The 288,358-nt window shown below is 38.7% G+C and overlaps 1 protein-coding gene across 1 annotated transcript; it reads left to right on the forward strand.

The window, feature by feature from the left end:
* Window positions 1–125,537: 125,537 nt before the first annotated feature.
* LOC145011110 (uncharacterized) lies at window positions 125,538–127,299 on the forward strand. Its single transcript, XM_078969748.1, has 3 exons — window positions 125,538–125,916; window positions 126,276–126,430; window positions 126,559–127,299. Exons 1-3 carry the CDS (start codon window positions 125,538–125,540, stop codon window positions 127,297–127,299), a joined length of 1,275 nt encoding a protein of 424 aa, XP_078825874.1.
* Window positions 127,300–288,358: the final 161,059 nt, after the last annotated feature.

Consider the following 288,358-nt stretch of genomic DNA (forward strand, 5'->3'; position numbering starts at 1 on the left):
TTCATGATGTCTCACATAAAGACTAAACCAGTCTTTTGCTATAACATTTCCATTTCTATTTGCCAAGTTCTCATAATTCAGATTATGAAAAGGGATGCCGTAATCATAATCGAATTTTAGAACGCAAATAATGGACCCATATACAGAACTTCCTTATGTTGTGCCATTCCAACATGAAATTCATATATATCCTTGACTAAATGATTAAAACCTCACGATCTAAGCTTATAGATTTGAGATGAAGTATAATTTCCTCTCCCTTAATTATAGCAAAACAACTTTTTCCCAATTGAAACCTTTTGTTTTCTATAATTAACATTGCTAACTTGCAATATGTATCATAATTATCATGCTCCCACTAACATGATGATTATTAGCATAACACTTATGCTCCTACTAACTTTGACATGTACTCAGAAAGCTCGACTTCTAGAAATCAATACTTTATTGACTTTCTTACCAAAGTTCAAATTTCTGATACTAGATTGTTTTGATAAGACTTTATAAAAAAAACATACACCTTCCCTTAGATAGCACACTTGTGTGTCTAAACAATTATGAAGAGGGATGCCGTAATCATAATGCTTAGACCTTTTTGCCACTTCTCACATGTCCAGGTTAGTGTGCCGGTAAACCACACACGCTCCACTAACGACTTTGAGAATGCAAATATCACAATTGCTATCTAGCTAAAATCTACTTAGTGAAAGTGTTTCCTCACCATCATTTTCATGAATCGGAGAGAAACCTTATGACACTTAGATTTAATGGTGTATGTGTTCTTATCCATGTGAATTGTCGAACCATAGTCACAAGACAAGGATAATGACAAATCCAAACTCATATGGACTGAACTCAATCTTAATTTCTTGCCACCTGGCAGCTCAAGGGCCTGCCATTGCTTCCAAGTTGTTGTGCAACCAATTGAGAACTCTAAAAACTCATATGCAAAGCCAACTTTGATTGGAATGGGCACAAAATATGTCAACACGATAGGTTATAAACCTCAAGTCGTGTGCTAGTGAAGAACTTCAGGTTTTATTCTTGATTAGTTCTTGAGACCTTCAAGACCTTTAAGACCCCCACTGTCCTCTTGACCTATAAGACTCCCTTGTCAAACATCCAAGAGATAGTGCGGATTCTAATCAAGATAAACACTTCACACAATTGGCCTTAGTTGGTCTTTGTTTTATCCAAAACATCACAACTTACCAATTTCAAATGTACAAGAGTAGAAAACTTTTACTCTTATATTTGACACGTGTTTTATACCTTCTTAAAGACATGTCACTCAAATTACAATCTTGGAGTATGACTCTAAGACTTGTATTGGAACATAGTATGACTCATCTTCATGATTTAACCATTTCAACAATTCAAGATCCCTTCTTCTTAGTCATAAGAATGCACTAAGACTTCCTTAGAGAACTAATTTTTGATATGGTTTCTTAATCATTAAGATGACCATAAAACTGATACTAAAGTACTCTCCCATCTTTTCAGATTTGAGAAACTTTTATCCTTCTGCCTAATTTGATTCTTCTTATCCGCTCTGCCATGCATTGGAACCTTTTCCAATGTCTCAGAGTTACACTTAAGCTTGTAAGTATAATCATATTTACTGAGCTTTAGTAAACTATGACGAATAGCCTTATATCTTTTGTGGTGGACTTAATCAGTGCACATAACTATGTACTCGATCCCTTAGTCCATTACTTAACTCACACATCCATGTGAACAAGTAATTAGTCTTAATTTTTCCAATACTTGAAAGTTCTCATTCATCATGCTATACAACTTGCATGATTCCACGTCCCGGTCCAATTGAGACTTGGGTGATGAGAATCTTTCCTTATTTGGTAAATTTAGACATTACCACAAATGAAAGAATCAATTTCATACTTCCACTCTTGCTATTAATGGAATCATATAAGCAACAATTTGTCCTCAAATGCCATTGTAAGGATATTTTAAAATAAAATCAAAAATTTTCTTTTATTTTAAAACTATGCGGAAAAACTTATCCTTACAATCCATATGAAAACTTGTTGTCATCTATTCCTAAGCAATATCTCATAACTCCTAAGAAGTAGCTCAAGAATCCGATTTTCAAACTACGCGATAGAAATCCATCTATGCGATCAGATTCAGCATATTCTTTCTTTAAGTTCCTTTACTTTTCTTTGATTCTTAAAACATTACCATGTGACCCAGTCACATCATGTATCAAGAATCTCAGAATAGAAACTTAACAGAGTTAGATAGTGGACTTTACCTGAAGTAGAGTCAAACTTATTGACTTTATCATCCTTAGGTAAATTAGGCAGCTTTGCAACTAATGACCCTTCCTTTGGCAATATAAACATATGGACCCTTTGATAATGGTACACGGGACTATCACAAACTTAGCTTTTCTCTTTACCATTTGGTCAACCTAGTTGACTATGGTCAATCCCTTTCCTTGGGAAGAGAATGCTTTTTCTGTATTTCCAGTGTCATCATTGTCAATGTCCATAAAGTTTCAGGAAGTTGATCTTAACAAATAGATAAGACCATTAAGGGTCTTGTCATAGTCTGTTTCATAGGTGTCCCAAAGGAACTCACTATGTGACTTAGAAAGTGATTGAACCACCAACTTTCTCAAGACTTTGACACCCAACTCTCCCGGCTTGTCAATATGTGACTACATCTCCAAGATGTGATCACACCAAGACCTTTACTTGCCAATAGGGCTCGAGTGACTTTAAACTTTTAAAGAACTTGTGGGGTTGGGAGAATAATTGGAGGAGGTGACAGAAGTATGATTTCCATTGGAACATCATCTTCATTTAGGAAAGCTAGTTTCAAGAGATTTGGGAAGATCATAAATGTCTAAACCAGACATGTTTTGGGAGATATTCAAGATAGTTGATCTTAAAGTCCTTAATATGACACCCAATATGAAATATTAAGGCTAGGACCCAACAGAATATTTTATAACTTAGAAGAGGTATGCCGTAATCCAAGCTATAAAACAATTTGAAGGTAGGTGAATGACGATTCACCAATTTCCACCAAGATAAACGAAATGTATTATTAGGTTTTAATTGGTTTTGAAACTCCTAGATCTTTTGAGATTCATTGAACTGTTCAATGGCATGTTGTGTGCCCTTCAGGTTTTGTGACTGGGATGCCGAGGATCACAAAACAAGGTGTGAAGTAACCATGCAAATTACTTGGTACCCTTAATAAATTACCCCTCAATCGATGTGCCGGTTAACCACACACGCTCCATCGATACTATGATAAATATTAAGTCACCCTTTACCTACCTTGTTAAGTCCAAGTTAGTGTGCCGGTTAACCACACACGCTCCACTAACGACTTAGACAAAGTGTAAAGTGTAATTTCATGGATTAGCACCTTATTCACATTTTCCTAAGTAACTAAGATTGGGAATTATTAAGAGTTTAGTTACTTAGTATTTATCATTAATACTTTTAATGAAGGGAGAATTATAGTCCTGTCAAACCCGTTCGGCTAACGACACTCCACCGGTCAAGCAAGCGGTGGGTGAGAGTGGACACCCATTAAGTTGCCATTTTATAGGCAACAACCTTATACCCACCTTATAGACCGGCTTCGTGAATGAGGCGTACTAGCGGTAAGACCGACTTTACTCTTATACACATATATATATATATATATATATATATATATATATATATATATATATATATATATATATATTATTAACTTATAATATTATAAAGTATAAGGGTTGAATTTTAACTTTTAAAATTATAAGGGCTAACTTGGAATTAAAGTATTCATAAGTGAAAACTTTACAAATTCCAAAACTTGAGGGCAAGTTTTGAAACTATTCAAAACTAATTAATTCCATAACTTATGTATTTAAAGTAGTTTTAATCCAAAAACTCTTCAAGTTCCATAACTTGAGGACAAATTATGGAAGACTTTAAACTAATAAAGAATTAAATTTTCTTTATTTTATAACTTATGGAATTAATTAAGGTTACATTATTATTTTTTTATTTATTTAATGAAGAGACTCTTGGTCCTCCATAACTTGAGGACAAATTATGGAGTCATAACTCCAATTAATTAGAACTAGACTCTTCATTTTTGTAACCTTTGCCAATTTATTGATATTTATGAGTCTTTAATGTGACTCTTCATGTAACTTGAGGACAAGTTACACAAACACATTTTATACTCAACTCTTAGATTAAAATGGATTGAAAACAACTATTTCAATTAACTTTTCTATTAATCTAAGCAACTTATAAGAACAAGATAATTCAAATCAAACTTTTCCATGTAATTAGTCTAAAACTTTAAACCAATACAAAACATGAATCTATTGACAATTATCTTTGAAAATGGATTAGCATGAACATTACCACATCAAAAAACAAGTTTATAAGTTCAAAAACAACTTAGGGTAATGTTCCTAGTCCATTTCTAGCCAAAAACCTCGAAAATATGCTGTCTGGGGTCCAACTCGTCGAGTGCATGAACAAAACTCGGCGAGTTGGATGCATTTTGCCTTGGACTCGTTGAGTCTCTTCATGGACTCGGCGAGTCTGCTAGGCTGACAGCATCAAAACTCGATTTTTCAGCTCCATTTGCAAGTATAACAGAAAAACAAGCCTAGGCTCTGATACCACTGTTGGGTTATGAGCATTCTAACACACCTAAGTGTACATGCAACCCTAAATACCTTGGATCTATGTTTTCTCTATTATACATGCAAATATGAACATCTAAGGTATTATCCTGATCTAGCATACAAAACTATCAATATAACAAGATAGAATACATACCTCTTTGATGTAGAATGTTTTCATGAAGCTTGAGTGCCGCCCCAAGTGTGACACCTCAAATGGTTCACACAACACCAAATACACTTGGAATAACTTGAGAGAATTCTACACTTCATGAAATCGGCTAGCCCTCTCTAGAATCATATCTAGTGACCGATTTTGGTCAAGAATAAGATCTATATATAGTGTTACAATTAGGGTAAACTCTAATTGTCATGACTTTCCATTTCCTTGGATCCATGGGTTCAAATACACCATGGAGCATCCATGGACCATCATATGGGTTTTAGCCCAACTTGATTATCCATGGAGCATTAGCCCACTATACACGTATGGATGATTTACACAATCAACCCATATATTTAATTAGTCTTCTTTTGATCACTTAATTAATCCTAGATTAATTCTTGATCAATACTAATTAAATAATCTTATTATTCTTATTATTAATATACTAGAACTTATAATATATTAATAACCGTAAGTGTCTTATTTCTCTCATTATAGTCTATCCAAGTGCATGATGCCATGCAACCTAAATGGACCATGCCGGGTCGGGTCAAGTCTTACCAATTATAGTTATGGACTTAGACATTAATCCAACACATTTTTGGTGCCACTAGGACTTGCCTGATTGTTACAGGGATTGACATAATTGATGGGATTTGAGACATATCTAACTTTTGTTTTCCAAGAGGTCAATTCAGACAGACCTCTTGTCTCATCTGCATTGTCTATTGGACCATCCCAGAAAAAATTGGTACAACCATCAGCATTATCATCATTAACGATGGTTGTTAGTTTTGGAGTATCTTTTGTGTCCAATTCAACTGTTACGAACACTTGGTTCGGAACTGTTTTAACTTTTGGGAAAATGGCATCCTTTTCTTTTAAAACACCAAAACCTGTATTCTCTATAATACGAACATATTCAACAGAGTTTTTAGAAATTAATTTATTTTTAGGTTCAGATTCATTTTGAACAACAGGGGAATAGCCAATCTCATCCTCTACAGAAATTTCACTCATGTCGCTCTCACCAAATTCAGAAACATTGTTAGCATCAAAAGTGTTTTCTGAACTCAATTTCATGCACAATGAGTCAAATTTTTGCATAATATCAAATTTAATTTTTCTCTCTATCCTTTTCATCCAAAACTTGTTTAAACATGTTTTTATGATCTTTGGATTGTATGTAGGCTTCAATTTTCTCAAGACCCACTCAATATGCGTCTGAAATCTCTTCAGAAGAGACTGTAGATTCGAATTTACAACAGTCTTCATCGATTTCATGCTCTTTCAATTCGTGAAAAGAAAAGATCATTTTGTGAAGCTTTTTGCCTATTTCACAATTAAGATGCAGTTGAGTAATGTTAAAATATAAGCGCTTCGCAATTAAAAAAAAAATATTCTGTTGTTTTAAAAGCGCTAAATTTTCTCGTTTCAAATAAATGACATCATCTCTAGACCTAGTAAACTCAATCTCCAACTTCTCCATCCACATACGTCTCTCTTCACTTTTACTTGTTATCTTGCTGATTTGATCAGTTAGGTTAGAATTTTTTACAGAAAGTATCACTAAAACTAGAGAAAGTATAATTCAAATCATCTAATTCGGATTCATATTGTGTAGCAGGAATATTAAGCGATTGATTTATGGAGTATACCTTGTTGATGACATTTTCGCACTCCTTCACCTGTTCTGAAACAGGCCTCGCTGGGAAACAACTTTCAGTAGGACAACTTGCATCAGATGTGAATTCCTTCTACTCCGAGACTCTGCTTTGCACCATCAAACATTTTCCTAGCATACTCCTATGCAACAACCTTCATAACAAAGCATTCACCATGCGGACCTCTTCATCTTCCGAATCAGTTGACCATACCTCAAATCGTCCAAACTCATCCCCGTCCTCCTGCATGATCAAATAAGGTTTCACATTCTCTGCATTCTTTCTCTTCCTCGGTTCTTCTATCTTTTGAAGATAATAAGCTTCATTTTTCTCTTCTTCCTTCTTCTCATTCAACCATCTCAACATGCATTCTTTGCCAAAATGGTTCTTACCATGGTAGTAGTTACAATCGTAACTAGAATCACCAAGCATCTTTTTCTCTTTCTTTTCTTTATCTTTTTGGGAGGTTCTAAAGCCTTCATCCCTTGATTTCTCGGAATTAAAGTTTCCTTGCCCGTTTCTATTTTTGAATCGTCCAAAGTTCTTTTTGATGAACCTTTTGGGATTTGAAACCATCAATGTTTGTTCTTCCTTGGTAAGTTCAAAATCTGAGAGGCCATATTCTGAATCTTTTTCTGAAACCTTTCTGCCCTTCGTAACTAAGGCCAACGATCCCTTGCTAGACACAACTTTCACATCCTTCATAACTTCGTCTTCATGAGATCTAAGAATAGCCACTAGCTGTGCCAAAGAATAATTCTTGAACAGTTCATGAGCTTTCACAGTTGATACAACTGCTTTCCATTCAGACCTTAAACATGTTGGATTAGATGTCTAAGCCCATAACTATTATTGGTATGTACTCGACCCGAGAGTAGCATGGTCCATTTGGGTTGCATAACACCAGGACAATTTCTTAGCATGGACTCTTGAGAGAAGGTTATATATATATATGAGTTGTTAATATATTATAAGTTATAATATATTAATATGAAATCATATGTTTTAATTAGTATTGATCAAGAATTAATTTGGAATTAATTTAGTGATCAAAATAGACTAATTAAATATATGGGGAGTAATTATGGTAATTGGTTATATTTATATGTGTTGGGCTTATGATCCATGTTGGACCAAATTTATGTATGGATATATAAAGAGTTGGGCCACATGAACCATGGATCATAAAACCCATGGGTATGGATTTGGGTTATACCCATGACCCTTGGAATCCACACATATAAATACATGCATCATGGCCTAAATAACCACCACCCATATACACCTGACATGTTCTTGGAGTTCATGGTGGTTTTTGGTTCATGGAGTTTCTCTCTCAAGAGTCACCTTTGTTCTACGTGAGTTGTGATTCCATTTGATGTGCAACACTTGGGGCACTATGTTCTTAAAGGCCAAAGTCTTTCTAGTAACACCAAATAGATCAAGACTTCAAGCCACATAAAAGGTATGTTACTCTAACTAGTATCTTGTATTGTTTATGTCAAATTGCATGCTAGTTATAGGCTTAATACCTTGGAAACACCTTTGCATGTATAATTAGTGAAAACATAGATCCAAGGTATTTAGGATTGTATGTGCACCATAGGATGTTGTAGTATACAAAACCTAACAGTGGTATTAGAGCCAAGGCTTGTTTTCAATTATACTTGATGCAAATTGCTTAAAAAATCGATTTTTTGGCTGTCTGGACTGTAGACTCGCCGAGTCCATGAAGAAATTCATCCTACTTGTCGAGTAGGTTCATACACTCGACGATTAGGAGGCCCAGAGTGCAGATTATCAACTTTTAAGGATGAAATTGGACCATAATCATTACCCTAAGCTGTTTTTGAACTTATAAACCTGTTTTTGATGTGGTAATGATCATTCTAATCCAATTCAAAAGATAATTGTCAATAGATTCATGTTTTGTATTAGTTTAATGGTTAGGCTAATTACATGAAAATTCTATTTGAATTGTCTTGTTCATATGAGTTTAATCTAGATCATAGTTTTTCTTGACATGCTTGTTAGTTGAATTGATGATCTTGGTGTTTTTTTTAATGGTTTCCATAACTTGTCCTCAATTTATGGAAAACCAAAAGTTTTTTGTGTTAACTCTTCATTAAAGCCATAGGTTACACAACTTGAAGAGTCATTTTCTCATAAAAAGTTTTATGTACTCGATAACTTGTCGTCAAGTTATGGATGTTCAAGATTCTCTTCATTAAAGTCTTTAAAAGCTTTATTAAGCTCATATGTTATGAAATTGAAAAGTTTTTTAAATTGTTCAAAACTTTCCCTCAAGTTTTGGAATTTATAAAGTTTCCCCCCATGAATACTTTAATTCAAAGTTGTTAACTTAGAATTTTAAAAGTTAAAATTCAATCCGTATACTATTATAATATTAATAGTTATATATATATATATATATATATATATATATATATATATATATATATATATATATATATATATAAGAACAAAGCCAGTCTTACCGTTAGTAGGCCTCATTCACGAAGCCGGTCTATAAGGGGGTATAAGGTTATTGCCTATAAAATGACAATTTAATGGGTGTCCACTCTTACCCACCGCTTCCTTGATTGGTGGAGGGTCATTAGCCGAGCGGGTTTGACAGGACATTAATTCTCCTAATCTCCTTTCATTAAAAGTATAATGATATATATAAACTAACTAAACTTTATTAAATTCCCAATCTTAGTTACTTTAGGAAAATATGAATTTGGTGCTAACCCATGAAATTACACTTTGTACCTTACCAAGTCGCTGGTGGAGTGTGTGTGGGTTAACGACACACTAAAATGGACTAGTAAGAGTGGAAAAGGGTAACTTAATGTTTATTATAGATTAGTGGAGCGTGTGTGGGTAACCGACACATTGATTAGGTGATAAAAATTAAGGGTACCAAGTGAAATTGCATGGCTATTCACACCTTGTTTGTGATCCTCGGCATCCCAGTCACAAAACTTGAGAGGGCACAATCGAGATTGAAACATGTCATTGAAAAGTTCAATGAATCTCAAAAGAACTAGGAGTTTCAAATCCAATTAAAACCTAATAAATTTATTTCGTTTTTCGTGGTGGAAATTGGTGAATCGTCATTCGCCTACCTTCAAAAAATTTATAGCTTGGATTACGGCATCCCTTTTCCAAGTTATAAAATATTGTGTTGGGTCCTAGCCTTAGTATTTCATATTGGGTGTTATATTAACGAGTTAAATCAACTAACATGAATTTCTCCCATTGTAGATGTCTGGTTCAGACAACTACGATCCTCCCAAATCCCTTGGAACAAGCTTTCCTAATGAAGATGATATCCCGCGATTGGATCATGGAAATTATACTTCTCTTCCTCCACCCCCTCCAATTATTCTCCCTAACCCACAACTTCTTGAAAAGTTCACGGTCACTCAAGCCCTATTGGCAAGCAAAGTTTGTGTGCTCACATCTTGGAGATGAAGTCATATACAGACAGGCCGGGAGAGTTGGGTGTCAAAGTCTTGAGGAAGTTGGTTGTTGACTAGGTTCTTCAATCACTTCCTGAGTCACATAGTGAGTTCTTTAAGGACTACTATGTGACGGACCATGACATGACCCTTAATGATCTTACTTATTTGCTTGATGCTGCTGAATCAACAATGATTTGGAGCACTCGTAAAACAAATTTGATTGGAAGATCTACTTCCCAAACTTCTATGGACATTGACAATGGTAACATTGGAAATCCAGAAAAGCTTTCTCTTCCCAATGGAAAGGATCGGCCATAGTCAAGTTGGTTGATCAAATGGTAAAGAGAAAGGCTAAGTCTGAGATAGTCCCGTGTACCATTACCAAAGAGTCTATATTTTTCTATTTCCAAAGGAAAGGGGCATTGGTTGCGAAGCTGCCTTATTTACTTGAAAGATCATAAAGATGGTAAAGTAAAAAACTTTAGACTCTACTTTGGGTAAAGTCCACTATCTAACTCTATTAAGTTCCTGTTTTGATATTCTTATTACATGATGTGACTAGGTCGCATTTTGATGTATTAAGAGTCAAAGAAAAGAGAGGAAGCTTAAAGGAAGAATATGATGATTCTGATCGCGAAGATGGATTTGGATCGCATAGTTCGGTGATTAGAATTTTGAGCTGTTGCTTAAGAGTTGTGATAGATTGCCTAGGAATAAATAACAACATTGTTTTCATATGCATTTGTATTGTAAGGATAAGTTTTTTCCTCAAGTTTTAAAACAAAAGTAAAAGTTTTAATTTTATTTATTTTAAATATCCTTACAATGGAATTTGTGAAAAAATTGTTGTTTATATGATTCTATTGATAGCAATATTGGAAAATGGATTTGATACTTTCGGTTGTGGTAGTGTCATAATTTACCAAATAAGGAAAGATTCTCAACACCCAAGTTCCAGTTGGATAGAAACTTGGAATCATGCAACTGGTATTGTACGATGAATGAGAATTTTCATCTTTAGAAAATTAAGACTAATTCCTTGTTCACATCTATATGTGAGTCAAGTGAAGGACTAGGAGATCGGGTACACTTGGTTGTGCACTGATCAGGTCCACCACAAAGGACGATAAGGCTATTAGTCATGATTTACAAAAGTTTAGTAAACATGGTTGTGCTTACAAGTTTAAGTATAATTCTGAAACATTGGAAAAGTTTCAATATATGGCAGGACGAATGAGAAGAATTAAATTTGGCAGAAAGATAAAAGTTTCTCCAATCAAGAAGATGATCATCTTAATGATTAGGAAAAACCATATCACTATTGATCCTATAAGGATATCTTAGTGCATTTGCATGGCTAAGAAGAGGAATCGTGAATTGTTGAAATGGTTAAATCAAGAAGATGAGTCATACTTCGTTCCAAAACAAATCTTAGAGTAATACTCCAAGATTGTAACTTGAGTGTCATAATCTTTAGAAGGTTTAAAACACTTATCAAATGTAGAGTAAAATGCTTTCTACTCTTGTACATTTCAAATCAGTGAGTTTTGATCTTTTGGATAACACAAAGACCAACTAAGGCCAATTATGTGAAGTTTTTGTCTTGATAAGAATCTGTACTAACTCTTGAATATTTGCTTTTTCAAGGAATGGTTCTTGACAAGAGAATCTTACATGTCAAGAGGTCAGTTGGAGTCTTAAAGATCTTGAAAAGTTTCAAGAACTAATCAAGAATAAAACCTACTGTTAAACACTAGCACACCACTTGAGGTTTGGAACCTATCGTGTTGACATATTCTTGTTTCTCTGCCCATTTCAGTTGAAGTTGACTATGCATGTGAGTTCTATGAGTTCTCAATTGTTTGCGTAACAACTTGGAAGCAATGGTAGGCCTTGTGTTGCCAGGTGGCAATAAATTAAGATTGAACAAGTTCGGTCCATATGAGTTTGGATTTGTCACTAACCTTGTCTTATGATTATGGTTTTGACAAATTCATATAGATAGGAACACATACACCACAAAGTCTAAGTGTAATATGGTTTCTCTTTGATTCATGAAAATGATGGTGAGGAAACACTTTCACTAAGTAGATTTTAAGTAGATAGCAATTGTGATATTTGCATTCTCAAAGTCGTTAGTGGAGCGTGTGTGGTTAACCGGCACACTAACATGGACTATTGAGAATGGCAAAAGGTATGTACATTATGATTACGACATACCTCTTCATAATTGTTTAGACACACATGTGAGCTATCTAAGGAAAGGTGTATGATTTTGGAAACATGTCAAAGATAGTGGGAGCATAAGTGTTATGCTAATAATTATCATGTTAGTGGGAGCATGATTATTATGTTAAGTTTTACAAGTTAGCAATGTTAATTATAGAAAAATAAGTTTCAATTTACAAAGTTGCAGGGTTTGAAAAATTGTTTCGCTATAATTAAGGGAGAGGAAATTATACTTCATCTCAATTCTAAAAGCTTAGATTGAGATTTTGATCAATTTTAGTCAAATATATATGAATGTTATGTTGGAATGGTTCAACATAAGGAAATTCTATATATGAAAATGTTAATTGCATTCTCAAAATTTGATTATGATTACGGCATCCCTTTTCATAGTCTAAATTGTTAGAACATGGCAAATAAATATTATAGCAAAGGACTGGTCAAGTATCATGTCTTTATGTTAGACATCATGAATCGTGTTCAATATGCTTCGAGTACTGGATCGATTACATGTGCTATAATATTCATCTGTTCTAAAATTTTCAAATGCCTGGGGCATTAAGAAGGAAAAAGTACTAGAACCGGATATGACTAAAGTGATTAAGCAATTGTCGAGAACAATCTGAGGTTTACCAAAGATTGGTTGCTCATGGACAGTTAGAAGTACAATGTTAATTTTTGGAAGGACCATATACATATTCTAAAAAAAGGCAACTCTTGTTTAGAAGTGACAGTCAAAATGGGAATATGGAAATGTTTCCATAAGTGGAAGTTATTCATTAAATATGTGTAGGATTAGAAAACTTAATGCAAGAAGGATGTTTAAAGGAATGTACTTTGAATGTGAGAATTTGTATCCGTGGAATTTCTCTCCATTGGAATACTTTGTAATGTCTGTTGCCGAGTCTTTGTGACTTTTGTGCATAGTCATTACTAGAGGATTAATACATATAAGTTTAGAATCTAACAGATTTCGGTAAATGGTAAGAATTTGATATTCTTACATTTATCATAAGGATTTGGAATTGTGAAATGAGCATCATTGAAATGTTTTCAATTGATCTATTCCTCAAAGAAAGGACCATCATCAAACATAGTGTGCATGCTTGGATCAAGGGGCAACTATTGTTTTCATTCAAGTATTAAGTTGATTATCTGAAACATTATACAATGAATAATGAGTAATCAATATGGTGATTAAATAAAAGGTGTTTTATTTACTCTCACAAGTATTGGGGCCATATAGGATTAGTATTATTCTTGTGTTTCACTTTGCATGTTTTGACTTCCTGAATAACTAGGTTATTCAAATCATCCACAGTCAATCATACTTTGGAAGTAGGGATGAATCAAGACTGTCATGAATTGGGCTTGTAGATGTCTAAAGTGTTTAGACATAGCAAAATTTGCTACAATATTCATGAGTGCTCCTGGAATAAGATTCGAGTATTGGATTAAACCCACGCTCATGTGACTCACTTCATGGGTTTTATCACGAGTGATCATGAGACGATAATATCTTATATTCTTCAAACGGAGACGTGTGAGTTGTAGTTGCGTGTCGGTTGCACATTGGCATACGTAAACGCAACCAGTAACTTGGTTGTTATAAACATATCGTTGTGTGCAATTTGATGAGTAAGTACAAGAGAACATTTGGGTCGAAGTTTATCCATTCCTTTTACCCCTGGAGACGTGTGAGTTGTAGTTGCTCGTCCGGGCCTGGACTGATTTGATTTGTTCAATTAGTCATTCGTCATAAATCGGAAATCGGGAAGCAACAAATGGACAGAGAGAATGATTATAATCCATGTCTCAGTCCATATGATATCTAGAATGGCGGAATATATGATCCTTTATCTAATGGACATGTCATTGACTAGGTCAGAGTTCGACAACAGCTTTTAAGAGCTACGATTGCTAGTCGGGTTGTGGAGTCGTACTTGCAATAATAGTTTTAAACTTATCCAAGAGGGAGACTTTTGGATTAGATGTCTAAGCCCATAACTATTATTGTTATGTACTCAACCCGAGAGTAGCATGGTCCATTTGGGTTGCATAACACTAGGACAATTTCTTAGGATGGACTCTTAAGAGAAGGTTATATAATATTTGTTAATATATTATAAGTTATAATATATTAATGTGAAATGAAATGTTTTAATTAGTATTGATCAAGAATTAATTTGGAATTAATTTAGTGATCAAAAGAGACTAATTAAATCTTTGGGAGCTAATTATGGTAATTAGTTATATTTATATGTGTTGGGCTTATGATCCATGTTGGACCAAGTTTATATATGAATACATAAAGAGTTGGGTCACATGAACCATGGATCATAAAACCCATGGGTATGCATTTGGGTTATACCCATGACCCTTGGAATCCACACATATAAATACATGCATCATGACCTAAAAAAATGCTACCCATATACACTTGACATGTTCTTGGAGTTCATGGTGGTTTTTGGTGCATGGAGTTTTTCTCTCAAGAGTGATCTTTGTTCTAGGTGAGTCGTGATTCCATTTGACGTGCAACACTTGGAATACTAAGTTCTTAAAGGCGAAAGTCATTCTAGTAACACCAAATACATCAAGACTTCAAGCCACATAAAATGTATGTTACTCTAACTAGTATCTTGTATTGTTTATGTCAAATTTCATGCTAGTTATAGGATTAATACCTTGGAAACACATTTGCATGTATAATTAGTGAAAACATAGATCCAAGGTATTTAGGGTTGTATGTGCACCATATGGTGTTTTAGTATACAAAACCCAACAAAACCATTCATAAACGTAACTTTCTGCTTAATCTTTTCAAGCTTAAGATTGTGCTTAAGCATCCTGCTCAGTATATGATTGAAACGATCAAAAGTTTGATCAAGTTTCTCTTTAGGCTTCTAAACAAAAGCACGAAACTATGAAAAAAGTAAGGTTTGTACAGAGTGTTCTAGATCTGCATCTCTTGAGTAAAGTTCCTTCAACCTATCCCATATTTCCTTGGTTGTGTCACATGCACTTACTAGACAAAAAGTGTCTGGAGGAAGAGCGAACCTGAAGATTCTCATCGCCTTGATATTGCTTAAAAGCTTGTCTTTTTCATCATTAAGAGTATCTTTATGGTCGATCCGAATAGTGTTGTAATCTGTTTGGGTTTTAACAACCTTCCTTGTAGTCGTGTGAGAAAATGTTTGTGTTGTGATTGCCTCCTATATTAGGGTTCCATGTTCTATAAGACCAAGAACATATTCTTCAAAGTATAAAGCCCAAACTTCATAGTCTTGTGGGAAAAGGATTGTGATCCTGGTAGTCAACCTAATGCTGCTAGAAAGATTGAAAGAAAGAGTGTGTGGATCTTCTGGATTCATATTTGACAAGATAATCGAAACGGTAAAGAATCAGATATGTAAGATACTAATTGAGTTTAGGATAAAACAATGACCCAGATCTAACGTCTACAATCTATGAAAATGATGGAGATGGATATAATAGATCTGATAAAAACTTAAAACCCTAGTAAGCTCGACATAAGATATGCATATATAGTACACGATCTCCTGCTCTGATACCAATGGTTAAAATAATAAAATAATGATCGATAGATTCAAAATAGTTTAGCTGAATCAAACAATAAGAACAAAGATTGAATGTGATTAAAAGAGTGTCGAAGGCTTTATTATCAATATCTTAGAAGAGTTCGATTAGAACTTCTCTATAAAGATACATAGGGCTTACAAAATCATTAACCCTAAAATGGTACATGCATGCTATATTTATAGTCTAACCCTAGCCCTATAATGACAGATGGACAGGCCCAATCCGATAATAATAAAGACTAAATACATCCATAATTAATATTGACACAACACCATAAATATCCCAACATATATATTGCACAATGTAAAAGTCTGATGCTCATTATTCTTATTATACTTGTAGCTTTAGGGTTTATACTCATAAATGATAAATTAAGGCTAATTGTACTCCTACATCTATAAAGTATTTTAGAGACCTCCTTTCAACAAGAAAACAATAGGATTAAGATGTATGTAGACAATAAGGGAGAAGCATGCATGTATGATCTAATTTTCTAACTTGAAAAGTACTACAATCCCCTAGTTTAATCTAAAATTTAACAGAAAATGCCTACTTACAATGTTAAGGGAATTTCTACCATGGGGATGCGAAGAACTATATTTAAATCTAGGTTTCAAAAGGCATGGAGGAGGTGTAATTCCATCGATAAGGAGCCTAGAAGCAAGTTGCTCGGTGTACGCATCAGCTTGCTGTTGGGCTTGGTCGATGATACGGTCCCTACGCTTGAAAAATTAAATGAACAACTTCTCCAACGACATGTTCACTGGTGATGAACCAAATCCATCAACGTACTCTTTTTTCTGATTGAATTGTTATTGAAGCATGAATGTTAATTCAAATCTTTGATCCCGATGTTCGCGAGGGCGGCCCTATCAGATCTTGGTGTTGGAGGTTTGTCCTTGATGATGGGAGTCGATTTCAGGTGGTGGACGGATATTAGAGGGAGGCTACGTCATGCTGTGCAACAAAAGCTCTATCAATGTGTAACGTTGACCAGCTATACGAGGGCATCGTGGTGCTATGTGACGTCGGAGATGCAAATGTAGAGGGGGTGGAGGTTATGTTGTTCAATGGATACACGAATAGAGACGAGTGTAGGAGTAGGGAAAAAAGGGAAACACTATGGTGTTCAAATGAGGCTTTGAGTTTGTGGGGGATATTTTAAGATTCAGTTGAAAAATACGATTCAAATCAAGACTTATATGGAATTAATGTGGTTCCATTTATTGTAATAAAACTTCATTATTAAATATATATATATATATATATATATATATATATATATGTATATATATATATATATATATATATATATATATAAAGTATATAAAAATGGTAACAAGCTTTTTTTTTGCTCAAAATAGAAAATTAGATTATTTTCTTTATATAGTATATCACTTGTGGCAATTCGTAGTAGTGGTGATGGGTCATGGTGGCGGTGATGGTGGTGGAGGTGGTGGTGGTGGTTGTCATGGAGGTGGGTGGTGATTGAGGTGTTGGGTTGTGGTGGTGGTGGTGGCGGTAACCGGTGGTAGAGGTGATGATGGCGGTGGCAGGTAATGATGGGTCGTTGTAGCGGTGGCAGTGGTGGGTTTTGATGATGGAGGTGGTGGTGGTTGTGATGGCGGTGGGTGGTGGGTTGTCGTGTCTTAGGGATTATGGCCTATAACTTATAATGTATGAATTAGGCCTTGAGGTTAATATCTTATAGCTTATGGCTTATGGCTTATGGTTTATGGCTTAGGGATTAAGATCGATGAGTTACGACCTATGGCTTATGGATTATGGCATATGTCTTATAACATCCGACTTATTGTGTATGTCATATGGCATAGGACTCATGGCTTTGGGCTTATGGAATATGGGTTATCACTTATGGCGTAGTGTTGTAGCTTAGGGCATGTGGGTTAACGTTTGAGGCTTAGGGTGTACGACTTAGGCCATAAGCTATAAGCCCTAATACTAAAACCAAAAGCCTTAAGCTACAATTAATATGAACAGGATCAAAAAGGGGAACATAGAGCTTTTGGACGAGCGTCTCAGGGATTTTTTGGCCAAGATTGTGGCAGGATACATAGGAATTTGAACTCTCTCTTTTCAGAAGTTCAAGGTTTGCGGAGCCCCAAACTTCTTTAGGACGAAGGACCTGATTGTTAGCTGTTATTGGATCGCTGACATGGAGAATGATAACCAAATGAGCTTCTACCGTGAGGGGTCAAAGCTAGTGTTCATATCCATCCTTCTGAGGGACTGAGCTCATTATTGGTGGGAGGAGGTTGGTCATGCTGTGGGATTTGTGGTCGTGTCGGCCATGTCTTAGGGGGACTTTGTGAATAGGTTTCAAGTAGAGTTTGCACCGGTGATCGAGGTTCAGCAGTTGGATAAGGAATTCCAAGACCTTCGCCAGACCATGGAGATTGTGGCAAAGATTACTACCAAGTTCTGAGAGAGACATCTACTGGTTCTACAGTATGAAATAGATGAGAATATGAAGAAGAAGAGATACCACGATATGCTGAGGAATAACATTAGTGAGTTCAGGAGTTTGTCAAGTTGTAAAACCCTGGATGATATGGTTACTAGAGCCTAGGAACAGACACCGATATTGAAGCGCTAGGCTAAGTGTTCCAAGACTGTTGACTCAAGATCGAGGCGCCATCAGGTTGGGGCTGTTGTGCCAAATATGAGAAGAATCATGAGGGCGATTGTCGAGAGAAAGGTAGGGGTAGTTTTAGATGCGGCCAGCTAGGCCATTTGTAACATCCGGATTTCCAGGTATTATATTTTATCATTTATTTTTGAGTAAAAGAGAGGGACTCGACGAGTTGAGTCGTAGACTCGTCGAGTAGGACCGTGATTGCTGACTGGTTTAATGAACGGACTTGACGAGTCGGAAAGGGTGGACTCGACGAGTCCGCGTTGTGGATTGAAACCCTAATTCTCAGGGTCTGTGCCCTATTTAAAGGCCTTTATGGTCTCCATTTGCAGCTACCAGTCCTGAGAGAGAAAACCTAGAGAGCTTGAGCGAGTTGTGAGAGAGATTGACCTATTTTGATCATTTTTGGTGTGATTTTGCAAAGGAGAAAGTGTTTCCAGCAAGGGGAGGTCAAGAGGATTGCATTTTAGTGGGTTTTCAGCTTGGATCTTTAACTTTGAGGTAGCTATTCGATCCTATCCTTCTGTTTTACTTAAGGGCATTGAATTTATGGTTTTCTATACCCTTTTTTGGCTTGTTTAGTTGAGTATAGTGTCCCATTGAGTGGTAAACTCTAGATCTGGACCTTTTGAGGTCCAGAGAGCCTGAACCATTATGCTTTTTGTGGTTCTATGGAGGAAATGGACATAGGTTGCCATGTTAGAAGGGATTTCACCAAAATAAGTCTTGGGAGCAATGCATGTGTAGCAAGATTCGACCTTTACGTGGTTATTGGTCACGGGGGAGCCAGATCTATAGATTAATGAAACAGATCTGACCTCAGGAGGTCAGATGAGTGTTGTCATGGGAGCAATTAGCCGAGTCCATAAGTGGACTCAATGAGTCGAGTCGGGGTTGCCTCGCGATTCGTTGTTGAGTAACCCGGCGAGTGGAGAGGGAACTCGTCGAGCCAAGTGGGGCTTGGAAGGATTCAGAGGACCATTGTGGACTCGCCAAGTCACCTGAGTGCACTCGATGAGTCTGGTCAAAGTTTGACCATTGACTTCATTGACTTTTAGGGATTAGTCAATGTTTGGACTTTTGAGCCATTATAAGGGTAGAATGGTCTTTTACCCTTCTTAGAGAACTTAGAGGGAATTAGTCTATCCTTTGAAAGTCATATTGATTAGAGTAATTATCTATGTGATTAGGCGGGGACTAGTTCAGTATTCCAAGTTCGAGATTCTTCGAGATTCCCTGAGGTGAGTCTTCTCACTATACTTTACCTAGAGTGGTAAGTAGAGTTATATAACATAGTATCTTGTATGTTATTTATGTGATTGTGATACACTGCGATTCATGTCGTGTATGTTCCAGAGTTACAGAGTCAGTACCGGAAGGTTCACAAAGTTAGGGCCAGAGGGTCCATAGAGTTAGGACCGGAGGGTCCACAGAGTTATAGCCTCGAGTGGCTATTATGTGTGATATGTGGTATTTTGGGGAACTCACTAAGCATTTATGCTTACAGTGTTGTGTTATGTGTTTCAGGTACCAGTGAGGATCGCGGGAAGGCACCGACATGATCAGTACACACATGAGGGGTTTTTATACATTACGATCTTGGGATTGTGTTATTATGGATTTATATGTGATACAATGATATTTTTATAATATTTATGAATGAAAGTGTGTTTTGAAAATGTGAAAGTTGTTTGAAAAATTACAGTGTTACATCATTTCAGTAGGGATTTCCCTCGTGGAGCATTAATATATTTCCGCTACAATCAGATGGTCCATAAGAAGGCTGCTTGTCCAAGACTGATATGGGAGCAATGGTGGTGCATGTACCAACCACTTTGAGGATCAGCTATGGCCACCAGGGTAAGGCGGAGGTCCCTATGGTGAATAACAGGGCATTCCAGTTGACATCCAAGGAGGCACAAGCAGCTCCTGATGTGGTGACCGATATGTATCTTTAACATATCTTTTACTACTTTCCTTATTTATGCTTTTGTTTTATTTGATCATATATAAGAACTTTCTTAGTCAATGGTTTGACTGGTTATGTCCTGCTCGATTCGGGTGCTACCCAATCTTTTGTATCTCTTACGCTTAGCAAGAAGTTTAGAGATGCTTCAGGGACTCTGGATTACCCTTTGGAGGTGCAGATTGCCAACGACGGTTCAGTTAATGCTTTGAGGGTTCATCGGGGTTGTGTCCTGAACATGTTCAAAGAGAGATAGTTGATCGATTTGGTTCTGATTCCTATGCAAGGGTCGAAGGTTATTGTGGGTATAGATTGGGTAGGCCCTAATGGGGCTATGAGTGATTGTGAGCACCAACTGGTGAGAGCTTGAACCCCAAGTGGGGGAGAACTGGTTATCTACGACGAGGGTGCTCAACATGGACCGACTCTCTAATAAGTTGTGAGAGCTAGGTGATATCTTCATCACGGACATTCTGGATTTTTTTCCTGCATGGCGTATAGTCGAGTCGAGGGCACAACGACCGTGAACAATATGCCCATCGTTTGGGATTTTTATAATGTGTTTCTTGAGGATTTACCTGGAGTGCTTTCCAAGAGGCAGGTTGAGTTCCATATTGATTTGGTGTGGCTCCAATTGCCAAGGCACCATATTTTTTAGCACCTCTGGTGATGCAGGAGTTGTCTATACAACTTCGTGAGTTGCTAGATAAGGGATTTACTAGGCCGAGTAGTTCATCATGGGGAGCACCAATTCTCTTCATAAAGAAAAAGGATGGTTCACACTGGATGTGTATTGATTACCATGAGTTGAACTAGCTAACGGTGAAGAACCGATGATCGAAGATTTATTTGACCAACTTCATGGTACATCTTGGTTCTCCAAGATTGATTTGCGGTCGGGTTACCACCAGATGAGGGTCAAAGATAAGGACATGCAGAAGACGACCTTCATGACACATTATGGTCATTAAGTCTTTTTGGTGATGCCTTTTGGGCTCATCAATGCATCGAAGACGTTCATGGATCTCATGAACAAGGTGTGTAGGATGATGTTCGATCGGTCTGTGATTGTATTTATTGATGATATTTTGGTCTACTCCAAGACCAAGGAATAACATGAGGAGCATCTACGGGAGGTTTTAGAGACCTTGATGAGGGATAAGCTTTATGCCAAGTTCCCCAAGTGTGAGTTTTGTTGCGTGAGATGTAGTTCTTGGTGCACATTGTCAACCAGAATGCTATATTGGTCGACCTGGACAAGATTGAGGTAGTGATGCAGTGGGAGGTTCCAAAGACACCATATGCGATCAGGAGCTTCTGGGGTTTAGCATGTCATTATCGGAGATGTATTAAGGGCTTCTCCAAGATTGCTCTTCCATTGACCCGATTAACAAAGAAGAACATTACTTTATAGTGGGGGCCTGATCAACATGCAACTTTTGAGACATCGAGGTAGAGATTGCCCGACTCTCTGATTCTCACTCTTCTTGAGGGTATAGATGACTTTGTGGTTTATTTTGATGCAACGATGTTGGGAATTAGAGCAGTACTTATGCAGACGGGTCATGTAATTTATTACGCTTCGAGGCAGTTGAAGCTTCATGTGGCGAACTACCCTACACATTATTTGGAGCTGAGGGTTGTGGTTTTTGTCCTCAAGATTTGGAGGCATTACTTGTATGGGTTCAGGTGTACTATTTATGTTGATCATAAGAGTCTTAGACACTTGATGGATCACCTGAATTTGAATACAAGACAGTAGAGATGGTTGGATGTGGTGAAGGATTATGATTGTGAGATCTTGTATCACCCTGGGAAGGCTAATGTTTTGTCCGACGCCTTGAGTCACAAGGCCACGAGTACTCCTATAAGAGATCTATGTCTGAGGATGGTTATTGTTATTGCAATGTTAGATATGATCGAGAAGGCTCAAGTGGAAGGGTTGAAAAAAGAAAATTCAAAGGAGGAAAGGATCAAGGGTCAGATTCAATTATTTTTCAAGGATAGCTATGGGTTATTGAATCAGTGTGGTAGGGTTTGGGTCTCGATTGTTGGTGGGGTTAGGCATACATTACTGGAGGAGGCTCATAAATTGAAGTTTTCGATCCATCCGGGGGCCACGCAGATGTATAAAGATCTGAGCCTGAGTTATTGGTGGCCATTTATGAAGAGGGGGATAGCTTGGTTTATGTAGTGATGCTTGACTTGTCGAAAATTCAAGGCCGAGCATCAGAGACCCCACGTCGAAATACAGCCGTTACCCATTCCCATGTGGAAGTGGGAAGATATCACTATGGATTTTATTACGAAATTACCTAGGATGACACGAGGGGATGATTCTATTTGGGTGATTGTTGAAAAATTGACCAAGAAAGCACATTTTGTACCCATACTGAGGACATCTTTGTTGAGAAATTGGCTGACATCTTTATCAGGGAGGTAGATGTTCGGCATAGGGTGCTAGTTTCGGTAGTTTCTGATCGAGATATTCGTTTTACCTCCAGATTCTAGAAGAAATTTCAAGAGAAGTTGGGTACTCAACTGCATTTCAGCACAACATACAACCCAGACCAATGGACAGAGTGAGTTGACTATTCAGACATTTGGGGATATGATCAGGGCGTGTGTGTTGGATTTTGGAGAGAGTTGGGATACTTATATTCCTTTGGCCGAGTTCTCCTTCAACAACTACTATGCCATTATTGATTGACCACCTTTCAAGATGTTGTACAGGAGGAAGTATCAGACCCCGGTTTGTTAGGGCGAGGTTGGACATCGGGTTATAGGGAATATTGAAGTAGTACTCAAGACTACCGAATTGATACAACATGTTCGCGATAGATTATTGACCGTGCAAAGTAACCAAAATATCTATGGTGACTGATGGCGTTCATAACTTAAGTTTTAGGTCAAAGATCTTGTGCTACTGAAGGTGTCACCTTAGAAAGGGTGGCATACCTGTTCGATCTGCCTGATGAGTTTAGTAAGATTCACAACACCTTTCATGTATCTCAACTACAAAAATGTTTGGCAGATGAGTACACAGTGGTCCCGTTGGATGATATTTAGGTTGATGAATGCCTAAATTATATAGAGATACCCATCACGTATCTCGACAGGAAGGTGAAGACTTTGTGCAACAAGGTGGTGGATCTAGTGAAGACGCAATGGCAACATCAGAAGAGTTTTGTATGAACTTGGTAATTTGAGGTCGAGATGAGGGAGCATTACCCCGAGTTGTTTGTGGCATGGGAATTTGAGGACGAAGTCTGATTCAAGTGGGGGATAGTTGTAACATATGAATCTCGAGGTATGGATTGAATATCTGGATGGCCACAACCTGGTCATGGCATCACCACGACGTGGCAAATTGGTTTGGACCCACATATCTTAAATAGGTGCCACGACATCGCGAACATTTTGGGCCAAACCCTAATTCTCGGGGGTTGAGCCCTATTTAAAGGAAGTAAAGGGTAGGGTTTGCTCCATCCTCATCCTCCATCACCTTCAAATGACTCCTTGTCCAAACTCTGATCCTTTTGGATGCTGTTGTGTTCATTTTGCAAGTTCTTGGTGGTTTTAAAGGAAGAAGAAGAGTTAGTTCCTTAATTAAGCAAAAAAGCCTTTCCTTCACTTGTGTATATCTTCCGGACTCTTTGTAAGTCCTCAAGTTTCCATCTTTTAATGCATTTCTCCTTAGGAAATTCGCCGAGGCACAATGGTTTAGAAATCTGATCTCCCGAAGACAGGAAGCAATAAGAGAACATTTGGGAGGGATTCCAGGGGGAGGTAGAGGCAAGCATCCAACAAGAAGTGAGAAATGGTGAAGGAGTATGTGGTTACTCCATCAACAACAATGCACACTACTACCCCAAGACAATATACATGGGGTATCCCAAAGTGCAACCAATACAACTATCATCATATCAGTGCCTGTTGATCCTATAGTAACTATGGAAAGAAGGGCCATCTCATCCAGAAATATAGGTTCCGAACTTCCACGCAAGCACCTGTTATGAAACAAGGAGCCGCAATAGCCACCAGGAGTAGAGCCTGTTATGATTGTGGAGAGATCAGACATTTCAAGAGGAGTTGCCAAAGTTAAGAGACCAAAGGGGAAATGCTAGAGGTAGTGCATTTGTGATTGGGGTTGGGAAGCCATTCAATATCCATTTGTGGTTATTAGTATGTTCCTAATTAACAACTTGTATGCAACTATATTTTTTGATTGGGTGCCGATAAAAGCTATATCACTCCTAAGTTAGACAATTAATGAACCATCCATCCCATAAGCTCAGGGAAAACCTATATAATAGAGATGGATAATGGTCAATTCGGTAGTACCCAAGAAGTATTAGAAAATTCCATATTAATGTTAAATAATCACGCCTTTCATGTCATCCTCATGCTTACGATCATCAGAAGCTTCAATGTCGTAGTAGGGATGGACTGGTTATCCTCTCACCATGCGGAGATCTTATGCTTTGAGAAACCAGTGTGTCTTCCCGTAACAAATGTTAAATCCCTAATCGTGTATGGAAACAAAACCAAAAATAACCTTAGGATCATATCATGTTTGAAGGTAATGATGTACCTACATAAGAAGTGTGATGCCATCTTGGCTCATGTTATTGATAAAAAGAGTATGGGGAGGGAAATCAAGGATATACCTCATGTGTGTGATTACCCTAACGTATTTCTAGAGGATTTACCCAGATTACCATTAGTAAGACAAGTGGAGTTTCAAATCGATCTAGTTCCAGGAGCGACACCATTGGCGAAATCCCCCTATAGATTGGCACCATTAGAGATGCAAGAGCTCTCAACCTGAATATAGGAACTACTTGATAAAGGCTTCATCAAACCAAGCTTCTTGTCTTGGGGAGCATGGGTGTTGTTTGTCAAGAAAAAGGATGGGTCTTTTTGAACTTTTGAGAGTTGAATAAGTTAACCATCAAGAATAGATACCCACTCCCTAGGATTGAAGATATCTTCGATTAGTTATAAGGATCCAACTATTACTCGAAGATTGAATTGAGTTTTGAGTATCATCAACTCTGAGTCATGGAAGAAGACATTCCAAAAACCGCATTTAGAATTCGAGAGTTCTTGGCCATGCCATTCGGATTGACCAATGCCCCAACTGTTTTTATGGATCTCATGAACCGTTTTTCCAAACCCTACCTGGATAAATTTGTGATTGTATTTATGGACGATATACTAATATACTCACGAACCTAGGAAGAACACTGGATAACATCTATGGATAATCTTGGAATTGTTGAGAAAAGAAAAGTTTTATGCTAGCTTCTCTAATTGTGAATTCCAAATTAGAGACGTAAACTTTCTAGGGAATGTGGTCAACCACAAAGGAATCCATGTTGATCCCTCCAAGATAGAGGCAATAAAGAAGTAGGAAGCACCAAATACACTAACTAAAGTGTGTCAATGCCTAGGTCTTGTAGGCTATTATCGGACATTCATAGAGAAATTCTCTAAGATAGCCAAACTGATGGGTTTTGAGCATTCTAACACTTCCTAAGTGTACATGCAACCCTAATAACCTTGGATCTATGTTTGTCTAATTATCATGCAAAGTTGAATTCCAAGGCTATATTCCTATCTAGCATACATGGGGAACAATTTTAACTTTAATGATAGATAGAATAACTTACCTTGTTGTTGCTTGTGTTCCTTGAAACCTTATGAGACTAGCACCCCAAGTGTGATGCCTCAAATGCTTCACACAACACCAAATGCTCTTGGAAAAACTTTTGAGAGAACACACACTTCTTGAAATCGGCAAAACACTCTTGTTCCTTAGTGTCCCCGATTTTGATGGAGAATGAGATCCTTATATAGTGTTGACACATCTAGGGTTACACCATGTAAACCCTAATGTGTCATGACTCTTCATTTCCGTGACCCATGGGTTTGTAACTCCCATGGAGCATCCTATGGGTGGAACCCAACTTGATAATCCATGGAGCCTCTTAGCCCACTATACAAGATATGGATGATTTCCATAATCAACCCATATATTTAATTAGTTGTCTTTTGATCACTTAATTAATTATAAATTAATTCTTGATCTAACTAATCAAATAATATTATTAATATATTAGAACTTATAATATATTAATAATCTCCAAGTGTTATTTCTCTCATTTAGTCTATCCAATTGCATGGTGCCATGTAACCCAAATGGACCATGCCGGGTCGGGTCAAGTACATACCAGAAATAGTTATGGACTTAGACACCTTATCCAACAGTCTCCCACTTGGATAAGTCTAATAACTATTACTGCAAGTATGACTTCAGGAACCAATCGGCAATCATAGCTCTTTTCAAGGTTTCTCAGAACTGAGAAGATGATGGTACGCCATTTAAGATAAGTGATCATATAATCCTCTGTTCTAGATATCAGTCGGACAAATAAATGGAACAATGTCTTACTTATTGTCCAACAGTTTGTTTCCCGATTTCCGATTTGTTTGACAAAGAACTTAATTGAACACATCAACTTAGTTCTGACCGGGCCCGGTACATGGGTCAAAACAAAATCATCGAGGGGCCCAGATATCAGCTTCTAATCCAAGAAGGAACAGATAAACTTCGACTCATATGTTTTTTCTACCACTCATTGAATTAGACACAAGAGCACGATTTATAACATCGAGTTACCAATGAATTTTCATACAATCAATGCATAACCAACTTGTAAGTAAGACATCATATCTCTAGGTTTGAAGACTTATATGATATTACCGTCTCACGATCACTCGAGATAGAATTCCATGAAGTGATTCCAGTGAGCGTGGGTTGAGTCCAATGCTCAGAACTTATGAGCACTCATGATTGTTGTAGCCTTGTCTAACACCTTAGACCTCTGCAACCAATCATGACAGTCTTGATTCATACCTACTTCTGACATATGACCGACTGTGGAGGTTTGAATAATATGTTATACCAAACAAAATTATTCTGGAAATCAAAACATGCAAAAGAAATATAGCAAACGATTGACAAGATATAGCAACACTTTGCTCATACATAAAACACATTTTATTCATCATCTAATGTCAGTTACATTTTACAAATTTCGAGGTTATCTAACTACTAAATCTAATATCATCCTTCAGCCCTATGCTCCGAGCATGCTGGAGATGCTTAACCCGAGTCAGTCCCTTCGTGAGGGGATCTACTGGGTTCTCATCCATTGATACCCTCTTTGCCACGAGGAGTCCTTCTTCTATTCGATGTCTAATAAAATGGTATTTTCTGTCGATGTGTCTAGATCTCCCGTGATCCCTTGGTTCCTTGGCTAAGGCAACATCGCTTTCACTATAACAGAAAATTTCCATTGGCTCTTTAATAGCTGGTACAACTCCAAGGTCTCCGATGAAGTTCTTTAGCCATATAGCTGTTGGATAAGGTGTCTAAGTCCATAACTATTTCTGGTATGTACTTGACCCGACCCGGCATGGTCCATTTGGGTTGCATGGCACCATGCAATTGGATAAACTAAATGAGAGAAATAACGCTTGGAGATTATTAATATATTATAAGTTCTAATATATTAATAATATTATTTGATTAGTTTGATCAAGAATTAATTTAGAATTAATTAAGTGATCAAAAGATAACTAATTAAATATATGGGTTGATTAAGTAAATCATCCATATCTTGTATAGTGGGCTAAAAGGCTCCATGGATCATCAAGTTGGGTTCCACCCATAGGATGCTCCATGGATGCTCCATGGGAGTTACAAACCCATGGATCATGGAAATGAATAGTCATGACACATTAGGGTTTAACCCTAGATGTGTCAACACTATATAAGAAGCATAATCTCCACCAAAATCGGTTGCAACAAAGTAATAGAGGGCTTGGCCGATTTTTGGAGAGTGTGTATTCTCTCATAAGTTCTTCCAAGAGCATTTGGTGTTGTGTGAAGCATTTGAGGCATCACCACTTGGGGTGCTAGGCTCACAAGGTTTCAAGGAACACAAGCAACAACAAGGTAAGTTATTCTATCTATACTTTATGTTTAAATTGTTCCCCATGTATGCTAGATAGGAATATAACCTTGGAAATCAAATTTGCATGACAAATTAGACAAACATAGATCCAAGGTTATTAGGGTTGCATGTACACTTAGGAAGTGTTAGAATGCTCAAAACCCATCAGTGGTATCAGAGCCTAGGCTTGTTTGTTCTTATTTGTGCTTAAAAGTTGAAAACAGGATCGAAAATTTGCTGTCTGCGATCGGACTCGTCGAGTCTATTGGGGGGACTCGTCGAGTCCATGTGTATCTTCAACCAACTCGGCGAGTCATGTTCATGCACTCGGCGAGTAGGGTCGAATGAGTGCAGAATTTTGATTCAGTTGCTGGAAAATGAATTAGAAACATTACCCTAAACTGTTTTAGTAATTGTAAACTTGTTTTTTGGTGGTGTAATGTTTTGCTAATTCATTTACAACAACTAGTTATCAAAATTACAAAGTTTTATGTAATTTTTGATTATGTTCATATTCATGTTCTTGTTCTTATGATGTTTTAGATGATCATAGGAATTATTTGTAACCTATTTGGTAGTTTAATTCTTGATCATAATGTGTTTTAATGGAGTTCATAACTTATCCTTAAGTTATGGAAAACCAAGAGTCACACTTGAGTTAAAACCATTAAGAAAACACAAGAGTTATAAAAATGAAGAGTCTTCATTTTATGACTCTATTAAACTCATAAGTTACAAGAAATGAAAAGTTTTGAAACTTACAAAACTTGCCCTCATGTTTTGGAACAAGTAAAGTTAAGTTAAAACTTTAGTTCCAACCCCTAGAATTTTAAAAGTTAAAATTCAACCCTTATACTTATATTATGACGATTTAATAATTATATATATATGTATAAGAACAAGTCGTCTTACCGCTAGTACGCCTCATTCACGAAGCCGGTCTATAAGGTGGGTATAAGGTTGTTGCCTATAAAATGGTGACTTAATGGGTGTATATTCTCACCCACCGCTTGCTTGACTGGTGGAGGGTCGTTAGCCGAACGGGTAAGACAAGGACTTATAAATTCTCATTCAAAGTATGATGAATATATAAAGTAACTAAATGTTTATTAAATTCCCAATCTTAGTTACTTTAGGAAAAATGTGAATAAGGTGCTAATCCATGAAATTACACTTTACACTTTGTCTGAGTCGTTGGTGGAGCGTGTGTGGTTAACCGGCACACTAACTTGGACTTAACAAGGTAGGTAAAGGGTGACTTAAGGTTTATTATAGTATCGGTGGAGCGTGTGTGGTTTACCGGCACATCGATTGAGTGATAAACTTTAAGGGTACCAAGTGATTTGCATGGTTACTTCACACCTCGTTTTGTGATCCTCGGCATCCCAGTCACAAAACCTGGAGGGCACTCCCGAGATTGAAACATGCCTTTGAAAAGTTCATTGGATCTCAAAGAATCTAGGAATTAATAAAACCAATAAAAACTAAATATTTAATACTTCGGTTTTCGTGGTGGAAATTGGTGAATCGTCATTCACCTACCTTTCAAATATGGTATAGCTTAGATTACGGCATACCTCTTCTAAGTTATATTATATTGTGATTGGATCCTAGCCTTAATATTACATTTGGGTGTTTTACTAAGGACTCTCTTAAATCTAAACTAAACTTGTTCTTCTCTTTCAGATGTCTTCAAACAATGCTTCCGGCTCGAATCCTAATGGCTCCTTTACTCTTATGAGTCTGTGTGCGAAAGTCATCTTTGATGGATCCAACTTCAATAACTGGATCAGAAACATCAGGATGATTACTCGCTACGAGGACAAAGAATATGTCCTTGACAAGGAGCTTAAGGAAATTGACGAGTCCACTGCAACTCCCCAGGAGATCGCTGACTTTCATACTCATGAAAGAGATGCAACCAAGGTGGCTTGCATTATGTTGGCCACCATGGCAGCTGAACTCCAAAAGTCTTATGAAGATTTCTACCCTTATGAAATGCACCAAGATTTGATGGAAAGATACCATCAAAGTGCACGACAAGAGAGGTACGAAGTCATCTGCTCCATGATAACAACCATGATGAAGGACGGAGAGTCCGTCACGAGCCACATGCAGAAAATGCAAAGGTATGTGGATCGGTTGCTGAAGCTTAATGTGAACTTCCCTGAGGAGCTTGCAATAGATATCATTTTGCACTCCTTACCATCGTGCTATGATCAATTCCGCATGACATATCACATGAACAAGGAAGAGGTCACCCTCAGCAAACTTCAGGGACTTCTCAAGACCGCAGAAACAGGTCTTAAGGGGAAGTCGGTTGCTATCACTCCTACTCCAGAAACAACTCCGGTCTTGGCAATCGGGCAAAGTCGAGGGAGGAAGAAAAAGAGATCTTCAAAGGGTACCAAGGCTCGGACCCTTGATGGCTCTTCTTCAAGTGGAACCAAGAAAGGTTTCATTACTCCTTCTTCTGACCCAAAAGAGGCGGAATGCTTCTATTGCCACGAAAAAGCTCATTGGAAGCGGAACTGCCCAAAGTACCAGCAAGATGTAAAGGATGGGAAAGTCAAACCCAACCATGCAGGTATTTACACTATCATTTCTAATAACTCACCCCATTCGAAATCTTGGGTCCTTGATACAGGTTGCGGTATTCATATTTGTTGTGACTTGCAGGGACTAGGAAGAAGTGAGAATGTGGAGCAAGGAAGAATAAACTTAATCATGGGGAATAGGAAAGTTACACCTGTCACCAAGATTGGAGTTTATACTTTATCGCTAAGTAGTGGGTTAAATTTAGATTTGAATAAATGTTGTTATTCGCCAGAAATGGCAAGAAATATTATTTCCTTTCATGCATTGTACAAACAAGGTTTCACCTTTTCGTTTGATAATGAAGTTGGTTCGATTAATGCTTTCTTTAATAATGTACTTTATTTTAAAGCATTACCTTGTGATGGTGTGTATGAAGCTGTATCTATTGTAGATAACTTAGGAAATAATGTTTTGTGTATTGATTCTACTAATAATAATAACTTGGATAAAGCATCATTATGGCATTGTCGTCTTGGACATATAAGCAAGAAACGCATAGGCCAACTCCAAAAGGATGGAGTCTTGGAGTCGTTTGACCTAAAGTCAAATGATAGTTGCGAATCATGCTTACTTGGAAAAATGACAAAGTCACCCTTCACAGGCTCATGTGAAAGGGGTGAAGGTTTGTTGGACCTTATACACACGGATGCGTGTGGACCATTCAAACATGCCACAAGGGATGCTAATCGTTATTATTTGACTTTTACCGATGATTACAGTAGATATGGATATGTCTACTTAATCAAGCATAAGTCAGAGACTTTCGAGAAGTTTAAGGAATTTAAACAGGAAGTCGAGAATCAATTGGGCAGGAACATTAAGATGCTTCGATCCGATCGAGGTGGTGAGTATCTTAGTTCAGAGTTCCTCGACTATCTAAAGGAATGTGGGATTATCTCACAATTGACACCTCCCAGGACACCGTAGTTGAATGGTGTGGCTGAGAGGCGTAATCGAACCTTGTTGGACATGGTTCGTTCCATGATGAGTCGAGCTTCGCTACCAATCTCATTCTGGGGGTATACCTTAGAGAAAGTTGCCAAAACACCTCACGAGATGTGGACTGGTAAAGTACCTAAACTAGATCACATCAAGATTTGGGGCTGCGAGGCTTTCGTGAGACGCGAGACTCATGATAAGCTCGAACCCCGAAGCGAGAGGTGTATTTTCATCGGCTACCCACAGCAATCCTTTGGTTACCTCTTCTACAGACCTAGTGACAATGTGGTCTTTGTAGCAAGAAGAGGAGTCTTTCGAGAGAGAGAGTTTATAAGCCAAGGAGAAAGTGGGAGGCAAGTTGATCTTGAAGAAATTCAAGAGTCAAGTGGTGAAGGAACTTCAAACTCTAGCCCTCAACTTGAGGAGGAAACTCCTGTTGAGCCAATTGACGAATCTGTACCTCTGAGGCGTTCCACGAGAGTTAGGAGTGCACCTGATCATTACTATGGATTCCATATTACTGCAGAAGGTGAGACACTTATTAGTGATGAGACACTAGTAAGTCAAGATGACCCTAACAGCTACGAGGAAGCCATGGCGGGCCCCGAGTCTGCCAAATGGAAAGAGGCTATGGATAGCAAGATACAATCCATGTATGACAATCAAGTTTGGAACTTGGTTGAGAATGTACCAGGTCGAAAGACTGTAGGGTGCAAATGGGTCTTCAAAAAGAAGACCGACATGGATGGTAAACTACACACTTATAAGGCTAGACTGGTTGCAAAGGGCTTCTCTCAAATTCCTGGAGTGGACTATGATGAGACCTTTTCTCCGGTAGCCAAGATTAAGTCTATTCGGGTTCTGTTAGCCATAGCCGCATTTCATGACTATGAAATTTGGCAAATGGATGTCAAAACCGCTTTCCTTAATGGAAAGTTGGCTGAAGATGTTTACATGAGTCAGCCAGAGGGTTTTGTCAGTAACGAGTACCCTAATAGAGTGTGTAAGCTTGAGAAATCCATTTATGGATTAAAGCAAGCACCTCGCAGATGGAATCTTTGCTTTGATGAAAAGGTCAAGGAATTTGGCTTTTCTAGGAGTGAAGATGAATCTTGTGTATATGTCAAGGCTAGTGGGAGTATAGTTAGCTTTTTGGTATTGTATGTGGATGACATACTACTCATAGGAAACGACATTCCAACCTTGCAGGAAGTAAAGTCCTGGCTTGGAAAGTGTTTCGCTATGAAGGACCTTGGTGAAGCTGCCTATATTTTGGGGATAAGAATCTTGAGAGATCGGAGTAAAAGACTAATTGGACTTAGTCAAAGTACCTACTTGGAGAAGGTTCTGAAGAGATTCAGAATGCAAGACTCCAAGAAAGGAGAGTTGCCCATCCAGAGTAGCGCCAAGCTGAGTAAGACACAAAGCCCTAGCATTGAGGCTGAGATAGCAGAAATGAGTCGAATACCTTATGCTTCGGCTGTAGGTTCGATCATGTATGCTATGATGTGTACTCGACCTGATGTAGCCTTTGCCTTGAGCATGGTTAGCAGGTTTTAGGGGAACCCTGGCAAGGCACACTGGATTGCGGTAAAGAATATTCTCAAGTACCTACGAAGGACTAAGGACTGGGTCCTTACCCTCGGTGGGAGTGATGACTTGAGAGTTGTAGGGTATAGTGATGCTATCTTCTAGACTGATAGGGATAACTTCCGCTCTCAGTCGGGCTGGGTCTTTACCCTAAATGGAGGAGCAATTTCTTGGAAGAGTTCCAAGCAAGAGACAGTGGCAGATTCTACTTGTGAATCAGAGTATATTGCAGCTAGCGAAGCAGCAAAGGAGGCGTTATGGCTGAGGAACTTCATTGGAGACCTTGGAGTTGTACCAGCTATTAAAGAGCCGATGGAAATTTTCTGTGATAGTGAAAGTGCTGTTGCCTTAGCCAAGGAACCAAGGGATCACGGGAGATCCAGACACATCGACAGAAAATACCATTTCATCAGACATCGGATCGAAGAAGGACTCCTCGTGGCAAAGAGGGTATCATCAGATGAGAATCCGGCAGATCCCCTCACGAAGGGACTGACTCGGGTTAAGCATCTCCAGCATGCTCGGAGCATAGGGCTGAAGGATGATATTAGATTTAGTAGTTAGATAATCTCGAAATTTGTAAAGTGTAATTGACATTTGATGATGAATAAAAGTGTTTTATTTATGAGTAAAGTGTTGCTATCTCTTGTCGATCGTTTACTATATTTCTTTTGCATGTTTTGACTTCCAGAATAATTTTGTTTGGTATAACATATTATTCAAACCTCCACAGTCGGTCATATGTCGGAAGTAGGTATGAATCAAGACTGTCATGTTTGGTTGTAGAGGTCTGGGACAAGGCTACAACAATCATGAGTGCTCATAAGTTCTGAGCATTGGACTCAACCCACGCTCACTGGAATCACTTCATGGAATTCTATCTCGAGTGATCGTGAGACGGTAATATCATATAAGTCTTTAAACCTAGAGATATGATTTGTTACTTACAAGTTGGTTATGCATTGATTGTACGAAGAACGCATTGGTAACTCGATGTTATAAAATCGTGCTCTTATGTGTAATTCAATGAGTAGTAGAACAAACATATGAGTCGAATTTTATCTGTTCCTTCTTGGATTAGAAGCTGATATCTGGGCCCCTCGATGATTTTGTTTTGACCTATGTACCGGGCCCGGTCAGAACTAAATTGATGTGTTCAATAAAGTTCTTTGTCAAACAAATCGGAAATCGGGAAACAAATGTTGGACAATAAGTAAGACATTGTTCCATGTATTTGTCCGACTGATATCTAGAACAGAGGATTATATGATCACTTATCTTAAATGGCGTACCATCATCTTCTCAAGTTTCGAGAAACCTTGTAAAGAGCTATGATTGCCGATCGGTTCCTGAAGTCATACTTGCAGTAATAGTTACTAGACTTATCCAAGTGGGAGACTGTTGGATAAGGTGTCTAAGTTCATAACTATTTCTGGTATGTACTTGACCCAACCCGACATGGTCCATTTGGGTTGCATGGCACCATGCAATTGGATAAACTAAATGAGAGAAATAACGCTTGGAGATTATTAATATATTATAAGTTCTAATATATTAATAATATTATTTGATTAGTTTGATCAAGAATTAATTTAGAATTAATTAAGTGATCAAAAGATAACTAATTAAATATATGGGTTGATTAAGTAAATCATCCATATCTTGTATAGTGGGCTAAAAGGCTCCATGGATCATCAAGTTGGGTTCCACCCATAGGATGCTCCATGGATGCTCCATGGGAGTTACAAACCCATGGGTCATGGAAATGAAGAGTCATGACACATTAGGGTTTAACCCTAGATGTGTCAACACTATATAAGAAGCATAATCTCCACCAAAATCGGTTGCAACAAAGTAATAGAGGGCTTGGCCGATTTTTGGAGAGTGTGTATTCTCTCATAAGTTCTTCCAAGAGCATTTGGTGTTGTGTGAAGCATTTGAGGCATCACCACTTGGGGTGCTAGGCTCACAAGGTTTCAAGGAACACAAGCAACAACAAGGTAAGTTATTCTATCTATACTTTATGTTTAAATTGTTCCCCATGTATGCTAGATAGGAATATAACCTTGGAAATCAACTTTGCATGACAAATTAGACAAACATAGATCCAAGGTTATTAGGGTTGCATGTAGAATGCTCAAAACCCATCAATAGCCTCCTTTGCCGCCTCGCTCGCTGCAATATACTCTGATTCACAAGTAGAATCTGCAACTGTCTCTTGCTTGGAACTCTTCCAAGAAATTGCTCCTCAATTTAGGCTAAAGACCCAGCCTGACTGAGAGCGGAAATTATCCCTATCAGTCTGGAAGCTAGCATCACTATACCCAACAACTCTTAAGTCATCACTCCCACCGAGGGTAAGGACCCAGTCCTTAGTCCTTCGTAGGTACTTGAGAATATTCTTTACCGCAGTCCAGTGTGCCTTGCCAGGGTTCCCCTGAAACCTGTTAACCATGCTCAGGGCAAAGGCTACATTAGGTCGAGTACACGTCATAGCATACATTATCGAACCTACAGCCGAAGCATAAGGTATTCGACTCATTTCTGCTATCTCAGCCTCAGTGCTAGGGCTTTGTGTCTTACTCAATTTGGCGTTACTCTGGATGGGTAACTCTCCTTTCTTGGAGTCCTGCATGCTGAATCTTTCCAGCACCTTATCCAAGTAGGTACTCTGACTAAGTCCAATTAGTCTTTTACTCCGATCTCTCAAGATCCATATCTCTAAAATATAGGCAACTTTACCAAGGTCCTTCATAGCGAAACACTTCCCAAGCCAGGACTTTACTTCCTGCAGGGTTGGAATGTCGTTTCCTATGAGTAGTATGTCATCCACATACAATACCAAGAAGCGAACTATACTCCCACTAGCCTTGACATACACACAAGATTCATCTTCACTCCTAGAAAGGCCAAATTCCTTGACCTTTTCATCAAAGCAAAGATTCCATCTGCGAGGTGCTTGCTTTAATCCATAGATGGATTTCTCAAGCTTACTCACTCTATTAGGGTACTCGTTCCTGACAAAACCCTCTGGCTGACTCATGTAAACATCTTCAGCCAACTTTCCATTAAGGAAAGCGGTTTTGACATCCATTTGCCATATTTCATAGTCATGAAATGCAGTTATGGCTAACAGAACCCGAATAGACTTAATCTTGGCTACCGGAGAAAAGGTCTCATCATAATCCACTCCAGGAATTTGAGAGAAGCCCTTTGCAACCAGTCTAGCCTTATAAGTGTGTACTTTGCCATCCATGTCGGTCTTCTTCTTTAAGACCCATTTGCACCCTATAGTCTTACGACCTGGTACATTCTCAACCAAGTTCCAAACTTGATTGTCATACATGGATTGTATCTCGCTATCCATAGCCTCTTTCCATTTAGCAGACTCGGGGCCTGCCATGGCTTCCTCGTAGCTGTTAGGGTCATCTTGACTTACTAGTGTCCCATCACTAATAAGTGTCTCACCTTCTGCAGTAATATGGAATCCATAGTAATGCTCAGGTGCACTCCTAACTCTCGTGGAACGTCTCAGAGGTACAGATTCGTCAATTGGCTCAATAGGAGTTTCCTCCTCAAGTTGAGGGCTAGAGTTTGAAGTTCCTTCACCACTTCACTCTTGAATTTCTTCAAGATCAATTTGCCTCCCACTGTCTCCTTGGCTTATAAACTCTCTTTCTCGAAAGACTCCTCTTCTTGCTACAAAGACCACATTGTCACTAGGTCTGTAGAAGAGGTAACCAAAGGATTGTTGTGGGTAGCCGATGAAAGTACACCTCTCGCTTCGAGGTTCGAGCTTATCATGAGTCTCGCGTCTCACGAAAGCCTCGCAACCCCAAATATTGATGTGGTCTAGTTTAGGTACTTTACCAGTCCACATCTCGTGAGGAGTTTTGGCAACTTTCTTTGTAGGGACTAGATTAAGGATATGGGCGGCAGTCTCTAAGGCATACCCCCAGAATGAGATTGGTAGCGAAGCTCGACTCATCATGGAACGAACCATGTCCAACAAGGTTCGATTACGCCTCTCAGCCACACCATTCAACTGCGGTGTCCTGGGAGGTGTCAATTGTGAGACAATCCCACATTCCCTTAGATAGTCGAGGAACTCTGAACTAAGATACTCACCACCTCGATCGGATCGAAGCATCTTAATGTTCCTACCCAATTTATTCTCGACTTCCTGCTTAAATTCCTTAAAGTTCTCGAAAGTCTCTGACTTATGCTCGATTAAGTAGACATATCCATATCTACTGTAATCATCAGTAAAAGTCAAATAATAACGATTAGCATCCCTTGTGGCATGTTTGAATGGTCCACACACATGCGTGTGTATAAGGTCCAACAAACCTTCACCCCTTTGACACGAGCCTGTGAAGGGTGACTTTGTCATTTTTCCAAGTAAGCATGATTCGCAACTATCATCTGACTTTAGGTCAAACGACTCCAAGACTCCATCCTTTTGGAGTTGGCCTATGCGTCTCTTGCTTATATGTCCAAGACGACAATGCCATAATGATGCTTTATCCAAGTTATTATTATTAGGAGAATCAATACGCAAAACATTATTTCCTAAGTGATCTACAATAGATACAACTTCATACACACCATCACAAGGTAATGCTTTAAAATAAAGAACATTATTAAAGAAAGCATTAATCGAACCAACTTCATTATCAAATGAAAAGGTGAAACCTTGTTTATACAATGCATGAAAGGAAATAATATTTCTTGCCATTTCTGGCGAATAACAACATTTATTCAAATCTAAATTTAACCCACTACTTAGAGATAAAGTATAAACTCCAATCTTGGTGACAGATGTAACTTTCCTATTCCCCATGATTAAGTTTATTCTTCCTTGCTCCACATTCTCACTTCTTCTTAGTCCTTGCAAGTCACAACAAATGTGAATACCACAACCGGTATCAAGGACCCAAGATTTCGAATAGGGTGAGTTATTAGAAATGATAGTGTAAATACCTGCATGGTTGGGTTGAACTTTCCCATCCTTCACATCTTGCTAGTATTTTGGGCAGTTCCGCTTCCAATGTGATTTTTCATGGCAATAGAAGCATTCAGCCTCTTTTGGGTCAGAAGAAGGAGTGACAAAACCTTTCTTGGATCCACTTGAAGGAGAGCCATCAAAGGTCCTAACCTTGGTACCCTTCGAAGAACTCTTTCTCTTCTTCCCTCGACTTTTCCCGATTGCCAAAACCAGAGTGGAGTTTGGAGTAGGAGTGTTAACAACCGACTTCCCCTTAAGACCTGATTCTGCGGTCTTGAGAAGTCCCTGAAGTTTGCTGAGTGTGACCTCTTCCTTATTCATGTGATATGTCATGCGGAATTGATCATAGCACGATGGTAAGCAGCGCAAAATTATATCTATTGCAAGCTCCTCAGGGAAGTTCACATTAAGCTTGAGCAATCGATCCACATACCTTTGCATTTTCTGCATGTGGCTCATGACGGAATCCCCGTCCTTCATCATGGTTGTTATCATGGAGCAGGTGATTTTGTACCTCTCTTGTCGTGCACTTTGATGGTATCTTTCCATCAAATCTTGGTGCATTTCATAAGGGTAGAAATCCTCATAGGACTTTTGTAGTTCTACTGTCATTGTGGCCATCATGATGCATGCTACTTTCGTAGCATCCCTTTCGTGTGCCTGAAGTCAGCGATCTCCTGAGGAGTTGCAGTGGTCTCATCAATCTCCTTAAGCTCCTTGTCGAGGACATATTCTTTGTCCTCGTAGCGGCTAATCATCCTGATGTTTCTGATCCACTCATTGAAGTTGGATCCATCAAAAGTGACTTTCCCACACAAGCTTATAAGAGTAAAGGAGCCATTAGGATTCGAGCCAGAAGCAGCATTGTTAGAAGACATCTGAAGGAAGAGGACAAGATTAGTTTAGATATTAAGATAGTCCTTAATAAAACACCCAAATGTAATATTAAGGCTAGGATCCAATCACAATATAATATAACTTAGAAGAGGTATGCCGTAATCCAAGCTATAACATATTTGAAAGGTAGGTGAATGACGATTCACCAATTTCCACCACGAAAACCGAAATATTAGATATTAGGTTTTATGATTGGTTCTTAGAAATTCCTAGATTCTTTGAGATTCAATGAATTTTTCAAAGGCATGTTTCAATCTCGAGTGTGCCCTCCAAGTTTTTTGACTGGGATACCGAGGCTCACAAAACAAGGTGTGAAGTAACCATGCAAATCACTTGGTACCCATAAAGTTTATCACTCAATCGATGTGCCGGTAAACCACACACGCTCCACCGATACTATAATAAACCTTAAGTCACCCTTTACCTACCTTGTTAAGTCCAAGTTAGTGTGCCGATTAACCACACACGCTCCACCAACGACTTAGACAATGTGTAAAGTGTAATTTCATGGATTAGCACCTTATTCACATTTTTCCTAAAGTAACTAAGATTGAGAATTTAATAAAACATTTAGTTACTTTATAATATTCATCATACTTTGAATGAGAATTTATAAGTCCTTGTCTTACCCATTCGGCTAACGACCCTCCACCAGTCAAGCAAGCGGTGGGTGAGAGTAGACACCCATTAAGTCACCATTTTATAGGCAACAACCTTATACCCACCTTATAGACCGGCTTCGTGAATGAGGCGTACTAGCGGTAAGACGACTTTTTTCTTATATATATATATATATATATATATATATATATATATATAAAATTATTAAATCATCATAATATAAGTATAAGGGTTGAATTTTAACTTTTAAAATTATAGGGGTTGGAACTAAAGTTTTAACTTAACCTTACTTGTTCCAAAACTTGAGGGCAAGTTTTGTAACTTTCAAACCTTTTCATTTCTTGTAACTTATGAGTTTAATAGAGTAATAAAATGAAGACACTTCATTTTCTAACTCTTGTGTTCTTTTAATGGTGTTTAATTCAAGTGTGACTCTTGGTTTTCCATAACTTGAGGACAAGTTATGGACTCCATTAAAACACATTATGATCAAGAATTAAGCTACCACATAGGTTACAAATAATTCCTATGATCATCTAAAACATCATAAGAACAAGAACATGAATATGAACACATTCATAAATCAAAATTACACTTAAAACTTTGTAATTTTGATAACTAGTTGTTGTAAATGAATTAGAAAGAACATTACACCATCAAAACAAGTTTTCAAGTACCAAAACAGTTTAGGGTAATGTTTCTAGTCCATTTCCAGCAACTAAAGTCGAAATTCTGCAACCTGTCGACCCTACTCGCCGAGTGCATGAACTTACTCGCCGAGTTGGTTGAAAATACACGTGAACTCGGCGAGTCCCCCCCATGGACTCGACGAGTCCATTCGTAGACAGCAAGATTTTCGACTTTTTTTCAACTTTTAAGCACAATTAAAAAACAAACAAGCCTAGGCTCTGATACCACTGATGGGTTTTGAGCATTCTAACACTTCCTAAGTGTACATGCAACCCTAATAACCTTGGATCTATGTTTGTCTAATTATCATGCAAAGTTGAATTCCAAGGCTATATTCCTATCTAGCATACATGGGGAACAATTTTAACTTGAATGATAGATAGAATAACTTACCTTGTTGTTGCTTGTGTTCCTTGAAACCTTATGAGCCTAGCACCCCAAGTGTGATGCCTTAAATGCTTCACACAACACTAAATGCTCTTGGAAAAACTTATGAGAGAACACACACTTCTTGAAATCAGCCAAGCCCTCTTGTTTCCTTAGTGTTACCGATTTTGGTGGAGAATGAGATCCTTATATAGTGTTGACACATCTAGGGTTACACCATGTAAACCCTAACGTGTCATGACTCTTCATTTCCATGACCCATGGGTTTGTAACTCCCATGGAGCATCCATGGAGCATCCTATAAGTGGAACCCAACTTGATAATCCATGGAGCCTCTTAGCCCACTATACAAGATATGGATGATTTACTTAATCAACCCATATATTTAATTAGTTATCTTTTGATCACTTAATTAATTCTAAATTAATTCTTGATCAAACTAATCAAATAATATTATTAATATATTAGAACCTATAATATATTAATAATCTCCAAGTGTTATTTCTCTCATTTAGTCTATCCAATTGCATGGTGCCATGCAACCCAAATGGACCATGCTGGGTCGGGTCAAGTACATACCAGAAATAGTTATGGACTTAGACACCTCATCCAACAAAAACAGGGGTAGATGTTGTTGGGTTTTGAGCAATCTAACACTTCCTAAGTGTGCATGCAACCCTAATAAACCTTGGATCTATGTTTGTCTAAATACATGCAAGATAATAATTTTCCAAGGTTTATAACCTATCTAACATGGCATGGGGAACATTTCAACATAAAAAGTGTTAGAAGAGATTACATACCTTTTGGTGTGTTGGGTTCTTAGGAGTTTGAGGGCCAAGCACCAATAGTGTGAATGCCTCAAATGGAATCACAAACACCACAAACTCTTGGAAAACTTTGAGAGAGTATACACCTTGTATAGATATCGGCCACACACATGCACACACACACTAGTTCACTAGTTTTCTCTTAGGCTTCATTTCATGCTCCATAAGCATGCTTATATAGTATGCATGGTTAGGGTGAAACCCTAATAACCCATGTCTTTTCCTTTTCCAAGGATCCATGGGTTAAAAGCTCCATGGATCATCCATGGACTTCCACATAAGCCTAGCCCATTAACAAATGAGTATTAGCCCACACTATATAAAACAAATAGCCCATAATTTAATTAGCATTCCTTTTAATCTCTAAATTAATCCATAATTAATTTAAGACTAAAACTAATTAAATAACGTAACTTCATATTAATATATTATAACTCATAATATATTAATAAACATATGTGTATAACTCTCATAAAATTATCCATAATAGTTTGGATGAGATGCAACCCAAATGGACCATGCCGGTCGGGTCAAGTATATACCAAATAAGTTATGGACTTAGACACCTTATCCAACAGACTCCCACTTGGATAAGTCTAATAACTATATTTGCCTATAACTTCAGGAACCAACCAACAATCGTAGCTCTCGAAAACTCCCTCGAACAATGAAGACTCTGTCGAACTATGAAGCGCCATTTTAGATAAGTAATCACATAATCCTCTGTTCTCATGATATCAGCCGGACAAACACATGGAACTATGTCTTGCTTATTGTCTAGCAGTTGTTTCTCGATTTTCCGATTTGTTTGACGAAGAACTTCACTGAACACATCGGTTTAGTTCTGACCAGGCCTGGTTCATGGGTCAACACAAAATCATCGAGGGGCCCGGATATCGCTTCTATTTCTAGAAGGAACAGATAAACTTCGACTGATATGCTTGTTCTACTACTCATTGAATTGTACACAAAGGCACGTTTTATAACATCAAGTTACTGATGCGTTTACGTGCAATCAATGCACAACCAACTCATAGGTAACAACTCATATCTCTAGGTTTAAAGATTTATATGATGTTATCGTCTCACGATCACTCGAGATAAATTCCATGAAGTGATACAAGTGAGCGTGGGTTTATACCAATACTCATAACTTATGAGTACTCATGAATGTTGCAGCAACCATTGCCATGTCTAAACACCTTTAAGGCATCTACAAACCCAATTCATGACAATCTTGATTCATACCTACTTCCGACGTATGATCGATTGTGGAGGTTTGAATAAATTAATTATTCTGGAAGTCAAAACATGCAAAACTGAAACAATAGTAAACAATTGACAATGATAGTAACACTTTACTCATAAATAAATCACAAATTTTATTCATCATCAAACGTCGATTACATTTTACAAGTTTCAGGAAAACTATCTAATCTGTAAAACTAATATCATCCCTCAGCCCGATGCGTCTCGCATGCTGAAAATGCTTAACCCTCGTCAGTCCCTTCGTAAGGGGATCTGCAAGATTATCATCCGACGATATCCTCCTTGTCACAAGGAGTCCTTCTTCAATTTTGTGTCTTAAGAAGTGATATTTTCTGTCAATGTGTCGGGATCTGCCATGATCTCTTGGTTCCTTGGCTAAGATAACCGCAGCATTGTTGTCACAGAAAATCTCTATAGGTTCCTTAATAGCTGGTACAACTCCAAGGTCTCCAATGAAGTTCTTTAGCCATATCGCCTCCTTCGCTGCTTCACTCGCTGCTATATACTCTGATTCACAAGTCGAATCAGCCACCGTCTCCTGCTTGGAACTCTTCCAAGAAATTGCCCCTCCATTTAAGGTAAAGATCCAGCCTGACTGAGCGTGGAAATTATCCCTATCAGTCTGAAAACCAGCATCACTATACCCTAATATTTTCAAGTCATCACTGCCACCAAGGGTAAGGACCCAATCCTTAGTCCTCCGCAGGTGCTTGAGAATGTTCTTTACCGCGGTCCAATGAGCCTTGCCAGGGTTCCCCTGAAACCTGCTGACCATGCTCAAAGCAAATGCCACATCAGGACGGGTACAAGTCATAGCATACATGATCGAGCCAACTGCGGAAGCATACGGTAATTGGCTCATCTCAGCTATCTCAGCCTCTGTACTCGGACTCTGAATCCTACTCAGTTTGGTATTGCTTTGGATCGGTAAATCTCCTTTCTTGGAATTCTCCATGTTGAACCTTTTCAACACCTTATCCAAGTAGATACTCTGACTAAGTCCAATTAGTATTCTACTCCTTTCTCTTAATATCCTTATCCTTAGGATATAGGTAGCCTCCCCTAGGTCCTTCATAGCAAAGCACTTCCCAAGTCAGGACTTAACCTCCTGCAAGGTTGGGATGTCATTTCCTATGAGTAGTATGTCATCCACATACAGTACCAAGAAGCTAACTATACTCCCACTAGCTCTGACATACACGCAAGACTCATCTTCGCTTCTCAAGAAGCCAAACTCTTTTACCTTCTCATCAAAACAAAGATTCCAGCTACGAGATGCTTATTTTAATCCATAAATGGATTTCTCAAGCTTGCATACTCTATTAGGGTACTCTGCATTGACAAAACCCTCTGGCTGATTCATGTACACATCCTCAGCCAACTTTCCATTAAGGAAAGCGGTTTTGACATCCATTTGCCATATTTCATAATCATGAAATGCTGCAATGGCTAACATAACCCTAATAGACTTAATCTTGGCCACCGGCGAGAAGGTTTCATCATAATCAACACCTTGAGTTTGAGTAAAACCCTTCGCAACCAGTCGAGCCTTATAAGTATGCACTTTTCCTTCCATGTCGGTCTTCTTCTTGAAGATCCATTTGCACCCAACTGTTTTACGGCCCGGTACATTGTCAACCAAGTTCCAAACTTGATTGTCATACATGGACTGTATCTCGCTGTCCATAGCCTCCTTCCATTTAGCAGACTCCGGGCCTGCCATGGCTTCCTTAACACTGCTAGGTTCATCCAAATTTACTAGTGTACTATCACTAATAAACGTATCACCTTCCGTAGTAATATGAAAACCATAATAAACCGAAGGTGTGTTCCTAACCCGTGTGGAACGTCTCGGATGTACAGATTCGTCAGCTGGATCAACAGGAGTTTCCTCCTCAGGTTGATTGCTAGTGTCTGAGGTTCCTTCACCAATTGATTCTTGAATTTCTTCAAGATCAATCTGCCTCCCACTGTCTCCTTGGCTTATAAATTCTTTCTCGCGAAAGATCCCTCTTCGTGCTACAAAGACCACATTCTCACTGGGTCTGTAGAAAAGGTAACCGAAGGATTTCTGTGGGTAGCCGATGAAAATACACCTTTCACTTCGGGGTTCAAGCTTATCATGAGTTTCACGCCTCACGAAGGCTTCGCAACCCCAAATTTTGATGTGGTCCAAATTGGGAACCTTCCCAGTCCACATCTCATGAGGTGTTTTGGTAACCTTCTTTGTAGGGACTAGATTAAGGATATGGGCGGCAGTCTCTAAGGCATACCCGCAAAAAGAGATTGGTAACGAAACTCGACTCATCATAGAGCGAACCATGTCCAACAAGGTACGATTACGCCTCTCAGCTACACCATTCAGCTGTGGTGTCCTGGGAGGAGTCAATTGTGAGACAATCCCACACTCCTTAAGATAGTCAAGGAACTCGGTACTAAGATACTCACCACCTCGATCGGATCGAAGCATCTTAATGTTCCTGCCCAATTGATTTTCTACTTCCTGCTTGAATTCCTTAAACCTTTCAAAGGTTTCGGACTTGTGTTTGATTAAGTAGACATACCCATATCTACTAAAATCATCAATAAAAGTCACATAATACCGATTAGCATCCCTTGTGGCGGTTTTGAATGGCCCACATACATCAGTATGTATTAGGTCCAAAAAACCTTCACCCCTCTCACAAGTTCCAGTGAAGGGTGATTTTGTCATTTTTCCAAGTAGACAAGATTCACAACTATCATCTGATTTAAGGTCAAATGATTCCAAGACTCCACTCTTTTGGAGTTGGCCTATGCGTTTCTTGTTTACATGTCCAAGACGACAATGCCACAATGATGCTTTATCTAGGCTAGTAGAAGAATCAATATACAACACATTATTTCCTAAGTTGTCTACAATCGACACAGTTTCATACACACCATCACAAGGTAATGCTTTAAAATAAAACACATTATTAAAGAAAGCATTAATACCACCACATTCATTATCAAACGAAAAGGTAAAACCTTGTTTGTACAAAGCATGAAAAGAAATAATATTCCTCGCCATTTCAGACGAGTACACACATTTATTCAAATCTAATTTTAACCCATTATTAAGCAACAAAGTATAAACTCCAATCTTGGAAACAGGTGAAGCCTTCCTATTCCCCATGATTAAGTTTATCTTCCTGTGCTCCACATCCTCACTTCTTCTTAGGCCCTGCAAATCAGAACATATGTGAATACCACATCCTGTATCAAGCACCCAAGAGTTAGAATATGTTGAGTAATTAGACAATATAGTGTAAATACCTGCATAGGTGGGTTTCACTTTCCCATCCTTTAGATCTTGCAAGTACTTAGGGCAGTTTCGCTTCCAGTGTGCCTTTTCATGGCAATAAAAGCATTCAGCATCCTTTGGAATGGCAAAAGGAGTGACAGAACCGTTCTTAGTCTTTGATGAGGAGCCTTCAAGAGACTTTCCCTTGGTACCCTTCGAAGGGTGCTTCCTCTTTTTCCCTTTGCCTTGCCCAATAGCTAAAACAGGGGTAGAAGTTGGAGTAGGAGTAGTAGAGGTAACAACCGCTTTACCCTTAAGACCGGTTTCCGCGGTCTTCAAGAGTCCTTGAAGCTTGCTGAGGGTAACTTCCTCCTTGTTCATATGATATGTCATTCGAAAATAATCATAACAAGAAGGCAAGGAGTGCAAAATGATGTCAATCGCCAACTCCTCGGGGATGTTAACATTCAGCTTCAGCAAACGGTCCACATACCTTTGCATCTTTTGCATGTGGCCCGTGACGGATTCACCATCCTTCATGCGGGTAGTTATTATGGAGGAGATTATTTCATACCGCTCCTGACGAGCACTCTGATGGTACCTTTCCATAAGGTCTTGGTGCATCTCAAAAGGGTAGAAATCTTCATACGACTTTTGGAGCTCGGTTGTCATCGTGGCCATCATGATACATGCCACCTTAGTAGCATCTCTCTCATGAGTCCTGAATTCAGCGATCTCCTCAGGAGTAGCAGTAGACTCCTTATCGAGGACATATTCCTTGTCCTCGTAACGAGTAACCATCCTGATGTTCCTAATCCAATCCATGAAGTTGGAACCATCAAAGATGACCCTCCCACAAAGATTCATGAGAGAGAAAGAACCAGTTGGGTTAGAGCCTGAAGCATTAGTGTTGGAAGACATCTGAAAGAAGAAAGTAAGTTTAGATGAGATATTTAGGATCCTTAATAAGACACCCAAATGTAATATTAAGGCTAGGATCCAATCACAATATATTACACTTAGAAGAGGGATGCCGTAATCTAAGTAATAACATATTTGAAAGGTAGGCGAATGACGATTCACCAATTTCCACCATGAAAACGAAATGATTTATTAGGTTTAATTGGATTTGAAATTCCTAGATTCTTTTGAGATTCATTGAACTTTTCAATGGCATGTTTCAATCTCGATTGTGCCCTTCAAGTTTTGTGACTGGGATGCCGAGGATCACAAAACAAGGTGTGAATAACCATGCTAACTCACTTGGTACTCCTAATATTATCACCTAATCAATGTGCCGGTTAACCACACACGCTCCATTGATCTATGACAACATTAAGTTACCCTTCGTGATCCTTACTAGTCCTAGTTAGTGTGCCGGTTAACCACACACGCTCCACTAACGACTTGGTAAGGTACAAAGTGTGAATTCCATGGATTAGCACCATGTTCACATTTTCCTAAAATAACTAAGATTGGGAATTAAAAGAGTTTAGTTATTTTATAATATTCATTATACTTTTAATGAGGATTTAAAGTCATTGTTCTACCCGTTCGGCTAACGACCCTCCACCGATCAAGCAAGCGGTGGGTGAGAGTATACACCCATTAAGTCACCATTTAATAGGCAACAACCTTATACCCACCTTATAGACCGGCTTCGTGAATGAGGCCTACTAACGGTAAAACGACTTATTCTTATACATATATATAATAATTAACCATTAATGTTATAAATAGTATAAGGGTTGAATTTTAACTATTAAAACTCTAAGGTTTGGAATTAAAGTTTATTAAAGTGTGTGAAACTTTACAAATTCCAAAACTTGAGGGCAAGTTTTGTAGCTTTGCAAAACTCTTCATTTCATAACTTATGAATTAAAGGTTCATAAGAATGAAGACTCTTCATTTTCATGTAACTTATGTGTTTTAAGTGTGTGTTAAATGAAAGTGACCTTTGGTAATCCATAACTTGAGGACAAATTATGGACTCCATTAAAACACATAAATGATAAAGAATTAATCCTAAACAATTCAGCAAATAATTCCTATCATTTTCTAAATTCATAAGAACATGAACATGATCATCAAAATTCAAGAATTATATGAACACATAAAATCATGGAATTTTGATATATGCTATTGTAAATGGATTAGAACAACCATTACACCAACTAAAATAAGTTTTATAACACCAAAACAGTTTAGGGTAATGTTTCTAGTCCATTTCCAGCAGCAAAAGTCGAGATTCTGCATTCTTTTGATCCTACTCGCCGAGTGCACGAACGGACTCGTCGAGTAGGTTGAAGTTTGCCTTGGACTCGGCGAGTCTAGCATGCAGACAGCAACGATTTCGACTTTTTTCACTATTTTGCATCAAGTATCAAACAAGCAAGCCTAGGCTCTGATACCACTGTTGGGTTTTGAGCAATCTAACACTTCCTAAGTGTGCATGCAACCCTAATAAACCTTGGATCTATGTTTGTCTAAATACATGCAAAATAATAATTTTCCAAGGTTTATAACCTATCTAACATGGCATGGGGAACATTTCAACATAAAAAGTGTTAGAGGAGATTACATACCTTTTGGTGTGTTGGGTTCTTAGGAGTTTGAGGGCCAAGCACCAATAGTGTGAATGCCTCAAATGGAATCACAAACACCAAAAACTCTTGGAAAACTTTGAGAGAGTATACACCTTATATAGAAATCGGCCACACACATGCACACACACACACTAGTTCACTAGTTTTCTCTTAGGCTTCATTTCATGCTCCATAAGCATGCTTATATAGTATGCATGGTTAGGGTGAAACCCTAATAACCCATGTCTTTTCCTTTTCCAAGGATCCATGGGTTAAAAGCTCCATGGATCATCCATGGACTTCCACATAAGCCTAGCCCATTAACAAATGAGTATTAGCCCACACTATATAAAAGAAATAGCCCATAATTTAATAACCATTCCTTTTAATCTCTAAATTAATCCATAATTAATTTAAGACTAAAACTAATTAAATAACGTAACTTCATATTAATATATTATAACTCATAATATATTAATAAACATATGTGTATAACTCTCATAAAATTATCCATAATAGTTTGGATGAGATGCAACCCAAATGGACCATGCCGGTCGGGTCAAGTATATACCAAATAAGTTATGGACTTAGACACCTTATCCAACAGATGTTGGAGTAGGAGTATTATAGGTAACAACCGCCTTACCCTTAAGACCGAATTCCGTGGTCTTTAAGAGTCCTTAAAGCTTGCTGAGGGTAACTTCCTCCTTGTTCATATGATATGTCATTCGAAAATGATCATAACAAGAAGGCAAGGAGTGCAAAATGATGTCAATTGCCAACTCCTCAGGGATGTTAACATTCAGCTTCAGCAAACGGTCCACATACCTTTGCATCTTTTGCATGTGTCCCGTGACGGATTCACCATCCTTCATGCAGGTAGTTATTATGGAGGAGATTATTTCATACCGCTCCTGACGAGCACTCTGATGGTACCTTTCCATCAGGTCTTGGTGCATCTCAAAAGGGTAGAAATCTTCATATGACTTTTGGAGCTCGGCTGTCATCGTGGACATCATGATACATGCCAACTTAGTAGCATCTCTCTCATGAGTCCTGAATTCAGCGATCTCCTCAGGAGTAGCAGTAGACTCATCAAGTTCTTTTAACTCCTTATCGAGGACATATTCCTTGTCCTCATAACTAGTAACCATCCTGATATTCCTAATCCAATCCATGAAGTTGGAACCATCAAAGATGACCCTCCCACAAAGATTCCTGAGAGAGAAAGAACCAGTTGGGTTAGAGCCTGAAGCATTAGTGTTGGAAGACATCTGAAAGAAGAGAGTAAGTTTAGATTAGATATATAGGATCCTTAATAAGACACCCAAATGTAATATTAAGGCTAGGCCCTAATCACAATATATTATACTTAGAAGAGGGATGCCGTAATCTAAGTAATAATATATTTGAAAGGTAGGTGAATGACGATTCACTGATTTCCACCATGAAAACGAAATGATTTATTAGGTTTAATTGGATTTGAAATTCCTAGATTCTTTTGAGATTCATTGAGCTTTTCAATGGCATGTTTCAATCTCGATTGTGCCCTTCAAGTTTTGTGACTGGGATGCCGAGGATCACAAAACAAGGTGTGAATAACCATGCTAATTCACTTGGTACCCTTAATATTATCACATAATCAATGTGCCGGTTAACCACACACGCTCCATTAATCTATGACAAACACTAAGTCACCCTTCGTGATCCTTACTAGTCGTAGTTAGTGTGTCGGTTAACCACACACGCTCCACCAACGACTTGGTAAGGTACAAAGTGTGAATTCCATGGACTAGCACCATGTTCACATTTTTCCTAAAATAACTAAGATTGGGAATTAAAAGAGTTTAGTTACTTTATAATATCCATTATACTTTTAATGAGGATTTAAAGTCATTGTTCTACCCGTTCGGCTAACGACCCTCTACCGATCAAGCAAGCGGTGGGTGAGAGTATACACCCATTAAGTCACCATTTTATAGGCAACAACCTTATACCCACCTTATAGACCGGCTTCGTGAATGAGGCCTACTAACGGTAAAATGACTTACTCTTATACATATATATAATAATTAACCATTAATGTTATAAATAGTATAAGGGTTGAATTTTAACTATTAAAACTCTAAGGGTTGGAATTAAAGTTTATTAAAGAGTGTGAAACTTTACAAATTCCAAAACTTGAGGGTAAGTTTTGTAACTTTCCAAAACTCTTCATTTCATAACTTATGAATTAAAGGTTCATGAAAATGAAGACTCTTCATTTTCATGTAACTTATGTGTTTTAAGTGTGTGTTAAATATGTTGGATTAATGTCTAAGTCCATAACTATAATTGGTAAGACTTGACCCGACCCGGCATGGTCCATTTGGGTTGCATGGCATCATGCACTTGGATAGACTATAATGAGAGAAATAAGAAACTTACGGTTATTAATATATTATAAGTTCTAGTATATTAATAATAAGAATAATGAGATTATTTAATTAGTATTGATCAAGAATTAATCTAGAATTAATTAAGTGATCAAAAGAAGACTAATTAAATATATGGGTTGATTGTGTAAATCATTCATTCTTATATATGTGGGCTTGTGATCCAAGATTCCTTATGTTGGACTAAGTCCATGGGGTGACCCATGGATATGTTGGGTTTTGAGCAATCTAACACTTCCTAAGTGTGCATGCAACCCTAATAAACCTTGGATCTATGTTTGTCTAAATACATGCAAAATAATAATTTTCCAAGGTTTATAACCTATCTAACATGGCATGGGGAACATTTCAACATAAAAGGAGTTAGAAGAGATTACATACCTTTTGGTGTGTTGGGTTCTTAGGAGTTTGAGGGCCAAGCACCAATAGTGTGAATGCCTCAAATGGAATCACAAACACCACAAACTCTTGGAAAACTTTGAGAGAGTATATACACCTTGTATAAATCGGCCACACACATGCACACACACACTAGATCACTAGTTTTCTCTTAGGCTTCATTTCATGCTCCATAAGCATGCTTATATAGTGTGCATGGTTAGGGTGAAACCCTAATAACCCATGTCTTTTCCTTTTCCAAGGATCCATGGGTTAAAAGCTCCATGGATCATCCATGGACTTCCACATAAGCCTAGCCCATTAACAAATGAGTATTAGCCCACACTATATAAAACAAATAGCCCATAATTTAATTAGTATTCCTTTTAATCTCTAAATTAATCCATAATTAATTTAAGACTAAAACTAATTAAATAACGTAACTTCATATTAATATATTATAACTCATAATATATTAATAAACATATGTGTATAACTCTCATAAAATTATCCATAATAGTTTGGATGAGATGCAACCCAAATGGACCATGCCGGTCGGGTCAAGTATATACCAAATAAGTTATGGACTTAGACACCTTATCCAACAGACTCCCACTTGGATAAGTCTAATAACTATATTTGCCTATAACTTCAGGAACCAACCAACAATCGTAGCTCTCGAAAACTCCCTCGAACAATGAAGACTCTGTCGAACTATGAAGCGCCATTTTAGATAAGTAATCACATAATCCTCTGTTCTCATGATATCAGCCGGACAAACACATGGAACTATGTCTTGCTTATTGTCTAGCAGTTGTTTCTCGATTTTCCGATTTGTTTGACGAAGAACTTCACTGAACACATCGGTTTAGTTCTGACTAGGCCTGGTACATGGGTCAACACAAAATCATCGAGGGGCCCGGATATCGCTTCTATTTCTAGAAGGAACAGATAAACTTCGACTGATATGCTTGTTCTACTACTTATTGAATTGTACACAAAGGCACATTTTATAACATCAAGTTACTGATGCGTTTACGTGCAATCAATGCACAACCAACTCATAGGTAACAACTCATATCTCTAGGTTTAAAGATTTATATGATGTTATCGTCTCACGATCACTCGAGATAAATTCCATGAAGTGATACAAGTGAGCGTGGGTTTATACCAATACTCATAACTTATGAGTACTCATGAATGTTGCAGCAACCATTGCCATGTCTAAACACCTTTAAGGCATCTACAAACCCAATTCATGACAATCTTGATTCATACCTACTTCCGACGTATGATCGATTGTGGAGGTTTGAATAAATTAATTATTCTGGAAGTCAAAACATGCAAAACTGAAACAATAGTAAACAATTGACAATGATAGTAACACTTTACTCATAAATAAATCACAAATTTTATTCATCATCAAACGTCGATTACATTTTACAAGTTTCAGGAAAACTATCTAATCTGTAAAACTAATATCGTCCCTCAGCCCGATGCATCTCGCATGCTGAAAATGCTTAACCCTCGTCAGTCCCTTCGTAAGGGGATCTGCAGGATTCTCATCTGACGATATCCTCCTTGTCACAAGGAGTCCTTCTTCAATTTTGTGTCTTAAGAAGTGATATTTTCTGTCAATGTGTCGGGATCTGCCATGATCTCTTGGTTCCTTGGCTAAGATAACCGCAACATTGTTGTCACAGAAAATCTCTATAGGTTCCTTAATAGCTGGTACAACTCCAAGGTCTCCGATGAAGTTGTTTAGCCATATCGCCTCCTTCGCTGCTTCACTCGCTGCTATATACTCTGATTCACAAGTCGAATCAGCCACCGTCTCCTGCTTGGAACTCTTCCAAGAAATCGCCCCTCCATTTAAGGTAAAGATCCAGCCTGACTGAGAGCGGAAATTATCCCTATCAGTCTGAAAACCAGCATCACTATACCCTAATATTTTCAAGTCATCACTGCCACCAAGGGTAAGGACCCAATCCTTAGTCCTCCGCAGGTACTTGAGAATGTTCTTTACCGCGGTCCAATGAGCTTTGCCAGGGTTCCCCTGATACCTGCTGACCATGCTCAAAGCAAATGCCACATCAGGACGGGTACAAGTCATAGCATACATGATCGAGCCAACTGCGGAAGCATATGGTAATTGGCTCATCTCAGCTATCTCTGCCTCTGTACTCGGACTCTGAGTCTTACTCAGTTTGTTATTGCTTTGGATCGGTAAATCTCCTTTCTTGGAATTCTCCATGTTGAACCTTTTCAACACCTTATCCAAGTAGATACTCTGACTAAGTCCAATTAGTCTTCTACTCCTTTCTATTAATATCCTTATCCCTAGGATATAGGTAGCCTCCCCTAGGTCCTTCATAGCAAAGCACTTCCCAAGCCAGGACTTAACCTCCTGCAAGGTTGGGATGTCATTTCCTATGAGTAGTATGTCATCCACATACAGTACCAAGAAGCTAACTATACTCCCACTAGCTCTGACATACACGCAAGACTCATCTTCGCTTCTCAAGAAGCCAAACTCTTTTACCTTCTCATCAAAACAAAGATTCCAGCTACGAGATGCTTGTTTTAATCCATAAATGGATTTCTCAAGCTTGCATACTCTATTAGGGTACTCTGCATTGACAAAACCCTCTGGCTGATTCATGTACACATCCTCAGCCAACTTTCCATTAAGGAAAGCGGTTTTGACATCCATTTGCCATATTTCATAATCATGAAATGCTGCAATGGCTAACATAACCCTAATAGACTTAATCTTGGCTACCGGCGAGAAGGTTTCATCATAATCAACACCTTGAGTTTGAGTAAAACCCTTCACAACCAGTCGAGCCTTATAAGTATGCACTTTTCCTTCCATGTCGGTCTTCTTTTTGAAGATCCATTTGCACCCGACTGTTTTACGGCCCGGTACATTGTCAACCAAGTTCCAAACTTGATTGTCATACATGGACTGTATCTCGCTGTCCATAGCCTCCTTCCATTTAGCAGACTCCGGGCTTGCCATGGCTTCCTTAACACTGCTAGGTTCATCCAAATTTACTAGTGTACTATCACTAATAAACGTATCACCTTCCGTAGTAATATGAAAACCATAATAAACCGAAGGTGTGTTCCTAACCCGTGTGGAACATCTCGGAGGTACAGATTCGTCAGCTGGATCAACAGGAGTTTCCTCCTCAGGTTGATTGCTAGTGTCTGAGGTTCCTTCACCAATTGATTCTTGAATTTCTTCAAGATCAATCTGCCTCCCACTTTCTCCTTGGCTTATAAATTCTTTCTCGCGAAAGATCCCTCTTCGTGCTACAAAGACCACATTCTCACTGGGTCTGTAGAAAAGGTAACCGAAGGATTTCTGTGGGTAGCCGATGAAAATACACCTTTCACTTCGGGGTTCAAGCTTATCATGAGTTTCACGCCTCACGAAGGCTTCGCAACCCCAAATTTTGATGTGGTCCAAATTGGGAACCTTCCCAGTCCACATCTCATGAGGTGTTTTGGTAACCTTCTTTGTAGGGACTAGATTAAGGATATGGGCGGCAGTCTCTAAGGCATACCCCCAAAAAGAGATTGGTAACGAAACTCGACTCATCATAGAGCGAACCATGTCCAACAAGGTACGATTACGCCTCTCAGCTACACCATTCAGCTGTGGTGTCCTGGGAGGAGTCAATTGTGAGACAATCCCACACTCCTTAAGATAGTCAAGGAACTCGGTACTAAGATACTCACCACCTCGATCGGATCGAAGCATCTTAATGTTCCTGCCCAATTGATTTTCTACTTCCTGCTTGAATTCCTTAAACCTTTCAAAGGTTTCGGACTTATGTTTGATTAAGTAGACATACCCATATCTACTAAAATCATCAATAAAAGTCACATAATACCGATTAGCGTCCCTTTTGGCGGTTTTGAATGGCCCACATACATCAGTATGTATTAGGTCCAACAAACCCTCACCCCTCTCACAAGTTCCAGTGAAGGGTGATTTTGTCATTTTTCCAAGTAGACAAGATTCACAACTATCATCTGATTTGAGGTCAAATGATTCCAAGACTCCACTCTTTTGGAGTTGTCCTATGCGTTTCTTGTTTACATGTCCAAGACGACAATGCCACAATGATGCTTTATCTAGGCTAGTAGAAGAATCAATATACAACACATTATTTCCTAAGTTGTCTACAATCGACACAGTTTCATACACGCCATCACAAGGTAATGCTTTAAAATAAAACACATTATTAAAGAAAGCATTAATACCACCACATTCATTATCAAACGAAAAGGTAAAACCTTGTTTGTACAAAGCATGAAAAGAAATAATATCCCTCGCCATTTCAGACGAGTATACACATTTATTCAAATCTAATTTTAACCCATTATTAAGCAACAAAGTATAAACTTCAATCTTGGAAACAGGTGAAGCCTTCCTATTCCCCATGATTAAGTTTATCTTCCCGTGCTCCACATCCTCACTTCTTCTTAGGCCCTGCAAATCAGAACATATGTGAATACCACATCCTGTATCAAGCACCCAAGAGTTAGAATATGTTGAGTAATTAGACAATATAGTGTAAATACCTGCATAGGTGGGTTTCACTTTCCCATCCTTTAGATCCTGCAAGTACTTAGGGTAGTTTCGCTTCCAGTGTGCCTTTTCATGGCAATAAAAGCATTCAGCATCCTTTGGAATGGCAGAAGGAGTGACAGAACCGTTCTTAGTCTTTGATGAGGAGCCTTCAAGAGACTTTCCCTTGGTACCCTTCGAAGGGTGCTTCCTCTTTTTCCCTTTGCCTTTCCCAATAGCTAAAACAGGGGTAGAAGTTGGAGTAGGAGTAGTAGAGGTAACAACCGCTTTACCCTTAAGACCGGTTTCCACGGTCTTCAAGAGTCCTTGAAGCTTGCTGAGGGTAACTTCCTCCTTCTTCATATGATATGTCATTCGAAAATGATCATAACAAGAAGGCAAGGAGTGCAAAATGATGTCAATTGCCAACTCCTCGGGGATGTTAACATTCAGCTTCAGCAAACGGTCCACATACCTTTGCGTCTTTTGCATGTGGCCCGTGACGGATTCACCGACCTTCATGCGGGTAGTTGTTATGGAGGAGATTATTTCATACCGCTCCTGACGAGCACTCTGATGGTACCTTTCCATCAGGTCTTGGTGCATCTCAAAAGGGTAGAAATCTTCATACGACTTTTGGAGCTCGGCTGTCATCGTGGCCATCATGATACATGCCACCTTAGTAGCATCTCTCTCATGAGTCCTGAATTCAGCGATCTCCTCAGGAGTAGCAGTAGACTCATCAAGTTCTTTTAACTCCTTATTGAGGACATATTCCTTGTCCTCGTAACGAGTAACCATCCTGATGTTCCTAATCCAATCCATGAAGTTGGAATCATCAAAGATGACCCTCCCACAAAGATTCATGAGAGAGAAAGAACCAGTTGGGTTAGAGCCTGAAGCATTAGTGTTGGAAGACATCTGAAAGAAGAAAGTAAGTTTAGATTAGATATTTAGGATCCTTAATAAGACACCCAAATGTAATATTAAGGCTAGGATCCAATCACAATATATTACACTTAGAAGAGGGATGCCGTAATCTAAGTAATAATATATTTGAAAGGTAGGCGAATGACGATTCACCAATTTCCACCATGAAAACGAAATGATTTATTAGGTTTAATTGGATTTGAAATTCCTAGATTCTTTTGAGATTCATTGAACTTTTCAATGGCATGTTTCAATCTCGATTGTGCCCTTCAAGTTTTGTGACTGGGATGCCGAGGATCACAAAACAAGGTGTGAATAACCATGCTAATTCACTTGGTACTCCTAATATTATCACCTAATCAATGTGCCGGTTAACCACACACGCTCCATTGATCTATGACAACATTAAGTTACCCTTCGTGATCCTTACTAGTCCTAGTTAGTGTGCCGGTTAACCACACACGCTCCACTAACGACTTGGTAAGGTACAAAGTGTGAATTCCATGGATTAGCACCATGTTCACATTTTCCTAAAATAACTAAGATTGGGAATTAAAAGAGTTTAGTTATTTTATAATATTCATTATACTTTTAATGAGGATTTAAAGTCATTGTTCTACCCGTTCGGCTAACGACCCTCCACCGATCAAGCAAGCGGTGGGTGAGAGTATACACCCATTAAGTCACCATTTTATAGGCAACAACCTTATACCCACCTTATAGACCGGCTTCGTGAATGAGGCCTACTAACGGTAAAACGACTTATTCTTATACATATATATATATAATAATTAACCATTAATGTTATAAATAGTATAAGGGTTGAATTTTAACTATTAAAACTCTAAGGTTTGGAATTAAAGTTTATTAAAGTGTGTGAAACTTTACAAATTCCAAAACTTGAGGGCAAGTTTTGTAACTTTGCAAAACTCTTCATTTCATAACTTATGAATTAAAGGTTCATAAAAATGAAGACTCTTCATTTTCATGTAACTTATGTGTTTTAAGTGTGTGTTAAATGAAAGTGACCTTTGGTAATCCATAACTTGAGGACAAATTATGGACTCCATTAAAACACATAAATGATAAAGAATTAATCCTAAACAATTCAGCAAATAATTCCTATCATTTTCTAAATTCATAAGAACATGAACATGTTCATCAAAATTCAAGAATTATATGAACACATAAAATCATGGAATTTTGATATATGCTATTATAAATGGATTAGAACAACCATTACACCAACTAAAATAAGTTTTATAACACCAAAACAATTTAGGGTAATGTTTCTAGTCCATTTCCAGCAGCAAAAGTCGAGATTCTGCATTCTTTCGATCCTACTCGCCGAGTGCACGAACGGACTCGTCGAGTAGGTTGAAGTTTGCCTTGGACTCGGCGAGTCCCCCCAATGGACTCGGCGAGTCTAGCATGCAGACAGCAACGATTTCGACTTTTTTCACTATTTTGCATCAAGTATCAAACAAGCAAGCCTAGGCTCTGATACCACTGTTGGGTTTTGAGCAATCTAACACTTCCTAAGTGTGCATGCAACCCTAATAAACCTTGGATCTATGTTTGTCTAAATACATGCAAAATAATAATTTTCCAAGGTTTATAACCTATCTAACATGGCATGGGGAACATTTCAACATAAAAGGAGTTAGAAGAGATTACATACCTTTTGGTGTGTTGGGTTCTTAGGAGTTTGAGGGCCAAGCACCAATAGTGTGAATGCCTCAAATGGAATCACAAACACCACAAACTCTTGGAAAACTTTGAGAAAGTATATACACCTTGTATAAATCGGCCACACACATGCACACACACACTAGATCACTAGTTTTCTCTTAGGCTTCATTTCATGCTCCATAAGCATGCTTATATAGTGTGCATGGTTAGGGTGAAACCCTAATAACCCATGTCTTTTCCTTTTCCAAGGATCCATGGGTTAAAAGCTCCATGGATCATCCATGGACTTCCACATAAGCCTAGCCCATTAACAAATGAGTATTAGCCCACACTATATAAAACAAATAGCCCATAATTTAATTAGTATTCCTTTTAATCTCTAAATTAATCCATAATTAATTTAAGACTAAAACTAATTAAATAACGTAACTTCATATTAATATATTATAACTCATAATATATTAATAAACATATGTGTATAACTCTCATAAAATTATCCATAATAGTTTGGATGAGATGCAACCCAAATGGACCATGCCGGTCGGGTCAAGTATATACCAAATAAGTTATGGACTTAGACACCTTATCCAACAGGATACTCCATGGAGGTTAAAACCCATGGAGCATAAGGAATGGGTAAAGTCATGAGTTACATGGTGTAACCCTAATAGCCACCATATAAAAGAAACCCATGGCTCAAGAAATCGTGACTATGACTAACACTATGTGTATGTATGAGGGCTACACGATTTCATGAAGTGTTCTTATTTCTCTCTAAGTTATTCCAAGTGCTTATGGTGTTGTGTGAACCATTTGAGGTGTCACACTTGGGGCACTAAGCACTCAAGCTTCATGAAGACAAGCACCATTGAAGAGGTATGTATTCTATCTTGTTATATTGATATTTTGTATGCTAGTTTAGGATAATACCTTGGATGTTCATATTTGCATGTATAATAGAGAAAACATAGATCCAAGGTATTTAGGGTTGCATGTACACTTAGGAGTGTTAGAATGCTCAAAACCCAACAGTGGTATCAGAGCCTAGGCTTGTTTTCTTGTTATACCTGCAATAGAAGCTGAAAAATCGAGTTTTGATGCTGTCACCCCAGCTGACTCGCCGAGTCCATGAAGGGACTCGACGAGTCCAAGGCAAAATGCATCCAACTCGCCGAGTTGAGTTCATGCACTCAACGAGTTGGACCCCAGACAGCATATCTTCGAGGTTTTTGGCTAGAAATGGACTAGGAACATTACCCTAAGTTGTTTTGAACTTATAAACTTGTTTTTAAATGTGGTAATGTTCATGCTAATCCATTTTCAAGATAATTGTCAATAGATTCATGTTTTGTATTAGTTTAAAGGTTAGACTAATTACATGAAAAAGTTTGATTTGAATTATCTTGTTCTTATGAGTTGCTTAGATTAATAGAAAAGTTGAGTGAAAAAATTGTTTTCAATCCAAATTAATCTAAGATTTGAGTATAAAATGTGTTTGTGTAACTTATCCTTAAGTTACATGAAGAGTCACATTAAAGACTCATAAAACTCATAAAGTTGGCAAAGGTTACAAAAAAGATGAAGAGTCTTGTCCTTAAGTTATGGAGGTTCAAGAGTCACTTCATTAATAAATAAATAAATAAAATATGTAACCTTAATTAATTCCATAAGTTATAAAATAAAGAAAAGATTAATTCTTTATTAGTTTAAAGTCTTCCATAATTTGTCCACAAGTTATGGAACTTGAAGAGTTTTTGGATTAAAACTACTTTAAATACATAAGTTATGGAATTAATTAGTTTTGAATAGTTTAAAAACTTGCCCTCAAGTTTTGGAATTTGTAAAGTTTTCTCTTATGAATACTTTAATTCCAAGTTAGCCCTTAGAATTTTAAAAGTTAAAATTCAACCCTTATACTTTATAATATTATAAGTTAATAATATATATATATATGTATAAGAGTAAAGACGGTCTTACCGCTAGTACGCCTCATTCACGAAGCCGGTCTATAAGGTGGGTATAAGGTTGTTGCCTATAAAATGGCAACTTAATGGGTGTCCACTCTCACCCACCGCTTGCTTGACCGGTGGAGGGTCGTTAGCCGAACGGGTTTGACAGGACTATAATTCTCCTTTCATTAAAAGTATTAATGATAAATACTAAGTAACTAAACTCTTAAAAATACCCAATCTTAGTTACTTAGGAAAATGTGAAGAAGGTGCTAATCCATGAAATTACACATTGCACTTTGTTTAAGTCGGTTAGTGGAGCGTGTGTGGTTAACCGGCACACTAACTCGTATTTAACAAGGTAGGAAAAGGGTAACTTAATGTTTATCATAGTATCGATGGAGCGTGTGTGGTTAACCGGCACATCGATTGAGGGATAAACACTTAAGGGTACCAAGTAATTTGCATGGTTACTTCACACCTTGTTTTGTGATCCTCGGCATCCCAGTCACAAAACTTGAAGGGCACACTCGAGATTGAAACATGCCATTGAACATTTCAATGAATCTCAAAAGATCTAGGAGTTTCAAATCCAATTAAAACCTAATAATACATTTCGTTTATCTTGGTGGAAATTGGTGAATCGTCATTCACCTACCTTCAAATTGTTTTATAGCTTGGATTACGGCATACCTCTTCTAAGTTATAAAATAGTTTGTTGGGTCCTAGCCTTAATATTTCATATTGGGTGTCATATTAAGGACTTTAAGATCAACTATCTTGAATATCTCCCAAAACATGTCTGGTTTAGACATTTATGACCTTCCCAAATCTCTTGAAACAAGCATTCCTAATGAAGATGATGTCCCATGGATATCATACTTCTTTCTCCTCCTCCAATTATTCTCCCTAACCCACAAGTTCTTGAAAAGTTTAAGATCACTCAAGCCCTAATGGCAAGGCAAGGTCTAGGTGTGATCACATCTTGGAGATGTAGTCACATATTGACAAGCCGGGAGAGTTGGGTGTCAAAGTCTTGAGAAAGTTGGTGGTTCAATCACTTTCTAAGTCACATAGTGAGTTCCTTTGGGACACCTATGAAATAGACTATGAAAAGACCCTTAATGATCTTATCTATTGTTAAGATCAACTTCCTGAAACTTTATGGACATTGACAATGGTGACACTGGAAATACAGAAAAAGCATTCTCTTCCCAATGGAAAGGGATCGGCCATAGTCAAATCGGTTGAACAAATGGTAAAGAGAAAAGCTAAGTCTGTGATAGTCCCGTGTACCATTATCAAAGGGTCCATATGTTTATATTGCCAAAGAAAGGGTCATTATTTGCGAAGCTGCCAAATTTACCTAAGGATGTTAAAGTCAATAAGATTGACTCTACTTCAGGTAAAATCCACTAACCTAACTCTGTTAAGTTTCTATTATGAGATTCCTGATACATGATGTGACTGGGTCACATGGTAATGTTTTAAGAATCAAAGAAAAGTAAAGGAACTTAAAGAAAGAATATGCTGAATCTGATCGCATAGATGGATTTCTATCGCGTAGTTTGAAAATCGGATTCTTGAGCTACTTCTTAAGAGTTATGAGATATTGCTAAGGAATAGATAACAACAAGTTTTTATATGGATTGTAAGGATAAGTTTTCCGCATAGTTTTAAAATAAAAGAAAATTTTTTGATTTTATTTATTTTAAAAATATCCTTACAATGGCATTTGAGGAAAAATTGTTGCTTATATGATTCCATTAATAGCAAGAGTGGAAATATGAAATTGATTCCTTCATTTGTGGTAATGTCTAAATTTACCAAATAAGGAAAGATTCTCATCATCCAAAGTCTCAATTGGACCGGGACTTGGAATCATGCAAGTTGTATAGCGTGATGAATGAGAACTTTTCAAGTATTGGAAAAATTAAGACTAATTACTTATTTACATGGATGTGTGAGTCAAGTAATGGACTAAGGGATCGAGTACATAGTCATGTGCACTGATTAAGTCCACCACAAAAGATATAAGGCTATTCGTCATATTTTACTAGAGTTCAGTAAATATGATTATACTTACAAGCTTAAGTGTAACTCTGAGACATTGGAAAAGGTTCCAATGCATAGCAGAGCGAATAAGAAGAATCAAATTAGGCAGAAGGATAAAAGTTTCTCAAATCTGAAAAGATGGGAGAGTACTTTAGTATCAGTTTTGTGATCATCTTAATGATTAAGAAACCATATCAAAATTAGTTCTCTAAGGTAGTCTTAGTGCATTCTTATGACTAAGAAGAAGGGATCTTGAATTGTTGAAATGGTTAAATCAAGAAGATGAGTCATACTTCGTTCCAATACAAGTCTTAGAGTCATACTCCAAGATTGTAATTTGAGTGACATGTCTTAAAGTAGGTTTAAAACACTTGACAAATGTAAGAGTAAAAGTTTTCTACTCTTGTACATTTGAAATTGGTAAGTTGTGATGTTTTGGATAAAACAAAGACCAACTAAGGCCAATTGTGTGAAGTGGTTGTCTTGATTAGAATCCGCACTATCTCTTGGATGTTTGACAAGGAAGTCTTATAGGTCAAGAGGACAGTGGGAGTCTTAAAGGTCTTGAAATTCTCAAGAACTAATCAAGAATGAAACCTGAAGTTCTTCACTAGCACACGACTTGAGGTTTATAACTTATCGTGTTGACATATTCTGTGCCCATTCTAGTTAAAGTTGGCTTTGCATATGAGTTCTTAGAGTTCTCAATGTGTTGCACAACAACTTGGAAGCAATGGTAGGCCCTTGAGCTACCAGGTGGCAACAAATTAAGATTGAGTTCAGTCCATATGAGTTTGGTTTTGTCATTATCCTTGTCTTGTGACTATGGTTTTGACAATTCACATGGATAAGAACTCATACACCATTAAATCTAAGTGTCATAGAGTTTCTCTCCGATTCATGAAAATGATGGTGAGGAAACACTTCCACTAAGTAGATTTTAGCGAGATAGCAATTGGGATATTTGCATTCTCAAAGTCGTTAGTGGAGCGTGTGTGGTTTACCGGCACACTAACTTGGACTTGTGAGAAATGGCAAAGGTCAAAACAATCAAGACTATGATTACGGCATCCCTTTTCATAGTTCTTAAAATTGTTTTGACACACCCATGAGCTATCTAAGGAAAGGTGTATGTTTTTGATAAAGTTTTATCAAAACAATCTAGTATCAGAAATCTGAACTTTGGTAAGAAAGTCAATAAAGTATTGATTTCTAGAAGTCCAGTGATTTCTGAGTACATGTCAAAGCTAGTGGGAGCATAAGTGTTATGCTAATAATCATCATGTTAGTGGGAGCATGATAATTACGATAAGTATTGCAAGCTAGCAATGTTAATTATAGAAAACAAAAGGTTTCAATTGGGAAAAAGTTGTTTTGCTATAATTAAGGGAGAGGAAATTATACTTCATCTCAAATCTATAAGGTTAGATCGTGAGGTTTTAATCATTTAGTCAAGAATATATATATGAATTTCATGTTGGAATGGCTCAACATAAGGAAATTCTGTATATGGGTCCATTATTTGCGTTCTAAAATTCGATTATGATTACGGCATCCCTTTTCATAATCTGAATTATGAGAACTTGGCAAATAGAAATGGAAATGTTATAGCAAAAGACTGGTTTAGTCTTTATGTGAGACATCATGAATCATGTCCCATATGCTTCGGATATAGGATCGATTACATGTGCTATATTCATCCTTTCTAAAATTTTCCAAATGCCTAGGGCGTTAAGAATGGAAAAGGTTTAGAACTGGATATGACTAAAAAGGATTAAACAATTGTCGAGGACAATCTAAGGTTTACCAAAGACTGGTTTCTCAAGGACAATTGGAAGTATAGTGATAATTCTGGAAGGACCATATTGACATAATCTGTAAGGAGGCAACTCTTGTTCAGAAGTGATAGTCAAAATGAATTCGGAAATGTTTCAAAGTTAGAATTTTCAATCTGTGTAAGATTAAGGAAACTTAATGCAAGAAGGATGGTTCCAAGGACTTGATCTCCTTTGGAATGCTCTGTAATGATTGTTGTTAAGTCTTTCTGACTTTGTGCATAATCATTACAAGAGGATTGATGCATATAAGTTTAGAATCTAACAGATTTCAGTAAATGACATGAATTTGGAATTCTTGCATTTGCAGTAAGGATTTGGGAGTGTGAAAAGAGAATCATTGAAGTTATGTTCATTTGATCTAGTTCACAAAATAAAGATCATAGACAAACATATTATGCATACTTGGTGTATGGCATGACTATTGTTTAGAAAAACATAGTGTGCATGCTTGGAGCATGGGATAACTATTGTTTTAAATTCAAGAATAATGTTGATAGCTGAAACAATATACAATGAATAATGTGTAATCATATGGTGATAAATAAAAAGTGTTTTATTTATATTCATAAGTTCTGAGACCATATTGGATTCAATTATTATTGTGTTTCACTTTGCATGTTTTGACTTCCCGAATAAACTAGGTTATTCTTCCGGAATGACTAAGTTATTCAAACCATCCACAGTCAGTCATATGTTGGAAGTAGATATGAATTAAGACTGTCATGGGTTGGCTTGTAGAGGTCTAAGCTGTTGGACAAAGGGCTACAACACTCATGAGTGCTCATAAGTTCTGAGTATTGGATTCAACCCGCGCTCATTGGAATCACTTCATGGATTTTATCATGAGTGATCATGAGACGATAATATCTTATATTCTTCAAACCTAGAGATATGAGTTGTTACTATGAGTTGGTTGTACATTGATTGCACGAAACTGCATTTGGTAACTCGGTGCTATAAAACGTGCCTTTGTGTATGATTCAACAAGTAGTAGAACAAGCCATATGAGTCGAAGTTTATCCATTCCTTTTACCTTCGGGATAAAAGCGATATCTGTGGGCCCCTCGATGATTTGATGATGACAAATGGAAGTGCTCGGCCGGGCCAGGACTGATTTGATTTGTTCAATTAGTCAGTCGTCATAAATCGGAAATTGTGAAACAACTAATGGACAGAGAGAATGATTATAATCCATGTCTCAGTCCATATGATATCTAGAATGGAGGAATATATGATCCCTTATCTAATGGACAAGTCGTTGACAAAGATCAGAGTTCATCTACAAGGTCAGAGTTCGACAGAAGCTTTTGAGAGCTACGATTGCTAGTTGGTTCCTGAAGTCATACGCAATAATAGTTTTAGACTTATCCAAGTGGGAGACTGTTGGATTAATGTCTAAGTCCATAACTATAATTGGTAAGACTTGACCCGACCCGGCATGGTCCATTTGGGTTGCATGGCATCATGCACTTGGATAGACTATAATGAGAGAAATAAGACACTTACGGTTATTAATATATTATAAATTCTAGTATATTAATAATAAGAATAATGAGATTATTTAATTAGTATTGATCAAGAATTAATCTAGAATTAATTAAGTGATCAAAAGAAGACTAATTAAATATATGGGTTGATTGTGTAAATCATTCATTCTTATATATGTGGGCTTGTGATCCAAGATTCCTTATGTTGGACTAAGTCCATGGGGTGACCCATGGATACTCCATGGAGGTTAAAACCCATGGAGCATAAGGAATGGGTAAAGTCATGAGTTACATGGTGTAACCCTAATAGCCACCATATAAAAGAAACCCATGGCTCAAGAAATCGTGACTATGACTAACACTATGTGTATGTATGAGGGCTACACGATTTCATGAAGTGTTCTTATTTCTCTCTAAGTTATTCCAAGTGCTTATGGTGTTGTGTGAACCATTTGAGGTGTCACACTTGGGGCACTAAGCACTCAAGCTTCATGAAGACAAGCACCATTGAAGAGGTATGTATTCTATCTTGTTATATTGATATTTTGTATGCTAGTTTAGGATAATACCTTGGATGTTCATATTTGCATGTATAATAGAGAAAACACAGATCCAAGGTATTTAGGGTTGCATGTACACTTAGGAGTGTTAGAATGCTCAAAACCCAACAAAATAAGAGTGACCTTTGGAAATCCATAACTTGAGGACAAATTATGGACTCCATTAAAACACATAAATGATCAAGAATTAATCCTAAACAATTCAGCAAATAATTCCTATCATTTTCTAAATTCATAAGAACATGAACATGATCATCAAAAATTCAAGAATTGTATGAACACATAAAATCATGGAATTTTGATATATGCTATTGAAAATGGATTAGAACAACCATTACACCAACGAAAATAAGTTTTATAACACCAAAACAGTTTAGGGTAATGTTCCTAGTCCATTTCCAGCAGCAAAAGTCAAAAAACTGCACTCTTTCGATCCTACTCGTCGAGTGCATGAACTTACTTGACGAGTAGGTTGAAGTTTGCCTTGGACTCGTCGAGTCCCCCCCATGGACTCGGCGAGTCCACCATGCATACAGCAACGATTTCGACTTTTTCCATTATTTTGCATCAAGTATCAAACAAGCAAGCCTAGGCTCTGATACCACTGTTGGGTTTTGAGCAATCTAACACTTCCTAATTGTGCATGCAACCCTAATAAACCTTGGATCTATGTTTGTCTAAATACATGCAAAATAATAAATTTTCCAAGGTTTATAACCTATCTAACATGACATGGGGAACATTTCGACATAAAAGAGTTAGAAGAGATTACATACCTTTTGGTGAGTTTGGTTCTAAGGAGTTTGAGGGCCAAGCACCAATAGTGTGAATGCCTCAAATGGAATCACAAAACACCACAAACTCTTGGAAAACTTTGAGAGAGTATACACACTTGTATAAAATCGGCCACACACAAGCACACACACACACTAGTTCACTAGTTTCCTCTTAGGCTCCATTTCATGCTCCATAAGCATGCTTATATAGTGTGCATGGTTAGGGTGAAACCCTAATAACCCATGTCTTTTCCTTTCCAAGGATCCATGGGTTAAAAGCTCCATGGATCATCCATGGACTTCCACATAAGCCTAGCCCATTAACAAATGAGTATTAACCCACACTATATAAAACAAATAGCCCATAATCTAATTAGTCTTCCTTTTAATCTCTAAATTAATTCATAATTAATTTAAGACTAAAACTAATTAAATAACATAACTTCATATTAATATATTATAACTTATAATATATTAATAAACATATGTGTATAACTCTCATAAAATTATCCATAATAGTTTGGATGAGATGCAACCCAAATGGACCATGCCGGTCGGGTCAAGTATATACCAAATAAGTTATGGACTTAGACACCTTATCCAACATATAGTGGCAAGCTTTTTACCTTAGAATGGTTGCAAATGGATTAGAAATCCCAGATCGAAATTTTCCACTCCTTCAAGATGAGCTTGGCTTCCTTCCTTCTCCTTCTAGGGCACCAAAAACACACTTCTAATCTTTAAAAGGCTCCTCAAGGAGAAACTAGGGTTGCACAAACGTATGGGAGAGATGGAGGCAGTTAAGGTGAATGAAATAAGGCCATAAGAGTGCTTAAATACGAGACACACCCGGAAAACTAGGGTTTCCTTAACTGGAAAGTACGCCCAGCGTATACTGATGTACGACCATCGTACTAGGGCATGCCCTAGGACGCTCAGTATACACCACGTACACATGGCGTACTCCAAAGGCCATAGTTACAACAATGCCATTAGGGCTTCTTTTGCACAATTTCTTGAACTTTGGGACCAAATGCAACATAATAAAGTTATAGGGTTGGAATTGGAAGTACCTTATCATCGGGATGTTACAGAATTAAACAAGGTAGGTGATTATTATCGCCTCCCAATGTTTTGTGTTGGAGATCCTAAAAAGGATCAAGGGCTTTCCTTGTAAACAACTTGTGCAATTTTGTTCTCAATTTAATACCTACTTCAACTATAACACCACTGCCTGTCATTCGTTTTGGTTGATATTTGTTTGATATACTTTTTACCAAAAAATTTGGTGCCCACCATGGGGATGTGGTTTTCATAATCCTTGAAAATCATGTCTACAAAACCGACCTTTCTTCTTCCTCTGTCACCTCTATTCCTTTGAAAAATCTTCCACTTCACCTATAGGGACTCTCTGGTCAAAAGAAAACTTACGATGTACCAAAGAAGAATATTCCTTCGGTTGTCCTAGGATCCATGGGATCCTAAGATCCTCCTTTTTCGATCTCTAATAACAAAATCTTCTCCTGATGAAGATGTAGGTGCAACAAGTGGCTCAGCAACAGGAAGACAGTAGAACGCTGCTTAAGGAAGTGGAAAGGATAAGGAAAAAGATATATAAACCTCAACAGGCGACACAATGAACGTTGAATTTCGACAGTACATGATCCATAGGAAAAATTTCGGAATTAATAGCTACAACATCCATTGCTACCCCAACCAGGGGAGCGATCCCAAAAATCCAAACTCCTATGATCCGGGATCTTGATGAAACCTTCAATACCCTTAATAACAGAAATACATGTAACTTATTTAACAATAACACTATTAATACTAACTCTACGGATCTTGATGCAGGAATAAGTCCAGTCATGGCCCACCAGTCACAGAACCTCAAGATTTATCCCCCCGATAGAAGACACTGAAGTTCCAAAGCGCTTCCAAACTCCTAGCATGAAGCCTTACGATGGAACCACATATCCTGAAGAAGATTTTGCACAAGATATAGGGTGAGATAATGGAGATCATTTGAATAATGCCACACATAAAAGTAGCATGTTTATACTAGGGCTTTAGATCAAATCTTACAGGTTTGGCCGTAAAATGGCTTCTTAATGTTCCTCCATTGTAACGACGTAAAATTTAAAACAATTTTTCATGTAAAAAAAACAAGCATAACTCATATGATAGTTTTCAAAATCTCATAATGTCAAATGTCATAATAATAACAAATCCCAGAATCTCAAACCCTTCTTCCAGTGTGTACAGATCATGCCGGCGCCTTCCCGCCATCCTCGCTGGTACCTGAAACACATATAAGACAAACGGTAAGCATAAATGCTTAGTGAGTTCCCCAAAATACCACATATAACACATACGTCACTCTAGGCCATAACTCTATGGAACCTTTCGATCCATGCGTCTCAGGGGACTTCCATCCCAAACCTGGTAGACCTTTCAGACCTACTCGTAGGACCTTCCGGTCCTCATCATCTTGACCTTCCGGTCCATACACTGTTGACCTTCCGGTCCATATCATCTTAACCTTCCGGTCCGTACACTGTTGACCTTCCGATCCATATCATAATGACCGGAAACCTTCCGGTCCATACCATACTACTCATAACAACATACGTCACATTTCTACTCGTAGCATATAAGACCTTCTAGTCACACATAATTACCACTCTAGGTAAAGTATAGTGAGAAGACTCACCTCGTACGATGTCGGATAACCTCTCGTGCTCGATAACCCGACCTAGCCTCCTCCTATTAACATAATAACATCTTTAATCAATACTTTCTCATGTCCTCACTTCTAAAGGATGGGTAGAAGACCATTCTACCCCTCCCTGACCTCTCTTGAACCAGCTTGACCAAAACCCTATGGTCAACTGAAATCAACTCTAGTCAGCGGTCAAACCTTGTCCAGACTCATCGAGTGCACTCGGGTGAATCAGTGAGTCCAAGAGTGTCCTTTGAATCCTTCTGAGGCATCACTCGAGTCATCGAGTGAACCTTCCACTCGACGAGTTACCACTGGTCATGAATCGTAGGGAAACCCCGACTCGACTCATCGAGTTCTCTTATGGACTCGGCTAGTTTCTTCCATAGCCACACTCAAATGACCTTCTGAGTTCATATCTGTTTCTCTAACCTATAGATCTGACTTCCCATTGCTCAATAATCACATAAAGGTCCAATCTTTGCACTCATGCAACGTCCATAATGCTTCTTTTGGTGAAATAGCATCTAAAATGGCACCCTAGGTTCATACCTCTAATGGAACAGCATAAAGCAAAATGTTTGGGACTCTATGGACCTCTTAAGGTACAGATCTAAGAGTTATCCCACCTTGGGATCCTTTCAAAATCACACTAGAGATGATGAAAATGGCTTCCTCTCTCTCTCTCTCTACGCTCTCTGGTTCTCTGGTGCTCTTAAGGGTGAAGGTGGCCGCAAATGAGGGCCATAAGATCCCTTAAAAATGGCACATGCCCGAGGATTTAGGGTTTCTGGCCACAGTTCAGACTCATTGAGTCCCTTCATTAAATCCAGTCAGCAAATTGCGATCCTACTTGACGAATCTAGGTGTCAACTCGCTGAGTCCCTCCTTGACAAAAATAAATGATTAAAATATGATACCTAGAATTCCGGATGTTACAATTCTCCCCCACTAGAATCAGACTTCACCCTTGAAGTCTCGCTCTGCAAACAACTCTGGATGTTGCTCCCACATCTCCAACTCCGACTCCCAAGTTAGCTCGGACCCTCTCCAATGTTGCCACTAGACCTAAACCAGGGGCACCTCCTTGTTCCTCAGAACCGTTATCCTCTGATCCAGGATCATGATCGACCTCTCAACATAATTCAAGCTCGCATTCACCTGTATATCCTCTAGTGGCACTACCGCCGACTCGTCGGCTATACACTTCCTTAATTGAGACAAGTGGAATGTATCATGTATCTGGTTCAACTCCGCAGGTAGCTCTAAACGATATGCTACCCTGCCCACCCTCATGGTCACCCTGAAAGGACCAATGTACCAGTGCCCCAGCTTGCCCCTCTTCCTGAATTGGATCACTCCTTTCCAAGGGGATACCTTCAGGAGTACGAAGTCACCAACCTGAAACTTGAGCTCGGATTGTCACCTATCCGCATAGCTTTTATGACGACTCTGAGCTATCAACAACGTTTGTCTGACCTGCTGTATCTGCTCAGTCCTCTGAAGCACTATCTCAGTGCTACCCATCACTCGCTGCCCTACCTCCCCCCAGCATATGGGAGTCTAACACCTCCTCCCATACAACAACTCGAAGGAAGGCATACCAATACTTGAATGGTGGCTGTTGTTATAGGAAAACTCACCTAATGGTAGGTACATGTCCCAACTTCCTCCGAAGTCCAACACACATGCTCGAAGTATGTCCTCGAGCGTCTGAATCGTCCACTCACTCTGTCCGTCCGTCTGTGGGTGGTAAGCAGTACTGAAATGCAACCTCTTACCCAACTCCTCATGGAATTTCTTCTAGAACTTGGAAGGGAAACACACATCTCGATCTGACACAATTGAGATTGCCACCCCGTGCCGCAACACCACCTCCCTTACGTATATCTCCGCTAGCCTCTTCATGGAAGATCTCTCACTAATAGCAAGGAAGTGAGCGCTCTTCATCAGCCGGTCAACGATCACCCAAATTGCATCGACACCACTCGCGGTCCTCGACAATTTGGTGATGAAATTCATGGAACTTTGTTCCCACTTCCACTGGGGAACCTCAAGTGGCTACAACTTTCCATGCGGACGTTGATGCTCGGCCTTAACCCTGCGACAGGTCAAGCACGTCTCAACAAACCACGCCATATCCCTCTTCATATAGGGCCACCAATACTCTCTCTTAAGGTCCAAATACATCTTAGTGGCCCCAGGATGGATCGATAACCTTGATCTGTGCACCTCCTCCATCAAGATGGTACGTGCCCCGCCCATAAACAGCACCCAAATCCGACCCTGAAAGGTCATAAGCCATCGGCTATCGGTAACGAACTCAGATACCTGCCCAATCACCCGCTCCGTCTTGTGGTTCTCCGGTCTTAGAGCCTCTGTCTGGGCTTCTCGGATAGTGTCCAACACCAGAGTAAGCACCGTCATCCTCATACAAATATCTTGTCTCGGTGCACTCTCTACCCTACAGCTCAAGGCATCGGCTACAACATTAGCCTTGCCCGTGTGGTATGGTATCTCGCAATCATAATCCTTTACGACATCTAACCATCTCCTCTGGCGCATGTTCAGGTTGGGCTGATCCATCAAGTACTTCAAACTCTTGTGGTGGGTGTGTATGATACACTGAACCCCATACAAATAATGACGCCTTATCTTGAGGGTGAACACCACGACCCCCAACTCCAAATCGTGGGTGGGATACCTCACCTCGTGAGGCTTCAGCTGCCTCGAGGTATATGCTATCATGTGTCCTCTCTACATAAGCACCGCACCCAACCCCAATATCGATGCGTCACAATACACCATGAAATCCTCTATTCCCTCTGGAAGGGCAAACGCTGGGGCTTCGCACAGTCTCTGGAGAAGAGTCTCAAACGAGGTGTGCTGCTCTGGACCTCATGTAAAAGCAACACCCTTCCAGGTTATCTTGGTGAGAGGCACGACAATCTTGGAGAAATCCTTGATAAATCATTGATAGTAGCCGGCCAACCCTAGAAAACTCCTGATCTCGGTGGGGGATCTCGGCACCTTTCAGCTCATAACCGCCTTAATCTTGGCCGGATCAACCAATATCCCATTCTGGTTGATGAGGTGTCCCAAGAACTAGACCTCTCGTAACCATAAATCACACTTGGAGAATTTGGCATAAAGTCTCTCTGACCTCAATACTCCGAGAATCTCTCTCAGATGCTCCTCATGGTGCTCTCTAGATCTAAAATACACCAGAATATCATCGATGAACACAATCACCGATCTATCCATCATCGGTCTTCATAGTCTGTTCATGAGATCCATGAATGCTGATATTGCATTGGTAAGCCCGAAAGGCATCACCACGAACTCGTAGTGCCCATAACGACTCCTAAATGCCGTCTTATGGATATCCTCATCATGCACCCTCATCTGTTGATATCCAGACCTTATGTCTATCAAGGAGAACCAAGATGCTCCCTGGAACTGATTGAAAAAATCATCGATCCTTGATAATGGATAATGGTTCTTGATCGTCAACTTGTTCAACTCCCAGTAATCAATGCACATCCGGTGTGACCCATCCTTTTTCTTGACAAAAAGGATCGACACTCCCCACGGTGAGCTACTCGGTCGAATAAACCCCTTCCCCAGTAGCTCCTGTAGCTGCAAGGATAACTCCTGCATCTCTGGCGGCGCAAGGCGATAAGGCGCCTTGGCGATAGGTGCTGCCCCCGGAACCAAATCAATGTGGAACTCCACCTGCCTATTGGGAGGCACACCCAAAAACTCCTTGGTAAAAACATCCATAAATCACGCACTATCGGAACATCATCAACCGAACTCGGCCTCTTAACGGCCACTCGTGTATCCATCACATAAGCTACAAACCCACTGCAGCCCTGTTGTAAACTCTGTCTCGCTCTGGCAGCCGAACAAAATGCTGAACCATATCGTGTACCCTCGCCATATATAGTCAGCACTCCCCTGCTAGGGTCTCGTATCGTCACCTTCTGCCGCTCGCAGTCTATAACCACCCCAAATCGGCTCAACCAATCCATGCCCACTATAACGCAAACATCCCCCATCACAACTAGGACTAGATCTATCAGAAACTCAACACTGAAGATCTCGAGTACGCATCCTTGAATCACGTCAGTAGCATACACCGCTCACTCGTCAGCTATGGAAACTCACAGTGGTCGACTCAACGCCTCTCGTCAAATACTGATGTGCTGATTAACGCTAATGACACAAATGCTCGACTCGCACTCGAGTCAAATAATACCAAAGCAGGTACAGAACTCACAAGAAAAGTACCTACGCATATCATAATATAAGCACAATATCTCAACTCAGCATAAATAAATGAAAGAATACATACCAGCCACGACATCGGGCATTGCGCGGACTTCCTCTGCTGTCAACTGGAAGGCTCTCCTGCGAGCCTTCGTTGCCTTGGCCTTCACTAGCCGACCCTCAGTGGCTCGTGAAGTAGCAGGGGCAGATCCCTGTACTGATCTCTATAACAGCCGTGGGCACTCGGCCCTCCAGTGACTTCTCTGGTTGCAATGAAAGCAAACCATAAATCCCTTGGGGTAGTCCTTGGTTTTATACCCCTCCTTTCCACATTTGTAGCAAGAACCCACTCGACACAATCCATCATGTCGCTTGCCGAACTTCCCACAAGTGTTGCCCTTTTGGCCTCCAGATCTCGTATCAACGACTTAGCCCGCTTAGCTGCCGGCTGAGACTGTACCGGCCGCCTATCCTTCCCCTGAGACTCGGCCTCCTCCCTGGCCTGAGTCTCTAGCTGAATCTCCTTCTTCCGGGCATTTTCCTGGAGCTCAACAAATGTTTGGTATGTTGATTTCACCACGAACTCCCAAATTTCCTTCCTTAGAATGCTCAAATACTGGCTCATGCATGCCTGCTTAGACGACACGCGCTAGGGAAAAACAACGCCCTCTCGTGAAACATCCGTGTAATCACAGTCACGGACTCCGTCCCTTGCTTCAGGGACAAGAACTCCTGTGCCAACTGTTCCCTCTCCACTGGGGGAACATACTCATCCTTGAACATGGTGCTGAACCTCTCCCAGGTCACCTCTGAGATCTCTTCAAGAGTGAAGTTTGCCGTCATAAACTTCCACCAGTCCTTCGCTCCTAAGGAAAGCTGGTTCAGCGCAAACCGAACCCTTATATGCTCCGGACACGAACAGGTGTAGAAGCATCCCTCAATATCAGAAATCCATCTCATTACAGCAATCGGATCCTGCATCCCATCAAACTCTGGTGGCTTCGTGTTACTGAACTCCCGGAACAGCAACGAGTCACCCCCTTAGGTCTAGCAATAGCCACAGCTGCAGTAGCTGTAGCAGTCGCAGCCTCAGTAACTGCTACATATCTCTCGTCAAGCGTCTCAATCAAGGTGGTCTTGATAGACCCAAACATCTCTGGTATCTCTACGCGGATAGTCGTAGACACCTCATCGTGGATCATCTGACGAAGCTCCTCGTCACTCACGCCGCTTGTCTCTAGTCTGTGGCGTGTCCCAACCATGATGGCTCTAAAGTACAACATAAAAATATCAAAGACTCACTCGAGTATACTTGCACTCGATAACTCAACCCTACTTGTTCCCTAGTACCCTAAGGATTCTTACTTGGACTGCGCACTGATTCGGTGTGTTCTGTAGTATGGGTCCTATACCACCTTTATACCGCATCAACATTCATTCCAAGTTGTGACAACCGTCAAAATTTGAGTTAGTTCTAGATTTGAATAAACTTAGTTACACATATAGGCACTACACATATTAGACTTAGTAACTAGAAGCTAAGTTATAACCTAGTGGAATCTTGGAAATAGATAGAGACAATGGATAATGTGCTTGGATTTCACATTGGTATGTGAATTCTACGACTACTTAACTGTAGTGACTATCCATATTCGGGTTACTCTTTGACTAGAACGACATTTCATGAATCATATACACACATCATGCACTTGACCTAGAAGTAGAAGTGAGTTCAAAGTCTCATAGAAACTTAAGTCAAAGTTGAAGACTAGGACTAGTATACTTGATTCCTCAATTTCGCTTGAATCTCGGAATCACTGCATACAATACCAATAAACCGATAAAAATAAATTATAAACATTATTTATAACTATAAAAGAGTTATAATACCATAAGATAATTTGAAGTCTCAAATATTCAATTTATTTTGATATTCAAAGTTTATTAAACTCCAAAACCCTAAAAGCCCTAAAAACTCATATTTATAAACTTTAACCTTAAAAGTCCTATAAAAACAATTATGAACCTTATAATATTATCTTATCATAATAACTATTATGAAATACAATTCAATGAAAAATAAAGATTTATTTATTTTCATTTACCCTTGATTTATAAGTCAAAAATCAAGAGTTTTATGCATAAAAACTAGGTTAAGGTGCACATTTTATAAAAAGTTGGATATTTTTATAAAAGATTTGAATTTTTATAAAAGAAACAAGAGAGAGGGAGACTCTCCTCCCCTAAAATCGGATTCCCCTCCCCATATCTCTCTCTCACACTCTCATTCTCCAACACACACATACACATCTCTCTCCTTTCTCTCTCTAGAAAACTCTCTCTACCTTCTCTCTACTTTTTCTCTCCAAACACCACTCCATTCTCTCTTCCTCCCTCTAAGAACCAAGAAATTTTCCAGAAAACAAACCCAAGAACACTCCTCAAACTCGAAATCTTCATCATCTTGTGGTATTCTTGAAGGTAAAATCGATTTCTACTTCACTTTTCCTTCAAATTTTGCTCTTTTTCTTACACTTTCTCCTTCTTCGTCTTCTTCAAACTTGTTTTCTTTATGTTAAAATGGTTTTTTAGAACATCATGGATGTGTTTTAACACCATACATGTATGATAAACAAGGTTGCATGTTCATGATCTTAGTGCAAAAATCGATTTTAAGGATTAAAACATCAAACTCAAGTTAAGAGTTTTTGAGAAACAAATTTTTGTTCATAAATGAATGTATACATTTTGATAAGTTTTAATCTTTTTATCTCTGGAAACATAACTAGAATATAAGTTTATCATGATATCTTTTAAAATATTTCAAAAGATTTACTCAAGGAAATGATAAAACTCACTTTTCTAACCAATCATCATGCATGCAATCTGCCAAATATCTTTACTTGACTTTAAACTGCCATATCGCACTCATTTCGTAACAACATTTCATGATTCGTTTTCTGAAATATAATACTTTGAGTTAAATTTCAAACACAACTGGTCTCACTGTAAAATATTAAATATCCGATTTTTGGCAATTTTTACAAAATGGTTGCGCAAACAGCTCTTTTTCTGTGATCACCATTTTCGCCTTGCATGATCAATGGCCTTAAACCCAACCATAAATCTGAGGAAAAATAATTTAGAAACTTAACATGTCTAGTGAATGATGGCTGAAATTTCGTGGCTGAAAACCTCACTGAATGGGCTACACAAATTCATGAACTTCAGCCACATTTACATCTCATGCACCATTACATGCAACATTTCTTAACTTGTTTGGATTCATTACCCCCATTTCCCTTCTAAATAAATTTTGAAAAATTTTCCTTTTGAAAGCCCTCACATGCATGTGATAATCTGGAAAATTTCAAGAGCTTTAATTATTTCTTTGATTTACTAAAATTATTGTTAAAACCATGGGCATAAATCACATAAAATACTTACAGAGGTCAATAAATCCGGAATAAATTTACAGAAGATCCTTATGGTGAATAATGACCCCTCACCAAATTTCATCAATTTTTGTTGCTGTTTGATATGATTTCTGATTTTTCTTTTGTTAGGGTATAATAAATCACAAAACCACTTTAGAGAGTGTGAAAATTGTAGCTAACAATTTTTGCATACCTTACCTGTGATGGGTGACTCAAGAAAATAATTTCAAGATTTTTCATCATGTCTTACTATTTTTCCCAATTTTTGGTAATTATAATTCTGTAAAAATAGGAAAAAAAAGTTCTGATTATCCAAAATTCATGAACATTTACCATAATATCATATTGTATAGTAGGAGGTTACATAAAAAATTTGAGGATTTTTCTCCACTGTAAACTATTTTTCTCTTATTTTCTAAAGTTAATTTCACTAAAATACACTTAAATACACATAAATACCCAAAACCAGTTTATATATTATCAAAACCACTTTTGGTATTTTTCCCAGGTTATTTATACTGTAAATGATGTTACAAAAATTTTTGGTAATTTATTTTAACTGTTTAATTTTATTTCTTCAATTAATGATTAATTAAAAGAATAAAACAAGGAAAAATAGAAATACCCACTTAAAAATATCTTTTATATTTTTCTCAGCCTAGTTATGTATACTAACAGTTAAATATAAAGTTTGGGTAATTTTGGAAACTGTTTTCTGTTTATTTCAATTTTTATTGGAATAAATGCTCAAAAATCATAAAATATAATAAAACATCTTGGAAATCCATTTTTATATTTTTCCCAGCTTAGTAATGCTTAATAATAGTAATATAAAAAGTTTGGGAAATTTTCTTAACTCATTGCTATTTTTCATGAATTTATGGTTATTCACGAAACTAAAATGGTGAAAAATAGTTAGACAACTCAAAAATTCAAGAAAATTTATCTTGAGGTATTTGACTTCAATTAAAACTGAAATGCAAAGTTTGGGATATTTTATAATTGAATTGATTTAATTTTGAATATTTAATCATTGGAACACCTCTAAAATGTTAAATATTAACATTTCAATAATGAAAATTTTCCACTTAAATTGTTATATAACAATTGATTCTTTGAAACTTAATTTCCACAGAAAAATGTTTGTAACTTATCGATATTAAATTTTGACACAATATTGGCATAATTCTATTGTAGTACCATGTATACTAGTGTTAGATTTCGATTAGAGACTCACTAGCGAATACCATTATTGTAGGAATCGATAGTGATACGAGTGGAGCATAGTTAAGGCACCATTTGCATCATCTCAATGCACATTGTGAGTATTCACGTACTCCCCTATTTTTAGTTTTTATGTTTTGGGGTGGAAAAGCATGTCCTAAACTTTTTATGTTCGTTGTATTTATTTTGACTTGTATGAAACTTGGTTGCTATATTTCGTATGTTTGTGTATGTTACTTTAATTCATGAGGACTATATCGCGGTTAAGTCCCTGGAATCTCTAGACACAACTCATTAACTCTTTTGAGCCTATGGTTATTATGGATAGCGCTATCAGGAGGTAGACAACTCCTCACTCGCACGATTCGCTTGAGTGCATTTTACCATTTTCTACACTATATTTGCGATACACATAGTAGTCAATAGGGCATGATTCGGTCATTAGGCTTGGGCTGTGAACTCATGAATGGAAACTTGATGCACGTACTATTCTTTATACACATACGAAACTTGTATTCCCATGTTAGCAACGACACTTGTATACTTATTTTAGCAATGAAACTTGAATACTTATTTTAGCAACGAAACTTGTTTCTCATTATAGCAATAAACTTTGTTTCTCATTATAGCAATGGACTTTGCTTCCCATTATAGCAATGGACTCTAGTTCTCATTACAACTACGAACTTTTACTACTGGAAACTTATATACATGTTTTAGCAATGAAATTGTTTGCTCCTTGTAGCAACGAAATTTACAGCTCATTTTAGCAATGAAACTTGTTTACTCGTTTGAGTAACGAACTTTATCTTCCATGAAAATATGAATGTTACATCTTATTCGGCCAATATACTTTATTTCTCATGATAACAACGAACTGTGTTTACAAACTTATTTACTCCTAGCAATATACTTTTATTACTGGAAACTTTTATCAAAACATTGATTTCAACTCATGAACCAATATTCTTTTGTTAAACTTGTGAGTACTCACCAACTATTTTTATAGTTGACGCTCGTTTTACATGCTTTTTCAGGAATCATCGAGTAAGTGGCAGTTAGGGACACTTCAATTTTAGGAGCATTCGCATGTGTTGTATTTCTATTTTCATTGTAATTTCTTTTAAAAGTTGTTCAAACCTGTTGTAAATTTGTAATGATTTTTAATACTATGGTTGGTGTTGTCTTTAAACATTTGCTATGAAACCCTTTGTACTGCCATGCCTCGTGTTTCCGCTTTAGCGGGGTGTGACACAAGTCCTCCTCCTAGGATCCCAGATTCACAAGTACTCTACATCTCGCTAAGCATAGGCTACCCTTCGTAGACTTCTCATAAGCTCCTTACTGCTACCTACTTACTCTCAAAACATCTCATAGAAGCAGTAATCTCCTCGGCTAAGGCATCACAAATCATGCCACTCTAGTCATAATATGAATACCTAGCCTACTCTAGCATGCATAAAATATCATATCATATCTCATAACACATAATGTAAGGGTGTTTTGGGAAATCACCGTTCGGGCGCTGGCTGATCATACACACTGCTTCTTTCCGCTTTCCTCAAATTCCTTTATTTTTTAGAAAAAATTTTTCTTTTATGAAATTTTTTCTCAAATACTCAGTTTGAGTTCAAATTACACCCGAAGGTGCATCCGAATCCCTCAAACCAAGGCTCTGATACCAACTTGTAATGATGTAAAATTTAAAACAATTTTTCATTTTAAAAAAACAACCATAACTCATATGATAGTTCTCAAAATCTCATAATGTCAAATGTCATAATAATAACAAATCCCAGAATCTCAAACAACTCTTCTTCCAGTGTGTACAGATCATGTCGGCGCCTTCCCACGATCCTCGCTAGTACCTGAAACACATATCAAACAAACGGTAAGCATAAATGCTTAGTGAGTTCCCAAAATACCACATACAACACATACGTCACTCAAGGCCATAGCTCTATGGAACCTTCCGATCCATTTGTCTCAGGGGACTTCCATCCCAACCCTGGTAGACCTTTCGGCCCTACTCGTAGGACCTTCCGGTCCTCATCATCTTGACCTTCCGGTCCATACACTGTTGACCTTCCGGTCCATATCATAATGAATTTCCGGTCCATACCATACTACTCATAACATACATAGCACATACATATCATATAGCAGCATACATCGCATTCAACTCGTAGCACATAAGACCTTCCGGTCACACATAATTACCACTCTAGGTAAAGTATAGTGAGAAGTCTCACCTTGTACGATGTCAGATAACCTCTCGTGCTCAATAACCCGACCTAGCCTCCTCCTATTAACATAATAACATCTCTAATCAATACTTTCTCATGTCCTCACTTCTAAAGGATGGGTAGAAGACCATTCTACCCCTCCCTAACCTCTCTTGAACCAGCTTGACCAAAACCCTATGGTCAACTGAAATCAACTCTAGTCATCTAGCTTACCCTCCTTCTTTCTTCCTTGCAAAGTCACACTAGAGATGATGAAAATGGCTTCCTCTCTCACTCTCTTTCTCTCTCTGGTTCTCTGGTGCTCGCAAGGGTGAAAGTGGCCGCAAATGAGGGCCATAAGATCCCTTAAATAGGGCACATGCAGGCTCGAGGATTTAGGGATTCTGGCCACAGTGCGGACTCATCGAGTCAACTCCCCGACTCGTCGAGTCCCTTCATTAAATCCAATCAGCAAATCATGATCCTACTCGATGAGTCTAGGTGACAACTCGTCGAGTACCTCCATGACAAAAATAAATGATTACAATATGATACTTGGAATTCTGGATGTTACATCCGTACTTTATTACTACTCTTGCTCACTTAGTTAATCTTTTCAATAATCAATTTTCTTGCAGCAGAGTATTCGAAAGGATCACCAACGATCTCTATCAGGTAGTTCAGGATCCCACTTCCGTAGAGGATTTAACATCGGCCTAAATAAATATTCTCCATTCTATAAAGACCTTGTAATGACCCCATGCAAATGATTGGATAAAGTTAGTAGCAGAGCACTAAGATTCATCATATTAAAAGAGGACAAAGAAATAGAAAACTGAACCAGCACACCAAGTCCCTATGACAACCCTAACAGGAAGGCCGAATCCTTGACCCAAAGATCCTACAAGTCCAAATAATATTCTAAACTTGATCACCATAGATTCAATGCTCTTGATGATGAAAGAAGAAGACAAATTCCACAAGATTTCTGATTATTGCTTTTCCATGGATGATTTAGGTCTACTATTCACCATGTGGGATCTTCATGACAAAGCAAAATAGCCAAGAAAAGGAGAGAAGTCAAACAGCGGGAAAGACAAATCCAAGTGGTATTCATGTCACGAGGTTTTCGGTCACGACACCGAGGATTGCATAGCCACTAGGAAGGAGATTAGTTATTTCATGAGAAAGGGATATCTCAAAGAGATCCTAGGAAGGAGAAAATAAAGATCCAGGGAAATGAACAAGACCCTACAAAAATCCTAGAAAATCTAGGATCCCTTCCCTCGGATGCCAAGGTAATCAATGTAATTTTCGAAGGATCTGACATATGTGTAACTTCTTATTATGTAGTTAAAAGGCACACCAAAGTGTCCAAGACCGAAATGGAAGAAACACCCCAAAATAACACATCGATATCAAACAGTAAGGAGATCATCTTTGACGAACATGATAGAGAAAACATTCAGGATCGTCACCATGATGGATTAGTGATTACTCTATATATCGTCAATCACTTTGTTATAAGGATCCTGGTAGACGAAGGATCCTCAGTGAATATTAGACTTTTAGATGCTCTACCATGATGAACATCCCATAATATGAGATAATCAAAAGAAAGTTAGTCTGAAAAGGATTCAATGGGGAAACAAAGCACACCATTAGAGAAATCAAGCTACCCATCTACATTGAAGGGGTAAATTTCATGTAACGTTTTTTTGTGTTATTTATGATTTTTCTTCCTATAATGTGATATTAGGTAGACCATGGATCTATGACATGAAAGAAGTTCCATCGACGTACCACCAGTGCATTAAGATGCCTACCCCATGAGGTAAAGCGAAGATCGTCGGGGATCAGTAAGAATCTAAAGAGTGCTATAAGACCTCAATGAAATCTTCAACGACACCACACCAAGCGTAGCAATTAAATCAGAGGGCATGAGACTTGCTAAAAGAAAAAAGAGCAAGACATAAATGAAGTTCCCCTAAACCATGAGGATCCAAAAGCCAAAGTCCTCATATGATCCTCAATATTGGAACATATCGAGAAAGAACTAATAAAGTTCTTAAAGGACAAAAATAAAACTTTTGCTTGGAAACATGTGGATATGACAGGTATAGATAAAGAAATTATAACTCAGAAACTAAATACAAATCCCCTCTTTCAGGATTTTACATCAAAAAAGATGTAAATTCGCACCCGAGAGGAAACAAATCATTCAAGAAGAAGTTGAGAAACTTCTCAATACATAGATGATTAAAGAGGTAAAGTGACAAAGATGGCTAGCCAATATGGTGGCGGTCCACAAGAAAATTAGAAAAAGGAGAGTGTGTGAGGACTACATAGATCTCAACAACTCTTGTCCAAAGGATCCTTTCCCTTTACCACCCATAAACTCAATGATAAACACCGTGGGATAACACGAACTAATAACATTCATGGAAGCTTTGACTGGATTTCAACAAATATAGATGGAACCATCCGATCAATAGAATACTACCTTCATAACCACTACAGGTATATATTGTTATATTGCTATGCCTTTTGGTCTTAAAAATGTAGGGGAAACAAACCAAAGACCGGTGAATCGAATACTCAAGGACGAACTGGGGGACACCATGGAAGTCTACATTGATGACATGGTGGTCAAGTCTAAAATAGCTGAAGATCATCTCAAGGATCTTCAAGAGGCCTTCGACATTTTAGATGAATACAACATGACGCGGAATCCCTCAAAATGTCACTTCGGCATGAAGGATAGAAAGTTTCTTGGTTATATGGTCACCAAGAGGAGGATAGAAGCAAGCCCTAAACTGATTAAATCCATAAATGATCTAAGATCCCCAACTACAACCAAAGATATCCCAAGGCTAACTGGAAGAGTAGCATCTCCAAACAGGTTCATTTCAAGATCCTCAGGGAGGTGCAAACCTTTCTACGCCATCTTCAAGAAAAACAAGAAGTTCTAATGGACCAAGGAGCACAAAAATGCCTTCCAAGAACTAAAAAAATACTTAAGTTCAACACCTCTATTAGTAATACCGTTTGATGAAGAGCCACTCCTCCTATACCTTTCAGTATCATCAAATGATGTAAGTGCAGTTCCGACCAAGGATCTTGACGGGGACTAACAACCCATTTACTACGTAAGTAAAAGTCACCTAGATCCTGAGACCAAGTACTCCCATCTAGAAAAACTAATACGTACACTAGTTACAACTTATACTAAGTTAAGACATTATTTTTATACTCATACCATACATGTAAAAACTAATTATCCAAATAAGATTGTTATGAGAAAACCAGAAATGTCAAGAAGGATGGCTAAGTGGTCAATGAAGCTCAGTCTAGATGGCATAAATTATGATCCAAGATCTGCAATAAAGTCATAAGCACTAGCAAACTTTGTGGAAGACTTTAGTGATGATCTACAAGCCGAAGTTGAAAAGGAAACTCGACAACTTCTAGAAGAAGAAAACATGGGAAGATAGATGCTCTTCACGGATGGAGAATCCAACCAAAGAGGAACTTCCCTTGGGATCATACTAAAAATGCTACATGGGGACATACTACCCTAGTCCGTTAAATGTGAATTTGACGCAACCAACAATGAAGCGGAATATGAAGCACGAATCATGGGACTGCAACTGTGGAAACATGAAAAGTGAACCTCTAGCAATCAAAAGTAATAAAGATCTGAAGTTAGCTGAGTCTGAGATTTTTGAAGTCTGGGATAGAGATGAAGTACGACATGGAGATCATTATGAGACGAAGGGTAGTTCTGAGATTAGTTGTATGTTCAAACATTTAATGATTCTTGACTTATTATTGATGTAAAGTTTTAGAGGACTTTCCTTTATGTATCTGTTAGATAATCAGTTTGTTAGTGACTAATTATTATCCAGTCCTAGGAATGTTTCCCAGTTTGTACGATGTTCCTCCTTAGTCCATTTAAGGAATGATTTAAATGACAAGAAATATATGCGTTGTTAGTCCAAAGATAACAAAAATTCTCTTTACTACACTTTCACTTTTCTCTCAAGTTAAGATCTTTCATAACATTCTTCTTCTTCATTAAATGTTTTTACATTGATTATACTCCTAGTTTACTTCATTTAATATTTGAATACTTTGTTGAATCTTTTCTTCAAGTCCTAACTGATATTACCAGATTCGACTAGAACCATTAATTAAGATGGAACGACGTAAATTTTCAAACCAAAATTTTCAATTTTAAAAAAACATAATTAGCACAGTAACAAAATCCCAAATGTCACAATGTCAAAACATCAAATCCCATAATCAAAAACTATATATATATATGTGTATATATATATATATATATATATATATATATATATATATATATATATATATATATAACCCCAGGATCCTCCAAATCATGACTGAAACTCTGATGTGTGTGTACAATCATGCTGGCACCTTCCCGTGATCCTGAGAAGTACCTAAAGCACATAACACATAACACGGTAAGCATGAAGCTTAGTTAGTTCCCCAAAATACCACATACACAGATAATAAGCCTCTCATGGCTATAACATGTTGAACCCTCATGTTTGGTCTCAATGTGGACCCTCTGGTCTCACGACTCGTTGAACCCTCCAGTCTGGTCTCGGTGTGGACTCTCTGGTCCCACGGCTCGTTGGACCCACCGGTCTGGTCTAGTAACACATAATATAGCATACACATATCATGCAACAAGATACATAACTAAAAAAAACATAAGACCCTCCGGTCACTCATAGATACCACTCATTGTAAGTATAGTGAGAAGACTTACCTCGCAAGCTAGCAAGTGAAGGTCCTGTACTTGGGAATCTCGAACTAGCCTCTGCCTAATACATAAGATAATTATCTCCAACTAATACTCTACTAATTCTTAATTACACTAATGGTGGTCTTCTCTTTCTCTCTAACTCTTGGAATGGGTAAAAGACCATTTTACTCTTCCATGGTTCCCATCACTCATGTTGACCAAACCCTAAAAGTCAACAGAAGTCTGACTCGAGTCAACAGTCCAAGTTTGACCTGACTTGCCGAGTGCACTCATGCGACTCGTCGAGTCCACTCGTTCCTCAATAGTGTCAGGAAGGTCTAGCTCGTCGAGGTAACCCCTAACTCGATGAGTCATCGAAGCGTCCAACTCATCGGGACAAACCCTAACCGACTCGTCGAGTCTGCTCATGGACTCGGTGAGTCTCTTTGATCTGATTTCTCATTCACACGTTTTAAAGCAGATCTACCACTCCAAACCCTAGATCTATGTTCCCAAGGATCGATTATCACGTAAAGTTTTATTCTTTACATTCATGCATGGCACTTTGGGCATGAAATGCCAAAAACATGCTTTATTTGGGGTTTCTCATTCAAGGGTCTATTATCGCTGAATAAAGCAGGGAACTTTAGACTCTATGGACCTCACAAGGTCTAGATCTGATGTCTAAATCTCTAAAGATGCTCAATACCTTCAAGGTCCCAAAATGAGATAGAAAGAAGCCCTAAACACTAACAGCAAGAGACCTACTCAAAATAACGGGAAACGTACGAACTTTATACCTTAAACAAAAGCTTCTTAATGATTAGCAATAGATGTATCAACCTCCTCTCGCTCCTTGCTTGAGATCCTCCTCTTCTCAAAATTAGCTCAATACTCTTTCTAATGCACAAGGGGGCGATTAGGGTTTCTCTCAGTGAAGGTAAGAAGATGAGGAGCCGTATTGGAGGCTATAAATGTCCTTATATAGGCCCCAAACCTGGGGATTTAGGATTTCATCTCACAACGTATACTCGGCGAGCCGACTCACAAACTAATCCAGTAGGTCATTAATCCCACGTGGCCCCACTCGACCCTACTCGACGAGTTGTAGCACCAAATCGTCGAGTTGCTCAATAATCCTCAAAAATAAATGAGTAGATAATAACCCTCGGAATCCAGATGTTACCATTCTTCCCCACTAGAATCAGACTTCTCCCTCGAAGTCAGGCTCCGCAAATACCTCTGGATGCTGCTCCCTTATTTCTGACTCTGGCTACCAAGTCAAATCAGACCCCCTACGATGCTACCATTGGACCTGGACTAGGGCACCTCCTTGTTCCTCAGAACCCTCACCTTTCGATCTAGAATCGTGATCGGCCTCTCAATATAACTTAGGCTCGCATCTACCTGAATTTCCTCTAGGGGCACTACTTCTGTCTCATCGGCTACACACTTCCTCAACTAGGACACGCGGAAGGTGTTATGGAACCAGCTCAACTCTGCAGGTAGCTCCAACTGGTATGCTACTCTACCCACTCTGGCGGTCACTTTGAAAGGACCGATGTATCGGGGTCCCAACTTGCCCCGTTTCCTGAATCGGATCACCCCTTTCCATGAGGATACCTTCAGGAGTACAAAATCTCCGACCTGAAACTCCAGCTCAGATCGTCTCATGTCTGCATAACTCTTTTGGCCACTCTGGGCCGTCAGTAGCCTCTGTATGACCTGCTGAATCTGCTCGGTCATCTTTAGCACTATCTTAGTGCCACCCATCACTCCCTGTCCCACCTCTCCCCAACAAATAGGAGTCTGACACCTCCTTCCATATAAAAGCTCAAAGGGAGGCATACCAATACTCAAATGGTGGCTGTTTTTGTAGGAAAAATCAGCCAGGGGTAACTAAGTGTCCCAACTTCCTCCGAAGTCCGTGACACAGGCACGTAGCATGTCCTCAAGCATTTGAATTGTCCGCTTGCTATGGTCGTCCGTCTGCGGGTATTACACAGTGCTGAAATGCAAGCGCGTGCCCAACTCCTCATGAAATTTCTTCCGAACCCTGGAAGTGAATCGCACGTCTCGATCCGATACTATCGATATTGGCACTCCATGCTGAGCTACAACCTTTCTCACATAAATCTCAGCCAATATCTCTACAGAAGAGCTTTAACTAATAGCAAGGAAGTGAGAACTCTTCAATAGTCGGTCTACAAACACCCAAATCGTATCAACCCCACGTGCAGTCCTCAGTAACTTGGTGATAATATCCATTGAGATTTGTTCCCATTTCCACTGGGGAATCTCCAAAGGCTGCAATGGACCATGTGGATGCTGGTGCTCTGCCTTGACCTGACGGCAAGTCAAGCACCTCTCAACTACCCAAGCAACATCCCTCTTCATACAGGGCCACCAGTACTCTCTCTCTTCAGGTCCAAATACATCTTAGTAGCCACGGGATGGATCGAGAATCTCGATCTATGTGCCTCCTCAATTAGTATATGCCGAACCTCGCCCACATAGAGAACCCAAATCCGCCCCTGGAAATTCATGAGCCCTTGGCTATCAGTCAAAAAATCAAAAATCTATCCAATCACCCGCTACCTCTTGCGGTTATCCGGTCTCATGGCCTCCACCTTGGCCTCTCGAATGGCTGCATTCACCTCATCATGAATGATCCTGCGAATCTCATTATCGCTAACTCCACTTCTCTCGGGGTTGTGACGCGTACCCACCGTGATGTCTCTAAAACACAACAAAAAATAATCAGAGACTCGCTAGAACATACTCACACTCAATCACTCGCCCCTGCTTGTTCATTAGCATCCTAAGGATTCTTACTTGGACTGCTTAGAGATCTGGTGCTTTCAGTAGCACGAGCCCAATACTACCTTCCACACTGCATCAACATTCACCACAAATCCTCCTCCTAGGATCCTAATTCACAAGTACTCTATATGTCACAAAGCGTAGACTACTCTCGTAGTAGACCTCGCACAAGCTTATCTAGGTGATCTCTGCTAAATACTCAAACTCAACTCATACTTAAAGCACCTAACAGCTAGCAGTAACTCCTAGGCTAAGGCATCATAATTAGGACACTTTAGTCCTAACATATGAAATACCTAGCCTACTCTCTAGCATGCATAATATCTCATAAAATATCTCATGTAAATCTCATAACACAAAAGCAAGGGTATTTTGGGAAATCACCGTTCGGGCTTTGGCTGATTGTACACACTACTCCAACTCATTTTCTCTTGAACTCTTTCTCATTTTTGAAAAATGATTTCTTTTTGAAAATTTTTCTCAAATCCTCAGTTTGAATACCTGGAGGTACATCCGAATCCCTCAAACCAAGGCTCTGATACCAACTTGTAACGACGTAAAATTTGTGACAACCCAAAATTTTCCATTCGGTCAAACCCTAAAAGTCAATCACTGTTTATTATAAGTTAATGTCATTAATTCTTATTTTATCAAATTTAAAGTTCATTTGATTATTTTAATATTATTCTTTAAACGAACGGGTGAAAGAAAGTGACGTCTCGGGTCTTGAAATTTCTAAACCGCGAATACCACGTAGCTTAGAAGTTCACGGCCAAACTTTTATGTTTGGGCCGTAAACTCCCTTGAAAACTGTAAACTCATGCCTTAAGCATGAGTTTACTCCCCAAACTAGTCATTTTATTTTTACTCCTCAATCACCAAAAGAGTAAACTCAAAACCCTTTCAAGTATCATCCAAGATTTAATTCAAGATCTTCAAACTTGTAAGTGTTCTAGCCATTTCAAGTTGGTATAACACTTAATCTAGTGATTGTACACCTTTTCATCCATCCATAATTGTGTTTGTTTAGATTTGCAGAAACACCAAGCACACCAAGAACACACACTAAGTGTTCTTGGACTTTTAGCTCATTTCAAGCTTCCTTATAGTAAGTACTTCCATCCTTGAGTCTTATTAAGCTTGTATTACATGTTAACATCAAGAAAATATGACAAGAACACGAGGATTAAGGTGTTCACATTCCAAGAATGTTCTTGGGCCGTAAACACCAGGAAAGGCACCAAAGTGTGCCTAAGTCCTTTATCTAGCCCTAGTTTGATGTCTAAGCCTTTCCTTGATATGTTTAAACCTTCCATTGATGTGTTTAAGCCTTGAAAAACACGAAAGACCACCATTTCTATGTTTTTATGGTTTAGGGATCTACCAAAACCGTAAACACCCTAAAGTGTGTTTATTTGGGCTATATTCCTTCCATAGGCCTAAAAACTAGCCTAGACAATTACCTTGATGAGTTAAGGACTTGAAAACATAGAAATACCAATTTCCATATGGGTTTACGGTAGTAAACCCAAAAGGAAATGGCCTTGGGGCCGTAAACTCCTCAAAGGAGTATAATGATGCCCTAATCTCTTCCAAAGGCCTAACCACCAAGTAGAAATGCTTCAAAGGGCTTGTAAAACCTCAAAACGACATAAGGTCATAAGGTGTAGAGTTTACGACCGTAAACCCTTGAGTTTACTTCCGTAAACTCCTTGGGTAATGGTCATTAGAACCGTAAACTCCAAAGGAGTTTTCCCTTGAACCCCAAACACAATAGCAAGGTCCTTTAGCACTTAGATGCAATCCTTATGACTTGTAGCACTTATATAAGGTGTTTTACATGCCTTAGGATGTCTTAACTTTGTCAATTAGTAATTTAAAGTCTAATTGGATACATATATGTGTGATTATATGTTAACTAGGATCATTCAGGGTGAACGAGTCTTCACTTGTCACCTAACTATCCTACATCATTCAGTTCATCCAAACCACCATCTACAGGTGAGTTCATACCCCTTAATCAATGTTTTAAATGATTTTAAATGCTTTAATGGGGGGTAATACAAGTAGAAAACATCATGTTATTAAATTACTCATATGTATTTATAACTGTGTTTTCATCCAGCAGATTTCACATACTTCAAAATGGGATGCATGAAATGGTTTTCTATCTTAAAAATACCTTGGTATCAAAAGTATTACGTTTGAAATGTTTATTAAAATGAGATCAAGTCATTGTTAATTATTGTTCAAAACTCTTAGATGTCTTACAAAATCATTTTTACCTTCTTGAACAAAACTATATCTATACACTTATGTTTTATATATGTATTGAAGTTATAGTTTTCAGCTTTCATTCAGTTTCCCAGACTCTTGTGTAGCAAAGGTGTATAAACCTGCTTGGACAATCAATTACCTTCCAGTTAACTATTATAGGGATAGTTAGGAGATGCAAAACATTATTCCTATTACAAGGAATTACACCAGAGTCAGTGCATTCATGAGTGTATACTATACATTACATGTTACTTGAATACGTCTACATCGATACGCTTACATGAATACATTTACATATATACATTTATTTGTATGCACTTACATGGATACTTGTACCTAGATTCACTAGGATGATTTACTAGTACATTATGTGTAAATTGTCTTGCCTATCCCAGTTCAACGGGATGTCTAGACGTGACTAACCATTCCGGAACCCACCTGTTAGCAACAGTGGTAGATGAACATCTACGGATGCCTATGGTTATTACTTATATTAGGGGTATCTTTACGGGACTAACCATTCCTTTAGCCTACTGTTCGCTACAAAGGTAAATGACCATCTACGGATGCCTACGGTTAATACTTATATTAGGAGTAACTTTACGGGACTAACCATTCGTTAAACCTGCTACAGCTACAGAGGAAAATTGAACAATCTACGAATGTTCAAAGGTTATACATTTCGCTAGTCGCAATGTCGTGTTAATCCTAATACAAAAGGATAACACTTACATGATTATATATTTTCCTATTACTTTATTTAGTGATACATTCACATAAACGATGAGTTAGACTAAGTACTGTTAGTAATATTCAAAAAGAAGGAAAAACTATCATTGTTAAATAGAACACATTCGGGTCTTGGTAGAAGACTACATTTCATACTAGTAGGAAATATGGGATTTTCTAGGGTTTTCATACTTATATCAACTGTTTCATTCAAAGATTTACATGGCATTCATAACAGCTTTCCAAAACAAGACGATGACACTTAAATACTTATGAATTCACCAGCTTTAAGCTGATACTCGCTTTTAAAATAACTTTTATTCTCAGGACACCAGTAGACAGGTACGATGGCTAGGTTTTGAGAAGACGGAGCACAGACAAGACTCGTCTTTTATTTTGATTACATATTTTGGTGTCTTAATACAATGAAAGAACACACATGTATTAAAACTTTACTTTTAATGTAATGGATGATGTTGTTGCTTGTTTACTACTTTACACTATTGTGATACTGTACATGACGTCCACCACCCCGGAACGTTTCCGCCGTTCTCGGTTTTAGGGCGTGACAAAATTTCGAACCAAAATTTTCAATTTAAAAAAAAAATCATTATCACAGTAACAAAATCCAAAATGCCACAATGTCAAAACATCAAATCCCATAATCAAAGCCTGTATATATATAAAACTCCAGGATCTGCTAAATCATCACTCAAACTCTGATGTGTGTGTACAATCATGCCGACGCCTTCCCGTGATCCTGAGAAGTACCTAAAACAAATAACACCTAACACGATATGCACGAAGCTTAGTGAGTTTCCCAAAATACCACATACATAGATAATAAGCCCCTCATGGCTATAACTTGTTGGACCCTCCGGTCCGGTCTCACAGCTCGTTGGACCCTCCAGTCCGGTCTGGTAACACATAATATAGCATGCATATATCACACAACAAGATACATAAGTCAAGTAAACACATAAGACCCTCCGGTCACTCATAGATACCACTCATGGTAAGTATAGTGAGAAGACTCACCTTGCAAGCTAGCAAGTAAAGGTCTTGTACTCGGGAATCTTGAACTAGCCTCTGCTTAATACATAAGATAATTTCCTCCAATTAATACTCTACTAATTCTCAATTACACTAAAGGTGGTCTTCTCTTTCTCTCTAACTCTTGGAATGGGTAAAAGACCATTTTACTCTTCCATGGTTCCCATTACTCATGTTGACCAATCCCTAAAAGTCGATAGAATTCTGACTCGCATCAATAGTCCATGTTTGACTTGACTCGTCGAGTGCACTCATGCGACTCGTCGAGTCCACTTGTTCCTAAATAGTCTCGAGAAGCTCCAGCTCGTAGAGTTAACCCCTAACTCGACGAGTCATTGCAGCGTCCAGCTCGTAGTTACAAACCCTAACCGACTCATCGAGTCCGCTAATGGACTTGGCGAGTCTCTTCGATCTAATTTCTTATTTACACGTTTTAAAGCAGATCTACCTCTCCAAAACCTATATCTATGTTCCCAAGTCTCGATTATCACATAAAGTTTCGATCATTACATTCATGCATGGCACTTTGGGCTTGAAATGCCAAAAACATGGTTTATTTGGGGTTTCTCATTCAAAGGTCTATTATGGTTGAATAAAGCAGTGAACTTTAGACTTTAGGGACCTCACAAGGTCCAGATCTAATGTCCAAATCTCTAAAGATGCTCAATACCTTCAAGGTCCCAAAATGAGATAGAAAGAAGCCCTAAACTCTAATAGCAAGAGACCTGCTCAAAATAATGGAAAGGTTCGAACTTTATAGCTTAAACAGAAGCTTCTTGATGATTAGAAACAAATCTATCAACCTCCTCTCGTTCCATGCTTGAGATCCTCCTGTTCTTTTCCAAAAATGAACCAAAAGTTCTTAAAATTAGGTCAACACTCTTTCTAAAGCAAAAGGGGCCGATTAGGGTTTCTCTCAGTGAAGGTAAGCAGATGAGGAGCCGCATTGGAGGCTATAAGTGTCCTTATATAGGCCCCAAATCCGGGGATTTAGGGTTTCATCTCACAGCACATACTCGGTGAGTCGACTCACGGACTCATCGAGTAGGTCATTAATCCCACACGGCCGCACCCGACCCTACTCAACGAGTTGTAGCACCATCCCGTCGAGTTGCTCAATGATCCTCAAAAATAAATGAGTAAATAATATACCTGGGAATCCGGATGTTACATAAAAGCAGTGATTGATCTTAAAGATTAACACAAGGTTTGAGTTTTCAAACCTTGTCCTTGCGCATTGGTTTTTTTTACTCACAAGTGGTACCAGAGCTTGAGTGGTCGTCCTTTGAATCCATAAGAATAGATTATAGTTTATTTGAAATTACCTTTTCATTTCAATCATTTTTATGTTTAGGATAAAAGTTCTTCTATATACCGCTTCTGCTCTAATATCTTAACTTCAATGGTTGCTCCTAATTCTCAAAAAATGTATTTAATGCAAATAGAAATTGGCATGGGTTGCCCCTCTCGTGCCCTATTGCTAGTTGTTAAAGACTATGATCACTGGAAACTCAAAATGAAAAGGTTCTTACTTGTTAAGGAGAAAGGTGAAGAAATATGGAGATTTGTGAAAGAAGGTCCACATGTTCCGGTCAGAAAAATTGTGAGAGATGCTACTGCAACTCTCATGGGACAAGAAGAACAACGTCCAAGTTCTCTCACTACTGATGACATCGAGAAACTGCATGCAGATCAAATTTCATTTTTCCGAGATGGTGTTCAGTGTTCCTCCTTCTCTCTTTGAGCACATTAAGTTGTGAAAATTTGCTAAAGAGATTTGGGACACACTCGAAGACCTTCATAAAACATGAAGGATAAGCGTTTGACTTCCATCGTTAACGAGTTTGATACTTTCACCACAAGTCTCGATGAATCAATTGTCTGGGCCTCTAACTGATACCTAATTGTCGTCTACACCATGACAACTCATGGGATTTTCCGAACACCATTAGAATACATTCTCAAGTTCATCAATAGTCTTGGTAAAGGATGCACAAATGTTAAATCATATCTTCAGAGTAATGGATCTCTGAAGAAGTTGAAGTGTAACAGCCCGGAATTTCAGGTATTGCTTTAAAACTATTTTTGGGGCATTTTAGGAAGGGACTCGGCGAGTTGGTGCCTGACTCGCCGAGTAGGACCACAGGCTTGGTCGCGGGTTCGCGACTGGACTCGACGAGTCCAGATATGGACTCGGCGAGTCGACGCTGTTCAGCAGAAACCCTAGCCGTTTGGTTTGGATCATATATAACGCCTCTTAGGCCGTCATTGTTCGTCTTTTGGCCGATTGAGAAGAACCCTAATCGTTTGTGGATGTCTAAAGCAGGAGGGAAAGCTATTGGAACTTTGAGGAATTTGTTAGGCAAGAAGAAGAAGAGTTTTGGCTAAAGGAATATCAAGGAGGATCGAGTCCTGAGGTTTGGAGACACAGAGAGTGCGTTTTCAGGTAATACTCGGACCATTTCTGTTATTTTGATGTGTACACGAATCTAGGGTTTATGAAACCCATTTGGTGATTAGATAGATTATAATGTTGTTACCCAAACGTTTATACCCCAGTAATAGGATGTTTAGAGGTCCAGAAAGTCCCATGATTGCGTATTTCGGGACCATGCGTATTTCAGGAAGCAGTTGATCGACTGCATGGCACGGACTCGCCGAGTCCAATGATCAGACTCGGCGAGTAGCTTGAAGATCCACTAGGACTCGCCGAGTTGTTCTTCAGACTCGGCGAGTAGCTTGAAGATTCACTGGGACTCGCCGAGTTGTTCTTCAGACTCCGCGAGTGGAGTCGGGATGGCCCCGCGATTCTTCCACGAGGATCTCGTCGAGTCAAGAGGGATACTCGACGAGTAGAAAGGGGAACAACAGCGAAAGTTGGGGAGGACGTCTAGACTCGCCGAGTCGCCTTTGCACTCAACGAGTCCGGTCAAGTTGACCGTTGACCAGAGTTGACCTGCATGTAAATTCTTAGGGTCAGTTGTCTTGAATGATAAGAGTATTAATAAGGGTATATGGTATTATAGGGAGTCTGCAGATCGGCGGATCGAGTGCGAGTAGTTTCAAGAGTTGATAGCTTACATTACCACGAGGTGAGTCTTCTCACTATACTTCACCCGGAAGGGTTTGACTGTGAGACCGAAAGGTCGTATATGATATGTGTTATTTATGCTATAAATAGAAAGGTAGTTGCTATGCATGATATGTATGTTTATACGGGCCGGAAGGCGATATGTTATGCGACAGAAAGGTCAGGTATGATGTATGATATATGTGCTATGTGTGTTATATTAAATGTATTATATGTTGTAAATGTTATGGGCCGGAAGGCAATATACTATGGGCCGGAAGGCAATATGATACGGGTCGGAAGGCAATATGATACGGGCCGGAAGGCAATATGTTATGGGCCGGAAGGCGATTATGTTACGGGCCGGAAGGCGAAGTGTTGTGGACCGGAAGGTCAGGGCCTGGAAAGGTGTATATGTGTAAGTCGTATACTAGGGAACTCACTAAGCATTTATGCTTACAAGTTGTTATGTATGTGTTTCAGGTACTAGCGAGGACCGTGGGAAGGCGCCGGCATGATGCATACACACTGCTGCTATTTGAGATCTTGGGGATTTTTATATATGTATTTGATATGGAACATGGAATAAATACTTTTGGTTGAATGAAATCACTTTATTTTAAATGAAAATTTTATTTGAAAATTTGCGTTGTTACAATTGGTATCAGAGCCTTGGTTTGAGAGATTCGGGTGTACCTTCGGGTGTAACTGAACTCAAACCGAGGATTTGAGGAAAAAAAATCTTTTAAAAATAATAAAGACATAAATTTTTATAAAGGGTAAAGTGGTAAACAAGAACGCAGCAGTGTGTACGATCAGCCAGCGCCCAGAATCCCCAGAATACCTTACAATGTTACGATATGAACTGAGTTATGAATTGTTATGCATGCTAGAAGACTAGGTATTCATGATAGGACTAGAATGGCCTGTTTTGTGATGCCTTAGTCTAGGGAGGTTGCTTGTATGAGATATTCAGTAGCGTGCAGGTAGATAGTGCATACGAGAAGTAGAGTACTCACTATTCGGGGTTTGGGGAGGAAGATTTGGGACGAATACTGACACGGTGTGGTCGGTAGTATTGGGCCCGTACTACCGAAGACACCGGGTCGGTGGAAGACCCAAGTAAGAATCCCTGGATATCGGAGACTGAGTAGGGTTGCGTTATCGAGTACAATTGTACTTGATGGAGTCTCTGATAATTTTATGTTGTATTTCAGAGACATCATGGTTACCACACGTCATGGGGCGAGTTCGAGCAGTGTGAGTGACGAGGATATTCGTCAGATGATCCAGGAGGAGGTAGCTGCAGCGATCCGGGCTGAGATCCCGGAGATGTTTGGGTATATTAAGACCACACTGATGGAGACGTTCGAGGAGCGGTACGACGCACTGACTGATGTTGCAGCCGCTGCCGCTACCGCAGCTGTGGCCGCTGCCAGGCCGCAAGGGGGCGATTCGTTGTTGTTCCGGGAATTCAGCAACACGAAACCCCCTGAGTTTGATGGGATGCAGGATCCGATTGCTGCGATGAGGTGGATCGCCGACATTGAGGGGTGCTTCTACACTTGCTCATGCCCGGAGCACTTGAGGGTACGGTTCGCCTTGAACCAGCTCCGTCTGGGAGTGAAGGATTGGTGGAAGTTCGTGACGGCGAACTTCACTCTAGCGGAGATTACAGTAGTGACATGGGAGAGGTTTACCGAGATGTTTAGGGACGAGTACGTTCCCCCAGTGGAGAAGGAACGATTGATTCAGGAGTTCTTGACCCTTAAGCAGGGTACTGATTCCGTTGCAGTGGTCACACGGAAGTTTCATGAGAGGGCGATGTTCTGCCCCGAGCTGGTATCTACAGAGCAGTCATGGATGAGCCGGTATTTGGGCATTCTGAGGAGGGATATCCGGGAGTTTGTGTCAAACTCCACCTATCGTACTTTCACTGAGCTTCAGGCGAACGCCAGGAAGCGCGAGATCGAGTTGGAGACCCAGGCCAGGGAGGAGGCCGAGTCTCGGCAGGTGGATCGGCGGCCGGCTCAGTCTCAGCCGGCAGCCAAGCGGATCAAGTCCGCTGATTCGAGGATGGGAGGTCCGAAGGGCCACACTTGCGGAAAGTGCGGCAAGGGTCATGAGGGGGCGTGTCGAGTTGGTGGTTACTACAAGTGTGGCAAGGAGGGACACATTGCTAGGGATTGCCCTAAGGGGTTTATGGTTTGCTTTCACTGCAACCAGACAGGCCATCGGAAGGCCGAGTGCCCGCAGCTTCGTCAGGGATCTACACCTACTACCAGGACTACTGAGACCCGACCGGCGAAGGTCGAGGCCCCGAGGGCTCGCGGGAGAGCCTTTCAGCTGACTGCGGAGGAGGTCCGCGCTGCGCCCGATGTTGTGGTAGGTATGCTGTAATTCACGTATTTACTTTAAAGTCGAAATGTTATGCTTATGTTAATGTATGTGTAGGTACTTTTCTTGTGAACTCTATGCCTGCTCTAGTTTTATTTGATTCGGGTGCGAGTAGATCCTTTGTATCTTTAGCTTTTAGTCAGCATATCAGCATTAGTCGTGAGTCGTTAAGTCGGCCTCTGAGCGTTTCTATAGCGGCCGAGGGGGTGGTTTGTGCCACGGAGGTTCTTCGGGGATGCGTACTAGAGATTTTCGCGGTTGCGTTTCCGATTGACCTAATTCCTATTGCGATGGGGGATGTCTGTGTCATCGTGGGCATGGACTGGTTGGGCCGATTCAGCGCTGTCATCGACTGCGAGCGTCAACTGGTGACTATACGAGACCCTAGTGGGGGAGTTCTTACGGTATACGGCGAGGGTACCCATTCAGGATCAGCTTTTTGATCGGCCGCTAGGGCGAGGCAATGTCTACAGTAGGGATGTAAAGGTTTTGTGGCGTCTGTGATGGATATGCGGGAGGCTTCCGAGAGACCGAGGACAGTGGAGGAGGTTCCAGTGGTGCGCGAGTTTCCAGATGTTTTTACCGAGGAGTTGCCGGGAGTACCTCCTGCGAGGCAAGTAGAGTTTGGTATCGACCTGATTCCGGGGGCTGCGCCTATTGCGAAGGTGCCTTATCGTCTTGCACCTCCAGAGATGCAAGAGTTGTCCTCGCAACTCCAGGAGTTGCTGGGGAAGGGATTTATTCGGCTGAGTAGCTCGCCGTGGGGAGCATCGATTCTGTTCGTCAAGAAGAAGGATGGTTCACACCGGATGTGTATTGATTACCGGGAGTTGAACAAGGTGACGGTCAGGAACCGCTATCCGTTACCGAGGATCGATGATCTATTCGATCAGTTGCAAGGGGCATCTTGGTTTTCCAAGATCGATTTGAGATCAGGGTACCATCAGGTAAGAGTGCGGGATGAGGACGTCCAGAAGACAGCATTCAGGACGCGGTATGGGCATTACGAGTTCGTGGTGATGCCTTTCGGGCTCACCAATGCCCCGACAGTGTTCATGGACCTCATGAACAGGGTATGCAGGCCGATGCTGGATCGGTCTGTGATTGTATTTATCGACGACATCCTAGTGTATTCGCGAATTAGAGAGCAGCATGAGGGACATTTGAGGGAGGTCCTTGAGGTACTGAGGTCGGAGAAGCTATATGCAAAATTCTCCAAATGTGACTTCTGGTTGCGGGAGGTCCAACTTCTTGGACATGTTGTTAATCAGGCAGGGATATTGGTCGATCCGGATAAGGTGGAAGCAGTGATGAGTTGGGAGGCACCGAAGTCACCTTCCGAGATCAGGAGTTTCCTTGGGTTGGTGGGGTACTATCGGAGGTTTATTAGGGACTTCTCCAAGATCGCGGTACCGCTCCCCAGATTGACCCGGAAGGCTGTTACATTCTCATGGGGACCCGAGCAGCAGACTTCCTTCGAGACACTTCGTCAGACACTGTGCGAAGCCCCAGTATTAGCTCTCCCGGAAGGGATGGAGGACTTTGTCGTATATTGCGACGCATCGATTTCGGGACTGGGTGCAGTGTTGATGTAGAAGGGCCATGTGATAGCTTATGCATCGAGGCAGCTAAAGCCTCACGAGGCGAGATATCCCACGCATGACTTAGAGTTGGGGGCAGTAGTGTTCGCTCTCAAGATTTGGCATCACTACCTGTACGGGGTTCGTTGTACTATATACATGGATCAACCCAACCTAAATATGCGTCAGAGGAGATGGTTGGACGTGGTTAAGGATTATGACTGTGAGATCCTATACCACCCAGGCAAGGCTAATGTGGTAGCTGATGCATTGAGTCGTAGGGGGGAGAGCATTCCATTGCGAGATGTATGTCTGAGACTGACGGTGATGACCCTGGTATTGGATGCTATTCGTGGGGGGCAGGCCGAGGTTGTGAGATCCGAGATGCAGAAGAAAGAGAGGGTCGTTGGGTTAATTTCAGAGTTCGTTAAGGATGGACGAGGACTTCTGACATTTCAGGGTCAGATTTGGGTACCATTCGTGGGCGGTACGCGTACTATTTTGATGGAGGAGGCTCATAGATCGAAATTCTCGATCCATCCCGGTGCTACGAAGATGTATTTGGACTTGAGGAAGGAATATTGGTGGCCTTGCATGAAGAGAGACGTCGCTTGGTTCGTTGAGAGGTGTTTGACTTGCCGTAGGGTTAAGGCCGAGCACCAGAGACTGCATGGTAAGTTGCAGCCCTTGGAGATTCCTGAGTGGAAGTGGGAACATATTACTATGGATTTCATCACCAAATTGCCGAGAACTGCCAGGGGAGTCGACGCAATTTGGGTGATTGTGGATAGATTGACGAAGAGTGCACACTTCCTTGCCATTAGCGTGAGTTCGTCAACGGAGAGGTTGGCGGAGTTATACGTGAGAGAGGTAGTATCTCGGCATGGAGTGCCGATCTCGATTGTTTCAGACCGTGATGTACGCTTCACTTCCAGGTTCTGGAAGAAATTCCATGAAGAGCTGGGTACTAAACTACATTTTAGTACCGCATATCACCCCCAGACAGACGGTCAGAGCGAGCGGACGATTCAGACACTGGAAGACATGCTTAGAGCGTGTGTGTTAGACTTCGGGGGTAGTTGGGATGCGCATTTACCCTTGGCTGAGTTTTCCTACAACAACAGCCATCATTCGAGCATTGGTATGCCACCTTTTGAGTTGTTGTATGGTAGGAGGTGTCGGACTCCCATTTGCTGGAGAGAGGTGGGACAGAGAGTGATGGGCAGTACAAAGATCGTACTTCAGACGACCGAGCAGATTCAGCAGGTTAGGCAGTGGTTATTGACCACCCAGAGCCGACAGAAGAGTTATGCGGACAGACGCTGGTCCGAGCTCGAATTCCAGGTTGGCGACTTCGTTCTCCTAAAGGTTTCTCCTTGGAAAGGAGTGATCCGGTTCAGAAAGAGGGGCAAGTTGGGGCCCCGGTTCATTGGTCCATTTCGTGTAATTGCAAGGGTAGGTCGGGTAGCTTATCGGTTGGAGTTGCCAGCAGAGTTGGGACAGATTCACAATACCTTTCACGTATCACAGTTGAGGAAGTGTATAGCCGATGAATCGGCAGTGGTTCCGTTAGAGGATATTCAGGTGGATGCGAGCCTGAATTACGCCGAGAGACCAGTAGCTATCAGGGATCGGAAGATCAAGGTTCTGCGGAACAAGGAGGTACCTTTGGTGTTGGTTCAGTGGCAACACCGGAAGGGATCGGAGATGACTTAGGAGCCGGAGCGTGAGGTGCGGGAGCAACATCCGGAGTTATTCGCGGAGTGAGACTTCGAGGGCGAAGTCTAGTTCTAGTGGGGGAGAGTTGTAACAGCCCGGAATTTCAGGTATTGCTTTAAAACTATTTTTGGGGCATTTTAGGAAGGGACTCGGCGAGTTGGTGCCTGACTCGCCGAGTAGGACCACAGGCTTGGTCGCGGGTTCGCGACTGGACTCGACGAGTCCAGATATGGACTCGGCGAGTCGACGCTGTTCAGCAGAAACCCTAGCCGTTTGGTTTGGATCGTATATAACGCCTCTTAGGCCGTCATTGTTCGTCTTTTGGCCGATTGAGAAGAACCCTAATCGTTTGTGGACGTCTAGAGCAGGAGGGAAAGCTATTGGAACTTTGAGGAATTTGTTAGGCAAGAAGAAGAAGAGTTTTGGCCAAAGGAATATCAAGGAGGATCGAGTCCTAAGGTTTGGAGACACAGAGAGTGCGTTTTCAGGTAATACTCGGACCATTTATGTTATTTTGATGTGTACACGAATCTAGGGTTTATGAAACCCATTTGGTGATTAGATAGATTATAATGTTGTTACCCAAACGTTTATACCCCAGTAATAGGATGTTTAGAGGTCCAGAAAGTCCCATGATTTCGTATTTCGGGACCATGCGTATTTCAGGAAGCAGTTGATCGACTGCATGGCACGGACTCGCCGAGTCCAATGATCAGACTCGGCGAGTAGCTTGAAGATCCACTAGGACTCGCCGAGTTGTTCTTCAGACTCGGCGAGTAGCTTGAAGATTCACTGGGACTCGCCGAGTTGTTCTTCAGACTCCGCGAGTGGAGTCGGGATGGCCCCGCGATTCTTCCACGAGGATCTCGTCGAGTCAAGAGGGATACTCGACGAGTAGAAAGGGGAACAACAGCGAAAGTTGGGGAGGACGTCTAGACTCGCCGAGTCGCCTTTGCACTCAACGAGTCCGGTCAAGTTGACCGTTGACCAGAGTTGACCTGCATGTAAATTCTTAGGGTCAGTTGTCTTGAATGATAAGAGTATTAATAAGGGTATATGGTATTATAGGGAGTCTGCAGATCGGCGGATCGAGTGCGAGTAGTTTCAAGAGTTGATAGCTTACATTACCACGAGGTGAGTCTTCTCACTATACTTCACCCGGAAGGGTTTGACTGTGAGACCGGAAGGTCGTATATGATATGTGTTATTTATGCTATAAATAGAAAGGTAGTTGCTATGCATGATATGTATGTTTATACGGGCCGGAAGGCGATATGTTATGTGACAGAAAGGTCAGGTATGATGTATGATATATGTGCTATGTGTGTTATATTAAATGTATTATATGTTGTAAATGTTATGGGCCGGAAGGCAATATACTATGGGCCGGAAGGCAATATGATACGGGCCGGAAGGCAATATGTTATGGGCCGGAAGGCGATTATGTTACGGGCCGGAAGGCGAAGTGTTGTGGACCGGAAGGTCAGGGCCTGGAAAGGCGTATATGTGTAAGTCGTATACTGGGGAACTCACTAAGCATTTATGCTTACAAGTTGTTATGTATGTGTTTCAGGTACTAGCGAGGACCGTTGGAAGGCGCCGGCATGATGCATACACACTGTTGCTATTTGAGATCTTGGGGATTTTTATATATGTATTTGATATGGAACATGGGATAAATACTTTTGGTTGAATGAAATCACTTTATTTTAAATGAAAAATTTATTTGAAAATTTGCGTTGTTACATGAAGCTTTACTAGTTTTTTGATGAGCTTCAAGGTCATGAATCAAATGTTGCATAAACTTTGAGAGAACTCTCAGGAGGTTCTCTTGCTCTTGTTAGTTATTTCGATCCTCACGTCTTGAACCCCTTTATTTCAGCCCCTTTCAAACTTGTTATCCCACCTATCCTACCTATTCAACCCTCTCCACCAACTTTACCCGCTCTTGCTAATTCCAACTATCAGTTTGATGGAGACCTCGACCCTAAAGCAACGGACTCTGAACTTTTCTTTCAACAAGAGTTTGCTTTACTTTCCATGAAATATAAGAATCCTTTCAATCCAACATACAACCATATTATAACTGTTTCCAAGCTCCTCATCAACGTAATCCACAACCATTTCCCAGCCTTCACACCTGCTTATAAACCCAACATCTCTATACCAAATCATCCCTCGGAATCCCACGAGATTCCAAAGTCAGACAAACCAAAGATCGTTTGTCACAAGTGTGGTCATGAAAATCACTATGCAAAGACTGCTTAGCTAAAGCAATAGAAAAACCCAAGGTTAATGACTCTGCATACTATGCACGCCAAGCCCAAGAGATGGCTGCTAGTGAGAAAGCATTCATTATAACTATGTCGACAGATGTGGAAGGATATTGGTCATCTGGAGGTGAATATGATGTGATTACTGGTAGAAACATGTGTCTTATGGCAAGATAAACAGTTGAATGTGATGAAGGCTATTGGTCATCTGGATCAGAGGAAGATTATGATGGGGCTGAACTGAACTACTGCTACATGGTGACCAACGACCCACCCGACAGAAGCATCGTTCAACAGGTAAAATCTATGATTACTGATAATAATTTTGATTTATCTCTCTATGAACCATATCTAACTCAGATCCAATCAAACATGAACATCATTTATAAAGCCTATGAGTCTGCCATAAAAGCCAGTGAGAAGATGGAAAGTGAATTGAGTCATCTTAGATTATGTTTAGAGGATAAGAAGCTTAAAATAGAGTCTTTAGAACATGAACTTATAATCTCAAAAGATGAATGTATCATTCTCAAGGAAAAATGTGAAATCACTTATTCTAAAAGAAATGTTTTAATTTATGATAATAAACATCTCAATTCCAAAATAGATGCTTTGAATAATTCCATAGATATTCTTGAAGCAAATGAAAGGATGACTCACAATTTTTGTCATCCTTGGTCCAAAGCACCTGGTCTCGGAAGCGAGTTTCTGAAACCTATTGGTCGTCCCTTAAAGTAGTTACAGAATCCGACTTTTAAGGGAGACATTCCAAACCACAAACATTCAGACACCCCTGTCTCACCTTTTTCACCCCTTCCTGAGACCTTGGACAAATTTTCTTCTCTAATTCCTGAGTTTCAACCAATAGTTGTCAAGTGTCCTGATTCCACGCCTCTTCCGCCTCTGAAACTCCTAGAACTGAATCAGACCTCGGAATCACTCCCTAGCATCACCCATACTAAAGTTCAAACTCCGAACCTCAGTCCTCCTAACAATTATGTTGTTGAAGAATTCATTCCAGAGACAAATGGACCTCACTCTGAAAGATCAGATTTTGTTTGGGCATATTTAGATAATGACTTTGAAGTGGAAACCTCAAGTGACAATTCATCTGTCTAGTTATTTACTATCAAGTAATTTCGAAACCACCTTAGTTGTGACAACCGTCAATTTCCACTAAAGTCAAAGTCAACTAAAATCAAAAAGTAAAACCGGTCAACTCAACTAACCCTTGTATACTAGGGTTTACGTTATGTAATTACTGTACAACTCGCTATTCTAATGAGAAATCATAATTTGAAAAGTTCGTATATCTAGATTTCATTAACCTAAAACTATGGTAACTAATGAACCAAACCGATAAAACAATGTTGCATACCCATCGAGAGTGTGTAAGATTCTTAAACATGGCTTAACGGGGCTTACAGACCTTGCGTTGCGGAGCCCAGCACTCAAAAAGGTCACAAAAGAATCATCTCCCAATCTCTTTCACTCCATATCCCTCTATTTAGAAGTCTCTCCAAGTATGTGAAATCTCTCCCAAATCTCTCTAAGTATGTGAAATCTCTCCTAAATCTCTCTAAGTATGAAAAATCTCTCCAACTATGTGAAATCTCTCCCAAATCTCTCTCAAAAGTTCCTTTAACTTTTTATAGTCTTTTGGGCCATCCCAACCCTTAACCGGGTCAGAAACCGCTTAAAACGGGGTAAAAATGGGTAAAATAGCCTTAAGGACCCGAAACCCACTCTCTAGGGGCGAACCCTCTTAGAACCGAAGGTCCCTATAGGGATCGAACTGCTAAAGAACCAAAACCATCAGGACCTAACCAAACCTTACACCAGGGACCGAACCGAGCTCTAGCCTTCGGACCGAACCTCGTCTCGCCTTCGGTCTATTTCACTTCTCGCCCAAGTTTGCTCCTGACCACCTTCGCCTTCGGGCTATTTCGCTCCATCTCACCTTCGGTCCATGACCAGAAGGGACCAAACCTCAGCCCACAACCGAAAGGTCTCACAGGTAGGCAAATTTCACCCGATTTTCGACTAGTTGTACATTTTAGGCGGGATTTTCACCCAAAACTTTGTTTTAACATATAAGGCCCCATATTTATTAATTAATCACGTTTTTGGGGATAAATCTTATCCAAGAAGAGTGGGTGAAGTACAAGAGGTGGAGTGTTGACTTTTCTTTAGTTTATGACACAAGCAACCAACCACACCCACTCTATGACCAGCCACACTCCTTCCACCATAACTAGGTCATGTCAATGTACTTTATCATCATTTCCAGCCATTTCCCACGTTCTTAGAGCTGGAACATCCACCCTCTCTCTTCACACTTCATTCATTCTCTCATTTTCCACCAAGAATCACAACTCTCTCATCTTTCTCTCTCAATTTCAAGAACTTCAAGGCATACTCCAAGGCTTTTCTCCTTCATTTGATTCTTGAATCTTCAAGCAATCCTCCAAGTGTTCTTGAGTTGAACACTTCTGTTCTTCAACATTCACCCACTGAAATCATATAAGGTGAGATCATACCCCAATCTTTTCACGTTTTCTTAAGTTTAAAAGGGGGGGGATACAAGTTAAAACACCAAGAACACAACTAAACTTTTCCAACAACTTTCATCAAGAAATCCTGCAAGTGTTCTTGAGTTGAACACTTCTCTTCTTCAACATTCACCCAACGAAATCATGTAAGGTGAGTTCATACCCCTATATATTCACTTTTTCTTAAATTTTAAAGGGGGAGGGGGGGGGGGGGGCGGGGAATACAAGTTAAAACACCAAAAACACAGCTAAACTTTTCCAACAGCTTTCATGAAGAAAGTTTAACTCCATTCACGGACTGTTTTGGTCAACTTAAACATTATAGTTTTCAAAATTGTATTAGATGCGAATAGTTCAGGTTTATAACTTGAAAATGAATACTTGCGCATCTCCATACGATTTTTCTACGATTTATGGTGATTTTTACAAAACAGCCTATCATTTCAAGAACAAATCCGAACCAGTCCGTCAATATGGATATTTTAACCCAAGTTAAAGAGCTCGAAAAATCATAATAAAAATTATGGATAAACTAGACGCATTTTATGAATTCTCGGAATTTACGTATTCAGTTTTTGACTTCATATGATTTTTCTAAAACAGTGCAGAAAGGTTAAAAAGTAGTTAACAGCTTATAACTTTCCTAACACTTTGTATTATGTTGAGAAAAGTTTATAACAATAAGTACTAAATATTGAATGTGTTTGCTTGTTAGTTTATCATCGTAAACTGAAATTTAGTCACTCATGATAAGATTTTTCATTCATTTAGAACACATTTAATAAGCTATAATAAGCATAGTTTATGGATTCATAGCACTAATGTATTTTCATAAAAGAGTTCTTTTACATTACAAACGTTTTGGATAAACTATAATAGGTATAGTTTATGTATCATTTACATTTCAAACTTATTTACCAAAGGTTTTCAGTTCAAATCACGTAAATCTGTTAATGAATAAATTTGTGAGTCATTCCCTTCGTGTTACCGTCATGGTAACAAAGTCAAAAGTCCTGTAAATTGTAACCAGAGTCTCTTGTAGGGAGAGCGTGATAGTTGTGCATAGATCTATATTAGGTCTGGAAAACCCGCACCTGAGCTGCTTGCAACAACTAGACCGGCTGGTCTGAGGTGACAAGTGTCATTTAATGTACGATGCCTGAAAAGCATCGTATTACGAGGCCGTCTGAGTCTTAGCATGGTTATAATAGCGCACTTTTTGTATTAACAAATCATAAGATTTATGGGTTCTACTTTTATATTAGCGAGTTATGTCGATTTAACTCATCGGAATTACTTTAAGTATGGAAAAATACTTGTACACTTTTATATCAAAAAGGGTTTTATGCCGATTTAAAATCACTTTTATATCTTTAAGTATGGAAAATACTTGTTTACTTTTGGTCCTGGGATTTAGGACTACCTAACTCTTATAAGGAAAATATTGGATTTTCTTTGGAAACATATTTCTGTTAAAACTACATTCATCTGGAATTGTTAGGCTTCGGCTATAATTGCGAAGTGTATATGTTAGAGTTATATAAGAATCTATTCATAATCGACTTAGAATTGGTGGGCCTGCCTTTCTTCCTGTTCCTTGTTTGGTTGTGGATCTAGGGCAGACCCATTATATTCGACGGTTTATTTAATTTAAATCTTATATAACTGATATACACTGAGTGATTATAGAAGGAATCTACGGGTCTTTCTAGGGTTCATTATCGCATAACATAGAAGCATTCATTTCACACTTAATAAATAAAATATTGGATTTTCCGGAAACATACTTTGTCGTTTTTACAAAGAAAATGGTTCTTTCTCAAATAAAACTGTTATGAACTCACCAACTTAATTGTTAACATTTTTTTAAAACTACTTGTATTCTCAGGAAATCAGTGAAACAGGAAAACCAACAGCATTTTGAGGATGGGATGTTAAATCGTAAAACAGTTCATTTTGTCATCATAATGTAATTGATTTGAAACATGTAAACATATACTTTGGTGTAACCTTTTCAATTATATTTATGATGGTTGTATTTACTTTGAGCACTGTTTTACTCGTTGTTGTGATACTATACAGGAAGTCCTCCACCTCCGAACGTTTCCGCCATCCTTGGTTTGGGGGTGTGACAGATTGGTATCAGAGCATTGTTTATAGTGAACTAAGTATATCGAACCAGATAAGATATACAAACTATAAATGCATTGGGACTAAGGTCTCTGATTTAACGTTTCCAGGTGACTATACTTTTAGAAATAAATACTTTCTTGTTAAAAGTATACATGCATGCATGCATACTAAGGTTAGCATAATTCTAGAACAAAACAAAAGTAATGATTGTTGAATGGAACAAGTAGGCTTGGGGATGTATAGTCAGGTCTGGGAATGACATAGCCTGATCAACTATATCTGACCCAGAAGTGATTAGCATATGCCCGGGAATGGTTGTGGCATTGCAACAAGTCTAAAACTTACCAATTCTATCTACAATCAAATGCTGAAAACATAAGACAAACATTAAAAATACTATAGGAATATTTTGTGATACTATAACCAACTTATGTGAAAACTAAAAACCCCTATTAGTAGGTCTATAATGACTAAGTGCATACGCTAAGGTTATACATAATTAAAGATATTATAGACTCATAATCTACGACTATTGCTCTACTTCTTGTTCCTTGTTTGGTTGTGTACTTAGAGTAGGTCATTTATTCGAAAGTCTATTCTATCTCAGATTATGTATAACTGGTATGCACAATGCGATTATAGGCGTGACTGATAAGGATCACCCCCTATAAGTAATTATAGGATTAGATGCCTATTAATTATCCCTTCTACCCCTATTCTCGCACATAAAACATGGTGGGAGCTAAACTAACAGGAGGCCCTATTCTTCTTAACCAGGAAAATGGTGGTTGGAAATGGAGAGAACATCGAAGAGAATACTGAAGAAATGATAAAGGAAGACCCCGACGAGACTTCCATGGTCCGACACCTTAAGGAGCCGTATATTTAAAAAGATGGAGTTAGGAACTAGGTCAACATCCTCCCTATGGCATGGATGGGGTTTTTACAACCTCAACGGGGGAAGAGTAGCAGACGAGATTATCCTTGCCAAAGCATGCCACATCACTCACAAGAGAGTACCAACACGAGCATCAGTAAGCCGAATAATGGAGATCGGCGCTACCACTGTGATCACCGTAATTCGTCTTGGTCTGTTGGATGGAGGCCATGAACAGATCAGAAACTGCATCAAAACCTTCATAAGGAAGTGACCCCAACTCGAGCCGAGATTAGAGAGTACCCGGAACGTCAAACAGCGTTAGAGAAAGAGCATGATGACATCAGAACATCAAATGACAGAAGCCAGGGCAGGAGTTAGGTCAATGTAGGCTTGCATGCCTTCATCCTATGGCCCACGAAACATCACCACCGCAAGTAGTGTGTACACAAACTGACGAATCGATAAAGACTCAAACTACTGGAATACGTTTAAACACTACCCCTCACATGCATGAACTCGACCCTTCAAATTTAGAGACTACACCGTTCAAGAGAGTCGTGTCAGTGTCGAAATTTTCCGTACCATAGTGTAATGTGAACCTTCTATAAGGTCAAACTTTCCAAAACTTTATTTACTAAATTGTATAAATGAAATTAGCATACACTTTATTTCATTAGGAGTTGACCAAATATGTCATAGTCTGGTATTACAGACGATCCGCATATGGTGCCTCTAAGATTGCTTAATGTATACCCCCAGGTTAAGTATAATTAAGAGACGATCGACTTAGAAATGGTGAGTATGCCTTGGGTCCTGTTCCTTGTTTGGTTGTGGGCCTACGGCAGACTCATTAAGCTCAACAACCTATTGGAACTTAATTATAAACAACTGGTATATGCCAAGTGATCTTGGGAGTGGATCAGGCATGGAACAAGATTACAAGATTTCATTCGATTCATTACTACTAAATTCATAAGTTTATTTATATAGACCTATCCTATGAATTAATTACCACTTTCGAACAACAGGGAAATGCTATACTTAAAAACTGATAACCTAGTTTTATGGCGCATGACTAATAGCCATTACCTAAAGACTTATACCCATTTCGTCTCTAAAATTCTAGAACAGAAAGATGCCGCCTCGTAGGTCTGCTACACGCACTGGCAGAACGCAAACAAATCTACCACCACCGCCTCCCCAATATAATCCTGTCATGTTCCAAGGTGTGGTCACAGCCGCGGTGGTAGCTGCTATGTCCCAAATCAGCACTGACGGTACCAAAAGGACTGGGAGTGGTATTAATAACTCAACTCAAGGAGAAAGCCAAGGGCGCTCGAGAGAGTGTTCCTTTAAGGACTTCACCAATGGCAAACCCGACTCTTTCAATGGAAGCGGGGGAGTCATCACACTGATGTAATGGTTCGAGAAAACTGAATCGGTCTTTGAAATTTGTGCATGCCTCGAAGCAAGCAAGGTCAAATTTGCAGCTTGCACTTTCTCAGGCCGAGCCCTTACTTGGTGGAACAGCCACGTTAAGTCACTGACGCTTGCAGTGGCTAACTCCTTAAGCTGGGAAGACTTAAAGACGATGATGCTAAAAGAGTACTGCCCAAGGGGTGAAGTGCAAAAACTAGAGCAAGAACTATGGAATCTCAAAATGACCGGCTCTGACCTTGCAACTTACACCGACCGATTCTATGATCTAGCACTCCTTTGTCCCGTGATGGTCACTCCTGAGGAAAAGAACGTGGAACGATACCTCTGGGGATTATCTCCCCAAATTCAAAATAGCGTGTTGGCCTCAAGACCAGCTACCTTTGACAGTGCCAAGGAATTGGCACAACAACTCATCGACCATAGGGCAAGCCATGACAATGTAACAACCACCCATGAGCAAGATGGAAGGAGAAGCAACAAAAGGAAGTCCTGGAACAACAAGAAGGACCAACTAGCCCATGACTCCGCCAAGAAGCAACATACTATTGTTGTTCATGCTGCCACAACTCCTGCCACTCCAGCACCCATAAATCGATACACTGGAACCCTTCTGAAATGCAACAAGTGTAACTTCCATCATACTGGGGTTTGCCGGGAGATGCATTGCAAGAATTGCAACAGGAAGGGGCACACTATCCGTTTCTATAGAGCACCAGCACAACCCATCAACAAGGTCCCCGACATTGGAGCCAGCCCAACTTGTTACGAGTGCGGTGAAGCTGGACACTTTAAGAGAGATTGTCCAACGACAAGGAATGCTGGTGACGGTGGAAGGGTGCTTATGATCACTACAAGAGAAACTCCCCTGGAACCACCCGTGAATAGCGGTACGTGCTTCTAACCGCCACATGTAGGTTTTAAATCCTTGCTAAGACCAGTGTCAACATAGGGTCTATCGACCATAAATATAGAGAACATGACAAATCCAAATAAGTCTTATCTTGAATATAAAAATACAGGGTTTTTAATAGCAAATCAATGATGGCTGGTGTAAACATTATGGTCATATATCATTAAGATTCTAAGGACTTAGAATGTATAATTCCGCCTTATTTCCTGTTCCTTGTTTGGTTGTGGGCTTAAGGCAGAGTCACTCATTCGACTGACCTTGCAACCTTAATGATATACGACTAGTTTACACCAAGCGATTATAAAAGAACTGGTAGGGATTATACTACCAAATTTGTCATTAATTGTCAAAAATCTTTTTGTGCTAATACTCACTAACTACAACCTGAAGTATTCATAGTGGTAATGCCAAGTATAAAGCGGAGAGCATAAAGACACACATACAATACTCTATCCTTCCAAAACAATAACTCACTTAAATCGACTTAGCTCAAGTTACAATAAGAAATTACTAGGTCGTCATTTGACATCAGGCGGGTTGTTCCTCACCATAATCAATTTCTAACTACGAAAAGTTCCCCCATCCTTTCTCTAAATTCTTGAAGTCCCGGTTAAGGTGCTAATTTCGGGATGAAATTCCCTCTAACGGGGGGATGATGTGACAACCATCAATTTCCAGTCAAGTCAAAGTCAACTAAACTCAACAAGTCAAACCGGTCAATTCAACTAACCATTGTATACTAGGGTTTACGTTATGTAATTACTGTACAACTCGCTATTCTAATGAAAAGTCATAAATTGAAAAGTTCGTATATTTAGATTTCATTAACCTAAAACTATGGTAAGTAACGAACCAAACCGATAAAACTATGTTGCATACTCATCGGGAGTGTGTAAGATCCATAAACATGGCTTAACGGGGCTTACGGACCTTGCATTGCAGAGCCAAGCACTCAAAAAGGTCACAAAAGAAGTCTCTCCTGATCTCTTTCACTCTATCTCCCTCTATTTAGAAATCTCCCCCAAATCTCTCTAAGTATGTGAAATCTCTCCCAAATCTCTCTGAGTATGTGAAATCTCTCCCAAAATCTCTCTAAGTATGAGAAATCTATCAAAGTATGTGAAATCTCTCCCAAATCTCTCTCAAAAGTTCCTTTAACTTTTTATAGTCTTTCGGGCCATCCTGACCCTTAACCGGGTCAAAAACCGCTTAAAACAGGGTAAAAACAGGTAAAATAACCTTAAGGACCCAAAACCCACTCTCTAAGGGTGAACCCTCTTAGAACCTAAACCATCAGGACCGAACCGAACCTTGCACCAGGGACCAAACCGAGCTCTAGCCTTCGGACCGAACCTCCTCTCGCCTTCGGTCTATTTCGCTTCTCGCCCAAGTTTGCTCCTGACCACCTTCGACTTCGGGCTATTTTGCTCCATTTCACCTTCAGTCCATGACCAGAAGGAACCGAACCTCGCCCCACAACCAAGAGGTCTCGCAGGTAGGCAAATTTCACCCGGTTTTCGACTAGTTTTGCATTTTAGGCCCGTTTTTAATTATTTTAACGCGGGATTTTCACCCGAAACTTTATTTTAACATATAAGGCCCCATATTTATTAATTAATTACATTTTTGGGAATAAATCTTATCGAAGAAGAGTGGGTGAAGTACAAGAGGTGGAGTGTTGACTTTTCTTTAGTTTATGACACAAGCAACCACCCACACCCACTCCATGACCAACCACACTCCTTCCACCATACCTAGGTCATGTCAATGTACTTTATCATTCAATTCCAGCCATTTCCCACATTCTTAGAGCTGGAACATCCACCCTCTCTCCTCACACTTCATTCATTCTCTCATTTTTCACCAAGAATCACACTCGAAACTCTCTCATCTTTCTCTCTCAATTTCGAGAACTTCAAGGCATACTCCAAGGCTTTTCTCCTTCATTTGATTCTTGAATCTTCAAGCAATCCTCCAAGTGTTCTTGAGTTGAACACTTCTCTTCTTCAACATTCACCCACCGAAATCATGTAAGGTGAGTTCATACCCCTATCTATTCACGTTTTCTTAAATTTTAAGGGGGGAGGGGGGGGGGGAATACTGTTGGATATAGTGTCTAAGTCCATAACTTTATTTGGTATGAACTTGACCCGTCCCGGCATGGTCCATTTGGGTTGCATGGCATTGCAATACTTGGATAGACTAAATGAGAGAATAAGGTACTTATGGGTATTAATATATTATAAGTTCTAAAATATTAATAATAGTATTATTTAATTAGTATTTGATCGAGTATTAATCTAGTACTAATTTGGTGATCAAAGTGAGACTAATTAAATATATAAGGGTTGATTATGACAATCATCAATTCTTTTATGGTGGATTAATGATCCATGGTTTATGGGTTATGGATGTAATCATTTGGATCTCCGTGGATAGTCCATGGGAGTTACAAACCCATGGGTCATGAGAAATGAAGAGTCATGATAATTATGGGTCTTCTTAATGAAACCTTAATTGTGACACCACTATAAAAGGAACCCTTTGGCTAATGAAATTGGGGCTAGTAAGGTTACTAGAGAGGGCATATCCGATTTTGAGTGCTAGAAGTATTCTCTCAAGTTAGTCCAAGTTTTGTGGTGTTGTGTGAAGCATTTGAGGCACAACATTTGGGGTGTTAGGCTCACAAAGTCTTGAAGGAACCCAAGCAACAACAAGGTATGTATTTCTACTAGTTCTTTATGTTTTATGTAATCCCCATGCCATGTTAGTTAGGAAATAACCTTGAAAAAGAAATTTGCATGTATATAGAGAAAACATAGATTCAAGGTTATTAGGGTTGCATGTACACTTAGGAAGTGTTAGAATGCTCAAAACCCATCAGTGGTATCAGAGCCTAGGATTGTTTTTTGTATACTTGATGCAAAACTGCTTGAAAAACGAAAATTCTGCATTCTGACGACTGTACTCGCCTAGTCCATGAATAAATTTATCCTACTCGCCGAGTAGGATAATGCACTCGCCGAGTAGGATCGAGCTGGGTAGATTTTTTGAGTTTTTGTTGCTGGAAATGGATTAGAATCATTATCCCAATCTGTTTTGGACTTGTAAAATCTGTTTTTCAATATGATAATGATTATGTTAATCCATTTTACATGACTTTTAACAATTTCAAAGTATTATATATGTTTATATGATTTCTTGAAATTGCTTGACATGAATTTGTGTTCTTATGAGTTTTTAGAAGATCATAAGAATTATGTGTAACCACCATGTGTGTTTAATTCTTGATCTTAATTGTATTAATGGTGTCCATAACTTGTCCTTAAGTTATGGATAACCAAAGGTCACTTCTTTAATTTGTGTTTAAAGAACTAAAGAGGTTTCATAAAATGAAGAGTCTTCATTTTTATGAACCAATAAAACTCATAAGTTACAAAATTGAAGAGACTTGGAATAGTTTCAATTCTTGCCCTCAAGTTTTGGAATTTGAAAAGTCTTACACTTTAATTCCAAATTAAACCTTTAGATTTTTAAAAGGTTTAAAAATCAACCCTTATACTATTATTATAATTTTATTATATAGATATGTATACGAATATGTCGTTCTTACCGTTAGTAGGCCTGATTCACGAAGCCGGTCTATAAGGGGGGTATAAGGTTGTTGCCTATAATATGGTGACTTAATGGATGTCCACTCTCACCCACTGCTTCCTTGATCGGTGGAGGGTCGTTAGCCGAACGGGTAGGATACGACTTTAAATTCTCATTAAAAGTATAATGAATTATTAAGTAACTATACATTATAAATTCTCAATCTTAGTTACTTTAGGAAAATGTGAAATTGGTGCTAGCCCATAAAATTACACTTTGTACCTTATCAAGTCGTTAGTGGAGCGTGCGTGGTTAACCGGCACACTAACATGGACTAGTAAGAGTGGCAAAGGGTAACTTGACTTTATTATAGATTGGTGTAGCGTATGTGGTTAACCGGCACATCGATTAGGTAATATTGTTAAGGGTACCAAGTCAATTTGTATGGTTATTCACACCTTGTTTGTGATCCTCGGCATCCCAGTCAGAAACTTGAGAGGGCACATTCGAGATTCAAACATGCCATTGAAAAGTTCAATGTATCTCAAAAGATCTAGGAGTTTCAAAAACCAATAAAACCGAATAATAAAATATTTCGTTCTTATGGTGGAAATTGGTAAATCGTCGTTTATCTACCTTCAAATATTTTATAGTGTGGATTACGGCATCCCTCTTCCACCTATAAATAGTTTATTGGATCCTAGCCTTAATATCTCATTTGGGTGACTTATTAAGGACTCTTAATCTAATGAAACTTATCTTCCTTCTATTCCAGATGTCTTCCAATAACGCTGCTGGCTCAAACCCTACATGCTCCTTTTCCCTAATGAACTTGTGTGGTAAGGTCATCTTTGATGGATCCAACTTCAATGAGTGGATCAGAAACATCAGGATGATTAGCCGCTATGAGGACAAAGAATATGTCCTTAATAGGGAGCTTAAGGTTGTTAATGAAGCCACTGCTACTCCAGAAGAGCTTGCGGAGTTCATTGCACATGAGAAGGATGCCACCAAGGTGTCATGCATCATGATGGCCACAATGACTCCGGAACTCCAAAAATCTTATGAAGATTTCTACCCCTATGAGATGCACCTAGATCTGATGGAAAGGTACCATCATAGCGCGCGTCAAGAGAGGTATGAAATCATTTCCTCCATGATAACCGCAAGGATGAAGGATGGTGAACCCATCACCGGTCACTTGCAGAAGATGTAGAGATTCGTTGACAGGTTGCTAAAGCTCAATGTTGACTTCCCTGAGGAATTGGCGATTGACATCATTCTCCATTCCTTAGCTTCAAGTTATGATCAGTTTGGTATGGCTTATCATATGAATAAGGAGGAAGTCACACTTAGCAAACTTCAAGAACTCTTAAGGACAGCTGAAAATGGCCTTAAGGATAAAGCGGTTGCTACTTCTACTCCTTTAACAGCCCATGTTCTTGCAATTGGGCAAGGGAAGAGTAAGAAGAGGAAAATCCCTTCAAAGGGTACCAAGGGTAAGACTCTTGATGGTTCCTCTTCAAGTGGGACAAAGAAAGGTCCCATTACTCCTTCTTCGAACCCAAAGGAAGCACAGTGCTTCTATTGCCAAGATAAGGGACACTTCAAGCGAAGCTACACCAAATATCTGCAAGATGTAAAGGATGGGAAGGTTAAACCCACCCATGCAGGTATTTACACAATATTGTCTAACAACTCATCTAATGCCAATTCTTGGGTGCTTGATACAGGGTGTGGTATTCACATTTGTACTGATTTGCAGGCACTAAGAAGAAGTGAGCAAGTGGAGCATGGGAAGATAAACTTAGTCATGAGCAACAGGAAAGCATCACCTGTTACCAAGATAGGAGTTTATTCTTTATTGCTTAATAATGGGTTAATGTTAGATTTGAATAAGTATTGTTACTCGCCCGAAATGGCGAGAAATATTATTTCCTTTCATGGCTTGTACAAACAAGGTTTTACATTTTCATTTGATAATAAAAATGGTGCTATTAATGTTTATTACAATGATGTATTTTACTTTAAAGCAATACCTTGTGATGGTGTATATGAAGCCGTGAATGTTGTAGACAATCTAGGAAATAATGTGTTGTATATTGATTCTTCTGATAGCTTGGATAAAGCATCTTTGTGGCATTGTCGTCTTGGACATGTTAGCAAGAAGCGCATAGGCCAACTCCAAAAGGCTGGAGTCTTGGAATCATTTGACCTCAAGTCAGATGATAGTTGCGAGTCTTGTTTACTTGGAAAAATGACAATGTCATCCTTCACAGGTACTTGTGAGAGGGGTGAATGTTTGTTGGACCTTGTACACACGAATGTGTGTGGGCCCTTCAGAGTTGCTACAAGAGATGCTAATCATTATTATGTGACTTTTACTGATGATTACAATAGATATGGATATATTTACTTAATCAAGCTTAAGTCAGAAACCTTTGAAAAGTTCAAAGAGTTTAAGCAGGAAGTTGAGAATCAATTGGGCAGGAACATCAAGATGCTCCGATCCGATCGGGGAGGAGAGTATCTTAGCATTGAGTTCCTTGACTATCTTAAGGAATATTGGATTGTCTCACAATTGACACCTCCCAGGACAACACAGTTGAATGGTGTGGCTGAGAGGCGCAATCGAACCCTGCTAGATATGGTTCATTCCATGATGAGTCGAGCTTCGTTACCAATCTCTTTCTGGGGGTATGCCTTAGAGACTGCCGCCCATATCGTTAATCTAGTCCCTACTAAGAAGGTTGCCAAAACACCTCACGAGATGTGGACTGGGAAAGTGCCCAATTTGAACCACATCAAGATTTGGGGTTGTGAAGCTTTTGTGAGGTGTGAGACTCATGACAAGCTTGAGCCCCGAAGCGAGAGGTGTATTTTCATCGGCTACCCATAGAGATCCTTTGGTTACCTCTTCTACAGACCCAGTGATAATGTGGTCTTTGTAGCAAGAAGAGGAGTCTTTCGTGAGAGAGAATTCATAAGCCAAGGGAACAGTGGGAGGAAAATTGACCTTGAAGAGCTTCAAGAGTCAAGTGGTGAAGGAACCTCAAATACTGTCAGCCAACCTGAGAAGGAAACTCCTGTTGAGCCGATAGACGAGTCTGTACCTCCAAGACGTTCCACTAGGGTGAGGAACACACCTGAATTTTATTATGGTTATCACATCACCACTGAAGGTGATACATTTATCAGTGATAGTACACTGATAGATTTGGATGAACCTAATAATTATAAGGAAGCCATGGCAGGCCCTGAGTCTGCGAAATGGAAGGAGGCTATGGACAGCGAGATTCAGTCCATGTATGACAATCAAGTTTGGAACTTGGTTGACAATGTACCAGGTCGTAAGACAGTTGGGTGTAAATGGATCTTCAAGAAGAAGACCGACATGGATGGGAAAGTACACACTTATAAAGCGCGATTGGTTGCGAAGGGCTTTACTCAAACTCCAGGAGTTGACTATGATGAGACCTTCTCACCAGTGGCCAAGATTAAGTCTATTAGAGTGTTGTTAACCATAGCTGCATTTCATGACTATGAAATATGGAAAATGGATGTCAAAACCTCTTTCCTTAATGGGAAGTTGGCTGAGGATGTTTACATGGATCAGCCAGAGGGTTTTGTCAATCTAAAGTACCCTAATAGAGTGTGTAAGCTTGAAAAATCCATTTATGGATTAAAACAAGCATCTCGCAGGTGGAATCTTTGCTTTGATGAGAAAGTCAAAGAGTTTGGCTTTTCTAGGAGTGAGGATGAGTCTTGTGTATATGTCAGGGCTAGTGGGAGCATAGTTAGCTTCTTGGTGTTGTATGTGGATGACATACATCTCATAGGAAACGACATCCCAACTTTGGAGGAGGTTAAGGCCTGGCTTGGGAAGTGTTTTGCTATGAAGGACCTTGGGGAAGCTGCCTATATCCTAAAGATAAGGATATTGAGAGATAGGAGTAAGAGACTAATTGGACATAGTCGAAGTACTTATGTGGATAAGGTACTGAAGAGGTTCAGTATGCAAGATTCCAAGAAATGAGAGTTACCAATCCAGAGTAATGTCAAACTAAGTAAGACTCAGAGTCTGAGTACAGAGGCTGAGATAGCTGAAATGAGTCAGATTCCATATGCTTCCGCTGTGGGCTCGATCATGTATGCTATGACTTCTACTCGCCCTGATGTGGCCTTTTCTTTGAGCATGGTCAGTAGATATCAAGGGAACCCTGGCAAGGCACACTGGACAGCGGTAAAGAACATTCTTAAGTATTTGCGGAGGACTAAGGACTGGGTCCTTACCCTCGGAGGTAATGATGACTTGAGAGTGGAAGGATATAGTGATGCTAGCTTTCAAACTGATAGGGATAATTTTCGCTCTCAGTCAGGCTGGGTCTTTATCCTAAATGGAGGAGCCATTACTTGGAAAAGTTCCAAGCAAGAGACAGTAGCTGATTCGACTTGTGAATCAGAGTACATAGAAGCAAGCGAGGCAGAAAAAGAGGCGATATGGCTAAAGAACTTCATCGGAGACCTTGGAGTTGTACCAACTATAAAGGAGCGAATGGAAATTTTCGGTGATAGTGGAAGAGCGGTTGCTTTGGCGAAAGAACCAAGAGATCACGGGAGATCTAGGCACATTGACAGAAAATATCATTTGATTACACATAGAATAGAAGAAGGACTCCTCGTGGCAAAGATGGTATCATCAAATGAGAACCCGACGGATCCCCTCACGAAGGGACTGAGAAGGGTTAAGCATTTACAGCATGCAAGGCGCATTGAGCTGAAGGATGATATTAGTTTCAATAATTAGATTCCTGAAACTTGTAAAATGTAATTGACATTTGATGATAAATAAAAGTTGTTATTTATTTATGAGTAAGGTGTTACTATGTTATGTTGATTGTTTACTATGTTTCAAATTTGCATGTTTTTACTTCCAGAATAATTATGTTATGGTATATATCATATTATTCAAACCATCCACAGTCAGTCAAACTTTGGAAGTAAGTATTGATTTAAGACTATCATGAATTTGGCTTGTAGATTTGTCTAAAGTGCTTTGGACAATGCAATGGTTGCTACAACATTCATGAGTACTTATAAGGGCTGAGTATTGGATTCAACCCACGCTCACTTGTATCACTTCATGGAATTTATCTCAAGTGATCGTGAGACGGTAATATCATATAAATCTTCAAACCTAGAGATATGAGTTGTTGACTATGAATTGGTTATTCATTGATTGTACGAGAACGCATTGGTAACTCGATGTTATAAAACGTGCCTTTGTGAGTAATTCAACAAGTAGTTAGTACAAGCATATCAGTAGAAGTTTATCTGTTCCTTCTAGAAATAGAAGCGATATCTGGGCCCCACGATGATTTGGTTTTGACCCATGTATCGGGCCCGGTCAGAACCTAATTGATGTATTCAATTTAGTTCAATGTCGAAACAAATCGGAGATCGAGAAACAAATGCTAAACAATAAGTAAGACCATGTTCCATGTGTTTGTCCGGCTGATATCATGAGAGCAGAGGATCATATGATCACTTATCTTAAATGGCGTATCATCATCATCTCAGTTCCAAGAGACTTTGAAAGAGCTACGATTGCTAGTCGGGTTTTGAAGTCATATTTGCAAATATAGTTATTAGACTTATCCAAGTGGGAGACTATTCGATATAGTGTCTAAGTCCATAACTTTATTTGGTATGAACTTGACCCGTCCCAACATGGTCCATTTGGGTTGCATGGCATTGCAATACTTGGATAGACTAAATGAGAGAATAAGGTACTTATGATTATTAATATATTATAAGTTCTAATATATTAATAATATTATTATTTAATTAGTATTTGATCGAGTATTAATCTAGTATTAATTTGGTGATCAAAGTGAGACTAATTAAATATATAAGGGTTGATTATGACAATCATCAATTCTTTTATGGTGGATTAATGATCCATGGTTTATGGGTTATGGATGTAACCACTTGGAGCTCCATGGATAGTCCATGGGAGTTACAAACCCATGGGTCATGAGAAATGAAGAGTCATGATAATTATGGGTCTTCTTAATGAAACCCTAATTGTGACACCACTATCAAAAGAACCCTTTGGCTAATGAAATTGGGGCTAGTAAGGTTACTAGAGAAGGCATAACCGATTTTGAGTGATAGAAGTATTCTCTCAAGTTATTCCAAGTTTTGTGGTGTTGTGTGAAGCATTTGAGGCACAACATTTGGGGTGCTAGGCTGACAAAGTCTTGAAGGAATCCAAGCAACAACAAGGTATGTATTTCTACTAGTTCTTTATGTTTTATGTAATCCCCATGCCATGCTAGTTAGGAAATAACCTTGAAAAAGAAATTTGCATGTATATAGAGAAAACATAGATTCAAGGTTATTAGGGTTGCATGTACACTTAGGAAGTGTTAGAATGCTCAAAACCCATCTAATACAAGTTAAAACACCAAAAACACTGCTAAACTTTTCCAACAGCTTTCATGAAGAAAGTTTAACTCCATTCACGGACTGTTTTGGTCAACTTAAACATTATAGTTTTCAAAATTGTATTAGATGCAAATAGTTCAGGTTTATAACTTGAAAATGACTACTTGCGCATCTCCATACGATATTACTACGATTTATGGTGATTTTTACAAAACAACCTATCATTTCAAGAACAAATCCAGACCAGTCCGTGAATATGGACATTTTAACCCAAGTTAAAGAGTTCCAAAAATCATAATAAAAATTATGGATAAACTAGATGCATTTTATGAATTCTCAGAATTTACAGATTCAGTTTTCGACTTCGTATGATTTTTCTAAAACAGTGCAGAAAGGTTAAAAACTAGTTAACAGCTTATAACTTTCCTAACACTTTGTATTATGTTGAGAAAAGTTTATAACAATAAGTACTAAATATTGAATGTGTTTTCTTGTTAGTTTATCATCGTCAACTGAAATTTAGTCATTCATGATAAGATTCTTCATTCATTTAGAACACGTTTAATAAGCTATAATAAGCATAGTTTATGGATTCATAGCACTAATGTATTTTCATAAAAGAGTTCTTTTACATTACAAACGTTTTGGATAAACTATAATAGGTATAGTTTATGTATCATTTACATTTCAAACTTATTTACCAAAGGTTTTCAGTTCAAATCACGTAAATCTGTTAATGAATAAATTTGTGAGTCATTCCCTTCGTGTTACCTTCATGGTAACAAAGTCAAAAGTCCTGTAAATTGTAACCAGAGTCTCTTGTAGGGAGAGCGTGATAGTTGTGTATAGATCTATATTGGGTCTGAAAAACCCGCAACTGAGCTGCTTGCAACAGCTAGACCGGCTGGTCTGAGGTGACAAGTGTCATTTAACGTACGACGCCTGAAAAACGTCGTATTACGAGGCCGTCTGAGTCTTAGCATGGTTATAATAGCTCACTTGTTGTATTAACAAATCATAAGATTTACAGGTTCTACTTTTATATTAGCGAGTTATGTCGATTTAACTCACCGGAATTACTTTAAGTATGGAAAAATACTTGTACACTTTTATATCAAAAAGGGTTTTATGCCGATTTAAAACCACTTTTATATCTTTAAGTATGGAAAATACTTGTTTACTTTTGGTCCTGGGATTTAGGACTACCTAACTCTTATAAGGAAAATATTGGATTTTCTTTGGAAACATATTTATGTTAAAACTACATTCATCTAGAATTGTTAGGCTTCTACTATAATTGCGAAGTGTATATGATAGAGTTATATAAGAATCTATTCATAATCGACTTAGAAATGGTGGGCCCGCCTTTCTTCCTATTCCTTGTTTGGTTGTGGATCTTGGGCAGACCCATTATATTTGATGGTTTATTTAATTTAAATCTTATATAACTGATATACACTGAGTGATTATAGAAGGAATCTATGGGTCTTTCTAGGGTTCATTATCGCATAACATAGAAGCATTCATTTCACACTTGATAAATAAAATATTGGATTTTATGGAAACATACTTTGTCGTTTTTACAAAGAAAACGGTTTCTTTCTCAAACAAAACTCTTATGAACTCACCAACTTAATGGTTGACACTTTTTTAAAACTACTTGTATTCTCAGGAAATCAGTGAAATAGGAAAACCAACAGCATTTTGAAGATGGGTCGTTAAATCGTCAAAAGTTCATTGTGTCATCATAATGTAATTGATTTGAAACATGTAAACATATACTTTGGTGTAAGTTTTTCAATTATATTTATGATGGTTGTATTTACTTTGAGCACTATTTTACTCGTTGTTGTGATACTATACATGAAGTCCTCCACAACTTTTCTGCCATCCTTGATTTGGGGGGTGTGACATTAGTGCCAATCAAACATATGTTTAAGAACCAATATGTTGGCCAAACTTCTAAGTCATCATCTGAATCTACGAATAAACCTTCATTAAATAAAAAAGATGTCATTGATAAAAAAGGAAATTATGTCAAGCCAAGACTCCAGGTTCCTTAAGAATTCCAAAAAGAAAGTATTTCTGACTGTCAGGCCGACCACTAGGAACCATACCACATTTGTAACTGTTAAGATTTTTAAAAGGCTATCCATTCCTCCTAGTTCGGTAGTTAAAAACAAGCTTCTTAGTTCTTTTCTGATAATGACTATTGTTGATACTTGTCCCAAAAGAAATAACTCTCCTCGGACTATTTTCTATGTTTTCATTGCTAAATCTGATGGTATGGTTTTAAAACCTCAACAGCTTTCAAAACCAAATCTACCATCAAAAGTAGTAAACAAAGAACGATTTGCTAAAAACACCATCACTCAAAGATTTTTAAATAATTCAAAACAAAAATTCGAGTGGAGAGTTAAAAGTGTTGAAAAAGAGAATGCAACTTCAATTGACATCGTAATTCTCACTACTTCCAAAACAATTAGTCCGAGAAAAGTTGTTGCTAAACAATCAATTGTTGAAGATGATTTTTGGATCAATGAAAAGACTTTGGAATTTCGCCTCTTTCCCCAAGGATCTTGGAACAGACCCTCCGAGACATCCGTTGCTCAAAAGTCACTACCAAAGTGCAAAGCCCGTGCCCAAGTCCCAAAACCTAACTCGGATCCTAAAAACTGCAAAATTCACTAATTTTTGTAGGCATTCTATGCTTCAGAACAAGATATAATATGGTATACTGATAGTGCTTGTTCCATGCACATGATGGGGCAGAAAGATTTTCTGCATGATCTCAAACTCTCACCAAATGTTGGGTATGTGACGTATGGCAACAACTCTAACTCTCAGATCTGAGGTTACGACATCCTCACCAATGGAAACTTCTTTGTCACAAATGTCGCATACGTAGCCGACCTGAAGCATAACCTAATTAGTTTGGCTCAACATACTAATGCAAATCATCGAATTAAATTTCGTAGGAAACATAGCTATGTCATGTCTGAAGACCGGAAAGAATGTCTGATCAATTCAAATCGCAATAAGAACGTGTATCCTCTTGACATCAACATGATTATTGGCAAGCCTCAACTCTGTCTACTCTCAAAGGCAGTTCCTGATGTCAGTTGGTTATGGTATTGAAGGCTTGCTCATCTAAACTTTCGATATACGCATGATCTTGTTTTCGGTGAAATGGGCAGAGGATTGCCATTCCTTGAGTTTGAAAATGATCATTTGTGCGTTACGTGTGAGTGTGGGAAGCAATCCAAGAAATGCCATCCAATTATTATTGAAAAATCTATGTCGGAGGCGTTAGAACTTCTGCATATTGATCTTTGTGGACCTTCAACTGTTGAAAGTCTAAATCACAAAAAGTATATTCTTGTGATTGTTGATTTTACAAGTTTCACATGGGTTTTCTTTCTTAGGCTGAAATCTGAGACAGTCTTGGAACTTATCAACTTTATCAAAGGAATTGAAGTTCTCGACAAACTACCGGTTCGACGAATCCGAAATGATAATGGTTCGGAGTTTCACAATGTCACCACTAAGAAATTCCTCTCCGAGAAAGGTATTGACAATAATTTCTCAGCTCTCTACACTAGTTGAAACTAGTTGAAGTTGCTCGATCGATGCTCAATTTTGCAAATCATCCACTTTATCTCTGTGTTGAAGCTGTTTCCACTGCTTGCTTCACTCAGAATCGAAGCATCATCAATCGATGCCTCAATATGACACCGTACTAAGCCATAAATGGTCGTAAGCTGAGTATCTATTTTCTACATGTCTTTGGCTGTCAGTGCTTTATAAAAAACAATCGTGATCAACTCAGAAAGTTTCAACCCAAAGACGATGAATGAATCTTTCGTGGATACTCAACAAAATCAAAAGCTTAACTAGTTCTAAATCATTGAACTTGTGTTCTTGAAGAAAGCCTTGATGTGACCTTCAATGACAACTATGTTCATAATTATGGCCCAATCCATGTCACAGCCCCCATCATGGAGTCCGATGCTTCATCGCCAGGATGTGCGAATCCTCAAATTATTCATGAAGTCGATTTTGAAAGTCTGTTTGAACCATATGTAATAGCTCTTGATTCAGAATCTTGATCAAGACAATCCTCATCAATTATAGCTCCAATCACACAAAAGTTTCTAGTCCATCTCCCACATTTCCTCCGCTTAATTCTGAACCGATTCAATCTTCTTAGGTTGAGGTGGAGGATAGTCTTCCCTTTCTTGAATCAAATGATGAAGGATTCCAAGATGAAGTAGATCAATTTTTTGAATTGGATCCTATTCCTAACAACAACAATGGCAATCCCAACTTCTTTGACTCTCTAGACGAAAATGACGTTGATATCTCCGATTCAGAAGTTCAGGGTGAACATGATCCTGAAATTCAAGTTGCTCAGGGGGAGCAACACAACCCTGTTGTTGACGTCAGATCATCCACTATAGAAGAGATTCCGAAACTACACATCTGGACCAAGGATCATCCTCCGAACCAAGTTATTAGAAATCTAAACGCCGGTATTCAAACTCGTTCAGCCACCAACATCCAAAATGAATGTCATTTCTTGGAATTTATCTCAATGGTTGCAACAAAATCCGTTAAGGAAGCAGTAGAAAATGATTATTGGATTATAGCCATGCAAGAAGAGTTGGCAGAATTTGACCGAAACGAAATGTGGGCTCTCGTCCCTCCTCCTCAGGATCACCCCATTGTTTGTACGATATGGGTGTTCCGAAACAAGCTAGACGACAATGGAGTTATCATTCGAAACAAATCAAGATTGGTGGCCAAAGGATTCACACAGATTAAAGGACTTGATTATGACAAGACCTTTGCTCATGTTGCCCATCTTGAAGCAATCAGAATATTTCTTGCTCTTGTAGCTCACAAAGGCTTTAAAGTTTACCAAATGGACGTCAAAAGTGCTTTTTCTTAATGGTGAACTGGTTATTGAAGTGTATCTTCAACAGCCTCCCGATTTTTTCAATCCTTCTTATCCAAATTATTGCTACAAACTCCAAAAAGTTGTTTATGGCCTCAAGCAAACTCTGCATGCCTGGTACAAGACTCTCACCGATTTTTTCAAGCGTTCTAGTTTTCAAACAGTAATTCTCGATCCTACCATTTTCCGAAGATCAAATGGAAAGAATCTCATGATTATCCAAATATATGTTGATGATATCATTTTTGGATCCATAGATTCAATAATGGTTGTTGATTTTTCCAAATTAATGGTTAGTCAATTCCAAATGAGTATGAATCGTGAACTAAGTTTCTTCCTCAGTCTCCAAGTAAAACAAACCAATAGAGGAATCTTTATTCACCAAGAGAAATATATTTCTGAGCTCCTCAAGAAATAATCAATGGACACCTGTGCCTCTGCAAAGGTACCTATGGGTTTCATACATAAGATCTTTTCGGGCCCATCAGGTGGTGTTGTTGATGAAAAGTAGTATAGAGGAATGATTGGATCACTACTCTACCTGACAACAAGTAGTCTAGAAATCATGTTTTCTACATGTTTGTGTGCCAGATTTCAAATCAGTCTAAAGATATCTCATCTCTTGGCGGTCAAGAAAATATTCCGATACCTCAAAGGTACAAAGAGTCTTGGAATCTGGTACCCAGCAAATGAAAGTTTCCTCCTACAAGCGGATTCTGATTCGAACTATGGTGGTCATCAATTGGACAGAAAAAGCACCTCTGGTGGCTGTCAATTTTTGGGTGGAAGATTGGTTAGTTGCTCATCTAAGAAATAGAAATGCATTGCACTTTCAACAGCTGAACCAAAATACATTGTTGTTGCTACTTTCACCTCTCAAGTTCTTTGGATGAAATGACAACTTTTGGATTATTGTTACCAGTTCCAACAAATTCTAATCTATTATGATTCTCAAAGTGACATCGCGATTTCACACAATCCAATTCAACACTCCATGACAAAGCAAATTGATATATTGTACCATTTCATTAAAGATCATGTTTTAAAAAGAAACATTGAACTTATTTTTGTTCCATTTGATGATGTAATTACTGATATCTTTACTAAAGCATTAGACGAAACCAAATTCAATGGTTTTTTGAACATAATAGGTATTATGTTGTCTGATCCTCAATTCGTTCAAGAGGCTTGCACTATCTGATGATATCATCAGGAAGTGAAATAATTCCTAAGTCAAAATTGTTTTTTCATCTTGGAATCGTTACCTCTCGGAATAAATGGGATCATTTTACGTGTCTTTTTGTCTAACTACTTCTTCTACTCTTAAGATTTTCAGCTTACATAGCCTTTTAAAGTTCATGACCAGTATAGTCACATTAGTATTTTGTTTGATCTCGCCTTGGAACCTATCACAAAAAGTGTGTTATGAAGTTTATCTCGGAATTCAAGTCTGAAACGGTAATGTGCATTCACCTCTTAACTTTGTCCGAGATCTGTTCCTTCATTCTCGAAATTTCAAAATCTATTTAAAATATGTTCTCTAAGATCTTCTTATCTTTTACCTTTGATATTCAATCTAAGTCTATGCAATCTCGAACTCTATATCATGTACAAGTATTTTGATTTTCATCTCGGGAGTATCTTATGTAAATTCATCTCGGAACTTCTTTGCTCTGAGATCACTTTCTTGAAAAGAAGTTCAAAAGGTTTTCATTATTTTTTGAAACAGTTTTCTTAATAACTCAAACGATTATTTTTTTATGATTATCCTTTAATCCCAGAAAATCCCACTTTTTTGCACACATCTCAATAAAGTAAACATATTTTCAAATGAAACGATGGTTTCCATTTTACACATCTTTCCATTGTGTTTTTCATCCTTGTAGGTCAACTCATTCCAATTTTGGCAACACATTTAATGTGATCCGTTTCAAAATCGGGTATAATCATTACACTTTTTTTCTCAAACTGACCCAATTTTTCAAACAATAAAAGGCCCCTAAAACTCACTTGATCCTTTTTACGCGCTCATCATCTTCTTCCCTTACCTCCTCTGCAAGAACTGTTCTTCATGCTCAAAACTTGTAATATTGGTTGCATCCTAAAATACCCATCTAACCTCAAAAACTATTCCTAAGAAGAAATCCTTTAAAGGTTCTACTTCATCCTCCTCAACTGAACCATTCCTTCGTAACACCTCGCAACTATTTTCTATGGATCCCATGGACTATGATGAGTCCATTAGAATTATGATCGAGTTCATATCCCATGATCCCATCACCATTCCTCTCACAAAAATCCCCAATCCCCCAATTCCACTTCATCTCCTTCATATCGCTTTTGACAGAATCAAAATTGAAGATGGGGTTCTAGAAATCAGGATAACTGGAGATCGTATTGTGCATGTCTCCAAACAGATGTTTCTAAGAGCGATTGGAATTCCATAAAACCCTAAGGGTTTTACTGTACAAGAACTGACGTCTGAAGAGTTTCAGACTTTCCTCAACCATATTGGGTATGCAGATGAGTTCAAGGCGAAGAAGTTTAAGAAATCAGTAGTTCTTGGTTTATGGACGGTACTCATGCACCTTAACCTTCGAGGACTCTTAGGAAAACATGGAGGAACAGACATCATGAGCAAAGATTGGAACTACATTGTCTACAGTATCTTCTCAGGGAAGATGAATGTTGTTGACCTAACTGAAGTCTTGTGGCAAGATTTTTGGAAGTTCGATGTGAAGAGAAAGCCTCAAGGGATTTCGAGTCTGAGATTTTGGGCTCTTACCATTCAACATCTCTACCGAGAGAGGCAAGATCCAATTTCCGTTGACGCCATTCCGAAAGAGGTATTCCTAACTTTTAAAGCTATCAAATGTTATCGCCTTCCGAACCAAGCATCTTTTGGACCCACATGTAGACTGCCATAACATATGTTGGCCACATTACCATCCGAGTCCCTTCATTTGAATTATCATGTAGAGAACTCGATTGTGTACAACGCTACACAGTCTATCCCAATCTCTATTGAGCCCACCTCGGATGTGTCCAAGCCAGTCTTGACTGGTGGAAAGAAAAATAAGGCAACCAAGCGAAAAACTTCTCCCTCTAAACCAAAAGCTAAGAAGAGAGCCAAATTCGATACTTTCACTAAAAATTAATCTATCAACGACATTTTGACTAACTCTGGTCATCCTCTCGCCCCACCCGGCCACTCTTCCAAAGTACCCATTCGAGCTTCAATACCACTTGCACACACTCATGGGGAGTCTCCTCATAATCCACCCTCACTTTCCCAACAAGGTGATGCTGGTGTTGAACAAAGTTCCTTGCACCCCCTGGAACACACCCACGAGTCACCTCGGATATCCCTCCTTCTTCTTCTTCTACACAAGCACGATTCGACGCCCCTGACTCGGATCCTAAGCTTTCTGAAGTTGAGGTAGTCCCTCCAAACTCAGAAGCTACAACTGGTCTGATACCTGGCTCAAGTAAAGGATGACCAGCTACTGACGACCTATATTGGTTAGATTTTGTCTACAGGCTCACACAAGGCCTGCAGAGCTCACTCGATCCCAAGTTGAATAAACTCTTAACTCCATGAGAAATCGAGCTATCTAGAGCAATTGGCCATTTGTTCCTCCATCTGACAATGTCACCGATCAAAAATTTGCATCAGGAGAGACTCATAAAGAAAACATCATCTCGGACGATCCTTCGAAGTCTACCTACCATGATGCATTACATCTTGATCCTAATGAAGATAATTCGACTGAATTCATGTTCGATGACGACAACATCTTCATTGTTGCTACTCCAGTCTTCTCTTCTTTTCACACTCTACAGAAGACATCATCATCAAGTCCCATCAATGACTTCTATCTATCATCATCTTCAACAGAGCCTGTTGATGAAGAAATTCAAGTTGATGACCAAGTACAATACACACTAAGAGGTGAAACAGAAATGAATCTTCCCAAGGAAATCAAACACCCACTACAAGCAATCTTGGTCCCTCCGAACCTCCAGTCAATCAAGAAAGTGATAAAACTAAGTCTGAGAGTTCCACCTCAGACACTGGATCATTAGCTGTAAATTATGCTCATCCATTTTCCCTGTTGGAACGTCGAGATATCGTGTCAGCTACAATCTCAAAAGTGGAATCTCTAGACAAGTCAGTTGCACAGTTTGATTGCACAATCGATGCCAAAGTTTCTGGTCTCGACACCAAGATTGATTCCATTCTCCACTCCTTATCCGAAGTAAAGAAACCAGGGCCTTTGGATACTGAAAGGGAAAAACAGTTGGATCAACTAATCTCCCTCCGAATCAAGCACACCATTGAGGAGGTTGTGAAAAAATACAACTCAAGTCTGGACCACTACCTTTACACAATCACTACTATGCTCAAGGTTCATGATGACATGATCAACGCCACAAATGAGCTGATAAAGCAAACCCATGTCAGGAATGAAAAGCAAATTCTGAGGCTAGAAAAGAGATCAAGAAGAAAGATAAAATGAATCTCATCATGCAGCAAGTCCTCATCAAACTCTTCCAAGCCTGTTGGAACATAGTAGATGTTTCGAACAACAAGTTCAATGAAATTCTTTCCATTCTCGCCTCTCTATTTGATCACTTGAAAGCTTGGGTTCCTACTGTTGAAGCCTATGATGCCCTTACATTGTAGATGAACACCAGTTTCCAAAAGGTGTTTGATAGGATCTCGAAATTCCAAGCATCAGCTAGACTTGCCTCAGTTGCAGGGCCATCCGATATAAGAGGGGGAGAAGGACCAAGCAAAAGAGATCATACCATCTCCTGGAATCCTGCCTCAGAGTTTAGTCTCTGAGATAAATTAGATGAAGATGATGTTAAAATTTTGTCCACAGGTACCCCATCTGATGATCATGATGAAGAAGAAGAGTTTTATTACATCACAAATGTTGTGGTTGGTATTCAAGGTCTGAGAAAATTTCCAGAGAAAGTTCTTTCTGAGGAAGAGTAAAGGATATTGTCTGTTATTTCATGGCCATCATCCTTGGCTGATATTTTACCAAGAAGCTGTGAAATGGCTAAGGAAAATACTAAGGTCACAATTGTTGCATTCAGAGCCACCCAATCGATGTTACCTCCAATTTCCTCTGCATGAATAATTCCTATAGATGATGTTCTCCTCTTCGGATGCCTCAAAACATTCCGAAAGAGCCTCTAATTCCTCCACCTCCAGAGTTTACCAACAATGAGAATATCCAGCAAGTCATCTCTGACTTACCCAAACAACAAGACAAAGGCAAAAGCTTATCTTGGAATTGCACAGCTTTGAATAGACCACTAAGAAGTTCGAAGGCTGGTCTCAAGCACAAATTAATCAATCCCTTGAAGAGAGCATTCCAATCCAATCCCTCAAAGGCAAACCTTATGCAATTCTAGGGGTATCCCCACTTTGTTGTGATGGGATAATTCAAGATCTGGACATTGTGCCATTCATGTATTATGATCTACCAACCCAAGAATCGGACTAGATTAATTGCTCCATCTCTCCCTCTGGCATATTCTACATCAAGTATGCTCCTCTCCACCTAGATGATGATCCTCAAATGATCATCAGAATCGAAAGAAAAAGAATGAAGACATTTTACTCCATGAATTCACGTCTATAAAAAGAAGTGTGGTCTCGGAAGAGAATTACAAAGATCTCTGGGTTCAGAAGAAAATTCTGAAGCAAATTTGACTTAGACTGCTTGTTGCACCGGTATTACATCTTTCGGAACAAGTCAAAATAGCTCACCATCACGGACGCTGTCAAACCCTGCTAAAGCGGAAACATGAGGTGTGGCAGTATTAAAAATCATTACAATTTTACAATGGGTTTGAACAACTTTTAAAAGAAATTACAATGTAAATTGAAATACAACACATGCGAATGCTCCTATAAGTGCTGTGTCCCTAAGTGCCACTTACTCGATGATTCCTAAAAAAGCATGTAAAACGAGCGTCAACTATAAAATAGTTGGTGAGTACTCACAAGTTTAACAAAATAATATGGTTCATGAATTGAAATCAAAGTTTTGATAAAAGTTTCCAATAATAAAAGTATATTGTTAAAAGGAGTAAATAAGTTTGTAAAAAGAAAGTTCTTTGTCATCATGAGAGATAAAGTATGTTGCCCGAATACGATGCAACATTCATATTCTCATGGAAGATAAAGTTCGTTACTCAAACGAGTAAACAAGTTTCATTGCTAAAATGAGCAATCAATATCGTTGCTACAATGAGAAAACAATTTCATTGCTAAAACATTTATATGAGGTTCCAGTAATAAAAGTTCGTTGTTGTAATGAGAAACAAAGTTCATTGCTATAATTAATAAACAAGATTATTGCTATAATGAGAGACAAAGTTGATTGCTATAATTGATAAACGAGTTTATTGCCATAATAAATAACAAGTTTGTTGCTATAAAGAGTAACGAGTTTCTATGTGTATGAGCAAACAATGAGTTCTCCACCAAACCTATGACTGAAGCCCTATCAAGATCTATGCTTATCGTTCCATAGATGAATATGGTATCATGCACTCCAGCAATAGGACGAGTGAGGAGTTGTCAATTCCTAATAGCGCTATCCATAATGACCATTGGCTCAAAGAGTTAATGGTTAGAGATAAAGGAAGGGCCTTAATACAATAAGTTCTCATGTTCCGTGTTGCATAGACATACATAGAGATATAGCAATAAAATAGCAATCATTTTTTATACAAATCAATTTAAATACAACGAACATATAATAGTTTTTCGGGACATGCTTTTCCACCCCAAAACATAAAAACTAAAAATAGGGGAGTGGTGAATACTCACAATATGCAAAATATAGCAACCAAGTTTATACGAGTCAAATAATTACAACGAATGTAAATAGTTTAGGACATGCTTTTTCACCCCAAAACATTTAAAAACCGAAAATATGGGAGTGGTGAATACTCATAATATGCAAAATATAGCAACCAAGTTTATACGAGTCAAATAAATACAACAAATATAAATAGTTTAGGACATGATTTTTCACCCCAAAACATTTAAAAACCGAAAATAGGGGAGTGGTGAATACTCACAATATGCAAAATATAGCAACCAAGTTTATACGAGTCAAATAAATACAACGAATATAAATAGTTTAGGACATGCTTTTTCACCCCATAACATTTAAAAACCGAAAATAGGGGAGTGGTAAATACTCACAATACATTGAGATGATGCAAATGGTTCCTTGATCTCGCTCCACTCGCACCACTATCATTTTTTTTCCTACAACGACGTTACAAACTAATGAGTCCCTAATTGAAATCTAATACTAGTATACTTACTACTACAATAGAATTATACCAATAATGTGTCAAAATTTAATATTGATAAGTTAAAAACATTTCTCATTGAAAATTGAATTTCAACGAATCAATTGTTATATAACAATTCAAGTGGAAAATTCTGATTATTGAAATGTTAATATTTAACATTTTAAGAGGTATTCAAATGACTAAATATTCAAAAACTAAATCAATTTAATTCTAAACATTCCCAAATTTGCATTTCAGTTTTAATTGAAGTCAAAGACCTTAAGATAAATTTTCTTGACTTTTTGATTTGTCTAATTATTCTTCACAATTTAATTCCTTGAATAATCATAAAATCATGGAAAAATAGTAAAAAGTTAATAAAAATTACGAAACTTGATATTTTGGTTCTAACTACATTAAAAGACTTCCAGATAAGTTTTCATGGTTTATAGATATGTATAACCAATTTTCTTATATTTAATTCTCTAAATAGTTAAACATTCATGAAAATTAGCAATCAGTTACGAAAATTCCCCAAACTTCTTATATTACTGCCATTACACTTACGTAAGCTGGGAAAAATATAAAAATAGATTTATAAACTATTTAACCCAATTTTATGATTTTTGTGCATTTATTCTAATAAAAATGCAGATATACAGAAAACAGTTTTCAAAATCGTCCAAAATTTTTGTAACACTATTATTACATATATAGAAGCTGTGAAAATTATAAAAGATATTTTTCAATGAGTTGTGCTATTTTTCCTTTTTTAATCCTCTTAAATAATCATTAACTGAATAATAATTATTAAACAGTTAAAGTGTACACTTCATTTACAGAGTAAATAATCTGGGTAAAATACAAAATGTGGTTTTAATATACTGAAATCCGATTTTATGTATTTAAGTGTATTTAATCTTAGAAAATAGGAGAAAAATAGTATACAGAAGAGAAAAATCATCAAAATTTTATATAGCCTCCTAATATACTACAAGGTGTTCTGGTAACTTTTCATGAATTTTGGATGAACAGAACTATTTATTCTATTTTTAGGCCGTTATAAATACAAAAATCAGGGGAAAATAGTAATGAAACATGGAAAATTATGAAATTATCTTTTGGAGACTTTCACATATGTGTGAACCTGCAAAAATTGTAGATAGCCCTTTCACCTTCTCTAAAGCGGTGTTATGATTTATTGGAGCCAAGCAAAAAGAAAATTCAAAAACATGTTAAATTGTAACAAAAATCGATGAAATTTAATGTGAAGTCATTATTTAGTATAGGGGTCATCCAAGAATTTACCTAGGATTTATAGACCTCAGAAAGTATTTTATATGATTTATTGCCCTATTTTGTTGCAATAATTATAATAATTCTAGAAAATGAATTATTTTCTGTAAATTTATAGAGCATCTTATTTTGTTGATGGGAATCTGGGAAGATGGAGTGGTAGAGAATGAGGGGTAGAGTGAGAGAGAAGATGGAGTGGTAGAGTTAACTGATTATGTGTTGGGAAGAGGAGAGAAAGGAGAGAGAGGAGAGATCCGACTTTTTAATGGAGAGAAGGTCTCCCTCTTTTTAATTTTATAAAATATAACTTTATTTTATAAAAATATCAAGTTTTCATAAAATATGCACCTTATTCTAAATTTTCCTTCACAAAACCTTGATTTTTGGCTTAGAAAATATGGTTAAATACTAATGACTTAAATTTTTATTTTCCTTGATTATATTTCCTTGAATTTAATTATTTTAAGATAATATTATAAGTTTCATAACTATTTTTATAAAATAAATTGAATATTTGAGACTTCAAATTATCTTATGGTATTATAACTCTTTTATAGTTATAAATAATGTTTGTAATTTATGTTTTATCGGTTTATTGGCATTCTATGTAGTGATTCCGAGATTCAAGCGTAATTGAGGAATCAAGTATACTAATCCTAGTCTTCAACTTTGACTTAAGTTTCTATGAGACTTTGACCTAATTTCTACCACTAGGTCAAGTGCATGATGTGTGTATATGATTCATGAAATGTTGTTCGAGTCAAAGAGTGACCCCAATATGGATAGTCACTACAGCTCAGTAGATGTAGAATTCACATATCAATGAAATCTAAGTACACTATCCATTGATTCTAATTGTTTCCAAGTTTCTAGTAGGTTATAACATAGCTTCTAGTTACTAAGTCTAGTATGTGTAGTGCCTATATGTGCAACTAAGTTTAGTCAAATCTAGAACTGACTCGAATTTTGACGGTTGTCACAGACGCCGACTTCCCCTCCATAAATCCAAACGATATCTTGACTATTGCTAATCACTTCCAAACTCGCCAAAATAATCAAATGAGCATTGCTGCCTATAGTGTTGCAATGAACTATCTTAAGGATTATGCTGCTGAATTTTGCAGATGTGACTTTCAACTTGCTCATTTGTTCGGAACTGAGAAGTTCTTGGCAAAGATTGACTACAAACTGCCTGAAGCTGAGATTATGGCAGAAGGCCCAACTGATGAACCAGTGTTGGGATATGTCTACTTGAAAAAGAAGACAAACAAAAAGGATTTATTCTAATTCCTAGAGAAGTATCGTGTTCCCTCTAAAGTTCTTCAAAAGTGTTGGGTTTTGAGCAATCTAACACTTCCTAAGTGTGCATGCAACCCTAATAAACCTTGGATCTATGTTTGTCTAAATACATGCAAAATAATAATTTTCCAAGGTTTATAACCTATCTAACATGGCATGGGGAACATTTCAACATAAAAAGAGTTAGAAGAGATTACATACCTTTTGGTGTGTTGGGTTCTTAGGAGTTTGAGGGCCAAGCACCAATAGTGTGAATGCCTCAAATGGAATCACAAACACCACAAACTCTTGGAAAACTTTGAGAGAGTATATACACCTTGTATAAATCGGCCACACACATGCACACACACACTAGAACACTAGCTTTCTCTTAGTGTATCTTAGGCTCTTTTTCATGCTCCATAAGCATGCTTATATAGTATGCATGGTTAGGGTGAAACCCTAATAACCCATGTCTTTTCCTTTTCCAAGGATCCATGGGTTAAAAGCTCCATGGATCATCCATGGACTCCCACATAAGCCTAGCCCATTAACAAATGACTATTAGCCCACACTATATAAAACAAATAGCCCATAATTTAATTAGTATTCCTTTTAATCTCTAAATTAATCCATGATTAATTTAAGACTAAAACTAATTAACTAACGTAACTTCATATTAATATATTATAACTCATAATATATTAATAAACATATGTGTATAACTCTCATAAAATTATCCATAATAGTTTGGATGAGATGCAACCCAAATGGACCATGCCGGTCGGGTCAAGTATATACCAAATAAGTTATGGACTTAGACACCTTATCCAACAAAAAGTTCATCGCAAATGCAGCCAAGACAGAAGCCTTGGAGCATGTGAAGACCAAGTTCATAAGTCAACTTCAATGGTATCTGAAAGTCTGAATTTGGCTATACAGAGCTTATGTGTTCATCAATGAAGAAACCAACTAAGCTGACATAATTGCTAGGTTCACTTAGGGGGAGATTACTGAAACATGAAAAGTGAACCTCTAGTAGTAACAAGTAATAAAGATCTGAATTCAGGTGAGTCTAAGATTTGTGAAGTTTGAGATAGATGTAAAGTACGAGATAGAGATCATTCTGAGATGAAGGGTAGTTTCGAGATTAGATGTCTAACCAAACATTTGATGTTTCTTGTCTTATTATTGTTGTAACGTTTCATAGGACTTTCATTTACGTATCTTTTAGATAATCAGTTTTTCAGTGACTGATTAGTATCCAATCCTAGGAATGTTTCCTAGTTTGTACGATGTTCCTCCTTATTCTATTTAAGGAGTTACTTGAATGGCAAGAAATATATGCGTTATTACTCCAAAGATAGCAAAAATTCTATGTACTACACTTTCACTTTTCTCTCAAGTCAAGATCTTTCACAACATTCTTCTTGTTCATTAAATTTCTTTACATTGATTATACTCCTAGTTTACTTCATTTAATATATGAATACTTTGTTGAATCTTTTCTTCAAGTCCTAACTAGTATTACCATATTCGAATGGAACCATTAATTAAAACTAGACAATGATCTTAAAGATTAACTCAAGGTTTGAGTTTTCAAACCTTGTCCTTGCACATTGATTCTTGTACTCACAACAACTAGACAAGGATCTTCAAATCAAGGATCTTCAGGTATACGTCGATTCACTATTAATAATGTAACACCCCATCTTTCAAGAAACTTCAAATTCATCTCTTGGGTTTATGTATGTCACTTTTGGTCCTTGGAATGGAATGAAGTGACCATGGGAAGCCCTAGTGGTAAAAGGGTAATTATAGCAGCTTGAGTAGTACATTGGGTGTACATGTGAGTACGCTAAGCGTAATAGGGCATGCCCTAGTACGCTAAGTGTACTAATGTTCGGGAGAAACCCTAAATTATAGGGTTTGGAGGGTATTTAAGAACCTCTGTGGATCTTTTGCTTCACTCTTTCAGCCTCCAAGTCTTTGAACCGTTCTTAGCAAACCCTAGTCCATAAGATAGAGTCTTGGAGCCTAAAGTGTGTTGTTGGTCTAATTGAATGAGAAGAAAGAGCATCAAAGGAGTCAAGGAAGGAACCAAGCTTGTAGATCTGGGTTTTCGTCTTCTAGGGAAGCTTCAAAAGGTATAAAGCTTCTACCTTTATGCCTAGATGGTTTAGATCTTATTTTGGTTGCTTTTTGGTATCTTTCTTATCCCAAGAATGTCATTTGGTGCATGCCTTGTTTTAGTTGAGATAGGATGTCCTTTCAGACCCTAGGATTGGTCATAAGGCATAAAAATGAGGTCCCTTGTTCTTGGTAGGAGGTCTTAATGGATTAATACCATGCATTAAGCCCTTTTTAGTCGACCAAAGTCTTAAAGTTTGACACTTTATGGTTCAAGAGCACATTTGAGTAGTGCATCTAAAGTTTGAGCTTAGGTGCTTGATCCATTAAGCACTTATAGGAATTTTAAGACCTACGAGAGTACGCCCTGAATAAGGTTGCGTACGCCCCTCGTTCGAAGTCAACCCCCCCCCCATAATTGGTCAATGCGAGGCGAGGTACGCCCAGTGTACCGATGAGGTACGTCCCACATATGGCTTCTGTTGGGCTTTAGATTTTGGGCTTTGAGTATTGGGACATCTGTTGGGCCTTGGTACTTGGGCCCTAATGGTCTATCTAGATGGGTGTGTCGTGAGCTAAGTAGAGGACCAGACTGTTAGATAAGGCCCAATAAGGAGTTGGGCCCAATTTGGAAAATTGGGCCAAGTTTGGACATTGATGTATTTTGAACTTTTTTGATCAAGATTTGAGTTTGGTTTGCAATGGGATGTGTTGGTCCTTTTTGGAATTTATGGTTTAGGCTTTTGCTAGACGGATCTTCTTGGGTGATGGCCATGAAAGGAATTAGGCCCAATTTGGAAAATTAGGCCATAATCGGATTTAAGGAGTTTATTTTGATGTTGGGCCTTTTGTCATCTAGTTTGGGGCTTAGATTTGGGTCAAGCTTGAGGAAGGGTAAAAAGGTCTTATACCCTGAATTGGACTCATATTATGTGTTAGTGGCTAGATGTTGATGGATTGTCATTTTGGAATCTATTAGCATGGGTGTGATGGCGGATCTACAGTCAGAGATTATTTATGGAATCAGCTATTGATTGGGTATTGTCTTGATGATGGTGGTTCTGGATTTGGCTGTCAGCGGTCAGGGATCGTATGCATGCTTCGACAGCGCAAGGTGAGTTTTCCTCATTGTATATATGGGTCGAAGGTACCAAGGCTGGCCTATTAGTTTGATAACTTGATATTCTTGATATGTTGAGTATGCTATAGTTATGCATGCTAGTCTTGTTATGGTAGTCTGGTAGATCTGTAGGACTACCTGTGAATTGCCTGTTTATATGTTTATGATAATATCGACTATATGTCGTCATATTGTGTGTATCAGTTGAGGTGGTACGGCTTCGTGTTGTAGCCAACAGCCCTTGGAGCATTCCAGATATAAGTTGAGGGTCAGGTAGGGCATGCCAGAATCATACTGAGGGATCAATAGCATTCCAGATACGAGCTGAGGACCTGGTTGGTATGCCAGACTCGTACTGAGGGCTTCAGGGTATTGGAGGAATCTAGATATGAGATGAGGGAAAGGAAGGGCATGCCAAACACATACTGAGGGTTCATGGGCATTCTAGATACGAGCTGAGGGTTGGGTAGGGCATGTCATACTTGTAATGAGGGCCGGGGAGCAAGCCAGACATAAGTTGTGGGTCCAGGGGCAAGCCAGACTTATTTTGTGGGCTCAAGGGTAATCCAATGTGTTAGGTGTGGACCCATTGTGTGATGTTCTTTTGTATATGTGCTATTGTTTGTGTGTTGGTACTTTGGGGGAACTCACTAAGCTTTGTGCTTAGAGTTTTGGTTTATGGTTTTAGGTACTTCAGTGGATCGTGGCAATGTGAAGGCACGACCGTACACTTCCTCGTGTTTTTGGAATTTATTTTTGGGATACTCTGATAATGTGAATTTTTTGAAAACTATGTGTAAATGATTCTGGTATTAAATAAATGCTTTGGGAAAAACAGTTGTGTAAACACCTCTTTAATAAATGGGTTGTTTTGAAAGGTTAAATTTTATTGAGATTTTATGGATGGTACAAGTTGGTATCAGAGCCTTGGTTTTAGTGAATTGGAGGAACATTCGTGTGAATCTTGTCTCAAACTAAGGAAAAACAATTTTAAAAACAATTTTCAAAATGATTTTAAATAGTTTAAAAAAAATACTTAGGGAGGATGCAATGTGTACGATCAGCTGAAGCCAGTAAGTAGACCCCAAAATACCATACTATTATTTGATATTTTGATATGTTAGAACAACATGCTAGTGATAGGCTAGGGATCTTCAAAAATTGTTTGATAGAACTGTCTAATTATGTGATGCCTTAGTTCCTATAGAGTTCCCTTGTTTGGCTGTTGTGGGACTCTTTCGCATGTGAACTGGTTATAGAGTGGATATGCTAAATCACATGTTACATGTTTTAAAGGATCTTAGGATGTGGGGTTTGGTCCTGCTTTGTAGCTCTCGTTTGAGTCCAATCGTTGTGGGATTGAATCTTTTAGCCTAAGATTGTTTAAATTATGGGGCATGTGGTTGTATTCATGTGATAGTCATCTGGAACCAATCGAGATTGGTGTGGCAAGTGTGGTATGGATGAGTCATATGGGATCATCCAAACATTAGTGTTATTGGATGAGGTAGCGGTGGTTTCCCTTGTTGAGCGCAGTTCATAACGGGTCGGCATGAGGATGGATTAGCCACTCTCAAGAGAGTGAGGGCAGGCCGAAGATGCACGCAAGGTGCTGGAAGTCTGAGATCGAGAATTTCATAGGAGGTATTGTCTGATTTTATTGCATCTTAGTGCTAGTCGACTTCTCTGCTCGAATGTTGCTTGCTTTCTGCTTTATGGGGCCCATGTTGCTGATAGATAACCATTAAATGAATACAATAAAATTACATGCTATGAGGGTTCAATAATCTTATGATAAAGGACTTGGACCTATTGCGCAACTCTTGTATGAGTCCATCCGTTGTAGGGTTGGGTCCTTTAACTGAAGGATTATTTAAGCCTGATTGCATGTAATTATATCCGTGAAGTGGTTAGTTCGCGTTGGTAGGGGTTCTTCAGCAGTTGATGGTAGAGGAGGTGTGGTTAGTCCTAGGATAGCCCAGGGAGTATTTAGTGCGGTTGTTTTGTTGTTGAGCAGCTTTCAGGAGTATTTTATGACTACGTCTTGGTGGACCCGAGATGATTCTTGTTGAAATTATGGAGAGGTGTGGAAGGTAGTATTGGGCCTATACTACTAGAAGTACAGGATCCATACCTGAATCGAGGAAAATATCAAAGCTTCTAAGGGCCGGTCGGGGAAGGTAGCATGGTTGGATACCATGATTTGCGGCAATGGTTCTATTCTTGTCAATCTTTTGGTTATGGCTGCCCAACCATGGGGATGGGCTTGGTATGTATTGTGAGCCCAGTAGCGTTATGGATTCGAGTTGTTTGGTGGTGACCTAGTGAGTTTTGGTTTGAGGCCTCAGGGGTTTTTCTCGAGGTCGGGAATACAAGTCGTGGGACTCAGGAAGGGAGTGATGATTATGATCAACTTGAGTTTTGCAGTACGAAGTAGAATGGTTGATTGATGGATTGGAATGTCATTTTCTAGGGCAAGGGTTATGCCCATCTAGTTTTTATGAGTTATAAGGAGTGAGTAGGCTTGTGATCTCCAGGGTCAGGTTATATTTTCAGCTTGGGGTCTATAGGTCACAGTGATTGGCGGTAGTATTGTAACACCCTTTTTGGAAAAGCATTCATTTATGGATCTAGATGTCAAGGCTAGAGGGCATTTTGGTCATATATGGGTTTGAGTTTTATTCAAGAAGGATTCAGGTCGGGGTGTGTTGTTAGAAGCGTAGGGCTTCTCGCCACCTTTTCGTGGATATAAAGCTCATCAGAAACAGATCTAGAATGAAGGAGTTATGAAACTTTGAAGATATTTGCAATAGTGAACCTTATGGAGAAAAGTTCGCATAGAAGGCCATGTATGCATTTTGGAACGCGCGTGGGTGCTCAAATCATAATGGAGCAAGTGATCGCAGGTGCGGGGAAGCGTACGCTCATAGTCTTAAAACCCTATTTTGAGGGTCTGCCAGTATACAAGGAACATAATGGCTCCAACCCTAGCCCCCTTATCAGCCTTCCCAACCTCAGAGAAACCATAGAACACTCCAACCTTTCATTTTGTGAGACTTTGACCTTGGAAAGCTCATCTTGGTGGTTTTAAGATTGGAAGAGAAAAGAAGAGATTGGCAAGGAGGAGCCTTGGAAGCTGGAGCTCATAGATCTGAGATAGCATCATCTTTTGGAACTCTTTGGAGGTATAAAGCTCACAAATTTATTTAAGGGTGCTTAGATCTAGTGTGGTTTAGTATGGATTAGCGTTGGTCCAAAGCTGGAAGCTTCATAGCTTAAATCTGATTTCCAGGTCAAGGGTTGCCACCCTTGGGGCTAAATGACTCCCTAGAACAGAAAGTTGATATCTTGATGGTCCAAATAAGTTCATGCATGAGTTAAGACCTTTTCCCATGGAAATAGATTATGGTTTTCAGTGTTGGAGCTTATGTGAGTCATGGAAGCCATAAAATAAGCAACTTTATGGTTTAAGACATGAAACAAGACCTAGATCTGAGTTTGTAGCCTATGAATCGGAGTATTAAGCACTTAATGGAAAGATGGCTTAACAGGGTACTACGTTAAGCGTACGTGCAGGTACACCCAACGTTCTCGTCATTAAGCCTGTATGCTAAGCGTTCATTGGCTTACGACCCGCGTAACGCTGCCAGTTTGGGCCTTCAGTATTTGGGCCACGGTGGGCTATATTTTGGACTTTGGGCCTTCATGGGCCAATAGGAGTCAGTAAATATGGGCCAAGTATAGGTGTTGGGCTTAGGGTAAGGCCCAATAAAGGAATTTAGGCCCAATGTAGCAAATTGGGCCATTAATAGGCCAATAGTGGGATTAGGAAGCCTATCTAGTGATTAAACCTTCAGAAGTCAGATTATGGGCCAAGTGCATTTTTGGGCTTAAGTAGGGCTCATATGAGGAGTTAGGCCGAATTTAGATAATTGGGCCATTAGTGGGCCTTTAATGGGCCATTGGAGGACTTAGAAAGAATTAAAGGGTTTGGGCCTTGGTCATCACCCACACCATAGCAGGGGTAAAATAGTCATTTTACCCATAGAAGGATCCTTATTCTGATTACGTGTTTTAAAAGGTCATGATAGCCGGAGAGCAGTCGGGATAGCAGTCAGGGATTCTTTACTCAGCCTTTTAGCAATCAGTTCTTCGAGGTGAGTTTCCTTCAAGTAGGAACGGTTCTACGGCCATAATGTCATCCCATTTAGATAGCAGTAGTTTCAGACTGCGGTCTGACGCCGGGGTGGTCCTGAGAAGTAGTTCAGTATGCTTGATGTCTTTGTGATTCAGGCATGTCTATGTGTTATGTATTCCAGAGTGCGGTCTGATGAAGTAGGCAGTATATGTGTTATTGTTATATGTTATGATTTTGTTATGCTATGTTCAGTCAGTTATGGACTTCGGTTCGATGTAGTGGGCAAGGCCCTAGTCAGTTCTGGACTTCGGTCCGATATAATGGGCAAGACCCTAGTTAGTTCCGGACATCGGTCCATTGCAGTGGGAAAGGCCCAATTATGTTCCGGACTTTGGTCCGATGCAGAGGGCAAGGCCCTAGTCAGTTCCGGACTTCGGTCCGATGCAGTGGGCAAGGCCCTAGTCAGTTCTGGACTTCGGTCCGATGCAGAGGGTAAGGCCCAGTTAGTTCTGGACTTCGGTCTGATGCAGTGGGCAAGGCCCTAGTCAGTTTCGGACCTCGGTCCGATGCCGTGGGCAAGGTCCTGTATGTGCTTTATATGTTATGATATGATATGTGGTAGTTTAAGGGAGCTCACTAAGCTTTGTGCTTACAGTTTCAATTTTGGTTTCAGGTACTTCAGCTAGTAAGGGGAAGGGCTTAGGATGATGGCATGGCACACACCATAGTTTTATTCTGGGAGTTAGACTCTGATATTTTTGACATGATCTTGACATCAGTTTTGATATGAGATATATTTAATGACATTTTGAGACACACAACTTATGGTTTTATTATATGATATTTGGATATTATGGTTTTAGTAATATTTTCAAACGTAATTTTTGGCTTGTATTTTTTGGATGTTTCATGTTGGAATCAAAGCCTTTGTTTGGGGGATTCGGGCACACTCTCGGGTGTGACGGAACTCAAACTGAGGGCTTGGTAAGGAAATTTTCAAAAGAAAATCATTTTTATAAAAAGAACTTTGATAAGAAAAAGGATTTCGAAAAAGGAATAAGAACTTTGAAAAGAGAAAAGGGTGTGGTGCATGCAATCAGCAGAGCTCAAGTAAGTTCTCCCAAAACACCCATACAAGATTATGTGATGACTATCAGTTTAGTAGAACAGCATGCTAGATTAGGACTAAGGATCTAGGAAGGATGCCTTATGTGCCTATTATATGTGCTTTTGAGCTGCATGATAGTATTGGTTAGATAATGGAAGGATAGCCTGTTTAGGTTATGCTTGATCATATGAGCTTATGCCGCATGCTAGTACAGATTCTTGATGTGTGAATAGAATTGCTTGTCTATGTTCTGGTTAGATTCCTCTTTTGTCTGAAGGCTACTTGCTTTGTGCTCTGTGGGACTCTGAGTGATGGGAGTTAGCTATTAGGTGAATGCGTCAAGTCACATTTAACCAGCATCGAATAATCTCAGATTATTGGATTCGGCCCTATTGCACATCTCTTGTCTGAGTCCAACCGCTGTAGGGAAGAGTCCTTTACTTAAAGGATTATATGAGCCTCGTCACATGTGATGGTATTCAGGTAGTGGTTAATTGGCATCACGAGGATGCCTTCAGTAGCTGAGGACTAGGTTCGGATTGCAGATTACCCTAGGGAAAGCCTAGGATGAGAGTAGTGTCGGGAGCAGAGTACTAGTGGTGAAAGGGACTTGGTGTAGTCGAGGAAATTCTTGAGGAAAGTACAGATAGATGTGGAAGGTAGTAGTGCCCATACTACTGAAAGCAGAGGATCCGTACTGGATTCAAGAAGGGCCAAGACAAAACCAGGGAACTTGTAGTGTGTGTGTGTGTGATCCCTCGACAGTGATACGTGTTTTTATGGTTGTTATGATATGCTTTCAGTATGGTGACATTGCGTGAGTGACCAGTGGGCGAATCAAGCACCGAAGAGGGATCAGGCTCGGGTTCAGGGCTGAGCAGCTCGAGGAGTAGATGAGAGAGTTTGTATCGGCTGAGATCACGCACGGTATTTTGGAACAAACTCCTTTGATCTTTGGCATGGTCAAGAGGGAATAGTGGAGCTTTTGGATAGCCGCCTCGATGCCTTTTGGGCCGGGATTGCTGCAGGGCAATTAGGAGCTCCTCTAAGGCCGAATGTATGTGGATCATTGGGATCCCTTGGGAGGAAGGATTTTGTTATTATCTCGTGTCTTCAGGGAGCAGAGATGGGGTACGCACATGGTCTTCAGGAGAGTTCACTACAGGAGTGGATCCCTACGCAGCTTTTGCGAGTCGTACACGAGGAGTTACCCGACATTATTGAGTGTGTTACTAATAGGCTAACCGCTAGACTTCTGAGTCAGGCAGCGACTGTTCAAATGATTAATGGGGTAGTTTGGCTAACTCAAGAGCAGGAGATTGGTTTGGATAGGTAGCACAGAAAAAGTAAGCAAGCACTTACCTCAGGGCGATCGAAAGAGGGCGAAGAACCCAAGTTGGTAGATTCGAGTGTCGAGAGTCAGGGGTGAATGGAGGTGTGTGGCAAGTGTGAGGGAACCCATGGGTTTGCTTATCATAAGTTTAGGTGTTTCAAGTGTGGAGAAAGAGGGCATGTACACCGGGATTATAAGAAGGATCGGATATGTTTTAATTGTCACCATCCAGGTCATTTAAACTCCCGTTGTCCTATTTTGGTGGTGGAGAGAGTTCGGGATTCAGTGCCCATGGTCCCGCAGGAAGTTAAGATCGAGCCGTAATAGATCATTGGTATGTATTCCAAACTCAGTTTCTGTTTATGATTTTATTGTTATGGTACCACATTGGTATAGGAAAGGTTATTTTAGAATTTTGTGGCCTGCTAGTGATTGAGTTATTCTGCAAACCATATGTTTGGTCAGTAGTTCATAATAGTACCCTCTTATCTAACTGGTTCTTAGGATGCAGTCGCAGTAGCAAGTATGAGTGGGGTTGGGAAGTGTTTTAGTAGTTTTCAAGAGTGGTTCAATATTGGCGTTGGTGGATGGAGCGCTAGTAGTGGTAAGTGTTGGATGTCAGCAGACTGACCTCTTTTGATAGAGTAAAGGATTGGGAATCCTTCTTAACTTGGGGAATGTAGGGACCTAGTTGGATCAGAGTGGGGGAGAACCCTCCGAGTATACAAGGATAGGAGCATGCAAATTTAGGAAAAGTACGCGACCTCTAAGAAAGAAAGAAAGTAGCACAGTGGCTGATGGATTAAGGAGCACATGGCTCGGAGTCTGAGAAACTTCCTAACAGTTAGTTCATGTAATCGAGATGGTTGGTAACTGGTTGGGAAATCAGGATGGAGGATCGCCATCAGGACTCGAGTGAGTCAGGATTCCTTTAGAATAGTAATCGATGGTAGAGACAGAATGGAGAATGTAGTAGGATTACGGGATAGTGGCAACATTCTCCAGCAGCGAGTTAGTGAGGGAAGTGATGTAAGACTGTGGGTAAGCCGTAGCATTCATTAGCAGTTTAGTTAGCAAAGTGTGGGCGGGGGCCCGTATCTCCTAGTTCGTGGAGTGTGGGCGGAGGCCCGTATCTCCTAGTTAGCAAGGTAGGGATCAAGAAAGGTTAGTTCGTTGAGATTAGTATGGAGTTGTCTTACGTAGCCCTAGAGAGGTGAGACCTTGGGAGAGGCCGCTCCAGGATACAATTGGGTGAGACCCATGGCTGAGGCCGTATGTTAGTAGCAATATAGGTGAGACCTAGGAGAAGGATTGCTCAGTAGTATGGTTTGGGTGAGACCCGTGGGCGAGGCCCGTGCGACAGTAGCTAGACAAGTGAGACTAGAGGGATAGACAACTCTAAGATATAGCTGGGTGAGACCCGTGGGCGAGGCCCATGAGAATATAGCAGTATAAGTGGGACCTGCTAAGGACCTTAGGGTCAAGATAGGGGATCGAGGATCCCAGGACTTGTAGCGCTAGAGTGGCAGAGTAGACAGAGTAGCTTAGATAGCCGAAGTTTCTTTAGAAGTCGCTAGGAGCGACTAAGAGATTTGTGTTGGGTGTAGTAACCGGTGGGAGTCTGGTAACCTAGATATTGACAGATTAGATGGGACCAGGGTGGTCTCAGTTCATCCGGAAGGTGGATAAGGGACAGTATAATTTTCAGTTAGTGGTGGTAATGATAAGAGAAGTATGGTATGAGGCAGCTAGTTAACCGAGGAGTGCTACGCCGCTCACAGCAGGGTTGAATAATCTTAGAGGGAAGGATTTGACCCTATTGCACAGCTCTCGTATGAGTCTCAACCTTTTCAGGGATGAATCTTTTACTCGAAGGATTATCAGATCCATTTGCTGGGATGGGTGCTCAGCACTAAGTTATAGTAGTAAGAAGTATTCAGTATGTACCGGCAGTAGTGACCAGCACTAGGAGTGGCTGGAGTAATGGATACCGTGAGGGGTGTGTCCTTCACGGAAATAGAGGAGGTGGTTAGTTATAGAACATTACCTTGGGAAGGCCAGAAAACGCGCAAGGAAAATAGGGGTGGATCCCTAGGATGTTCAGCATAAGTACTCGGGGAGTACCGGAAGGATTGTCGGTTGAGTAAGTTGTGCTCTCAGGATTGTCGGTATTAGAGTGCACTCAAGGTTATTACCCACAAGAACTAGTCTTAGCCGGAATGACCGGACAAGAGGCCAGTAGAGGCAGTCCTCCAGAATCCGATTCAGCAGGAGATGTATGCATCAGGAAGGCATGTGGTGAGTAGAGTACAACATATTTGATCGTATCCGACTTCGAGGACACAGTCTAGTTTAAGTGGAGGAGAGTTGTAACACCCTGTTCAGAAAAGCATTCATTTATGGATCCAGAAGTCAAGGCTAGGGGCATTTTGGTTATATATGGGTTTTGAGTTTCAGTGGGTCGGGGTGTGTTGTTAGAAGCGTCGGGCTTCTGTGAATATAAAGTTCATCGGAAACAGATCTAGAATGATGGAGTTGTGACACTTTAAAGATATTGGCAATAATGACCCTTATGGAGAAAAATTCGCATGGAAGGCCATGCATGCATTTTGGAACATGCGTGGATTCGCCCACTGTAAGTTGGGTTACGCCCAGAGTAATAAAGCAAGTGATCGTGGGTGCGGGGAAGTGTACACCCAGCGTACGAGAGGTACACCCAGCATACGCTCAGTCTTAAAACCCTATTTTGAGGGTGTGCCACTATATAAGGAACATAATGGCTCCAACTCTAGCCCCCTTATCAGCCTCCCCAATCTGAAAGAAACCCTAGAATGCCCCAACCATTCATTTTGTGAGACCTTGACATTGGAAAGCTCATCTTGGTGGTTTTAAGCTTGAAAGAGAAAAAAAGAGATCGGCAAGGAGGAACCTTGGAAGCTGGAGCTCATAGATTTGATATAGAATCATCTTTTGGAACTCTTTGGAGGTATAAAGCTCACAACTTTACTTAAGGGTGCTTAGATCAATTGTGGTTTAGTATGGATTAGCTTTGGTCCAAAGATGGAAGCTTCATAGCTTAAATCTGATTTCCAGGTCAAGGGTTGCCACCCTTCGTGCTAAATGACTCCCTAGAACAGAAAGTTGATATCTTGATGGTCCAAATAAGTTTGTGCATGATTTAAGACCTTTTTCCATAAAAATAGATTATGGTTTTTAGAGTTGCAGCTTCTGTGAATCATGTAAGCCATAAAGTAAGCAACTTTATGATTTAAGACATGAAATAAGACCTGGATCTGAGTTTGTAGCCTCTGAATCGGAGTATTAAGCACTTAATGGAAAGACGGCTTAACAGGGTACTACGTTGAGCGTACATGCAGGTACGCCCAACGTACTCGTCATTAAGCCTGTACGCTAAGCGTACATTGGAGTACACCCCGTGTAATGCTGCCAGTTTGGAACTTGAGTATTTGGGCCTTGGTGGGTTGTATTTTGGACTTTGGGCTTTCGTGGGCCAGCAGGAGTCAGTGAATATGGGCCAAGTATAGGTGTTGGGCTTAGGGTAAGGCCCAATAAAGGAATTTGGGCCCAATGTAGCAAATTGGGCCATTAATGGGCCAATAGTAGGCTTGGGAAGCCTATCTAGTGATTGGGCCTTCAGAAGTCAGATTATGGGGCAAAGGCATTTTTAGGCTTAAGTAGGGCCCATATGAGGAGTTAGTCCCAATTTAGAAAATTGGGCCTTTAGTGGGCCTTTAGTGGGCCATTGGTGGACTTAGAAAGAATTAAAGGGTTTGGGCCTTGGTCATGACCCACACCATAGTAGGGGTAAAATAGTCATTTTACGCATAGAATGATCCTTATTCTGATTAAGTGTTTTAATTAGTCATGATAGTTGGGGAGCAGCCGGGACAAACAGTCAGGGATTCTTCACTCAGGCTTTCAGCAGTCAGTTCTTCGAGGTGACTTTCCTTCCAATAGGAACGGGTCTACAACCACAATGTTAGACCGTTTAGATAGCAATAGTTACGGAATGCGGTCCGATGTCGGGGTGGTCCTGAGAAGTAGTTCAGTATGCTTGATGTCTTTGTGATTCAGGCATGTCTATGTGTTATGTGTTCTAGAATGCGGTCTGATGCAGTATGCAGTATATGTGTTATTGTTATATCTTATGATTATGTTATGCTATGTTCAGTCAATTCCGGACTTCGGTCCGATGCAGTGGGCATGGCCCTACTCAGTTCCGGATTTCAGTCTGATGTAGAGTGCAAGGCCCTAGTCATTTCCGGACTTCGGTCCGATACAGAGGGCAAGGCCTTAGAGAGTTTCGGACTTCGGTCCGATGCAGTAACGAAGGCCCTAGTCAGTTCTGGACTTTAGTCTGATGCAAAGGGCAAGGCCCTAGTTAGTTCCGGACTTCGGTCCGATGCAGAGGGCAAGGCGCTAGTCAGTTCCGGACTTCAGTCCGATGCCGTGGGCAAGGCCCTGTATGTGCTTTATATGTTATGATATGATATGTGGTAGTTTAAGGGAGCTCACTAAGCTTTGTGCTTACAGTTTCAATTTTGGTTTCAGGTACTTCAGCTAGCAAGGGAAGGGCTCGGGATGATGGCATGGCACACACCATAGTTTTAGCCTGGAAGTTACACTCTGATATTATTGACACGATCTTGACATCAGTTTTGATATGAGACATATTTTATGACATTTTGAGACACACGACGTATGGTTGTCTTATATGATATTTTGATATTATGGTTTAAGTAATGTTTTCAAACGAAATTTTTGGCTTGTATTTTGGGGATGTTTCAAGTATGTTAGCACCGATGTGCGCAGGTGGATCGATGTGGAATGAGTATCTTGTGATGCAAGAACGGGCTCATACTCTCGGGAAATGGGAAGGCTAGGTGCCGGATTTTCGGTCGGATTGCTTGAAAGGAAGGTATGTTGGGTCGTAGATTGGTAGTTGTCTATGCTTGTAAGCAGTTATAAGTGGGGATTTAAGAGGTCTTCAACTAAAATTCAGGTTTCTCTTAGGATTTGATTGATCCATTTTGGGAGGATCATTTTGCATCTGTTATTTATTTCATGGTCAGGAATGATCGTACCTGGTTGAGCCGGTTTGAGTATGAGTTGGTTTCAAACCAATGGGTGGTAGTTAGAACCCTAAGTGGCAGAGAACCGGGATTCTCGAGTGAGTATCAGTCGTTGAGGGATTTGTCAGTTCATGTTGGATTGCTGTTCTCATATTAGTTCCGGGCAGATGATGATCGGTAAGTCATTTCCAGATGCGGAGAAGTTCAGTTCCGAGTGGGTGTTGATTCTCTGGAGTAAGTTTCAGGTGTCCTCGACCTTTGGTTCGTTGAGTTCTCATTCAACAGGGTTTATCTGAAAGATTCAAGGAGTGGTGGTTAAAGTATAAGGGATGTGTCAACCTATCATCAAGTTCAGTATGCTTTATATCCCCTTGGCCTCGGGTATGATTACCCACTTTGGGGGTTCGAAATATTGGTTTTCAGTAAACTCAGGTTTTTGGTAGCATTCTGGAAGCCTTCGGGAGCTAGATGCGTTTTGGTGGAATCTGTTCAGTCTCGATCAAGGTATGAGGTCTTATTCCAATAGTACATGGAGATGTTTTGTGGTGATATTGAGAATTGTTGTTTTGTTGGAACCCTAGAAATTCTTCTTAAGATGATTGAGGTTAAGGGTTTTCTTAGGTTGTGCATTTTAATAGGTTTAGGTTAAGATGCCAAGTGGGGTGTTTACGGGATGTGGGCCCAGAAGTCATGATTGCTTATTTCTCCTGCAGGTGGTACTTTCAGGATTGGCATAAAAGGAATTCAGGAAAATCTCTCAATCAGTTGGTTTAGATAATGGGAGCAGTAAGGGTTGTGGGGAGTACCAGAAAGTATTTATGGGAATTTTACATATTATTTCCGTTGGTTCACAAGCTGTTGTTAATATTTTGGATTTCTAGTTGGGGATTGGTCGAGAGGTTGAAAGTCATAAAGTCCTTTATGATAGTCTCGAGTGGTTGCCCAGGTGGAGGTACAGCTGAGCTGATAGGAGTTTGTGGTATCGCAAGAATTTTTGGGTCTGAACATCTTTCGTCATCAAGGCAGTAGTTGGTAATGGCATGTCAAGGGTCGAGTGTATTAGGTTTTGGTGAGTCATATGGTATGGTTTTGGATGAGGTTTGCAATCGGTGTGTTTTAAGGATCATTTACGCATGTTTCTGGTAGTGTCTCCAGTCTGGAACTGGGGGTAGATTTATTATTGGATTCGCATCATCTGTAGGAAAGGGTCTTCGAGAAGATTGTAAGTGGAATTTTCAAGTGCACTTTTGGTGGAAACTCGCGTTAGGGAATTGTGAGTGTATCCGTGCGAGGCCTGTATTCTCATAGACTATGAGGAAAGTGGAGAAACTTTTGGTTTGTGGGATGAGTCGCGAGTTCCAGGCGGAAGGGGTAATTCCATCGACGGTGAAATCGAAGGTTGTTATGATAGAATATTCTTGTCTTCCGAGCTTTTGGGAACCTGGTGGCTGGACCAGGTGTGAGATTCGTAGTTTCAACAGTAGTTGAGGAAATATTTGTATCCAGGTTCAGTGAGGTGTCGCATTGGATTAAAAGATTTGGGTGAAACGCAAGGGTAGGTCCCTGGATCTCGGGTTATGTGTTTAGACCCGAGTTATGTATATAATTGTCTTCTAATCTAGGGTATTCCATCCCAAAGATGATCGGGCCATATGATTGATTGGACCTGACATGTTTGGTATTCCAACCTAAGGGTTGATTGGGCTAAACATGTGCGTGATACGAGGGTATTCCATCTTGAGGATGACTGGACCCGTTGTAGCCATGCCTGGTATTCCAGCCCGTGGCTGATCGGGCCAGGTATGAGTGTTCGTGATTGTGAGCTGGTTGTTATATCTATGTTGGTTCGGGAGTTAAAGGAAGCATTGTCTTGTTGGCACTTAAGGGTTCTTCTCTCAGTTTGCCTCCCATTGTTCATCATATCCTTGGAAAAATTTTCATCAGAATTAGCTTTCTCTGGAAGGATTGTCAAGTCTATTTTGTCTAGTAAAGAGTTGTCGGTAGCAAAATATGATCTGTGGTTCTGTTTTCTGGTAGGAACCTCAGGTTTCCAGGCTTGAGTAATCCATTTAGGGAATAAAGGGAAGGGAATTAGCGATGGTTAGTATGGGAGGTCTGTCAGGGAGTCAGACCAAATCCAAGTATCCAGATCGTAGATTTCGTGTGAAGTAGGGATGTTATGTTGTGTGGGACTATGGGTTCATTTTCTTCAGAATGGAATTTTCTGTTGAGTTTAGTCTCCTTAGAAGGTCGTCGTACGTCATGGTTGTGGATGTGCCCCTCAGGATGTCTGGTTTTCAGGGATGGTAATGAATGATTTTGAGGAGGAAATCGATTTTAAGTGGGGGAGAATTGTAACACCCCATCTTTCAAGTAACTTCAAAGTCATCCCTTGGGTTTTAAGTATGTCACTTTTGGTCCCTTAGAATGGAATGAAGTGACCATGGGAAGCCCTAGTGGCAAAAGGGTAATTATGGCACCTTGAGTAGTACGCTAGGCGTACATGTGTGTATGTCGGGCGTATAGATATGTCCACTAGGCGTACTAATGTCCGAGAGAAACCCTATATTTTAGGGTTTTGAGGGTATTTAAGCACCATTATGGATCTTTTGCGTCACTCTTTCAGCCTCCAAGTCTTTGAATCGTTCTTAGCAAACCCTAGTCCGTAAGAGAGAGTTTTGGATTGTAAAGTGTGTTGTTGGTGTGGTTCAATGAGACGAAAGAGAATCAAATGAGTCAAGGAAGGAACCAAGCTTGTAGTTTTGGGGTTTTCATCATTTAGGGAAGCGTCAAAAGGTATAAAGCTTCTAAATTTATGCCTAGCTGGTTTAGATCTTATTTGGATTTCTTTTTGGTATCATTCTTGTCCCAAGAATGTCATTTGGTGCATGCCTTGTTTTGCTTAAGATGGATTGTCCTTTCAGACCCTAGGATGGGTCCTAAGGCATAAAAATGAGGCCCCTTAAGCTAGTTTGGTCCCTTGTTCTTAGTAGGAGGTCTTAATGGATAAAGACCATGCATTAAGCCCTTTTTGGTCGACCAAAGTCTTAAAGTTTGGGACTTTATGGTTCTAGAGAACATTTGAGTAGTGGATCTGTAGTTTGCGCTTAGGTGCTTGATCCATTAAGCACTTATTGGAATTTTAAGACCTGCGAGGGTACACCCTCCGTAAGGCTGCATACGCCTTGCGTTTGGAGCCAACCCCACCGTAATTGGTCAATGCGGGGCAAGGTACGCCCAGTGTACCCAAGGGGTATGCCCTACATACGCCTTCTGTTGGGCTTCAGATTTTGGGCTTTGGGTATTGGGCCGTTTATTGGGCCTTGGTACTTCGGCCCTAATGTTCTATCTGGATGGGTGTGTCTTGGGCTAAGTAGAGGACCAGACTTTTGGATAAGGCCCAATAAAGAGTTGGTCCCAATTGTTGGGTTTTGAGCAATCTAACACTTCCTAAGTGTGCATGCAACCCTAATAAACCTTGGATCTATGTTTGTCTAAATACATGCAAAATAATAATTTTCCAAGGTTTATAACCTATCTAACATGGCATGGGGAACATTTCAACATAAAAAGAGTTAGAAGAGATTACATACCTTTTGGTGTGTTGGGTTCTTAGGAGTTTGAGGGCCAAGCACCAATAGTGTGAATGCCTCAAATGGAATCACAAACACCACAAACTCTTGGAAAACTTTGAGAGAGTATATACACCTTGTATAAATCGGCCACACACATGCACACACACACTAGAACACTAGCTTTCACTTAGGCTCCATTTCATGCTCCATAAGCATGCTTATATAGTATGCATGGTTAGGGTGAAACCCTAATAACCCATGTCTTTTCCTATTCCAAGGATCCATGGGTTAAAAGCTCCATGGATCATCCATGGACTTCCACATAAGCCTAGCCCATTAATAAATGAGTATTAGCCCACACTATATAAAACAAATAGCCCATAATTTAATTAGTATTCCTTTTAATCTCTAAATTAATCCATAATTAATTTAAGACTAAAACTAATTAAATAACGTAACTTCATATTAATATATTATAACTCATAATATATTAATAAACATATGTGTATAACTCTCATAAAATTATCCATAATAGTTTGGATGAGATGCAACCCAAATGGACCATGCCGGTCGGGTCAAGTATATACCAAATAAGTTATGGACTTAGACACCTTATCCAACAGACTCCCACTTGGATAAGTCTAATAACTATATTTGCCTATAACTTCAGGAACCAACCAACAATCGTAGCTCTCGAAAACTCCCTCGAACAATGAAGACTCTGTCGAACTATGAAGCGCCATTTTAGATAAGTGATCACATAATCCTCTGTTCTCATGATATCAGCCGGACAAACACATGGAACTATGTCTTGCTTATTGTCTAGCAGTTGTTTCTCGATTTTCCGATTTGTTTGACGAAGAACTTCACTGAACACATCGGTTTAGTTCTGACCAGGCCTGGTTCATGGGTCAACACAAAATCATCGAGGGGCCCGGATATCGCTTCTATTTCTAGAAGGAACAGATAAACTTCGACTGATATGCTTGTTCTACTACTTATTGAATTGTACACAAAGGCACGTTTTATAACATCAAGTTACTGATGCGTTTACGTGCAATCAATGCACAACCAACTCATAGGTAACAACTCATATCTCTAGGTTTAAAGATCTATATGATGTTATCGTCTCACGATCACTCGAGATAAATTCCATGAAGTGATACAAGTGAGCGTGGGTTTATACCAATACTCATAACTTATGAGTACTCATGAATGTTGCAGCAACCATTGCCATGTCTAAACACCTTTAAGGCATCTACAAACCCAATTCATGACAATCTTGATTCATACCTACTTCCGACGTATGATCGATTGTGGAGGTTTGAATAAATTAATTATTCTGGAAGTCAAAACATGCAAAACTGAAAAAATAGTAAATAATTGACAATGATAGTAACACTTTACTCATAAATAAATCACAAATTTTATTCATCATCAAACGTCGATTACATTTTACAAGTTTCAGAAAAACTATCTAATCTGTAAAACTAATATCGTCCCTCAGCCCGATGCGTCTCGCACGCTGAAGATGCTTAACCCTCGTCAGTCCCTTCGTAAGGGGATCTGCAGGATTCTCATCTGACGATATCCTCCTTGTCACAAGGAGTCCTTCTTCAATCTTGTGTCTTATGAAGTGATATTTTCTGTCAATGTGTCGGGATCTGCCATGATCTCTTGGTTCCTTGGCTAAGATAACCGCACTATTGTTGTCACAGAAAATCTCTATAGGTTCCTTAATGGCTGGTACAACTCCAAGGTCTCCGATGAAGTTCTTTAGCCATATCGCCTCCTTCGCTGCTTCACTCGCTGCTATATACTCTGATTCACAAGTCGAATCAGCCACCGTCTCCTGCTTGGAACTCTTCCAAGAAATTGCCCCTCCATTTAAGGTAAAGATCCAGCCCGACTGAGAGCGGAAATTATCCCTATCAGTCTGAAAACCAGCATCACTATACCCTAATATTCTCAAGTCATCACTGCCACCAAGGGTAAGGACCCAATCCTTAGTCCTCCGCAGGTACTTGAGAATGTTCTTTACCGCGGTCCAATGAGCTTTGCCAGGGTTCCCCTGATACCTGCTGACCATGCTCAAAGCAAATGCCACATCAGGACGGGTACAAGTCATAGCATACATGATCGAGCCAACTGCGGAAGCATACGGTAATTGGCTCATCTCAGCTATCTCTGCCTCTGTACTCGGACTCTGAGTCTTACTCAGTTTGGTATTGCTTTGGATCGGTAAATCTCCTTTCTTGGAATTCTCCATGTTGAACCTTTTCAACACCTTATCCAAGTAGATACTCTGACTAAGTCCAATTAGTCTTCTACTCCTTTCTCTTAATATCCTTATCCCTAGGATATAGGTAGCCTCCCCTAGGTCCTTCATAGCAAAGCACTTCCCAAGCCAGGACTTAACCTCCTGCAAGGTTGGGATGTCATTTCCTATGAGTAGTATGTCATCCACATACAGTACCAAGAAGCCAACTATACTCCCACTAGCTCTGACATACACGCAAGACTCATCTTCGCTTCTCAAGAAGCCAAACTCTTTTACCTTCTCATCAAAACAAAGATTCCAGCTACGAGATGCTTGTTTTAATCCATAAATGGATTTCTTAAGCTTGCATACTCTATTAGGGTACTCTGCATTGACAAAACCCTCTGGCTGATTCATGTACACATCCTCAGCCAACTTACCATTAAGGAAAGCGGTTTTGACATCCATTTGCCATATTTCATAATCATGAAATGCTGCAATGGCTAACATAACCCTAATAGACTTAATCTTGGCCACCGGCGAGAAGGTTTCATCATAATCAATACCTTGAGTTTGAGTAAAACCCTTCGCAACCAGTCGAGCCTTATAAGTATGCACTTTTCCTTCCATGTCGGTCTTCTTTTTGAAGATCCATTTGCACCCGACTGTTTTACGGCCCGGTACATTGTCAACCAAGTTCCAAACTTGATTGTCATACATGGACTGTATCTCGCTGTCCATAGCCTCCTTCCATTTAGCAGACTCCGGGCCTGCCATGGCTTCCTTAACACTGCTAGGTTCATCCAAATTTACTAGTGTACTATCACTAATAAACGTATCACCTTCCGTAGTAATATGAAAACCATAATAAAACGAAGGTGTGTTCCTAACCCGTGTGGAACGTCTCGGAGGTACAGACTCGTCAGCTGGATCAACAGGAGTTTCCTCCTCAGGTTGATTGCTAGTGTCTGAGGTTCCTTCACCAATTGATTCTTGAATTTCTTCAAGATCAATCTGCCTCCCACTGTCTCCTTGGCTTAGAAATTCTTTCTCGCGACAGATCCCTCTTCGTGCTACAAAGACCACATTCTCACTGGGTTTGTAGAAAAGGTAACCGAAGGATTTCTGTGGGTAGCCGATGAAAATACACCTTTCACTTCGGGGTTCAAGCTTATCATGAGTTTCACGCCTCACGAAGGCTTCACAACCCCAAATTTTGATGTGGTCCAAATTGGGAACCTTCCCTATCCACATCTCATGAGGTGTTTTGGTAACCTTCTTTGTAGGGACTAGATTAAGGATATGGGCGACAGTCTCTAAGGCATACCCCCAAAAAGAGATTGGTAACGAAACTCGACTCATCATAGAGCGAACCATGTCCAACAAGGTACGATTACGCCTCTCAGCTACACCATTCAGCTGTGGTGTCCTGGGAGGAGTCAATTGTGAGACAATCCCACACTCCTTAAGATAGTCATGGAACTCGGTACTAAGATACTCACCACCTCGATCGGATCGAAGCATCTTAATATTCCTGCCCAATTGTTTTTCTACTTCCTGCTTGAATTCCTTAAACATTTCAAAGGTTTCGGACTTGTGTTTGATTAAGTAGACATACCCATATCTACTAAAATCATCAATAAAAGTCACATAATACCGATTAGCGTCCCTTGTGGCGGTTTTGAATGGCCCACATACATCAGTATGTATTAGGTCCAACAAACCCTCACCCCTCTCACAAGTTCCAGTGAAGGGTGATTTTGTCATTTTTCCAAGTAGACAAGATTCACAACTATCATCTGATTTAAGGTCAAATGATTCCAAGACTCCATTCTTTTGGAGTTGGCCTATGCGTTTCTTGTTTACATGTCCAAGACGACAATGCCACAATGATGCTTTATCTAGGCTAGTAGAAGAATCAATATACAACACATTATTTCCTAAGTTGTCTACAATCGACACAGTTTCATACACGCCATCACAAGGTAATGCTTTAAAATAAAACACGTTATTAAAGAAAGCATTAATACCACCACATTCATTATCAAACGAAAAGGTAAAACCTTGTTTGTACAAAGCATGAAAAGAAATAATATTCCTCGCCATTTCAGACGAGTATACACATTTATTCAAATCTAATTTTAACCCATTATTAAGCAACAAAGTATAAACTCCAATCTTGGAAACAGGCGAAGCCTTCCTATTCCCCATGATCAAGTTTATCTTCCCGTGCTCCACATCCTCACTTCTTCTTAGGCCCTGCATATCAGAACATATGTGAATACCACATCCTGTATCAAGCACCCAAGAGTTAGAATATGTTGAGTAATTAGACAATATAGTGTAAATACCTGCATAGGTGGGTTTCACTTTCCCATCCTTTAGATCCTGCAAGTACTTAGGGCAGTTTCGCTTCCAGTGTGCCTTTTCATGGCAATAAAAGCATTCAGCATCCTTTGGAATGGCAGAAGGAGTGACATAACCGTTCTTAGTCTTTGATGAGGAGCCTTCAAGAGACTTTCCCTTGGTACCCTTCGAAGGGTGCTTCCTCTTTTTCCCTTTGCCTTGCCCAATAGCTAAAACAGGGGTAGAAGTTGGAGTAGGAGTAGTAGAGGTAACAACCGCTTTACCCTTAAGACCGGTTTCCGCGGTCTTCAAGAGTCCTTGAAGCTTGCTGAGGGTAACTTCCTCCTTGTTCATATGATATGTCATTCGAAAATGATCATAACAAGAAGGCAAGGAGTGCAAAATGATGTCAATTGCTAACTCCTCGGGGATGTTAACATTCAGCTTCAGCAAACGGTCCACATACCTTTGCATCTTTTTCATGTGGCCCGTGACGGATTCACCGTCCTTCATGCGGGTAGTTATTATGGAGGAGATGATTTCATACCGCTCCTGACGAGCACTCTGATGGTACCTTTCCATCAAGTCTTGGTGCATCTCAAAAGGGTAGAAATCTTCATACGACTTTTGGAGCTCGGCTATCATCGTGGCCATCATGATACATGCCACCTTAGTAGCATCTCTCTCATGAGTCCTGAATTCAGCGATCTCCTCAGGAGTAGCAGTAGACTCATCAAGTTCTTTTAACTCCTTATCGAGGACATATTCCTTGTCCTCGTAACGAGTAACCATCCTGATGTTCCTAATCCAATCCATGAAGTTGGAACCATCAAAGATGACCCTCCCACAAAGATTCATGAGAGAGAAAGAACGAGTTGGGTTAGAGCCTGAAGCATTAGTGTTGGAAGACATCTGAAAGAAGAAAGTAAGTTTAGATTAGATATTTAGGATCCTTAATAAGACACCCAAATGTAATATTAAGGCTAGGATCCAATCACAATATATTACACTTAGAAGAGGGATGCCGTAATCTAAGTAATAATATATTTGAAAGGTAGGCGAATGACGATTCACCAATTTCCACCATGAAAACGAAATGATTTATTAGGTTTAATTGGATTTGAAATTCCTAGATTCTTTTGAGATTCATTGAACTTTTCAATGGCATGTTTCAATCTCGATTGTGCCCTTCAAGTTTTGTGATTGGGATGCCGAGGATCACAAAACAAGGTGTGAATAACCATGCTAATTCACTTGGTACTCCTAATATTATCACCTAATCAATGTGCCGGTTAACCACACACGCTCCATTGATCTATGACAATATTAAGTTACCCTTCGTGATCCTTACTAGTTCTAGTTAGTGTGCCGGTTAACCACAAACGCTCCACTAACGACTTGGTAAGGTACAAAGTGTGAATTCCATGGATTAGCACCATGTTCACATTTTCCTAAAATAACTAAGATTGGGAATTAAAAGAGTTTAGTTATTTTATAATATTCATTATACTTTTAATGAGGATTTAAAGTCATTGTTCTACCCGTTCGGCTAACGACCCTCCACCGATCAAGCAAGCGGTGGGTGAGAGTATACACCCATTAAGTCACCATTTTATAGGCAACAACCTTATACCCACCTTATAGACCGGTTTCGTGAATGAGGCCTACTAACGGTAAAACGACTTATTCTTATACATATATATAATAATTAACCATTATTGTTATAAATAGTATAAGGGTTGAATTTTAACTATTAAAACTCTAAGGTTTGGAATTAAAGTTTATTAAAGTGTGTGAAACTTTACAAATTCCAAAACTTGAGGGCAAGTTTTGTAACTTTGCAAAACTCTTCATTTCATAACTTATGAATTAAAGGTTCATAAAAATGAAGACTCTTCATTTTCATGTAACTTATGTCTTTTAAGTGTGTGTTAAATAAAAGTGACCTTTGGTAATCCATAACTTGAGGACAAATTATGGACTCCATTAAAACACATAAATGATAAAGAATTAATCCTAAACAATTCAGCAAATAATTCCTATCATTTTCTAAATTCATAAGAACATGAACATGATCATCAAAAATTCAAGAATTATATGAACACATAAAATCATGGATTTTTGATATATGCTAATGTAAATGGATTAGAACAACCATTACACCAACTAAAATAAGTTTTATAACACCAAAACAGTTTAGGGTAATGTTTCTGGTCCATTTCCAGCAGCAAAAGTCGAGATTCTGCATTCTTTCGATCCTACTCGCCGAGTGCACGAACGGACTCGTCGAGTAGGTTGAAGTTTGCCTTGGACTCGGCGAGTCCCCCCAATGGACTCGGCGAGTCGACCATGCAGACAGCAACGATTTCGACTTTTTTTCACTATTTTGCATCAAGTATCAAACAAGCAAGCCTAGGCTCTGATACCACTGTTGGGTTTTGAGCAATCTAACACTTCCTAAGTGTGCATGCAACCCTAATAAACCTTGGATCTATGTTTGTCTAAATACATGCAAAATAATAATTTTCCAAGGTTTATAACCTATCTAACATGGCATGGGGAACATTTCAACATAAAAAAAGTTAGAAGAGATTACATACCTTTTGGTGTGTTGGGTTCTTAGGAGTTTGAGGGCCAAGCACCAATAGTGTGAATGCCTCAAATGGAATCACAAACACCACAAACTCTTGGAAAACTTTGAGAGAGTATATACACCTTGTATAAATCGGCCACACACATGCACACACACACTAGAACACTAACTTTCACTTAGGCTCCATTTCATACTCCATAAGCATGCTTATATAGTATGCATGGTTAGGGTGAAACCCTAATAACCCATGTCTTTTCCTATTCCAAGGATCCATGGGTTAAAAGCTCCATCGATCATCCATGGACTTCCACATAAGCCTAGCCCATTAATAAATGAGTATTAGCCCACACTATATAAAACAAATAGCCCATAATTTAATTAGTATTCCTTTTAATCTCTAAATTAATCCATAATTAATTTAAGACTAAAACTAATTAAATAACGTAACTTCATATTAATATATTATAACTCATAATATATTAATAAACATATGTGTATAACTCTCATAATATTATCCATAATAGTTTGGATGAGATGCAACCCAAATGGACCATGCCGGTCGGGTCAAGTATATACCAAATAAGTTATGGACTTAGACACCTTATCCAACACCAATTTGGAAAATTGGGCCAAGTTTGGATCTTAAAGTAGTTTGAGCTTTTTGGATCAAGATTTGGGTTTGTTTTGGATTGGTTTGTGTTGGGCCTTCTTAGAATTTGAGGTTTTGGCTTTTGCTTCATGGATATTCTTGGGTGACGGCCGTGAAAGGAATTAGGCCCAATTTGGAAAATTGTGCCATAATCGAATTTAAGGTGTTTATTTTGATGTTGGGCCTTTTGTCATCTAGTTTGGATCTTGGCTTTGCGCTAAGCTTGAGGAAGGGTAAAAAGGTCTTTTACCCTGAATTGGACTCATAGTATGTGTTAGTGGCTAGATATTGATGGATTGTCATTTTGGAATCTGTTAGCACGGGTGTGATAGCGGATCTGTAGTCAGAGATTATTTATGGAATCAACTATTGATAGGGTGTTGTCTTGATGATGGTGGTTCGGGATCTGGAAATCAACGGTTAGTGATCGTCTGCGTGCTTCGGCAGCGCGAGGTGAGTTTTCCTCACTGTATATACGGGTCAAAGGCACCAAGGCCGGCCCATTGGTTTGATAATCTAATATTGCTGATATGTTGTGTATGTTATAGTTATGTATTCTAGTCTTGTTTATGCTAGTCTGGTAGATCTGTAGGACTACCTGTGAATTGTCTGTTTATCTGTTTATGATGATATTTGCTATATGTCGATATATTGTGTAAATGGGTTGAGGTAGTACTGCTTCATGTTGTAGCCAACAAACCTTGGAGCATTCCAGATATGAGTCGACGGACAATAGGGCATGCCAGACTCATACTGAGGGCTCGATAGCATTCCAGATACGAGCTGAGGACCCTGTTGGTATGCCAGAGTCGTATTGAGGGCTTGAGGGTATTGGAGCAATCCAGATATGAGCTGAGGGCCAGGAAGGGCATGTCAGACTCATACTGAGGGCTAATGGGCATTCCAGATACGAGCTGAGGGTCAGGTAGGCCATGCCAGACTTGTACTAAGGGTCGTGGAGCAAGCCAGACATAAGTTGTAGGCCCAGGGGGAAAGCCAAGCTTATGTTGTGGGCTCAAGGTTAATCCAATGTGTTAGGTGTGGACCCATTGTGTGTTGTTCTTTTGTATATGTTTTATTGTTTGTGTGTTGGTACTTTGGGGGAGCTCACTAAGCTTCGTGCTTACAGTTTTGGTTTATGGTTTTAGGTACTTCAGTGGATCGTGGCAAGGTGAAGGCGTGACCATACACATACTCATGTTTTTGGAACTTATGGTTTCTGCAATACTCTGATAACATGAATGTTTTGAAAACTATGTCTAAATGATTTGGGTTTTAAATAAATGTTTTGGAAACAATGGTTGTGTAAACACCTCTTTAATAAATGGGTTGTTTCGAAAGGTTTAAATTTTATTGAAATTTTATGGATGTTATAAATAACTAATCACTTTAATGGATCCTACATAGTTAAAGGTGAAAGTCTAGCATCATACCTTCAAATTCTTAAACAATTAGCCTCATAGTTTAAAACTTTTATCCAAAATCATGTTCCCAGAGAAAATAAAAGTAGATGCATTAGCCAATGATCTTCCCTTAGGATCCTACCAAAGAATAGGATCCCAATAACCCATGTAATGATCTCGTCCATTGAGGATCCCGCCAAAAGACCAAAAGATCCTGACGATCGTGATCAGACGACCAATATTGCAGCAATTGAGGATCTTAGTCCTCAACCCCTTCTCCAAGATCCTAACAATCAGAACCCTAATCCAAATAATCGGGATCCTCAGAGATCCTAGATCAAACCCATTATAGACTACCTCCATAATGGAACGATCCCACAAGAGGAATGAAACGAAAAAGCAATCAAGATGAGGGTCTCACAGTTTGTGATGATCCAAGGGAAGTTATACAAGAAGTCCATGGCAGGTCCATACCTAATATGTTTGGAAGATCATGTGGTTGCAAAAGTTCTAAAAGGCATAAATGGAGGAGATTGTGGCAACCACACTGGGGGCAGATCCTTATTCTCCAAAATACTAAGGACGGGGTACTACTGGCCAACAATAAAAAAGGATGCCTACCCACATGCATAAAAATGTGATGATTGTTAAAGACATAAAAACATTCTTCATCAACCGGCGAGACTTCTACAACCTATTATCTCCTCCTGGCTATTCATGAAATGGGGAATGGATATAGTTGGCAAGTTACCAAAGGCTCCTAGTGGAAAGGTCTTCATTCTAGTAATGACAGACTATTTCTTAAAATTGATAAAGGATGAAGCCTTTCTTCAAGTAAGAGACAAGGAAGTAGTCTCATTCATTAAACGCAATATCCTGACCAGGTTCGGGATCCCAACCGAAATCATATGTTATAACGAATCCCAATTCATAAGCAAAAGAACTAGAGACTGTCGCACCAGTTGGGGAATTAAAATGATAACGTCCACTCCTATTCACCCTCAAGCTAATGGTCAAGCAGAATATAGCAACAAGATCATAGTTAACAATTCGAAGAAAGGGCTGGATGAAAAGAATGGAAGATGGGCTGAGGAACTTCCTTTCTTCCTATGGGCGGTTAGGACTACATAAAAAAACCACAACTCAAACTCCATATTCTTTGGTGTTTGGTACAAAGGTCGTGATCCTAAATGAAGTGGTGATCCCAACGTCAAGATAACAATTCCAAAATTAGGAGAACGACGATGAGATCTTAGCCCAGGATCTCGACACTATTGGTGAACTCAGGGATCTTTCCAGGATCCGCATTGTTGCTCATCAACAAAGGATCACCAAAGCATATAATAAAACCATCAAATTTAGAAGATTCCAAGTAGGTGACTTGTTTCTTAGGAAAGTATTACAAAATACCAAGGATTCTAATGTAGGTAAGTTGACAACCAAATACGAAGGACCATATCTTATCGATTCAGAAGTAGGAAATGGGTAATATTGGTTGGCTACCCTAGAAGGTGACATCTTGCTAAGATCCTAGAATGCCATACACTTAAAAGTGTATTTCATGTAAGTTAAATCTTTCATTTTCCAATAGATTTAGGGTACACATTCTTTACCCTTTACTTTTTTATAAATTCTTGTTTTTAAAGACCATTACCGACTTAAGCATCATAGGGGTGTTAGCTAGGCTAACTCCCACCCCAAGCTAACATTTGCAATTTATAGAAATTCAAGGATCCTAACGGCTACGAATAGAGACTGATCACCTCTCCTCCGAATAAGGGTACTTAATCCCCTCTAAGGTTTATAGAGTTAATAACCTCTTTCTCATGAATTTAGGTTTCTACACCTTGCTTTGGCGCACAATATCTTACTATGGGATGTGAGTAAGGGGATCATTTCATGCTTTAGTGACTTGGCAATCCTCTTACTTCTAAACATATGTTAAGATTCTAACTTTTAATCTACGGTTTATAATGTAACATCGTGATTTTTACCATATTTTTTTTCTTTATAAAACATTTATTTAACAGAATACGTTAGCGGAAGACTTAGTTTTTAATTCAAAACATTTTCAAAACCACAACATTACTTCAAAATTCAAACATAATTCCAAACCATTTAAAATGTAAATAAAAGTACTTTAAAGTAAATAATCAAAAATGTGTCCAAGAGTGGTATCAATAATATAAATCTACTACCCATAAGAACCCCTCTCACCAATGCCAATCTTCTAAACTGCCTGCATCAATCATAAGGTACAAAATAGAAAAGATACAAGTGTCAGCCCATGCTGAGTGAGTTCACAAAGTTGCACATAAAACATACAAACCCCAAATGGGTCAATCATTCATTTTACGATAAAGCATAAAAATGATAGACAAGTAAAAGATAGCAAACAACCGCATAATATAGTTAACTAGTCATATATTCCACCGCATACATCCATAAATGTTCAACTGTAATTCTACCACATAACATATATGATCAACCAAATACCATATAAACAACCAAATAGCATGTAAACAATCACATTTCATATACAGATAACCTTTACTTGTTCAACCTTTTATTAATAACAAACCTTTTGTTAGAAACTCAACCTTTTAATATACAACAAACCTTTGTTGTATATTCAACCTTTTATTATATCTATCCAACCGATTGATAGAAAAGTGTCCCTTAATGCTACCTAGCCCAAGAGAAACACCATGTTCACTACTTGTGTGCACGGCCAGCCAAATGCTCTAAGTGGCTCATGACTTCCACTCGAAACACCAACCTCGTGACTCCACTTTCACTACTCCGACTTTGCAAGGTACAAGTACCTTGCATTGTCGTTCCAGACCGGTACAAATGGTGTCAATTCTCCCAATACACCTCCCGATTCCCGTACACTGAGGTGTACAAGAACCACGTGTTACACGAGCATTTAGAAAGTTCATGCAACTAACAACCGATAAGGCTTAATCTCTTTCAACCTATTAGACTTGCAAGGTTCTACCCATGTCACCATTACACCCCCACAATGTCATTTATACATTAAGTAAAGCATGTAATGCAGACCATAAAAATGTGTATTAAACATGCAATGTATTCATAACCAACACATCAAAACACAACCATACATCATATTTCAGACAACATAAGCTTGCATGCTATATACATCAAGTTCATTAAAGTGTAAGCAACATAACAATTAGGTCATAACATGGAATTACCACAAAGCATATATCAGCATCACAAATATCATATCATCATCAAGCACAAGCAATGACATGGTCATCCTAAAGTGAATCAAGTCACCATCTACAGATTGTATGTTTTAATCATGCAACCTTAGTGAGTTAAAACTATGAACTCACATTTAGCCTTGAAGAAATCCTCCTTCTATTCCAAGTCTTGAACTTACTTGAAATTCTCAAGGCCCCACCTAAACACCACACATAACAATCAATTAACAAATAAAGTATATGTTTCAAAAATATTACTTTATTCTAACTTTTATATTATTTTTATAATTTCCCAGCTCGACCCCGGTTCAGTGTTTAAGCATAAAACCGAATCTACAACTCTAATTGGGATTGCATTGGACTTTCTAGAAACAAGACTCGATTTCCTAGAACTTCATGAGAGAGGAGAACCAAATTAGCAACTATAGCTCTCGCAAGATGGGGCAAAGTTGTTGTGTAGAATTCCAACATTCACCAAGAATCACCATAAGCTTTAAAACTTTAGGTAAAGGATTATAGTCACTCAATTTTACACACAAAAGGATTCAATGATTGTATTAATACATCAGTTATGTACTTTATGAGAATATCAAATAGATAACACAAAAATGTTGAGAATAGAATGCCTAAACATATAGACAAACTTTTAGAACAAAGTTACAGATTTTGACTAGTAACAGTCACGTGTTGAAAGCCATTTTAACACCAACAAGGCCTGGAAAATATACAATCTATTTGTATATTCCAATAGTTTAGACTTTTATCTTTTCATAAAGTACTTTTAAAGGTCCAAACTATTTTTTTACAATTTTATATGATTTTTACAAAAACCAGCTGGTGGAAAAGATGATTTTCACCTAAGTTGGAGCCAACAACAGGTCTTGGAAAAATTCATGAACAAACTAGACTCCAAATGCAAATTTTGGGAGTTTACAGATCACTGATACAATTTGTGATGATTTTTCTAGATGTTTTTTTTTTTCACAACAAGGGCAGAATGGGAAATTTTTTAGAATTTCCCAACAATGAATTTTAAGGATTAATTAACAACTTAACCTATTAATCCATAACCAAAATCAACTAGAAAGATAAGAATTGAGTTCTTAATAGTAGAAACATGTCAAGAAGTTAAAATAACAGTTTCAACCCCAAGCCTTGATTCAAAATACAGTGCTTTTATGAGAAGAACAAAGTTCATTGATAAAAGAGAAAACACAATTTGGGTTTGATTTTCTCCACCGTTAAGCCATCACCCACTTCCCCCACAACTCCATTCATTGGAACATTTCCTAGATTTCATTAGGTATATATAAATGTCTCATTTGTAGATACAAAGTGAAGAACAAAGATGTTATAGTCAAGTTCATTTATAATGAGTCTCAAAGCAAAAATTGAGACATGAATATGATCTTAATTCACTGATCATTAACCTAACCTGATTAGGTCTTATGTAAAAACATTCATAAGGAAGAAATCATCCAGAAAAATGCACTACTAGGGCTGAAATTTGTTTACATCACAACCATCAAGCCAAGGCGGCATTATGGTGCTTTCTCGGCAGTATAGAGGCTGCCGAAGACGGCCTTGGTGGTTGTTTAGGGCTAACTAGAGAATAGGAAGGCTAGGAAACCGATGGAGGATACCTGTTATGGATAGCACGCAACAATATTCTCGAGTTCGTCCCCTCCTTCTCCCTCGTCACTGCTTCCTTTCCTCTCTCGTTTCACTCTCTAGCTTGCCCTATCACTCTCACTCGATCGTTCCTTTATTTATTTGCGATGCTCCAGTAGCCCAAGAACACGTTGGAGAGGTCTTAAAGATACGCATGTATTAGGCTAATGGAAAAAAAACGGACGAGTCCTTTACTCCGTATAATGGGAAGAGATTAAAGCTACGTTTCATATGGCCCGATTAATGTTGATTTAATTCCCAAGTTATATAATTAGCACTTAGACATTCCTCTTTTGTACATATATAATCTACCTTCTCAATTTACAGAATTTCAAATTGGCTTTGTTGGTAAAAATCAATACGATAATATAATGCAAAATAAAGCCAACTTACAACATTTATCATCCACCATTATCCTATTTATTCATAGTCCACCCTTCCTCTTTTATTTGAATTATGTTTCACAATCATATATATTATTTTTCCCACAAATCCATTTAATTAAATTGTTTCCTCTTAATTATTATATAATTCTTTTAGATATTAAGTAACATCATTTTTATTTGATTTATTCTATTTTAACCTGATAACCTAAAATCTTACGCATACATATTACTTTAGGTAATGGAAAGATAACAACATTAAAGGAAGAATTGTCGAGTCATTACATATGACAATCTCATTTTATCTTAAGTTGGGATCTTCCTCAGTATACCTTAAGTTGGGATCTTTCCCATTTAATTTCCTAAGTTGGGATCTTCCCCAAAATTTCTTAAGTTGGGATCTTCCCCAGAATTTCTCAAGTTGGGATCTTCCCTAGTTATTTCTTAAGTTGGAATTTTCCCCAGTATTTATAAAGTGCAATTTTCCTAGCAAAAGCTAAGTAAGGATCTTTTTCAACAAATTCATAAGATGGATCATCCAAATAAGGATCCTTCCATATAGAAGCTCCAAGATCATAGGAAATTGAAGGACTTGCAATACGAAATTTCTCCTAAGTCAAAAGACTTCAAAAGGTCAAAACTAAACCTAAGGATCATCAGGTTCTATGTATCCTTGTTTCTTAAAAACTATTTTGCTACGTTATAACTACAGGTTTGAATCTTTAAGGATCCTTATTGTTTCAAAGTCATAAGCACATGACTAATTATCTCAGATTATTATGATCCCAAGAGTTCCTATAAAACTTGAACTCTTTAGGATCCTAATCATCTAGGGATCCTCGGGAGACCTACTATTACAACCACATCAATCATGTTAACCATGCAAGAAAAGATACAATCAAGCATAGGATCAGATAGAAGGGATTGCCCACCAACCCCACAAAAAAGGAGTAAAAGTTGTCTTACAACCCCAAAAAACATTTGGATTGTGTTATAAATCAACCCTAAACTGCAACTTGATTTCCATCACCTGGAACCTTCTTTTCTTCTTTCTTCTCTCCTCCCACATCCAGCTGCCATGCAAGATCCTAATTTTTTTTTTAACAGGCTCACCAGTCAATTTGGCTAGGGCTTCACGCCAGCCAACAACATTCTAGGATCCTGCATTAGCCACATCCTTTGAAAGTTTCATCTTTGCTTCCTAAATGGACACAACAACTCTACCCTTCAACTTAGCAATCGTCTCCGCAATCTTCGCAACATGCTTCTTTCTCAACCTTTACTTTGCTTAGCAGCTCCACTATCATTAGGAGATTCTCAATTGCAGCCTTCTACACCTTCTCATGTTCCATTAGGGCCAGCTCGGCCTTCTTAACCCTAACCTTTAATTCATCAGTGGACCAATAAATGTGGTCGGAGACCTAAAACGAGAAAAACATCAGTAAAAACGAGACCAGAAAAGCGGAGAAAAAAATTCTAGAAATACTTACATCTTGAGAAAAAGAGACCAGCTTCATGAGTACTTATTCGACTCTGAGATTTTCTAGCCTCGAATTTGTGGCCTCAATAATTTTCCTCTTTAGGGAACCTAGGGTCTTAACAGTGAAATCAATCTGAGCCCTCTTCGGAGGAAGAGTGGAGGCAACTTTTTCGTTGTCAACCATGATCAGAATGTTGGACATGTTAGCTTCCAGGTCAGAAAGCACAAACTGAGCACTGGAGCAAGTAGCTTTGGATCCTATAAATTGCAAACGATCCCCATTACTTTAGGATCCAAAAAAATAAAGAAAATAATAAGAAAAAATTAGGATCCTTACTGGTAGCCATCGAAGAAGTGATGGAAGAGCCTTCTTGGACACTGGAGTGTTAAAGCTTTAAAGATCGATTAGTCACAAATAGAGTGAGAAAATTTGCAACTTTTTCTTAAGTATCCTCAGTGGGGGGAGCAATGCAACACCAAAGTTTTCAAAAGAAAATTTTCATTTAAATTTGCTTATCTCTTTAACACTTTTCATAAAAATCTCATTTTTATTTAACTTACAATACATGACTCTTTTGTTCAATCAATTAATAAACCAGGATCCTCAAAACAACACTTCTTCTGGTGCCGTTCCGTGATCCTGAGAAAACCTGAAACATATAACACAATACACTGTAAGCACGAAGCTTAGTGAGTTCCCCAATATACCACGCATAACACATACTAGCCTCTCAAGGCTATAACTGATGGGTTTTGAGCATTCTAACACTTCCTAAGTGTACATGCAACCCTAATAACCTTGGATCTATATTTGTCTAATTGTCATGCAAAGTTGAATTCCAAGGTTATATTCCTATCTAGCATACATGGGGAACAATTTTAACATAAAGTATAGATAGAATAACTTACCTTGTTGTTGTTTGTGTTCCTTGAAACCTTGTGAGCCTAGCACCCCAAGTGTGATGCCTCAAATGCTTCACACAACACCAAATGCTCTTGGAAGAACTTATGAGAGAATACTCACTTCTCAAAATCGGCCAAGCCCTCTTGTTTCTTAGTGTAGCCGATTTTGGGTGGAGAACATGTTACTTATATAGTGTTGACACATCTAGGGTTAAACCCTAATGTGTCATGACTCTTCATTTCCATGACCCATGGGTTTGTAACTCCCATGGAGCATCCTATGGGTGGAACCCAACTTGATAGTCCATGGAGCCTTTTAGCCCACTATACAAGATATGGATGATTTACATAATCAACCCATATATTTAATTAGTTGTCTTTTGATCACTTAATTAATTCTAAATTAATTCTTGGTCAAACTAATCAAATAATATTATTAATATATTAGAACTTATAATATATTAATAATCTCCAAGTGTTATTTCTCTCATTTAGTCTATCCAATTGCATGGTGCCATGCAACCCAAATGGACCATGCCGGGTCGGGTCAAGTACATACCAGAAATAGTTATGGACTTAGACACCTTATCCAACATTCTCCCACTTGGATAAGTCTAATAACTATTACTGCAAGTATGACTTCAGGAACCGATCGGCAATCGTAGCTCTTTTCAAGGTTTCTCGAAACTGAAAAAATGATGGTACGCCATTTAAGATAAGTGATCATATAATCCTCTGTTCTAGATATCAGTCGGACAAATACATGGAACAATGTCTTACTTATTGTCCAACAATTTGTTTCCCGATTTCCGATTTGTTTGACAAAGAACTTCATTGAACACATCAATTTAGTTCTGACCGGGCCCGGTACATAGGTCAAAACAAAATCATCGAGGGGCCCAGATATCAGCTTCTAATCCAAGAAGGAACAGATAAACTTCGACTCATATGTTTGTTCTACTACTCATTGAATTACACACAAGAGCGCGATTTATAACATCGAGTTACCAATGCGTTTTTCGTACAATCAATGCATACCAACTTGTAAGTAAAAAATCATATCTCTAGGTTTAAAGACTTATATGATATTACCGTCTCACGATCACTCGAGATAGAATTCCATGAAGTGATTCCAGTGAGCGTGGGTTGAGTCCAATGCTCAGAACTTATGAGCACTCATGATTGTTGTAGCCTTGTCCCAGACCTCTACAACCAAACATGACAGTCTTGATTCATACCTACTTCCGACATATGACCGACTGTGGAGGTTTGAATAATATGTTATACCAAACAAAATTATTCTAGAAGTCAAAACATGCAAAAGAAATATAGTAAACGATCGACAAGAGATAGTAACACTTTACTCATAAATAAAACACTTTTATTCATCATCAAATGTCAATTACACTTTACAAATTTCGAGATTATCTAACTACTAAATCTAATATCATCCTTCAGCCCTATGCTCCGACCATGCTGGAGATGCTTAACCCGAGTCAGTCCCTTCGTGAGGGGATCTGCCGGATTCTCATCTGATGATACCCTCTTTGCCACGAGGAGTCCTTCTTCGATCCGATGTCTGATGAAATGGTATTTTCTGTCGATGTGTCTGGATCTCCCGTGATCCCTTGGTTCCTTAGCTAAGGCAACAGCACTTTCACTATCACAAAAAATTTCCATTGGTTCTTTAATAGCTGGTACAACTCCAAGGTCTCCAATGAAGTTCCTCAGCCATAACGCCTCCTTTGCCGCTTCGCTAGCTGCAATATACTCTGATTCACAAGTAGAATCTGCCACTGTCTCTTGCTTGGAACTCTTCCAAGAAATTGCTCCTCCATTTAGGGTAAAGACCCAGCCCGACTGAGAGCGGAAGTTATCCCTATCAGTCTGGAAGCTAGCATCACTATACCCTACAACTCTCAAGTCATCACTCCCACCGAGGGTAAGGACCCAGTCCTTAGTCCTTCGTAGGTACTTGAGAATATTCTTTACCGCAGTCCAGTGTGCCTTGCGAGGGTTCCCCTGAAACCTGCTAACCATGCTCAGGGCAAAAGCTACATCAGGTCGAGTACACGTCATAGCATACATGATCGATCCTACAGCTGAAGCATAAGGTACTCGACTCATTTGTGCTATCTCAGCCTCAGTGTTAGGGCTTTGTGTCTTACTCAGTTTGGCGTTACTCTGGATGGGCAACTCTCCTTTCTTGGAGTCTTGCATTCTGAATCTCTTCAGAACCTTCTCCAAGTAGGTACTTTGACTAAGTCCAATTAGTCTTTTACTCCGATCTCTCAAGATCCTTATCCCCAAAATATAGGCAGCTTCACCAATGTCCTTCATAGCGAAACACTTTCCAAGCCAGGACTTTACTTCCTGCAGGGTTGGAATGTCGTTTCCTATGAGTAGTATGTCATCCACATACAATACCAAAAAGCTAACTATCCTCCCACTAGCCTTGACATATACACGAGATTCATCTTCACTCCTAGAAAAGCCAAATTCCTTGACCTTTTCATCAAAGCAAAGATTCCATCTGCGAGGTGCTTGCTTTAATCCATAAATGGACTTCTCAAGCTTACACACTCTATTAGGGTATGTGACAACCGTCATTTTCGGGTCAATTTGTGACAATCGTCAATCTTGAGTCAAGTCAAGTCATCAAGTCAAGCCGGTCAACTCTATTAAACCTTGTGTATTAGGTCGATGAATCGATAAAGCAAGAACATATGAGTTTTTGATTCGCAATTGGATTGATGATTGAGGGATGATTCATGAACAAAAACGCGAAGTCAAGGACTATGAAATTGTTGGTTGCAAGAATTTAAAAACTCGATTGTGGAGTTGTTGATGCTCATTTTGCGAAAGTAAAACAATCGAGTGTTCGCATCTATGAATCAATTTGAAGTCAATTGGGTTAATATTCGCATATGGGTTCAACATATGAAAATTTTGATTTCGCAAGTTTAGAGTTCAAGAACTAAACTGTGTTCGCATCTGGAATGAAAAATTTTGTGAATCGCATTTGATTAATTAGGTTAAAATGCGAAGGTGATTAATGCGAAGGGATGCGAAGGGTGTAAGAATGAAAATGCGAAGGTGATTAATGCGAAGGGATGCGAAGGGTGTAAGAATGAAAATGCGAAGGTGATTAATGCGAAGGGATGCGAAGGGTGTAAGAATGAAGATGCGAAGTATTTCACAGTAGAATGCGAATTGGGGAAGAAAACAGAAGATTTCAAATATTGTCCCTGGAGTTTCGCATTTTTGGAAATAAATACTCAACTTCGCAAATGGGGGTCATAAAATGATGAAATTGCAGAATTTTTAAAGAGATACACACACATAGACAACCACACATATATTTAGAAAATTAAACTAAAAATGGGATATAGACTATTATAAGACATTGTTCTTGACTTTTGAGTCCAAAGACGTATGATCCGAACTTTAATTGTGAAATCGTCCTTGATTGAGTCAATTTCCTTTATAGGAGTAATATATTCCATTGTGCCTTGCAAGTTTAAAAAAAAAAAAAAAAAAAAAAAAAATCAAAGTCACAAGCAACCACCCCACACCCACTCTATGACCAGCCATACCTCCCCACCTTACCTATGTCACTTCAATGTTCCCTTACACTCAAATTTCACTCACTCCCACGTTTTTGAGCTGGAACAATCAACCACACTCCTCATTTTCTCTCATTTCTCTCATTCCACTAAGTAACAAACATCACTTTTTCTCTCAAACTCTTCTACACAAATTTTCGAGATCCAAGGCTGGATTCAAGTGTTCTTCCACACTTAGTAAGTAAAAATTCATCCTCCCTATTATTATTTCACTTCATTCTACTCAAATCTTTGGTTGCTTACACAAACTCCCTAACTATGATGTTAGATTCTCGAAAACCTTCAAGGCATCTCCAAGTGTTCTTGAATTAAACACTTCCATTCTTCAACAATCATCTACTGAAATCACTCAAGGTGAGTTCATACCCCTACATTTTCATGTTTTCTCAAGTTTTCAGGGGGGAATACAAGTTAAAACACTAAGAACATAACTAGATTTTTCTAACAGCCTTCATCAGAAAAGTTCAACTCCATTCACGGACTGTGTTGGGCATCTTAAACATTTTTGTTTTCAAAACTGTACAAGGTGCAAATAGTTTAAGTTTTTAGCTTTAAAATGACTACTTGCACATCTCCATACGATTTTTCTTCAATTTATGGAGATTTTTACAAAACTGCCTATCATTTCAAACAACAATCCGGACCAGTCTGTGATTTTGGACTTTCTCACCCAAGTTAGAGGTCATTATAAATTGAGATAAAATTTATGAGCAAACTAGACACATTTTGTGAACTCTCAGAATTTACGGATCTAGTTTTCGACTTCGTATGATTTTTCTATGATTTTTCCAAATACAGGGCAGAATGGCTAAAGTTAGCCAACAGCATGTAAATATCGTAACACTTTGTATTATGTTGAGCAAAGTGTATAATCATAAGTTCTAATATTTGAATGTGTTTCCGTGTTAGTTTATCATTATGAACTGGAATTAAGACATTCATATTAAATATTAAATATTATTCATTCATTTTGGAACACGTATTATTAGACTATATAAATTCACAATACTAATACATTTCCATAAAAGAATTCATACATATTACATACATTTTAGATAAACTATAATAGGTATAGTTTATGATACATCACTCAACGCACTCGTACAAAAAGGGTACATTCATACAAGAAAGATTTATATTCACACACATTTCAAGTAAACTTGTTATCCTATATTGTGAGTTTCTCTATTTTTCTCTCTCTCTCTCTCTCCCCGTACGTCCGAGTGCGGGATATAATTCCTGGTAGTTATAATCAGAATCTCCTTGAGGGAGAACGTGATACTTGTATATAGATCTATATTGGGATTGACACCCCACACCTTGCTGCTAGCTACAGTTGGACCTGCAGGTCTACGGGTGACAAATGTCATTTCATTTTTCGCGACACTGAGAACGTCGTGGCAGGTTCACATAGTCATAGTACGATTATAACGGCTCACATAGGGAACAATCCATAAGTTTACGGGATTTTATTTTTAAAACCTAAATGAGTTTTATGTCGATTTAAAATCACCTTTTATCTCTATGGGTACAAATACAAAGTACCGGGTCTCTATACAAAAAGGGGTACAAATACAAAGTACCGGGTCTCTATACAAAAAGGGGTACAAATACAAAGTACCGGGTCTCTATACAAAAAGGGGTACAAATACAAAGTACCGGGTCTCTATACAAAAAGGGGTACAAATACAAAGTACCGGGTCTCTATACAAAAAGGGGTACAAATACAAAGTACCGGGTCTCTATACAAAAAGGGGTACAAATACAAAGTACCGGGTCTCTATACAAAAAGGGGTACAAATACAAAGTGCCGGGTCTCTATACAAAGCTATTATGATATTAAAACTACACATCCTCTAAAATTGTTAGACTTCAACTATAGTCGCTGAGCGTATATGTTGAGTCATATAAGAATTTAGTCTTGATTGGCCTAGAATTGGTGGTGCCCGCCTCATCTCCTGTTCCTCGTTGGGTTGTGGACCTAGGGCAGACCCACTATATTCAACGTTTTATCTAAGTTAAGCCTTATATAACTTTATATGTTGGACGATTATAGAGGAACTCTACGGATTACTCTAGGGTTCATTACAGCATCATGTAGGATTATTTCTATTCATACTTAACTAAGAAAATATTGGATTTTCTGGAAATCAAACTAAATCGATATTACAAGGAAAAACGGTTTCTACTTCAAACAAAACTCTTATGAACTCACCAACCTTTGTGTTGACACTCTTTAAAACTACTTGTATTCTCAGGAAATCAGTGAAACAGGAAAACTTCATCGCTTTGAGGATGGGACGCTAAACCGTCAACAATTTATTTTGTCATCATAATGTAATTGCTTTTGAAACATGTAAACATATACTTTGGTGTAACTTTTGCAATTATATTTATGGTGGTTGTTTTTACTTTGAGCACTATTATACACGTTGTTGTGATACTGTACATGAAGTCCTCCACCCCCAGACGTTTCCGCCATCCTTGGTTTGGGGGTGTGACAGGGTACTCGTTACTGACAAAACCCTCTGGCTGACTCATGTAAACATCTTCAGCCAACTTCCCATTAAGGAAAGCGGTTTTGACATCCATTTGCCAAATTTCATAGTCATGAAATGCGGCTATGGCTAACAGAACCCGAATAGACTTAATCTTGGCTACTGGAGAAACGGTCTCATCATAATCCACTCCAGGAATTTGAGAGAAGCCCTTTGCAACCAATCTAGCCTTATAAGTGTGTACTTTACCATCCATGTCGGTCTTCTTCTTGAAGACCCATTTGCACCCTACAGTCTTTCGACCTGGTACATTCTCAACCAAGTTCCAAACTTGATTGTCATACATGGATTGTATCTCGCTATCCATAGCCTCTTTCCATTTAGCAGACTCGGGGCCTGCCATGGCTTCCTCGTAGCTGTTAGGGTCATCTTGACTTACTAGTGTCTCATCACTAATAAGTGTCTCACCTTCTGCAGTAATATGGAATCCATAGTAATGCTCAGGTGCACTCCTAACTCTCGTGGAACGCCTCAGAGGTACAGATTCGTCAATTGGCTCAACAGGAGTTTCCTCCTCAAGTTGAGGGCTAGAGTTTGAAGTTCCTTCACCACTTGACTCTTGAATTTCTTCAAGATCAACTTGCCTCCCACTGTCTCCTTGGCTTATAAACTCTCTTTCTCGAAAGACTCCTCTTCTTGCTACAAAGATCACATTGTCACTAGGTCTGTAGAAGAGGTAACCAAAGGATTGATGTGGGTAGCCGATGAAAATACACCTCTCGCTTCGGGGTTCGAGCTTATCATGAGTCTCGCGTCTCACGAAAGCCTCGCAACCCCAAATCTTGATGTGGTCTAGTTTAGGTACTTTACCAGTCCACATCTCGTGAGGAGTTTTGGCAACTTTCTTTGTAGGGACTAGATTAAGGATATGGGCGGCAGTCTCTAAGGCATACCCCCAGAATGAGATTGGTAGCGAAGCTCGACTCATCATGGAACGAACCATGTCCAACAAGGTTCGATTACGCCTCTCAGCCACACCATTCAACTGCGGTGTCCTGGGAGGTGTCAATTGTGAGACAATCCCACATTCCTTTAGATAGTCGAGGAACTCTGAACTAAGATACTCACCACCTCGATCGGATCGAAGCATCTTAATGTTCCTGCCCAATTGATTCTCGACTTCCTGTTTAAATTCCTTAAACTTCTCGAAAGTCTCTGACTTATGCTTGATTAAGTAGACATATCCATATCTACTGTAATCATCAGTAAAAGTCAAATAATAATGATTAGCATCCCTTGTGGCATGTTTGAATGGTCCACACACATCCGTGTGTATAAGGTCCAACAAACCTTCACCCCTTTCACACGAGCCTGTGAAGGGTGACTTTGTCATTTTTCCAAGTAAGCATGATTCGCAACTATCATTTGACTTTAGCTCAAACGACTCCAAGACTCCATCCTTTTGGAGTTGGCCTATGCGTTTCTTGCTTATGTGTCCAAGACGACGACAATGTCATAATGATGCTTTATCCAAGTTATTATTATTAGTAGAATCAATACACAAAACATTATTTCCTATGTTATCTACAATAGATACAGGTTCATACACACCATCACAAGGTAATGCTTTAAAATAAAGAACATTATTAAAGAAAGCATTAATCGAACCAACTTCATTATCAAACGAAAAGGTGAAACCTTGTTTGTACAATGCATGAAAGGAAATAATATTTCTTGCCATTTCTGGCGAATAACAACATTTATTCAAATCTAAATTTAACCCACTACTTAGCGATAAAGTATAAACTCCAATCTTGGTGACAGGTGTAACTTTCCTATTCCCCATGATTAAGTTTATTCTTCCTTGCTCCACATTCTCACTTCTTCCTAGTCCCTGCAAGTCACAACAAATATGAATACCGCAACCGGTATCAAGGACCCAAGATTTCGAATGGGGTGAGTTATTAGAAATGATAGTGTAAATACCTGCATGGTTGGGTTTGACTTTCCCATCCTTCACATCCTGCTGGTACTTTGGGCAGTTCCGCTTCCAATGAGCTTTTTCATGGCAATAGAAGCATTCAGCCTCTTTTGGGTCAGAAGAAGGAGTAATGAAACCTTTCTTGGTTCCACTTGATGAAGAGCCATCAAGGGTCCGAGCCTTGGTACCCTTCGAAGATCTCTTTCTCTTCCTCCCTCGACTTTGCCCGATTGCCAAGACCGGAGTTGAGTCTGGAGTAGGAGTGATAGCAACCGACTTCCCCTTAAGACCTGTTTCTGCGGTCTTGAGAAGTCCCTGAAGTTTGCTGAGGGTGACCTCTTCCTTATTCATGTGATATGTCATGCGGAATTGATCATAGCACGATGGTAAGGAGTGCAAAATGATATCTATTGCAAGCTCCTCAGGGAAGTTCACATTGAGCTTCAGCAAACGATCCACATACCTTTGCATTTTCTGCATGTGGCTCGTGACGGACTCTCAGTCCTTCATCATCGTTGTTATCATGGAGCAGATGACTTCGTACCTCTCTTGTCGTGCACTTTGATGGTATCTTTCCATCAAATCTTGGTGCATTTCATAAGGGTAGAAATCTTCATAAGACTTTTGGAGTTCAGCTGTCATTGTGGCCAACATGATGTAAGCCACCTTGGTTGCATCTCTTTCATGAGTATGAAAGTCAGCGATCTCCTGGGGAGTTGCAGTGGACTCGTCAATTTCCTTAAGCTCCTTGTCAAGGACATATTCTTTGTCCTCGTAGTGGGTAATCATCCTGATGTTTCTGATCCATTTGTTGAAGTTGGATCCATCAAAGGTGACTTTCCCACACAAACTCATAAGAGTAAAGGAGCCATTAGGATTCGAGCCACAAGCATTATTTGAAGACATCTGAAAAGGAAGGACAAGTTTAGTATAGATTTAAGAGAGTCCTTAATAAAACACCCAAATGTAATATTAAGGCTAGGATCCAATCACAATATAATATAACTTAGAAGAGGTATGCCGTAATCTAAGCTATACCATATTTGAAAGGTAGGTGAATGACGATTCACCAATTTCCACCACGAAAACCGAAATATTAGATATTTAGTTTTTTATTGGTTTTAGAAATTCCTAGATTCTTTGAGATCCAATGAACTTTTCAAAGGCATGTTTCAATCTCGAGAGTGCCCTCCAAGTTTTGTGACTGGGATGCCGAGGATCACAAAACGAGGTGTGAAGTAACCATGCAAATCACTTGGTACCCTTAAAGTTTATCACTCAATCGATGTGCCGGTAAACCACACACGCTCCACCGATACTATAATAAACCTTAAGTCACCCTTTACCTACCTTGTTAAGTCCAAGTTAGTGTGCCGGTTAACCACACACGCTCCACCAACGACTTAGACAGAGTGTAAAGTGTAATTTCATGGATTAGCACCTTATTCACATTTTTCCTAAAGTAACTAAGATTGGGAATTTAATAAACATTTAGTTACTTTATTATATTCATCATACTTTGCATGAGAATTTATAAGTCCTTGTCTTACCCGTTCGGCTAACGACCCTCCACCAGTCAAGCAAGCGGTGGGTGAGAATATACACCCATTAAGTCACCATTTTATAGGCAACAACCTTATACCCACCTTATAGACCGGCTTCGTGAATGAGGCGTACTAGCGGTAAGACGACTTTATTCTTATACATATATATAATTATTAAATCATCATAATATAAGTATAAGGGTTGAATTTTAACTTTTAAAATTCTAGGGGTTGGAACTTAAAGTTTTAACTTAACTTTACTTGTTCCAAAACTTGAGGGCAAGTTTTGTAACTTTCAAAACTTTTCATTTCTTGTAACTTATGATTTTAATAGAGTAATAAAATGAAGACTCTTCATTTTTCTAACTCTTGTGTTTTCTTAATGGTTTTAACTCAAGTGTGACTCTTGGTTTTCCATAACTTAAGGATAAGTTATGGACTCCATTAAAACACATTATGATCAAGAATTAATCTACCACATAGGTTACAAATAATTCCTATGATCATCTAAAACATCATAAGAACAAGAACATGAATATGAACACAATCAAAAATTACATTTAAAACTTTGTAATTTTGATAACTAGTTGTTGTAAATGAATTAGCAAAGACATTACACCACCAAAAACAAGTTTTCAATTACCAAAACAGTTTAGGGTAATGTTTCTAATTCATTTCCAGCAACTAAATCAGAATTCTGCACTCAGTCGACCTTACTCGCCGAGTGCATGAACTGACTTGCCGAGTTGGTTGAAGATACTCATGAACTCGACGAGTCCCCCCTATAGACTCGACGATTCCATTCGCAGACAGCAATATTTCCAATTCTGTTTTCAACTTTTAAGCACAAATAAGAGCAAACAAGCCTAGGCTCTGATACCACTGATGGGTTTTGAGCATTCTAACACTTCCTAAGTGTACATGCGACCCTAATAACCTTGGATCTATGTTTGTCTAATTGTCATGCAAAGTTGAATTCCAAGGTTATATTCCTATCTAGCATACATGGGGAACAATTTTAACATAAAGTATAGATAGAATAACTTACCTTGTTGTTGTTTGTGTTCCTTGAAACCTTGTGAGCCTAGCACCCCAAGTGTGATGCCTCAAATGCTTCACACAACACCAAATGCTCTTGGAAGAACTTATGAGAGAATACTCACTTCTCAAAATCAGCCAAGCCCTCTTGTTTCTTAGTGTAGCCGATTTTGGGTGGAGAACATGTTACTTATATAGTGTTGACACATCTAGGGTTAAACCCTAATGTGTCATGACTCTTCATTTCCATGACCCATGGGTTTGTAACTCCCATGGAGAATCCATGGAGCATCCTATGGGTGGAACCCAACTTGATAGTCCATGGAGCCTTTTAGCCCACTATACAAGATATGGATGATTTACATAATCAACCCATATATTTAATTAGTTGTCTTTTGATCACTTAATTAATTCTAAATTAATTCTTGATCAAACTAATCAAATAATATTATTAATATATTAGAACTTATAATATATTAATAATCTCCAAGTGTTATTTCTCTCATTTAGTCTATCCAATTGCATGGTGCCATGCAACCCAAATGGACCATGCCGGGTCGGGTCAAGTACATACTAGAAATAGTTATGGACTTAGACACCTTATCCAACAATAACTCTGCGAGCCCTTGGGCCCTAACTCTGTGGACCCTCTGGTCCTAGCTCTAGGAACCTTCCGGTTCTAATTCTGATATACTTTGATATACACACGACATAAATCACATAGAAATAATGCAGTGCAACACATCACATAAATAACATACAATAATCATGCCACATAACTCTAATTACCACTCAAGTTAAAGTATAGTGAGAAGACTCACCTCGGATGTCTCGGTAATATCTCGCTTGCGTAACACTAATCTAGCCTCTACCTAAACACATAAACGATGATCTTAATTAATAACGACTCCCCAGGATAGACTAAGTCCTCACACATCCTTTAAGAAGGCTAAAAGACCATTTTACCCTTCCAATAGTCCACAAGTCCCATTGTTGACCAAACCCTAAAACTCAACAAAGTCAACGGTGAACCCTTTGACTAGACTCGCCGAGTGCACAATTGTGACTCGGCAAGTTCAGTCATGAACTCAAGTCCTCAAAATCCCCAATAGCTCACCGAGTCACTACCCCGACTCGTCGAGTCACCAACTGAGTGATTCTTGGGGAAAAACTATCCTACTCGCCGAGTCTGTTCTTGGACTCGGTGACTTGATGTCATGCTCAAACTTAAATAACCTCCTGAGGTCAGATCCGTTCTTCTAATCCATAGATCTGGCCTCCTTAAGAAATAAGAACACGTAAAGTCTGGATCTTGATGCCCGTGCAAAGACCTAATGGCTCTATTTGGAGAAATGGCCTCAAAATGCCACCCCAAGCTCATAACTCCCAATGACACCCATAAAGATCAAGGAGTTAAGGTCTCTGGACCTCTGTGGATCTAGATCAAAAGTCTCAACACAAGAAGGGACCAATTGCTCCAGAATCCATACTCTAAAGGGGCTAGAAACCCTAACTCTCAAAGATTAACACCAAACTGAAGAAGGATCGAATATATACCTTAGTATGAAGTACCTAGACTCTGAAATCCACAGAATAGCACCCTCTTTAGTTCCCTCTTGCCTTGGTCACCTTTTTCTTGCAAAAACACCTACACAAGGATCAAAAATGGCCTCTTCTTCCTCATAAACGCTCTAGATCTCTTAGGGATTCACTCAGGGGTATGGTAGCCGCAAATGATGGCTATAAGCCCCTTTAAATAGGTCCCAAACCCCGAGAATTAGGGTTTCATTAAATAACGTGGACTCGCCTTGTCCACAAATGGACTCACCGAGTCCGCCATTAAATTAGTCCGACCATCCGCTATCCTACTCGGCGAGTCTAAGCGCCTACTCGCCGAGCCCCTCGCCTACTCGAACGGTACTATCGCTGACTCATCGGCCACACACTTCCTTAACTGCGATATGTGGAAGGTGTCATGAATCTGACCTAACTCCGCAGGTAGCTACAACCTATAAGCTACCCTGCCCACTCTTGCGATCACTATGAATGGACCAATATATCAGGGCCCTAACTTGCCCCTCTTCCTGAATCGGATCACTCCTTTCCAAGGAGATACCTTCAGGAGAACGAAGTCACCAACTTGAAACTCGAGCTCCGAGCGATGCCTATCTGCGTAGTTCTTCTGACGACTCTGAGCTATCAACAGTCTCTTCCTGACCTATTGTATGTGCTCTATTTTCTAGAGCACTATCTCTGTACTGCCCATTACTCGCTGCCCTACTTCTCCCCAACAACCGGCTATCTCTCCTCCAAGCCGATCATGCTAAATCATATGAATTACACCCCACGAATAAAAGGGTTCACACTCCAACGGGGCACATCTACTAGACTGCTATCAGAAACCATCTGAACAAAGAATCCCCAACACTCTGTCCTTAGACACAAAAGCATAACCATGCTTGCTCAGAAGTGTCCTCAAACATCCCATTCATAAGCCTCAGCTCAAAATTCCATATCACTTTTAACACCACACGAGGTCTGACCTCAACCCCATAGTTGAACTTCGATGGTTACCCAAAACATGATCCAAAATGTCTCACTGACTTCCTCTTCGCATCAACTATCTCGGCCCTGTGACACACAAGTCATAAAATTCTCAAACGAAAACTACAAACCACCCGAAGATCGACTTAGCCCCGACCTCTGATGTTTATTGCACATATCTCCGCGCATCTCGCGGTATCTCCCACACCCGAGTACTGACCTATACAGGTTAAGACATCCAATGAAAACGATACCCCTCATCCAAAAATTCACCTCATAATTCCAGAATTTCATCTCGTTTAACCATGCACCATCAATGCCAATCTCAACTCGAGAGTTTGGTCCGACCCAAAGCTGGAACCTCGCTTCCCAATGAGATACTCATCTCATGACTCGACTTGCGCTCCGTGCAATACCACTTTTCCAATTTCCGCATGTTGCGACAATCACAACTCAAAACAAAATATAATGATTCCCAACAAAGACGGAGACCCCAGTATCGCCCCTGATTCAACCACCAGGCTCCAAAAACTCAATACTAGGGCTACTCAAGCCTAAAACTCTTCTGCATCATACACTGATCGAAGAACACTCCATCATCACACTCTCTTGCCGTCTAGTGAGTACTATGGCTCCCCGCAACATCACCATAACCTCTCGATGACTAGTGAGTACTATGGCTCCCCGTAGTATCACAACATCCTCTGACCAGTGATTACTACGGCTCCCCGTAGTATCACAACACCCTCTGACTAGTGAGTACTACGAATCCTCGTAGTATCACAACACCCTCTGACTAGTGAGTACTACGGCTCCCCGCAGCATCACAACACCACACTACATCCACTAACTCATACTCCGCAGACTATCATAGATAGCTACACATACTCGACCCAAATATGCATCACAGACTCTGGTGGCAACCGTCATAACAAAATACCTACCTCTACGGAGATCCACTTTCTTAAATAATCCCTCTTGATGTCAATACTCGAAGGGCTCCCACTGGAACCGTAGATACATGATACACTACTAGTCGTCTCAAACTCAAGATTCTAAATAACTCCGAAATCGGGACATTATACCCGGGTACCATAGAACACCATTACAGAACATCATAATGTCCTGCCTCAACCACTGATCTCCTACTCCCAGCACCGTACAGATACACCAATACCTTTATGTTGGGTTTTGAGCATTCTAACACTCCTAAGTGTACATGCAACCCTAAATACCTTGGATCTATGTTTTCTCTATTATACATGCAAATATGAACATCCAAGGTATTATCCTAATCTAGCATACAAAATAATGGATATAACAAGATAGAATACATACCTCTTTGATAGTGCTTGTCTTCATGAAGCTTGAGTGCCTAGTGCCCCAAGTGTGACACCTCAAATGGTTCACACAACACCATAAGCACTTGGAATAACTTAGAGAGAAATTAGAACACTTCATGAAATCGTCTAGCCCTCATACACACACATTAGTCACGATTTCTTGAGCCATGGGTTTCTTTTATATGGTGGCTATTAGGGTTACACCATGTAACTCATGACTTTACCCATTCCTTATGCTCCATGGATTTTAACCTCCATGGAGTATCCATGGGTCACCCCATGGACTTAGTCCAACATAAGGAATCTTGGATCACAAGCCCACATATATAAGAATGAATGATTTACACAATCAATCCATATATTTAATTAGTCTTCTTTTGATCACTTAATTAATTCTAGATTAATTCTTGATCAATACTAATTAAATAATCTCATTATTCTTATTATTAATATACTACAACTTATAATATATTAATAATCATAAGTGTCTTATTTCTCTCATTATATTCTATCCAAGTGCATGATGCCATGCAACCCAAATGGACCATGCCGGGTCGGGTCAAGTCTTACCAATTATAGTTATGGACTTAGACATTAATCCAACAGTCTCCCACTTGGATAAGTCTAAAACTATTATTGCGTATGACTTCAGGAACCAACTAGCAATCGTAGCTCTCAAAAGCTTCTGTCGAACTCTGACCTTGTAGATGAACTCTGATCTTTGTCAACGACTTGTCCATTAGATAAGGGATCATATATTCCTCCATTCTAGATATCATATGGACTGAGACATGGATTATAATCATTCTCTCTGTCCATTAGTTGTTTCCCGATTTCCGATTTATGACGACTGACTAATTGAACAAATCAAATCAGTCCTGGCCCGGCCGAGCACTTCCATTTGTCATCATCAAATCATCGAGGGGCCCACAGATATCGCTTTCATCCTGAAGGTAAAAGGAATGGATAAACTTCGACTCATATGGCTTGTTCTACTACTTGTTGAATCATACACAAAGGCACGTTTTATAGCACCGAGTTACCAAATGCAGTTTCGTGCAATCAATGTACAACCAACTCATAGTAACAACTCATGTCTCTAGGTTTGAAGAATATAAGATATTATCGTCTCATGATCACTCGTGATAAAATCCATGAAGTGATTCCAATGAGCGCGGGTTGAATCCAATACTCAGAACTTATGAGCACTCATGAGTGTTGTAGCCATTTGTCCAACACCTTAGACCTCTACCAGCCAACCCATGACAGTCTTAATTCATATCTACTTCCAACATATGACCGACTGTGGATGGTTTGAATAACTTAGTCATTCCGGAAGAATAACCTAGTTTATTCGAGAAGTCAAAACATGCAAAGTGAAACACAATAATAATTGAATCCAATATGGTCTCAGAACTTATGAATATAAATAAAACTCCTTTTATTTATCACCATATGATTACACATTATTCATTGTATATTGTTTCAGCTATCAACATTATTCTTGAATTTGAAACAATAGTTGTCCCATGCTCCAAGCATGCACACTATGTTTTCTAAACAATAGTCATGCCATACACCAAGTATGCATACTATGTTTGTCTATGATCTTTACCTTGTGAACTAGATCAATTGAACATAACTTCAATGATTCTCTTTTCACACTCCCAAATCCTTACTGCAAATGCAAGAATTCCAAATTCATGTCATTTACTGAAATCTGTTAGATTCTAAACTTATATGCATCGATCCTCTTGTAATGATTATGCACAAAGTCAAAAAAGACTTAACAACAATCATTACAGAGCATTCCAAAGGAGATCAACTCCTTGGAACCATCCTTCTTTCATTAAGTTTCCTTAATCTTACACAGATTGAAAATTCTAACTTTGAAACATTTCCAGATTCCATTTCGACTATCACTTCTGAAGAAGAGTTGCCTCCTTACAGATTATGTCAATATGGTCCTTCCAGAATTATCACTATACTTCCAACTGTCCTTGAGCAACCAATCTTTGGTAAACCTTAGATTGTCCTCGACAATTGTTTAATCCTTTTAGTCATATCCAGTTCTAAACCTTTTCCCTTCTTAATGCCCTAGGCATTTGGAAAATTTTAGAAAGGATGAATATAGCACATGTAATCGATCCTATATCCGAAGCATATGGGACACGATTCATGATGTCTCACATAAAGACTAAACCAGTCTTTTGCTATAACATTTCCATTTCAATTTGCCAAGTTCTCATAATTCAGATTATGAAAAGGGATGCCGTAATCATAATCGAATTTAAGAACGCAAATAATGGACCCATATACAGAATTTCCTTATGTTGAGCCATTCCAACATGAAATTCATATATATCCTTGACTAAATGATTAAAACCTCACGATCTAAGCTTATAGATTTGAGATGAAGTATAATTTCCTCTCCCTTAATTATAGCAAAACAACTTTTTCCCAGTTGAAACTTTTGTTTTCTATAATTAACATTGCTAGCTTGCAATACTTATCGTAATTATCATGCTCCCACTAACATGATGATTATTAGCATAACACTTATGCTCCCACTAGCTTTGACATATACTCAGAAAGCTCGACTTCTAGAAATCAATACTTTATTGACTTTGTTACCAAAGTTCAGATTTTTGATACTAGATTGTTTTGATAAGACTTTATCAAAAACATACACCTTCCCTTAGATAGCTCATGGGTGTGTCAAAACAATTTTAAGAACTATGACAAGGGATGCCGTAATCATAGTCTTGATCGTTTTGACCTTTGCCATTTCTCACAAGTCCAAGTTAGTGTGCCGGTAAACCACACACGCTCCACTAACGACTTTGAGAATGCAAATATCACAATTGCTATCTAGCTAAAATCTACTTAGTGGAAGTGTTTCCTCACCATCATTTTCATGAATCGGAGAGAAACTCTATGACACTTAGATTTAATGGTGTATGTGTTCTTATCCACGTGAATTGTCAAAACCATAGTCACAAGACAAGGATAATGACAAATCCAAACTCATATGGACTGAACTCAATCTTAATTTCTTGCCACCTGGTAGCTCAAGGGCCTACCATTGCTTCCAAGTTGTTGTGCAACACATTGACAACTCTAAGAACTCATATGCAAAGCCAACTTTAACTAGAATGGGCACAGAATATGTCAACACAATAGGTTATAAACCTCAAGTCGTGTGCTAGTGAAGAACTTTAGGTTTCATTCTTGATTAGTTCTTGAGACTTTCAAGACCTTTAAGACTCCCACTGTCCTCTTGACCTATAAGACTTCCTTGTCAAACATCCAAGAGATAGTGTGGATTCTAATCAAGACAGACACTTCACACAATTGGCCTTAGTTGGTCTTTGTTTTATCCAAAACATCACAATTTAACAATTTCAAATGTACAAGAGTAGAAAACTTTTACTCTTACATTTGTCAAGTGTTTTAAACCTTATTTAAGACATGTCACTCATATTACAATCTTGGAGTATGACTCTAAGACTTGTATTGGAACGAAGTATGACTCATCTTCTTGATTTAACCATTTCAACAATTTAAGATCCCTGCTTCTTAGTCATAAGAATGCACTAAGACTTCCTTGGAGAACTAATTTTGATATGGTTTCTTAATCATTGAGATGATCACAAAGCTGATACTAAAGTACTCTCCCATCTTTTCAGATTTGAGAGACTTTTATCCTTCTGCCTAATTTGATTCTTCTTATCCGCTCTGCCTTACATTGGAACCTTTTCCAAAGTCTCAGAGTTACACTTAAGCTTGTAAGTATAATCATATTTACTGAGCTTTAGTAAACTATGACGAATAGCCTTATATCTTTTGTGGTGGACTTAATCAGTGCACATGACTATGTACTCGATCCCTTAGTCCATTACTTGACTCACACATCCATGTGAATAAGTAATTAGTCTTAATTTTCCAATACTTGAAAGTTCTCATTCATCATGCTATACAACTTGCATGATTCCAAGTCCCGGTCCAATTGAGACTTGGGTGATGAGAATCTTTCCTTTATTTGATAAATTTAGACATTACCACAAATGAAAGAATCAATTTCATACTTCCACTCTTGCTATTAATGGAATCGTATAAGCAACAATTTTTTTCCTCAAATGCCATTGTAAGGATATTTTTTTTTAAAATAAATAAAATCAAAAACTTTCTTTTATTTTAAAACTATGCGGAAAAACTTATCCTTACAATCCATACGAAAACTTGTTGTTGTCTATTCCTTAGCAATATCTCATAACTCCTAAGAAGTAACTCAAGAATCCGATCTTCAAACTACGCGATAGAAATCCATCTATGCGATCAGATTCAGCATATTCTTTCTTTAAGTTCCTTTACTTTTCTTTGATTCTTAAAACATTACCATGTGACCCAGTCACAACATGTATCAGGAATCTCAGAATAGAAACTTAATAGAGTTAGATTTGTGGACTTTTACCTGAAGTAGAGTCAATCTTATTGACTTTAACATCCTTAGGTAAATTAGGCAGCTTTGCAACTCATGACCCTTACTTTGGCAATATAAACATATGGACCCTTTGATAATGGTACACGGGACTATCACAGACTTAGCTTTTCTCTTTACCATTTGTTCAACCGTGTTGACTATGGCCGATCCCTTTCCATTGGGAAGAGAATGCTTTTTCTGTATTTCCAGTGTCACCATTGTCAATGTCCATAAAGTTTCAGGAAGTTGATCTTAACAATAGATAAGATCATTAAGGGTCTTGTCATAGTCTATTTCATAGGTGTCCCAAAGGAACTCACTATGTGACTTAGAAAGTGATTGAACCACCAACTTTCTCAAGACTTTGACACCCAACTCTCCCGGCTTGTCAATATGTGACTACATCTCCAAGATGTGATCACACCTAGACCTTGCCTTGCCATTAGGGCTTGAGTGATCTTAAACTTTTCAAGAACTTGTGGGTTAGGGAGAATAATTGGAGGAGGAGAAAGAAGTATGATATCCATGGGACATCATCTTCATTTAGGAAAGCTTGTTTCAAGAGATTTGGGAAGATCATAAATGTCTAATCCAGACATGTTATGGGAGATATTCAAGATAGTTGATCTTTGAGTCCTTAATATGACACCCAATATGAAAATATTAAGGCTAGGACCCAACAAACTATTTTATAACTTAGAAGAGGTATGCCGTAATCCAAGCTATAAAACAATTTGAAGGTAGGTGAATGACGATTCACCAATTTCCACCAAGATAAACGAAATGTATTATTAGGTTTTAATTGGTTTTGAAACTCCTAGATCTTTTGAGATTCATTGAACTGTTCAATGGCATGTTTCAATCTCGAGTGTGCCCTTCAGGTTTTGTGACTGGGATGCCGAGGATCACAAAACAAGGTGTGAAGTAACCATGCAAATTACTTGGTACCCTTAAGTGTTTACCCCTCAATCGATGTGCCGGTTAACCACACACGCTCCATCGATACTATGATAAACATTAAGTTACCCTTTGCCTACCTTGTTAAATACGAGTTAGTGTGCCGGTTAACCACACGCACTCCACTAACCGACTCAAACAAAGTGCAAAGTGTAATTTCGTGGATTAACACCTTATTCACATTTTTCTAAGTAACTAAGATTGGGTATTATTAAAAGTTTAGTTACTTAGTATTTATCATTAATACTTTTAATGAAGGGAGAATTATAGTCATGTCAAACCCGTTCGGCTAACGACCCTCCACCAGTCAAGCGAGCGGTGGGTGAGAGTGAACACCCATTAAGTTGCCATTTTATAGGCAACAACCTTATACCCACCTTATAGACCGGCTTCGTGAATGAGGCATACTAGCGGTAAGACCGACTTTACTCTTATACATATAAATATTATTAACTTATAATATTATAAAGTATAAGGGTTGAATTTTAACTTTTAAAATTCTAAGGGCTAACTTGGAATTAAAGTATTCATAAGAGAAAACTTTACAAATTCCAAAACTTGAGGGCAAGTTTTGAAACTATTCAAAACTAATTAATTCCATAACTTATGTATTTAAAGTAGTTTTAATCCAAAAACTCTTCAAGTTCCATAACTTGTTGACAAATTATGGAAGACTTTAAACTAATAAAGAATTAATCTTTTCTTTATTTTATAACTTATGGAATTAATTAAGGTTACATATTTTATTTATTTATTTATTAATGAAGTGACTCTTGAACCTCCATAACTTAAGGACAAGACTCTTCATCTTTTTTGTAACCTTTGCCAACTTTATGAGTTTTATGAGTCTTTAATGTGACTCTTCATGTAACTTAAGGATAAGTTACACAAACACATTTTATACTCAACTCTTAGATTAATTTGGATTGAAAACAACTTTTTCACTCAACTTTTCTATTAATCTAAGAAACTCATAAGAACAAGATAATTCAAATCAAACTTTTTCATGTAATTAGTCTAACCTTTAAACTAATACAAAACATGAATCTATTGACAATTATCTTTGAAAATGGATTAGCATGAACATTACCACATTAAAAATAAGTTTATAAGTTCAAAAACAACTTAGGGTAATGTTCCTAGTCCATTTCTAGCCAAAAACCTCGAAGATATGTTGTCTGGGTCCAACTCGTCGAGTGCATGAACACAACTCGGCGAGTTGGATGCATTTTGCCTTGGACTCGTCGAGTCCCTTCATGGACTCGGCGAGTCAGCTGGGCTGACAGCATCAAAACTCGATTTTTCAGCTTCTATTGCAGGTATAACAAGAAAACAAGCCTAGGCTCTGATACCACTGTTGGGTTTTGAGCATTCTAACACTCCTAAGTGTACATGCAACCCTAAATACCTTGGATCTATGTTTTCTCTATTATACATGCAAATATGAACATCCAAGGTATTATCCTAATCTAGCATACAAAATAATGGATATAACAAGATAGAATACATACCTCTTTGATAGTGCTTGTCTTCATGAAGCTTGAGTGCCTAGTGCCCCAAGTGTGTCACCTCAAATGGTTCACACAACACCATAAGCACTTGGAATAACTTAGAGAGAAATTAGAACACTTCATGAAATCATCTAGCCCTCATACACACACATGAGTCACGATTTCTTGAGCCATGGGTTTCTTTTATATGGTGGCTATTAGGGTTACACCATGTAACTCATGACTTTACCCATTCCTTATGCTCCATGGATTTTAACCTCCATGGAGTATCCATGGGTCACCCCATGGACTTAGTCCAACATAAGGAATCTTGGATCACAAGCCCACATATATAAGAATGAATGATTTACACAATCAATCCATATATTTAATTAGTCTTCTTTTGATCACTTAATTAATTATAGATTAATTCTTGATCAATACTAATTAAATAATCTCATTATTCTTATTATTAATATACTACAACTTATAATATATTAATAATCATAAGTGTCTTATTTCTCTCATTATATTCTATCCAAGTGCATGATGCCATGCAACCCAAATGGACCATGCCGGGTCGGGTCAAGTCTTACCAATTATAGTTATGGACTTAGACATGATGGGTTTTGAGCATACTAACACTTCCTAAGTGTACATGCAACCCTAATAACCTTGGATCTATGTTTGTCTAATTTGTCATGCAAAGTTGAATTCCAAGGTTATATTCCTATCTAGCATACATGGGGAACAATTTTAACATAAAGTATAGATAGAATAACTTACCTTGTTGTTGCTTGTGTTCCTTGAAACCTTGTGAGCCTAGCACCTCAAGTGGTGATGCCTCAAATGCTTCACACAACACCAAATACTCTTGGAAGAACTTATGAGAGAATACTCACTTCTCCAAATCGGCCAAGCCCTCTATTTCTTTGTTGCAACCGATTTTGGTGGAGATTATGCTTCTTATATAGTGTTGACACATCTAGGGTTAAACCCTAATGTGTCATGACTCTTCATTTCCATGACCCATGGGTTTGTAACTCCCATGGAGCATCCATGGAGCATCCTATGGGTGGAACCCAACTTGATGATCCATGGAGCCTTTTAGCCCACTATACAAGATATGGATGATTTACTTAATCAACCCATATATTTAATTAGTTATCTTTTGATCACTTAATTAATTCTAAATTAATTCTTGATCAAACTAATCAAATAATATTATTAATATATTAGAACTTATAATATATTAATAATCTCCAAGCGTTATTTCTCTCATTTAGTTTATCCAATTGCATGGTGCCATGCAACCCAAATGGACCATGCCGGGTCGGGTCAAGTACATACCAGAAATAGTTATGGACTTAGACACCTTATCCAACAGTATCCCACTTGGATAAGTCTAGTAACTATTACTGCAAGTATGACTTCAGGAACCGATCGGCAATCGTAGCTCTTTACAAGGTTTCTCGAAACTTGAGAAGATGATGGTACGCCATTTAAGATAAGTGATCATATAATCCTATGTTCTAGATATCAGTCGGACAAATACATGGAACAATGTCTTACTTATTGTCCAACATTTGTTTCCCGATTTCCGATTTGTTTGACAAAGAACTTTATTGAACACATCAATCTAGTTCTGACCGGGCCCGGTACATAGGTCAAAACAAAATCATCGAGGGGCCCAGATATCAGCTTCTAATCCAAGAAGGAACAGATAAACTTCGACTCATATGTTTGTTCTACTACTCATTGAATTACACATAAGAGCACGATTTTATAACATCGAGTTACCAATGCGTTTTTCGTACAATTAATGCATAACCAACTCGTAAGTAACAAATCATATCTCTAGGTTTAAAGACTTATATGATATTACCGTCTCACGATCACTCGAGATAGAATTCCATGAAGTGATTCCAGTGAGCGTGGGTTGTGTCCAATGCTCAGAACTTATGAGCACTCATGATTGTTGTAGCCTTGTCCCAGACCTCTACAAGCAAACATGACAGTCTTGATTCATACCTACTTCCGACATATGACCGACTGTGGAGGTTTGAATAATATGTTAAACCAAACAAAATTATTCTGGAAGTCAAAACATGCAAAAGAAATATAGTAAACGATCGACAAGAGATAGCAACACTTTACTCATAAATAAACACCTTTATTCATCATCAAATGTCAATTACACTTTACAAATTTCAAGATTATCTAACTACTAAACCTAATATCATCCTTCAGCCCTATGCTCCGAGCATGCTGGAGATGCTTAACCCGAGTCAGTCCCTTCGTGAGGGGATCTGCTGGGTTCTCATCCGATGATACCCTCTTTGCCACGAGGAGTCCTTCTTCGATCCGATGTCTGATGAAATGGTATTTTCTGTCGATGTGTCTGGATCTCCCGTGATCCCTTGGTTCCTTGGCTAAGGCAACAGCACTTTCACTATCACAGAAAATTTCCATCGGCTCTTTAATAGCTGGTACAACTCCAAGGTCTCCAATGAAGTTCCTCAGCCATAACGCCTCCTTTGCCGCTTCGCTAGCTGCAATATACTCTGATTCACAAGTAGAATCTGCCACTGTCTCTTGCTTGGAACTCTTCCAAGAAATTGCTCCTCCATTTAGGGTAAAGACCCAGCCCGACTGAGAGCGGAAGTTATCCCTATCAGTTTGGAAGCTAGCATCACTATACCCTACAACTCTCAAGTCATCACTCCCACCGAGGGTAAGGACCCAGTCCTTAGTCCTTCGTAGGTACTTGAGAATATTCTTTACCGCAATCCAGTGTGCCTTGCCAGGGTTCCCCTGAAACCTGCTAACCATGCTCAGGGCAAAGGCTACATCAGGTCGAGTACACGTCATAGCATACATGATCGAACCTACAGCCGAAGCATAAGGTATTCGACTCATTTCTGCTATCTCAGCCTCAGTGCTAGGGCTTTGTGTCTTACTCAGTTTGGCGTTACTCTGGATGGGCAACTCTCCTTTCTTGGAGTTTTGCATTCTGAATCTCTTCAGAATCTTCTCCAAGTAGGTACTTTGACTAAGTCCAATTAGTCTTTTACTCCGATCTCTCAAAATCCTTATCCCCAGAATATAGGCAGCTTCACCAAGGTCCTTCATAGCGAAACACTTTCCAAGCCAGGACTTTACTTCCTGCAAGGTTGGAATGTCGTTTCCTATGAGTAGTATGTCATCCACATACAATACCAAAAAGCTAACTATACTCCCACTAGCCTTGACATATACACAAGATTCATCTTCACTCCTAGAAAAGCCAAATTCCTTGACCTTTTCATCAAAGCAAAGATTCCATCTGCGAGGTGCTTGCTTTAATCCATAAATGGATTTCTCAAGCTTACACACTCTATTAGGGTACTCGTTACTGACAAAACCCTCTGGCTGACTCATGTAAACATCTTCAGCCAACTTCCCATTAAGGAAGGCGGTTTTGACATCCATTTGCCAAATTTCATAGTCATGAAATGCGGCTATGGCTAACAGAACCCGAATAGACTTATCTTGGCTACCGGAGAAAAGGTCTCATCATAGTCCACTCCAGGAATTTGAGAGAAACCCTTTGCAACCAGTCTAGCCTTATAAGTGTGTACTTTACCATCCATGTCGGTCTTCTTCTTGAAGACCCATTTGCACCCTACAGTCTTTCGACCTGGTACATTCTCAACCAAGTTCCAAACTTGATTGTCATACATGGATTGTATCTCGCTATCCATAGCCTCTTTCCATTTAGCAGACTCGGGGCCTGCCATGGCTTCCTCGTAGCTGTTAGGGTCATCTTGACTTACTAGTGTCTCATCACTAATAAGTGTCTCACCTTCTGCAGTAATATGGAATCCATAGTAATGCTCAGGTGCACTCCTAACTCTCGTGGAACGCCTCAGAGGTACAGATTCGTCAATTGGCTCAACAGAAGTTTCCTCCTCAAGTTGAGGGCTAGAGTTTGAAGTTCCTTCACCACTTGACTCTTGAATTTCTTCAAGATCAACTTGCCTCCCACTGTCTCCTTGGCTTATAAACTCTCTCTCTCTCGAAAGACTCCTCTTCTTGCTACAAAGACCACGTTGTCACTAGGTCTGTAGAAGAGGTAACCAAAGGAATGTTGTGGGTAGCCGATGAAAATACACCTCTCGCTTCGGGGTTCGAGCTTATCATGAGTCTCGCGTCTCACGAAAGCCTCGCAGCCCCAAATCTTGATGTGGTCTAGTTTAGGTACTTTACCAGTCCACATCTCGTGAGGAGTTCTGGCAACTTTCTTTGTAGGGACTAGATTAAGGATATGGGCGGCAGTCTCTAAGGCATACCCCCAGAATGATATTGGTAGCGAAGCTCGACTCATCATGGAACGAACCATGTCCAACAAGGTTCGATTACGCCTCTCAGCCACACCATTCAACTGCGGTGTCCTGGGAGGTGTCAATTGTGAGACAATCCCACATTCCTTTAGATAGTCGAGGAACTCTGAACTAAGATACTCACCACCTCGATTGGATCGAAGCATCTTAATGTTCCTGCCCAATTGATTCTCGACTTCCTGTTTAAATTCCTTAAACTTTTCGAAAGTCTCTGACTTATGCTTGATTAAGTAGACATATCCATATCTACTGTAATCATCGGTAAAAGTCAAATAATAACGATTAGCATCTCTAGTGGCATGTTTGAAAGGTCCACACACATCCGTGTGTATAAGGTCCAACAAACCTTCACCCCTTTCACATGAGCCTGTGAAGGGTGACTTTGTCATTTTTCCAAGTAAGCATGATTCGCAACTATCATTTGACTTTAGGTCAAACGACTCCAAGACTCCATCCTTTTGGAGTTGGCCTATGCGTTTCTTGCTTATATGTCCAAGACGACAATGCCATAATGATGCTTTATCCAAGTTATTATTATTAGTAGAATCAATACACAAAACATTATTTCCTAAGTTATCTACAATAGATACAGCTTCATACACACCATCACAAGGTAATGCTTTAAAATAAAGTACATTATTAAAGAAAGCATTAATCGAACCAACTTCATTATCAAACGAAAAGGTGAAACCTTGTTTGTACAATGCATGAAAGGAAATAATATTTCTTGCCATTTCTGGCGAATAACAACATTTATTCAAATCTAAATTTAACCCACTACTTAGCGATAAAGTATAAACTCCAATCTTGGTGACAGGTGTAACTTTCCTATTCCCCATGATTAAGTTTATTCTTCCTTGCTCCACATTCTCACTTCTTCCTAGTCCCTGCAAGTCACAGCAAATATGAATTCCGCAACCTGTATCAAGGACCCAAGATTTCGAATGGGGTGAGTTATTAGAAATGATAGTGTAAATACCTGCATGGTTGGGTTTGACTTTCCCATCCTTTACATCTTGCTGGTACTTTGGCAGTTCCGCTTCCAATGAGCTTTTTCGTGGCAATAGAAGCATTCAGCCTCTTTTGGGTCAGAAGAAGGAGTAATGAAACCTTTCTTGGTTCCACTTGAAGAAGAGCCATCAAGGGTCCGAGCCTTGGTACCCTTTGAAGATCTCTTTCTCTTCCTCCCTCGACTCTGCCCGATTGCCAAGACCGGAGTTGTTTCTGGAGTAGGAGTGATAGCAACCGACTTCCCCTTAAGACCTGTTTCTGCGGTCTTGAGAAGTCCCTGAAGTTTGCTGAGAGTGACTTCTTCCTTGTTCATGTGATATGTCATGCGGAATTGATCATAGCACGATGGTAAGGAGTGCAAAATGATATCTATTGCAAGCTCCTCAGGGAAGTTCACATTGAGCTTCAACAACCGATCCACATACCTTTGCATTTTCTGCATGTGGCTCGTGACGGACTCTCCGTCCTTCATCATGGTTGTTATCATGGAGCAGATGACTTCGTACCTCTCTTGTCGTGCACTTTGATGGTATCTTTCCATCAAATCTTGGTGCATTTCATAAGGGTAGAAGTCTTCGTAAGACTTTTGGAGTTCAGCTGTCATGGTGGCTAACATGATGCAAGCCACCTTGGTTGCATCTCTTTCATGAGTATGAAAGTCAGCGATCTCCTGGGGAGTTGCAGTGGACTCGTCAATTTCCTTAAGCTCCTTGTCAAGGACATATTCTTTGTCCTCGTAGCGAGTAATCATCCTGATGTTTCTGATCCACTTATTGAAGTTGGATCCATCAAAGGTGACTTTCCCACATAGACTCATAAGAGTAAAGGAGCCATTAGGATTCGAGCCAGAAGCATTAGTTGAAGACATCTGAAAAGAAGAACGAGTTTAGTTTAGATTTAAGAGAGTCCTTAATAAAACACCCAAATGTAATATTAAGGCTAGGATCCAATCACAATATAATATAACTTAGAAGAGGTATGCCGTAATCTAAGCTATACCATATTTGAAAGGTAGGTGAATGACGATTCACCAATTTCCACCACGAAAACCGAAATAATAAATATTTAGTTTTTATTGGTTTTAGAAATTCCTAGATTCTTTGAGATCCAATGAACTTTTCAAAGCCATGTTTCGATCTCGGGAGTGCCATCCAGGTTTTGTGACTGGGATGCCGAGGATCACAAAACGAGGTGTGAAGTAACCATGCAAATCACTTGGTACCCTTAAAGTTTATCACTCAATCGATGTGCCGGTAAACCACACACGCTCCACTGATACTATAATAAACCTTAAGTCACCCTTTACCTACCTTGTTAAGTCCAAGTTAGTGTGCCGGTTAACCACACACGCTCCACCAACGACTCAGACAAAGTGTAAAGTGTAATTTCATGGATTAGCACCTTATTCACATTTTTCGTAAAGTAACTAAGATTGGGAATTTAATAAACATTTAGTTACTTTATATATTCATCATACTTTGAATGAGAATTTATAAGTCCTTGTCTTACCCGTTCGGCTAACGACCCTCCACCAGTCAAGCAAGCGGTGGGTCAGAATATACACCCATTAAGTCACCATTTTATAGGCAACAACCTTATACCCACCTTATAGACCGGCTTCGTGAATGAGGCGTACTAGCGGTAAGACGACTTGTTCTTATACATATATATATAATTATTAAATTATCATAATATAAGTATAAGGGTTGAATTTTAACTTTTAAAATTCTAGGGGTTGGAACTAAAGTTTTAACTTAACTTTACTTGTTCCAAAACTTGAGGGCAAGTTTTGTAACTTTCAAAACTTTTCATTTCTTGTAACTTATGAGTTTAATAGAGTCATAAAATGAAGACTCTTCTTTATAACTCTTGTGTTTTCTTAATGTTTTTTTAACTCAAGTGACTCTTGGTTTTCCATAACTTAAGGATAAGTTATGGACTCCATTAAAACACATTATGATCAAGAATTAAACTACCAAATAGGTTACAAATAATTCCTATGATCATCTAAAACTTCATAAGAACAAGAACATGAATATGAACATAATCAAAAATTACATAAAACTTTGTAATTTTGATAACTAGTTGTTGTAAATGAATTAGCAAAACATTACACCACCAAAAACAAGTTTATATTTACTAAAACAGTTTAGGGTAATGTTTCTAATTCATTTTCCAGCAACTGAATCGAAATTCTGCACTCATTCGACCCTACTCGCCGAGTGCATGAACATGACTCGCCGAGTTGGTTGAAGATACACATGGACTCGGCGAGTCCCCCCTATGGACTCGGCGAGTCCCCCCTATGGACTCGGCGAGTCCGATCGCAGACAGCAAATTTTCGATTCTGTTTTCAACTTTTAAGAACAAATAAGAACAAACAAGCCTAGGCTCTGATACCACTGATGGGTTTTCAGCATACTAACACTTCCTAAGTGTACATGCAACCCTAATAACCTTGGATCTATGTTTGTCTAATTTGTCATGCAAAGTTGAATTCCAAGGTTATATTCCTATCTAGCATACATGGGGAACAATTTTAACATAAAGTATAGATAGAATAACTTACCTTGTTGTTGCTTGTGTTCCTTGAAACCTTGTGAGCCTAGCACCTCAAGTGGTGATGCCTCAAATGCTTCACACAACACCAAATACTCTTGGAAGAACTTATGAGAGAATACTCACTTCTCCAAATCGGCCAAGCCCTCTATTTCTTTGTTGCAACCGATTTTGGTGGAGATTATGCTTCTTATATAGTGTTGACACATCTAGGGTTAAACCCTAATGTGTCATGACTCTTCATTTCCATGACCCATGGGTTTGTAACTCCCATGGAGCATCCATGGAGCATCCTATGGGTGGAACCCAACTTGATGATCCATGGAGCCTTTTAGCCCACTATACAAGATATGGATGATTTACTTAATCAACCCATATATTTAATTAGTTATCTTTTGATCACTTAATTAATTCTAAATTAATTCTTGATCAAACTAATCAAATAATATTATTAATATATTAGAACTTATAATATATTAATAATCTCCAAGCGTTATTTCTCTCATTTAGTTTATCCAATTGCATGGTGCCATGCAACCCAAATGGACCATGCCGGGTCGGGTCAAGTACATACCAGAAATAGTTATGGACTTAGACACCTTATCCAACAAGACATTAATCCAACACTTTCCTCTAAACCCCATAATTAATTCTTCATTTTACCCAATGCGCAAATTCGGTGTATCTAAACACTCAATTGGAATACAAAGAAAGCGCTAACGCTTCAGATCACGTTGATGATCCTTCGAAACCCTTTCCTCTACTGCACAAAATCCAAGCAAGAATTCACATACCGACCCGGGAGTTGGCTGCTCGATCATCTTCTATCTACCCAAAAAGGGGCATATATAATCCATACTTCAACTCAGAAGTTCTCAACTGCCCATACCATCCTTACGAGCCTTCCACTTGAAACGGTCCTGACCACCACCAGGTTCCTGACCAATGACCACCTGTCGTGGAGACACTCATCCATTCTTAGACACGTACCACATGCATTATCTCGCTCTGCACCTCTCCTTGATCACCAATGACCCTAGTCTCATGAATTCGAGCTGCAGGTGTATGTATCCAACCCCTAACCACTCTTGCACAAATCTCTCGTTCCCTCAACAAAATATCCGGTTTTCCCTAACTTAGGGTTCGAACCATCACCAATTCATGCATCAACAATCTACCCCACAGACGGTTTCCTCCAGAAACATCGCACCTACAATTGGAAGGTGCCACACAACACCCAATGATCTCCTCACGTAGGGATCAAGAAACCTCAAATACCCTAAATCTCCGATGAAATCATCTTGAACTTCTCATCACGACTGCCTCTAGCCATTCGAAGCCTCATACCATCCCAATATCGAACATCTCAACTATCCAGTACTATCACTGACTCTTAGACTGAAACAATAAATCATCATACTCCTCATCCTCGACTTCTCAACCCCCATCCCAACACGTGAATCATCACAAGAACAGGGACTCCACTACCATACTCAATACCCATCATAGACAGAAGAGCCGCCACTCTGATATACTCGTCTGGATTACCCACTGATACCGCTAGCATACGCCCTACTATACTCAAGTAGGGTGTAATGTGGTCCTTGACCATCTCAGTCCCCACTGACTACCTGCTCATGGAAGATCATTTCCTTGCGGCAGACATGATGCCTGGTGGAAAAATCGTCATCAATGTCAACCCGTAGGGTTTACTCCTAAACCCAAAACTGAAATCTCACGCCTCTCCTACTTAGGAAACATAAATACCACCCAACAAGTCACAGAAGGTGACATCTCCTCCATCGGCTGGTTGCTCACTCAGACAGCAATCCCCCATACATGCCTTCTCTACTAATCCCTGAGGCTTGCGACTACATTTCACATCTTACCAAGGTACTCTGAAATGCTCTCGACCTCCCTCTCAAGGGATGCCTCTTCGGACTCAATCATGGCCCTCAGGCCTAAAACCCCATCGCGTCCAAACTCCACCAATCAATCCTGATCGGACAACCGGAGAATCACAAGCATCATTTGCTAAGAACCATGGTACTGAGCCCCTGACATCTCTTCTCAATCTCCTACAATGCATGGCACTCGAACTATAACATCACCCCTCAATCTGCTAAGATGCATGGTACTGGAACCATGGCATCACTTCCCAATCTACTCCAATGTATAGTAATCAAACCATAACATCACTACTCAATCTGCTCTCGAACCATAACATTATTCCTCAATCTGCCTCGATGTATGATACTCGAACCATAACATCACTCCTCAATCTGCTACTTAGAACCTTCAGAATACTCCCTGTATTGAGTATGGGTCCTCTGCTTTCGGTAGTATGGGCCCATACTACCTGCCACATCTACCCATACTTTCTACACGGACCATTCCAGAGCTCCTAAGTAGTTGCTCAACCTTCTCGTTCACTAATTCCACCACGCGTGCTCGCTCCTCAGCGAAATGCTTTACTCCGCCAGCGTACTCATTTAGCTAAGGTTACTCCCTAGGCTCTTCCTTGGTCCTCCCACTTCTCCGCCATCAGCTGCTGAAGAGCTCCTAATGATGCCAGCCATCTACCTCCTGAATTCATCATATTCACTTGTTAGCTGACTCCCATCATTGAGAGTTCCACAAAGCACGAAGCAAGCAGCATTCGGGCATCGAAGAATACATAGAACTCACTCTGGGTGATAACTCCTCTTGCTCTGCTCATTCTCAAAAGTACCACCGAACTCTGTAACTCTACCCCTCGCGGGCTCTAACTATTCTTTCGATAAGCACCACAATAATCATCTAGGCATCTCTCCTAGATTACTCCTCTACTCAAATCCCCTAAAAGGATTCCAACTGAATACTCTCACTCATACTCAAAAGCACGTCACATATAACAGCAACTCCATGGCTAAGGCATCACAAATCAGGCCACTCTAGTCCTAAGATATGAAATACCTAGCCTGTCTCTAGCAAGCATAATATCTCATAAATGTATCATAAATATCTCATAACACAAAAGTAAGGGTATTTTGGGAAATCACCATTCGGGCTCTGGCTGATTGTACACACTGCTCTTTCTCTCTTTCTCTTTGAACTCTGATTCACTTATAGAAAATCATTTCTTTGAAAAGTTTTCTTACTTCCTCAGTTTGAGTCCAGATTTACCCGAAGGTGCATCCGAATCCCTCAAACCAAGGCTCTGATACCAACTTGTGACACCGAAATTTTCAAAACAAAATTTTCATTTAAATTCGCTTATCTTTTTAACACTTTTCATCAAAATCTCATTTTTATTTAAATTACAATACATGAATCTTTTGTTCAATCAATTAATAAACCTGGATCCTCAAAACAACGCTTCTTCTGGTGTGTACAATCGAGCCGGTGCCGTCCTGTGATCCTGAGAAAAGCTGAAACATATAACACAAAACACTGTACGCACGAAGCTTAGTGAGTTCCCCAAAATACCACACATAACACATACTAGCCACTCGACGCTATAACTCTGCGGGCCCTTGGGCCCTAACTCTGTGGACCCTCTCGTCCTAGCACTGTGAACCTTCCGGTTCTAACTCTGATATACACACATCATAAATCACATAGAAATAATTCAGTGCAACACATCACATAAATAGCATAAAATAACCCTGTCACATAACTCAAATTACCACTCAAGGTAAAGTATAGTGAGAAGACTCACCTCGGATGTCTCGGTAATATCTCGCTCGCGTAACATTGATCTAGCCTCTCCCTAAACACATAAACGATCATCTTAATTCATAACGTCTCTCCAGGGTAGACTAAGTCCTTACACGTCCTCTAAGAAGGCTAAAAGACCATTTTACCCTCCCAATAGTCCACAAGTCCCATTGTTAACCAAACCCTAAAAGTCAACAATAGTCAATGGTCAACCCTTTGACCAGACTCACCAAGTGCACAATTGTGACTCGGCAAGTTCAGTCATGAACTCAATCCTCAAAATCCCCAATGGCTCATCGAGTCACTTCCTCGACTCAGCGAGTCACCAACTGAGTGATTCTTGGGGAAAAACTATCCTACTCGTCGAGTCTGTTCTTGGACTCGGCGAATTCATGCCATGCTCAAAATCAGATAACCTCCTGAGGTCAGATCCGTTCTTCTAATCCATAGATTTGTCCTCCTTAAGAAATAAAAACATGTAAAGTCTGGATCTTGATGCCCATGCAAATACCTAATGGCTCTATTTGGAGAAACGGCCTCAAAATGCCACCCCATGCTCATGACTCCCAATGACACCCATAAAGATCAAGGAGTTAAGGTCTCTGGACCTCTTTGGATCCAGATCCAAAGTCTCAACACAAGAAGGGACCAATTGCTCCACAATCCATACTCTAAAGGGGCTAGAAACCCTAACTCTCAAAGATTAACACCAAACTGAATAAGGATCGAATACATACCTCAGTATGAAGTACCTAGACTCTGAAATCCACAGAATAGCACCCTCTTTAGTTCCATCTTGCCTTGGCCACCTTCTTCTTGCAAAAACACCCACACAAGGATCAAAAATGGCCTCTTCTTCCTCACAAACGCTATAGATCTCTTAGGGTTTCACTCAGGGGTATGGTAGCCGCAAATGGTGGCTATAAGCCCCTTTAAATAGGTCCCAAACCCCGGGAATTAGGGTTTCATTAAACAGTGTGTACTCGCCGAGTCCGCCTTTAAATCATTCTGACCATCCGGGATCCTACTCGGCAAGTCTGAGCGCCGACTCGCCGAGTCCCTCGCCAAAACACAATATAAATGCATAAAATAAGATACCTGGGAATCCGGATGTTACAAGCAACTTCTTCAAAGTTGAATGTTGCATCACAATAAACAAAATAAGAAAGTGAATCTTAGCATCCATAAAAACTAACATGTAAATCTTACCCTTTTTGACCCAAGTCTTTGGTAAGAGATCCTCGCCAAGAATAGAGCCACGCCTTACAAAAAAACACATCTCTTTTCAGTCTCCGTGATTGTGTTTTGATTTTAGAATAAGATGAAATTTATTGGGTTTGACCATGAGCAAAAAGTGGGAGTTCCCAATGGTAAAATATCATAAACATGAACTAGTTCAGCTAAGCCTATGCCTAAATCACTAGATTGGTTCAACTGATTGATCGAGAACAAGATCCTCCAAATAACATGGATGGCTTGGATGTATGAGATTTTAGTGGCCTCGAAAAACTTAGAGATGATACCAAAAAAAGGGTATTTCAAACCAAAAGAAAATGGGTATTCAAGGAAAAATACCCAAGAAGGTCAAAACAAGTCTTACCGAATTGAAGCATCATAGGGCTTAAAGATTGTATATGTGGGAAAAGCTTTGTTGGCTCTTAGGGACCTGATATCGTCATCATCGAAGGAGCAAGTCTCATTATAGGTCATGATCTTTTGATCGGTCAAGTCGTTATCAGAAATGGCGGTGATACTCATGCGAGAACAAGCTCTCTTTTTGCCCATGGTTAAAAAATTGCACAAACAAAAGAGAAGGAAAAAAAGAAAGATACTTTCGGAGATAGTCGGTGACGATCGGAAGGAAACAAGACCAAGTAAAGGAAAATCTTTCACTATTTACCCCTATTTATCTTGGTAACTGAGGAGAGAGAGTTGATTTGATCGTGTCATCATAAGCTTCAAATGCATAAAATTCTATCTATTAGGGTTCGAATTTCAAAAACCTTAACTATGTTAACATAGAATTATATTTAAAATGTTCAAAACTAACTTAAAATATTTCACAGGTATAATTTGGGGGCAATTGTTAGGGCCAAGGTCCTCAATTCCAACTAGAATCCATGATTACAAAGATCTCTGAGGGTCCCTAAACATATGCCATGATCCTGATTATTATTACTATTATCTCTTAACAAAATTTAATGGTTATACTTCTTTTTTATTTCTCGCATGTGTAGAAATGATCAACATAAGACTCTTTATCAAAGAATAAACATTTCAATCAGGCTTGAGACCCGAAAATACCAAGTCAAACCAACGTGCTTATACTTATTCAAGAGGATCCCAAAAATGTCGGACTTTTAGTTACTTAGACAAGACTATAAATACACATGTACTATGCACACTATGTACAACTAGACTTACTGCAACATTTTTACGCGTATAATTATCTCCATTTTGTAACTCACATTTCAATCAATACAATTAAACAAGGCAGGTGATTATTATCACCTCCCAAGGTTTTGTGTTGGATATCGTAACAAGGATCAATGACTTTCTTTATAAACCACTTGTGCGATTTTGTTCTCAACTCAATACCTACTTCACCTATAACACCATAGCCTCTCATTCACTTTGGTTGATATTCATTTGATATATTTTTGACCAAAACATATATGCATATGAATATCGACAAACATAAGTGCACATAGATGTGCATATACATATATATATATATATATATATGTATATATATGTATATATATATATATATATATGTATATATATATATATATGAATATACATATACATATTTTCATGCATATACATTTCATAGTAATGTAAATATGTGTATAACATGTATATACAGATGTATATGTTCATGCATATGCATATGGACATGCATAAGTGCACATGGATGTTCATATGCATATGCATCTTAAGTGCACATAAATGTGCATATGTGTATGCATTTCAAGATGCATATACATATACATATGTCAATGAATATGTATACTATATACACATACATGTGCATATGCAGATACATATGCATATGTAGATGCATATATATATATATATATACATATACATTTCATATTAACATGCATTCAAATGTCATATGTAGATGCATATGTGTATGTGTACACATTTAATATGTAGATACAGATATTCACGCATATGCCTATAGATATATGCATAAGCACACAAACATATATAAGTGCCCATGGATGTGCATATGCGTATGCATCTTAAGATGAATATACATATTAAGATGCATATATATATATATATATATATATATATATATATATATATATATATATATATATATATGGTCATGTATAAATATTTCATATGTATGTGCATATACATATGCATCTCAAGATGCATAGAAAATCTGTATGCAGATGCACATGCTCATGCATATGTATATGAACATCAATGTGCATATGCATATGTATCTTAAGTGCACGTGGATGTGTATATGCATATACATATACTTATATTCATGCATATATATTCCGTACATATGTGCATAATCATATTGTCACACCCCGCTAAAGCGGAAACACGAGGCGTGGCAGTATAATGGGTTTCATAGCAAAAGTTAAAAGATAACACCAACCATAGTATTAAAAATCATTACAAATTTACAATGGGTTTGAACAAATTTTAAAAGAAATTACAATGAAAATAGAAATACAACACATGCGAATGCTCCTAAAAGTGAAGTGATCCTAAGTGCCACTTACTTGATGATTCCTGAAAAAGCATGTAAAACGAGCATCAACTATAAAAATAGTTGGTGAGTACTCACAAGTTTGAAAATAATATTGGTTTCATGAATCGAAATCAAAACTTTGATATAAGTTTTCATAGATAAAAATATATTGCTAAAATGAGTAAATAAGTTTGTGTAAACAAAGTTCGTTGTCATCATGAGAAATAAAGTATGTTGCCCAAAAGAGATGCAACGTTCATATCCTCATGGGAAATAAAGTTTGTTACTAAAATGAGTAATCAAGTTTCATTGCTACAAGGCTTTTCATAAATACAAGTACATTTCTTTAATGAGAAACAAGTTGATTGCTATTATTTATAACAAGTTTATTGCTATAACGAGAAACGAGTTTGTATGTGTATGAGCAAACAATGAGTCTCAACCAAACCTATGACTGAAACCCTATCAAGATCTATGCTTATCGTTCCATAGATGAATATGGTATCATGCACTCCAGCAATAGGGCGAGTGAGGAGTTGTTAATTCCTAATAGTGTTATCCATAATGACCATTGGTTCAAAGAGTTAATCGTTAGAGATAAGGGAAGGGCCTTAGTACGATAAATTCTCATGTTCCGTGTTGCATAGACATACATAGAGAGACGTAGCAATACAATAGCAATCATGTTTGATACAAATCAATTTAAATACAACATGCAAATAATAGTTTTTCTGGACATGCTTTTCCACCCCAAAACATAAAAACTGAAAATAGGGGAATGCGACAATATGCAAAATATAGCAACCAAGTTTGTACGAGTCAAATAAATACAACGAATATAAATAGTTTAGGACATGTTTTTCCACCCCAAAACATTTAAAAACCAAAAATAGGGGAGTGGTGAATACTCACAATATGCAAAATATAGCAACCAAGTTTATACGAGTCAAATAAATACAACGAATATAAATAGTTTACGACATGCTTTTCCACCCAAAACATCTAAAAACTGAAAATAGGGGAGTGGTGAATACTCACAATATGCAAAATATAGCAACCAAGTTTATACGAGTCAAATAAATACAACGAATATAAATAGTTTAGGACATGTTTTTCCATCCCAAAACATTTAAAAACCGAAAATAGGGGAGTGGTGAATACTCACAATATGCAAAATATAGCAACGAAGTTTATACGAGTCAAATAAATACAACGAATATAAATAGTTTAGGACATGCTTTTTCACCCCAAAAAATTTAAAAACCGAAAATAGGGGAGTGGTGAATACTCACAATATGCAAAATATAGCAACCAAGTTTATACGAGTCAAATAAATACAACGAATATAAATAATTTAGGACATGCTTTTCCACCCCAAAACATTTAAAAACCAAAAATAGGGGAGTGGTGAATGCTCACAATATGCATTGAGATGATGCAAATGGTGCCTTGAACTACGCTTCACTCGTACCACTATCATTTTCCTACAACGATGTTACACACTAATGAGTCTTTAATTGAAATCTAATACTAGTATACTTACTACTACAATAGAATTATGCCAATAATGTGTCAAAAGTTAATATTGGTAAGTTACAAACATTTTTCTATGGAAATTAAGTTTCAAAGAATCAATTGTTATATAACAATTTAAGTGGAAAAATTCCCATTACTGAAATGCTAATATTTAACATTTTAAGAGGCATTCCAATGGTTAAATATTCAAAAACTAAATCAATTTAGTTCTAAAATTTCCCAAACTTTGCATTTCAGTTTTAATTTAAGATAAATTTTCTTGACTTATTGATTTGTCTAACTATTCTTCACCATTTAATTCCTTGAATAATCATAAAATCATGGAAAAATAGTAAAAACTTAATAAAAATTACCAAACTTCAGATTTTCGTTCTAACTAGATTAAAAGACTTCCAAATAAATTTTCATGGTTTATAGATATGCATAACCAATTTTCTTATATTTAATTCTCTAAATAGTTAAAAATTCATGAAAAATAGCATTTAGTTAAGAAAATTCCCCAAACTTCTTATATTACTGCCATTACGTATACGTAAGCTGGGAAAAATAGAAAAATGGATTTATAAACTGTTTAACCCAATTTTATGATTTTTGTGCATTTATTCTAATAAAAATGGAGATAAATCGAAAAAAGTTTCCAAATTCCTCCAAAAAGATTTTAACACTGTTATTACAGATATAGAAGCTGTGAAAAATATAAAAGGTATTTTTCAATGAGTGTTGCTATTTTTCCTTGTTTAATCCTCTTAAATAATCATTAACTGAATAATAATTATTAAACAGTTAAAGTAAATTACAATAAATTTTGTACACTTTATTTACAGAGTAAATAATCTGGGAAAAATACTAAATGTGGTTTTAATATACTGAAATCCGATTTTGTGTATTTAAGTGTATTTAATCTTAGAAAATAGGACAAAACTAGTATACAGAAGAGAAAAATCATCAAAATTTTTATGTAGTCTTCTGATGTACTAAACGGTGTTATGGTAAATTTTCATAATTTTAGGAATAGCAAAACTATTTTTCCTATTTTTAGTCCATTAAAAATACAAAAATCGAAGAAAAATAGGAATACATTATGAATAATTCTGAAAATATTTTTCTAAGTCTTTCACAGAGATTATAAGCTGCGAAAATTATTATATACCATTTTCAAATTATCTAAAGCAGTTTTATGATTTATTTGGACTAAAACAAAAGAAATTTCAAAACCATAGTAAACAGTAACGAAAACAGACGAAATTTAATGTGTGGTCATTATTTAGCATAGGGGTCCTCCAAAAATTTAACTAGGATTTATAGACCTCAGAAATTATTTTATATGATTTATTGCCTTATTTTATTTCAATAATTATAATAATTCGAGAAAAATGAATTATTTTCTGGAAATTTACAGAGCATCTTACTTTGTTGATGGGAATCTGGGAAAAATCGGATTTGGTCAGAAAAGAAGTTTTAGATATTTATTTGGAAATAAATCCTTCATGAACATATTTGAAAGCTTTTAACAACATACTTTGATGATCTAGCATCTAAGCTTGAAGATCATCACATGCATGTTGGTTTAAAGATCATTCATGAGTTTGAAATGTTCAAAAATCCTTTTTGAAAGAAAACTTAGAGTGCATGTGGTGATTTTTACCCAAAACTTGTAGAAAAGTGCATTATGTTGATTTTGACTTAGGTTTTGGTCCTTGGATTTCACCATTAACAACATGCATGTTGTTTTTGGGTGAAATCCTACCACCATCATCATCAAAACTGTGAGTTTGTGTGTGTGTGTGTGTGTTTATGTGTTCATGATCTTTCATTAGAATGGTGTAGAAGAACAAAGAAATGCAACAAAATCCATGAAAACTTGAAGGAAAATGAAAGGAAATCGTGTTCTACCTTAATGAACACCACTACATGATGAAGATTTTGTGTATCTTGAGTGTTCTTGGACATGTTGGCTGTAAAATTTCGTGGTTCATAGTAGGAGGAAGAGAGAAAATGTGTGTGAGAGTGTGAGAGAGAAAATGAGAGAAAATGAGGGAAGATGGAGTGTAAGAGAGAAGAAGAATCATTTTGTGTTGGGAAGAGGAGAGGCATGGGGAGGGAAATCCGAATTTTCAATGAGGAGAGAGACTCCCCACCTCTTCCATTTACTTTATATAAATTTTCCTCAATTTTTATAAATTTTCCAATTTTTTTATAAAGTGTGAATTAAGTCATGATTTGTTTTTATTAAATTATTGATTTAACTTGTTAATTAGGAATAAATGTTGATAGTTTAAAATTTATTTTCCTTGAATTCATTTTCATAATATTGATTATTATAAGATAATATTAGAAGCTTCATAATTATTTTATAGAATTTTTAAGGTTAAAGTTTATAAATGTGAGTTTTTAGGCCATTTAGGGTTTTTAGGGTCTTGAGATTTAACAAATATTTGGATATAAAAATAAATTGAATATTTTAGACTTTGAATTATCTTATGGTATTATAACTCTTTTATAGTTATAAATAATGTTTGTAATTTATTTTTATCGGTTTATTGGCATTCTATGTAGTGGTTCCGAGATTCAAGTGAAATTGAGGAATCAACTATACTAGTCCTAGTCTTCAACTTTGACTTAAGTTTCTACCACTAGGTCAAGTGCATGATGTGTGTATATGATTCATGAAAAGGTGTTCGAGTCAAAGAGTGACCCGAATATGGATAGTCTCTACAGTTAAGTAGTTATAGAATTCACATATCAATGTGAAATCTAAGTACACTATCCATTGATTCTAATTGTTTCCAAGTTTCTAGTAGGCTATAACTTAGCTTCTAGTTACTAAGTCTAGTATGTGTAGTGCCTATATGTGCAACTAAGTCTATTCAAATCTAGAACCGACTCGAATTTTGACGGTTGTCACACATATGCATCTTATGATGTGAACTTACGAATGTTTATACGCATATGCATATATCTATATGCATATGAATGAAAATATGCATCTACATATGACATGTGTATGCATGTTCATATGAAATAAATATATGCATCTGCATATGTCTTATTTTGAGTTGTCACTGCTTACAAAGGTGTTTCAATCTCGGGTTTGAATGTACCATATGTGAAGTTTGTTATATCTTCAAATCTTTTTTAAGATTTAAATACAAGATTATCTTAAATTTGATTTTGTAGCTCTGATTGCATTATAATCTAAGCTTGGCGAATTGGGATCTTGATTCATATGGTAAACTTTCTTTTTGTTCTTGAGTTACGGTTTTCCTTATTTCAGGCTCATTTCTGGTTGTTTTCTAAGGAATTTGAATTTGAGGCAACATATCACTAACCAACTTATATGATTACAGAAACAATACCTCACCATGTAACATCCCAAAATTAGAAGCCAAAAATTTTGTTTTTAATTCCGTTATTATATAACCATAAATAATAAAACATCCATAATAACATCTCATGTCAAAATCCAAAGTAGAAATGACCAAAACATGTTATCATAAAACAAAAATATAGTGTGATGCGTTGCGGACGAGCCGGCTCCTTTCCTTTGAAAACGAAGAAGCTGAAACCAAAACTGAAAACCGTAAGCACAAAGCTTAGTGAGTTCCCCCATCATACCACATACCATACAAATCACATACTGTCGAGCATATCTGGGTGCCCGGCCTACCGTGTCAGGTGTATCTAGGTGCCCGACCTACCCTGCTGAGCATACTGGAGTGCTCAACCTACCCCACTACCAGGCATATCTGGGTGCCCAACGTACCCTCTAGTGTATCTCAACCAGTTACGGGGACTATTTCACCCCTACCACTACCACATAATAACATAACATAACATAACATAAACATACTGTCTAGCATAGTTGGGTACTAGACTACCCCTTGGCCCTATCGACCGTTAACAGGGGACTATTCCCCCTACTACCACTATCACATAACGTCACATCATGCTAGAACATAAAACATATTAGATAGTAGCAAACTTAGATAATTATCACAAAGACAATCATCTATCAAAAAACTCCTACTGATGGGCCGTTGTTGTCGCCTTAGACCCATTTCTATTGGAAGGTAAGTCACCTCACACTGCTGAAGTCTCGCAGACCCAACCCCAACTGTTGGATGACAGGTTCCTAAACTGTCAATATCAAAATAACACCCAATTAATAATTGGGTTCCAATACATAACCATAAGTCCATGCTTGGGGGTAAAAGACTACTCAACCCGTAACTTGGCTTGATTCAAGCCCGAGGCCCAAACGAAAGGCCCCAAAAGTCCAACTATGGCTCAAGGGCCAACATATGGCCCAATTTTCCAAATTGGGGCCAAATCATCACATGGTCTCATTATAAGGCCCAACCATTTATTCTAGTCTAACAATTGAGTCCGATTACCCGAAAAAATCCTGTCGAAAATACCCGATATCCGAATTACCCTGTCGAAAATACCCGATTACCCAAATAAATCTTGTCGGGTTACCCGATTACCCGAAAAAATCCTGTTGAAAATACCCAATACCCGAATTACCCGCCCGATTTTTTCGGGTATCGGGTAAATCGGGTCGGGTAAATCAGGTATCGGGTAAATTTTTTCGGGTAATCGGGTAACCCGATTTTTTTTCGGGTCGGGTAAAGGATACATTGTTTGGGTTTCCGGTATACTCGAATTATCTGAATTATCTGATCACGCTTAAACTAACTATCATTATCGTAAAACATGAATCTATTTATTATGACAATATAACACTAACAATATTAAAAGTAATTGTTTATATATCATCATGTTTTTTAAAACTTAACTGTTTTCTAGATTATAGCTTTTATTGCAACTAACAAACTCATTATCTTGATGAAACTTCAGAAAATGTCAAATAATGGCTATAATTATCTTAAACATTCTAAACTTTTAAATTAAGATCTTTAAGTATTTGCTTTTTTAACATCTTATTACATTAGATTAAGTTGTTAAAAAATTATTTGATATCTCAGGTATTATTGACTAAAAAATCTCAATGTTCAAAGCTTGAGTAACTTTGTTTATGTCTCGTTTGTTTATATAAACGAGACAAATAAAGCACAACATATTTTTTTCATTAAATTTATTTTCAGGTGAAATTCAAAAAAAGATTTATATATTTCCGGTAATACCCGAATTACCCAAACCCGACCAAATACCCGAATTACCCAAACCTGAATTACCTGAATTTAGTTTGGGTAGGGTAACGAGTATTTTTTCTAACATGAAAAACTTGAATTACCCGACCCGAATTACCCGTAACCCGAAAAAATTACCCGATCAACACGCTACATTCTAATGATCCAATATCATATAACCATTAAGGCCCAAACTATGGCCCATCTATGGCCCAATTTTCCAAATTAGGCCCAAATCCCTCACATGGGCCTTACCCTAAAGCCCATTAAATTATTCTAGTCCATTTGCTTGTTCTTGGATGGCCAATTAATAACCCAATTACCAAAACCCAATAGAAAGGCCCAACTCAAGGCCCAATTAAAAATTAGGGTTTCTTACATGAAATGATGATTATGGTTAAGTGTTCATACTTAACCCATTAAGGACTTAATCCATCAAGTCCAATATTGCTTTAGGTTGATTCCAATGATTATTAATTAATATATTAAGTTTAGTGAATCATTCAAGTGCGGGTCCCGATTAAATTCCCAAAATGTAGGTCCCGATAAGTCCAAGCCCATAAATCCAATATTAGTGTTTTCTAAACCCTAATTAGGGTTTCCAACCCCATCTTATCCCAATAGGCCCAATAGCTTGATCTTTTGATCAATTAAGGTTCATTAGGCCCATTAGTCACATGTTTTGGCTTTTAGGTCAATTAGAGATTCATTGATCCCATTAGGGTTTCATTGGGCACACTAGGGTTTATTAGGCCCATTAGGGTTTTAGTCTCTTTGTGCAAACATCCCAAACGAGTCACAATACAAACGAGGCACACCACCACCCGACATGGCGGCCGGTGGTGGTTATGAGTTTCTTTCATTATTCCTTTATCGCTTACAATTTTTTTACAATGCAAATATCCTAAATAAACATACACACTAATGCTAAACACACACACACAGCCACCCTTGTGGTGGCCGGCGGTGTTAGATGGTGGCAGCGACCACCTCACGGTGGTGGTGGTGGCTTTTCCGGCCAATTAAACCCACTCACATACACCTCTTGTCTTATAGAAGCAACACATAACACACACACACAACCCGATTTGAACACAAAAACGCACGCCATTGGCAATCTTGAGGTGGCAGGAATAGAAAGGCGGTGATGACATCCGCTTTACGACAGCAGTTTGCGATGGCAGGAGCGGCGGTTTGTGATGTAACATCAGAAGATGATGGCGGAGGGCAACCGGAGCGAATAGCACGAACCGTATAGACGGCGATGGACACAAGAAGGCGGGCAGCAGCCCTAGCGGCCACGATGGTGTTGGATAAGGTGTCTAAGTCTATAACTATTTCTGGTATGTACTTGACCCGACCCGGCATGGTCCATTTGGGTTGCATGGCACCATGCAATTGGATAGACTAAATGAGAGAAATAACACTTGGAGATTATTAATATATTATAAGTTCTAATATATTAATAATATTATTTGATTAGTTTGATCAATAGTTAATTTAGAATTAATTAAGTGGTCAAAAGAGAACTAATTAAATATATGGGTTGATTATGTAAATCATCCATATCTTGTATAGTGGGCTAAGAGGCTCCATGGATTATCAAGTTGGGTTCCACCCATAGGATGCTCCATGGGAGTTACAAACCCATGGGTCATGGAAATGAAGAGTCATGACACATTATGGTGTAACCCTAGATGTGTCAACACTATATAAGAAACATATTCTCCACCAAAATCGGTTACACTAAGAAACAAGAGGGCTTGGCCGATTTTTGAGAAGTGTGTGTTCTCTCATAAGTTCTTCCAAGAGCATTTGGTGTTGTGTGAAGCATTTGAGGCATCACACTTGGGGTGCTAGGCTCACAAGGTTTCAAGGAACACAAACAACAACAAGGTAAGTTATTCTATCTATACTTTAAGTTAAAATTGTTCCCCATGTATGCTAGATAGGAATATAACCTTGGAATTCAACTTTGCTTGATAATTAGACAAACATAGATCCAAGGTTATTAGGGTTGCATGTACACTTAGGAAGTGTTAGAATGCTCAAAACCCATCAGTGGTATCAGAGCCTAGGCTTGTTTGTTTTTTATTTGTGCTTAAAAGTTGAAAAAAAGTCGAAAATCTTACTGTCTGCGAGTGGTCTCATCGAGTCTATAGGGGGGAGTCGTCGAGTTCATGTGTATCTTCAACCAACTCGGCGAGTGAGTTCATGCACTCGGCGAGTAGGGTCGACTGATTGCAGAATTTCGATTTAGTTGCTGGAAATGAATTAGAAACATTACCCTAAACTATTTTGGTAATTGAAAAACTTGTTTTTGGTGGTGTAATGTCTTTGCTATTTCATTTACAACAACTAGTTATCAAAATTACAAAGTTTTAAGTGTAATTTATGAATGTGTTCATATTCATGTTCTTGTTCTTATGATGTTTTAGATGATCGTAGGAATTATTTGTAACCTATGTGGTAGATTAATTCTTGATCATAATGTGTTTTAATGGAGTCCATAACTTGTTCTCAAGTTATGGAAAACAAAGAGTCACACTTGAATTAAAACCATTAAAACAAACACAAGAGTTAGAAAAATGAAGAGTCTTCATTTTATTACTCTATTAAACTCATAAGTTACAAGAAATGAAAAGTTTTGAAAGTTACAAAACTTGCCCTCAAGTTTTGGAACAAATAAAGTTAAGTTAAAACTTTAGTTCCAACCCCTAGAATTTTAAAAGTTAAAATTCAACTTTTATACTTATATTATGATGATTTAATAATTATATATATATATATATATATATATATATATATATATATATATATATATATATATATATATATATATATATATGTATAAGAACAAAGTCATCTTATCGCTAGTATGCCTCATTCACGAAGCCGGTCTATAAGGTGGGTATAAGGTTGTTGCCTATAAAATGGTGACTTAATGGGTGTCTACTCTCACCCACCGCTTGCTTGACTGGTGGAGGGTCGTTAGCCGAATGGGTAAGACAAGGACTTATAAACTCTCATTCAAAGTATGATGAATATAATAAAGTAACTAAATGTTTTATTAAATTCCCAATCTTAGTTACTTTAGGAAAATGTGAATAAGGTGCTAATCCATGAAATTACACTTTACACTTTGTCTAAGTCGTTGGTGGAGCGTGTGTGGTTAACCGGCACACTAACTTGGACTTAACAAGGTAGGTAAAGGGTGACTTAAGGTTTATTATAGTATCGGTGGAGCGTGTGTGGTTTACCGGCACATCGATTGAGTGATAAACTTTAAGGGTACCAAGTGATTTGCATGGTTACTTCACTCCTCGTTTTGTGATCCTCGGTATCCCAGTCACAAAACTTGGAGGGCACTCTCGAGATTGAAACATGCCTTTGAAAAGTTCATTGAATCTCAAAGAATCTAGGAATTTCTAAAACCAATAAAAACTAAATATCTAATATTTCGGTTTTCGTGGTGGAAATTGGTGAATCGTCATTCACCTACCTATCAAATATGGTATAGCTTAGATTACGGCATACCTCTTCTAAGTTATATTATATTGTGATTGGATCCTAGCCTTAATATTACATTTGGGTGTTTTATTAAGGACTCTTTTAAATCTATACTAAACTTGTTCTCCTCTTTCAAATGTCTTCAAATAATGCTTATGGCTCGATTCCTAATGGCTCCTTTACTCTTATGAGATTGATGGATCCAACTTCAATGAATGGATCCAACTTTGATGGATCCAACTTCAATGAATGGATCCAACTTCAATGAATGGATCAGAAACATCAGGATGATTACCCGCTACGAGGACAAAGAATATATCCTTGACAAGGAGCTTAAGGAGATTGATGAGACCACTGCAACTCCTCAGGAGATTGCTGACTTTCAGGCACATGAAAGGGATGCTACGAAAGTAGCATGCATCATGATGGCCACAATGACAGCAGAACTCCAAAAGTCCTATGAGGATTTCTACCCTTATGAAATGCACCAAGATTTGATGGAAAGATACCATCAAAGTGCACGACTAGAGAGGTACGAAATCATCTGCTTCATGATAACAACCATGATGAAGGACGGGGATTCCGTCACGAGCCACATGCAGAAAATGCAAAGATATGTGGATCGATTGCTGGAGCTTAATGTGAACCTCCCTAAGGAGCTTGCAATAGATATAATTTTGCGCTCCTTACCATCATGCTATGATCAATTCCGCATGACATATCACATGAATAAGGAAGAGGTCACTCTCAGCAAACTTCAGGGACTTCTCAAGACTGCAGAAACAGGTCTTAAGGGGAAGTCGGTTGCTATCACTCCTACTCCAAACTCAACTCCGGTTTTGGCACTCGGGAAAAGTCGAGGGAGAAAGAGAAAGAGATCTTCGAAGGGTACCAAGGCTCGGACCCTTGATGGCTCTTCTTCAAGTGGAACCAAGAAAGGTTTCATTACTCCTTCTTCTGACCCAAAAGAGGCTGAATGCGTCTATTGCCATGAAAAAGCTCATTGGAAGAGGAACTGCCCAATGTACCAGCAGGATGTGAAGGATGGGAAAGTCAAACCCAACCATGCAGGTATTTACACTATCATTTCTAATAACTCACCCCATTCTAATTCTTGGGTCCTTGATACCGGTTGTGGTATTCATATTTGTTGTGACTTGCAGGGACTAAGAAGAAGTGAGAATGTGGAGCAAGGAAGAATAAACTTGATCATGGGGAACAGGATAGCTTCACCTGTCACCAAGATTGGAGTTTATACTTTATCGCTAAGTAGTGGGTTTAGTTTAGATTTGAATAAATGTTGTTACTCGCCAGGAATGGCAAGAAATATTATTTCCTTTCATGCTTTGTACAAACAAGGGTTTACTTTTTCGTTTAATAATGAAGTTGGTTCTATTGATGCTTTCTTTAATAATGTTCTTTATTTTAAAGCATTACCTTGTGATGGTGTGTATGAAGTTGTGTCTGTTGTAGATAACTTAGGAAATAATGTTTTGTGTATTGATTCTACTAATAATAATAACTAGGATAAAGCATCATTATGGCATTGTCGTCTTGGACATATAAGCAAGAAACACATAGGCCAACTCCAAAAGGATGGAGTTTTGGAGTCGTTTGACCTAAAGTCGAATGATAGTTGCGAATCATGCTTACTTGGAAAAATGACAAAGTCACCCTTCACAGGCTCGTGTGAAAGGGGTGAAGGTTTGTTGGACCTTATACACACGGATGTGTGTGGACCATTCAAACATGCCACAAGGGATGCTAATCGTTATTATTTGACTTTTACTGATGATTACACTAGATATAGATATGTCTACTTAATCAAGCATAAGTCAAAGACTTTCGAGAAGTTTAAGGAATTTAAACAGGAAGTCGAGAATCAATTGGGCAGGAACATTAAGATGCTTCGATCCGATCGGGGTGGTGACTATCTTAGTTCAGAGTTCCTCGACTATCTAAAGGAATGTGGGATTGTCTCACAATTGACACCTCCATGACACCGTAGTTGAATGGTGTGGCTGAGAGGCGTAATCGAACCTTGTTGGACATGGTTCGTTCCATGATGAGTCGAGCTTCGCTACCAATCTCATTCTGGGGGTATGCCTTAGAGACTGCCACCCATATCCTTAATCTAGTCCCTACAAAGAAAGTTGCCAAAACTCCTCACGAGATGTGGACTGGTAAAGTACCTAAACTAGACCACATCAAAATTTGGGGTTGTGAGGCTTTTGTGAGACGTGAGACTCATGATAAGCTCGAACCCCGAAGCGAGAGGTGTATTTTCATTGGCTACCCACAACAATCCTTTGGTTACCTCTTCTACAGACCTAGTGACAATGTGGTCTTTGTAGCAAGAAGAGGAGTCTTTCGAGAAAGAGAGTTTATAAGCCAAGGAGATAGTGGGAGGCAAATTGATCTTGAAGAAATTCAAGAGTCAAGTGGTGAAGGAACTTCAAACTCTAGCCCTCAACTTGAGGAGGAAACTCCTGTTGAGCCAATTGACGAATCTGTACCTCTGAGGCGTTCCATGAGAGTTAGGAGTGCACCTGAGCATTACTATGGATTCCATATTATTGTAGAAGGTGAGACACTTATTAGTGATGGGACACTAGTAAGTCAAGATGACAATCAAGTTTGGAACTTGGTTGAAAATGTGCCAGGTCGTAAGACGGTGGGGTGCAAATGGGTCTTCAAGAAGAAGACCGACATGGATGGTAAAGTACACACTTATAAGGCTAGACTGGTTGCAAAGGGCTTCTCTCAAATTCCTGGAGTGGATTATGATGAGACCTTTGAGGAAAAATTGTTGCTTATATGATTCCATTAATAGCAAGAGTGGAAATGTGAAATTGATTCCTTCATTTGTGGTAATGTCTAAGTTTACCAAATAAGGAAAGATTCTCATCACCCAAGTCTCAATTGGACCGGAACTTGGAATCATGCGAGTTGTATAGCATGATGAATGAGAACTTTCAAGTATTGGAAAAATTAAGACTAATTACTTATTCACATGGATGTGTGAGTCAAGTAATGGACTAAGGGATCGAGTACATAGTCATGTGCACTGATTAAGTCCACCGCAAAAGATGTAAGGCTATTCGTCATAGTTTACTAAAGCTCAGTAAATATGATTATACTTACAAGCTTAAGTGTAACTCTGAGACATTGGAAAAGGTTTCAATGCATAGCAGAGCGGATAAGAAGAATCAAATTAGGCAGAAGGATAAAAGTTTCTCAAATCTGAAAAGATGGGAGAGTACTTTAGTATCAGCTTTGTGATCATCTTAATGATTAAGAAACCATATCAAAATTTGTTCTCTAAGGAAGTCTTAGTGCATTCTTATGACTAAGAAGAAGGGATCTTGAATTGTTGAAATGGTTAAATCAGGAAGATGAGTCATACTTCGTTCCAATACAAGTCTTAGAGTCGTACTCCAAGATTGTAATTTGAGTGACATGTCTTAAAGAAGGTTTAAAACACTTATCAAATATAAGAGTAGAAGTTTTCTACTCCTGTACATTTGAAATTGGTAAGTTGTGATGTTTTGGATAAAACAAAGACCAACTAAGGCCAATTATGGGAAGTGTTTGTCTTGATTAGAATCCACACTATATCCTGGATGTTTGACAAGGAAGTCTGATAGGTCAAGAGGACAGTGGGAGTCTTAAAGGTCTTGAAATTCTCAAGAACTAATCAAGAATGAAACCTGAAGTTCTTCACTAGCACACGACTTAAGGTTTATAACCTATCATGTTGACATATTCTGTGCCCATTCCAGTTAAAGTTGGCTTTGCATATGAGTTCTTAGAGTTCTCAATGTGTTGCACAACAACTTGGAAGCAATGGTAGGCCCTTGAGCTACCAGGTGGCAACAAATTAAGATTGAGTTCAATCCATATGGTTTTGGATTTGTCATTGTCTTGTGACTGTGGTTTTGACAATTCACATGGATAAGAACACATACACCATTAAATCTAAGTGTCATTAAGTTTCTCTCTGATTCATGAAAATGATGGTGAGGAAACACTTTCACTAAGTAGAATTTAGCTAGATAGCAAATGTGATATTTTGCATTCTCAAAGTCGTTAGTGGAGCGTGTGTGGTTTACCGGCACACTAACCTAGACTTGTGAGAAGTAGCAAAAAAAGGTCTAACCATTATGATTACGGCATCCCTCTTCATAATTGCTTAGACACACAAGTGTGCTATCTAAGGGAAGGTGTATGTTTTTGATAAAGTCTTATCAAAACAATCTAGTATCAGAAATCTAAACTTTGGTAAGTCAATAAAGTATTGATTTCTAGAAGTCCAGCTGATTTCTGAGTACATGTCAAAGCTAGTGGGAGCATAAGTGTTATGCTAATAATCATCATGTTAGTGGGAGCATGATAATTACGATAAGTATTGCAAGCTAGCAATGTTAATTATAGAAAACAAAAGGTTTCAATTGGGAAAAAGTTGTTTTGCTATAATTAAGGGAGAGGAAATTATACTTCATCTCAAATCTATAAGCTTAGATCGTGAGGTTTTAATCATTTAGTCAAGGATATATATGAATTTCATGTTGGAATGGCTCAACATAAGGAAATTCTGTATATGGGTCCATTATTTGCGTTCTTAAATTCGATTATGATTACGACATCCCTTTTCATAATCTGAATTATGAGAACTTGGCAAATGGAAATGTTATAGCAAAAGACTGGTTTAGTCTTTATGTGAGACATCATGAATCGTGTCCCATATGCTTCGGATATAGGACCGATTACATGTGCTATATTCATCCTTTCTAAAATTTTCCAAATGTCTAGGGCATTAAGAAGGGAAAAGGTTTAGAACTGGATATGACTAAAAGGATTAAACAATTGTCGAGGACAATCTAAGGTTTACCAAAGATTGGTTGCTCAAGGACAGTTAGAAGTATAGTGATAATTCTGGAAGGACCATATTGACATAATCTGTAAGGAGGCAACTCTTGTTCAGAAGTGATAGTCGAAATGGAATTTGGAAATGTTTCAAAGTTAGAATTTTCAATCTGTGTAAGATTAAGGAAACTTAATGCAAGATGGATGGTTCCAAGGACTTGATCTCCTTTGGAATGCTCTGTAATGATTGTTGTTAAGTATTTCTGACTTTGTGCATAATCATTACAAGAGGATCGATGCATATAAGTTTAGAATCTAACAGATTTCAGTAAATGACATGAATTTGGAATTCTTGCATTTGCAGTAAGGATTTGGGAGTGTGAAAAGAGAATCATTGATGTTATGTTCATTTGATCTAGTTCACAAAATAAAGATCATAGACAAACATATTATGCATACTTGGTGTATGACATGACTAGTGTTTAGAAAACATAGCGTACATGCTTGGAGCATGGAACAACTATTGTTTTAAATTCAAGAATAATGTTGATAGCTGAAACAATATACAATGAATAATGTGTAATCATATGGTGATAAATAAAAGGTGTTTTATTTATATTCATAAGTTCTGAGACCATATTGGATTCAGTTATTATTGTGTTTCACTTTGCATGTTTTGACTTCCCGAATAAACTAGGTTATTCTTCCGGAATGACTACGTTATTCAAACCATCCACAGTCGGTCATATGTGTTGGATAAGGTGTCTAAGTCCATAACTTATTTGGTATATACTTGACCCGACCGACATGGTCCATTTGGGTTGCATCTCATCCAAACTATTATGGATAATTTTATGAGAGTTATACACATATGTTTATTAATATATTATGAGTTATAATATATTAATATGAAGTTACGTTAGTTAATTAGTTTTAGTCTTAAATTAATCATGGATTAATTTAGAGATTAAAAGGAATACTAATTAAATTATGGGCTATTTGTTTTATATAGTGTGGGCTAATACTCATTTGTTAATGGGCTAGGCTTATGTGGGAGTCCATGGATGATCCATGGAGCTTTTAACCCATGGATCCTTGGAAAAGGAAAAGACATGGGTTATTAGGGTTTCACCCTAACCATGCATACTATATAAGCATGCTTATGGAGCATGAAAAAGAGCCTAAGATACACTAAGAGAAAGCTAGTGTTCTAGTGTGTGTGTGCATGTGTGTGGCCGATTTATACAAGGTGTGTATACTCTCATCAAAGTTTTCCAAGAGTTTGTGGTGTTTGTGATTCCATTTGAGGCATTCACACTATTGGTGCTTGGCCCTCAAACTCCTAAGAACCCAACACACCAAAAGGTAAGTAATCTCTTCTAACTCTTTTATGTTGAAATGTTCCCCATGCCATGTTAGATAGGTTATAAACCTTGGAAAATTATTATTTTGCATGTATTTAGACAAACATAGATCCAAGGTTTATTAGGGTTGCATGCACACTTAGGAAGTGTTAGATTGCTCAAAACCCAACAGTGGTATCAAAGCCTAGGCTTGCTTGTTTGATACTTGATGCAAAATATTGAAAAAAGTCGAAATCGTTGCTGTCTGCATGCTAGACTCGCCGAGTCCATTGGGGGGACTCGCCGAGTCCAAGGCAAACTTCAACCTACTCGACGAGTCCGTTCGTGCACTCGGCGAGTAGGATCGAAAGAATGCAGAATCTCGACTTTTGCTGCTGGAAATGGACTAGAAACATTACCCTAAATTGTTTTGGCGTTATAAAACTTATTTTAGTTGGTGTAATGGTTGTTCTAATCCATTTACAATAGCATATATCAAAATTCCATGGTTTTATGTGTTCATATAATTCTTGAATTTTGATGATCATGTTCATGTTCTTATGAATTTAGAAAATGATAGGAATTATTTGCTGAATTGTTTAGGATTAATTCTTTATCATTTATGTGTTTTAATGGAGTCCATAATTTGTCCTCAAGTTATGGATTACCAAAGGTCACTTTCATTTAACACACACTTAAAACACATAAGTTACATGAAAATGAAGAGTCTTCATTTTTATGAACCTTTAATTCATAAGTTATGAAATGAAGAGTTTTGCAAAGTTAGAAAACTTGCCCTCAAGTTTTGGAATTTGTAAAGTTTCACACACTTTAATAAACTTTAATTCCAAACCTTAGAGTTTTAATAGTTAAAATTCAACCCTTATACTATTTATAACATTAATGGTTAATTATTATATATATGTACAAGAATAAGTCATTTTACCGTTAGTAGGCCTCATTCACGAAACCGGTCTATAAGGTGGGTATAAGGTTGTTGCCTATAAAATGGTGACTTAATGGGTGTATACTCTCACCCACCGCTTGCTTGATCGGTGGAGGGTCGTTAGCCGAACGGGTAGAACAATGACTTTAAATTCTCATTAAAAGTATAATGAATATTATAAAATAACTAAACTCTTTTAATTCCCAATCTTAGTTATTTTAGGAAAATGTGAACATGGTGCTAATCCATGGAATTCACACTTTGTACCTTACCAAGTCGTTAGTGGAGCGTGTGTGGTTAACCGGCACACTAACTAGAACTAGTAAGGATCACGAAGGGTAACTTAATATTGTCATAGATCAATGGAGCGTGTGTGGTTAACCGGCACATTGATTAGGTGATAATATTAGGAGTACCAAGTGAATTAGCATGGTTATTCACACCTTGTTTTGTGATCCTCGGCATCCCAGTCACAAAACTTGAAGGGCACAATCGAGATTGAAACATGCCATTGAAAAGTTCAATGAATCTCAAAAGAATCTAGGAATTTCAAATCCAATTAAACCTAATAAATCATTTCGTTTTCATGGTGGAAATTGGTGAATCGTCATTCGCCTACCTTTCAAATATATTATTACTTAGATTACGGCATCCCTCTTCTAAGTGTAATATATTGTGATTGGATCCTAGCCTTAATATTACATTTGGGTGTCTTATTAAGGATCCTAAATATCTAATCTAAACTTACTTTCTTCTTTCAGATGTCTTCCAACACTAATGCTTCAGGCTCTAACCCAACTGGTTCTTTCTCTCTCATGAATCTTTGTGGGAGGGTCATCTTTGATGGTTCCAACTTCATGGATTGGATTAGGAACATCAGGATGGTTACTCGTTACGAGGACAAGGAATATGTCCTCGATAAGGAGTTAAAAGAACTTGATGAGTCTACTGCTACTCCTGAGGAGATCGCTGAATTCAGGACTCATGAGAGAGATGCTACTAAGGTGGCATGTATCATGATGGCCACGATGACAGCCGAGCTCCAAAAGTCGTATGAAGATTTCTACCCTTTTGAGATGCACCAAGACCTGATGGAAAGGTACCATCAGAGTGCTCGTCAGGAGCGGTATGAAATAATCTCCTCCATAATAACTACCCGCATGAAGGACGGTGAATCCGTCACGAGCCACATGCAAAAGATGCAAAGGTATGTGGACCGTTTGCTGAAGCTGAATGTTAACATCCCCGAGGAGTTAGCAATTGACATCATTTTGCACTCCTTGCCTTCTTGTTATGATCATTTTCGAATGACATATCATATGAACAAGGAGGAAGTTACCCTCAGCAAGCTTCAAGGACTCTTGAAGACCGCGGAAACCGGTCTTAAGGGTAAAGCGGTTGTTACCTCTACTACTCCTACTCCAACTTCTACCCCTGTTTTAGCCATTGGGCAAGGCAAAGGGAAAAAGAGGAAGCACCCTTCGAAGGGTACCAAGGGAAAGTCTCTTGAAGGCTCCTCATCAAAGACTAAGAACGGTTCTGTCACTCCTTCTGCCATTCCCAAGGATGCTGAATGCTTTTATTGCCATGAAAAGGCACACTGGAAGCGAAACTGCCCTAAGTACTTGCAGGATCTAAAGGATGGGAAAGTGAAACCCACCTATGCAGGTATTTACACTATATTGTCTAATTACTCAACATATTCTAACTCTTGGGTGCTTGATACAGGATGTGGTATTCACATATGTTCTGATTTGCAGGGCCTAAGAAGAAGTGAGGATGTGGAGCACGGGAAGATAAACTTAATCATGGGGAATAGGAAGGCTTCACCTGTTTCCAAGATTGGAGTTTATACTTTGTTGCTTAATAATGGGTTAAAATTAGATTTGAATAAATGTGTGTACTCGTCTGAAATGGCGAGGAATATTATTTCTTTTCATGCTTTGTACAAACAAGGTTTTACCTTTTCGTTTGATAATGAATGTGGTGGTATTAATGCTTTCTTTAATAATGTGTTTTATTTTAAAGCATTACCTTGTGATGGCGTGTATGAAACTGTGTCGATTGTAGACAACTTAGGAAATAATGTGTTGTATATTGATTCTTCTACTAGCCTAGATAAAGCATCATTGTGGCATTGTCGTCTTGGACATGTAAACAAGAAACGCATAGGCCAACTCCAAAAGAATGGAGTCTTGGAATCATTTGACCTTAAATCAGATGATAGTTGTGAATCTTGTCTACTTGGAAAAATGACAAAATCACCCTTCACTGGAACTTGTGAGAGGGGTGAAGGTTTGTTGGACCTAATACATACTGATGTATGTGGGCCATTCAAAACCGCCACAAGGGACGCTAATCGGTATTATGTGACTTTTATTGATGATTTTAGTAGATATGGGTATGTCTACTTAATCAAACATAAGTCCGAAACCTTTGAAAGGTTTAAGGAATTTAAGCAGGAAGTAGAAAATCAATTGGGCAGGAACATTAAGATGCTTCGATCCGATCGAGGTGGTGAGTATCTTAGTACCGAGTTCCTTGACTATCTTAAGGAGTGTGGGATTGTCTCACAATTGACTCCTCCCAGGACACCACAGCTGAATGGTGTAGCTGAGAGGCGTAATCGTACCTTGTTGGACATGGTTCGCTCTATGATGAGTCGAGTTTCATTACCAATCTCTTTTTGGGGGTATGCCTTAGAGACTGCCGCCGATATCCTTAATCTAGTCCCTACAAAGAAGGTTACCAAAACACCTCATGAGATGTGGACAGGGAAGGTTCCCAATTTGGACCACATCAAAATTTGGGGTTGTGAAGCCTTCGTGAGGCGTGAAACTCATGATAAGCTTGAACCCTGAAGTGAAAGGTGTATTTTCATCGGCTACCCACAGAAATCCTTCGGTTACCTTTTCTACAGACCCAGTGAGAATGTGGTCTTTGTAGCACGAAGAGGGATCTTTCGCGAGAAAGAATTTATAAGCCAAGGAGACAGTGGGAGGCAGATTGATCTTGAAGAAATTCAAGAATCAATTGGTGAAGGAACCTCAGACACTAGCAATCAACCTGAGGAAGAAACTCCTGTTGATCCAGCTGACGAGTCTATACCTCCGAGACGTTCCACACGGGTTAGGAACACACCTTCGTTTTATTATGGTTTTCATATTACTACGGAAGGTGATACGTTTATTAGTGATAGTACACTAGTAAATTTGGATGAACCTAGCAGTGTTAAGGAAGCCATGGCAAGCCCGGAGTCTGCTAAATGGAAGGAGGCTATGGACAGCAAGATACAGTCCATGTATGACAATCAAGTTTGGAACTTGGTTGACAATGTACCGGGCCGTAAAACAGTCGGGTGCAAATGGATCTTCAAGAAGAAGACCGACATGGAAGGAAAAGTGCATACTTATAAGGCTCGACTGGTTGCGAAGGGTTTTACTCAAACTCAAGGTATTGATTATGATGAAACCTTCTCGCCGGTAGCCAAGATTAAGTCTATTAGGGTTATGTTAGCCATTGCAGCATTTCATGATTATGAAATATGGCAAATGGATGTCAAAACCGCTTTCCTTAATGGTAAGTTGGCTGAGGATGTGTACATGAATCAGCCAGAGGGTTTTGTCAATGCAGAGTACCCTAATAGAGTATGCAAGCTTAAGAAATCCATTTATGGATTAAAACAAGCATCTCATAGCTGGAATCTTTGTTTTGATGAGAAGGTAAAAGAGTTTGGCTTCTTGAGAAGCGAAGATGAGTCTTGCGTGTATGTCAGAGCTAGTGGGAGTATAGTTAGCTTCTTGGTATTGTATGTGGATGACATACTACTCATAGGAAATGACATCCCAACCTTGCAGGAGGTTAAGTCCTGGCTTGGGAAGTGCTTTGCTATGAAGGACCTAGGAGAGGCTACCTATATCCTAGGGATAAGGATATTAAGAGAAAGGAGTAGAAGACTAATTGGACTTAGTCAGAGTATCTACTTGGATAAGGTGTTGAAAAGGTTCAACATGGAGAATTCCAAGAAAGGAGATTTACCGATCCAAAGCAATACCAAACTGAGTAAGACTCAGAGTCCGAGTACAGAGGCAGAGATAGCTGAGATGAGCCAATTACCGTATGCTTCCGCAGTTGGCTCGATCATGTATGCTACAACTTGTACCCGTCCTGATGTGGCATTTGCTTTGAGCATGGTCAGTAGGTATCAGGGGAACCCTGGCAAAGCTCATTGGACCGCGGTAAAGAACATTCTCAAGTACCTGCGGAGGACTAAGGATTGGATCCTTACCCTTGGTGGCAGTGATGACTTGAGAATATTAGGGTATAGTGATGCTGGTTTTCAGACTGATAGGGATAAATTCCGCTCTCAGTCGGGCTGGATCTTTACCTTAAATGGAGGGGCAATTTCTTGGAAAAGTTCCAAGCAGGAGACGGTGGCTGATTCGACTTGTGAATCAGAGTATATAGCAGCGAGTGAAGCAGCGAAGGAGGCGATATGGCTAAAGAACTTCATCGGAGACCTTGGAGTTGTACCAGCTATTAAGGAACCTATAGAGATTTTCTATGACAACAATGCTGCGGTTATCTTAGCCAAGGAACCAAGAGATCATGGCAGATCCCGACACATTGACAGAAAATATCACTTCATAAGACACAAGATTGAAGAAGGACTCCTTGTGATAAGGAGGATATCGTCAGATGAGAATCCTGCAGATCCCCTTACGAAGGGACTGATGAGGGTTAAGCATTTTCAGCATGCGAGACGCATCGGGCTGAGAGACGATATTAGTTTTACAGATTAGATAGTTTTTCTGAAACTTGTAAAATGTAATCGACGTTTGATGATGAATAAAATTTGTGATTTATTTATGAGTAAAGTGTTACTCTCATTGTCAATTATTTACTATTGTTTCAGTTTTGCATGTTTTGACTTCCAGAATAATTAATTTATTCAAACCTCCACAATCGATCATACGTCGGAAGTAGGTATGAATCAAGATTGTCATGAATTGGGTTTGTAGATGCCTTAAAGGTGTTTAGACATGGCAATGGTTGCTGCAACATTCATGAGTACTCATAAGTTATGAGTATTGGTATAAACCCACGCTCACTTGTATCACTTCATGGAATTTATCTCGAGTGATCGTGAGACGATAACATCATATAAATCTTTAAACCTAGAGATATGAGTTGTTACCTATGAGTTGGTTGTGCATTGATTGCACGTAAACGCATCAGTAACTTGATGTTATAAAACGTGCCTTTGTGTACAATTCAATGAGTAGTAGAACAAGCATATCAGTCGAAGTTTATCTGTTCCTTCTAGAAATAGAAGCGATATCCGGGCCCCTCGATGATTTTGTGTTGACCCATGTACCAGGCCTGGTCAGAACTAAACCGATGTGTTCAGTGAAGTTCTTCGTCAAACAAATCGGATAATCGAGAAACAACTGCTAGACAATAAGCAAGACATAGTTCCATGTGTTTGTCCGGCTGATATCATGAGAACAGAGGATTATGTGATCACTTATCTAAAATGGCGCTTCATAGTTCGATAGAGTCTTCATTGTTCGAGGGAGTTTTCGAGAGCTACGATTGTTGGTTGGTTCCTGAAGTTATAGGCAAATATAGTTATTAGACTTATCCAAGTGGGAGTCTGTTGGATAAGGTGTCTAAGTCCATAACTTATTTGGTATATACTTGACCCGACCGGCATGGTCCATTTGGGTTGCATCTCATCCAAACTATTATGGATAATTTTATGAGAGTTATACACATATGTTTATTAATATATTATGAGTTATAATATATTAATATGAAGTTACGTTAGTTAATTAGTTTTAGTCTTAAATTAATCATGGATTAATTTAGAGATTAAAAGGAATACTAATTAAATTATGGGCTATTTGTTTTATATAGTGTGGGCTAATACTCATTTGTTAATGGGCTAGGCTTATGTGGGAGTCCATGGATGATCCATGGAGCTTTTAACCCATGGATCCTTGGAAAAGGAAAAGACATGGGTTATTAGGGTTTCACCCTAACCATGCATACTATATAAGCATGCTTATGGAGCATGAAAAAGAGCCTAAGATACACTAAGAGAAAGCTAGTGTTCTAGTGTGTGTGTGCATGTGTGTGGCCGATTTATACAAGGTGTGTATACTCTCATCAAAGTTTTCCAAGAGTTTGTGGTGTTTGTGATTCCATTTGAGGCATTCACACTATTGGTGCTTGGCCCTCAAACTCCTAAGAACCCAACACACCAAAAGGTAAGTAATCTCTTCTAACTCTTTTATGTTGAAATGTTCCCCATGCCATGTTAGATAGGTTATAAACCTTGGAAAATTATTATTTTGCATGTATTTAGACAAACATAGATCCAAGGTTTATTAGGGTTGCATGCACACTTAGGAAGTGTTAGATTGCTCAAAACCCAACAATATGTTGGAAGTAGATATGAATTAAGATTGTCATGGGTTGGCTTGTAGAGGTCTAAGTTGTTGGACAAAGGGCTACAACACTCATGAGTGCTCATAAGTTCTGAGTATTGGATTCAACCCGCGCTCATTGGAATCACTTCATGTATTTTATCACGAGTGATCATGAGATGATAATATCTTATATTCTTCAAACCTAGAAATATGAGTTGTTACTATAAGTTGATAGTACATTGATTACACGAAACGCATTGGTAACTCGATGTTATAAAACGTGTCTTTGTGTATGATTCAACAAGTAGTAGAACAAGTCATATGAGTTGAAGTTTATCCATTCCTTTTACCTTCGGGATAAAAGCGATATCTGTGGGCCCCTCGATGATTTGATGATGACAAATGGAAGTGCTCGGCCGGGCCAGGACTGATTTGATTTGTTCAATTAGTCAGTCGTCATAAATCGGAAATCGGGAAACAACAAATGGACAGAGAGATTGATTATAATCCATGCCTCAGTCCATATGATATCTAGAATGGAGGAATATATGATCCCTTATCTAATGGACAAGTCATTGACAAGATCAGAGTTCATCTACAAGGTCAGAGTTTGACAGAAGCTTTTGAGAGCTACGATTGCCAGTTGGTTCCTGAAGTCATACGCAATAATAGTTTTAGACTTATCCAAGTGGGAGACTGTTGGATTAATGTCTAAGTCCATAACTATAATTGGTAAGACTTGACCCGACCCGGCATGGTCCATTTGGGTTGCATGGCATCATGCACTTGGATAGACTATAACGAGAGAAATAAGACACTTATGGTTATTAATATATTATAAGTTCTAGTATATTAATAATAAGAATAATAAGATTATTTAATTAGTATTGATCAAGAATTAATCTAGGATTAATTAAGTGATCAAAAGAAGACTAATTAAATATATGGGTTGATTGTGTAAATCATCCATACTTATATAGTGGGCTAATGCTCCATGGATTATCTAGTTGGGCCAAAACCCATATGATGCTCCTTGGATGCTCCATGGTGTATTTGAACCCATGGATCCAAGGAAATGGAAAGTCATGACAATTAGAGTTTACCCTAATTGTAACACTATATATAGATATTATTCTTGACCAAAATCGGCCACTAGATTATTCTAGAGAGGGCTAGCCGATTTTATGAAGTGTAGAATCCTTTCAAGTTATTCCAAGTGTATTTGGTGTTGTGTGAACCATTTGAGGTGTCACACTTGAGGCACTAGGCACTGAAGCTTCATGAAGACATTCTATATCAAAGAGGTATGTATTCTATCTTGTTATATTGATAGTTTTGTATGCTAGATTAGGATAATACCTTGGATGTTCATATTTGCATGTATAATAGAGAAAACATAGATCCAAGGTATTTAGGGTTGCATGTACACTTAGGAGTGTTAGAATGCCCATAACCCAACAGTGGTATCAGAGCCTAGGTTTGTTTTCTTGTTATACCTACAATAGAAGCTGAAAAATCGAAATTGGTGCTGTCAGCCCAGCAGACTCGCCGAGTCCATGAAGGGACTCGACGAGTCCAAGGCAAAATGCATCCAACTCGTCGAGTTGTGTTCATGCACTCGACGAGTTGGACCCCAGACAGCATATTTTCGAGGTTTTTGGCTAGAAATGGACTAGGAACATTACCCTAAGTTGTTTTTGAACTTATAAACTTGTTTTTTGATGTGGTAATGTTCATGCTAATCCATTTTCAAAGATAATTGTAAATAGATTCATGTTTTGTATTAGTTTAAAGGTTAAACTAATTACATGAAAAAGTTTGATTTGAATTATCTTGTTCTTATGAGTTTCTTAGATTAATAGAAAAGTTGAATGAAATAGTTGTTTTCAATCCATTTTAATCTAAGAGTTGAGTATAAGATGTGTTTGTGTAACTTATCCTCAAGTTACATGAAGAGTCACATTAAAGACTCATAAAACTCATAAAGTTGGCAAAGGTTACAAAAATGAAGAGTCTAGTTCTTTTTAATTGGAGTTATGACTCCATAATTTGTCCTCAAGTTATGGAGGACCAAGAGTCTCTTCATTAAATAAAAAAAAAATAATGTAACCTTAATTAATTTCATAAGTTATAAAATAAAGAAAAAGTTAATTCTTTATTAGTTTAAAGTCTTCCATAATTTGTCCACAAGTTATGGAACTTGAAGAGTTTTTGGATTAAAACTACTTTAAATACATAAGTTATGGAATTAATTAGTTTTGAATAGTTTCAAAACTTGCCCTCAAGTTTTGGAATTTGTAAAGTTTTCTCTTATGAATACTTTAATTCCAAGTTAGCCCTTAGAATTTTAAAAGTTAAAATTCAACCCTTATACTTTATAATATTATAAGTTAATAATATTTATATGTATAAGAGTAAAGTCGGTCTTACCGCTAGTACGCCTCATTCACGAAGCCGGTCTATAAGGTGGGTATAAGGTTGTTGCCTATAAAATGGCAACTTAATGGGTGTCCACTCTCACCCACCGCTTGCTTGACTGGTGGAGGGTCGTTATCCGAACGGGTTTGACATGACTATAATTCTCCCTTCATTAAAAGTATTAATGATAAATACTAAGTAACTAAACTCTTATAAATACCCAATCTTAGTTACTTAGGAAAAATGTGAATAAGGTGCTAATCCATGAAATTACACTTTGCACTTTGTTTAAGTCGGTTAGTGGAGCGTGTGTGGTTAACCTGCACACTAACTCGTATTTAACAAGGTAGGCAAAGGGTAACTTAATGTTTATGATAGTATTGATGGAGCGTGTGTGGTTAACCGGCACATTGATTGAGGGATAAACACTTAAGGGTACCCAGTAATTTGCATGGTTACTTCACACCTTGTTTTGTGATCCTCGGCATCCCAGTCACAAAACCTGAAGGGCACACTCGAGATTGAAACATGCCATTGAACAGTTCAATGAATCTCAAAAGATCTAGGAATTTCAAATCCAATTAAAACCTAATAATACATTTCGTTTATCTTGGTGGAAATTGGTGAATCGTCATTCACCTACCTTCAAATTGTTTTATAGCTTGGATTACGGCATACCTCTTCTAAGTTATAAAATAGTATGTTGGGTCCTAGCCTTAATATTTCATATTGGGTGTCATATTAAGGACTTTAAATCAACTATCTTGAATATCTCCCAAAAGATGTCTGGTTTAGACATTTATGATCTTCCCAAATCTCTTGAAACAAGAATTCCTAATGAAGATGATGTCCCATGGATATCATACTTCTTTCTCCTCCTCCAATTATTCTCCCTAACCCACAAGTTCTTGAAAAGTTTAAGATCACTCAAGCCCTAATGGCAAAGCAAGGTCTAGGTGTGATCACATCTTTGAGATGTAGTCACATATTGACAAGCTGGGAGAGTTGGGTGTCAAAGTCTTGAGAAAGTTGCTGGTTCAATCACTTTCTAAGTCACATAGTGAGTTCCTTTGGGACACCTATGAAATAGACTATGAAAAGACCCTTAATGATCTTATCTATTGTTAAGATCAACTTCCTGAAACTTTATGGACATTGACAATGGTGACACTGGAAATACAGAAAAAGCATTCTCTTCACAATGGAAAGGGATCGGCCATAGTCAACTCGGTTGAACAAATGGTAAAGAGAAAAGCTAAGTCTGTGATAGTCCCGTGTACCATTATCAAAGGGTCCATATGTTTATATTGCCAAAGAAAGGGTCATTATTTGCGAAGCTGCCAAATTTACCTAAGGGTGTTAAAGTCAATAAGGTTGACTCTACTTCAGGTAAAGTCCACTACTCTAACTCTGTTAAGTTTCTATTCTGAGATTCTTGATGCATGATGTGACTGGGTCACATGGTAATGTTTTAAGAATCAAAGAAAAGTAAAGGAACTTAAAGAAAGAATATGCTGAATCTGATCGCAAAGATGGATTTCTATCGCGTAGTTTGAAAATCGGATTGTTGAGCTACTTCTTAGGAGTTATGAGATATTGCTAAGGAATAGATAACAACAAGTTTTTATATGGATTGTAAGGATAAGTTTTTCCGCATAGTTTTTAAAATAAAAGGAAAATTTTGATTTTATTTATTTTAAAAAATATCCTTACAATGGCATTTGAGGAAAATTGTTGCTTATATGATTCCATTAATAGCAAGAGTGGAAATATGAAATTGATTCCTTCATTTGTGGTAATGTCTAAATTTACCAAATAAGGAAAGATTCTCATCACCCAAGTCTCAATTGGACCGGAACTTGGAATCATGCGAGTTGTATAGCATGATGAATGAGAACTTTCAAGTATTGGAAAAATTAAGACTAATTACTTATTCACATGGATGTGTGAGTCAAGTAATGGACTAAGGGATCGAGTACATAGTCATGTGCACTGATTAAGTCCACCGCAAAAGATGTAAGGCTATTCGTCATAGTTTACTAAAGCTCAGTAAATATGATTATACTTACAAGCTTAAGTGTAACTCTGAGACATTGGAAAAGGTTTCAATGCATAGCAGAGCGGATAAGAAGAATCAAATTAGGCAGAAGGATAAAAGTTTCTCAAATCTGAAAAGATGGGAGAGTACTTTAGTATCAACTTTGTGATCATCTTAATGATTAAGAAACCATATCAAAATTTGTTCTCTAAGGAAGTCTTAGTGCATTCTTATGACTAAGAAGAAGGGATCTTGAATTGTTGAAATGGTTAAATCAGGAAGATGAGTCATACTTCGTTCCAATACAAGTCTTAGAGTCATACTCCAAGATTGTAATTTGAGTGACATGTCTTAAAGAAGGTTTAAAACACTTATCAAATATAAGAGTAAAAGTTTTCTACTCCTGTACATTTGTGACAACCGTCAAATTCTGGTCAATTCAAAGTCAAATAAAGTCAACAAGTCAAACCTCTCAGCTCAACTAACCCTTGTGTACTTGGACTTACGTTCAGTATTTACTAAACAACCCACTACTCTAATAAGAAAACATGAATCGAAAAGTACGTACAACTAGATCTCTTTAACCTAAAAACTGTAGTACGTGGCGAGCCAAACTGATAAAACAATGATGCATACTCATCGGGAATGTATGATATGCGTTTTTCCTGGTGAGTATTCATATAAAATATTTATTTCCTTAATTAAAACAACAAAAGATATATTTTCATTTATATTTCCAAAAATGCGAAACTCTTCTGCAATTTCATCATTTTATGACCCCATTTGCGAAGTTGAGTATTTATTTCCAAAAAATGCGAAACTCTTCTGCAATTTCATCATTTTATGACCCCATTTGCGAAGTTGAGTATTTATTTCCAAAAAAAATGCGAAACTCTTCTGCAATTTCATCATTTTATGACCCCATTTGCGAAGTTGAGTATTTATTTCCAAAAAATGCGAAACTCTTCTGCAATTTCATCATTTTATGACCCCATTTGCGAAGTTGAGTATTTATTTCCAAAAATGCGAAACTCTTCTGGGACAATATTTGAAATCTTCTGTTTTCTTCCCCAATTCGCATTCTACTGTGAAATACTTCGCATCCCTTCGCATTAATCACTTTCGCATCTTCATTCTTACACCCTTCGCATCCCTTCGCATTAATCACTTTCGCATCTTCATTCTTACACCCTTCGCATCCCTTCGCATTTTAACCTAATCAATCAAATGCGATTCACAAAATTTTCATTCCAGATGCGAATACAGTTTAGTTCTTGAACTCTAAACTTGCGAAATCAAAAATTCATATGTTGAACCCATATGCGAATATTAACCCAATTGACTTCAAATTGATTCATAGATGCGAACACTCGATTGTTTTACTTTCGCAAAATGAGCATCAACAACTCCACAATCGAGTTTTTAAATTCTTGCAAACAACAATTTCATAGTCCTTGACTTCGCGTTTTTCTTCACGAATCATCCCTCAATCATCAATCCAATTGCGAATCAAAACTCATATGTTCTAGCTTTATCAATTCATCGACTACACTCATACAAATGCGAACAATACTCTCAAAATCGATTGAAATAGCAAAGCTAAATCCAACTTCGCATTCAAAGTAGTGTTATTGATCCGCAGTCACAAGCAACCGCCCCACACCCACTCTCTGACCAACCATGCCTCCCCACCTTACCTAGGTCACATCAACGTCTTTTCCCACTCAATTAACCCTCTTCCCGAGTTTTTGAGGACTGATTATTCATCCTCTCTCCTCATTTCCCTCATTTTGCTCTCATTTCACAAGAAGATCAAACTCTTTCCTCTCTCACTTTCTCTCTCTAGAAATTCGAGATTCAAGGGCTGATCTTGAGTTTTTCCTCCACATTTGGTAAGCATAATCCATTCTCTTTATGATTATCTCATTTATTTCCACTCAAATCATGGATATCTTAGACAAACCCTCTCATAATTGTGTTAGAGCTTCGAATCTTCAAGTGATTCTTCAAGTGTTCTTGGGTTGAACACTTTCCCATCTTCAACACGTATCTACTGAAATCACTCAAGGTGAGTTCATACCCCTACATTTTCATGTTTTCTCAAGTTTTCAGGGGGGAATACAAGTTAAGACACTAAGAACATAACTAGATTTTTCTAACAGCCTTCATCAGAAAAGTTCAACTCCATTCACGGACTGTTTTGGGCATCTTAACTATTTTTGTTTTCAAAACTGTACAAGGTGCAAATAGATCAAGTTTTTAGCTTTAAAATGGCTACTTGCACATCTCCATACGATTTTTCTACAATTTATGGTGATTTTTACAAAACTGCCTATCATTTCAAACAACAATCCGGACCAGTCTGTGATTATGGACTTTTTCACCCAAGTTAGAGGTCATTATAAATTGTGATAAAAATTATGAGCAAACTAGACACATTTTGTGAACTCTCAGAATTTACGGATCTAGTTTTCGACTTCGTATGATTTTTCTATGATTTTTCCAAAACAGGGCAGAATTGCTAAATTTTGCCAACAGCATGTAAATATCATAACACTTTGTATTATGTTGAGCAAAGTGTATAATCATAAATTCTAATATTTGAATGAGTTTTCTTGCTAGTTTATCATTATAGACTGAAACTAAAACATTCATATTAAATATTATTCATTCATTTTGGAACACGCACTATTAAACTATGAAAAGAGTTCGATAAATTCACTACACTAATACTTTTCCATAAAAGAGTTCATACATAGTACATACATTTTAGATAAACTATAATAGGTATAGTTTATGATACATCACTCTACGCACTCGTACAAGAAGGGTACATTCATACAAGAAATATTTATTTTCACACACATTTCACGTAAACTTGTTATCCTATATTGTGAGTTTCTCTATCTCTCTCCCCGTACGTCCGAGTGCGGGATATAATTCCTGGTAGTTATAATCAGAATCTCCTGGAGGGAGAACGTGATACTTGTATATAGATCTATATTGGGATTGACACCCCACACCTCGCTGCTAGCTACAGTGGGATCTGCAGGTCTACGGGTGACAAATGTCATTTCATTTTTCGCGACACTGAGAACGTCGTGGCAGGTTCACATAGTCATAGTATGATTATAACGGCTCACATAGGGAACAATCCATAAGTTTACGGGATTTTATTTTTAAAAACCTAAATGAGTTTTATGTTGATTTAAAATCACCTTTTATCTCTATGGGTACAAATACAAAGTACCGGGTCTCTATACAAAAAGGGGTACAGATACAAAGTACCGGGTCTCTATACAAAGTTATTATGATATTAAACTATATTTCCTCTAGAATTGTTAGACTTCAACTATGGTCGCTGAGCGTATATGTTTGAGTCATATAAGAGTTTAGTCTTGATTGGCCTAGAATTGGTGGTGCCCGCCTCATCTCCTGTTCCTCGTTGGGTTGTGGACCTGGGGCAGACCCACTATATTCAACGTTTTATCTAAGTTAAACCTTATATAACTTATATATGTTGGACGATTATAGAGGAACTCTACGGATTACTCTAGGGTTCATTAATGCATCATGCAGGATTATTTCTATTCATACTTAACTAAGAAAATATTGGATTTTCTGGAAATCAAACTAAATCGATTTTACAAGGAAAAACGGTTTCTACTTCAAACAAAACTCTTATGAACTCACCAACCTTTGTGTTGACACTCTTTAAAACTACTTGTATTCTCAGGAAGTCAGTGAAACAGGCAAACTTCATCGCTTTGAGGATGGGACGCTAAACCGTCAACAAATTTATTTTGTCATCATAATGTAATTGCTTTTGAAACATGTAAACATATACTTTGGTGTAACTTTTGCAATTATATTTATGGTGGTTGTTTTTACTTTGAGCACTATTATACACGTTGTTGTGATACTGTACATGAAGTCCTCCACCCCCAGACATTTCCGCCATCCTTGGTTTGGGGGTGTGACAGATTGGTATCAGAGCATTGTTTATAGTGAACTAAGTATATCGAACCACATAAGATATACAAACTATAAATGCATTGGGACTAAGGTCTCTGATTTTAAGATTTCAAAACCACTATACCTTTAAGAATAAATAACTTTTGTTAAAAGTATACATGCATGCATACATACTAAGGTCAGCATCATTTTAGGACAAAACAAAAGTAAAGATTGTTGGACATCACAGGTAAGCCTGGGGATGTATGATCAGTCTTGGGAATAGCATAGCCTGATCAACTATGCTGGTCCGAGGAGTGATTAGCATATGCCCAAGAATGGTTGTGATGTGGCAACAAGTCTAAAAATTTACCAACACTACCACAATGAAATACCATAGGGGTATTTTGGCATTATTAAAATTACATATGTGAGAACTAAATAGATCTTTATCAATAGGTCAATAGTTGCTTAGTGGATACATTAAAATTTTATGTATCCAGGACGTCATAGACTTAGAATCTGTGGATCTTTGCTCTACTTCCTGTTCTCGTTGGATTGGGGATTTAGAGTTAGGGTCGCTTATTCGAAGGTCTATCCTGTCCCGAATACATATAATTAGTATGCACTAAACAATTTGTTGAAGTACCTGATAAAGATCATCGTATAATTAACTAATTAGTACGTTTGCTTAATTGTTTCTTATATCCCCATTTCTCGCGAAGATATCATGGCTGGATTTCCATCCACACGACGACCCGTACTACCCTAACCACGACAATACCAAATGGCTCGGAGAGGAGCCAGAGAATGATTACCCAACCCCTGTAGATGGCCACCAAGCTGAAGGCTATGCTGATGGTTCTGATTCCGACCCTGAAGTGGAGAACTTAACCCCGATGACTCTTGTTCCGAATCCTAACCCTTGTCCAACTTTTCAAGGCCCGACGCCTCCTTGGGTAGAGTGCTTGGAAACCTGGAGCAAAGAACAAGACCAACATATGTCGTTTAGTAGAGAACGAAGCTTCTACAACATAAACGAAGGAAGCTCAAACAGATACAATTTTTCCAATCCTGGTCCATAGAGTTGCCCGAAACGAGATTCTGGGTAGAACGACTCTCCATAGTATCGCAAAGGTTGATGCAAATGCAAGAATACATACGATCCGCACCAAGCGCCTTGAACACACTCGTGAAAAATCTAAGAGAAACCACAAAACCCACTAACTCGTGAAGTTCATTCATATGGACTTCCTTTATGAACTACATATAAGGAATTCTTAAATCGAAGAAAAATGCAGGAAAAATCAAATTCTATAACAACTGACTTGTCTTTACTAGTAGAAACTTATCATCTGATCATTTTTCCTTTTTGCAAACTCATGACAGAACAATGCCACCAAGGAAAAGACCCAGACCTTCGGGCAGCACAGCGCCACCACCTCCGACGCCACCTCCCCAGTTTGATCCTGAAATGTTCCAAGCTGCAGTGACAGCAGCCGTGGTAGCTGCAATGTCACAAATTGGCACAAATAGCAATGGTGGTGCTGGATCTGGAGCCACAAACCCTAACCACGGGGATAGTGCAGGACGCACAAGGGAATGCACTTACAAGGACTTCACAAATGGCAAACCCGATTCCTTTGATGGAAGTGGGGGTGTCCTCGCACTAATTCAATGGTTCGAGAGGACCGAAGCGATCTTTGAGATTTGCGCTTGCCCCGAAGCGAGCAAAGTCAAGTACGCGACATTCACCTTCATCGGAAGAGCTCTCACTTGGTGGAACGGCAAAGTTAAGTCGCTTACGCTTGCAGTGGCTAACTCGTTAAGTTGGGAGGACTTAAAGAAGATGATGTTGAAGGAATATTGCCCAAGAGGTGAAGTGCAAAAGCTGGAGCAAGAACTATGGAATCTCAGAATGGCAGGCTCCGACCTTACAACTTACACCAACCGATTTTGTGATCTAGCACTCCTTTGTCCCGCTATGGTCACCCCGGAAGACAAAAAGTTGGAGCGTTACCTCTGGGGATTGTCCCCCGAAATTCAAGATAGCGTGCTCGCCTCAAGACCAACTACCTTCGACAGCGCCAAGGAGTTAGCACAACAACTCATTGACCACCATGCCCGCCATGACACTATGGCAACCACCCATACCCAAGCAAGAGGAGGGAACAACGAAAGAAAGTTTTGGGACAACAAGAAAGACCAATCAACCCAAGGCCTCGCTAAGAAGCAACAGATCCTTGCTGTTCATGCTGCCACAACCCTCACCACACCAACTCCCATGAAACCATACGCAGGAACACTTCCAAAATGCAACAAGTGTAACTTCCATCACACTGGGGCTTGTCGAAAGTTGCATTGCAAAAACTGCGACAGAGAGGGGCACACTGCTCGTTTCTGTAAGGCACCAGCACGACCCATCAACCAGGTACCCGGCTCTGGAGCAAGCCCAACCTGTTACGAGTGTGGAGAAACGGGACACTTTATAAGGGAATGCCCAAGGACAAGAGATGCTGGTGGTGGCGGGAGGGTGTTTGCAATCACCGAAGGAGAAACCACTCCGGAACTGCCCGCAAATATCAGTACGTGTTCCTAACATCGACATTTAGATCCCGAATTTCTCTATATGCTAAATCTAGCATCGATTAAAGCATGCATAGTAGTAATCATGTGACATCGGGCGAGTTATTCCTTACCATAATCAAATTCTCGTACTACGAAAAGTCATCCCCATCTTTCCTCTAAATTCCTGGATCCCCATTCGAAGTGCAAATTTCGGGACGAAATTCCCTTTAACGGGGGGATGATGTGACAACCGTCAAATTCTGGTCAATTCAAAGTCAAATAAAGTCAACAAGTCAAACCTCTCAGCTCAACTAACCCTTGTGTACTTGGACTTACGTTCAGTATTTACTAAACAACCCACTACTCTAATAAGAAAACATGAATCGAAAAGTACGTACAACTAGATCTCTTTAACCTAAAAACTGTAGTACGTGGCGAGCCAAACTGATAAAACAATGATGCATACTCATCGGGAATGTATGATATGCGTTTTTCCTGGTGAGTATTCATATAAAATATTTATTTCCTTAATTAAAACAACAAAAGATATATTTTCATTTATATTTCCAAAAATGCGAAACTCTTCTGCAATTTCATCATTTTATGACCCCATTTGCGAAGTTGAGTATTTATTTCCAAAAAATGCGAAACTCTTCTGCAATTTCATCATTTTATGACCCCATTTGCGAAGTTGAGTATTTATTTCCAAAAAAAATGCGAAACTCTTCTGCAATTTCATCATTTTATGACCCCATTTGCGAAGTTGAGTATTTATTTCCAAAAAATGCGAAACTCTTCTGCAATTTCATCATTTTATGACCCCATTTGCGAAGTTGAGTATTTATTTCCAAAAATGCGAAACTCTTCTGGGACAATATTTGAAATCTTCTGTTTTCTTCCCCAATTCGCATTCTACTGTGAAATACTTCGCATCCCTTCGCATTAATCACTTTCGCATCTTCATTCTTACACCCTTCGCATCCCTTCGCATTAATCACTTTCGCATCTTCATTCTTACACCCTTCGCATCCCTTCGCATTTTAACCTAATCAATCAAATGCGATTCACAAAATTTTCATTCCAGATGCGAATACAGTTTAGTTCTTGAACTCTAAACTTGCGAAATCAAAAATTCATATGTTGAACCCATATGCGAATATTAACCCAATTGACTTCAAATTGATTCATAGATGCGAACACTCGATTGTTTTACTTTCGCAAAATGAGCATCAACAACTCCACAATCGAGTTTTTAAATTCTTGCAAACAACAATTTCATAGTCCTTGACTTCGCGTTTTTCTTCACGAATCATCCCTCAATCATCAATCCAATTGCGAATCAAAACTCATATGTTCTAGCTTTATCAATTCATCGACTACACTCATACAAATGCGAACAATACTCTCAAAATCGATTGAAATAGCAAAGCTAAATCCAACTTCGCATTCAAAGTAGTGTTATTGATCCGCAGTCACAAGCAACCGCCCCACACCCACTCTCTGACCAACCATGCCTCCCCACCTTACCTAGGTCACATCAACGTCTTTTCCCACTCAATTAACCCTCTTCCCGAGTTTTTGAGGACTGATTATTCATCCTCTCTCCTCATTTCCCTCATTTTGCTCTCATTTCACAAGAAGATCAAACTCTTTCCTCTCTCACTTTCTCTCTCTAGAAATTCGAGATTCAAGGGCTGATCTTGAGTTTTTCCTCCACATTTGGTAAGCATAATCCATTCTCTTTATGATTATCTCATTTATTTCCACTCAAATCATGGATATCTTAGACAAACCCTCTCATAATTGTGTTAGAGCTTCGAATCTTCAAGTGATTCTTCAAGTGTTCTTGGGTTGAACACTTTCCCATCTTCAACACGTATCTACTGAAATCACTCAAGGTGAGTTCATACCCCTACATTTTCATGTTTTCTCAAGTTTTCAGGGGGGAATACAAGTTAAGACACTAAGAACATAACTAGATTTTTCTAACAGCCTTCATCAGAAAAGTTCAACTCCATTCACGGACTGTTTTGGGCATCTTAACTATTTTTGTTTTCAAAACTGTACAAGGTGCAAATAGATCAAGTTTTTAGCTTTAAAATGGCTACTTGCACATCTCCATACGATTTTTCTACAATTTATGGTGATTTTTACAAAACTGCCTATCATTTCAAACAACAATCCGGACCAGTCTGTGATTATGGACTTTTTCACCCAAGTTAGAGGTCATTATAAATTGTGATAAAAATTATGAGCAAACTAGACACATTTTGTGAACTCTCAGAATTTACGGATCTAGTTTTCGACTTCGTATGATTTTTCTATGATTTTTCCAAAACAGGGCAGAATTGCTAAATTTTGCCAACAGCATGTAAATATCATAACACTTTGTATTATGTTGAGCAAAGTGTATAATCATAAATTCTAATATTTGAATGAGTTTTCTTGCTAGTTTATCATTATAGACTGAAACTAAAACATTCATATTAAATATTATTCATTCATTTTGGAACACGCACTATTAAACTATGAAAAGAGTTCGATAAATTCACTACACTAATACTTTTCCATAAAAGAGTTCATACATAGTACATACATTTTAGATAAACTATAATAGGTATAGTTTATGATACATCACTCTACGCACTCGTACAAGAAGGGTACATTCATACAAGAAATATTTATTTTCACACACATTTCACGTAAACTTGTTATCCTATATTGTGAGTTTCTCTATCTCTCTCCCCGTACGTCCGAGTGCGGGATATAATTCCTGGTAGTTATAATCAGAATCTCCTGGAGGGAGAACGTGATACTTGTATATAGATCTATATTGGGATTGACACCCCACACCTCGCTGCTAGCTACAGTGGGATCTGCAGGTCTACGGGTGACAAATGTCATTTCATTTTTCGCGACACTGAGAACGTCGTGGCAGGTTCACATAGTCATAGTATGATTATAACGGCTCACATAGGGAACAATCCATAAGTTTACGGGATTTTATTTTTAAAAACCTAAATGAGTTTTATGTTGATTTAAAATCACCTTTTATCTCTATGGGTACAAATACAAAGTACCGGGTCTCTATACAAAAAGGGGTACAGATACAAAGTACCGGGTCTCTATACAAAGTTATTATGATATTAAACTATATTTCCTCTAGAATTGTTAGACTTCAACTATGGTCGCTGAGCGTATATGTTTGAGTCATATAAGAGTTTAGTCTTGATTGGCCTAGAATTGGTGGTGCCCGCCTCATCTCCTGTTCCTCGTTGGGTTGTGGACCTGGGGCAGACCCACTATATTCAACGTTTTATCTAAGTTAAACCTTATATAACTTATATATGTTGGACGATTATAGAGGAACTCTACGGATTACTCTAGGGTTCATTAATGCATCATGCAGGATTATTTCTATTCATACTTAACTAAGAAAATATTGGATTTTCTGGAAATCAAACTAAATCGATTTTACAAGGAAAAACGGTTTCTACTTCAAACAAAACTCTTATGAACTCACCAACCTTTGTGTTGACACTCTTTAAAACTACTTGTATTCTCAGGAAGTCAGTGAAACAGGCAAACTTCATCGCTTTGAGGATGGGACGCTAAACCGTCAACAAATTTATTTTGTCATCATAATGTAATTGCTTTTGAAACATGTAAACATATACTTTGGTGTAACTTTTGCAATTATATTTATGGTGGTTGTTTTTACTTTGAGCACTATTATACACGTTGTTGTGATACTGTACATGAAGTCCTCCACCCCCAGACATTTCCGCCATCCTTGGTTTGGGGGTGTGACAGATTGGTATCAGAGCATTGTTTATAGTGAACTAAGTATATCGAACCACATAAGATATACAAACTATAAATGCATTGGGACTAAGGTCTCTGATTTTAAGATTTCAAAACCACTATACCTTTAAGAATAAATAACTTTTGTTAAAAGTATACATGCATGCATACATACTAAGGTCAGCATCATTTTAGGACAAAACAAAAGTAAAGATTGTTGGACATCACAGGTAAGCCTGGGGATGTATGATCAGTCTTGGGAATAGCATAGCCTGATCAACTATGCTGGTCCGAGGAGTGATTAGCATATGCCCAAGAATGGTTGTGATGTGGCAACAAGTCTAAAAATTTACCAACACTACCACAATGAAATACCATAGGGGTATTTTGGCATTATTAAAATTACATATGTGAGAACTAAATAGATCTTTATCAATAGGTCAATAGTTGCTTAGTGGATACATTAAAATTTTATGTATCCAGGACGTCATAGACTTAGAATCTGTGGATCTTTGCTCTACTTCCTGTTCTCGTTGGATTGGGGATTTAGAGTTAGGGTCGCTTATTCGAAGGTCTATCCTGTCCCGAATACATATAATTAGTATGCACTAAACAATTTGTTGAAGTACCTGATAAAGATCATCGTATAATTAACTAATTAGTACGTTTGCTTAATTGTTTCTTATATCCCCATTTCTCGCGAAGATATCATGGCTGGATTTCCATCCACACGACGACCCGTACTACCCTAACCACGACAATACCAAATGGCTCGGAGAGGAGCCAGAGAATGATTACCCAACCCCTGTAGATGGCCACCAAGCTGAAGGCTATGCTGATGGTTCTGATTCCGACCCTGAAGTGGAGAACTTAACCCCGATGACTCTTGTTCCGAATCCTAACCCTTGTCCAACTTTTCAAGGCCCGACGCCTCCTTGGGTAGAGTGCTTGGAAACCTGGAGCAAAGAACAAGACCAACATATGTCGTTTAGTAGAGAACGAAGCTTCTACAACATAAACGAAGGAAGCTCAAACAGATACAATTTTTCCAATCCTGGTCCATAGAGTTGCCCGAAACGAGATTCTGGGTAGAACGACTCTCCATAGTATCGCAAAGGTTGATGCAAATGCAAGAATACATACGATCCGCACCAAGCGCCTTGAACACACTCGTGAAAAATCTAAGAGAAACCACAAAACCCACTAACTCGTGAAGTTCATTCATATGGACTTCCTTTATGAACTACATATAAGGAATTCTTAAATCGAAGAAAAATGCAGGAAAAATCAAATTCTATAACAACTGACTTGTCTTTACTAGTAGAAACTTATCATCTGATCATTTTTCCTTTTTGCAAACTCATGACAGAACAATGCCACCAAGGAAAAGACCCAGACCTTCGGGCAGCACAGCGCCACCACCTCCGACGCCACCTCCCCAGTTTGATCCTGAAATGTTCCAAGCTGCAGTGACAGCAGCCGTGGTAGCTGCAATGTCACAAATTGGCACAAATAGCAATGGTGGTGCTGGATCTGGAGCCACAAACCCTAACCACGGGGATAGTGCAGGACGCACAAGGGAATGCACTTACAAGGACTTCACAAATGGCAAACCCGATTCCTTTGATGGAAGTGGGGGTGTCCTCGCACTAATTCAATGGTTCGAGAGGACCGAAGCGATCTTTGAGATTTGCGCTTGCCCCGAAGCGAGCAAAGTCAAGTACGCGACATTCACCTTCATCGGAAGAGCTCTCACTTGGTGGAACGGCAAAGTTAAGTCGCTTACGCTTGCAGTGGCTAACTCGTTAAGTTGGGAGGACTTAAAGAAGATGATGTTGAAGGAATATTGCCCAAGAGGTGAAGTGCAAAAGCTGGAGCAAGAACTATGGAATCTCAGAATGGCAGGCTCCGACCTTACAACTTACACCAACCGATTTTGTGATCTAGCACTCCTTTGTCCCGCTATGGTCACCCCGGAAGACAAAAAGTTGGAGCGTTACCTCTGGGGATTGTCCCCCGAAATTCAAGATAGCGTGCTCGCCTCAAGACCAACTACCTTCGACAGCGCCAAGGAGTTAGCACAACAACTCATTGACCACCATGCCCGCCATGACACTATGGCAACCACCCATACCCAAGCAAGAGGAGGGAACAACGAAAGAAAGTTTTGGGACAACAAGAAAGACCAATCAACCCAAGGCCTCGCTAAGAAGCAACAGATCCTTGCTGTTCATGCTGCCACAACCCTCACCACACCAACTCCCATGAAACCATACGCAGGAACACTTCCAAAATGCAACAAGTGTAACTTCCATCACACTGGGGCTTGTCGAAAGTTGCATTGCAAAAACTGCGACAGAGAGGGGCACACTGCTCGTTTCTGTAAGGCACCAGCACGACCCATCAACCAGGTACCCGGCTCTGGAGCAAGCCCAACCTGTTACGAGTGTGGAGAAACGGGACACTTTATAAGGGAATGCCCAAGGACAAGAGATGCTGGTGGTGGCGGGAGGGTGTTTGCAATCACCGAAGGAGAAACCACTCCGGAACTGCCCGCAAATATCAGTACGTGTTCCTAACATCGACATTTAGATCCCGAATTTCTCTATATGCTAAATCTAGCATCGATTAAAGCATGCATAGTAGTAATCATGTGACATCGGGCGAGTTATTCCTTACCATAATCAAATTCTCGTACTACGAAAAGTCATCCCCATCTTTCCTCTAAATTCCTGGATCCCCATTCGAAGTGCAAATTTCGGGACGAAATTCCCTTTAACGGGGGGATGATGTGACAACCGTCAAATTCTGGTCAATTCAAAGTCAAATAAAGTCAACAAGTCAAACCTCTCAGCTCAACTAACCCTTGTGTACTTGGACTTACGTTCAGTATTTACTAAACAACCCACTACTCTAATAAGAAAACATGAATCGAAAAGTACGTACAACTAGATCTCTTTAACCTAAAAACTGTAGTACGTGGCGAGCCAAACTGATAAAACAATGATGCATACTCATCGGGAATGTATGATATGCGTTTTTCCTGGTGAGTATTCATATAAAATATTTATTTCCTTAATTAAAACAACAAAAGATATATTTTCATTTATATTTCCAAAAATGCGAAACTCTTCTGCAATTTCATCATTTTATGACCCCATTTGCGAAGTTGAGTATTTATTTCCAAAAAATGCGAAACTCTTCTGCAATTTCATCATTTTATGACCCCATTTGCGAAGTTGAGTATTTATTTCCAAAAAAAATGCGAAACTCTTCTGCAATTTCATCATTTTATGACCCCATTTGCGAAGTTGAGTATTTATTTCCAAAAAATGCGAAACTCTTCTGCAATTTCATCATTTTATGACCCCATTTGCGAAGTTGAGTATTTATTTCCAAAAATGCGAAACTCTTCTGGGACAATATTTGAAATCTTCTGTTTTCTTCCCCAATTCGCATTCTACTGTGAAATACTTCGCATCCCTTCGCATTAATCACTTTCGCATCTTCATTCTTACACCCTTCGCATCCCTTCGCATTAATCACTTTCGCATCTTCATTCTTACACCCTTCGCATCCCTTCGCATTTTAACCTAATCAATCAAATGCGATTCACAAAATTTTCATTCCAGATGCGAATACAGTTTAGTTCTTGAACTCTAAACTTGCGAAATCAAAAATTCATATGTTGAACCCATATGCGAATATTAACCCAATTGACTTCAAATTGATTCATAGATGCGAACACTCGATTGTTTTACTTTCGCAAAATGAGCATCAACAACTCCACAATCGAGTTTTTAAATTCTTGCAAACAACAATTTCATAGTCCTTGACTTCGCGTTTTTCTTCACGAATCATCCCTCAATCATCAATCCAATTGCGAATCAAAACTCATATGTTCTAGCTTTATCAATTCATCGACTACACTCATACAAATGCGAACAATACTCTCAAAATCGATTGAAATAGCAAAGCTAAATCCAACTTCGCATTCAAAGTAGTGTTATTGATCCGCAGTCACAAGCAACCGCCCCACACCCACTCTCTGACCAACCATGCCTCCCCACCTTACCTAGGTCACATCAACGTCTTTTCCCACTCAATTAACCCTCTTCCCGAGTTTTTGAGGACTGATTATTCATCCTCTCTCCTCATTTCCCTCATTTTGCTCTCATTTCACAAGAAGATCAAACTCTTTCCTCTCTCACTTTCTCTCTCTAGAAATTCGAGATTCAAGGGCTGATCTTGAGTTTTTCCTCCACATTTGGTAAGCATAATCCATTCTCTTTATGATTATCTCATTTATTTCCACTCAAATCATGGATATCTTAGACAAACCCTCTCATAATTGTGTTAGAGCTTCGAATCTTCAAGTGATTCTTCAAGTGTTCTTGGGTTGAACACTTTCCCATCTTCAACACGTATCTACTGAAATCACTCAAGGTGAGTTCATACCCCTACATTTTCATGTTTTCTCAAGTTTTCAGGGGGGAATACAAGTTAAGACACTAAGAACATAACTAGATTTTTCTAACAGCCTTCATCAGAAAAGTTCAACTCCATTCACGGACTGTTTTGGGCATCTTAACTATTTTTGTTTTCAAAACTGTACAAGGTGCAAATAGATCAAGTTTTTAGCTTTAAAATGGCTACTTGCACATCTCCATACGATTTTTCTACAATTTATGGTGATTTTTACAAAACTGCCTATCATTTCAAACAACAATCCGGACCAGTCTGTGATTATGGACTTTTTCACCCAAGTTAGAGGTCATTATAAATTGTGATAAAAATTATGAGCAAACTAGACACATTTTGTGAACTCTCAGAATTTACGGATCTAGTTTTCGACTTCGTATGATTTTTCTATGATTTTTCCAAAACAGGGCAGAATTGCTAAATTTTGCCAACAGCATGTAAATATCATAACACTTTGTATTATGTTGAGCAAAGTGTATAATCATAAATTCTAATATTTGAATGAGTTTTCTTGCTAGTTTATCATTATAGACTGAAACTAAAACATTCATATTAAATATTATTCATTCATTTTGGAACACGCACTATTAAACTATGAAAAGAGTTCGATAAATTCACTACACTAATACTTTTCCATAAAAGAGTTCATACATAGTACATACATTTTAGATAAACTATAATAGGTATAGTTTATGATACATCACTCTACGCACTCGTACAAGAAGGGTACATTCATACAAGAAATATTTATTTTCACACACATTTCACGTAAACTTGTTATCCTATATTGTGAGTTTCTCTATCTCTCTCCCCGTACGTCCGAGTGCGGGATATAATTCCTGGTAGTTATAATCAGAATCTCCTGGAGGGAGAACGTGATACTTGTATATAGATCTATATTGGGATTGACACCCCACACCTCGCTGCTAGCTACAGTGGGATCTGCAGGTCTACGGGTGACAAATGTCATTTCATTTTTCGCGACACTGAGAACGTCGTGGCAGGTTCACATAGTCATAGTATGATTATAACGGCTCACATAGGGAACAATCCATAAGTTTACGGGATTTTATTTTTAAAAACCTAAATGAGTTTTATGTTGATTTAAAATCACCTTTTATCTCTATGGGTACAAATACAAAGTACCGGGTCTCTATACAAAAAGGGGTACAGATACAAAGTACCGGGTCTCTATACAAAGTTATTATGATATTAAACTATATTTCCTCTAGAATTGTTAGACTTCAACTATGGTCGCTGAGCGTATATGTTTGAGTCATATAAGAGTTTAGTCTTGATTGGCCTAGAATTGGTGGTGCCCGCCTCATCTCCTGTTCCTCGTTGGGTTGTGGACCTGGGGCAGACCCACTATATTCAACGTTTTATCTAAGTTAAACCTTATATAACTTATATATGTTGGACGATTATAGAGGAACTCTACGGATTACTCTAGGGTTCATTAATGCATCATGCAGGATTATTTCTATTCATACTTAACTAAGAAAATATTGGATTTTCTGGAAATCAAACTAAATCGATTTTACAAGGAAAAACGGTTTCTACTTCAAACAAAACTCTTATGAACTCACCAACCTTTGTGTTGACACTCTTTAAAACTACTTGTATTCTCAGGAAGTCAGTGAAACAGGCAAACTTCATCGCTTTGAGGATGGGACGCTAAACCGTCAACAAATTTATTTTGTCATCATAATGTAATTGCTTTTGAAACATGTAAACATATACTTTGGTGTAACTTTTGCAATTATATTTATGGTGGTTGTTTTTACTTTGAGCACTATTATACACGTTGTTGTGATACTGTACATGAAGTCCTCCACCCCCAGACATTTCCGCCATCCTTGGTTTGGGGGTGTGACAACATTTGAAATTGGTAAGTTGTGATGTTTTGGATAAAACAAAGACCAACTAAGGCCAATTGTGTGAAGTGTTTGTCTTGATTAGAATCCACACTATCTCTTGGATGTTTGACAAGGAAGTCTTATAGGTCAAGAGGACAGTGGGAGTCTTAAAGGTCTTGAAATTCTCAAGAACTAATCAAGAATGAAACCTGAAGTTCTTCACTAGCACACGACTTAAGGTTTATAACCTATCGTGTTGACATATTCTGTGCCCATTCCAGTTAAAGTTGGCTTTGCATATGAGTTCTTGGAGTTCTCAATGTGTTGCACAACAACTTGGAAGCAATGGTAGGCCCTTGAGCTACCAGGTGGCAACAAATTAAGATTGAGTTCAATCCATATGGTTTTGGATTTGTCATTGTCTTGTGACTGTGGTTTTGACAATTCACATGGATAAGAACACATACACCATTAAATCTAAGTGTCATTAAGTTTTTCTCTGATTCATGAAAATGATGGTGAGGAAACACTTTCACTAAGTAGAATTTAGCTAGATAGCAAATGTGATATTTTGCATTCTCAAAGTCGTTAGTGGAGCATGTGTGGTTTACCGGCACACTAACCTGGACTTGTGAGAAGTAGCAAAAAAAGGTCTAACCATTATGATTACGGCATCCCTCTTCATAATTGCTTAGACACACAAGTGTGCTATCTAAGGGAAGGTGTATGTTTTTGATAAAGTCTTATCAAAACAATCTAGTATCAGAAATCTAAACTTTGGTAAGTCAATAAAGTATTGATTTCTAGAAGTCCAGCTGATTTCTGAGTACATGTCAAAGCTAGTGGGAGCATAAGTGTTATGCTAATAATCATCATGTTAGTGGGAGCATGATAATTATGATAAGTATTGCAAGCTAGCAATGTTAATTATAAAAAACAAAAGGTTTCAATTGGGAAAAAGTTGTTTTGCTATAATTAAGGGAGAGGAAATTATACTTCATCTCAAATCTATAAGCTTAGATCGTGAGGTTTTAATCATTTAGTCAAGGATATATATGAATTTCATGTTGGAATGGCTCAACATAAGGAAATTCTGTATATGGGTCCATTATTTGCGTTCTTAAATTCGATTATGATTACGGCATCCCTTTTCATAATCTGAATTATGAGAACTTGGCAAATGGAAATGTTATAGCAAAAGACTGGTTTAGTCTTTATGTGAGACATCATGAATCGTGTCCCATATGCTTCGGATATAGGACCAATTACATGTGCTATATTCATCCTTTCTAAAATTTTCCAAATGTCTAGGGCATTAAGAAGGGAAAAGGTTTAGAACTAGATATGACTAAAAGGATTAAACAATTGTCGAAGAAAATCTAAGGTTTACCAAAGATTGGTTGCTCAAGGACAGTTAGAAGTATAGTGATAATTCTGGAAGGACCATATTGACATAATCTGTAAGGAGGCAACTCTTGTTCAGAAGTGATAGTCGAAATGGAATCTGGAAATGTTTCAAAGTTAGAATTTTCAATCTGTGTAAGATTAAGGAAAATTAATGCAAGATCGATGGTTCCAAGGACTTGATCTCGTTTGGAATGCTCTGTAATGATTGTTGTTAAGTCTTTCTGACTTTGTGCATAATCATTACAAGAGGATCGATGCATATAAGTTTAGAATCTAACAGATTTCAGTAAATGACATGAATTTGGAATTCTTGCATTTGCAATAAGGATTTGGGAGTGTGAAAAGAGAATCATTGAAGTTATGTTCATTTGATCTAGTTCACAAAATAAAGATCATAGACAAACATATTATGCATATTTGGTGTATGACATGACTAGTGTTTAGAAAACATAGCGTACATGCTTGGAGCATGGGACAACTATTGTTTTAAATTCAAGAATAATGTTGATAGCTGAAACAATATACAATGAATAATGTGTAATCATATGGTGATAAATAAAAGATGTTTTATTTATATTCATAAGTTCTGAGACCATATTGGATTCAGTTATTATTGTGTTTCACTTTGCTTGTTTTGACTTCCCGAATAAACTAGGTTATTCTTCCGGAATGACTACGTTATTCAAACCATCCACAGTCGGTCATATGTTGGAAGTAGATATGAATTAAGACTGTGAGGGGTTGGCTTGTAGAGGTCTAAGTTGTTGGACAAAGGGCTACAACACTCATGAGTGCTCATAAGTTCTGAGTATTGGATTCAACCCGCGCTCATTGGAATCACTTCATGGATTTTATCACGAGTGATCATGAGACGATAATATCCTATATTCTTCAAACCTAGAAATATGAGTTGTTACTATGAGTTGATAGTACATTGATTACACGAACTCGATGTTATAAAACGTGTCTTTGTGTATGATTCAACAAGTAGTAGAACAAGCCATATGAGTCGAAGTTTATCCATTCCTTTTACCTTCGGGATAAAAGTGATATCTGTGGGCCCCTCGATGATTTGATGATGACAAATGGAAGTGCTCGGCCGGGCCAGGACTGATTTGATTTGTTCAATTAGTCAGTCGTCATAAATCGGAAATCGGGAAACAACAAATGGACAGAGAGAATGATTATAATCCATGCCTCAGTCCATATGATATCTAGAATGGAGGAATATATGATCCCTTATCTAATGGACAAGTCATTGACAAGATCAGAGTTCATCTACAAGGTCAGAGTTTGACAGAAGCTTTTGAGAGCTACGATTGCCAGTTGGTTCCTGAAGTCATACGCAATAATAGTTTTAGACTTATCCAAGTGGGAGACTGTTGGATTAATGTCTAAGTCCATAACTATAATTGGTAAGACTTGACCCGACACGGCATGGTCCATTTGGGTTGCATGGCATCATGCACTTGGATAGACTATAACGAGAGAAATAAGACACTTATGGTTATTAATATATTATAAGTTCTAGTATATTAATAATAAGAATAATAAGTTTATTTAATTAGTATTGATCAAGAATTAATCTAGGATTAATTAAGTGATCAAAAGAAGACTAATTAAATATATGGGTTGATTGTGTAAATCATCCATACTTATATAGTGGGCTAATGCTCCATGGATTATCTAGTTGGGCCAAAACCCATATGATGCTCCTTGGATGCTCCATGGTGTATTTGAACCCATGGATCCAAGGAAATGGAAAGTCATGACAATTAGAGTTTACCCTAATTGTAACACTATATATAGATATTATTCTTGACCAAAATCGGCCACTAGATTATTCTAGAGAGGGCTAGCCGATTTTATGAAGTGTAGAATCCTTTCAAGTTATTCCAAGTGTATTTGGTGTTGTGTGAACCATTTGAGGTGTCACACTTGGGGCACTAGGCACTCAAGCTTCATGAAGACATTCTACATCAAAGAGGTATGTATTCTATCTTGTTATATTGATAGTTTTGTATGCTAGATTAGGATAATACCTTGGATGTTCATATTTGCATGTATAATAGAGAAAACATAGATCCAAGGTATTTAGGGTTGCATGTACACTTAGGAGTGTTAGAATGCCCATAACCCAACACGAGTACCCCAATAGAGTGTGTAAGCTTGAGAAATCCATTTATGGGTTAAAGCAAGCACCTCGCAGATGGAATCTTTGCTTTGATGAAAAGGTCAAGAAATTTGGCTTTTCTAGGAGTGAAGATGAATCTTGTGTGTATGTCAAGGCTAGTGGGAGTATAGTTAGCTTCTTGGTATTGTATGTGGATGACATACTACTCATAGGAAACGATATTCCAACCCTGCATGAAGTAAAGTCCTGGCTTGGAAAGTGTTTCGCTATGAAGGACCTCGGTGAAGCTGCCTATATTTTAGGGATAAGGATCTTGAGAGATCGGAGTAAAAGACTAATTGGACTTAGTCAAAGTACCTACTTGGATAAGGTACTGAAGAGATTCAGAATGCAAGACTCCAAGAAAGGAGAGTTGCCCATCCAGAGTAACGCCAAACTGATTAAGGCACAAAGCCCTAGCACTGAGGCTGAGATAGCACAAATGAGTCGAGTACCTTATGCTTCGGCTGTAGGATCGATCATGTATGCTATGACATGTACCCGACCTGATGTAGCTTTTTCCCTGAGCATGGTTAGCAGGTTTCAGGGGAACCCTGGCAAGGCACACTGGACTGCGGTAAAGAATATTCTCAAGTACCTACAAAGGACTAAGGACTGGGTCCTTACCCTCGGTGGGAGTGATGACTTGAGAGTTGTAGGGTATAGTGATGCTAGCTTCCAGACTGATAGGGATAATTTACACTCTCAGTCGGGCTGGGTCTTTACCCTAAATGGAGGAGCAATTTCTTGGAAGAGTTCCAAGCAAGAGACAGTGGCAGATTCTACTTGTGAATCAGAGTATATTGCAGCTAGCGAGGCGGCAAAGGAGGCGTTATGGCTGAGGAACTTCATTGGAGACCTTGGAGTTGTACCAGCTATTAAAGAGCCAATGGAAATTTTCTGTGATAGTGAAAGTGCTGTTGCGTTAGCCAAGGAACCAAGGGATCACGGGAGATCCAGACACATCGACAGAAATACCATTTCATCAGACATCGGATCGAAGAAGGACTCCTCGTGGCAAAGAGGGTATCATCAGATGAGAATCCGGTAGATCCCCTCACGATGGGACTGACTCGGGTTAAGCATCTCCAGCATGCTCGGAGCATAGGGCTGAAGGATGATATTAGATTTAGTAGTTAGATAACCTCGAAATTTGTAAAGTGTAATTGACATCTGATGATGAATAAAAGTGTTTTATTTATGAGTAAAGTGTTGCTATCTCTTTTCGATCGTTTACTATATTTCTTTTGCATGTTTTGACTTCCAGAATAATTTTTGTTTGGTATAACATATTATTCTAACCTCTACAGTCGATCATATGTCGGAAGTAGGTATGAATCAAGACTGTCATGTTTGGTTGTAGAGGTCTTCGACAAGGCTACAGCAATCATGAGTGCTCTTAAGTTCTGAGCATTGGACTCAACCCACGCTTACTGGAATCACTTCATAGAATTCTATCTCGAGTGATCGTGAGACGGTAATATCGTATAAGTCTTCAAACCTAGAGATATGATTTGTTACTTACAAGTTGGTTATGCATTGATTGTACGAAAAACGCATTGGTAACTCGATGTTATAAATCGCGCTCTTGTGTGTAATTCAATGAGTGGTAGAACAAACATATGAGTCGAAGTTTATCTGTTCCTTCTTGGATTAGAAGCTGATATCTGGGCCCCTCGATGATTTTGTTTTGACCTATGTACCGGGCCCGGTCAGAACTAAATTGATGTGTTCAATGAAGTTCTTTGTCAAACAAATCGGAAATCGGGAAACAAACTGTTGGACAATAAGTAAGACATTGTTCCATGTATTTGTCCGACTGATATCTAGAACAGAGGATTATATGATCACTTATCTTAAATGGCGTACCATTATCTTCTCAGTTCCGAGAAACCTTGTAAAGAGCTACGATTGCCGATCGGTTCCTGAAGTCATACTTGCAGTAATAGTTATTAGACTTATCCAAGTGGGAGACTGTTGGATAAGGTGTCTAAGACCATAACTATTTCTGGTATGTACTTGACCCGACCCGGCATGGTCCATTTGGGTTGCATGGCACCATGCAATTGGATAGACTAAATGAGAGAAATAACACTTGGAGATTATTAATATATTATAAGTTCTAATATATTAATAATATTATTTGATTAGTTTGATCAATAGTTAATTTAGAATTAATTAAGTGGTCAAAAGAGAACTAATTAAATATATGGGTTGATTATGTAAATCATCCATATCTTGTATAGTGGGCTAAGAGGCTCCATGGATTATCAAGTTGGGTTCCACCCATAGGATGCTCCATGGATGCTCCATGGGAGTTACAAACCCATGGGTCAAGGAAATGAAGAGTCATGACACATTAGGGTGTAACCCAAGATGTGTCAACACTATATAAGAAACATATTCTCCACCAAAATCGGTTACTCTAAGAAACAAGAGGGCTTGGCCGATTTTTGAGAAGTGTGTGTTCTCTCATAAGTTCTTCCAAGAGCATTTGGTGTTGTGTGAAGCATTTGAGGCCTCACACTTGGGGTGCTAGGCTCATAAGGTTTCAAGGAACACAAACAACAACAAGGTAAGTTATTCTATCTATACTTTAAGTTAAAATTGTTCCCCATGTATGCTAGATAGGAATATAACCTTGGAATTCAACTTTGCATGATAATTAGACAAACATAGATCCAAGGTTATTAGGGTTGCATGTACACTTAGGAAGTGTTAGAATGCTCAAAATCCATCAGATGGTCCTATCTGTCGGTTGTCGTCATCTCCAGCAGCGGGTGCAAAGATCGGAGAACGGTAGGGAGTTGGGTGCCAGTAGCAGAAGGCGTCGCGTATGGTGGTCCTCTCTCGGCTGTTCTCGGCGTTAGGCAATGGAATAGTAGCAGCGGTGTTGAGAGCGACAACAGCTCACGGTGAGACGACGGTCTTTCCGACTCCAACAACTATGGCAGCGCCAGTGGTGAACGGCAGCGCCGATGAGGGAGGTATAAGGTGATGGAGGTGATGGTCGTAGAGTGCTTCATTAGGGTTAGGGTTTACCGGGTGAAGGGTTTTATACCTCAAGCTCCATACAATTTATCCCATAATGCCACCTTTGGCCCCTCCTCTCCCTTTTTCTTTCAAAGTAGGTCCGAAATTCACCCTTTCAGCCCCCAAAATTAAAATCCTCTTCAAATCAGGCCCAATCTTTTACCAAGCAGCCCTTCCTTCTCTTTTCCTTTCAAATTAAATCCCATTTTGCCCAAATAGTCCCTCCTCTACATGATATTTTCACTATAAGCCCACAGACTACAAAACGAGCCCGTCTGATTATCCTTAGCCATATGTTCAAGTATTCTTTCCACTACGAACCCCGAAAGCACTCTTTTGTCCTTCTAAACAAATTATAATGCCAATTACACACTTTTTAACCAAGCTCTTTGTTTAATTATATTCATATATCGGAAGAAAATAATACCTAAAACACATCTTTAGCTCTTTGGGTTTGACTTGGAAACTGGGTGATATAACTCTCCCCGAATTAAATTACCTTTCATCCTCGAAATCATTCCTTACCTTTCCTACACGCCCAACCATTCTAGTAACATGGTCACCATCATGGGCACACCCTAGCCTTCCCAAGGTAGTTGTGACCAATCTTTGTAAAGCCCTAAAATCGACAGGTGAACAAAATTGCTCGGAACAAGATCACATCTACTCTGTTTGAAATCTGTTTTCTCGAGATGGCCTGATTCCCTGACAACCCACTCATACTGAGTCATTATCTTTGAATCCAGTCCATTTATCCCTCAATTGACTACTCAATTTCAAATAGCTCGAGGTTCCCACTAAAAATAGGATCACAAACCTAATTATCCCTGCTTATAGTTGGCCAAGGCTCAGTTGATCCCACTGTGAGTGGCTTGTCACTTCCCAATCAACAATCTATTTCATACGTACTTGCAATCTAATACACATATTCTAACACTGCCCAAACGCTGAAACTGCCCGAACACTGAACTGCCTGAAGCAGTATGTTGCCACATGGCTGCTTTCCAAAATCTACCGAGACCTTCCTGGTCTCAATTCATTCGCCAATCATCTAAAATATCATGTTCCAACCCGATTACGGAACCAAAAGACTCACATGCAGTCGCTCCACGCGACTTTTGAATTAAATCCTTGACTGGAACATATTACCACTAGTTATCATGCCACTGCAACTCTAACAGCTTCTGATCTAACCAATCAAGTCCATGCGTCAAATCCTGTCATCATCAAATCCAAAACTAAAAGTGATTGCTACCCGAACAATGGTAGCCTAATATCCCAAATGACCTTTAAGCAGTCCACTACTTCCTTGATCTCATAATTGTAGTGGTGCTCCTACAGTCTTATTACTGGTTTAACCAGGTCTAATCCCTTTATGGAAATCCACAAAACAATCCGTGGATTTTCCACGCCCTCACTGCTACACCCGACTGGTGGGTACTGTTCCTTCCGCGTCCTAAAAACGCACTCATGCTATCTATCAACCTAGTGAATGCTACGGCTACACCCGCAGACTTACAACACTTTATCACTATTTGATAACCTTGTGAATGCTACTGCTACACCCGTAGACTTACAACACTTCTCACACTATCTGTTGCTAGTGAATGCTACGGCTACCCCCACAGTCTTACAACACTTTCCATACTGGTCAAACATCCACTCGACCTAACACGTAGCTGGACTTGAATCCTGACTGGAGCTCTAACCTGGTTCCCGAAAGCTGGTGGCTGAGAGTCTCGAAGGCTGCCTGCTGCTCAGGCCCCCGATGAAAGGCCACCGACTTCATGGTCAGTCACATCAAAGGAACCGCAATCTCGGAGAAGTCTCGTATAAATCTCTGGTAATAAACCGCTAGACCTAGGAAACTCTGAATCTCAGTCAGAGACCTCAGAATCTCCCACTGCATCACAGCCTCTATCTTGGACAAATCGATCAGAATACCCTTCTAGTTGACAAGGTACCCAAGAGATTGCACCTTGTGCAACTAGAACTCACATTTGGAGAACTTTACAAAAAGTCTCTCCCCCACTTAGATTTGACTAAATCTTCACTGCACGCGAGAATTGAAGGATTCCCAATCCTTCTCGCTTTCTAATATCCCACTGATAACAACCTGCACTCACCAATGATAGTGATTAACCACTATTCAATCCCTAAGATCACCCATCCTCTAAAATCTTGGAGAGTACTCTTGAAATCTGGTCCAGTTTGACACCTCAGTCCATCTCCTATGCAATCAACTGATGGTCTTAATCTTCACTCTGGCTGACGAATCCTCGTTCCCTCTTCTAATTTCACAGCACCACTGAACTCTAACCGAACACAGCCCATTCGAAAATACAATTCTCTTGAACATCCAATGACCAACCACTTATGCATCTAACACCCGCAACCGATACTACCCTCTTCATGTTACCAGTCCTGTCCTAGCAACGGTAGTGTCTTGAAATCCAAAGTTCATCCATAGACAAATGTCGACCACACCTAAACAATGATAGAACCCCTGAACGTTGTCTTCACTGGAGAACTATCACTCTAACCCTGACCGGGTATCCTCTAAATAATATTCCTGCATAGATCGCGACAAAGATCTGGAATGATAACGGTACGCGCGAAACCCACTCAGCAACATGCGTCCCTCTGTGGGTTCATCAAGGACTTTTCAGCATACATGATGGAATATATGATCCTTGATAACCCAAACACTAGCAGAAAACTGACCCAAGATCTGACTTATCCAAACTCGCTCAAAATTTCAAAGCGATGCGTATTCCCAATATCCATCTAACAGTAGTAGAAGATGACATACCCGCAACATCTGGAGGAATACTAATCATCTTTTGCTGACATAACCTACCCTGCTACACTTGTAGTAGCCTAAACCTTTGGAATGTCAAACTCCCTTATGCACTTTCTCGTACGTGTTTCACTAACTCCGGCCTTGCTGGCCTTTCAACCTAAACCTTTGGAATGTCAAACTCCCTTATGCACTTTCTCGTACGTGTTACACTAACTCCGGCCCTACTGGCCTTTCACCCAATGATCAGATGTCATGGGTCTCTTCCCGAGATCCACTACTATACGAACCTAGCATGAACCTCACTTCTCAAAGTGCTCCAAATCAATCTCGCATCTGCAACCTCTTGGAAATCATATCCTTCAGTGTCTGACACCCTGCCATGCTCACTAGCTTACTTGCAAATGGCTAAGCTGCAACAACTGGAACATCCTCTGTCCCCAAACCGGGTCACAAACTTCTCCACAAAGCTTCTCAGATTCTCCAAGACTCTCACTGATTTGAGTATAGATCATGTGCTTTCAGTAGTACGGAATACAACCTTCCACGCCTATCCATACTTTCCACAGCAATCCTCCCGAATCCTCCAAGTCACATCCTCAAATTGGTACCCAAGTCTCACTAAACGTCACTACTAACCCACTGAAACATATCCTAGGCTTTCCTAGGTTCCCAAAGTCACCCAGTCCTCAGCTGCTAAAGGATTCCTAGTAATCTCAACTAGCTACCTCATTAACATAGCCACATACAACAGAGATCAGATAATCCTTCAAACCCATCCCTAGAACAGTTGAACTCAAATAAGAGCTGCGCAATAGAGTCAAATCTATCACTTTGAGATTATCCAGCCTGTGTCACATGTGACTTAGCATATTCACTTCAAAACTATCTCACATTACTAAGAGTCCCACAAAGCACAAAGCAAGCAGCATTCGGACAATGGAAAATCTAACCATCATGTTCCAGTCAAACCATTTTATCCTCTAATCAAGAATCTTGTGACAACCAGAATTTTTTTATCTTGTAAAGTCAATACAATCAACCAAAAGTGATACTTAATTCTATTGCCTTCTAGCCTATTTAAGGGTCATTCTAATGAGTTCTAAGACTAGTACACTTAAAGATTCATCGTTAGGAAGTATTAGCTCGAGATCAGAAGGCCGCAACCGAACCAGAGAACCAAACACTTGAGGTTCACGGCCGCAAACCTAGTTCACGGTCGTGAACTCTCTTCTGGTCATGATCTTTTCCCTTATATATATAAGGTCACTTCACTTTTCTCCATTTCTTTCCCCCTTAGCTGAAAACTCTCTCAAGTATCATCCACCAAGAAGTCTTATATTGTCCCCAAAAGGGTAGTAACACATCTATACTTGTTTATGTTTAAGACCTCCTTTGATTACACCCTATATTCATCACTTTCATCACCATCTTCATGAGCTTGAAGTGTTCACAGCCGTGAACCCTTCATAGGGTCGTGAACCCTTCATGAGTTCATACATGGCCGTGAACACACCATGTGTTCTATGGCTGTGAACCCTTCATGTGGTCGTGAACACACTTTCCGTTGGGTGTAAACTACCTTGAGTCAATCACATGTGATTGTAACACTTCATTTCAAGTGTTTCCTAGTCCCTAAGACTGTTTCCCTTCATGTTAGTTGTTTTAAACACTAATTACATGCCTATATATGCCATTATACGTCAAAAAGGACTCGTTCGTGTCTCGGGAATTCATTTGTGGAACTTCTCATCCTTACGCAAATCTTCAATTGAGTCACCCACATAAGGTGAGTTCATACCCCTATAATCAATCTTTTAAATGTTTTTAAATGCTTTTAAAGGGGGGAATACAAGTAGAACATAGAAATATTGTGTAAATTTTTACCTATGATAACCATCACATTAATCATTTTCTTATGTTTTTGTAAGTGATCAAATCAGTTCAAAAACTCTCTTAAGTTATGTCACTTCGTTGTTTATAAAAATCTTTTTTTTAAAGTACATGCATAACTAAGTAGATAATCGAGTCTTTTCTACAAATCAGGGAACAGTTCAAAACAAACATATTAGTAAACTATAAAGGGTATAGTTTAGGGGTTTAGAACATACTATAACAAGAACAGGAAGGAACATATACAATTACATATACATTTACAAAAGGAACGTATACGTTTTAACTAGAACAAGATAACAATAATGTGAGATACTACTTCATGGCACAACAATACACTTGTTGTGTCACGTTTTTGTAATTAGAGACTCCTGGAGGGATAGCGAGCATTGTGTGTATAGATCTATATGCGACAGACACTCCCACACCCCGATTGTTAGCTATAGTCCCAGCCGGAAAGGCTAAAGGGAGACAAAATGTCACATTGTTTCGACGTCGGATGATTATCGTGTTTACAGTAGTCAATCAACATGGTTACAATCTTATCACATTTTACCTTAATTTAACTAATTGGTTTCAAGGTAGTTAGTGCTTTATTAGTAATTTTATACAAATATAATTGCACACTTTCATTTTTCCCATTACATTCTTATAGTGATATTCTCACTTAAAAGGTAATACAAACTATATTGTTTGTAAAGACAGTCTTAGAAAAGACAAACAATATAGTCGAGTCTTAGTACATTCATTTAGAAAGGGGCCTATAATTCTAACCATATGATTCCTTAGTGGATACATCAGGAATATATATTAATCGGGTCCGGCAGAGAGTAGGATGTGTGCTTTCCGCTTCATTTCTCGTTCCTTGTTTGGTTGTGGGCTTAGAGCAGATTCACCCAGCCAACTACCTATTCGATCTTAGATATGTATATATATATATATATATACATACATATATATATATATATATATATATATATATATATATATATACCAAGTAATCATAAGGAGTACCAGGTATAGGTCAGGTCATAGTATACAAATTCAATATACTGCTTTCTAGTACAAAAACATACTTTTCAGATAGAACATTTAGTAGGCTAAACTAGAAACTTATCAGAAAAAGGGTTAATTCATGTTAATAAACAAGTATAACTTAAAGGATTTTTAGTGGTTAGTTCTATAATACCTTAGTTTATACATCAGGTTTATATATAATTAATATCCGTTAGGCAGTTGGATGTGTGCTTTCCGCCTTACCTCTTGTTCCTTGTTTGGTTGTGGGCTTAGGGAAAATTCATCCATTTAACTGTTCGCTCGATATTAGATTATATATAGCTTGTATAAACTAAGTGATTATAGAAGGAACTATTGTGGTTACCATTTTTACTAAAGAAAATATATGATTTTCTTAAAGAATGTTTTCATCAAACATAAAGAACTATTACAATTAACTCCGTAAGTACCAAATGAATTTGCCAGGGTTATATACAGTAAAGATCTAATAAACAATGGCATGTGTGAGTTCCCCCTCATTACATGTTCCTTGTTTGGTTGTGGGTTTTAGGCAGATTCACACAATCGGTTGCCTGCATACTCTAAATTGTATATATCTTGTATCCATTTAGTACTCGTAGAAGGAATTGTAGAGTCATTTTTACTTTCATTAATCATATCAGAAAATATAGGATTTTCTGGAGGAACAAGCGAACTTTTCTAAAAAGAACTTACAACATACTTTACATCACTTAAATACTTATGAATTCACTAGCTGAAATGTTGATCTACTCTTTCAAAATAACTTGTAATCTCAGGAAACCAGTAGACATGTACGCGCGCTAGCATTCAGAAGATGAAGTTGATGGGTTTTGAGCATTCTAACACTTCCTAAGTGTACATGCAACCCTAATAACCTTGGATCTATGTTTGTCTAATTTGTCATGCAAAGTTGATTTCCAAGGTTATATTCCTATCTAGCATACATGGGGAACAATTTTAACATAAAGTATAGATAGAATAACTTACCTTGTTGTTGCTTGTGTTCCTTGAAACCTTGTGAGCCTAGCACCTCAAGTGGTGATGCCTCAAATGCTTCACACAACACCAAATGCTCTTGGAAGAACTTATGAGAGTATACTCACTTCTTCAAATCGGCCAAGCCCTCTTATTACTTAGTGTGTAACCGATTTGAGAGGAGATCATATTCCTTATATAGTGTTGACACATCTAGGGTTAAACCCTAATGTGTCATGACTCTTCATTTCCATGACCCATGGGTTTGTAACTCCCATGGAGCATCCATGGAGCATCCTATGGGTGGAACCCAACTTGATGATCCATGGAGCCTTTTAGCCCACTATACAAGATATGGATGATTTACTTAATCAACCCATATATTTAATTAGTTATCTTTTGATCACTTAATTAATTCTAAATTAAGTCTTGATCAAACTAATCAAATAATATTATTAGTATATTAGAACTTATAATATATTAATAATCTCCAAGTGTTATTTCTCTCATTTAGTTTATCCAATTGCATATTGCCATGCAACCCAAATGGACCATGCCGGGTCGGGTCAAGTACATACTAGAAATAGTTATGGACTTAGACACCTTATCCAACAGTCTCCCACTTGGATAAGTCTAGTAACTATTACTGCAAGTATGACTTCAGGAACCGATCGGCAATCGTAGCTCTTTACAAGGTTTCTCGAAACTTGAGAAGACGATGGTACGCCATTTAAGATAAGTGATCATATAATCCTCTGTTCTAGATATCAGTCGGACAAATACATGGAACAATGTCTTACTTATTGTCCAACATTTGTTTCCCGTTTTCCGATTTGTTTGACAAAGAACTTTATTGAACACATCAATCTAGTTCTGACCGGGCCCGGTACAGAGGTCAAAACAAAATCATCGAGGGGCCCAGATATCAGCTTCTAATCCAAGAAGGAACAGATAAACTTCGACTCATATGTTTGTTCTACTACTCATTGAATTACACATAAGAGCACGATTTTATAACATCGAGTTACCAATGCGTTTTTCGTACAATTAATGCATAACCAACTCGTAAGTAACAAATCATATCTCTAGGTTTAAAGACTTATATGATATTACCGTCTCACGATCACTCGAGATAGAACTCCATGAAGTGATTCCAGTGAGCGTGGGTTGTGTCCAATGCTCAGAACTTATGAGCACTCATGATTGTTGTAGCCTTGTCCCAGACCTCTACAACCAATCATGACAGTCTTGATTCATACCTACTTCCGACATATGACCGACTGTGGAGGTTTGAATAATATGTTAAACCAAACAAAATTATTCTGGAAGTCAAAACATGCAAAAGAAATATAGTAAACGATCGACAAGAGATAGCAACACTTTACTCATAAATAAAACACTTTTATTCATCATCAAATGTCAATTACACTTTACAAATTTCAAGATTATCTAACTACTAAATCTAATATCATCCTTCAGCCCTATGCTCCGAGCATGCTGGAGATGCTTAACCCGAGTCAGTCCCTTCGTGAGGGGATCTGCCGGATTCTCATCTGATGATACCCTCTTTGCCACGAGGAGTCCTTCTTCGATCCGATGTCTGATGAAATGGTATTTTCTGTCGATGTGTCTGGATCTCCCATGATCCCTTGGTTCCTTGGCTAAGGCAACAGCACTTTCACTATCACAGAAAATTTCCATCGGCTCTTTAATAGCTGGTACAACTCCAAGGTCTCCAAAGAAGTTCCTCAGCCATAACGCCTCCTTTGCTGCTTCGCTAGCTGCAATATACTCTGATTCACAAGTAGAATCTGCCACTGTCTCTTGCTTGGAACTCTTCCAAGAAATTGCTCCTCCATTTAGGGTAAAGACCCAGCCCGACTGAGAGCGGAAGTTATCCCTATCAGTCTGGAAGCTAGCATCACTATACCCTACAACTCTCAAGTCATCACTCCCACCGAGGGTAAGGACCCAGTCCTTAGTCCTTCGTAGGTACTTAAGAATATTCTTTACCGCAATCCAGTGTGCCTTGCCAGGGTTCCCCTGAAACCTGCTAACCATGCTCAAGGCAAAGGCTACATCAGGTCGAGTACACGTCATAGCATACATGATCGAACCTACAGCCGAAGCATAAGGTAATCGACTCATTTCTGCTATCTCAGCCTCATTGCTAGGGCTTTGTGTCTTACTCAGCTTGGCGCTACTCTGGATGGGCAACTCTCCTTTCTTGGAGTTTTGCATTCTGAATCTCTTCAGAATCTTCTCCAAGTAGGTACTTTGACTAAGTCCAATTAGTCTTTTACTCCGATCTCTCAAGATTCTTATCCCCAAAATATAGGCAGCTTCACCAAGGTCCTTCATAGCGAAACACTTTCCAAGCCAGGACTTTACTTCCTGCAAGGTTGGAATGTCGTTTCCTATGAGTAGTATGTCATCCACATACAATACCAAAAAGCTAACTATACTCCCACTAGCCTTGACATATACACAAGATTCATCTTCACTCCTAGAAAAGCCAAATTCCTTGACCTTTTCATCAAAGCAAAGATTCCATCTGCGAGGTGCTTGCTTTAATCCATAAATGGATTTCTCAAGCTTACACACTCTATTAGGGTACTCGTTACTGACAAAACCCTCTGGCTGACTCATGTAAACATCTTCAGCCAACTTCCCATTAAGGAAGGCGGTTTTGACATCCATTTGCCAAATTTCATAGCCATGAAATGCGGCTATGGCTAACAGAACCCGAATAGACTTAATCTTGGCTACCGGAGAAAAGATCTCATCATAGTCCACTCCAGGACTTTGAGAGAAACCCTTTGCAACCAGTCTAGCCTTATAAGTGTGTACTTTACCATCCATGTCGGTCTTCTTCTTGAAGACCCATTTGCACCCTATAGTCTTTCGACCTAGTACATTCTCAACCAAGTTCCAAACTTGATTGTCATACATGGATTGTATCTCGCTATCCATAGCCTCTTTCCATTTAGCAGACTCGGGGCCTGCCATGGCTTCCTCGTAGCTGTTAGGGTCATCTTGACTTACTAGTGTCTCATCACTAATAAGTGTCTCACCTTCTGCAGTAATATGGAATCCATAGTAATGCTCAGGTGCACTCCTAACTCTCGTGGAACGCCTCAGAGGTACAGATTCGTCAATTGGCTCAACAGGAGTTTCCTCCTCAAGTTGTGGGCTAGAGTTTGAAGTTCCTTCACCACTTGACTCTTGAATTTCTTCAAGATCAACTTGCCTCCCACTGTCTCCTTGGCTTATAAACTCTCTCTCTCGAAAGACTCCTCTTCTTGCTACAAAGACCACGTTGTCACTAGGTCTGTAGAAGAGGTAACCAAAGGAATGCTGTGGGTAACCGATGAAAATACACCTCTCGCTTCGGGGTTCGAGCTTATCATGAGTCTCGCGTCTCACGAAAGCCTCGCAGCCCCAAATCTTGATGTGGTCTAGTTTAGGTACTTTACCAGTCCACATCTCGTGAGGAGTTTTGGCAACTTTCTTTGTAGGGACTAGATTAAGGATATGGGTGGCAGTCTCTAAGGCATACCCCCAGAATGAGATTGGTAGGGAAGCTCGACTCATCATGGAACGAACCATGTCCAACAAGGTTCGATTATGCCTCTCAGCCACACCATTCAACTGCGGTGTCCTGGGAGGTGTCAATTGTGAGACAATCCCACATTCCTTTAGATAGTCGAGGAACTCTGAACTAAGATACTCACCACCTCGATCGGATCGAAGCATCTTAATGTTCCTGCCCAATTGATTCTCAACTTCCTGTTTAAATTCCTTAAACTTCTCGAAAGTCTCTGACTTATGCTTGATTAAGTAGACATATCCATATCTACTGTAATCATCAGTGAAAGTCAAATAATAACGATTAGCATCTCTAGTGGCATGTTTGAATGGTCCACACACATCCGTGTGTATAAGGTCCAACAAACCTTCACCCCTTTCACATGAGCCTGTGAAGGGTGACTTTGTCATTTTTCCAAGTAAGCATGATTCGCAACTATCATTTGACTTTAGGTCAAACGACTCCAAGACTCCATCCTTTTGGAGTTGGCCTATGCGTTTCTTGCTTATATGTCCAAGACGACAATGCCATAACGATGCTTTATCCAAGTTATTATTATTAGTAGAATCAATACACAAAACATTATTTCCTAAGTTATCTACAATAGATACAACTTCATACACACCATCACAAGGTAATGCTTTAAAATAAAGTACATTATTAAAGAAAGCATTAATCGAACCAACTTCATTATCAAACGAAAAGGTGAAACCTTGTTTGTACAATGCATGAAAGGAAATAATATTTCTTGCCATTTCTGGCGAATAACAACACTTATTCAAATCTAAATTTAACCCACTACTTAGCAATAAAGTATAAACTCCAATCTTGGTGACAGGTGTAACTTTCCTATTCCCCATGATTAAGTTTATTCTTCCTTGCTCCACATTCTCACTTCTTCCTAGTCCCTGCAAGTCACAGCAAATATGAATTCCGCAACCTGTATCAAGGACCCAAGATTTCGAATGGGGTGAGTTATTAGAAATGATAGTGTAAATACCTGCATGGTTGGGTTTGACTTTCCCATCCTTTACATCTTGCTGGTACTTTGGGCAGTTCCGCTTCCAATGAGCTTTTTCGTGGCAATAGAAGCATTCAGCCTCTTTTGGGTCAGAAGGAGTAATGAAACCTTTCTTGGTTCCACTTGAAGAAGAGCCATCAAGGGTCCGAGCCTTGGTACCCTTTGAAGATCTCTTTCTCTTCCTCCCTCGACTCTGCCCGATTGCCAAGACCGGAGTTGTTTCTGGAGTAGGAGTGATAGCAACCGACTTCCCCTTAAGACCTGTTTCTGCGGTCTTGAGAAGTCCCTGAAGTTTGCTGAGAGTGACTTCTTCCTTGTTCATGTGATATGTCATGCGGAATTGATCATAGCACGATGGTAAGGAGTGCAAAATGATATCTATTGCAAGCTCCTCAGGGAAGTTCACATTGAGCTTCAGCAACCGATCCACATACCTTTGCATTTTCTGCATGTGGCTCGTGACGGACTCTCCGTCCTTCATCATGGTGGTTATCATGGAGCAGATGACTTCGTACCTCTCTTGTCGTGCACTTTGATGGTATCTTTCCATCAAATCTTGGTGCATTTCATAAGGGTAGAAGTCTTCGTAAGACTTTTGGAGTTCAGCTGTCATGGTGGCTAACATGATGCAAGCCACCTTGGTTGCATCTCTTTCATGAGTATGAAAGTCAGCGATCTCCTGGGGAGTTGCAGTGGACTCGTCAATTTCCTTAAGCTCCTTGTCAAGGACATATTCTTTGTCCTCGTAGCGAGTAATCATCCTGATGTTTCTGATCCACTTATTGAAGTTGGATCCATCAAAGGTGACTTTCCCACATAGACTCATAAGAGTAAAGGAGCCATTAGGATTCGAGCCAGAAGCATTAGTTGAAGACATCTGAAAAGAAGAACGAGTTTAGTTTAGATTTAAGAGAGTCCTTAATAAAACACCCAAATGTAATATTAAGGCTAGGATCCAATCACAATATAATATAACTTAGAAGAGGTATGCCGTAATCTAAGCTATACCATATTTGAAAGGTAGGTGAATGACGATTCACCAATTTCCACCACGAAAACCGAAACAATAAATATTTAGTTTTTATTGGTTTTAGAAATTCCTAGATTCTTTGAGATCCAATGAACTTTTCAAAGGCATGTTTCGATCTCGGGAGTGCCCTCCAGGTTTTGTGACTGGGATGCCGAGGATCACAAAACGAGGTGTGAAGTAACCATGCAAATCACTCGGTACCCTTAAAGTTTATCACTCAATCGATGTGCCGGTAAACCACACACGCTCCACCGATACTATAATAAACCTTAAGTCACCCTTTACCTACCTTGTTAAGTCCAAGTTAGTGTGCCGGTTAACCAGACACGCTCCACCAACGACTCAGACAAAGTGTAAAGTGTAATTTCATGGATTAGCACCTTATTCACATTTTTCCTAAAGTAACTAAGATTGGGAATTTAATAAACATTTAGTTACTTTATATATTCATCATACTTTGAATGAGAATTTATAAGTCCTTGTCTTACCCGTTCGGCTAACGACCCTCCACCAGTCAAGCAAGCGGTGGGTGAGAATATACACCCATTAAGTCACCATTTTATAGGCAACAACCTTATACCCACCTTATAGACCGGCTTCGTGAATGAGGCGTACTAGCGGTAATACGACTTGTTCTTATACATATATATATAATTATTAAATTATCATAATATAAGTATAAGGGTTGAATTTTAACTTTTAAAATTCTAGGGGTTGGAACTAAAGTTTTAACTTAACTTTACTTGTTCCAAAACTTGAGGGCAAGTTTTGTAACTTTCAAAACTTTTCATTTCTTGTAACTTATGAGTTTAATAGAGTCATAAAATGAAGACTCTTCATTTTTATAACTCTTGTGTTTTCTTAATGGTTTTAACTCAAGTGTGACTCTTGGTTTTCCATAACTTAAGGATAAGTTATGGACTCCATTAAAACACATTATGATCAAGAATTAAACTACCAAATAGGTTACAAATAATTCCTATGATCATCTAAAACATCATAAGAACAAGAACATGAATATGAACATAATCAAAAATTACATAAAACTTTGTAATTTTGATAACTAGTTGTTGTAAATGAATTAGCAAAACATTACACCACCAAAAACAAGTTTATATTTACTAAAACAGTTTAGGGTAATGTTTCTAATTCATTTTCCAGCAACTGAATCGAAATTCTGCACTCATTCGACCCTACTCGCCGAGTGCATGAACATGACTCGCCGAGTTGGTTGAAGATACTCGTGGACTTGGCGAGTCCCCCCTATGGACTCGGCGAGTCCGATCGCAGACAGCAAATTTTCGATTCTGTTTTCAACTTTTAAGAACAAATAAGAACAAACAAGCCTAGGCTCTGATACCACTGATGGGTTTTGAGCATTCTAACACTTCCTAAGTGTACATGCAACCCTAATAACCTTGGATCTATGTTTGTCTAATTTGTCATGCAAAGTTGATTTCCAAGGTTATATTCCTATCTAGCATACATGGGGAACAATTTTAACATAAAGTATAGATAGAATAACTTACCTTGTTGTTGCTTCTGTTCCTTGAAACCTTGTGAGCCTAGCACCTCAAGTGGTGATGCCTCAAATGCTTCACATAACACCAAATGCTCTTGGAAGAACTTATGAGAGTATACTCACTTCTTCAAATCGGCCAAGCCCTCTTATTACTTAGTGTGTAACCGATTTGAGAGGAGATCATATTCCTTATATAGTGTTGACACATCTAGGGTTAAACCCTAATGTGTCATGACTCTTCATTTCCATGACCCATGGGTTTGTAACTCCCATGGAGCATCCATGGAGCATCCTATGGGTGGAACCCAACTTGATGATCCATGGAGCCTTTTAGCCCACTATACAAGATATGGATGATTTACTTAATCAACCCATATATTTAATTAGTTATCTTTTGATCACTTAATTAATTCTAAATTAATTCTTGATCAAACTAATCAAATAATATTATTAATATATTAGAACTTATAATATATTAATAATCTCCAAGCGTTATTTCTCTCATTTAGTTTATCCAATTGCATGGTGCCATGCAACCCAAATGGACCATGCCGGGTCGGGTCAAGTACATACCAGAAATAGTTATGGACTTAGACACCTTATCCAACAGAAGTATGGTAGCTTCATGTCTTGTTTTGTTATTTACTTTTGGAGTCAATCTTTTGTGAATCACATACTTTGTAAACACTTTAATAATAATGCAATGGTTGTTTGTTACTCTAATTACTATGATGTGTGTGTTGTGATATTAAACATGATGTCGTCTCGCCCCGAACGTTTCCGCCATTCCGGTTTGGGGATGTGACAGATTGGTATCAGAGCATTGCTTATAGTGAACAAAGTATATCAACCTATAAAAGATATACAACTATAAATACAATGGGGGCCAAAGTGCTAAGAATAATTATATATTTTAAAAATATAACAATACTTTATAAAAGTATACATACATACTTATACATATATACATACTAGAACAAGTATCACAAGAAGCACAGAATAGAAATATTTAAAGGTTGAAAACTGCGGTCAAACCTTGACAGTTATGTAATCATGTCTGGGATCAATATAGCCTGATCAACTATATTCATTTGAGATATGACCGAAATGTGTTTAGAAGTGATGTGGTGTTGCAACAGTCTTAAAACTTACCTAACTCTATTCAAGGAAATTCTAGATCGGAACAGAAAGTTAAAATACTATAGGAGTATTTTATGATACTACAAGACAACAACAAGTTTAAAACATACTAAGTTCATTACATTAAAATACTATAGGAGTATTTTAGGCACTATAAATAACTTATGTGAGAACTTAAAAGACCTTTCTGGTAGGTCTATGATTTCGGAGTGTATACTTCCAAGGTTTTATACAATTGAGATTTTATAGACTTAGAATTTGTGATCTATGCTTCACTTCCTGTTCCTTGTTTGGTTGTGGTTTTGGAGTAGGATCACTTATTCCAAGGTCTAATTAATCCTAAATTATATACAACTTTTATACATTGTACAATTATAGGAGGACCCAGTAAGGATCAACCCATAATGTTGCACCTAATCTCATAGATTCTTTAGACACTTCCATCCTCGTACAACAAACCCTGATAGATGTAACCACTCCATCATAGCAGTCAGTAGAGGAGTTAAGGAGAAACAAAAAGAGATTCAAAGAGAGATTTCCAAGAAGTGATCAACTGGAGAAACTAAAACGTCTTATGTGTCACACTAATAAATAATAACCTTAATTGACTTAGTGAGCTAGTGATTTCACTACTCACACTATGTGTTAGGATTATTTCTTTTCATGCAGCCAGTATCAGTTATTCAATTCACAGAGATTCATTCAAGGATATCCACTTCTGATTCATAAAGTTTATTTTTATATAGACTCCCTTTATGAATTGTTTTGAGAACCCTATGAAAGTCAGATTCAGATACACTCAGAACTAGGATAACTTAGTCATTCAACTTTCGGCTTATAACCACTGTTATAGACTTATTTCCATCTTACCTTTGTATTCTTTTTTGCAAAAGATGCCTCGCGGTATCCCTGTAAGGCGTGTAGTCAATAACACAACAGAGAATCCACCACTACAGTTCAATCCTGCTGCTCTCCAAGCAGCGATAACAGTCGCAGTAACAGCTGCTCTAACTTACATCAGCAAAAGTGGTACCATCGGAACCGGTAGCGGTACCCACTTAACAAACCCCAGAGTTACCCACAGACACCCAAGGGAGTGTTCATACAAGGACTTCATGAACTGCAAACCCAAATCCTTTAATGGAAACGGGGGAGTCATTGCTCTGATGTGATGGTTCGAGAAAACAGATTCGGTCTTCGCAATATGTATGTGCCCAGAAGGGAGAAAAGTTAAGTTTGCTGCTTGCACCGTCTCCGACAGGGCCCTAACATAGTGGAATAGCCATGTTAAGTCACTGACTCTATCAGTAGCTAACTCGATAGGTTGGGAAAACCTAAAGGAGAAGATGTTGGAAGAATACTTCCCAAGGGGCGAAGTACAAAAGCTGGAACAAGAGCTATGGGAGCATACCATGGTCGGCTCAGACATAGTGGCCTACACAGACAGGTTTAGCGATCTGGCAGCACTATACCCTCAGATGGTTACCCCGGAGAGTAAGAAGATAGAAAGGTACATCTTAGTTTTATCTACCCCGATTCAAGGAGATGTATTGTCTTCTAACCGAACTACATTCGATATCGCCAAACTCCTGGCCCAACGACACATTGACTATGGAGTCTGCCATGGCGTGGTGGCCCCAGTTCCCAAGCCATCAAAGGGAGGGGACTATAAACAAAAGTCGGGGAAAAAGAGGAAAGAGCGAACAACATAGGAAACCACGCAGGAACAACAAATAGTTACTATATACGCCGCCACAACACCTGCTACTCCAGCATCTGCCAGTCGATATGCTGGAACTGTCCCGAAGTGTGATGGGTGTAACTACCACCACACCGGAGTAAGTCAGGAAATGCAATACCTAAATTGCCACAGGAAGGGGCACACTGCCCGGTTCTGCAGGGCACCAGCACAACCGATCTCCCAAGTCCCCAGAGTAGAAGTAAACCAGACCTGCTATGGTTGTGGTGAGACAGGGAAATACAAGAGGGATTTCCCAATAATGAAGAACTCAGGCATGGATGGACGGATTCTGATGATCACAGTAGGAGAAGCTACCCCGGAGTCACCAGCGACGAGCGGTACGTCTTCGAAATAAGAATTGCTTTAAAATTTAATTTATATTTATATAAAATTAAAGCTTGGGGAAACATTTAAAAGTAATTATAATAACTCACTCGTCTAAACAAGTCACAACATTCATAAGAGAACTAAAGATCCGTACAGCTAAGCGATAATGGCTTAGTATGTACATCATGGTTGGGCATAGCTAGGATTTTGCAGACTTAGTGTGATTGATTTTGCCTTAAATCTTGTTCCTTGTATGGTTGTGGATTTGGGGTAGAGTCACTCAGTCGACCGTCTTATTAATCTTAATTATACATAACTTGTATATGCTAGGCGATCATAGAGGTACCGAGGAGGACCCTAATATAGAGTATCGACACTAGTTATCAAGGCACTGTCACTGTTAATACTCGCTCATCGCAGTCTGGTTTGTGGCGGTGATATTATTAAGGAGAAAACTGAACGCACTAGAAAGTCTACACAGAATACATTGTCGAACACATTCGGGATACACCATCATATAACAAACATTTCTTTCAAATCGGCCTAACTTTTGTATCTTTAGAGAATCCGTTTTCATCATTCGTCATGGATTGATGTCGTCCTCACCATACAAAGTTCATATGTTTCAAAATTCCATCGCCTTAACTGTCAAATTCACGAAACCCCCCATCATTTGTAACGACAAACCGACCTAGACCTCAGTATTGTCTCTTGTCTTCTAAACCCCAAAGTACTCATGCGAGGAGTACCTTGCCCTCCGAAACCTTGCCACCGTATACTCAGCAGACCTTCCCGAACTACCACTCGTCCAACAGATCAAATTCAAGCACATAGGCTCAGGATGAATACAACCCACCTATCACTACTAAGTGTATGTGCAAGGGTGGTATATAATTATGATTATGCAGATTTAGTATGTGTGTTTCCGCCCTATCTTTTGTTTCTTGTCTACTTGTGGACCTGGGGAAATGTCGCACATCCGACGGTCTTACTAATCCTAATTATAAACAACATGTATGCACGAAGTGATGATAGACGTACCAGGTATGAATCTTGTCTTGAGCGTCAGGGCAAAGTTACCCAGGTCTACGAGTGTGTATTCTGCCATTCAGAAGAGCACGAACCCAGGAGTACTACTAGGAAAGCTAATTTCAAGACGAGATTCCATCTAACAGGGAGATGATGTGACAACCCAAAAAAATTTATCTTGTAAAGTCAATACAATCAACCAAAAGGTAGACTTAATTCTATTTCCTTCTAGCCTTTTGAAGGGTCATTCTAATGAGTTCTAAGCCTAGTACACATAAGGATTCATCGTTAGGAAGTATTAGCTCGAGATCAGAAGGTTGCACCTGAACCAGAGAACCAAACACATGACGTTCACAGCTGCAAACCTAGTTCACGGCTGTGAACTCTCTTCTGGCCATGATCTTTTCCCCTATATATATAAGGTCACTTCACTTTTCTTCATTTCTTTCCCCCTTGGCCGCAAACTCTCTCAAGTACCATACACCAAGAACTCTTATATCATCCCCCAAAAAGGTTAGTAACACATCTATAATTGTTTATGCTTAAGACCTCCTTTGATTACACCCTAGATTCATCACTTTCATTACCATCTTCATGAGCTTAAAGTGTTCACGGCCGTGAACCCTTCATGAGTTCATACATGGCCGTGAACACACCATGTGGTCTTAGGCCGTGAACCCTTCATGTGGTCATCACCAGACTTTCCTTTGGCCTTAAACTCCCTTGAGTCAATCACATGTGATTGTAACACTTCATTTCAAGTGTTTCCTAGTCCCTAAGGTTGTTTCCTTGCATGTTAGTTGTTTTAAACACTAATTACATGCCTATATATATTCCATTATATGTCCAAAAGGACTCGTTCGTGTCTCGGAAATTCATTCGTGGAACTTCTCATCCTTACGCGAGTCTTCAATTGAATCACCCACATAAGGTAAGTTCATACCGCTATAATCAATCTATTAAATGTTTTTAAACGCTTTTCAAGGGGGGAATACAAGTTGAACACAATAATATTGTGTAACTTTTTACCTATGATAACCATCACATTAATCGTTATCTTATGTCTTTGTAAGTGATCAAATTAGTTCAAAAACTCTCTTAAGTTATGTCACTTTGTTGTTTATAAAACTCTGTTTTTTAAAGTACATGCATAACTAAGTAGATAATTGAGTCTTTTCTACAAATTAGGGAACAGTTCAAAACAAACATATTAGTAAACTATAAAGGGTATACTTTAGGGGTTTAGAACATACTATAACAAGAACAGGAAGGAACATATATAATTACATATACATTTACAAAAGGAACGTATACGTTTTAACTAGAACAAGATAACAATAATGTGAGATACTATTTCATGGCACAACAATACACTTGTTGTATCACGTTTTTGTAACCAGAGTCTCCTAGAGGGAGAGCGGCCATTGTGTGTCTAGATTAATACAAGACAGACACTCCCACACCCCGATTGTTAGCAATAGTCCCAGCCGGCAAGGCTAAAGGGTGACAAAATGTCACATCGTTCTGACGTCGGATGATCATCGTGTTTACAGCAGTCAATCAGCATGGTTACAACCTTATAACATTTTACCTTAACTTAACAAATTGGTTTCAAGGTAGTTAGTGCTTCAGTAGTTATTTTATAAAAATATTATTGCACACTTTCATTTGTCCCATTACATTCTTATAGTGATATTCTCACTTAAAAGGTAATACAAACTATATTGTTAGTAAAGACAGTCTTAAACTTGGGAAGACTTAAAAAAGACAAACAGTATAGTCGAGTCTTAGTACATTCATTTAGAAAGGGGCCTATAATTCTAACCATATGATTCCTTAGTGGATACATCAGGAATATATATTAAGCGGGTCCGGCAGAGAGTAGGATGTGTGCTTTTCGCTTCATTTCCTGTTCCTTGTTTAGTAAAGATAGTCTTAAACTTGGGAAAACTTACAAAAGACAAACAGTACAATCAAGTCTTAATACATTCATTTAGAAAGGGTCCTATAAAGCTAACCTTATGATTCCTTAGTTGGTACATCATGAATATATATTAATTGGGTCCGATAGATATTACGGTGTGTGTTTTCCGCTTCATTTCCTGTTCCTTGTTTGGTTGTGGGCTTAGAGCAGATTCACCCAACCTACTATCTATTCGATCTTAGCTATATATATATATATATATATATATATATATATATATATATATATATATTCCGTATACACCAAGTAATCATAAGGAGTACCAGGTATAGGTCAGGTCATAGTATACAAATTCAATATACCGTTTTCTAGTACAAAAACATACTTTTTAGATAGAACATTTAGTAGGCTAAAGTAGAAACTTATTAGAAAAAGGGTTAATTCATGTTATTAAACTAGTATAACTTAAAGGACCTTTAGTGGTTAATTCTATAATACCTTAATTTATACATCAGGTTTATATATAACTAATATGCGATAGGCAGTTGGATGTTTGCTTTCCGCCTTACTTCCTATTCCTTGTTTGGTTGTGGGATGATAGCTTCATTTTATTCACTTGGGAACGTGAGGATCAGATAAAACTAAAATATCCTCACCTTTTCGCTTAATTATTTGTAATTTTCTTATTTGCTTAAATTCTAATTTCAGGACGAAATTCCTTCTAACGGGGGGATGATGTGACAACCTGAAATTTCCATTCTGTACAAACTATATCACTTCAATAGAAGTTATAGCAGTCAAAGTTAATTTTCATACTTTTCGCGTAAGTTTGAGTAATTTAGGGTTTACACTTCAGGAAATATCAGGAGAGTCGGTGCACTGGGGTTTTGTGCAACACTGTTATTCCAACACTCTATTATATTAGAAATCAGTTCAGGAATAAATATATTTTCTACCAAAATATCTCAGGACTATAAATAGATTTATGAACCAAATTCATTCATTATTCACAATTCAAACTAGAGAAAAGCCATTTTCTCTCTCACAGGATCTTCGGTTTTTTATCCCAAATCGTGAGTACCTCTTTCTAGTAATGTTAGAAAGCTTTATATGTATTTATATCATGATTTAGAAGGCTAAATCACTAGATCTAGGAGCCTACTCCCCAAAGTGTTCTTGGGCGGTAAAATCCTGAAACAAAGCCTAAACCGACCCTTGTGTTATACAACTGCCTTAGACTGATATGTATGTGTGCTAGGGATAAGAAAACAACCATAAATCACCCAAGTTTGGGGAGTTTACGGCCGTAAACTCCCTTTTTGAAGTCAAAATGGTGTTTTAAGGCCACTAAAGCTTTAAGACTTTTATCAAGACTAATTCCCATTTAATCTAAGGCCTTAAACACATCAAAGAACACAAACAAATGAGAGTTTACGACCTAAGTGTATCTTAGGCCGTAAACTCCATAGAAATGGAGAAAAGGGTGTTTTTAAGACACCTAAAGCCCTAGATCTTTACAAGGAATTGTTTCTACTTAATTGAAGGCCCAAAACTCATCCAAATCACTTATCAAAGTGAGTTTACGGCCAAGAGAATGCTCTTGGGCCGTAAACATGAAAGAATGGCACCAAAGTGTGCCTAGGGTCCTCATTTTCCTTAAACAATTGTCTAGAACACATCCATCAAAAGCCAGACGCTTGAAAACAACAAAAACACCCTATACTTAGAGTTTACGGCCGTAAACTCTAAGGGGAATATCCTTAGGGCCGTAAACTCTTAATTGGAGTATTTCCAGACCTTAAACCCTTCCAAGGACTTAACCACCAAGTTGGAATAATTCTAGGAATCATTTGGGACTTCAAAACACACCAAACACCCATGGTTGGGAGTTTACGGCCGTAAACTCAATAGTTTACAACCGTAAACTCCATGTGTGATGGTATATGGGCAGTAAACTAACATATAGGGTCCTTTGGAACTCTAAACAAAATTGCCTTGTCCCACAATAGCTTATATGCAATCCTTAGGGCTTAAAACACTTATATAAAGTGTTTATTATGTCTAGGATGTCTTAACATTATCAATTAGTGATTTGAGACTAATTGAGTACATATATGTGTGCTTATATACTCATTAGGATCGTAGTGTGTGTACAAGTCCTCACTTGACACCTAGCAATCCTATACCGTTCAGTTCATCCCAATCACCAACTACAGGTGAGTTCATACCCCTAATCAATGTTTTAAATAATTTTAAATGCTTTAAAAGGGGGGAATACAAGTAGAAAAAAACATGTTATTAAATCATTGTTATGTATTTTATAACTGTGTTTGTCATTTAACAGATTTCACATACTACAAAATGGGATGCATGAAATGGTTTTAAATCTTAAAAACGCATTGTTATCAATTGTTTTACCTTTGAAATGTATATTAAAAATGACATCAAGTCATTGTTAATTATTGTTCAAAAACCATAAGATGTCTTATAAAACCATTTTACATTATTGAACTAAACTATGCATGTACACTTATATTCTTATATATGTATTGATGTTATAGTTTACAGTTTTCATTTAGTTTCTCACACCCTTGAGTAGTAAGAGTGTATAAACCTACTTGATCAACCAATTACCTTCCAGTAAATTACCATAGGGATAATTTGGAGATATCAAACATAATTCCTATTATAACGAATCACACAAGAGTCAGTTCATTCATGAGTCTATACCAGTACATTACCTGATACATGAGTACCTTTACATTTGATTACATGATACATGAGTACGTTTACATATACTTACATGATACATGAACACGCTTACATGAACACATTTCATGAGTACCTTTACGTAGATCCACTTAATTGTGTACATTAACATGAATACTTGTATCTCAAATTGCGAGGATGATTTATTAGTACCTTCTGTGTAAATCTTCCTGTATATCCCTAGACCTCGCGATATCTAGACAGGACCCTATCCCTAGTACCTCAGGATACCTAGATGGGCCCCTATCCCTAGTACCTCGGGATATACGGATGGGACTGATGGATTTTGAGCATTCTAACACTTCCTAAGTGTACATGCAACCCTAATAACCTTGGATCTATGTTTGTCTAATTATCATGCAAAGTTGAATTCCAAGGTTATATTCCTATCTAGCATACATGGGGAACAATTTTAACTTAAAGTATAGATAGAATAACTTACCTTGTTGTTGTTTGTGTTCCTTGAAACCTTGTGAGCCTAGCACCCCAAGTGTGATGCCTCAAAGGCTTCACACAACACCAAATGTTCTTGGAAGAACTTATGAGAGAACACACACTTCTCAAAAATCGGCCAAGCCCTCTTGTTTCTTAGTGTAGTCGATTTTGGGTGGAGAACATGTTACTTATATAGTGTTGACACATCTAGGGTTAAACCCTAATGTGTCATGACTCTTCATTTCCATGACCCATGGGTTTGTAACTCCCATGGAGCATCCTATGGGTGGAACCCAACTTGATAGTCCATGGAGCCTTTTAGCCCACTATACAAGATATGGATGATTTACATAATCAACCCATATATTTAATTAGTTATCTTTTGATCACATAATTAATTCTAAATTAATTCTTGATCAAACTAATCAAATAATATTATTAATATATTAGAACTTATAATATATTAATAATCTCCAAGTGTTATTTCTCTCATTTAGTCTATCCAATTGCATGATGCCATGCAACCCAAATGGACCATGCCGGGTCGGGTCAAGTACATACCAGAAATAGTTATGGACTTAGACACCTTATCCAACAATCTCCCACTTGGATAAGTCTAATAACTATTACGGCAAATATGACTTCAGCAACCGATCGGCAATCGTAGCTCTTTACAAGGTTTCTCGAAACTGAGAAGATGATGGTACGCCATTTAAGATAAGTGATCATATAATCCTCTGTTCTAGATATCAGTCGGACAAATACATGGAACAATGTCTTACTTATTGTCCAACAATTTGTTTCCCGATTTCTGATTTGTTTGACAAAGAACTTCATTGAACACATCAATTTTAGTTCTAACCGGGCCCGGTACATAGGTCAAAACAAAATCATCGAGGGGCCCAGATATCAGCTTCTAATCCAAGAAGGAACAGATAAACTTCGACTCATATGTTTGTTCTACTACTCATTGAATTACACACAAGAGCGCGATTTATAACATCGAGTTACCAATGCATTTTCGTACAATCAATGCATAACCAACTTGTAAGTAACAAATGATATCTCTAGGTTTAAAGACTTATATGATATTACCGTCTCACGATCACTCGAGATAGAATTCCATGAAGTGATTCCAGTGAGCGTGGGTTGAGTCCAATGCTCAGAACTTATGAGCACTCATGATTGTTGTAGCCTTGTCCAAGACGTCTACAACCAAACATGACAGTCTTGATTCATACCTACTTCCGACATATGACCGACTGTGGAGGTTTGAATAATATGTTATACCAAACAAAATTATTCTGGAAGTCAAAACATGCAAAAGAAATATAGTAAACGATCGACAAGAGATAGCAACACTTTACTCATAAATAAAACACTTTTATTCATCATCAAATGTCAATTACACTTTACAAATTTTGAGGTTATCTAACTACTAAATATAATATCATCCTTCAGCCCTATGCTCCGAGCATGCTGGAGATGCTTAACCCGAGTCAGTCCCTTCGTGAGGGGATCTGCCGGATTCTCATCTGATGATACCCTCTTTGCCATGAGGAGTCCTTCTTCGATCCGATGTCTGATGAAATGGTATTTTCTGTCGATGTGTCTGGATCTCCCGTGATCCCTTGGTTCCTTGGCTAAGGCAACAACACTTTCACTATCACAGAAAATTTCCATTGGCTCTTTAATAGCTGGTACAACTCCAAGGTCTCCAACGAAATTCCTCAGCCATAACGCCTCCTTTGCCGCCTCGCTAGCTGCAATATACTCTGATTCACAAGTAGAATCTGCCACTATCTCTTGCTTGGAACTCTTCCAAGAAATTGCTCCTCCATTTAGGGTAAAGACCCAGCCCGACTGAGAGCGGAAGTTATCCCTATCAGTCTGGAAGCTAGCATCACTATACCCTACAACTCTCAAGTCATCACTCCCACCGAGGGTAAGGACCCAGTCCTTAGTCCTTCGTAGGTACTTGAGAATATTCTTTACCGCAGTCCAGTGTGCCTTGCCAGGGTTCCCCTGAAACCTGCTAACCATGCTCAGGGCAAAAGCTACATCAGGTCGAGTACACGTCATAACATACATGATCGATCCTACAGCCGAAGCATAAGGTACTCGACTCATTCGTGCTATCTCAGCCTCAGTGCTAGGGCTTTGTGTCTTACTCAGTTTGGCGTTACTCTGGATGGGCAACTCTCTTTTCTTGGAGTCTTGCATTCTGAATCTCTTCAGCACCTTATCCAAGTAGGTACTTTGACTAAGTCCAATTAGTCTTTTACTCCGATCTCTCAAGATCCTTATCCCCAAAATATAGGCAGCTTCACCAAGGTCCTTCATAGCGAAACACTTTCCAAGCCAGGACTTTACTTCCTGCAGGATTGGAATGTCGTTTCCTATGAGTAGTATGTCATCCACATACAATACCAAAAAGCTAACTATACTCCCACTAGCCTTGACATATACACAAGATTCATCTTCACTCCTAGAAAAGCCAAATTCCTTGACCTTTTCATCAAAGCAAAGATTCCATCTGCGAGGTGCTTGCTTTAATCCATAAATGGATTTCTCAAGCTTACACACTCTATTAGGGTACTTGTTGCTGACAAAACCCTCTGGCTGACTCATGTAAACATCTTCAGCCAACTTCCCATTAAGGAAAGCGGTTTTGACATCCATTTGCCAAATTTCATAGTCATGAAATGTGGCTATGGCTAACAGAACCCGAATAGACTTAATCTTGGCTACCGGAGAAAAGGTCTCATCATAATCCACTCCAGGAATTTGAGAGAAGCCCTTTGCAACCAGTCTAGCCTTATAAGTGTGTACTTTACCATCCATGTCGGTCTTCTTCTTGAAGACCCATTTGCACCCTACAGTCTTTCGACCTGGAACATTGTCAACCAAGTTCCAAACTTGATTGTCATACATGGATTGTATCTCGCTATCCATAGCCTCTTTCCATTTAGCAGACTCGGGGCCTACCATGGCTTCCTCGTAGCTGTTAGGGTCATCTTGACTTACTAGTGTTCCATCACTAATAAGTGTCTCACCTTCTGCAGTAATATGGAATCCATAGTAATGCTCAGGTGCACTCCTAACTCTCGTGGAACGCCTTCGAGGTACACATTCGTCAATTGGCTCAACAGGAGTTGCCTCCTTAGGTTGAGGGCTAGAGTTTGAAGTTCCTTCACCACTTGACTCTTGAATTTCTTCAAGATCAATTTGCCTCCTACTGTCTCCTTGGCTTATAAACTCTCTTTCTCGAAAGACTCCTCTTCTTGCTACAAAGACCACATTGTCACTAGGTCTGTAGAAGAGGTAACCAAAGGATTGTTGTGGGTAGCCAATGAAAATACACCTTTCGCTTCGGGGTTCGAGCTTATCATGAGTCTCGCGTCTCACGAAAGCCTCGCAACCCCAAATCTTAATGTGGTCTAGTTTAGGTACTTTACAAGTCCACATCTCGTGAGGAGTTTTGGCAACTTTCTTTGTAGGGACTAGATTAAGGATATGGGCGGCAGTCTCTAAGGCATACCCCCAGAATGAGATTGGTAGCGAAGCTCGACTCATCATGGAACGAACCATGTCCAACAAGGTTCGATTACGCCTCTCAGCCACACCATTCAACTGCGGTGTCCTGGGAGGTGTCAATTGTGAGACAATCCCACATTCCCTTAGATAGTCGAGGAACTCTGAACTAAGATACTCACCACCCCGATCGGATCGAAGCATCTTAATGTTCCTGCCCAATTGATTCTCGACTTCCTGTTTAAATTCCTTAAACTTCTCGAAAGTCTCTGACTTATGCTTGATTAAGTAGACATATCCATATCTACTGTAATCATCAGTAAAAGTCAAATAATAACGATTAGCATCCCTTGTGGCATGTTTGAATGGTCCACACACATCCGAGTGTATAAGGTCCAACAAACCTTCACCCCTTTCACACGAGCCTGTGAAGGGTGACTTTGTCATTTTTCCAAGTAAGCATGATTCGCAACTATCATTTGACTTTAGGTCAAACGACTCCAAGACTCCATCCTTTTGGAGTTGGCCTATGCGTTTCTTGCTTATATGTCCAAGACGACAA

This window comes from Lactuca saligna, chromosome 1 (genome assembly GCF_052625555.1).
Source record: "Lactuca saligna cultivar CGN05327 chromosome 1, ASM5262555v1, whole genome shotgun sequence".
NCBI lineage: Eukaryota > Viridiplantae > Streptophyta > Magnoliopsida > Asterales > Asteraceae > Lactuca > Lactuca saligna.

What these genes read in the sequence shown, in the direction of transcription:
- LOC145011110 (XM_078969748.1), top strand. Translation starts at nt 125,538, where the DNA reads ATGGGCAGAGGATTGCCATTCCTTGAGTTTGAAAATGATCATTTGTGC. An exon ending in GAAATTCCTCTCCGAGAAAG is followed by an intron (nt 125,917 to 126,275) that starts GTATTGACAATA and finishes GTGTTCTTGAAG; the next exon opens with AAAGCCTTGATGTGACCTTC. An exon ending in AAAGTCTGTTTGAACCATAT is followed by an intron (nt 126,431 to 126,558) that starts GTAATAGCTCTT and finishes CAATCTTCTTAG; the next exon opens with GTTGAGGTGGAGGATAGTCT.